This window comes from Oncorhynchus clarkii, chromosome 15 (assembly GCF_045791955.1).
Source record: "Oncorhynchus clarkii lewisi isolate Uvic-CL-2024 chromosome 15, UVic_Ocla_1.0, whole genome shotgun sequence".
NCBI lineage: Eukaryota > Metazoa > Chordata > Actinopteri > Salmoniformes > Salmonidae > Oncorhynchus > Oncorhynchus clarkii.
The window spans coordinates 37170183-37458540 of record NC_092161.1 but is presented as its reverse complement, the minus strand read 5'-3'; the positions used below and the strand labels follow the sequence as shown (position 1 = coordinate 37458540).

The window sequence follows — 288358 nt, the reverse complement described above, 5'->3', positions numbered from 1 at the left end:
TTTCTGGTTGGGGAATGTTTGAATAGACGCTGAGGGTACAACATCACAGATGCACTTGCTAATGAACTCCCTCACCGAATCAGCGTATTCATCAATGTTATTGTCCGACGCTATGCGGAACATATCCCAGTCCACGTGATCAAAGCAATCTTGAAAGGTGGAATCAGATTGTTCGGACCAGCATTGAACAGACCTGAGCACGGGCGCTTCCTGTTTTAGTTTCTGTCTATAGGCTGGGACTATCAAAAAAGGGATGGTGCCAGAAACTGCATTCAGCATAAGTAGCAGGACTGCCGTTGTTGTGTGAAACACGCCAGATTGGAGAGAGAAAGAGTATGGTAAGATGAAGAGAGTGGTACATTGCCAGATGGTGCCCTATCAGTCAGATAGGCATGTACAGTGCCCCCTAAAAGTATTCAGACCTCTTGACTTTTTCCACATTTTGTTATGTTACAGCCTTATTCTAAAATTGATTGCATTTTTATTTTTCCTCGTCAATCTACACACAATACCCCATAATGACAAAGCAAAAACAGGTTAAGACATTTTAGCAAATATATTTTTATAAGTATTCAGACCCTTTACTCAGTACTTTGTTGAAGCACCTTTGGCAGCGATTACAGCCTCGAGTCTTCCTGGATATGACACTTCAAGCTTCGCACACCTGTATTTGGGGAGTTTCTCCCATTATTCTCTGCAGATCCTCTCAAGCTCTCAGGTTGGATGGGGAGTGTTGCTGCAAAGCTATTTTCAGGTGTCTCCAGAGATGTTATCGGGTTCAAGTCTGGACTCTGGCTGGGCCACCCAAGGACATTCAGAGACTTGTCCCGAAGCTACTTGTCTAGGCTGTGTGCTTGTTGTCCTGTTGGAAGGTGAACCTTTACCCCAGTCTGAGTGCTCTGGAGCAGGTTTTCATTAAGGATCTCTCTGTACTTTGCTTCGTTCATCTTTGCCTCAATCCTGACTAGTCTCCCAGTTCCTGCTGCTGAAAAACATCCCCACGGCATGATGCTGCCATCACTATGCTTCACCGTAGGGATGGTGCCAGGTTTCCTCCAGACGTGATGCTTGGCATTCAGGCCAAAGAGTTCAATCTTGGTTTCATCAGATGAGAGAATCTTGTTTCTCATGGTCTGAGAGTCTTTAGGTGCCTTTTGGCAAACTCCAATTGGGCTGTCATGTGCATTTTACTGAGGAGTGGCCTCCGTCTGTCCACTCTTCAATAAAGGCCTCATTGGTGGAGTGCTGCACAGATGGTTGTCCTTCTGGAAGGTTCTTCCATCTCCACAGAGAAACTCTAGAGCACTGTTAGAGTGACCATTGGGTTCTTGGTCACCTCCCTGACCAAGGCCCTTCTCCCCCGATTCCTAAGTTTGGCCTGGCGGAAAGCTCTAGGAAGTCTTGGTGGTTCCATACTTCTTCCATTTAAGAATGATGGAGGCCACTGTGTTCTTGGGGACCTTCAATGCTGCTGAAATGTTTTGATACCCTTCCCCAGATCTGTGCCTCTATGGAAAATTCCTTCGACCTCATGGCTTGGTCTTTGCTCTGACATGCACTGTCAACTTTGGGACCTTATATAAACAAGTGTGTGCCTTTCCAAATAATGTCCAATCAATTGAAATTACCACAGGTGGACTCCAATTAAGTTGTAGAAACATCAAACAAGGATGATCAATGGAAACAGGATGCACCTGAGCTCAATTTTGAGTCAAAGGGTCTGAATACTTACGTAAATAAGGTATCTGTTTTTTAGTTGTAATAAATTGTTTTAAATTTCTAAAAAACTGTTTTCGGGTTTGTCATTATTGCTGAGGATTTTTTAATAAAGCTGTAACGTAACAAAATGTGGAAAAAGTCAAGGGGTCTGAATATATGTATGTGACTCGTAATGGGTAAGGATTGCCGGACTAAATGGGCAAACCTCCTGTCTATGTCTCTCACTCCTCCTTCACCCTATCCATCCATGGAAGACACTTTGTGATTTCCAGCCAAACACCTGAAAGGGCTTCTGTGAACCGATCAATATTGTCATTACTGCCACAGCACTTCCCATTCTTAATTCTATTTAGTGATGAAGCAAAGATTTAGGTATTGATCACAAAAAGTTGTATAGTGCCACCTACTTTCCCCAAGTCTATTGTGCATACTCACAGGAACTCTATGCATGGCTTTGCTCAAAATAGGTAACTAGTAATATATAGTAACATAGAATTTCATATTTAAACATATTAATAATTTCATAGGATCTCTGGGCGTCGTAATCTATTCAACGTCAATAATCTGTCTGAGGGAAAAATTAATGCTGCCTCAGTAAGTCATTAGAAGGTAGTCACCTATGCTGTGGGAGATATGAAATATTGATAAGCTGCCTCTGGATCGCTATCAGCATGAAAGATAACGACCACATCATTCATTATACACTACCTGTAACTGTATTTCACCAACACAAAAAAATATCCTATAGGAAGCAAACCATGCTTTAGTCTGAAATATGTGTTTTCGATAATAACGTCTGTACACCTTATTTTGTATGTGAGAGTGAGAGAGAATGCGTGTGTGTGTGTGTGCCTCTGTGCGTGCATGTGACTGCGTTCATGTATGTCTGTGTGAAGGGGATTCCTCAGCAGCAGGGCAGCCCCAGCGTGTCTCTCTCGCTCAGACTTCGAAAGACCCCCTCTATCTCTCTCTGCCTCACTACACAGCCGCAGAAGTGAGCAACACCACTTGCCAGGGACCATTCACTAAAGCCTGTGACAGTGGTTAACTGAACAGGACATGTGTAGCCTGAAGTGACTCTGATCGCAGCAAAACTAAAAACATTACGCCTGAATACATCCAGGAAGTCAGCAGCATACTGTTCTACACCCTCAGGGAGCTGCCAGGGACCCAGAAGCTGTGAACAAATGTGTGTTCTGTTGGTGTGTGTGTGTGTGTGTGTGTGTGTGTGTGTGTGTGTGTGTGTGTGTGTGTGTGTGTGTGTGTGTGTGTGTGCGAGCGCGCATGTGTGCGTGTGTGTGTGGAACTGAATACACATACATGTTACAGAAGCAACATGGTGTGCGTCTATCATGGAACTGTCATCAGAATAGCCTACTACTGCTAGTACTACCACTACTACTATCACTATCACTACTAGTACTACTACAACTACTATACTTTACTAACACAACAGAAAAATAAGGCTTCTCATTATTTTATTAAACCTACTGTAGTGTTTATTTTTATGAAAAATAATGACACCCAAACTGTTTGGGGTCCAACTACAGTCACTTATGGATGTTTCTGCAGTATTTACCAAGATGTTCTAATAAACCTAAACCTAGACCTATACCTATGTGAAATCCACATATATTGTAACCAAGGCTGGAATAGACTATTATATTGTGTGTACAGATCTTGACAGGCAGCATAGAACATTGCAGAGCTGTCCTCTGAAACATGTACTCATTCTCATCATTCCCCTCTGTTCACTCCACTGTACGTGCAAGCGTCAGGCAAAGGACAACCCCTTTCCTCTTGACAATATTGAGGTTTACATTTCAACGCCGCTCATTGGCTACATTCTACGAGCCATACCATTCCACTCGAAAAGAGGGTTTCGGGAAACTATGCGACTGCGACACATTCCATTCTTTACAAAATGCATGAAAAATATCGTAATCAAAGCATACTATATTTACAGTTTCGCATTTTCTCACTATTAAAAACAGACATTTGACTACAATTTGGATTGAAAAACTTACTCTACTTACTACTCTCTCACCTGCCGTCCCTGGCTGGAGGTACTGCTCAAAATGTCTGTCGAGAAACAGTTTGGAAGATCGGCCGTTCTGCAAGAATTGAATATGTCGCAATTTACAAATTAACGAAGAAGCCTCCAAAACAACTGGGGATACAGGTGAGATGTCTTAAAATACCTCGACAATTTCGTCAAAGCGTAACCCAATGGGCTTGCTGTATTGCGGAGGTAATGTCAGCCAATAGGAATGTAACGATAGAGAGCGATAGCAGGCTTAGGCCTTTCCATAACATTGTACATCAGGAAATCATAAATAACCAGTGTACTGTCCGTTTATTTAGGTGTGCGAAATATCTGCTTTCCTCTCCTTTGCAAACACGACAGCCGTGTATTTACAGTCATATCAGCACACGTCATATAGGTCAGTCGTCCATGGCACTTTCAGGATCAGACAAGATAAGAAAACAGATTAGCTTTATGCCATTCGTAGTTGCATTTAGAAAATCTATATGATACCAATAATGTAACTGGGTAGTTTTATGCACTGTATACTGATACTACATTTATCTGTGCAGGTGCCATGGCCCTATAAATGACGCCGCGCTTCATTTATAGGGCTACAGGTGCCATAAATATCAAATTGTATTGGTCACATACATATGGTTAGCAGATGTTATTACGAGTTTCGCGAAATGCTTGTTTGCACTGATGGTTGCCTGGCCTATATAGACAAATCCCCCGTGCAATAGTTTAATAGGTACGATTTAATTATTTATAGTAAAAGAACACAGTAGAAAAGTTCACTAAGTTGTTTTGTAATTGAGAATTGGAGGCCCACCTGTAGCAAGGCTTTTCTCACGGGATGATTTCACTTCCAAAATCAAATCAAATCAAATTTTATTTGTCACATACACATGGTTAGCAGATGTTAATGCGAGTGTAGCGAAATGCTTGTGCTTCTAGTTCCGACAATGCAGTAATAACCAACAAGTAATCTAACTAACAATTCCAAAACTACTGTCTTGTACACAGTGTGAGGGGATAAAGAATATGTACATAAGGATATATGAATGAGTGATGGTACAGAGCAGCATAGGCAGATACAGTAGATGGTATCGAGTACAGTATATACATATGAGATGAGTATGTAAACAAAGTGGCATAGTTAAAGTGGCTAGTGATACATGTATTACATAAGGATACAGTCGATGATATAGAGTACAGTATATACGTATGCATATGAGATGAATAATGTAGGGTAAGTAACATTATATAAGGTAGCATTGTTTAAAGTGGCTAGTGATATATTTACATAATTTCCCATCAATTCCCATTATTAATCAATTAATTATTATCATTCTCATTATTTCCACGCATGTGCAATTAGCTTGGGGAAGAGGTTACTTCTCTGAAGTACTCTGAAGGTACTGCCATTTGTTAGCGCAATGTTAATTTATTATGATACATGTTATTGTTAAACATGCCCCCCTTAAAATATTGCATGTCCTATTTCATGATGACAGAGGAAAAGAACAGCATGCAGTCAGATGAATGGCAGTAGGCCTAAATGTCTGGAGCAACACTGAATATGCACTGTCAGTGTTTCTGAGGAGGGCTATGGTGTGATTAACTGAGGTGGCTTTATGATGGCAGGGGGGAACTTTCCACTAATGGGAAAGACATCTCAAATCTTTGCCCTGGACAGAGTGATGACAATGTCTCCTTACATGTTTGTGTTGTGTTCCAGGGTGATTTCCTTACAAATCTATGGCGTTTGTTTTGCTTTCCCTCAAGCAGCATGTGGACAAATATACCTACTTCTACCTCTATCAAATGGACCACAGTCCTACGAATAGCTTGCCTGACAACTCAAACTGATTTATTCTGCTGCTCTATCATTCACTAGCTAGCATACTTCCGTGTGAGACTGTTATAATTGAAGTCGTTTGTGGTCACATCAAAATGAGGAGTGTTGTACAGAACAAAGAGATTGGATAATCTCTAACCTATCAGAATATCAAAGCCAATGACACATTTATAAACGCCGCTTTACCCACGTGTGTTCTGGCTCTGTCCCAACTCATCGGTTTCTGCGACTAATCAGACAGTCTACAATGGGACGTCGTCGGGGTTGTAATCAGATCCAGACTCCTTACGGAGAAGAAACTGGGCGTGGCATAGCGTTTGGGTAGCCAGGCAAACAAATAGCATGCAGTGCTAATGATAAAGTATTTGTAATTATGCCTAATGCATTTCTTTACTGTAACACTGAAAATAAATTCTCTCCGCTTTTGTTATCCAGTGGAAATGTTTTACTCTGATCTAGTGTAAACACACTGTTTGAAAGATGTGGGTCGTTTACTTTGGCATGTTAGGCGCTACAGTGTGGTTTCACATGTGGCGGGAGGGGAGAGAGAGTTAAGGAGGAATGGCTGTTTATATAACATTTCCGGTCAATCATAACCAAGTCAATATCGCTCGTATGATGTAGGAGAGAATGGAGAGAAATCGCTTTACTGAAATTGAACTAGTGCTCAACTCTACTGTTTGTCTCTCAACTATATCACAACCCAAATCTCAAGAAAGAAAGGAGAGGTGTATTCATTCCACCGATTCTGTTGCAAAATGTTTCTTAAACGGAACGAAACCAGGAAGGACCTCCCTGGATTTGTCTAATAGAAACCCTAATTTTAGTTACAAAACAAAACATTTGAAGTGTTTTGACTAATTAGTACAACCCTGAACTAGAGCTCAACTCTACTTATCTTAAATGCAGTCAGTACATTTTAAATGAAAGAACAAGAAAGTATGTTAGACGCGTGCCAAATCTGGAGAATAGTTAGTTCTAGAGTTAGTTCTGGAGAATTGTTAGGTTTACAGGTAGAGTATCATTTCATGGTATGAACTGAGAGCTGCTATGCAAGGTGAGACTACATGCAAAAATATACACAAACACAGTACATTCTGTATTTTGTGTGTAATGCATTCTCAATGATATGGTCATTGATGGTGTAATCTTGCTGTCAAAATGGTTATGCCCCAGTATGATTCTTAGCTAAATTTACACAATGAAAAATCCAGTATTACCATTTTGCTAAATGAGCCTATGTAATGAATCATTAGGTGTGGCTGGTTGGATGACAATGAGAGATTCAATACACAGAGGCATGTATTAAACCAGGTAAGGCTGGCATATTTATTCAAATAAAAGGGTTCACAAAAAGGGTGATCAAAACACAGAGGATGCATTTAAATTAGTCTGGAACTTAATTTAGAAGATGGAAGGTAATTGCGCTTGAGGGGATGGCTGCCGTTTTACGGGCTCCTAATCAACTGTGCTATTTTGTTTTGTTTTTTCGCATTGTTTGTAACTCAATTTTGTACATAATATTGCTGCTACTGTCTCTTATGACCGAAAAGAGCTTCTGGACATCAGAACAACTCAAACTAGACAAAGATTGTTTCTTTAATGAGTCCGACGCGAAGGATATACTGCTTTGTCGAGACAAGGCCCAAATCCCCATCATCCGCGTGAAGAAAATAAAATGTGGGAGGAGGGTGGGATGATGCCTTGTAAGATTTTGCCGACGACTAGGTAAACCACCGCTACCATCCGTATTATTGGCCAATGTGTAATCATTGGAAAACAAACTGGACGATCTACGATTAAGACTATCCTACCAACAGGACATAAAAAAACGGTAATATCTTATCTTTCACAGAGACATGGCTGAACGACTATAGGGATAATATAGAGCTGGTTGGCTTCTCTGTGCATCGGCAGGACAGAGCAGCTACGTCTGGTAAGACGAGGGGCGGGGGTGTCTATTTGTCAATAACTGCTGGTGCGCAATGTCTGATATTAAAGAAGTTTCAAGGTATTGCTCGCCTGAGGTAGAATACCTCATGATAAGCTGTAGACCACACTATCTACCAAGAGAGTTCTCATCTATATTATTAGTAGCCATCTATTTACCACCACAAACCGATGCTGGCACTAAGACCGCACTCAAAGAGCTGTATAAGGCCATAAGCAAACAAGAAAATGCTCATCCAGAAGCGGCGCTCCTAGTGACTGGGGTCGTTAATGCAGGAAAACTTAAATCCGTTTAACCTAATTTCTACCAGCATGTCACATATGCAAACAGAGGAAAAAAACTCTAGACCACCTTTACTCCACACACACAGACGCATACAAAGCTCTCCCTCGCCCTCCATTTGGCAAATCTGACCATTTTATCCTCCTGATTCCTGCTTTTGTTGGCAACTCTGTTCCGACATTCTGTGTAGAGTTTTGGCAGACATGTTTTGCTGAAGTATTTACAGCTCGGGATCTCTTATCTTGGGTCTAGAGTTTGAATCAACTTCCTGAAACCGTCTTTCTCCACCGTTTTGAGTTGGTTCCATGTCTTTCGCTATGTGATATGTAATTGCACTCGTTATCTCATTCCACTTGCTCTTCTTGTCATAGGGAGTACCACTAACGAATGATACCTTGAATGATAGCTGAGTGCGGATCTGGCTGCTGCTCTGGGGTTTGTTGCACGCATTCTGGGAGATTCTTCATATTCGCACACATGCATTGTTTTCAGGTGGTGAAAAAAATTGCTGGTGTTTCCACCTTTGGCTAGCATGCTTGACACAACTTACAAAGTACTGTTTGTTGGTCGAGGTCAGATATCTTAAAGCCAAACCAGTTCCAAACAACAGAGGAGACTCCCTTTTTTCGAACCAATTCTTCGTTATCCTCCATATCAACCTCAATAGCATTACTTTCCTTGTCCTCAGTGATCCTTAATGCTTGCTTACACTTTCTTGCACTTGATTTTCAGCTACTTTTGCTAACAAAGGGAGTTTACGTCACTAAATGTTCGCTTACTCTGCAGTTGCGAATGCTTGTGTGATGACTTTGATTGGCAGGCAGATTGCCTGTAACATCCATGCTTCTAGTTTTTTTTCTATGCTAAAAAAGGCTATGTTTTTAGTAAAAGATAAACCATTTGAACTAGCCCACTAGGCTGTATCACTCGACTGAAATTTTGAACAAAACAAAAATGCCTTATTTTAGTGTTGCACCTGTATGACATTTTTGGCCGATACCGATATCCCATATTTTCCTTGCCTCAAAAAACAATACAGATATTTACAGTTTGAGGCCTTTTAAGCATTCTAGTACAGTTAAATAGTTAACACACACATGGAACGCAACGATCTAAGGCACTGCATCTCATTGAAGAGGTGTCACTACAGTCCCTGGTTCAAATCCATTCTGTATCACATCCGTCCGTGATTGGGAAAATTTTACTTGGCGTCATTATGTCATGCACCTACTTTATATAGGTATGCACATCCAGCTTTGACCTCGATTTTGCACATATGTGTTAAACTAGACATCGGGCCGATGTCTGTTGGCATTTGAAGAGTGCGACTGTCAGTGTTTGTTATTTTGCCCGGCTTAATCTTTTCTTTTTATTGGCCAGTCTGGGAGAGAACTCTGCCAAGAAGGCCAGCATCCCGGAGTTGCCTCGTCACTGTTGATGTTGAGACTGGTGTTTTGCGGGTACTATTTAATGAAGCTGCCAGTTGAGAAACAGACGCTTCACAAGTCCTCAAACTAGACACTAATGTACTTGTCCTCTTGCTCAGTTGTGCACCGGGGCCTCCCACTCCTGTCTATTCTGGTTAGACCCAGTTTGCGCTGTTCTGTGAAGGGAATAGTGCACAGCGTTCTCACATGTAGCCTTTATTTCTCAGAACGAGAATAGGCTGTCAAATTGTTTTGTTTCTAGCCATTTTGAGCCTTTAATCGAACCCACAAATGTTGACACTCCAGATACTCAACTGGTCTGAAGTTAAGTAAGCATTTCACAGTAAGGTCTACAGCTGTTTTGTTCTGCGCATGTGACAAATAAAATTTGATTTAAATAGCTGAGTTGCCATCCAGTTTACCAGCCGATTGTCCTTTCCTGCAGCCTAGCTGGCTCGCTCACTGCAGCCTAATGTGCTGGGTGTGGATGTAGCTCCAAACAGTGGCATTCCCTCGCCAAACCTACTTCTGAATTTTTCTGAACAATGAGTTATTGAATGTTAAAGCTTTTTCTCTCCCTTTTTATCAGCTTGAATGGTGAAAACATCTGTAAAAGAAGTTGACCAACCTGACCTCAATTTAGCCTATAGATTATCCTGAAAGGTATTTCATGAAAAATCAAGCGATTCTACCTTACACAGAACCCAAACCGGCTGCGCACGTGCACCATCGTGCACCATTGTGCATACATTTATTTTGTCCCCCCACACCAAACGCGATCACGACACGCAGGTTAAAATATCACAACAAACTCTGAACCCATTACATTGATTTGGGGACAGGTCGAAAAGCATTAACCTCTCTAGGGTATGTGGGACGAGCATCCCATCTGGCCAACATCCAGTGAGATTGCAGAGCTCCAAATTCAAATACAGAATTGCTCATTATAAAAATTCAGAAAACAAAACATATTTTACATAGGTTTAAAGATGAACTTCTTGTTAATCCAACCACGGTGTCAGATTTATAAAATGCTTTTCGGCGAAAGCATACCTAGCCCAGAACATACCTAGCCCAGAACATAGCCCAGTTGACAAATTATTACAAACAGTAACCAGCCTTACCTTTTGATCTTCATATGGTGGCACTCAGAAGACATTAATTTACTCAATAAATGTTCCTTTTGTTCGATAAAGTCTCTTTATATCCAAAAACCTCCCGTTTTTGTTCGTGTTTTCTTCAGTAATCCACAGGCTCAAACACAGTCAAAGCAGGCAGACAAAAAATCCAAATTGTATCTGTAAAATTCATAGAAACATGTCAAACGATGTTTATATTCAATCCTCAGGTTGTTTTTAGCCTAAATGATCTATAATATTTCAACCGGACAATAACAACGAGAAATATAAAAGGTAAACAAGAAATGCACTCTCTCGGGATTGCGCATGAAAAAGCTCTGTGACACGTCAGCGTCCACTCATTGACTGGTCTTACTCCCTCATTTATAAGAATACAAGCCTGAAACAATTTCTAAAGACTGTTGACATCTAGTGGAAGTCATAGGAACTGCAAATTGAGTCCAAAGTCAATGGATACTGTCATGGCATTGAATAGAAAACTACAAAACAAAAACTATTTCCTGAATGGATTTTTCTCAGGTTTTCACCTGCCAAATCAGTTCTGTTATACTCAGACACTATTTTAAGTTTTGGAAAATTTGTAGAGTGTTTTCTATCTAAATCTACCAGTTATATGCATATCATATCTTCTGGGCCCGAGTAGCAGGCGGTTTAATTTGGGCATGCTTTTCATCCAAAATTCCGAATGCTGCCCCCTACCCTAGAGAGGTTAAACATTTATAGCAATTTAGCTAGCTAGCTTGCACTTGCTAGCTAATTTGTCCTATTTAGCTAGCTTGTTGTTGCTAGCTAATTTGTCCTGGGATATACACATTGAATCCACACATAAAATGGTCAACCGAATCGTTTCTTGTCATCTCTCTTCCTTCCAGGCCTTTTCTTCTTTGAACTTATATGATGATTCGCATCTAAACTTTCATCGTATTACCACGACAACACAATTCGTCTTTCAATCACCCACGTGGGTATAACCAATGAGGAGATGGCACGAGGGTATCTGCTTCTATAAACCAATGAGGAGATGGGAGTGGTAGGACTTGCAGTGTGATATGCGTCATAAATAGAACTGACTTCTATTTTAGCCCTTGGTAACGCAGACGCGAGAGGTGTAGTCAGGGTGTTAGAGGGCCTTACTATTTATTCAGGCCTGCAGAAGAACACCTTGTAAGTGGAACAGTGCAGACCTGCTACAAGGAAAGTGCATTTAAATCTGAATAATGAATAAGGTCCATATTTTGGATGTGGTACAGGTACTGTAATAGACTATTGAATGCTTCATTCACTGGTTAGGCCTAAATTGTGCTTAGAAGAAAGTGTTTGAAGTGGACGTGGTTTCACTTTGTGACAAGATTTGCATTTTTTTTATAGAGTAGGCTAGGGAGGGGATTATGCTTAGTAAGCCATTAATTTATTCAATGTTATTTCAGTTGTTCATTGTTTAGTAATAATAATAAGAATATAAACGCAACGTGTAAAGTGTTTTCATGATGCTGAAATAAAATATCCCAGTAATGTTCTATACACATTAGAGGTCGACCGATTTATGATTTTTCAACGCCGATACCGATTATTGGAGGACCATAAAAGCCGATACCGACTAATCGGACTATTATTTATTTTTTTACATTTATTTGTAATAATGACAATTACAACAATACTGAATAAACACTTATTTTAACTTAATATAATACATCAATAAAATCAATTTAGCCTTAAGTGAATAATGAAACATGTTCAATTTGGTTTAAATAATGCAAAAACAAAGTGTTGGAGAAGAAAGTAAAAGTGCAATATGTGCTATGTAAGAAAGCTAACGTTTCAGTTCCTTGCTCAGAACATGAGAACATATGAAAGCTGGTGGTTCCTTTTAACACGAGTCTTCAATATTCCCAGGTAAGAAGTTTTAGGTTGTAGTTATTATAGGAATTATAGGACTATTTCCCTCTATACCATTTGCATTTCATTAACCTTTGACTATTGGATGTTCTTATAGGCACTTTAGTATTGCCAGTGTAACAGTATAGCTTCCGTCCCTCTCCTCGCTCCTCCCTGGGCTCGAACCAGCAACACAACGACAATTAGCACGCGCTAACTAGCTAGCCATTTCACTTCGGGTACACAAGCCTCATCTCGGGAGTTGATAGGCTTGAAGTCATAAACAGCGCAATGCTTGACGCACAACGAAGAGCTGCTGGCAAAACGCACAAAAGTGCTGTTTGAATGAATGTTTACGCGCCTGCTTCTGCCTACCACCGCTCAGTCAGATACTTGTATGCTCAGTCAGATTATATGCAAGCAGGACACGCTTGATAATATCTAGTAATATCATCAACCATGTGTAGTTAACTCGTGATTATGATTGATTGATTGTTTTTTATAAGATAAGTTTAATGCTAGCTAGCAACTTACCTTGGCTTACTGCATTCGCATAACAGGCAGCCTCCTTGTGGAGTGCAACGAGAAAGAGGCAGGTCGTTATTGCGTTGGACTAGTTAAGGTTGTAAGATTGCATCCCCCGAGCTGACAAGGTGAAAATCTGTCGTTCTGCCCCTGATCAAGGCAGTTAACCCACTGTTCCTAGGCCGTCATTGAAAATAAAATGTGTTCTTAACTGACTTGCCTAGTTAAATAAAGATTAAATAAAGGTGTTAATCGGCCAATCGGCCATTCCGATTAATCGTTCAAAATCTAATACACACACTCTTATTTCTCTCATTTTGTGCACAAATTTGTTTACATCCCTGTTAGTGAGCATTTCTCCTTTGCCAAGATAATCCATCCACCTGACTTGACTGATGTGGCATATGAAGAAGCTGATTAAACAGCAGGATCATTACACACCTTGTGCTTTTTCCAGAGAATTTAATGTTATGGTATTGGCAGGCATAAGCTACGAATAACGAACACAAGTGCCTTTTTCTCAATGGCAATTTGAATGAACGAGATCCTGAAGCTAATTTTTAAGGTATCTGTGACCAACAGATGCATATCTGTATTACCTTTCATGTGAAAGCAATAGATTAGGACCTAATACATTTATTTCAATTGACAGATTTCCTCATATGATCTGTTAGTCAGTAAAATGATTGAAATAGTTGTGTTTTATATTTGTGTTGAGTATAATCACATTCTCTGGCGCCAGTTCTGAGCCACAGTCAGTTGATGAGAGGAAATTGTGGCTCTGGTGTTAAATTAACTTTTTAAATAATATGACAACTGAAATTACCACGACCTCATGAAATCTTGTTTTAGTATATTTTAGTGATAATGGGGTAAACATTGATAGTTACATATCAGAATATTCTTTTTGATGATCTTTCTCATTGTTTTGTCAATAGTTTGTTGCAATAAGGACTGTTACATATGAGGAGAAGCAGTAAGGAAAATACTGTCTTTAGTTATGATAGGGATAAATTGTTTGCCGATTATCAGCCGATATTAGCCTTGTCATTGAAATATTTGTATCGGCCTTTATTCCACCAATAAAACACTTATTATATACATCAAATGTGCTCATTTGATGCCATTTAAAAAAAAGTTCAATGGTTGCCTGAAGAGGGCGCTCCAAGAGCTGCTCATTGAACCTTATTCAGCCCGTAAGTCACGATGTGAGAATCAGAGTGGGCATGGTAGTTTGACGGTGAGTAGCTTGCCAGTGACGGTGTGTTTGAATAAGTAAATAATCAAAAGTACACGTCACCAAGCGAGCAGCCCTGTCCTCATAACATGCTCACTTGGTTAATGTTACCTGGTTAGCTAGCCAGCAAGGTAGTTAGCCTAGCTAGCAAGCAATCAAATCATATTTATTTATATAGCCCTTCGTACATCAGCTGATATCTCAAAGTGCTGTACAGAAACCCAACCTAAAACCACAAACAGCAAGCAATGCAGGTGTAGAAGCACGGTGGCTAGGAAAAACTCCCTAGAAAGGCCAAAACCTAGGAAGAAACCTAGAGAGGAACCAGGCTATGTGGGGTGGCCAGTCCTCTTCTGGCTGTGCCGGGTGGAGATTATAACAGAACATGGCCAAGATGTTCAAATGTTCATAAATGACCAGCATGGTCAATAATAATAAGGCAGAACAGTTGAAACTGGAGCAGCAGCACGGCCAGGTGGACTGGGGACAGCAAGGAGTCATCATGTCAGGTAGTCCTGAGGCATGGTCCTAGGGCTCAGGTCCTCCGAGAGAGAGAAAGAAAGAGAGAATTAGAGAGAGCACACTTAAATTCACACAGGACACCGAATAGGACAGGAGAAGTACTCCAGATATAACAAACTGACCCTAGCCCCCCGACACACAAACTACTGCAGCATAAATACTGGAGGCTGAGACAGGAGGGGTCAGGAGACACTGTGGCCCCCTCCGAGGACACCCCCGGACAGGGCCAAACAGGAAGGATATAACCCCACCCACTTTGCCAAAGCTCTACACAATATTGTGCTGCTGAGGTATAATAAACAGATATATATATATATGAGTACAGGGAACATAAGGTTGAATATATTATTATAGACCTGCTACATCTACTGTCTCTTTTATATTATGACATTTCAGCTAGATCTACTGTCTCTATTACATTATGACAGACCAGCTGCATCTACCGTCTCCATTTCACTTTGGCAATTGTTGTGGGCCTGCCCTCCCCTCAACAGCCTCAAATAGGCTATTTCATTTCACAAATAATATTTTATATTATTAATTTCAAACAACATGAGAAGAACTTACCAGTCCAAAACGGTGACATTGTTCCTCTTCTGCAGGCACGTTACATATTATACACAGTCGCTACAACGGTGTCCTCTCCGTTCAAAAAATATTCCTCCATTTGGGAATAGCTAAATTAATCGTCCTACAACAATCTCTGTCTCACTTTTCCGATCAATTTCTTCTAAAATTGTGTGTACATCTGTATATCTAGACTTAGATTTAGCTTTCCCTGACTCAATCGCCATACTGATTGATATAGAAACAGCTGAATCTGCGCGTTTACCAAAACAACGCTGTGCGTAAAAATGCGTAGCTCTTTCCGGAATAAAACTTCAATAGCGTATGACTCTCTTGACGCTGGAGTTTACGACATGGGTTGGTCTTCCAACACACAACCATTGCATATTGCCGCTTACCTCAGCTCATTGGCGATCTACCCAGCTAGATTTCAAGACGATCAGTGGTCATTGGGTTAAAATACAGTCAATCAACAAAACAGTGGTCATATCATTGGTGCACAGTGATGTCAAACAAATCAGTTGATTGCAATGAAACCAAACATGACTGGAAAAGCCACGTTCTGTGTGGGTTATTTACCTGGAATGTGTCGTCAAATGGAATGAGACGGAATTCACGACACACGCGGTTCACAAAATGTTTCGTGTTAGGCTATAAAAACTGATTTTATCGAACAAAAGATCATTCATTGTGTAACAATGAGCATTGGGATTGCAAACAGACGAAGATCGTCAAAGGTAAACAATTTAATGCAGTTTGATTATGTTACGCCTGTGCTGGTTGAAATTTTTTTTATGGGCTCTATACTCAGATAATCACATCGTATTCTTTCGCAGTAAATCCTTTTTTAAATCTGACAAGGCAGTTGGATTAGCAAGATTCTAGGCTTTCGATTCATGTGAGACACTTGTATTTCCATGAATGTTTAATATGACTATTTATGTAGAGATCACGTATGTTGTGGAATTTCAGCCTGCTACCGGGTTCCGTGCTCAGAGAGGTTAAGGGCCGTCGTGGTATCGGCTTGAGGGGGGATATACACGGCTGTGACTATAACCGTAGATAATTCTCTTGGGAGACGATACGGTCTGCATTTGATTGTTCACCCGACCTAGAATTCCTCACAAAGTGAATTGAGTTCCTGTATGTTATCACACCATGAGTCGTTAATCATGAAACATACACCCCTGTCCTTCTTCTTCCCAGAGAGATATTTATTCATGTCTGCGCGATGTACTGAGAATCCTGCTGGATTTACTGACTCCGACAGAGTATCCCGAGAGAGCCATGTTTCCGATAAACAGAGTATGATACAATCCCTGATGTCTCTCTGGAAAGAAATCCTCACCCCGAGCTCATCAACTTTATTGTCCAGAGACTGAACATTAGTAATCTACACAAAAGCGGTGGGTGGTGTGCGCGCCTCCTAAGTCGGACTAGAAGACCACTCCGAGTACCTCTCCTTCGCCGACGGTGTTTTGGGTCAGCCTCTGGAATCAATTTAATTGCCCTGAGGGGGGGTGCGAACAAAAGATCAGATTCGGGAAAGTCATATTCCTGGTTGTAATGCTGGTAGTTCTGGTGAGTTACCGCCGATCTGATATCCAATAGTTCTTCCCGGCTGTATGTAATAACACATTTCCTAGGCTAATAATGTAAGAAATAATACATAAAAAAAATGATATACTGCAAAGTTTCCTAAGAGCTAGAAGCACGGCAGCCCTTTCTGTATGTGCCATCTTCTCAATCGCACGGAATGCACCGCACGGTCCATTGACGACGCATAGGAAACGTACTTAATGGCCGTTAATACAATTCCAATGGCATTTCCCAGCCCTCCTGAAAAGTTCTCTGAACAAACTCTCATTGCAAGATTGCCATAAAGTATTTACATGACCTTTTAACTGTTGTAACGCACTGTAGTGAATCTACTTAATACGAAGTGATGACATTATGAACTGCGTTGTTTGATCTTGTGAAAAGTGCAGTTTCAGATTTACTTGAGGCTAAATGTAATACTTTCTTGTTTATCAGTGTGCTTGTGGTTCACAAACACTTCTGCATTATTATCCAATGCCATAGATAGACACATTTTTATGTTGTATCTAAGAAGGTAAACTGAAGTGTTTTTTTATTTACTTTTGTATTTATAGAGGATATAGTTGCTTTTTGGTGGTTATCATGTAAAGCTGATTAAATCCCATATCGGTTGGGCTCTAGTCTAGATTTAAGGTGACATTACTCCATATAGGCTAGTAGAGAGAGACCCATTACTAGCCTACACGTGCTGGCTTTTCCCCTCTAAATCCTCTAAGTTGTATTTATTCATATTTTTCAAATCTATGCCTGTTAAGTCACTCAATTGCGCAAGCATTGGAGAAAATGTAGGTCTAGCTCGTTTCATGTGGGCTTTTTGTATTGAAATATGTCTGTGCCATGGCATGTGGTGAGGTTGAAATCCAAGCCCACTCCCTGTCATCTTTCTGAGTAACTCCCCAGCCGTGCAGTGGGTGTGGCATGTGCGTGTGCTAAGAGGCGGAGGGGGAAGTTTAGTTTACTTTTATCCTCTTGTCTCCAGGCCTCCTCCCAAACCTCTCTCGGTCTCTCCCTCTCTCTCCCTCCATCTTCCTGCTATGATTTAGGCACCAGCATGGCTCACTCTCTCCCTACCTTCCTCCCTCCGGCTGGATCAGGTTACCCTACCATTACTCAGACGTTCCCCAGCGCGGGTGCTCTGTGTCAGGGGCGAGCAGCCTACCCTGCCGCAGTGCCTCACCGGCCCAGTCCCAGACCAGGCCAACTGCCTGGCGCTCAGAGCAGACCACAGACGCCCCTGGTCAGTGGATCTGCTCCAGCTATGGCACTGGCTCAGAGGAAAATGACACAATTGGGTGAATGGCAGCTCAGCTGGCTCTCTTTAAACCCTACAGCAGCATTTCATGCTCTATTACAGAATGGGATGTGGACCTAGGAGCTAGCTAGGCTATTATTTTAAATATACTTTTTGTGCTTGAATAGAATTTTTGGTATTTTGTTAACTCTTAAAAATGTATTTTCTTGTTTTGCAAGATGTTTTGCTGCTCAAGTAGGCAAGGCAACCCAAAATCTTTGCTCCGCTATTCTATTTGAAGGCAATGCTGTACATTGAGGACCGCACAATGAGCCCTGCTTGCAATGCATCACCAGTCAGACAGAGATTTGTGGGCCTCATCGTATTATGGTTGTATAATGTCGTGTCCCTTGATGAGTATAATGTCTTGTTAAACCCTACACCACCTTACTTCCATAAAAGTGAGTGATGTAGGCCATAGATATGGGCCTTCTTGCCACTCTGTTAAGGATGGCCCTGCTGCAGTGCTGCTTCTAAGGGGATGTGGGATGGGATGTGAGTGGTCAGTCAGTCCGGATAGAGGCTACTCGGTCAAAGCATGACGCTGCAGTATTTTCACTGTCTGATCTTTATCGACTGATAAAAGGAAGCTGAGTGAAACTCTAAATCTCAGAGGAGCTGCTTGTGAGATACTGTGTGTGTGAAATCTCTGCTGTGTGTTAGGCTTAGGCTGTATACTGGGGTATTTTGAAATACCCACAGAATGATTTTCAAGCAAAATATCTTAACTTAACTGGCAAACTTAGTTAACTATATCTAAACTGAACAGAAATATAAACGCAACATCCAACAATTTCAAAGATTTTACTAAGTTACAGTTCATAAAAGGAAATCAGTCAATTGAAATAAATAAATAAATTAGCTCTAATCCAGGGTTCCTCAACTGGTGGTGGCTTTATTTGTCCCCCCCCCCCCCCCCCAAGATTTCTTATATCTATTTTTATTGTTGGACATAATACTGTAAAAACACCGGCAAATCAGCTCCAATTTAAGAAATCTGTTCCCAACTGTTCCCACGCCTAATAGAGACGTGATCATATTCAAATGTAAGAAAGCTTTGAAATTATTGTTTTAGTCAAAACTTCTTGTGGTAAATTTGCAGTCTACAAATTATTTGTGATTATGTTCCGACCATAAGCTCAACCAAAAATTGTCCGGCTGCTAAATCTATTTGATGATCCCTGCCTAGTTTATTGATTTCACATGGTGGGAATACAGATGTGCATCTGTTGGTCGCAAATACCGCTAAAAAGATGTAATCAAATCAAATCAAATTTTATTTGTCACATACACATGGTATAGCAGATGTTAATGTGAGTGTAGCGAAATGCTTGTGCTTCTAGTTCCGACAATGCAGTAATAACCAACAAGTAATCTAACTAACAATTCCAAAACTACTGTCTTATACACAGTGTAAGGGGATAAAGAATATGTACATAAGGATATATGAATAAATGATGGTACAGAGCAGCATAGGCATGATACAGTAGATGGTATCGAGTACAGTATATACGTGAGGTGAGTATGTAAACAAAGTGGCATAGTTAAAGTGGCTAGTGATACATGTATTACATAAGGATGCAGTCAATGATATAGAGTACAGTATATACGTATGCATATGAGATGAATAATGTAGGGTAAGTAACATTATATAAGGTAGCATTGTTTAAAGTGGCTAGTGATACATTTACATCATTTCCCATCAATTCCCATTATTAAAGTGGCTGGAGTTGAGTCAGTGTCAGTGTGTTGGCAGCAGCCGCTCAATGTTAGTGGTGGCTGTTTAACAGTCTGATGGCCTTGAGATAGAAGCTGTTTTTCAGTCTCTAGGTCCCAGCTTTGATGCACCTGTACTGACCTCGCCTTCTGGATGATAGCGGGGTGAACAGGCAGTGGCTCGGGTGGTTGATGTCCTTGATGATCTTTATGGCCTTCCTGTAACATCGGGTGGTGTAGGTGTCCTGGAGGGCAGGTAGTTTGCCCCCGGTGATGCGTTGTGCAGACCTCACTACCCTCTGGAGAGCCTTACGGTTGTGGGCGGAGCAGTTGCCGTACCAGGTGGTGATACAGCCCGCCAGGATGCTCTCGATTGTGCATCTGTAGAAGTTTGTGAGTGCTTTTGGTGACAAACCGAATTTCTTCAGCCTCCTGAGGTTGAAGAGGCGCTGCTGCGCCTTCACGATGCTGTCTGTGTGAGTGGACCAATTCAGTTTGTCTGTGATGTGTATGCCGAGGAACTTAAAACTTGCTACCCTCTCCACTACTGTTCCATCGATGTGGATAGGGGGGTGTTCCCTCTGCTGTTTCCTGAAGTCCACAATCATCTCCTTAGTTTTGTTGACGTTGAGTGTGAGGTTATTTTCCTGACACCACACTCCGAGGGCCCTCACCTCCTCCCTGTAGGCCGTCTCGTCGTTGTTGGTAATCAAGCCTACCACTGTTGTGTCGTCCGCAAACTTGATGATTGAGTTGGAGGCGTGCGTGGCCACGCAGTCGTGGGTGAACAGGGAGTACAGGAGAGGGCTCAGAACGCACCCAGTGTTGAGGATCAGCGGGGTGGAGATGTTGTTGCCTACCCTCACCACCTGGGGGCGTGGATCAGAGAACCGGTCAGTATCTGGTGTGACCACCGTTTGCAGCGCGACACATCTCCTTTGCATAACGTTGATCTGGCTGTTGACTGTGGTCTGTGGAATGTTGTCCCACTCCTCTTCAATGGCTGTATGAAGTTGCTGGATATTGGCTGGAACTCGAACACACTGTCATACTCATCGATACAGAGCATCGCAAACATGCTCAATGTGTGACATGTCTGGTAAGTATGTAGGCCATGGACGAACTGGGACATTTTCAGCTTCCAGGAATTGTGTACAGATCCTTGCGACATGGGGCCGTGCATTATCATGCCGTAACAGGAGATGATGGTGGCGGATGAATGGCACAATTGGCCTCAGGATCTCGTCACTGTCTCTGTGCATTCAAATTGCCATCGATAAAATGCAATTGTGTTCATTGTCCCTAGCTTATGCCTGCCCATTCCATCACTCCACTGCCACATCGGTTCACAACATTGACATAAGCAAACCGCTCACCCACATGACACCATTTGCCCTGTACAGTTGAAACCAGGATTCATTAGTGAAGACTTCAGCACACTTCTCCAGCTTGCCAGTGGCCATCGAAGTGGAGCATTTGCCCACTGAAGTCGATTACGATGCCAAATTGCAGTCAGGTCAAGACCCTGTTGAGGACGACGAGCGTGCAGATGAGCTTCCCTGAGACTGTTTCTGACAGTTTGCAGGTGAAGAAGCCGGATGTGGAGGTCCTGGGCTGGCATGGTTACACGTGGTCTGCGGTTGTGAGGCCAGTTGGGCTTACTGCCCAACATTTTTAAATGACTTATTGTGGAGAAATGAACATCAAATTCTCTGGCGACAGTTCTGATGAACATTCCTGCAGTCAGCATGCCAATTGCATGGTTCCTCAACTTGAGACATCTGTGGTGTTGTGTTGTGACACAACTGCACATTTTAGTGGCCTTTTATTGTCCCCAGCACAGGGTGATCATGCTGTGTAATCAGCTTCTTGATATGCCACATCTGTCAGGTCAATGGATTATGGCAATGGAGAAATGCTCACTAACAGGGATGTAAACACATTTTTGCGCAAAATCTGAGAAAATTAAGCTTTTTGTATGTAACATTTCCGGGATTTTTTATTTCAGCTCATGAAACATGGGACCAACACTTTACATGTTTTTGTTCAGTGTAAGATGTACCAAATTTAAATTTGCTCCAGCTATGTGTTTGGTTATCTAACTTTCTAGCTTGCAAGTTCAAGCTTCTTGCTTACAACAGAGACTTTCTGGATCAGGATCCCTGCTGTATAATATTTGAGGTATGCAGCAACCTGTAGCATTTTGAAATAGTTATATAACTTTTAACTGGGTTGTCTGTCCTTGCAATTTGTTTATGTTCGCTTGCACTTGTTAGCATTTAGCTAGCATCCACTATGGGAATAAGCTTGTACTTTGTTAGCAATATTTATTTATGTTTGAGAAGAAATAGCACCAGCACTGCTGGTAATACCGTATACCCGGTATGGTACAGGAATATATGAAAATCTGGATACCACTCAACCCTAGTGTGTGTGTCTTACTAAGAACAAGGCTCAGTCTGAGAGATTGAGGTCACTTCCAGGTCGGCCTAGAACTAGGCCATCCATCCTGTGATGCTGGAGGGGCTTCTTCTTTTATTGGCGAAAGGTTCTTTCAGTTCCTCTGCGTTAAAGGCTCTTATCCACCATGCGGGCTTTCCCTTTGAACAACCCAGGCCATCATCTAGGCTACTATGAAAACCTATAAGACCCCTGTTCTCTCTTCTCAGCTGAGCTCCATTCTCTTCTTGGCTTTAGTTCATCATTGACAAATGTCTATGCGTTATGTCAACAGCCATGTTGAGCTAACAGCATCATAAGGTACAGTAGCAGCAGCGCAGCATAAAAATAATAATCATCATCACTTTCTATAGCACTTTTAAATACAAGTAACAGTGCTTCACATCAATAATAGCTAACAAAGACTGGAGGAAGGATAATAAAAAGATAGCTAATTAAAAGCAGCTGTATAAAAGTGTCTTCCACATGATTTTTAAAAAAAGGCACTGAATCAGCAAGCCTGATAGCCTCTGGCAAACCATTCCAAAGTCTAGGGGCCCTAATGGCAAATGCCCAGTCTCCTTTTATTTTCAACCTAGACTGGTCCGCAGTGCCCTCCCTGCTAGAGGATCTCCGGCTGCGTCCTGGCTTGTGGGGAGATATATAATGATGGGGCCTAGCCTTAAACGTGATTCATACAATTTTAGAATCTATTCACTGAAGTGACTGGTAGCCAGTGTAGAGAATCTAAAATAGTTGTGATTTTCTGGTGCCTGTCTAAAAGCAGTTCAAAATACTGCAGCTTTAACTATAGACAGAGAGATTTCTGACCAAGACATGCATACAAAGAGTTACATTAATGTAGGCATGAGGAAATAAAAGCATGTATAACTTTCTCCAGATCAGTGACTAAAATAAAAGGCTTTTTTTTAGATGATAAAAGCAGGACTGGACAACCTTCTTTACATGCAGCTGAAGGTTTAGGTCAGCGTCAAAGAAGACACCAAGTTTTCTGGCCGTGCTGTTTTATTTTGGTGGACAAATTACCAATATTATTTACAATCTGGATTCTAGCAGGATGGGGGCAAATTATAACCACCTCGGATTTCTTGTCATTGAGCAGGAGAGAATTGTCAGACATCCAACATTTGATGTCAGCAAGACACTTGTGAAGGGTAGCTAAGCTAGCTTGGTCACGGGGTCTGATTGGTAAATGAAGCTGTGTGCCATCCTCATAGCAGGGAAACGGAATGTTATGATTGTGGATGATGTCACCAAGGGGAAGCATGTACAGCAAAAAAAGGATGGGGCCCAGAATTGACCCCTGAGGGACACCATAGTGTTGGGGACAATACTGAACCACCAATGCTCACTGAGAAATGTCTGCCACATAGATATGACCTGGATCATGACTATAGGAGAATAGCCTTACAGGGGTAATTCAGTGTAATTAAGAAGGGAATTCACGTCGTCGGAGGTGAAGGGAGGGCTCAGGGCAGTGATATGTTCATTCCTCATCTCTCTAGATGTTTTATAGTAATTAGACATCTGTGCTTGGGAATAATTGTCTAGTAACAGCAAGAGACTGTTCCTGTGCCTGAGGGGTTGTTGTTCTGTCACAGACTAAACAATAGGGCAGCAGACAGGCTGACTGCTTGTTTATTACAGCCTGTTTCATTGCCTTCCACTGACTCTGTCCTCCTTCCCTGTGCAGCCTTTGGTGTATATGTGTGTGTGCGTGTGTGCAGTAGGCTTGGGCAGTAGACTGTATACCAGGGCATTTGGAAATAACCACGGGAAGGTTTTTCAATACCGTTGAAACTATTTCTTTGAAGTTTATCAATACATTTTGATATTTGTAGCAATTTAAGTAAATACCTTCAGTCAACTTTTGCAATGCATTAGGTGAGGAAACGGATCATGTTCTTATTTCACCTGTCATATTGTTTTATATTATGAAGCTTACCCCAGCACAGTTGAAGCCAGTTACGTGTTTGTTTGTAAATAGCACAACAAGAGAAAGCGGGAGCAGGTGTATTGACAGGGGTCCTGTTTTATATTGAAAGTCAAGTGTTTTTTTTTGCCTCAACAGAGTGATCAGGGACATGCAACTATAGTTGTCCCTCGCAGAAAATACGTTAGTGCAAGACATTTGACATAAAATAGCTTCATTATCATCAGATGAAAACAGAAGTGCAACGCTATTTGGCTGGCACCCACACAAGTAAATTAACTTACAATGAAAAAGCTAGATCTATTTTTTGCAGAAACGATGCATGGCCATAATATTTCTAATGTTTAGGCCTATCGTAGGACTATAGCCAGCTACATTTAGTTTTTAGGTGCCTTTTGGCAAACTCCAAGCGGGCTGTCATGTGCTTTTTACTGAGGAGTGGCTTCCGTCTGGCTACTCTACCATGAAGGCCTGATTTTGGTGGGGTGCTGCAGAGATTGTTGTCCTTCTGGAAGGTTCTCCCATCTCCACAGAGGAGCTCTGTCAGAATGACCATCGGGTTCTTGGTCACCTGCCAGACCAAGGCCCTTCTTCCCCGATTGCTCGATTTGGCTAGGCGGCCAGCTTTAGGAAGAGTCTTGGTGGTTCCAAATTTCTTCCATTTAAGAATGATGGAGTCCACTGTGTTCTTGTGGACCTTCAACTCTGCAGAAATAGTTTGTTCCCTTCCACAGATTTGTGCCTCGACACCACCCTGTCTCGGAGCTCTATGGACAATTCCTTCAACCTCATGGTTTGGTTTTTGCTCTGACCATGCACTGTCAACTGTGGGACCTTATATAGACAGGTGTGTGCATTTCCAACTTGTGTCCAATCAATAGAATTTACCACAGGTTGAATCAAGTTGTACAAACATCTCAAGGATGATCAATGGAAACAGGATGTACCTGAGCTCAATTTAGAGTCTCATAGCAAAGTGTCTGAATGTAAATAAGGTGTTTCTGTTTTTATTTTTTATAAATTTGCAAACATTTCTGAACTTTTTTCACTTTGTCATTGTGGGGTATTGTGTGTAGATTGATTTAAAAAAAATATAAAAAAATCTGCAATATTAGAATAAGGCTGTAACAAAATTTGGATAAGTCCAGGGGTCTGAATACTTTCCGAAGGCACTGTATGTATAATTTTATGAGCTGGATTGCCTGTCTTTGCAATGAATTCATTTTTGTTTGCACTCGTTCGCATGTTTAGCTAGCTGCAAATTCGCTATTACTTGCGCTAATTTTGTTAGCCTATTGGGTGTCTATTACCAGAATGCTATTTTGAATTTTTCGCGCCCACTTGTGTAGTAAACTGGTAATACCGTAAATCCTGGGGTGAAAGAAAGGAAGGTATGAAAATCTTGATTACCGCCCAACCCTAGTGTGCAGCATTATTTGCACTGAGGGGCTTTTTTTTATTGTCTCATGTGGAATTGTATATAGGGTTTGGAATATTTAGAACAACCTAGATCCAGGGCTTCTTTTTGCCCTGAAGAGGAACCATTAGACAGATCTTAGAATGTTATAGGCAGCAAGGAGATCTTCTGTTTCTCTGATCTCAGCCCATGAAGTCTGATTACAGTGCATCTGTCTGCTGATGTTTTGAAATCAGAACTTTTAATGTCACTATGAATGAAGCAAATAGTTTAAGATGCCTAAACTGCTCCAACTGAGCATTTTATTTGATGAATTTTGAGATGAATAGTCCCTCTCCTTGTTTGGTAGTAGAGGGAGATTCCACTCCTAGCCTCTTGTGATGTGATCACTCCCTGGTTGCTGGTTTTTTATGGGTCAGTGGTCACTCTCTCTATGGCCTTTGGTTGCGGTTAGACTCATTCACCCAGCGCTGTGGAGAGAGTGACTGTATAGTCCCTCAGTTTAAGTTGGACATGCTAAGCCTTCTACAGCTCACAGGAGACCTCCTAAATTACTGCTTTTCATTACCAAAAAAGTGCTTCAGATGTTTTAGGAGTTTTCGTCTGCTGTTATGTTTTTCCTGTCTCAGAGGCAACAGACCCTTGACATACAAACACTGTAAAGGTATGAGACCAACCTTGGCAGCAGAGAAAGGTGCAGCGAGCCGTAAGGTTAATGTTAAACTGCTGTAATACATTATTTGTTAGGTTTTAGAGCAGAGATGGCGAGGTTCAGCATGTACCTGTCAGTACTAAATGATTTCTCATTTCCTGCAGAGGGGGAATGGAGTAATAGCAGGCAGCTGTCTCAGCTGGACCTTACCTTTCCTTCTCCTGCTCTCTTTCTCCCTCTCCCTTTACCTTAGTCTCTTGCTCTCATCCTTCTTTCTCAGTCTTTTCTAGCCATGACAGTGTTCTCAGACCTTACTGAGATAGGGTTCTATTAAAGATGACATACAGTGCATTTGTAAAGTTTTCCTTTACGTTAAAGCCTTATTCTAAAATTGATTTCATATTTTTTTCCCCTTATCACTCTGCACACAATACCCCATGATGACAAAGCAAAAACTAGTTTTAGGGAAATGAACTATCACATTTTAGACCATTTACTTAGTGCTTTGTTGAAGCACCTTTTGGCAGCGGTTACAGCCTTGAGTCTTCCTGGGTATGATGCTACAAGCTTGGCACACCTGTATTTGGGGAGTTTCTCCCATTCTTCTCTGCAGATCTTCTCAAGCTCTGTCAGGTTGAATGGAGAGTGTCGCTGCACAACTATTTTCAGGTCTCCAGAGATGTTTGAACGATCGGGTTCAAGTCCGGGCTCTGGCTGGGCCACTCAAGGACATTCAGAGACTTGTCTTGAAGCCACTCCGCGTTGTCTTGGATTTGTTCTTAGGGTCATTGTTGGAAGGTGGACTTTAGCCCTAGTCTGAGGTCCTGAGCGCTCTGGAGAAGGTTTTCATCAAGGATCTCTCTCTACTTTTCTCCGTTCATCTTTCCCTCAATCCTGACTAGTCTCCCTGTCCCTGCTGCTGAAAAACATCCCCACAGCATGATGCTGCCACCACGATGCTTCACCGTAGTGTTGGTGCCAGGTTTCCTCCAGACGTGACACTTGGCATTCAGACCAAACAATTTATTCTCGGTTTCTTCAGACCAGAGAATCTTGTTTTGGCAAACTCCAAGCGGGCTGTCATGTGCCTTTTACTGAGGAGTGGCTTCCGCCTGGCCACTCTACCATAAAGGCCTGATTTGGTGAAGTTCTGCAGAGATGGTTGTCCTTCTGGAAGGTTCTCTCATCTCCACAGAGGAACTCTGGAGCTCTGTCAGTGACCATCAGGTTCTTGATTACCTCCCTGACCAAGGTCCGTCTCCCCCGATTGCTCAGTTTGACCGGACGGCCAGCTTTAGGAAGAGTCTTGGTGGTTCCAAACTTCTTCCATTTAAGAATGATGGAGGGCACTGTGTTCTTGGGGTCCTTCAATGCTGCAGACATTTTTTGGTATCCTTTCCCAGATCTGTGTCTCGCCACAATCCTGTCTCGGAGCTCTACGGCCAATTCTTTCAACCTCATGGCTTGGTTTTTGCTCTGACATGACATGTCAACTGTGCTTTGTTATTATGGGGTATTGTGTGTAGATTGAGGACATTTTTTATTTGATTTGATCTGTTTTTCGATCTGTTTTTATAATAAGGCTGTAACGTAACAAAATGGGAAAAACAGGGCTTTGAGTCTGGAGGCTTCTGAGGGGTTGGTGATGGCCTATCTAGGCTCAACCACGCTCCGGTCCCACCTGGGCTCTTACCATAGGAGGCCTCGTGACCAAGTGTGGCAAACCTCCTGGTCAGAACATGTTTATTCTCATGCTAATGGTGTTCAAGGCTGCTAGCTAGTCAGTGACCAACAGACATGGTGACCTACAGTATGTGAGACAGGTAGCCTAACCCAGTTCTAGCCTGAGAAAGATAACACAAACACCCGGTCCATTTGTCCAATGAATGAGAAACCGATTGGATTTTCTCAAACGCATATTGCTGTTATGTCTATCCTTATTCTTCCTTCAGACACTTTCCTTTTGATTAGCTAAATGCTTAATTGATCCACCAAGGGAAATGCCTTGTGGAGCAGTGTGTTATGTGAAGGTGAAACCATATTTATTGCAGGCTCTGCTCCAAGCATCATACAGAAAGGATGTTGGCAGCTTCCACAAGCCAGCCCGATTTCATTGGAAAACGATAAACGTAAATCTTGGAAATGTGACCGTCCTATAAGTCTGCAGAAGTGGACAAGGAAAGGCTGATCTGTTCACATTTCCAAGCCACTGGAATTAGATAAAGGCTATTATTATAGAGCTTGTATGTGCTGAAGGTGGTCTTTTTCCTCCAAATGTCAGCTAAAGACACTTGCGAATCAGTGTCACGTGTAATTATGAGAGTGAAGATGTAGGTCTACATTTTCCAAGGCCTGTGATTGTGCAAAAGTGACATGGCTCACACTTTTCCTGAGAATCACAGATAATTAAGAAAGTAATTAAGATTGTAATCTTTACAGAGACTGAGAGCAAAAGCCACAAATTGTATATTAAAATCGACCTTCAAAATGAAATCCCTCCTCCGTTCATGAAAGGGGTCCGAATAAAACTGTAAGAATCCCTTTTTCTACTCTGTCCTTTCCCGTGTCACCCAGGACATCTGTTGACGAGAGCAGGCCAATGTCACGCCGAGAAAAAATCCCCTCTATGTACTCTCTGAGCTACTGTTCATAATTCATTCGCTATACATCTAGTCAACCGAATGTATTTCAATAAATTATTTCATTCCAAGGACACACTTCAATCTATCTCCCATTGTCCCATATGGTCCCTTAAAGCCAAACCGTATTGTTATCTCATCCATTCCTCATGTGGTGAATGGTAGATTAACAAACATATTAAAGGCTTTCCATAGAGCATGTCCACTCTTTGTTTATCACCGCTATGCTCTGCCAAAAGAACCTCTCTCTCTTTTTATAAGGGATTCATGGATTTAGTTCCAGTTTTTCTTAGTGATTTAGTGTAGAACTCAGGCTAGGATTGCAGCTCAAATGGCAGTCTATTTCCTTATATTAGGATGTCCAGGGACAAAATGAAACTTTGGTTCTGGTGTTCTACTTTGTATCCCATGTTATAGAGAAGCTTTATTTCATGAGGATAGGATTTACCATTGCTGAGCTTTTATTTTTAAGTGATCGGAAAAGGTCAAAGGTTGCAGACAGGTTAATGTTAATCCCTAGTCAATAATGGCACAAAATCACATGGATTCTTAAATTAAACACGTTTTGTCCAATATCTCAAGATATGGTGGTCATATTGTTATGACATGTTCAGGGCTGATGTAGAACACAGAGATAATTCAAATAAAAATAAAATGCGATATTATGCAAATTGGGTACATAATATGCAAATTGTCAGTATGGAATACATTATTACAGTAATTTAAGACCAATAATGGAAGGTTGCATCCCTGTGCCCATGCCTTCTGCGCGCGCGCGCACACACACACACACACACACAGCCTGTGTGTGTGTGTGTTAGGCTAACACCGACACACACTTCTCACCAAGTCTGAACTGTAACTAAATGGCTGACCCCATTTAGTCGACGGGTCGGTTGTTTGATTAATAGGCTGGTGGTCGACTGTGATTTCTTTAGTCAAGCAGTAGCAAAAAAATACAATAATAATCATGATGTACAAGAGACCTGCCCTGATTCTTGAGGTTGTGGGGATGGCGTAGTCTATCACTCTAACATGTGCTACTGAAATGGTTTGTTCTTACGTAATATAACCATAATGGTGCAACACTAATAAAACAATTATCTTATTTTATCGCTGTCCACGGTTCTGAAACATCCGTATGCTGTTGAATCGGCGCCTTTTCCTAAACCATGTTGCTATGCGCATAATAGCGACGTTAACCAGCATATTGGTTTTGACATCAAGGTGTGAGGAGAAAGCAGTGAGGTTAGGAGATGAGAAAACAGCCCTTGCCTTAATTGTCTAAAAAAAGTGAGGAGAGTGGAAACACCAACATAATTAGGTCTATAATCAATAGCCTAACTGTTAAATGTGCCTGGCTTTTTAAATCATCCATATATATCTACAGAAATAAGACAGATCCTGCTTCTGTTTGAGTGTTTGTTTAATAGCCTACTGATTCCTTGAGCACCAAGCCTCACACAATCACATGTCGGATAAATGAACAATTTCACAAATTCCATTTTTTCTTTTTTTAACAATGCAGCAAGTCTGAGCACAATCAAATCAATTGCGGTCGGACTCCCTCTAGTCATTTGTGTGTCATTTTAATTATTTCATCAAACAGTGAGCTTAAAGCATCAGTGCATATAGTTGATTTGATTATAACACATAACGTGTATTTTCTATATATAGACACATCTTAACAATTTTTTGTCGGGGACAGCCCTACTAATAACATACGTGACCGACAAGCTCGATTCGGTCTTATGTAGCAACATTTGAAATTGTGTTTTTTACATTGGCTAAAAGTAGAGATTTCGAGCTAGAAAATGGTATATCATACACTGCAGTTGAGGAACAATGGGGAAGTAATTCTGCTTTGAAATTTGATAAACTTCAACATTTAAAAAAAATGACCCTTGAATGTTTTGTTACTTCTTTGTCTACACCCATTCAGCACCGTTCACACCCTTTTAAGCTTTAGCCCCAACCATCTCTTTAAGGATTCACAGGAGGTTATGTACTAAACAACAAAAAATGTTAAGACTAAAGGCTGGTTTATACTAGGGGTGTGTTCGTAAAATGTTATTGAGTGCCAGTGTGTGCTCTGGGTGTCCGTAAACTTTCACTCTCGGAGTGCACACTGCACACTCTGGCCGATTTTTTTTTATGTTTACTCCCCCTAGTAGAGCTGGTTAGGCTGTTTTTATGTTATGCAGAGTTTTGGTGACTGCAACCTTGCTGCTGGCAACAATTTAATTGCATAACGTTTACTGACACTGGCCATATTCAACGGGTGTTGAGCGTTCCTAAATCCGTCAGTTATTCTGCGCCCTGGCACACTCAGACGAGAGTGCTCTGAAGCACAAGACAGTTGTGAAGAGGGCACGACAACACCTTTTCCCCCTCAGGAGACTGAAAAGATTTGGCATGCGTCCCCAGATCCTCAAAGTTCTACAGCTGCACCATCGAGAGCATCCTGACCGGTTGCGTCACCGCCTGATATGGCAACTGCTCGGCATCTGACCATAAGGCGCTACAGAGGGTAGAGAGTATGGCCCAGTACATCACTGGGGCCAAGCTTCCTGCCATCCAGGACCTACTAGGCGGTGTCAGAGGAAATTGTCAGACTCCAGTCACCTAAGTCATAGACTGTTTTCTCTGCTACCGCACGGCAAATGGTACCGGAGCGCCAAGTCTAGTACCAAAAGGCTCCTTAACAGCTTCTACCTTCATGCCATAAGACTGCTGAACAATTAATAAAATGGCCACCGGCCGATTTACATTGACCCCCCCCATTTGTTTTGTACACTGCTGCTGCGACTTGTTTATTATCTATGCATAGTCACTTCACCCCTACCCCCATGTACAAATTACCTTGACTATCTTGTACCCCCGCACATTGACTCCGTACCAGTACCCCCTGTATATAGCCTTGTTATTTTATTGTATTTTCCTTTAGTTTATTTAATAAACATTTTCTTAACTCTTTCTTGAACTGCACTGTTGAAGGGCTTGTAAGTAAGCATTTCACGGTAAGGTCTACCTACACCTGTTGTATATAGCACATGTGACAACGTTTGATTTGATTAGAAATCGGAGTAGATAGCCAGAGCGAAATGACCAACTACGTCTATTGACAGTTGTCGCAGTGACATCATAACATTCTATTGAAATGGTTACTTGCATAGTGGAGGCTGTCTCTCGCCCGGCTTGTTCCTTCAGCGAACAGCGCCGGGCACAGTCTAGAAACCTGGACCTCCTCAATGTCCAGACTATAAGGCCTCATCACTGTCACTTTCCAACCTTGTTGAGGATGGCTTGTTGTCAGGCTTGAAAAGCCTCAAATTTGCCCGGATGGCCACTAATTTTTCAAATCTTGTATTGGTCAGACTTTTGTGTGCTTTGGTGTGGGTGTTCCCAAACAAGGACCAGTCATGCTCTGAGGCGGCTGATGTTGGTAGGATGAAGGAGGATGAAGGAGGCAACGGGAAAGAGCCTCATATCCAAAAAGTCCTCTTCACCAGGTGGCTGATGACATATGTTGGCACGACTGCCATATTGCATCTCCATCGCAAAGCCCTCGCATGGAAGTGTACTTCACCCGACTGCCAAAAACCTTGCCCTCATCCAGACCAAGTTGGCGAGATACGGTAGTAATGATCCCATAGGCCTTGTTGATCTCTGCACCAGACAGGATGCTCCAGCATACTTGGCGTCCAATGTATACGCTGCGGCGTGTTTGGGCTTCAGGCAGAAGTCTTCACGCAGAGTTTCCTCTACTTGGAGCAACAGTGAAGTGGGCAGGGCAGTACGGATTTCTTCTGTTACATCTGCTAGCAGAGTCTGAACATCAGACAGGATTGCATTTTCTCCCTCAATCCGTGCAATGACTACTGCTATAGGTTTCAGGAGTTTTAGGCTGCTTACCACTCTCTCTCAAAATCCTCAGGATCCTCTTGATGGGGCTGTCCATATCGGCAGACTGTGATATGGCCATTTCTTAGAGAGACTCCTTCCCCTCCAGGAGACTGTCAAACATGATGACAACACCACCCCAACGGATGTTGATGGGCAGCTTCAATGTGGTGCTCTTATTCTTCTCACTTTGCTTGGTGAGGTAGATTGCTGCTTTAACTTGATGACCCTTCACACACCTAGCCATTTCCTGCCTCTCTTGTAGAGTATTTCCAATGTTTTCGGTGCCATGATGTCTTTGAGGAGCAGATTCAAAGCATGAGCAGCATAGATAATGGGTGTGATGGGAAGTTAGGACTCCTCCACTTTAGACCAAGCAGCCTTCATGTTCGCAGCATTGTCTTTCACCAGTGCAAATACCTTCTGTGGTCCAAGGGCATTGACTGCCTTCAGCTTATCTGCAATGTAGAGACCGGTGTGTAGAATACTGGTTGAAGGTTGGAGATGATGTAGTTAATTATTCCTTGCCCGCAAACATTCGACTATCCATCAGAGATGATTGCAGTACAGTCTGCTTTCTCTATGATTTGCTTGACCTTCACTTGAACTCTGCATCCGTCAAATGAGTAGATAAAGCATGTCTGGTTGGAGAGGTGTATGCTGGACGAAGAACATTCAGATATCTCTTCCAATACACATTGCCTGTGAGCATCAAAGGCTAACCCGTTGCATACACAGCTCGAGCAAGACATTCATCAGCATTTCTCTGACTACGTTCCTCCATTGAGTCAAAAAATCTTCTGATTCCAGGAGGACCATGCGCTGTTGCTATCAATAAGGTGTCTGATTCATAATTTTCACCTTGAATATAAGTCGAGGGACTTTTGTCAGAGGTTGCTTGTTGGGAGCGCTGAGGGATCTTTATGCACTTGGCCAAATGATTCTGCATCTTTGTTGCATTCTTCACATATACTTTGGCACAGTATTTGCAAATGTACACAGCTTTTCCTTCTACCTTAGCTGCAGTGAAATGTCTCCACACATCAGATAGTGCCCGTGGCATTTTCTTGTAAAGATTAGTGAAAAAAAATATTTAAAAAAACTCCTACAATTCCATGTACATATAAATAGTTAGGCAGTTAGATTAAACAACTCCTTGGTAAGATAAATGTTTTAAAATGAAACAGATGGAAACCGGTGAGTTAACACTCTGAGTTCACAGGCCCAAGCAAGCTAAAAACCCACATGGTAGAAAAAACTAACTAGCAGAAATTGTTAAGTTAGAAATGATTTAAACACACTTTTCTGTAGGCAACTATTTACTAGTTAACAAAAAATAATGTATGTCATATAAAATATATTCACCACACAAGCACGTAGTGCACGTGGCTCAGACAGTATAGTAGTGTGGGCTCAATAGCATCTCATTAGTGTGCAATATCTTGAGAATCAGCTGTACATGTGATGGAAGAATGCCCTCTGCATGCACAGTGTTGCAATTTCATGGAATTGGGGAAAGTTGAACCAAAATATGCCACAAGACCTAGAATTGCCTCGTATATCCCACAACAAAAATTCACCGTTATAAGCTATTTTTTTTTTTTGATGAATTTAAGCAAAATTCCCTAACTTCTAGGGCTTAACTTAGCATGAAAAATGTGGGGAAAAATGTTGGATATTTACCGGAAAGTTTCTGACCCTTTACAACCCTATTGGCGTCTGACCATTTTGAGGTCCTGGATGGCAGGGAGCTCGGCCCCAATGATGTACTAGGCTGTACACACTACACTCTGTAGCGCCTTGCCAAGCAGTTGCCATACTAATCGGTGATGAAGCCAGTCAAGATGCTCTCAATGGCGCAGCTATAGAACTTTTTCAGGATCTGAGGGCCCATTTCAAATCTTTTCAGCATCCTGAGGGGGAAGAGGTGTTGTTATGCCCTCTTCACAACTGTTGGTGTGTGTGGACCATGATAATTCCTAAGTGATTTGGACACTGAGGAACTTGAAGCTCTCGACCTGCTCCACTACAGCCCCATCGATGTGGATGGAGGAGTGCTCGGCCCTCAGTTTCCTGTAGTCCACAACAGCTCATTTGCCTTGCTGACATTGAGGGAGAGTTTTCTTGTCCTGACCCCATACTGCCAGGTCTCTGACCTCCCTTTAGGTTGTCTCATCATCGTCAGTGACTAGGTCTACCACTGTCATGTTGTCGGCAAACTTAATGATGGTATTGCAGTTGTGCACAGCCACGCAGTCATGGGTGAACAGGTAGTACAGGAGGGGACTAAGCATGCACCTCTGAGGGGCCCCTGTGTTAATGGTCAGAGTGGTGGATGTGTTGTTGCCTACCCTCACCACCTGGGGGCGGCCTGTCAGGAAGACCAGGATTCAGTTACAGGGGAAGATGTTTAGTTTAGGGATGAGGCTGGAGGTCACTATTGTGTTGAACACTGAGCTGTAGTCAATTAACGTTATTCACACGTCGGTGTTCCTTTTGTCCAGGTGGGAAAGGGCAGTGTGGAGTGCAATAGAGATTGTGTCATCTGTGTATCTGTTGGAGCAGTATGCAATTTGGAGTGGGTCCAGGGTGTCTGGGATGATGGTGTTAATGTGAGCCTTGACCGGCCTTTCAAAACATTTGATGGCTACAGATGTGAGTGCTATAGTCATTTAGACAGGTTAACTTGGTGTTCTTTGACACAGGGACTATGGTGGCCTGCCTGAAACATGTAGGTATTACAGACTGGGTCAGGGAGAGGTTGAAGATACCTGCCAGTTATTCTGCACATGCTCTGAATATGTGTCCTAGTAATCCATTCCTTGGGAATGTTTACCTGTTTACCTCACATCAGCTACAGAGAGAGTGATCACACAGTCATCCGGAACAGCTGGTGCTCTCATGCATGGTTCAATTGTGCTAGCCTCGACACAAGCATAGATGGTATTTACAGTAGCTCGTCTGGTAGGCTTGCATTACTGGACAGCTCATGGCTGGGTTTCCCTTTGTGATTCGAGATAGCTGGTAAACCCTGCGTCAGCCGGTGTATTAGGATTCGATCTTTGGTGCTTTGCCTGTTTGATTGTTTGTCGGCGGACATAGCAGGATTTCTGTTAAGCGTCCGGATTAGTGTCCAGCTCTACCCTTGAGCTCAGTGTGGATGTTTCTTGTAATCCATGGCTTCTGTTTGGGATATGTACGTACGGTCAATGGGAACAGCGTCATCAATGCACTTATTAATGAAGCCGGTGACTGATGTGGTAAACTCCTCAATGCTGTCGGATGATTCCCGGAACATATTTCAGTCTCTGCTAGCGAAAACAGTCCTGTAGCTTAGCATCTGCTTCTCATCGGACCACTTCCGTATCGAGTGTCAGTGGTACTTCCTGTTTCAGTTTTAGCTTGTAAGCAGGAATCGAGAGGATAGAGTTATGGTCTGATTTGCCAAATCAAGGTCGAGTGAGAGCTTTGTATATGCGTCTCTGTGTGTGGAGTAAAGGTGAGCTGGAGTTTTTTCGCCTTTCGTTGCACAGGTGACATGCTGGTTGAAAATGAGGTTAAACAGATTTCAGTTTTCCTACATTAAAGTCACCAGTCACTAGGAGCGCTGCCTCTGGTTGAGCATGTTCTTGTTTGCTTATGGCCTTATATAGCTCGTTGAGTGTGGTCTCAGTGCTCTCTTGGTAAATAGTATGGTCTACAGTCTCACGCTACAGAAACAGGAGATGACTCTTGCTCCTATGAGCCGTTCCGGCTCGCACGCGCCATGGCTCATGCAAGGCTACTTCCTTATTTACAGCTTGTCAAGAGGTATTGTAACTCAGGTGAGCAGAACCTCGACTTCCTTAATATTAGAGATTGCGTACCAGCAGTTGTTGACAAAGAGACACGCACACCCTACCCTGAGATTCCCAAACGCCAGCTGGATTTATTTTGAGCATGTCCTTGTTCAGCCTCGACTCGGAGAAACCGGATATTACCGATCTTCAGATCCCACTGATAGGATAGTCTCAAACGGAGCTCATCTAGTTTATTCTCCAGTGATTGTGCGTTAGCCAATAGAACGGAGGGTTGATGTGGCTTGTCCACTCTCCGACGTAGTCACGCCAGGTATCCCGCACGCCGTCTCCTCCTTCGTCCGGGATTTGGTCCTGGTCCGTGATAATCAGTATGTCTTTCGCTTCCAACTCATTGAAGTAGTCCTCTTCCAAATCAAGGTTAGTCATAGCTGTTTTGATGTCCAGAGGCTATTTTCATTCATAGGAAACGATGGCAGAAACATGATGTACATGACAGCTATTCCCTCCAGCGCCATTCTTTATATTTCAGTCGGAAGGCGTCTGTGAAACACCATCAGGACTTCCCCATACTTCTTGGCAGTACAATGTCACATTGGGTTGACGAATACCCTTCTCAAAGAGCAAATTGGAACACACCGATTTCGCCGGTTTCACAAAAAGGGCTTTCCCACAGATTTTAACGTTCTTAGCACAGCACTTGCTTTACATTTGGGCTCATATTGCAGAAATATCATAATGTACAGTATTGGGATTTTTAGACATGGGCAACAACTGCCACAATGTATTCAAATTATTTATGTATTTTGACAACCATATTATTGACATTGAGTGAAAACATGGGATTTTGGAAGACGGTTATTGGTCATTGAAATGACAGGAGTCACCGTTATAATCCTCTCCTATGCTCCTGACTGCATGTGCTGCTGCTGGGATGGGGTGTTGACTAGGCAACCAAAGACTTGTTCGATTCAACAAGGCGCAACAAAGTTACCATTGAATCAACCGTACAAATGCCCAGCTGTCCCATCTTCAGTCATCTGTTTGTTCCAAACAAACAAACAACCTGGTTATGACGGTTATTTTATTTTCATGACGGTCTTCATCCATAATCATCGTTTACACAATTATATTGTAATTGTGCCAGCCGTACCCCTATAGTGCACTACTTTTGCCCAGGGCTCTATTCATGCGTTGCACCTACATCACTTGGTCGTGTTGTTGGAATTGTCATCAACGTTCTATAGACGCGGCAGCCATATTGATCCCCACCAGATGACGAATGCCCAGTCTTTCTGAACAGATGCTAATGACTGTTTCATCTAAATTACACTAATAGTGGCTTGGAAATACAATGGCATTGCTAAAGTAGGCAAATAATTAGTAGAAAACATTATGATGTTGTCAAGTTTACTTTAGAGAGATGGTAATGTTGCCATTAGCTAGCAAAGTTCGCAATGCTAGTGTTAGCTAGCTACAATTCTGTGCTTTCACCTCAATTTTAGCAAGCTAGCTAAAGTTATACCAAAGATTTGTAAAACTAAACCAAGATAGACCACCCCCTGTTGTTTCAAATGCGAAAAGTAGCCATAGTGGGCAGAATAAGCAAGGAGGTGGGCAGAGCCCAAGCACATGCTAATGAGATCCTATTGGCGAGTTCTAGCTAACATTTGCATATTTCCGTTGGGGAATGCCTACTCTGTGAAGTGTGCAATAACTCAATTCGCCTTTGCACACCTTCTAAACAACACACATTTTTTTAACTTTGGCAAAGGGTAAAGCCTAAAATACTGTCCGTAAAAACAATTGTAGTTTTGGGAACAGAAAACTGTACTGAGATCAAATGTTTCATCGATGAGTAAATTTAAATTAACAGAATGTCGGCCATCTTCTCCCACTGCCGACTAGCTAGTATTTGGTAGTGAGTGGAAACGCCAACCCGGATGCTTCACATTTATACATCCGGTAAAATATGTCTCATTGTTCTGTGGTTATACTACATCTAAAGTCAATCTGGAGAGAGGAGTATTTCTATTTTCCATGTTTTAACAATAGAAAACATTGGGTGGCTTCGTTTTTAGCAGCATAGGGATACATACACAAAACAGCAGTGCCTGCCTTATCACGTAAAACAATGAAATAGTCATTTAAAAAACATCAACAAAAGAGTGCATAGTCCAGCAGCATATTGAAAAATTGAGTCACATAGCGGCGCCTTAAACAAAATAGGACCCCTTGAGACTGGTTACTTGAAAAAATAAAAATAATACAAATATATAAAATCATATTTTCAAGTTTTTCTTTAAGAAGATTAGTCTATCCACATTATTTGCGGTAGATTGGCTTTCTGTGACAGTATCAGCCGCTGTGGTGAAATACCCTCTCGATAGGGACATAGGTCCCAGGCACAGCCAGGTAGTGCCTTGCTAACATGGCAACATGAGGGTATGTTAATTTCTTCCACCATGTAAGTGGATCAGCATCCAGGGGAATACAGTCCACTTCCCTGTATGCGGTCACCTCCTCCCCTATGACCTTGACCTTTGACTTGGTTCCCTGCTCCTGGGTCATGAACAACTCTCCAAAAAGCTCAGCCAAGGCAGACATGTGGTATCTATGTCTTGACCCTGCAGAATTAAATTAGATTAAAACTACCATCTCTGAAGTGGCTTTAAAAATATGATTTGTTGTTCGAAATATTTAAACACTATTGTGACAATTACAATTATTACTTTATAATTGTTAAATCACAAATTAATAAAATAATAAATGTCACATTAACAAAATGAATACAATACCTGTTGTATATTTGTCACAATCTCTGCTGTGAGTTCATCGTAGACTCTCAGACGAGCAGCAGCATCCAGGTGCAGTAGGGACTTGAACCGGGGGTCTAAAGCGGTGCTCTTGTGTAAGAAGTCTTGGACACCAGGGTCAGCATATCTAGGCCCCAGGTTCACTCTGATAGCAGTCTTGACATCCCTTATTGCACGTTCATCTTCATCAGATGCCACCATTGATTTCAGGACCATTGTTTTCATAGGCAGGAGCATGAAAACTGATGGAATGCTCTCAGTGCATATCAGTGTTGTTCCTCTGCTCGTCTTGTCTTTTTCAGACAAAGTCACAATCTTTGTCTTGTTCAGTCAGTGTAGAAAACACTGCAACTTTCTGCTCAAGGTATCTCTCAACAATGTCATGGCTTGAATTCTATCTAGCAGGGACATGTTGGATTAGTTTGTGGTTTGGCAGCTCCAGCATCTCCTGTTTTGTCTTGAAAACATGTGCAGCAGTTGTGCTTTTGTGAAAGGATACCACCTTCCTGATCTTTGCTAGGAGGCGAGAGATTGGATTCACTGACATTGCTTTTTGAGATACTAGATTAATAACGTGAGCAAAGCATCCTATCTGTGGCCCCAATCCAGCTAGTGCAACTGCATTTAAAATATTTCTAGCATTGTCAGTGGTCACAGGAATTGTTACATTATCCCTCTCCAACTTCCACACTGCAACTACTTCCCTTAGCTCTTCCCCCAACTTTACACTTGTGTCGCTACTCTTAACGGGACGTGTTTGAATGACATGGTTTTTATCTCCCACTCTGCCGTAATTAAATTAACCGTTACAGTAAGGTAGCTCTCAGTAGCTCTAGACGGCCAAATGTCTGTTAGAGCAATAGACCGCGTCTCTGACAACTCGCTCTCAAGTTGTTATTTAAAAAAAAATATATATGTTTGGGCAAAATGAAGGAATAGTGAAGCACGGCTCGACCACTTTAAACATTTTTCTGAAAACACGCATTCTCTACCATAGAGAAGGGTCTCATATCTGCCACTATGAATTTTGATATATCTGTGTTGATTTCAGCCGCATATTGTTGCCTGAAGGCTATGGGGAGAAGTGGTTACCGTTTAATTTTTTCGCCTAGTCCCACCCATTGGCACTTTGGGGTGATGTCGGCGCAAATGAGTTGTCATTTTGCCAGACCTGAATGATACTGGGGCGTCTTCTAGTTCTGGCTCGCCAATGCTTGCCATGTTGCTCCTTTGCATTTAGCTAACTGCTAATTCCTTCATAAGCTAATTTCTGCTACGACGGTCTCTCAGCTCTGTTCTCGCTGGAGTGAAATAACTAATGAGCGGAGCTGCATACAGCTACGAGACTAAACAACTTTATTATTGTTATATCTTTTTTTTAAAGACAACTTTATTACTATGTGGATATTTTTCCCACGTGAATTTATACGCCTTAGTTTATGCAATAATATTTGTTTTACAGTTAAATATATAGATATTTTCCTAGCTATAATATATGATTCATGTATTGTTCGTTTCGCAGTGCGTACCGAACCGTGCACCCTATACCGAATGGTTCAATACGAATACACGTACCGTTTCACCCCTAATTCCAAATGCACTGTACATATTTTATACACGCGCGCGTTATGTTACTGCAACACACACACACACACACACACACACACACACACACACACACACACACACACACACACACACACACACACACACACACACACACACAGTAAATACATAATTTACACAAATGTGCACACCTACACAGTCAGCTCGGACAAATGTAGCACAGAGGCCCAGCAGATTTAAATTTAGAATGGAAAATGAATGTGTTTGTGCAACAAATGTTAATGCATCACATTTTTTCACATTAATTCTTTCTCTAATCAAACCAAATCGTTTCAAACTAAAGCGTATTGTTCTTGTATCGTATTCGAGCCCATGTATCTACACTGAACAAAAATATAAACACAACATGCAACAATTTCAAAGAGTTAAGAGTTCATATAAGGAAATCAGTCAATTGAAATGAATTCATTAAGCCCTAATCTATGCTTTTCACATGACTATTAATCTGTTGGTCACAGATACCTTAAAAAAAGTAGCCTGGATCAGAATACCAGTCAGTGTCTGGTGTGACCACCATTTGCCTCATGCAGCGCAACACATCTCCTTCGCATAGAGTTGCTCAGGCTGTTGATTGTGGTCTGTGGAATGTTAGGCCACTCTTCTTCAAGGGCCATGTGAAGTTGCTGGATATGGGCAGAACTGGAACACTGTCGTACACATCAATCCAGAGCATCCCAAACTTGCTCAATGGGTGACATGTCTGAGTATTCAGGTCTTGGAAGAACTGGGACATGTTCAGCTTCCAGGAATTGTGTACAGATCCTTCTACATTGTGCCGTGCGTTATCATGCTGAACATTGAGGTGATGTGCCATTCATCCGCCGCCGACTGGGCCTCAGGATGTCATCATGGTATCTCTGTGCATTCAAATTGCCATCGATAAAATGTAATTGTGTTCTTTGTCTATAGTTTATGCCTGCCCATACCATAACCCCACCATCGGGCAGTATGTTCACAACATTGACATCCGCAAATCCCTCGCCCACACAACGCCATACACATGGTCTGCGGTTGTGAGGACTGTTGGACATACTGCCAAATTCTCTAAAATGACGGAGGGGGCTTATGGTAGAGAAATTAACATTAAATTCCTCCTGCAACAGCTCTGGTGTACATTCCTACTGTTTGCATGCTCCCTCAAAACTTTAGACATCTGTGTCATTATGTTGTGTGACACAACTGCACATTTTAATGGCCTTTTTATTGTCCCCAGCACAAGATGCACCTGTGTAATGATCATGTTGTTTAATCAGCTGCTTGATATGCAACACCTGCCAGGTGGATGGATTATCTTGGCAAATGTGAAATGCTCACTAACAGGGATGTAAACAAATTTGTGCACACAATTTCAGAGAAATAAGCTTTTTGTGCATATGGAACATTTCTGGAATGTTTATATTTAGCTCATGAAACATGGAACCAACACTTTACATGTTGAGTTTATATTTTTGTTCAGTCTAGTTACGTATCGAATCATCTTGAAAGGGGAAGATGCACATCCCTAGTATTCTACTATTCTAACTCTCAACAGTTGAGACCCTGACTGAGTTTTTTTTTTAAATGAATTGATCTGCGGGTGTACAAAAAGGGGGCTGCGGGCCGGTTGCCCATCACTGCTGTAGTTCATTCATCTTTATTTTCAAGCCTGTTGAAATTATTTAGACTGGAGCATTCTTCATGGTGACCAGCTGGCCTCCAGTTTCTATATTTGAATCTGTTTTGGTTTACTTGTCTGTTTCATACTGTAAGCTCCCCCTGTGTTACAGTAAGCACAGTCACATGACTTCCATAGCATAGAGCTAGTCAGAGTAGGACATACTGGTGATGAGTGTTCTCTGCCTGTGTTATCAAGGAAACCTCTGTTTCCTAATATGCCTTAATTTGTTTGTGCATCGGTAAAGTGCCAGAACATTTTCCCTTGGCAAAAACACATTTGATTGGTTTGGTCTCCATACACATAGGAAATTTCATATATTAGGCTAGAAACGGCAAATGTTGTTTAAACGCCTCTTTTAATGTATAAGTCTAACTATATCCTATTTTCTTTTTTTCTACAGTTCGTACTTTAAATGCAGACAGCCTTTCGCTCACATTAGTGTGGATTAGAAATAAGTCAAATTGAAAATATTTTTCCTCCTGCTTTTCCTTTCGTTCCTCTGGCAGGCAGGAAAGGGTTAATGTCCATGTTTCCTGCCTTATTCCCAGTGCTCTTGCTATGTTCTGATTCCCTTCTTGATGTTCAACATTCCCAGGCTCTTATAACCTTCTAGCTAGCCTGCACCGGCCAAGAGTTGTCCCAGGTGAACGAGTGGGCGAACCTCCTGTTTTTTAAGGATAAAATCTCTTCAGTTTTTCTTTTTTCCCCTGTGGGAGTGATGCAAAAGCATTCTCTTTTTTTTGCATGAATTTCTTAGAACCACGCCATGGGAAAGCATGTTTCCCGAACCATGTTTTGTTGAATTGGCTTAGGTCTATAAAACCATACTGAAGGTATGCAAGCCTTGATTTGACTGGAAACAAGAAATGCTGAACCTCACTAGTAGCCTACACTGTGTCTGAACCTACGCATTGCACTGAGCTGGTTTAAGAACTTCTAGGGTTGGTAAGGTAGATAAACCCAATGACTGAGGCCACTCATTGACTCAGCCTAGAGCTGTCAAAATGAATAATGTGTTGCATTGGGGTCGTTGACCACACCCTTAAAATGTCAATGGTGTGCCAGTTAAATTACAGTGGTCTGAAGAGAGATCAATAGAATTCATAGAATGGACCTATTATTGAAATTACACCCAACCTGTATTCAAGAGTGTGCTGTGTCTAAGCCGATGGCGGGCACAACAAACATCTCAGATGCGAAAATGTATATACATTTTTTTACACGTCAAAATTCTTAAACGCTTAAGCCGTAGGGTGGGGGAGGGGTGGTTCTAAGCTGACATATGAAATTGTTTTAAGAATCATTTAGCTATTAGATTTAGAATTGTAGTATTAAAAACCTCATGGCTTCGTTTTTGCTCTGACATGCACTGTCAACTGTGGTACCTTTTTTACATAGACAGTTGTGTGCCTTTTCCAAATCATGTCCAATCAATTGAATTTACCACAGGTTGTAGAAAACATCTCAAGGATGATCAATGGAAACGGGAAGCACCTGAGCTCAATTTAGAGTCTCATGGCAGAGGGTCTGAATACTTATGTAAATAAGGTATTTCTGTTTTTTATTTTCAATACATTTGCAAAAATTTGAAAACTGTTTTTGTTATTGTGTGTAATCAATTTGCGGATAAGGCTGTAATGTAACAAAGTGTGTAAAACGTCAAAGGGTCTGAATATTTTGCGAATGCACTGTATGTTGATGTTGGTGTGGTGCTGGAGATGATGAATATGAAGGTGATAATTTTAGAAATGCCCTTAAAGTAATTGATGTTAAAGAAAAAATGTTTTTTATTCAAAACATTTTTTTCAAGAAATTATAAAATACTGCACTTTGACAAACCTGTTTGTAAGCTTTTAAAATGATATCAAACTCAACCGTTAATCGTTTCCAGTAATGAAGACACGGATATGGTGGGGTATGCAAAATGAGTCAACTTTGAGCACCTCTATCTCCTGAATGATTTGGCACTTTCTGACCATTTCTACCATAAGCAAATATAGTTAAAGTCAGAAGTTTACATACATCTTAGCCAAATACTTTTTTCACAGTTCCTGACATTTAATCCTAGTAAAAATTCCCTGTCTTATGTCAGTTAGGATCACCACTTTATTTTAAGAATGTGAAATGTCAGAATAATAGTAGAGTGATTTATTTCAGCTTTTATTTCTTTCATCACATTCCCAGTGGGTCAGAAGTTTACATACACTCAATTAGTATTTGGTAGCATTGCCTTTAAATAGTTGAACTTGGGTCAAACATTTCAGGTAGCCTTCCACAAGCTTTCCACAATAAGTTGGGTGAATTTTGGCCCATTGCTCCTGACAGAGCTGGTGTAACTGAGTCAGGTTTGTGGGCCTCCTTGCTCGCACACGCTTTTTCAGTTCTGCCCACAAATTTTCTATAGGTTTGAGGTCAGGGCTTTGTGATGGCCACTCCAATACCTTGACTTTGTTGTCCTTTTTGAGCAGTGGCTTCTTCCTTGCTGAGCGGCCTTTCAGGTTATGTCGATATAGGAACTCGTTTTACTGTGGATATAGATACTTTTGTACTTGTTTCCTCCAGCATCTTCACAACGTCCTTTGCTTTTGTTCTGGGATTGATTTGCACTTTTTGCACCAAAGTACGTTCATCTCTAGAAGACAGAATGCGTCTCCTTCCTGAGCGGTAGGACTGCTGCGTGGTCCCATGGTGTTTATACTTGTGTACTATTGTTTGTACAGATGGACGTGGTACCTTCAGGCGTTTGGAAATCGTGGACTTGTGGAGGTCTATAAGTTTTTTTCTGAGGTCTTGGCTGATTTTCTTTTGATTTTCCCATGATGTCAAGCAAAGGGGCACTGAGTTTGAAGGTAGACCTTGAAATACATCCACAGGTACACCTCCAATTGACTCAAATAATGTCAATTAGCCTATCAGAAGGTTCTAACATGACATAATTTTCTGGAATTTTCCAAGCTGTGTAAATGCACAGTCAACTTAGTGTATGTGAACTTCTGACCCACTGGAATTGTCATACAGTGAAATAATCTGTCTGTAAACTATTATTGGAAACATTTCTTGTTTCATGCACAAAGTAGATGTCCTCACCGACTTGCCAAAACTGTAGTTCGTTAACAAGAAATGTGTGGAGTGGTTGAAAAATGAGTTTTAATGACTCCAACCTATGTAAACTTTCGTCTTCATCTGTATATATGTGGTCAAAAAGTGATTGAAATCAAATGACTAGTTTAATTAGCCTAGCTGAGAGGTTCTTTTGACATAGCAGAACCATGTCCTTGAATAGAAAATGTACTTAAATGTAGGAGCATCGGGTATGGCTATTCTTAATTTCAATGCATCAGCTACACCACAGGCTCCAATTTGAATAAAGATCAAATCGTCCTTGATCATTTGCAAGCCTCATAGATTCCTCCTCTGTAATTGGAGACTGTTTGCCAAACATTTCTTCCTGCATCCAAACATATCTGCAGGAACATTCCCACGTTCTTTCTTTCTTATTTTCTCCCACCACATTTTTTTCCCACGCCATTCCATTTCTCTCGGGACACCTGATAGACGGACCGACGGACATGTTTGGGCTGTGTTCACGTTGTCTTTTCAAATAAATCAAGCCCAGATTGGAATAACAACAGGAGGGGCTTCTCGGCATAGACCATGGACCTCACCCAGGACCCAGGAGCAGACCTGCCAAGGAAGCCTGTCTATATTTAGCCTAGTGATGCTCCAGCTAATTGCCTTCCTTGGCCTAATCATTTACAGACTACAGGAGCAGCTCCCCAATGACTGCAAAGGCCAGAGCACTCCTAACCCTGATGTTAAGATCCCAACATCGACCGTGATCTCAGAGCTCTACATATAAGACTGGCAAATGAGGGAATTCTTTAGACTCTTTATCTACCATCTTGGATCTGAGTCTGGCTGCAACACTCCTACTTTGCATAAGTCCCAAAGTTGCTGTCTTGAGAACAACGCTTTTCTATGAGATCTAAATCAGCTGATTGTGATCTTGATTGTGATATGTAAGCCATAGCCATGCATAGCCACAGACTATAGGTATACTTCAACAGTCCAGTGAAACACACTGAAACTGTACTAACAGCAGCACTAACCCACACAACTTTAGCACAGCTATGACACCGGAAGCAGCTCCCATGTGGGCTCCATTAGGACTGATGGCAGACCAGACCTGGCAGTATGGGCTTGCCCATCCCTCGCTATCTGGTTGCCAATATAGGCCTACAATGTGGTGGTGTGCTGGTTCTGGTGGCAAAGTTTGCTTACCACTTACGGCCTCCCAGGCCTTTCCAAGGGCATTTCCATCACATTGGATACCTGCCTGTGCCAGGTTGGTGGAAAAGGTAGGAATAGTTTTTGGTGCCATCAATTAGTTATTGAAATGTCCTGTATGTGTAGGGCCTGCAGTTTTTCCTGATCTTGCCCTATATACAATAGCCTACAATGTCATACATACAGCACCTTCAGAAAGTAAAGGCAAGTCTTTAGGCATTGTTTCAGGCTTTTACTCTGTAAAATGAGGGAGAAACACCACTTTCAATGAGAGGACAGTGGACATTTCCAGACATGAGTCCTGTGCGTGACCGGGACCGTGCCTTTCTTGTTTTTCCTTTTCTATTGACGAAGCTATTGTCCGGTTGAAATATGATCGGTTATTTATGACAAAAACAACCTGAGGATTGATTATAAACATCGTTTGACATGTAGGTACGTTTTAGATTTTTTTGTCTGCCTGCTGTGACCGCGCTTTGTTCCAATGGATTACTGGACAAAACGCACCAACAAAATGAAGGTTTTTGAATATAAAGAGGGACTTTATCGAACAAAACAAACATTTAATGTGTAACATGGAGTCTTGGGAGTGCAACCATATGAAGATCATCAAAGGTAAGTGATACATTTTATCGCTATTTCTGACTTTTGTTACTCCTCTACTTGGATGGTTATTGTTTGTAATGATAGATGTGTATTATGTATTTCTGTTTTTGAATTTGGCGCTCTGCAATTTTACTGGATGTTGGCCAGGTGGGACGGTAGCGTCCCACAACCCCAAGAGAGGTTAAACAGCTTGGAAAATTCCAGAAAATTATGTCATGGCTTTAGAAGCTTCTGATTGGCAGCATTTGAGTCAATTAGAGGTATACCTGTGGATGTATTTCAAGGCCTACCTTCAAACACAGTGCCTATTTGCTTGACTTCATGGGAAAATCAATAGAAAATCAGCTAAGACCTCAGAAAAAAAGATTGTAGACCTCCAAGTCTGGTTCATTCTTGGGAGCAATTTCCAAACGCCTGAAGGTACCACGTTCATCTGTACAAACAATAGTACGCAAGTATAAACACCATGGGACCACGCAGCCATCATACCGCTCAGGAAGGAGACGTGTTCTGTCTCCTAGAGATGAATGTACTTTGGTGCAAATCAATCCCAGAACAACATCAAAGGACATTTGTGAAGATGCTGGAGGAAACCGGTACAAAAGTATCTATATCCACAGTAAAACGAGTCCTACATTGACATAACCTGAAAGGCCGCTTAGCAAGGAAGAAGCCACTGCTCCAAAACCACCATAAAAAAGCCAGACTACGGTTTGCAACTGCACATGGGGACAAAGATTGTACCTTTTGGGGAAATGTCCTCTGGTCTGATGAAACAAAAATAGAACTGTTTGGCCATAATGACCATTGTATGTTTGGAGGAAGAAGGAGGAGGCTTGCAAGCCGAAGGACACCATCAAAACCGTGAAGCACTGGGGTGGCAGCATTATGTTGTGGGGGTGCTTGGCTGCAGGAGGGACTGGTGCACTTCACAAAGTAGATGGCATCATGAGAAGGATAATGATGTGGATATATTGAAGCAACATATCAAAATATAAGTTAGGAAGTTTAAGCTTGGTCGCAAATGGGTCTTCCAAATAGACAATGACCCCAAGCATACTTTCAAAGTTGTGGCAAAATGGCTTAAGGACAACAAAGTCAAGATATTGGAGTGGCCATCACTGAACTTCTGGAGAGAGTTTGCTGCACTGAAAGTAAAAGGGCTGAATAATTTTTGATTTGTTAAAAAAGTTTGAAATATCCAATAAATGTCGTTCCACTTCATGATTGTGTCCCACTTGTTGTTGATTCTTCACAAAAAAATACAGTTTTATATCTTTATGTTTGAAGCCTGAAATGTGGCAAAAGGTCGCAAAGTTCAAGGGGGCCGAATACTTTCGCAAGGCACTGTAGATAACACTATTTACCAAGAGAGTTTGTCTATAGCTTATCATGAGATATTCTACCTCAGGCGAGAAAAATCTCGAAACTTCCTTACTGTGAGATTTCGTGCACCGGCTGTTGTTTTCAAATATACATAGACCATCACCTCTTGTCTTACCAGAGGTGGCTGTTCTATGCTGCCGATGCAGCGTAAAACCCGCCAGCTGTATGTTATTCATGTCGTCGATTAGCCACGACTCGGTGAAATGTAAGATATTACAGTTTAATGTCCGGTTGGCAGTATGTATGTGATCATAGTTTGTCTATTTTATTATCCAATGATTGTACATTGGCTAGTAGGACCGATGGTAAAGGTGTATTGTATTACCCACTCGCCGTCAGATCCTTACAAGGCACCCTAACCTACGTCCCAGATACCTCCGTCTCCTTCTCCTGTGAATGACAGGGATGAGGGCCTTGTCGGGTGTCTGAAGTAAATCCTTTGTCTCAGACTCGTTAAAGAAATAATAATTTTTCTGTACAAGATGAGTATTGTGATCACTGTACTGATATCGAGAAGCTCTTTTTGGTCATAAGATACGGTGGAAGTAAAATAACGCAAAAAAACACAATTGCACAATTGGTTGAGGCACCGTAAAACGGAAGCCATCTCCTCTGGTGCCATTTATAATAGCCCCTGTCTATGTAAAGGTCCCATAGTTGACAGTGCATGTCAGAGCAAAAACCAAGCCATGAGGTTGAAGGAATTGTCCGTAGAGCTCCGAGACAGGATTGTGTCAAGGTACTGATCTGGGGAAGGGTACTAAAACATTTCTGCAGTATTGAAGGTCCAGAAACACAGTGGCCTCCATCATTCCTAAATGGAAGAAGTTTGGAACCTCCAAGACTTCCTGAAGCTGTCTGCCCAACCAAACTGAGCAATCGGTGGAGAAAGGGCCTTGGTCAGGGAGGTGACCAAGTACCCGATGGTCATTCTGACAGAGCTCTAGACTTCCTTTGTGGAGATGGTTATCCTCCTGGAAGGTTTCCCCCATCTCTGCAGCACTCAACCAATCAGGCATGTTTATGGTATAGTGACCAGACGGAAGCCATGCCTCAGTAAAGGCACATAAAAACTCTCAGACCATGAGAAACAAGATTCTCTGGTTTGACGAAACCAAGATTGAACTCTTTGGCCTGAATGCCAAGCATCACATCTGGAGGACGTGATGAAAACCTACTCCAGAACGCTCAGAACCTCATTCTGGGGCGAAGGTTCACCTTCCAACAGGACAACAACCCTAAGCACACAGCCAAGACAACGCAGCAGTGGCTTTGGGACAAGTCTCTAAATGTCCTTGAGTGGCCAACCAGAACCAGGACTTAAACCCGATCGAACATCTCTGGAGAGACCTGAAAATAGCTGTGCAGCGACGCTCCCCATCCAACCTGACGTTGCTTGAGTGGATCTGCAGAGAAGAATGGGAGAAACTCCCCAAATACAGTCCAAGCTTGAAGCATCATTCCCAAGAAGACTCGAGGCTGTAATTGCAGCCAAATGTGCTTCAACAAAGTACTGAGTAAAGGGTCTGAATACTTATGTAAATGTAATATTGAAATGTTTTTTTCCCTTTTAAATTAGCATACGTTTCTAAAAACCTGTTTTTGCTTTGTAATTATGGGGTATTATAGATTGAGGGGGTGACAACGTTTTTTTATACATTTTTAAAGAAGGCTGTAACTTAACAATGTGGGAAAATTCAAGGGGTCTGAATACTTTCCGAAGGTACTTTATTAACTTGTGAATGCTTATGTAAATAATGTTTTTTTTTTTTATATACACTGCTCAAAAAAATAAAGGGAACACTAAAATAACACATCCTAGATCTGAATGAAGGAAATATTCTTATTAAATACTTTTTTCTTTACATAGTGGAATGTGCTGACAACAAAATCACACAAATTATCAATGGAAATCAAATTTATCAACCCATGGAGGTCTGGATTTGGAGTCACACTCAAAATTAAAGTGGAAAACCACATTACAGGCTGATCCAACTTTGTTGTAATGTCCTTAAAACAAGTCAAAATGAGGCTCAGTAGTGTGTGTGTGGCCTCCATGTGCACGCTCGCTACAACGCCTGGGCATGCTCTTGATGAGGTGGCGGATGGTCTCCTGAGGGATCTCCTCCCAGACCTGGACTAAAGCATCCGCCAACTCCTGGACAGTCTGTGGTGCAACAGATGGAGATGTTGGTGGATGGAGCGAGACATGATGTCCCAGATGTGCTCAATTGGATTCAGGTCTGGGGAACGGGCGGGCCAGTCCATTGCATCAATGCCTTTCTCTTGCAGGAACTGCTGACACACTCCAGCCACATGAGGTCTAGCATTGTCTTGCATTTCTGTTTCTGACCGTTTGAGCAGACACATGCACATTTGTGGCCTGCTGGAGGTCATTTTGCAGGGCTCTGGCAGTGCTCCTCCTGCTCCTCCTTGCACAAAGGCGGAGGTAGCGGTCCTGCTGCTGGGTTGTTGCCCTCCTACGGCCTCCTCCACATCTCCTGATGTACTGGCCTGTCTCCTGGTAGTGCCTCCATGCTCTGGACACTACGCTGACAGACACAGCAAACCTTCTTGTCACCGCTCGCATTGATGTGCCATCCTGGATGAGCTGCACTACCTGAGCCACTTGTGTGGGTTGTAGACTCCGTCTCATGCTACCACTAGAGTGAAAGCACCGCCAGCATTCAAAAGTGACCAAAACATCAGCCAGGAAGCATAGGAACTGAAGTGGTCTGTGTTTCCCACCTGCAGAACCACTCCTTTATTGGGGGTGTCTTGCTAATTGCCTATACTTTCCACCTGTTGTCTATACCATTTGCATAACAGCATGTGAAATTTATTGTCAATCAGTGTTGCTTCCTAAGTGGACAGTTTGATTTTACAAGTGTGATTGACTTGGAGTTACATTGTGTTGTTTAAGTGTTCCCTTTATTTTTTTGAGCAGTGTATTTAATTTTCAAAAAATTAACAAAATGTTTTCACTTTGACATTGTGGGGTATTGTTTGTAGATTACTGACAAAAAATATATATTTATTCAATTTTGAATTCAGGCTGTAACACAATGTGGAATAAGTCAAGGGGTATGAATATTTCTGAAGGCACTGTATCCGTCCTTACTTACCACCATACCTGGCAAATCCACCTCCCCTCATGTACTTTGGGGCTGTCAAGAAGATGCGTGCTTGAGGCTGAGGGAGGGAGTGAGAGAGAACTGTGTTTGTCAGCTTTTTAAACCCCAGAAATTGATTCTACTCTCCTCCACTCCTCATCCTAATGACAAGCTAATCTCCCTCTCCGGTTCCTCCTCTCCTCTGCTGATAAAAATAGAGGTCTCTTTCTCTTTTTTTCTCCCCATTTTCACACTGAAAAATAGCCAGGATGATGAGTTTGCTCTTGCAATCAATTCTCTGAGTTAAATCTCTCAAAAAAAGGTTACCTGTGGCAATAGAAACCCATGCAGTCACGTAACCCCAATCCTGCGCCTCCTGCCAATTTTCTATTCAACTAATTAAATAAATGGCTTCGGTCTGGAGAGTGAGCTGGATGAAATTTAAAAATATTGATGTTAATAGTGATGTGAGTTTACAGCGTTTTGTTATGGGGAGCGACAGGCACACAGGCAGGCTGAAGCTGTGTGGAGGGATTAGGAGTGGGTGTGCCAACCAGGGGGTACCTTAATGATATTAGTAGTGATCTGGTTATTTATGAGGCTAAGTTATTCAAGCCCCGTGCTGGCTATCCATCACAGCTTGAGCTGAGTGCTTTGACTGGAGCCAATTATAGTCCGGCTAAATACTGGCGGCCGCTATGAATCGGTACCTGAACATCTTAAAATCATGTGCTGTCTTCCCTACTAGGCCTATCACCCCTCTGCCCCTAGTGATGACCTTATGTACTGCAACCAGGGTGGTGTTCAGTAGGGAGGGATCGTTTTGAAACACAGTGAACCTGGAAGGTATTGCCAGAATGTTGGTCCGTTGGACTCCCTTTTCCTCTCCCTGTTTGAACTCCCACCTCAAACTGCTGTTGACCTGGCTAACAGGCCTGCATCTGAGGGAGGGGGAGAGAGAGGGAAAGAAATTAAATTATTAGCCCTACGCAAACACACACCGTTTAATCCATGTGTTGAGTCTCTGGGCTGCAGCGATGCTGTTGTTCCTTGGAGTTCCTTGCACCTATGGGATTAAACAGTCTGATGTGGTCCAGATTCTGATCTCAGGCCAGTCCTTAATGAGCCAAAGCTTAATCTGCCAGAACCGGACAGAATAAAAAGACACTGCTGCTAAAGTAAATCATCAGGATATGTAACATTGGCTATATTTAATAGTTGATACTCCAGGCTCTCTATCTGCTGGCATCATATCCAGGGAGGGCTTGGATGCTGTCCGGGTAGTTCAGCCCCAGAGACTGAGCTCTCAGCTCTCTGGTCTCCATCTCTCGTCACCCTGCTTTGTTCTCTTCTATCCCACTCCTTGCGAGGTCGGGAAAAAATGATAGTCATTCTGTTTTCAGGGGAAAAGGAAAAGAGCATGTGATGCGACTTCCACTTTTGGATGTGCGCCTCGTATTACTAAGACTACTCATTCTCGTCATGACCACAATGTGGGGCATCCTGCTCCGGCGTTTCTCTTACTCCTGCTACGTTAGGTTACTTCTATCCTTACCTCAACTTTCTCTCTCTCTCTCTCGCTCTGTCTCTCTCTATATCCCTCCCTCTTTCTCCAGTGAGCTGTGGCGGTGCCTCCTCAGATCTGTGGGGCTTGGAGAGTTATCTCTCTGTGAGTCCTAGGGAACCATGAGGGTCTCTGTGGGATCAATTTAAAAGGGAAGCGCTTGCCTCTCATCCTCCTCTCCTGGCCAGGCCCTCCTGGCTGATTGGATCTGCTCGCCAGGAATACACAGGCTTTTGATCTCTCCTTTTTTAAGTTTTCCCGAGCTCTCGGTCTTGTCTTCATAATTACAACAGAGTTTCTGTTCCACTTTACAGAGTATCTGTGTGGCCTGGGTTTGCACCTGTGAGACTGTTGTTTCAATCTTCTTAGTTTATTTTTGAACCAACCTATTGGGTGGTACATTTTTAGTGAGTACTGCCATTTCTCTGAAGGGAAAAATAAAACACCTCCCCCTGGTTGACTCCTTAGGCAGCTTGCTTCTTCACAAACAGAACTGTATTCTGGTTAGAAGTGACTCGCAGCTCAAATGTATTATTCACACACAGTGGATATTTCTCATGTTGGTCACAAAGAGGAGGAGAGGAAAGCTGATGGCTCCTGTGAGCACTCTCTCTGGTCCCTGGCTGAACTGCTGAAGTGTGTCTCTTTTGTAAGACATGAATTACCAGTGACCCTGATGTAAGAACAAGTCCAGCGACCAGGGACAGACTGTAGGCTTGTAGAGGGAGAATGCTGCAGGCTTCGCATTGCCCATCTCACAGGGAATTGAGATTGTGGTTTTGTGCCTACCCCAACCATGACAGGAGGACCCTATGGGTTCTGGTTAAAAGTAGTGTTTCCCCAACCATGGCAGGAGGACCCTATGGGCTCTGGTCAAAAGTAGTGCTTCCCCAACCATGGCAGGAGGACCCTATGGGCTCTGGTCAAAAGTAGTGCTGCCCAAACCATGGCAGGAGGACCCTATGGGCTCTGGTCAAAAGTAGTGCACCATAGAGAATAGGGTGCAATTTGGGACACACACATGCTCTTTTCAGTCACTATAGAGGGCCACCCTGCTTTATTTTCTCATATACAGTTGAAGTCAGAAGTTTACATACATACACTTAGGTTGGAGTCATTAAAACTTGTTTTTCAACCACTCCACAAATGTCTTGTTAACAAGCTATAGTTTTGGCAAGTCGGTTAGGACGTCTACTTTGTGCATGACACAAGTCATTTTTCCAACAATTGTTTACAGACAGATTATTTCATTTTTAATTCACTGTATCACGCGCTCAAACAGGTATATCTCACTGGTCACCCCCAAAGCCAATTCTTCCTTTGGCCGCTTTTCCTTCCAGTTCTCTACTGCCAATGACTGGAACGAACTGCAAAAATCACTGAAGCTGGAGACTCATGTTTCCCTCACTAGCTTTAAGCACCAGCTGTCAGAGCAGCTCACAGATCACTGCACCTGTACATAGTCCATCTGTAAATAGCCCATCCAATTACCTTATCCCCATACTGTATTAATTTGTTTATTTATCTTGCTCCTCTGCACCCCAGTATCTCTGCTTGCACATTCATTCACATATATATATATTTCTGCACATCTACCATTCCAGTGTTTTAATTGCTATTTTGTAATTACTTCGCCACCATGGCCTGTTTATTGGCTTACCTTCCTTATCCTACCTCATTTGCACTTTTTTTTATTTTTTAACTGTATTATTGACTGTATGTTGGTTTATTCCATGTGTAAATCTGTGTTGTCGTATGTGTCGAACTGCTTTGCTTTATCTTGGCCAGGTCGCAGTTGCAAATGATAACTTGTTCTCAACTAGCCTACCTGGTTAAATAAAGGTGAAATAAATAAATACAATTATAGGCACTTTTAGTATTGCCAGCCTAATCTCGGGAGTTGATAGGCTTGAAGTCATAAACAGCGCTGTGCCTCAAGCTTTGCTAATAGCTGCTGGCAAACGCAGTAAAGTGCTGTTTGAATGAATGCTTACTAGCCTGCTGCTGCCTACCACCGCTCAGACTGGTCTATCAAATATCAAATCATAGACTTAATTATAATATAATAAACACAGAAATAACAGCCTTTGGTCATTAATATGGTCAAAACCCGGAAACTATCATTTCGAAAACGAAACGTTTATTCTTTCAGTGAAATATGGAACCGTTTCGTATTTTTTTCGAACAGGTGGCAACCCTACGTCTAAATACTGCTGTTACATTGCAAAACCTTCAATGTTATGTCATAATTATGTAAAATTCTGGCAAATTAGTTCATAGTTCGCAACAAGCCAGGCAGCCCAAACTGTTGCATATACCCTGACTCTGCTTCCACTGAACGCAAGAGAAGTGACACAATTTCCATAGTTAATATTGCCTGCTAACATTCATTTCTTTGAACTAAATATGCAGGTTTAAATAATATATACTTCTGTGTATTGATTTTAAGAAAGGCATTGATGTTTATGGTTAGGTTCAGATGAAGTCGGACGTTTACATACACCTTGGCCAAAAACATTTAAACTCAGTTTTTCACAATTCCTGACATTTAATCCTAGGAAAATTTCCCTGTCTTAGGTCAGTTAGGATCACCACTTTTTATTTTAAGAATGTGAAATGTCAGAATAATAGTAGGTAGAAAGATTTATTTCAGCTTTTATTTCTTTCATCACATTCCCAGTTGGTCAGAAGTTTACATACACTCAATTAGTATTTGGTAGCATTGCCTTTAAATTGTTGAAATGGGTCAAAAGTTTCAAGTAGCCTTCCACAAGCTTCCCACAATAAGTTGGGTGAATTTTGGCCCATTCGTCTTCACAGCTGGTGTAACTGAGTCAGGTCTGTAGGCCTCTGTGCTCGCACAGGCTTTTTCAGTTCTGGCCACAAATTTTCCATAGGATTGAGATCAGGGATTTGTGATGGCCACTCCAATACCTTGACTTTGTCATCCTTAAGCCATCTTGCCACAACTTTGGAGTATGCTTGGTCATTGTCCATTTGAAAGACCCAATTGCGACCAAGCTTTAACTTCCTGACCTTCCTGTCTTGATTTTGCTTCAATATATCCACATAATTTTCCTCCCTCATGATGCCATCTATTTTGTGAAGTGCACCAGTCCCTCCTGCAGCAAAGCACCCCCACAACATGATACTGCCACCCCCGTGCTTCACGGTTGGGATGGTGTTCTTTAGCTTTCAAGCCTCCCCCTTTTTCCTCCCAAAAAAAAGGGGGAATTTATTTGCAAATTATGGTGGAAAATAAGTATTTGGTCAATAACAAAAGTTTCTCAGTACTTTATCATTGCCAACGAAGGGTATATAACAGAGGTCAAACGTTTTCTGTAAGTCTTCACAAGGTTTTCACACACTGTTGCTGGTATTTTGGCCCATTCCTCCATGCAGATCTCCTCTAGAGCAGTGATGTTTTGGGGCCGTTGCTGGGAAACACGTACTTTCAACTCCCTCCAAAGATTTTCTATGGGGTTGAGATCTGGAGACTGGCTAGGCCACTCCAGGACCTTGAAATGCTTCTTACGAAGCCACTCATTCGTTGCCCGGGCGGTGTGTTTGGGATCATTGTCATGCTGAAAGACCCAGCCACATTTCATCTTCAATGCCCTTGCTGATGGTAGGCTTTGTTACTTTGGTCCCAGCTTTCTGCAGGTCATTCACTAGGTCCCCCCGTGTGGTTCTGAGATTTTTGCTCACCGTTCTTGTGATCATTTTGACCCCACGGGGTGAGATCTTGAATGGAGCCCCAGATCGAGGGAGATTATCAGTGGTCTTGTATGTCTTCCATTTCCTAATAATTGCTCCCACAGTTGATTTCTTCAAACCAAGCTGCTTACCTATTGCAGATTCAGATTCAGGTGACCAAATACTTATTTTCCACCATAATTTGCAAATAAATTCATTAAAAATCCTACAATGTGATTTTCTGGATTTTTTTTCTTCTCATTTTGTCTGTCATAGTTGAAGTGGTGTACTGTACCTATGATGAAAATTACAGGCCTCATCTTTTTAAGTGGGAGAACTTGCACAATTGGTGGCTGACTAAATACTTTTTTGCCCCACTGTAGATACTTTTGCATCGGTTTCCTCCAGCATCTTCACAATGTCCTTTGCTGCTTTTCTGGGATTGATTTGCACTTTTCGCACCAAAGTATGTTCATCTCCAGGAGACAGAACGCGTTTCCTTCCTGAGTAGTATGATGGCTGCGTGGTCCCATGGTGTTTATACTTGCGTACTATTATTTGTATAGATGAACGTGGTACTTTCAGGTGTTTGGAAATCGCTCCCAAGGATGAACCAGACTTGTGGAGGTCTACAATTGTTTTCTGAAGTCTTGGCTGATTTCTCTTGATTTTCCCATGATGTCAAGCAAAGAGGCACTGAGTTTGAAGGTAGGCCTTGAAATACATCCACAGGTACACCTCCAATTGACTCAAATTATATCAATTAGCCTATCAGAAGCTTCTAAAGCCATGACAACATTTTCTGGAATTGTCCAAGCTGTTTAAAGGCACAGTCAACTTAGTGTATGTGAACTTCTGACCCACTGGAATTGTGATGCAGTGAAATAATTTCTGTAAACAATTGTTGGAAAAATGACTTGTATCGTACACAAAGTAGATGTCCTAACCGACCTGGTTAAAAAACGAGTTTTAATGACTCCAACTTAAGTGTACGTAAACTTCCGACTTCAACTGTACATTTTTCGCGAATGCACTTTTGTTAAGTCATCACCCGTTTGGTGAAGTTGAAGTAGTCTGTGATTCGATGATAAATTAACAGGTACTGCATTGATTATATGCAAAGCAGGACAAGCTAATTAACTTAGTAATATTATCAACCATGTGTAGTTAACCTGTCTACGATACTGGTTCCCAATTGGGGATCAACCCTCCCACGTTCAGCTGAAACGGTGGCGCATGGAACGCAAAAATATTCTTAAAAATATTTAACCTCCACACATTAACAAGTCCAATAGCTCAAATGAAAGATAAACACCTTGTTCATCTAGCCAGCAAGTCAGATTTCTAAAATGTTTTACGGCGAAAACATAGCACATATATATGTAAAACCACCACCAGACACAGCTCATTTCAATAGCCAAAACATGCAATCAACAAACGCAGGATTAAAAAATAATTTTGCCCACTAACCTTTTGAAAATCTTCATCAGATGACAGTAATATGACATATTACACAGTACATATTTTTTTTTTTCAATAATATGCCATTTATATCCATAAATGTCCATTTACAGTGAGTTCACCTTCAGAAATTACTCAAAAATGCCCGCAGGAAATCTATGTAGCGCGGCAAGATAACGTAAATAGACATCATAAACTTTGACTAAATATACATGTTCTACATATAGTTAGAAAGATACACTGCTTCTTTATGCAACCGCTGTGTTAGATTTATTTTTAACGTTACAGAAATCGCACACTATTCCATATGCTGAGACAGCGCTCAGTTCCAAGCTACATTTCCACGTAATGTTGGAGTCAACAGAAACACAGATTTAAGCATAAATATTCCCTTACCTTCGATGGTCTTCGTTCAGAATGTTCTGGAAGGCTTCATACTTACCCAATACATCGTTTGGTTTCAAGTCTTGCGTCTTTGTATTAGCTACTGCTAATAACATCAGCTGAAATGCACCCAAAACGTCCTCTGGTCCGGATAAGTTGCGCATCAAAACTTCAAAATTACACATTATATGTCGACTAAACAGGTCAAACTAAGTGCAGAAGCAAGCTTTATGATGTTTTAGACATGCAAAACAAACTTCAATTCAATCGGCCATCGTCTGCCCTTCTCTTGAGTGCTGGAAACAAAGGAATGGCTGGGACCAATTCGCGCCCATACGCACAGCCTATTCTCTCGTGGCACGCACTAATTTCACTCCAATAGGGTCAATTCTCGCGGGATTTGAACGATTCAAAGCTCTAATGAAAGAGGACATCTAGCGGAAGAGATAGAAAGTGTCCCCAGAATCATAGCTGGTTGGGAAGGGTGGGGGCCATGACGTCAAAGTTGCTCCAACTTTCATGGCCACAAAAACTAGTTTGGAAGAATGCCTGCCCTGTGAGTTCTGCTATACTTACAGACATAATTCCAACGGTTTTAGAATCTTTAGAGTGTTTTCTATCCAATAATAATTTTTATTTGCATATATTAGCAATTTTTGACAGATTTTTTTTCCAGTTTACTAGGGGTACCCAATCTCTCCAAAAGGGGCGTATGTCTGCCATATCCTTAACAGGTTTTAACTAGTGATTGTGAAGATTGATTTGTTTTTTTATAAGATTAGTTTAATGCTAGCTAGCAACTTACTTTGGCTCCTTGCAGCCACAAGGTCCTTTTGACGCTGCACTCACGTAATAGGTGGTCAGCCTGCCACACAGTTTCCTCGTGGATTGCAATGTAATCGCCGTCCAAAAAGGTTGATTACTGACTGTTATGAAAACTTGAAATGGGCCCTAATTAATCGGCCAGGCCGATTTTTAAACCGCCGACCTCTACTTGCTACATTGTAAGCTAATTTACTTGTGTGGCTGCTAGCCAAATAGCGTTGCACCTCTGTCATTGATGAAAACGATTTTACGCCGAATGTGTTGCAGTAATGTATTTTGTGTGAAAACCTATCGTTGCACGCCCCTAATTCTATTGAAGCAAAAACTTTCAACTATATACGGTGCATTCGGAAAGTATTCAGACCCTTTGACTTTTTCCCATTTTGTTACATTACAGCCTTATTCTAAAATGGATTAAACAAATATATTCTTCAGTCTACACACAATACCCCATCATGACAAAGGAAAAACAGGTTTTTAGACATTTTGTTGAAACACCTTTGGCAGCAATTACAGCCTCGAGTGTTCTTGTGTATGACACTACGTGCTTGGCACACCTATATTTGGAGAGTTTCTCCCATTCTTCTCTGCAAATCCTCTCAAGCGCTGATAGGTTGGAGGGGGAGCGTCGCTTCACATCTTTTTTTTAGGTGTCTCCAGAAACATTAGATCCGGTTCAAGTCTGGGCTCTGGCTGGGCCACTCAAGGACATTCAGAGACTTGTCTCGAAGCCGCTCCTGTGTTGTCTTGGCTGTGCGTTTAGGGTTGTTGTCCTGTTGGAACGTTAACCTTCGCCCCAGTCTGAGGTCCTTAGCCCTCTGGAGAAGGATTTCATCATGGATCTCTCTGTACTTTTCTCTGTTCATCTTTCCGTCGATCCTGACTAGTCTCCCAGTCCCTGCCGCTGAAAAACATCCCCACCTTTTGGCAATCTCCAAGTGGACTAAGGACCAACAAGTGCCTTTACTGCGGAGTGGCTTCTGTCTGGAAACTCTTAACATAAAGGCCTGATTGGTGGAGTGCTGCAAAGATGGTTGTCCTTCTAGAAGGTTCTCCCATCTCCACAGAGGAACTCTGGAGCTCTGTCAGAGTGACCATCGGGTTCTTGGTCACCTCCCTGATCAAGGCCCCCGATTTCTCAATTTAGCCGGGGGGCCAGTTCTAGGAATAATCTTGGTGGTTCCATACTTCTTCCATTTAAGAATGATGGAGGCCACTGTGTTCTAAGGGACCTTCAATGCTGCAGATTTTTTTTGGTACTTTTCCCCAGATCTGTGCCTCGTCACAATCTTTTCCTGGAGCTTTACGGACAATTCCTTCGATCTCATTGCTTGGTTTTTGCTCCGACACGCACTGTCAACTGTGGGACCTTTTAAATAGACAATTGTGTGTGCCTTTCCAAATCATGTCCAGTCAATTGAATTTACCAGAGGTGGACTCTAATCAAGTTGTAGATACATTTTAAAGGATGATCAATGGAAACAGCACCTGAGCTTGAGTCTCATAGCAAAGGGTCTGAATACTTATGTACACGTTTGCATGAGTCATTAAGAGATGATCTGTGCCTTGACTTATGTTGCATCACTGAAAGTGTCTGTTCACATACATAGGTTGACCCAATCAATACAAACATCTTCTGAGCATGACTCCTAATCTTTGGGAAGTTTTTGAGAAGGCCCTTCCCTTGTAGTTTGGAATTCAGTTAATTCGTTAGGGCCATGATGTCCACTGTGAAGGCAAAATCAGCCAACCATTCTTTATCTTGCATAACACATTTTCCTTTCATTTGAAAAAACTCAGGAATCTCCGAATTCAGGTCCCACAACCTTTTTAGCACCTTAACTAAACTCAGCCATCTCTCGTTTGTGTGTTAGGGGAGATCTGTATGACCTGTCTCTTCCAACAGTGAGACAAACTACCTGTGGTTTAAAGATTTTGCTCTTATGAAGTTTACCACTGTAGTGACAGTATCCACAAGATGGCTCATTTTCAGAACACATTTACAGAGCACCTCCTGATGAATAATGCAATGCAGGAAAATTATTTTCTGATCTGGGTTCAGGTCACCTACTTGATATTGTACCCTTTTCAAAAGGCCAATGTTTTTCCTGTCAAGTTTGGGCACCCATCAGTGGTCACACTGGATAACTTTTCCAAATTCAGTCCCAGCTTTGCCACACACTTATTAACCTCCTCCAATAAATCTTTCCCTGTGGTTGTGCTCGTCATTGACTGCACTGAAGCAAGCTCCAATAATTTCAGTCTGGGGTTATGTCTCGTAAGAATATCAACAACTGCGCCGTGTCATGTGCATCACTGCTCTCATTCAGGGCCAAGGAGAAATAGATGAAATCCTTTACCTTGTCTTTCAACTTTTGTTCTATATTCTCTGCGATGTCCTCAACACACTGTTCATCTTGACAGGGAAACATTTTCAAGCAGTTATTTCTTGTCAGAGAAAAGTATTGCCTGCAGAGTCAATTAAACATTCTTAAATGAATTCGCCCTCAGCGAATGGCTTGCTGTGTTTAGTGGTACTCTCTCAATTCTGTTTGCTGAATGCAGTTTTGTGAAAAGTCCTTGCTGCTTTTGCAACTGAGAAAGCAACTCATTCGATGCACTTGCCCTCTGCTCAGTAGACATATTCCTATATTTCTCTGCATGCTTCGTCTGGAAGTGTCGGGACACCCTACATTCATTGTCTACTTCCTTTTCTTTTAAATCTTTGAAGAAGTCATTTTTGCGCAATTTGTAGCTAGCTTCTATTTGTAACTGAAGTGTGTGTCAGCCTGTCAGTCACGGTCTGTCCTCGTGCAGTTATTTTATAAGTGCTTTCAAAATAAATTTCCCACAAGCTTCGGGAGTTAAATTCAAAACTTTACTATTGCAAAGCTTTATGTGATCTGAGCATGATTCCGCAGGCCGTATTGAATCAGGTCACGGGCCGCATATGGCCCCCGGGCCGCCCTTTGCCCATGCCTGGCTGAGTAGCTTCCCAAATGGTAATGATGGAATACATTTGAATTGTAACATTAGTGAGGCACCATGATAGCCCAGTTCTTGCCAGTTGGATGGGATCAGCAACTTTCTCTGTATTACCCATAAGCCAAGGCCACTAGCCCTCTATACACAAAGTTAACAAACTAACTTAAGTGTTTTTAGATATGAGTCTATTTAGTGAAGCACCCTGCTGTGTCAACAACAGAGCCCTTAGCCTCCTCCCTGGTGACATCACTGCCGTGCACTAATTGAGGTTTAATACCAGGGCACAGAGTGGAGGGGTGTAATTTTCCTCCCCTACCCGAAATAGAGATGGCAGCTTTTCATGTGGTCGAGGTTAATTTGGGATGCAGTGGTACGGTGCAGCTGTATGTGATTTTAAACAAACACCTTGCTCTTTGTTTTTGTCTCCAACTTTTAGCGTGAGGGTTGAGGGGAATGGAAAGCAAGACCACCTGTCGATCGGTCACTTTGTTTTGTAATAAAAACAAAGACAAGGTGAAGTGTTCTTTGTTATAGCATAAAACTAACTAGACATATTGTGTGCCAAATGGCACCTCATTGCCTATTTAGGCCTAGTACACTACTTTTGACCAGGGTGGGTAGGATTCCATTTGGGACCCAGCAAGAGTTTGGCCTTTACTCAGTTAACCAGTAGACATTTGTGAGTAAAATGGAACTGAAGTGAAAATGGTTTCAAGAGCTTTTCAATTAATTTAATCCATAAAACAAAAGGCTACCCATTTCCTCTGTCACCACCATCTAAAGAAACCTAATCACTTTAAATCCAAATCGACATATGTCATTGCCAATCCTTTGCCCTGCGGCTGAGTTGATGTTGAGTTTATAGGCTAGCAGAACGAGAGGCATCGATAGCCCTGTAGTATGTACAGTGCCTTGCGAAAGTATTCGGCCCCCTTGAACTTTGCGACCTTTTGCCACATTTCAGGCTTCAAACATAAAGATATAAAACTGTATTTTTTTTGTGAAGAATCAACAACAAGTGGGACACAATCATGAAGTGGAACGACCTTTATTGGATATTTCAAACTTTAACAAATCGAAAACTGAAAAATTGGGCGTGCAAAATTATTCAGCCCCTTTACTTTCAGTGCAGCAAACTCTCTCCAGAAGTTCAGTGAGGATCTCTGAATGATCCAATGTTGACCTAAATGACTAATGATGATAAATACAATCCACCTGTGTGTCATCAAGTCTCCGTATAAATGCACCTGCACTGTGATAGTCTCAGAGGTCCGTTAAAAGCGCAGAGAGCATCATGAAGAACAAGGAACACACCAGGCAGATCCAAGATACTGTTGTGAAGAAGTTTAAAGCCGGATTTGGATACAAAAAGATTTCCCAAGCTTTAAACATCCCAAGGAGCACTGTGCAAGCGATAATATTGAAATGGAAGGAGTATCAGACCACTGCAAATCTACCAAGACCTGGCCGTCCCTCTAAACTTTCAGCTCATACAAGGAGAAGACTGATCAGAGATGCAGCCAAGAGGCCCATGATCACTCTGGATGAACTGTTTGAAAGTTTGAAATATCCAATAAATGTCGTTCCACTTCATGATTGTGTCACACTTGTTATTGATTCTTCACAAAAAAATACAGTTTTATATCTTTATGTTTGAAGCCTGAAATGTGGCAAAAGGTCGCAAAGTTCAAGGGGGCCGAATACTTTCGCAAGGCACTGTAGATAGAATGGCATTTGTGCGTCATTATAAATAACGCACGCACACACAGAGCCTTAATGTGGCTAATGACATTCAACACACCCAGGAAAACACACATCTCTCTGGCCGCTTGCTCTTTATCCCCGCTATATCAGCGCCTGTTTGAAGTGGAAAGCTTTAATCACAAATGTAAGGATTTACATTGCAAGAGGGTTGCTGGTTACTGCCCAGATGTTAATGTGGAAGGAGGGAGGGAGGGTCCAATGTAAATGCCTGCCCAGCTCTGTGGAGGGAAAATGAACCTGATAACAGCAATGGGTTGTAGGTCAGGACAAAGTCAGAATTGCAGTTTTAACATAAGGTTTGGGTTTAGTTGAACATCCTGGTAGATATGCAGAAACATACATAACATGTGATGCCATAGAATATATTTTAAAAAACAGGCAGCATACCTTTTCGCCTCCTGTGTTGTACGTAGTAGTGTAGCAGCCTTGCTCCACTAGTACATACAGAGGTGTTTTAGTGCGTGCAAATTAGATTAGCTACTTGGGTAGCTGACAGAAGCATGCTCTGGTCATCTTACTAAGCCTGAGGTTATATTTGAAAAGGTTTGTGGTTTTTAGAGCTGACTTCTTAAACGGTTTCTCATCACTATGTCTCTCTTACACACACAGCAGCAGCCTCATGGATCTCTGCTGGGCCAAAGCCTGTTAGCTCCAATTCTTACCGCCTGAGTTGATAATGCGGAGTGTCAGTCAGTTGACTTAAATCCTCACAGATATGGGATTAGTTCCCTTTCAGTCGGTCGCACGGTATACCGTACTATGGGGAGTCAACGACGAATTGTATTCACCTAAAGAAAAACTGAAATCGTGCCCAACAGGATAATGGATGCCGAGCCCGGCTTTTGAAGCCCCACCTTCCTGGCTATAATTCCAGTACTCGCGTTAATTTCCTAAACTCTTTGCTCCTCAGTTCACCTAAAGTAAGAACATGACACGCAATTTACAAACTTTTGAAGCACATAAAAGACTGCAAGATTCGGCTTGGACTTGGGTGTATGTTAGTGGGGAGAGAGTACTCGTTCCCTAGAAATTTGGGGTCTGGGTATCGGTTTTTATTTTCTAAAAGCTACCTACTTTCTGCTTTGCTTGTGTAGCTAATTCTTCCTCGCTTGGTTTGGATTTGTGTTTGCTAAAAACTAGAGGTGGACTGATTTTTATGATTTTTGTCAACGCCGATATCGATACCGATTTATTGGAGGACCCAAAAAAGCTGATGCCGATTTTTATATATATTTTTAGTAATGACAATTACAACTATACTGAATGAAAAATTAACACTTTTATTTTAACTTAATATAATACATCAATAAAATCAATTTAGTCTCAAATAAATAATGAAACATGTTCAATTTGGTTTAAATAATGCAAAAACAAAGTGTTGGAGAAGAAATTAAAAGTGCAATATGTGCCATGTAAAAAAGCTCATGTTTAAGTTCCTTGCTCAGGACATGAGAACATATGAAAGCTGGTGGTTCCTTTTAACATGATTCTTCAATATTCCCAGGTTAGAAGTTTTAGGTTGTAGTTATTATAGTATTATTTCTCTCTATACCATTTGTAGTTCATATAGCTTTCACTATTGGATGTTTTAATAGGTACTTTAGTATTGCCAGCCTAATCTCGGGAGTTGATAGGCTTGAAGTCATAAACAATGCTTGAAGCATTGCGAAGAGCTGCTGGCAAATGCACGAAAGTGCTGTTTGAATGAATGCTTATGAGCCTGCTGCTGCCTACCACCGCTCAGTCAGACTGCTCTATCAAATCATAGACTTAATTATAATATAATAACACACAGAAATACGAGCCTTAGGTCATTAATATGGTCAAATCCGTAAACTATCATTTCGAAAAAACAAAACGTTTATTCTTTCAGTGAAATACGGAACCGTTCCGTATTTTATCGAACGGATGGCATCCATAAGTCTAAATATTCCTGTTACATTGCACATCCTTCAATGTTATGTCATAATTACGTAAAATTAGGGCAAATTAGTTCACAACGAGCCAGGCGGCCCAAACTGTTGCATATACCCTGACTCTGTGCGCAATGAACGCAAGAGAAGTGACACAATTTCCCAAGTTTAGTATTGCCTGCTAACATGAATTTCTTTTAACTAAATATGCAGGTTTTAAAAATATATACTTTGTATTGGTTTTAAGAAAGGCGCTGATGTTTATGGTTAGGTACACATTGATGCAACGACAGTGCTTTTTTCGCGAATGCTCTTGTTAAATCACCGTTTGGCAAAGTAGGCTGTGATTCAATGATAAATTAACAGGCACCGCATCGATTATATGCAACACAGGACAAGCTAGATAAACTAGTAATATCATCAACCATGTGTAGTTAACTAGTGATTATGTTAAGATTGTTTTTTATAAGATACGTTTAATGCTAGCTAGCACCTTACCTTGGCTCCTTGCAGCACTCGTATAACAGGTATTCAGCCTGCCACACAGTCTCCTCATGGAGTGCAATGTAATTGGCCATGATCGGTGTCCAAAAATGCAGATTAACGATTGTAATGAACTTGATTAATCTGTCGACCTCTACTAAAAACCCACTAATTTCTGTTCTGCTTGTGTAGCCAGTGCTTCCTTGCTTGAGTAAGGCCAGTGGTAAGAGTAAGTTCAAAAAGGCTGACCAGCCATGTTTTTACCTTACTGACCATGTCCTTGCTCATATGGTTTCACAATGAAAATTAACGATATGAGTGCTGTCTTGTTTGCCTGGTGTGGAAATACTCGCAGGAAGCTTTGACTCAAACCAGTTCGTGTGACCATGGTCTCTTGCTGGGTTCACCTTCCATTGGAGTCGGACTTTGTGAGAAAGATTGGGGCTGCTAGTAAATGGTCTTCCAGTGAAGCGACCTCGGTAATGGGGTTGTCTGAGGCAGGGAGAGAGCAACGGTGGTCAGCGTTAATTGGGGTGTCATCCCAGCCGAGTGAGGCTCATTCCGGTTTCTCTGGCAATGTTCAGAGCCGGGATTCCGAGGCAGCCTAAAGCCCCGGCTTTGGATTGCGGCTGGGGAGAGTGAACCATTGGTGGTTAATGCGTCTTTGATCGAGCTGTGTCGTAGGGTAGCAGATCACCTGGGGGTGGATTGGCTGTCTTCTCCCCCGCAGTGGAGTTCCTCTAGGTTTGGCGGAACGTATTTACCTCCTGTCCCTGCAGCGGTGAAGCGTCGCTTACCCCTGTTTAAAGGTTTCGCCGATGAGCTAAAAGAGACCTGGGATCCCTCTGTTTGGTGATACGAGGTTATGGCGAGTTCATGAATGTGGAGGCTATGAAGGAGGCAGGGCTCGTTTGCACACCTCCAATATATGGAAAGCTGGTGAGTTACTTCGTTCCGGAGGCTAACAAGGGGGCTAATTTTAGCACAGTGCTTCTGAATAAACAGTGTCGGTTCTCGGTGGATCAGCTGGACAAAGTGTGCCAGGAGAATGCAGTATCATCCAGGTGTGGGTATAATAAACACAGTTCCTTCCCCACATACAGACACAAGGTTGTCAAGAGTGGTGGATATGAAAACAAGCATTCCAACAAGAACAAAATGTATCCCAGTCCTCAGGGTGGCGCTCTGCACCTTCAGGAGATAATGTATAGGAGACTGGCAGCGTGACCTGTCCAGTGGCGTGGCATGCGCAGTTTCACTATGGGTGATGACAGTGACTAAGGGTTTCGGTCTCTGCAGTTCGCTGTGGTCCCTTCTCCGTTTCGTGGCGTAATTACGCCAATTGTCCCCAAGGTCAAAGCCTAGGCTACTTGGGTGGTCCCCGTCTCACATGTACAGAGCGGTACTACTTAGTTCTCTTTCCTAAAACCTGGCCAGTTATCTGCTCGTATGGAGCAGTGCCCATTTCCTGTTGCGCAGGGCAATGTATCTTCCCGGATCTCTCAATGTGGGAGCAGATCTAATTTCCAGGAGTAGAGACTGCACTCCTTGGTGGTTGCCCAGGGGCCGATGTATATCTGACGTATATCTTTATGAATCGCGAGAACGAGTATTGTCGTCTGTTCTTCTCAATGAGGGATCTAGGCGCACCGTTGGGAACGGATGCTTTGGCGTATCAGTGGCCTCGTACCCTGCTCTATGCGTTTCCTCCGTGGGACCTAATTCAGGCCACTGTGGAGAGGGTCCGTCAGAAGGAGGGTCTGTTGTTGATTCTGGTGGCTCCCCATTGGCCCAGACAATCCTGTTTCCCGGAGATCATCCACATGGTTCCATGTCGTCGGGATCTGTTGTCCCAGGCACACAGGAGAGTTTGGCACCGACGCCCGCAGATAGGGGATCTGGGGGTTTGGCCCTTTGAAAAGTTGAATTTGATGGATAGGGGTTTACCCTCAAACTTGATTACGACTATATAGTTTGCACATGCGCCCTTTCCGAGAGGGATGTATACATATAAGTGGAGCGCATTTCAGGGTTAGTGTCAGGTTAAGAGTTTCTCCTTTTCAGAGTTCTTTAGTGGACATTTTGATGTTCTTGCAAGAGCTTTTTGAGCAGGGCCCTTATTTTTTTCCACATTGACGTTTTATATGGCAGCCATCTCGGCATATCATGTAGGGATTGACGGCTCTACCCTGGGGTCTCATCCTCTGGTGGGTGTGGTTCCTGAAAGGCGTACGTCGGCTCAGATCAGTGTCTTAAGTCTATGGCACTGACGTGGGACCTGGTTTTGGTCCTGGGCGTTATGTGTGAGACTCTGTTTTAACCATTGTACTTGACCTGATACCTCATTCCCTCCTTCAGGGAACAGTAGCTATATTCATAACTGTATGCTCACTCACTCACACTCTCTCTCTCTGGAAAGAACATGCATATTACTGTGGGACATTCAAGGACTTTCTGTACTGTGGTTGTATTCTGAAATTCTGACTCATATTACAGCACTGTTATATTTTGGGGCGGTTTCCTGGACACACACTAAGACTAGTCTTGGACTGCGAAACACTTTTAATTGAGATTCTCCATTGATCTTGCTTTTAAATCCAGGATGAGGCTCTGAATGTTTAGAGTTTAGTGTTCCTCTCCTATTTACATATGTTGCATATGGGTTACTTAAGCATTTATTTAGACTAATCTTTGTAAAGTAGAATTAAAGCTGCTTTGTCCAGATGAGTCACTATATGTTGTAAATTAAAACAAGTATTTAAGACTGCAGAAGAACAGAGGCAGCATTCCAGAGTTGCGTGTCCACCCTTCTCATCCTCTATAATTCATCCTGACATCTAGAGCCATTATTCTATGAATATGCACTGAAAACACTGCTCTGCACTTGTGTGTGCGCGTTACCATTACTCTGAAACAATGGAGGTGTCAGGGTGAATTCTCTCTCCTGTGGCAGAGTACTCTGAGAGCTTAGTGATGTACCCAGGGTTTTGCTGAGTTGCAGGTGAATGATGGTGGTTTTTCTCTTTTCTTTCCCCTCCTGCTTTTCACTCTTGAGGTGTTTTTAACAAGGTTGTTGGAAGAGGATAAGGAGTGTTAAATGAATATTTTACACACTGGAGCACTCTTTCTTTATTTAATATTGGGTCCCCAACCACCCGCCTGGCCGACCTGGTACGCTAAACGAGGCGTCGCTCTGGCTAAATATGTTGTGGCAGGGCAGCAGGCCTTTAGTCTGTGTGTGTGTGTGGGGGGGGGGGGGGGGGGGAAATAATGTGATTTTACAGTAGTATATTTAGTTTTGTTCATTCAGCACAGTATACTCAGTTGTCTTGTTGTGTTTGTGTTCCAGGGGGCCGTGGAGAGGGTCAGGGAGAGGATCAGACCCCTGTCACTGTCGCTGGGAGAGAGGTGGTGCCACAACAGAGGTAGGAAGAGGAGGGAACAAGCCCATTGGTAATAATAATATACGCTTCTCTAGGCATCACAAAGATATGTCTACATCTTTGTATGTCCAACAGGCACTGTTTGGTCACGTAAAATAACTAGGTCTACGTGAAGACGGAGAAACCCCTAAAAGTGTACCATACCTCTTCATGTTCAGGGCAGGGATAAGTGTTCCTCTACTCTCCTCATCATGTCCTGTTTACACAGACAGCCAGAGCAAAAGAGCGCCAAATTAACCGTCCACATCTCCTCTTCTCTGTGTGATCCTCCTCTCTCCTCCTCACAGGAGAGTCAATCCCTTCAGCTATCATTGACCTCGTTCTAAAAATAGATAATCTAACTCAGCCATCACATCTTTCACCATCTCCCATTTTCTTTTTTTTCATCAATGCCTTACTGTAATGGCTGAAAGGACTGGATTAGTTTATCCTGAATGGCTTTCACCTGTCCTGCTGTGACAGGTCAGTGTTCATGGAGGAAAGGTCACAAGGAAAGGAAGCTAGCTGCCTCGATTGAGACAAAGCCACTGTCTTCCCTCTGCCTTATGCCTGCTCTCCATTCCTCTCTTGAGCCTAGTACAGTCCGTTCCGGTCTTTCTAACCTAGCGCAGCGCTTACCCCCCCAATAAAGCTAGCTGGTGAGGGTAAGGTTGTGTCTGTCTATCCGTGTGTTTGTGGTTAATTTAACAGCATCACTGAAGGTAACTACAGTAATTATCCAGGGTTCCCTTTGATCTTGCCAGACAATGTTTCCCAGGTTCTAATGCCCATCAAAGACTCTGGAGCAGCTGCTCAATTAGTGCAGTAACCTTTTCTAACTTTGTGTGAGAGAGGGAGAGCCAGAGAGACAGGCTTTCACCTTTCCCTCCCTATGAGCACTGTGTTCTTCATTTCAGACTTCATATTTTTAGCTTTTTTCTGAACTATTCCATTTGTTCCATTGCGCCAGACAAGCTCAAACAAGAACAGTTGAAGTATTTGAAAGATTTCTAATACGATTTGAACCCAGTTTTTTTGAGTGTCATTCTTCAGCACTAACAGACAAAATTGCTCTCATTCAGTTAGTACGTTCAGTATGCATTAATGCACAGGCACAAACACGCGCGCACACACGCACAAACAGGAGGTGGCTGCGTTGTCTGTGAAGGCTGTGTGGGCTGTTTCTGGGTCTTTTATAGTGTGTGTGTTCATGTGTTTGCAAATGATTGCATGTCTGTCTTTGTTAGTGTATGGAATTTGAGCTAAGCTTTCATCTTTAAAAAGGTGCTCAAACAGAGCCACAAGACCCATTTTTGTACTAGTGTGATGTCCTATATAATAAGTACTAATACTCCAGGCTACTCGATGTAAAGTAAGAGAATGTTGCCTTAACTTGAGGTGACCTGCTTTTAAAAACTTCACATCACCTCTTAAAGGAGGAGAACCTGTGGGATGATCTGCATATTCCTTTGATCTCAGGGAGCAGTCATCATTAAAGAAGAGAGGACCCGAGTCAGGGTGCCTCTTACTTTAGCCCCTCTGCTACCTGTACCTGGTGCATCTAGCACTACCACACCCCCACCGAAAGATCACCCTTCTCTGAAGCATGAAGCTGCCCTTCATTTCAAACAGCTCCTTGAGGTGCCTTGGTGTAGTCAAAGCCAATGCCACTCTGTTCTTCACCACCCAGTCTGCTGATAGTGGTACACTACCCTTGGATTGAGGGATGTTAATTTCTCCTCCCATCCTCTCTGTTTTTTGGTCTCTCTGTTCCTCACGTCCCTGAACCTGCTTGTGGGAGAGAGAGACTTTCTTTAATGATACATTTTCATTTCACTAAAACCTCACCAACCCCTTAAAAAAAAGGCTGCATACTCAGCTTACCATCTACCCACGATACAAAACAACAACATCACAATAACCAAAACCTCACCCCTTCTACAACCGTATATCATGAAAACTATTCATTTAAACAGAGTCTGAAGGTAGACCCTTTAAGCAAGGTTGTGACCCACTTCCTCAACCTAAAACATTTGCTGGGTGAGAGGACACCATAACCCTCATTTTTCACAGTGTGTTGTACTGATCTTACAAACTTTCCCAGATCGCAAAAAAAAGTCGCTTCAAGATTAACCTTTTTTTCCACTTAGTCTCATTCAGGAAACTTGACAGTTCTCTCACCGTGTACTTTGACCCCTCTGCCTGACTGGCTGTCAGCTCTGGACCCATTGAGGAGGAGTCTGAAAAGAAAGCCTTCCTTATCGTCCTCTTCCTCAGACTCACCTTCCTCGTCTCCATCTCCTAACCTGATCACCTGCCCTTGGGGTATATACGTACGGTCACTGTGGGGACTGTTCCTTGGTGTCTTTGACCACACCAGCCTCTCCCCTCCCACCTCCTTTCTTCTCCCACTTTTTCCTTTTCCACATGACATCCTCCTCCACCCCCCCTAGTCGCCTACCCTTCCCCACAATACTCTCCTCATCCACTAGCATAGCCTGACTAGACCCAGCCTCATCTACACCACCATTTTTAGCATGACTAAGCCCAGCCTCTGCTGCCTGCGCCTCATGGCCCCCTTGACCTTCATTTCCCCAACTGGTGCTTGTACCCTCACCTTGTCTACGGCCTTATAGTGGGCACTGCTGCTCCCGAGTGGCGCTGCGGTCTAAGGCACTGCAGATTGTGATAATAAAATGGCGAATGAGTAGAAGGTTGACGTTCTATGTGTCCCCAACCGATTGTGTTTTTTTGATCAAGACAAAGGAGATGATTGTGGACAACAGGAAAAATAGGACCGTGCACGCCCCCATTCTCATCGACGGGGCTGTAGTGGAGCAGGCTGAGAGCTTCAAGTTCTTGGTGTCCACATCACCAACACAATAACATGGTCCAAGCACACCAAGACACTCGTGAAGAGGGCACAACAAAAGCTATTCCCTCTCAGGAGACTGAAAAGATTTGGCATGGGTCCTCAGATCCTCAAAAGGTTCCACAGTTGCACCATCGAGCATCCGGACTGTGTGCATCACTGCCTGGTATGGCAACTGCTTGGTCTCAGACCGCAAGGCACTACAGGGTAGTGTGAATGGCCCAGTACATCACTGGGGCCAAGCTTCCTGCCATCCAGGACCTCTATACTGGGCGGTGTTAGAGGAAGACACTAAACATTGTCAAAGACTCTAGCCACCCTTGTCATAGACTGTTCTCTCTGCTACCGCACGGCAAATGGTACAGGAGCGAGAAGTCTAGGTCCAAGAGGCTTCTAAGCAGCTTCTACCCCCGAGCCATGAGACTCCTGAACATCTAACCAAATGGCCACCCAGACTATTTGCATTGCCCCTCCCCCTCTTTTACACCGCTGTTACTCTCTGTTGTTATCATCTATACATAGTCACTTTAATAACTCTACCTACATGTACATATTACATCAACTAAGCTGGTGCCCCCGCCCATTGACTCTGTGCCGGTACCCCCCTGTATATAATCTCGCTATTGTTATTTTACTGCTGCTCTTTATTCTTATCCGTAATTTTTTTTTAACTGCATTGTTTGTTGTTTTGAATTTTACCCCTTTTTTCTCCCCAATTTCATGGTATCCAATTGTTTAGTAGCTACTATCTTGTCTCATCGCTACAACTCCCGTACGGGCTCGGAACAGACGAAGGTTGAAAGTCATGCGTCCTCTGATACACAACCCAACCAAGCCGCACTGCTTCTTTACACAGCGCTCATCCAACCCGGAAGCCAGCCGCACCAATGTGTCGGAGGAAACACTGTGCACCTGGCAACCTTGGTTAGCGCGCACTGCGCCCGCCCCGCCACAGGAGTTGCTGGTGCCAAGCCCTCCCTAACCCGGACGACGCTGAGCCAATTGTGCGTCGCCCCACGGACCTCACGGTCACGGCCAGTTGCGACAGAGCCTGGGCGCGAACCCAGACTGGTGGCACAGCTGGCGCTGCAGTACACAGCGCCTTTAACCACTGCACCACCCGGGAGGCCCCTACTGCATTGTTTAAGGGTTCGTAGGTAAGCATTTCACTGTAAGGTCTACACATGTTGTATTCGGCGCATGTGACTAATTACATTTTATTTAATTGTTTGGTCAATAGGCTGTTGGTCGACTGAGATTTCTTTAGTCAAACAGTTGCAAATTATATATATTTTTCATACACAAGACACCTGTCTGATTTGCGCCTGTCTCAGTGGACTAATCCATTGCAGAGGCTGTGGGGATGGCACAGTCCATCACTCAGGCATCAGCAACGGAAGGCACTCGTGCCGTGAGGGTATTTGCCTTCTCAGTGCTTGAAGCGTCACTATAGACACCATGGTTCGAATCCAGGATTTATCACAACCGGACGTGATTGGGAGTCCCATAGGGCGGCGCACAACTGGCCCAGCGTCGTCCGGGTTTGGCTGGTGTAGGCCGTCATTGTGAAAAATCATTTGTTCTTAACTGACTTGCCTAGTTAAATAAAGGTACATTTTTTTTTAAATTATGCCCCAAATCACCACACTCAAAACACTGCAGACTGTCTGTGCTGGCAAACTCCGCGTAGAGTCTCCCATTCCTTACTTTAAAATGCACATATAACTGTTATTCATTGTTGTTCAGAAATATCAACACTTGCCTATGGATTGAAACAACAAATATTCCGCTAGCAATCAGCCTGCAGTCAACTCTTTTCATGAACACAACCACCACTTCTGTATAAATTCAGCTCCTACCTGTTCACAGACTGTGAGCAGAGAGAGCTCCCCCTCAAACTTCAGTTGACCTAGCTGGCAGGCCTGCATCTGAGGTGTTGGAATGCTATAGATCCAGTGACGCTTTCCTTTCCTTTAGCTAGCTCCCCTGATCTCAACAACCCCTTCCCGGCTCACTTCCTGTAAGGCCATCCTACATCACAAAGAGATGATGGAGAACTTCCCCACCTCGCTGACTGCGCCCCATGTTCTACCATTTAATCTGTGTAGTGTACACAGTAAATAGCGCCTAAAATGAGATGGCCACAAGATTCCTTCCATCCTAGCGTTGTTTTGATGTGTTCTACTGTTTCGTGATGTGTTGTTGGTTGTGTTCTGTAGCGTGATCATTAATGTGGGAATGGAGAAGCGGGTGTTTTCTTTAGTGTCCCTCTCAAGGTTGCCACAGCATCACTTTCCCCCACTGGGGGAGAACTTAATTAAAATAGTTTGTGAGCCAGTACTAGAGGAGAGGTTGTGTATATTTCTCTCTATCTGTGTGTGTGAGAAAGGGAAAGCCTACTTGGTAAGGAGAGCAGCACATCACTTGTTACTGCCCTTCCGTCTTGTGCTTTCTACTCTTTCTATACTAGTTAGGCTCACATCTATATATTTTCTCTACCTCCACTAACAACTGACAGCACAACCCACACCCCCCTCTCTTCCTTACCACTCTTTAGTAATGTCTGACCTATTCTACATTTGTGTCTCAAATGGCACACTATTCCCTAGGTCACCAATTTTGACCAGATACCTATGGGCCCTGTTCAAAAGTAGTGCCCTACATATGGAATATGGTGCCATTTTAGACACAGTGGGTTCAAATGTGTAAGAGAAGTGAAAGGTCAGGTAAAGGTTTAGTGTGGAACACTGTTAGACTAACACACACTTCCTGCTCCTTAACCCTCTGGAAATGTTGGTCTCATCCAGAGTCTGCTTCCCAAATGGCACCCTATTTCCTTTATAGTCCACTACTTTTGATCAGTGCCCATATAGTGCACTATATAGAAAATAGGGTGCCATTTGGGACACATCCAGAGAGCTGAGAAAAAAACTCTCTCGCTCTCTCTCTTCTAACCCGGACGTGACATCACCTAGGCCTGGTGACAGACGGGACCGTTGGTGTGACCCATACACAAAAACGCACAAGACTTCGATCATCCAGGAGGACACGGACGTGTGTGTGTGTGTAGCCGTGAAATAACCATAACAGTGTTATGGAAATTAAACACACACACGTCCTCGTCAACAACAAGGCCAGGTCAAAGTTGATTGGCTGGTTTCCATCATCCTGCCTTTCTCCTCTCCTCTCTCTTCTGCACAGGAAATGAATACCTCTCTGTTCACGGTGGCTCCTTCCGACAGAATTCTCACTAGTATATGGAAGTCTACAGCCATATTTGGCATTTTAGAAGGAGCACATTACATATGGAGGTCGGCTTGAACAGATCCGATTGTATCACAAAAGTAGACAGAATATCTTCTACTGTATCAATTAAGCAAGATTTTGCTTAAAAAACAAATTACTTGGAAACATCATTTGAAAAACAATAGGCTACATGGAATCCTTTCTCTTTTGGCGGAATTCAGAATGCTGAGGGTTTATCCTCTTCCCCCCCCTCCATTGAGTTGGATATTGATTGATCCACATCCCTATTCAGAGCCAAGCGGCTAGATCGTAATTGGAATGCCATTTCTCTCTTATTGATCTGTTCAGGTGACAGCTAATGACATACGGTGGTCTGCTTCTGTTCCTGTATGTCCACTCTGCATGGGACTGTATACCATGGGTTACGTCCTAAATGGCACCCAATTTCATATGTGGTGCACTACTTTTGACCATACATTAAAAACACCTTCCTAATATTGAGTTGCACCCTCCCTCCCCTTTGCCCTCAGAACAGCCTCAATTTGTTGGTGCGTTCCACAGGGATGCTGGCCGATGTTGAGTCCAATGCTTCCCACAGTTGTGTCAAGTTGGTTGGATGTTCTTTGGGTAGTGGAACATTCTTGATACACACAGGAAACTGTAGCGACGAAAACCCCAGGAGCGTTGCAGTTCTTGGCTCAAACCGGTGTGCCTGGCACCTACTACCGTCCCCCGTTCAAAGGCACTTAAATATTTATGAATTTCTGTCAGCCGGTTATTGTCCTGCAAAATACTGCCGATCTCACAGTGATTTACTACTGATAATTAACATAAACATGTCTAGCATCTCCAGGCCTCTATGCATACAAGCCACTGATGAACGCCTTTGTAACATCTACATTTTAAAAAGTCTAATAAATTAATTTAATATGCATCATAATACATCGTATTTATTTTAGTCAGGTCTAAAGAAACATGATATGAAGAAATTGTATTTCAGAAGAACAAAATATGAGTTGGCCTACTGTGGGCCTATGTTGTTTGGCTATGCGCCATGCTGTAGGCTGGTTAATTTAGCTGAGAAGATATGCTTATACAGTGCCTTGCGAAAGTATTCGGCCCCCTTGAACTTTGCGACCTTTTGCCACATTTCAGGCCTCAAACATAAAGATATAAAACTGTATTTTTTTGTGAAGAATCAACAACAAGTGGGACACAATCATGAGGTGGAACGACATTTATTGGATATTTCAAACTTTTTTAACAAATCAAAAACTGAAAAATTGGGCGTGCAAAATCATTCAGCCCCTTTACTTTCAGTGCAGCAAACTCTCTCCAGAAGTTCAGTGAGGATCTCTGAATGATCCAATGTTGACCTAAATGACTAATGATGATAAATACAATCCACCTGTGTGTAATCAAGTCTCCGTATAAATGCATCTGCACTGTGATAGTCTCAGAGGTCCGTTAAAAGCGCAGAGAGCATCATGAAGAACAAGAAACACACCAGGCAGGTCCGAGATACTGTTGTGAAGAAGTTTTAAAGCCGGATTTGGATACAAAAAGATTTCCCAAGCTTTAAACATCCCAAGGAGCACTGTGCAAGCGATAATATTGAAATGGAAGGAGTATCAGACCACTGCAAATCTACCAAGACCTGGCCGTCCCTCTAAACTTTCAGCTCATACAAGGAGAAGACTGATCAGAGATGCAGCCAAGAGGGCCATGATCACTCTGGATGAACTGCAGAGATCTACAGCTGAGGTGGGAGACTCTGTCCATAGGACAACAATCAGTCGTATATTGCACAAATCTGGCCAATATGGAAGAGTGGCAAGAAGAAAGCCATTTCTTAAAGATATCCATAAAAAGTGTTGTTTAAAGTTTGCCACAAGCCACCTGGGAGACACACCAAACATGTGGAAGAAGGTGCTCTGGTCAGATTAAACCAAAATTGAACTTTTTGGCAACAATGCAAAACGTTGTGTTTGGCGTAAAAGCAACACAGCTCATCACCCTGAACACACCATCTCCACTATCAAACATGGTGGTGGCAGCATCATGGTTTGGGCCTGCTTTTCTTCAGCAGGGACAGGGGAGATGGTTAAAATTGATGGGAAGATGGATGGAGCCAAATACAGGACCATTCTGGAAGAAAACCTGATGGAGTCTGCAAAAGACCTGAGACTGGGACGGAGATTTGTCTTCCAACAAGACAATGATCCAAAACATAAAGCAAAATCTACAATGGAATGGTTCAAAAATAAACATATCCAGGTGTTAGAATGGCCAAGTCTAAGTCCAGACCTGAATCCAATCGAGAATCTGTGGAAAGAACTGAAAACTGCTGTTCACAAATGCTCTCCATCCAACCTCACTGAGCTTGAGCTGTTTTGCAAGGAGGAATGGGAAAACATTTCAGTCTCTCGATGTGCAAAACTGATAGAGACATACCCCAAGCGACTTACAGCTGTAATCGCAGCAAAAGGTGGCGCTACAAAGTATTAACTTAAGGGGGCTGAATAATTTTGCACGCCCAATTTTTCGTTCCACTTCATGATTGTGTCCCACTTGTTGTTGATTCTTCACAAAAAAATACAGTTTTATATCTTTATGTTTGAAGCCTGAAATGTGGCAAAAGGACGCAAAGTTCAAGGGGGCCGAATACTTTCGCAAGGCACTGTAAGTCCTGTGACATGATTTTATAGTAAGAATAATATAATTGAGCTGGATTAAATAGAAAGGATATTTTTCCTATTATGGTGCGAGTGCACATAGGAAGTGGCTATGTTGAGCGTAAAAGTGATCATTTGATGTAACAGGTCCTATATGCTAGATTTAGAGTTAATTGGCAAACTTAGACTGTCTTAAAAATGAAAACATATATGGGCTGCATGGTGCAACTATAGGCTATTGATGATTTGAGAAAGTAGGGGAAAAAAGGTCCTGCTGCACAGCTGTTCTCTCATCAAGTGGTTATATTTTCACCGATCAGACTATTCTCAATTTAATCTTGTCTTTACTAATCTGTCAAATTGTTTTCAATTTACAGTTGAATATTATCAAATGGGCAGGAACAGGGTTTTATAATTGAACATTTGCTTAATTTGAGCAGCTGAGACATTCCATGCATCAACCACTGTTTGAGGAGCATGCTCTCGCTGCCCAACAGGTGAACCTTATTCCTGCATCTACCCAGTGCTTAATTTGGGAAACAATCTGTTCGGGAACATTGATAGTAACATGTTTTCGCAACAAAACATATTTCACTAAACTGTTGACAGCACTTCTGCGCAGTCGAGTAAGGAATTTAGGAGATCGAGGAGGAGATGGGAACACATGGTGGTTAAATATTATGTATAGCTAAAGGTAATGTGTCACCTACTTAATTATGAAAATATAAAAAACCTCTATTACTAGGCTATTCAAAATTAAATACAAATTCACTAATTGTCGGCTAACTGCACAATCAATGAACCAATGAACCATCAATGAACCATTTTGGCTCAAGGGCCACATCGGGATTTTGAAATTCAACAGAGGGCCGAATTGTTTGGGGGACCAATTGTTTGTTAACATCAATTTGCGGGGCCTCCCGAGTGGCACAGCGGTCTAAGGCAGTGCTTGAGGCATCACTACAGACCCGGGTTCGATCCCAGGCTATGTAACAGCGGGCCGTGACTGGGAGACCCATTAGGCGGTGCACAATTGGCTCGGCGTTGTCTGGGTTAGCAGAGGGTTTGGCAGGCCGAGATTTCCTTGTCCCATCGCACTCTAGTGACTCCTGTGGTGGGCCGGGCGCATGACTCTCGACCAGTGATGGGACAAGACTGTAACTACCAATTGGATACCCCCCCCCCCCCCCCCCCCCCCCCCGGCCTAGGGCTATACGTTATATCCCGGACTCATGGATATACATTTTGTAGTATAGCATAAGGTAACCAGTCCATCCAGTATGTGTAATAATTAGAGATGCACGATATATCGGTAAGCATATCAGATTCGGACGCTATTAGCTAAAAATGCCAACATCAGCATTGGCCCGACGTCTGTCTAGTTTAACGCCGATGTGCAAAACCGATGTCAAAGCTGATATGCATACCTATATGACGTAATGGCGCAACAAAAAATACTGCGCTTCATAGCATTCCTAACCTAGCCCACTATGTCTGCTGTGTGGATCTGTTTTCAAGTTTCAAAGGAAGATAACCAAAAGGCCATATGCAACATTTGTGCTGCTATTATTCCCAGAAGGGAGAAGGTGAAGTCTTTCAATACCACAAACCTAATTGCTCATTTGAAAGTGCATCACCCCCAGACATTCAGCGACTACTTAGAACAAAAGCAGAAAAAAACTAAGCGCACACTTCCAACAACGAAACAAGTTCAAGTCGAGCAGTCATTTGAAAGAGTAAGAACATTTCTCAAAGACGAAATCCATTAACGCCAAGATAATGGAATGCATTGCCCTTGACAATCAACCGTTCTCTGTCGTGGATGATGTTGGCTTTCGCCGACTGCTCGAGCACCTCGAGCCCCGGTACACACTACCAAGTAGGCGCTATTTTTCAGATGTTGCCCTACTGGAGTTACAGTATTGTTGAAAAGCACATCCATTGGCTACTTGCTATGGGCGTCACTGCTATTTGCTTCACAACTGACATTTGGACAAGTGATGTCCGCCCCATGAGCATTCTGAGTCTGACAGCACAGTGGGTCGACGAGGATTTCGTACTGAGCAAAGCCGTATTGCATGCTCAAGAATGTGCTGGTTCTCATACTGCTGCTACCATTTCAATGGCATTGAGAACATGTTTTAAACTTGGAAACGTGAACACACTCCTAGCTCCATTCGAACAACTGACTTGAAATAAGCTCATCAACTGCGTCTGCAGCAGACATGATACCCTCTGTCATGGTATTGAAACGCTTGCTCAACAAAACTGCCGACACAGACCGTGGGGTTAAAACTTGCACTAGAGGCTGTGAACAAGCGATTCGGTGGCATTCTCTCTGAGCCTCTTTGCTGTGTCACCACATGCTCAATGCTAGGTACAAGGACCTCTACTTCGATGCAGACAAAAAACAGGGTTTACGTAAAATGTTACATACACAGCTGGACAAGATGAAAACAGACACAGTGTGCACCACAACATTTTCTTGCTGGCACTCGCTTTGCCTTATTTGTTGTTTTCCTTACAAATATTAACTTTGGACGTGTGTGTTCCTATCACAGTAAGTTCCTTGTTTTCTGTATATCGTGTTGTTGTTTCTGCTGTAGGTGATACATTATCCAACACATAAATATACTGTATTTAAGTTGTATTCACGTTTTCAATTACTGGTGACAAATAATGCATTCCAATTCATTCATATATTGTAATGGACACCTATGATGTGTGTAAAATACTTTTTTTTTAAAGGTTGTACTGATTTATAATGAACTAAGCAATTTTCCAGCTATGTATGGCGCCATGTTTGTTGACATTATACAATGCATTCTGGGTGTCATGTAATTTGCCAGACCAAAAATGTTATAATGAGGTGAAGAATGGTTCACTCATCTTTCGGGTAAACTAGAGGTATTTTTGGGCACTGATTTGCCGATTTAAAAAAAAATAAAAAAAAATGTTATACCTTTTATTTAACTAGGCAAGTCAGAACTTCTTGCGACTCCAAACCCGTATCTGGGAGCGTAATCATAGCCTCAAGCTCATTACCATAACGCAACATTTCCTATTCATGAAAATCGCAATTGAAATGAAATAAATATATTGAAACACAAGCTTAGCCTTTTGTTAACAACACTGTCATCTCATATTTTCAAAATATGCTTTTCAACCAGCTACACAAGCATTTGTGTAAGAGTATTGATAGCCTAGCATAGCATTAAGCCTAGCATTCAGCAGGCAACATTTTCACAAAAACAAGAAAAGCATTCAAATAAAATAATTTACCTTTGAAGAACTTCAGATGTTTTCAATGACGAGACTCTGTTAGATAGCAAATGTTCATTTTGTCCAAAAATATTATTTGTGTAAGAAAAATAGCTCCGTTTTGTTTATCACGTTTGGCTAAGAAAAAGACTGGAAAATGCAGTCACTTACAACGCCAAACTTTTTCCAAATTAGCTCCATAATATCGACAGAAACATGGCAAACGTTGTTTAGAATCAATCCTCAAGGTGTTTTTCACAATTCTATTCGATGAAAAATCATTCGTGGCATTCGGTTTCTCATCAGAGTCAAACGGAAAAATACTGCAGCTGGAGATTACGCAATAATTGCGACGGAGGACACCAAGCGACCACCTGGTAGAAGTAGTAACTTATGGTCAATCTTCCAATGATATGCCTACAAATACGTCACAATGCTGCAGACACCTTGGGGAAAACGTGGAAAATGTAAGCTGACTCCTAGCTCCTCCACAGCCATATAAGGAGTCATTGCCATGAGGCGGTTTCAAAAAATGCGGCACTTCCTGATTGAAATTTCATCTTGGTTTCGCCTGTAGCATCAGTTCTGTGGCACTCACAGAATATATCTTTGCAGTTTTGGAAACGTTAGAGTGTTTTCTATCCAAAGCTGTCACTTATATGCATAGTCGAGCATCTTGTCGTTACAAAATATCGCGCTTAAAACGGGAACGTTTTTTTATCCAAAAATGAAATACCGCCCCTAGAGTTCCAAGAGGGTTTTACACATTCTTATATTCAATGACGGCCTAGGAACGGTGGGTTAACTGCCTAGTTCAGGGGCAGAACGACAGATTTTCACCTTGTCCGCTCGGGGGATCCAATCTTGCACCAATCTTGCAGTTAACTAGTCCAAAGCAATAACGACCTGCCTCTCTCTCGTTGCACTCCACAAGGCGACTGACTGCCTGTTACGCAAATGCAGTAAGCCAAGGTAAGTTGCTAGCTAGCATTAAACTTATCTTATAAAAAACAATCAATCATAATCACTAGTTAACTACACATGGTTGATGATATTACTAGATATTATCTAGCGTGTCCTGTGTTGCATATAATCTGACTGAGCATACAAGTATCTGACCGAGTGGTGGTAGGCAGAAGCAGGCGCGTAAACATTCATTCAAACTGCACTTTCGTGCGTTTTGCCAGCAGCTCTTCGTTGTGCGTCAAGCATTGCGCTGTTTGACTTCAAGCCTATCAACTCCCGAGATGAGGCTGCTGTAACCGAAGTGAAATGGCTAGCTAGTTAGCGTGCACTAATAGCATTTCAAACTTCACTCGCTCTGAGCCTTGGGGTGGTTGCTTCCCTTGCTCTGCGTGGGTAACGCTGCTTCGATGGTGACTGTTGTCGTTGTGTTGCTGGTTCGAGCCCAGGGAGGAGTGAGGAGAGGGACGGAAGCTATACTGTTACACTGGCAATACTAAAGTGCCAATAAGAACATCCAATAGTCAAAGGTTAATGAAATACAAATGGTATAGAGGGAAATAGTCCTATAATTCCTATAATAACTACAACCTAAAACTTCTTACCTGGGAATATTGAAGACTCGTGTTAAAAGGAACCACCAGCTTTCATATGTTCTCATGTTCTGAGCAAGGAACTGAAACGTTAGCTTTCTTACATAGCACATATTGCACTTTTACTTTCTTCTCCAACACTTTGTTTTTGCATTATTTAAACCAAATTGAACGTGTTTCATTATTTATTTGAGGCTAAATTGATTTATTGATGTATTATATTAAGTTAGAATAAGTGTTCATTCAGTATTGTTGTAATTGAAATTCTTTTTTAATCGGCCGATTAATCGGTATCGGCTTTTTGGTCCTCCCAATAATCGGTATCGGCGTTGAAAAATCTTAATCGGTCGACCTCTAAAATATAGCCTACATTTTTCTGGGTTTGGATGATTGTGTTATGCTGTAGGTACTTCTGTGAATGTCTGAACATTTGATTGCATCCAAAAAAGAAACGCTCACATTCTGGACATAACTTGAAGGACTGTGTTTGTGCAAAATATTTCTGAAAAAACTCTGTGCCCAGCTCAAATGCTGATTGTTGCGTCATTCGAAACTGGACGTTCTAAGTAAGGGTTGTAATCACACCAGTTTGATCATACGCTACAGGGACCACTAGAATGATCACACCCCTGTGTTGGTACATGTGAAAAGGTTGAAAGGCAGCAAAAAATGGGAATGGAAATATCGGATATCAGTATCGGCCAAAAATGTAATATCGGTGCATCACTAATAATAATACAGTCCACACTCAAAGGTGATTACTAGAATTGGTTTAATTTTGGAGGGAAGGCTAGACCAATTTTGTACCAAATACATCTTAAATCAGTTCTGTTTTATGTTTTTCTTGCGTAATATGCGGTATTTAATTCAGGTTTTTCTTTCAGGCTTGGGCTCATATGCATAAGCTCTAATATGCATATGGGTATTCTGAATTAATCATCACCTTAGAAAGCACCTTAGAAAGTTTCAACCTGCTGTAGAACTTCTTTCTTCAAATTGATCATCACAGTGAGGTGGGTTTTGAAAGTATGATACTGTTTTGATGATAAAACAATTATCTGATTTTTGACTGCATTTGCATTGACCTCAGAGTGGTTAGAGGGGCAATAGAGCCAATAGAGTACAAGGCCATTAGGTCCTGATGGTAGTTAGCAAGTTGTGTACTTCCAAAGCATATCCAGAGTGTATAACGGGATTACCGTGACTCAACGGTCACATCACATTTGTGACCCGATTCAGGAAACTAGGCATATGTCTCAAGTCACAACTTCACAGGAGAGTCGTTTGAACGAAAGAAAAAAAAAGTTTTGATCAAAATGCGTTTTTGTTTGTTGCAAAAATGCCTTCGCAGAACTTTCATGTGCCTTAATAACAAACTTTTATGCCATCTCTAAATATGAGTAAAGTTGTTAAATTACGAGGTTTAGCCAACGAAAAAGGAACTTTCCCGCTAGCCATGATTGGCTGAGATAATGCCGAGAGATGAGTTTCAGATTGGTCTGCGGTGTAGCATCTTGTGTCTATAAAATGAGCTGCTCGATATGCGTAGATAACTGCCATAGAAAGGATTTTTTTAGAAAGATATAACGTTAGCCATGGAGAACTGCAAATATGTTGCTACTACTCTCAATAAAATTGCTGCCCTGAATTTATCAGGTGCTATCGACAAAGATCAGTGGGAAGAATTTCTGGAGGACGAGGTTAGATGGCTGGCTTGCTAGCTAACATTAACTTGTGTAACGTTAGTGATGTTTTCTCAGAATGCCAACAAGCCTAATCGTAATGTTAGCTAGCTAACATTGAACCTATTTGGTTAACAATCACTTTGTATTACTAGTTAAAGCTTGGTGTTAGCTAGTCAGCTGACGTTCGATGGCTGGCTGGCTGGCTAGCTAGCTAGCTAACATTATGTGTATGAACTGTGTGTAGTGATCTCAGAATGTCATTTCGCATCTATTGTATAATAATGCTAAAGTATTTCTGGAATTTGTCTTTCAGCATCAGTAGAACACGCCTGACTCTCCTCCACCAGTCATACAAGGAGAATGGTCTAATGCAGTGTATGATATACCATTTTGTAGCTCTGAGCCTCTACTTTTATCCAATGTAAAAAATATAAAATGTTGCTACATAAGACTGATTTGAGCCGGGCAGTCACATTTTACTGCGGTCATGACTGTCGGTGTGGCAGTAATATGGTCACCGCAACAGCCCTAGTCATAATTACTGTGTAACTCTATGGAAGGGGGTGACAACCATGAGCCGCCTCGGTTTTGTATTGAAAATAGCTGTCTTACGACTGACTACACCATGGTGCTACCCTGCTGTTGAGGCTACTGTAGACCTTTTAATTGCAAGACCATGTGTGTTAATCAGTTATTTTGTGACGCAAATATATTTAGTATAGTTTTCTCTAAAAAGGATTACTTTTTTAATGTTTCAACATAAAAATGAAAATAAATGAAATTCACTGAGTAGGATGGTCCTCCCCTTGCTCCTCTGAAGAGCCTCCACTGTTGCCTACCCTCACCACCAGCCCATCAGGAAGTCCAGGATCCAGTTCCAGAGGGAGGTGTTCAGTCCCAGGCTCCTGAGCTTAGTGATGAGCTTCGAGGGCACTATGGTATTGAACGCTGAGCTTTAGTCAATAAACAACATTTTGACATAGGTGTTCCTCTTATCCATGTGGGAGAGGGAGCGCAATAGAGATTGCGTCATCTGTGGATCTGTTGGCGCAGTATGCGAATTGGAGTGGGTCCCGGGTGTCTGGGATGATGATTGTGTTGATGTGCGGCATGACCAACCTTTCAAAGCATTTCATGGCTACAGATGTGAGTCCTACTGGTCGATTGTCATTTAGACAGGCTACCTTGGTGTTCTTGGGCACAGGGACTATGGTGGTTTGCTTGAAACATGTTGATATTAGACACAGGGTCAGGGAGAGAAAATGTAAGTGAAGGCACTTGCCAGTTGGTTAGCGTAACCTCTGACTAAGCGTCATTGTAATGTATCTGGCCCCGCAGCCTTGTGAATGTTCACCTGTTTAAAGATCTTACATCAGCTGCAGAGATTGAGATCACACAGTCGTCCGGAACTGCTGTTGCTCTCATGCATGGCTCAATGTTGCTTGCCTTCGAAGCGAGCATAGAAGGCATTTAGTTTGTCTGGTTGGCTCGCGTCATTGGTCAGCTCGCGGCTGGGTTTCGCTTTGTAATCCGTGATAGTTTGCAAGCCCTGCCACATCCGACGTAGTAGGATTCCTAGTCCTGTACTGGCGCTTTTACTGTTTGATGACTCATTGGATGTTGTAGCAGGAATTCTTATTAGCTTGTCGAATGTCGAAGTGGGATTTCTTAAGTGTCCGGATTAGTGTCCCACTCCATGAAAGCTAAAGACTTTAGCTCAGTGAGGCTGTTGCCTGTAATCCATAGTGGTCACTGTGGGAGACGACGAGCTATCAAACAGGTCGGGATGACGTCGTCGATTCACTTACTAATGAAGCCGGTGACTGATGTGGTAAACTCCTCAATGTCTGTGCTGGCAAAACAGTCCTGTAGCTTAGCATCCGTTTCATGGGACCATTTACGTATTGAGTGCGTCACTGGTACTTCCTGTTTGAGTTTTTGTATGTAAGAAGGAGTTAGGAGGATAGTGTTATAGTCAGGTGTTATGCAGCTCTCTGTGTTTTGATAATGAACTGGCATGTGCTGTCAGATCAGTTTTATGCCAAAGTGCATGAAGAAATAATATAAAAAGCCTATTGCTGTAATTTGTTGGACACAATGATGCTGAACTGCAGTTGATGCCCGATACCTAGTGTACACTCGTATTCAGTACCATACAGATCGTAGTATAATTCAAGGCCATAGTACCACACACACTCAGAGACTGTGGACCTGGTTAGCTTGAGGAGAGTACCTTGATTATGGGGGGTGGCTGAGAACATGCCCGCTGGACATGGCTGGCTATGAAGGCTTGCCCCCGCATCCTGCCCTTATCTAGCAGAGATCCAGACCTTTAATCTGGGCTAAGACCTTGGGGAGGTTGGCCTGGCCTCCACTGGGCTGACTGCTGCTGTGCTCACCCTTCCCACTCTCCCCTCCCCCGGCACTCCATTCCAGACCCCCCTCCATCATACCAACCTCCAGCCGTGTCAAATTTGTCTCCACTCTTGTGGATTGGGGTAATCAGACCTTGGTTCCAAATATTGGGGGAAATGCCAGAGCTGAGGATGATGTTAAAACGTTTAAGTATAGCCAATTTGGAATTTATGGTCTGTATATTTTATCATTTCATTTAGTGATTCCATCAACCCCACAGGCCTTTTTGGGTTGGAGGGAGGGTTTGTATTTTGTCCTGTAGTTCATTCAATGTAATTGGAGAATCCAGTGGGTTGTGGTAGTCTTTAATAGTTGATTCTAAGATTTGTATTTGCTTATTTATATGTTTATGCTGTTTGTTATAGAGCCAATCGATGAAATGGCGCTGACAGAGAGGGCTGCCGTACTTCTAGCTCTTAGGAAACTTTGCAGTATTACGTTTTTTATAAGCATTTTGCTATACCCGCAATAACATCTGCTAAACCTGTATGTGACAAATAAGATGTATTTGTAAAAGATCCGCGAAGTGGTTTATGCATCTCTGGTTTGGATAGATAATTCTTTGTGTTGTTTGTTTAGAGTTTTCCAATTTCATGGATTTTTCAATTACATTGAGGTGATTTCTGATGTGCTGTTCCTTTTTTTCCCCCTAGTTTATTTCTGTATTGCTTTAGTGATTCATCATATGTTTTTGTTTGGATAGGTTTCTCAATTTCTTTCTTATGTTTTTGCATTTTTCATCAAACCAATTGTCATTGTTTTTAATTTTCTTAGATTTGATATGGAATCTCAGAGGGTCAAATACACTGTTTAGGTTTTCTACTGCCAAGTTTACACCTTCACAATTACAGTGAAACCTTTTGTCTAGGCTTTGATGCCTCACGATTGAGCATAGCTATGTTCAAGTAGTGGTGTCAGTGGACTGACTGAACGCTTTAAGAGACTGGGTTGATGTCAGTGATAAAGTAGTCTACAGTACTACTGCCAAGATATTAGCTATAGGTGTACCTACCATAGGAGTCCCCTCGAAGCCTACCATTGACTATATACATACCCAGCGTCCGACAGAGCTGCAGGAGTTGTGGCCCGTTTTTGTTGGTTGTGTTGTCGTAGTTGTGTCTTGGGGGGCATATGGAGGAGGGAATGCTGTCACCTCCATGTAGGTGTTTGTCCCCCTGTGTGCTGAGGGTGACTGGTTCTTGTACTAGTCTGTGGTGACCTAACATGTCCCTGAGCCTGGAAATTGTTGATCTCCCCCTCTAGGATGGAGAAGCTGTTATCGTTAAAGTATGGAGATTCTATTGGGCACACATGAGGACATTTTTCTCTGTTTAGATAATTTCCTAATTCATTTCTAGCCAGATGTAAAGTTGACTAATTTAATAGAGTGGGTTAGGTCTGCTCTGTGCCAAATTAGCATACCCTCTGAGTCTCTTCCCTGTTTTACACCTGGTAGTTTGGTGTATTGGACTGTCAGCTGTCTGTAACCTAGAGGATAACCAGTGGGTCCGTCTCCTTTATATCTGGTTTCTTGTAGGATGACAATGTGTGTATTTCCAATTTCTTGATGAAGTCTGGGTTCCTGCTCTTCAGGCCAAAGGCAGATGACCTCAGACATTGTATATTCCAGGAAGAATTAGTAAAAGCTTTGTGTTCCATAGTGTCTAGTATTGTTTTTGTGTGGTTTAGGCCCGGACCGTCACAGTAGGTGTATGTATCAGATGCTCTGCTCACCTCTTAGGTTGCAGGGTGGGGCTTGGGCGGGTGTAAGAGTGGAGATTGGGCCTGTTGCTCTGCTCACGGCCTGGGCATATGTCCTGCTGTCATGTTGAGGTCCTTGCCCCAGGGGCGGGGGGCATGGGGTGGGCAGAAGGGGCATAGGTCTGATATGGGGGGGGGGGCTATATAGGGTCTGTCTCTCTGTCCTGCTGTTTGAAGTTTCTGTTCTAACTCAATGTGAAGCACCAGGTTTCTTGATGGATTTTTAACTACAAAAAAACCTGAGAAGAAAAAGAAGCCTCCTCTCTCTTTATTCCACGGACTGAGACGAGACAAGCACAGCTCTATCTTGGGCTGTATCAGGGTTTTCGTTTGACTATCAATCCCATTGCAAAATAATGATTTGTATTTATTGATTGAAATACGTTTGCCCGTCATGCTTATCCTTCTATAGGTTAATTTGCATCCCAAAAAAATCATTAAATTGGAGCGTGTGTATTTTCATGAATCGTTAATTGTATTTATCGCATAAGCACAGCGTACAGAGACGTTTTATCACTCTGCGACTTCAGCTTCTCAGCTCATTTTGAACAGTTTGATTTTCAGGATTAAAAAGAGCAATTTTTTTCTCTCTCAAATGGTAATTGAGGCATGCCTCCCATTTGCCATTCAAGTGCATGGGCAATGGTAGGCAGGCTATCAGCGCATCACCCACCACTTTGCAATGAGAACTGAAGGCAGTATGCATTTTGAAGACATTGTTTCAAACCTGAATGTTTTACTTCACATTGAGGCATGTCTTACCTTGCTTCAAAGTAGTCTAGGCAAAATCCGACCATAGAAACGTGGAGGCTATTATTTTATAAAGACTTCCTCATATGCCATTGAAACCAGCTCTCCTGTTCTATTGGTTTTCATATCAACTTTCTTTCATCGTCCAGAAGCTGAAGGCACATCTTTAGATTTTCCTCTTTCTACTTTTCTAAAATTTTTAATCTCTGTCACATGGAAACGCTCTCCTCAGGCGTGCTGTTTAGAGTGGCGCAAATTGCATTTTGGCAAATGTTTGAAAATTATATTTTATTGACTGCTTCAATACAGGAGTTGAATGTTTAGTTAAGATGAATTACCATCATCTAAATGTGATTTCTGTCATTCTGAGCACCGTGGGTGGACGACCTAATTGGGTATATTGGTCCGGTAAATTAAAATCTTCCCGGTCACGTTATCCGGCACCCAGTTTTCCTGACGGAATCCCTGGGCTGTATCAACCATCTCAGAGTAGGATTTGGTCTAAAAGGCCAAACTGATCCTAAGTCAGCACTCTTGCTCAGAGACACTCGGCACATGCTGCCCCTGCTTACCGGCTGGGTGGAATTCTCACAACTCCATTCATTTCATTCTCCATAATATATTGTACTGTTTGTGGGACAGAGCCATGACCAGTTTGGAGCCAGACAAATTAAGGGCCCAAACCTTAATCTGAACAAAGGCCACAACAGTGGCAGTGCATGACCAATGCTCCTAGACCACAACATTGGACTTGATATGACCGTTCGTAACTGGGTTGTCATTACAACCAATCATAGGCCTAAGTTCCCACATGTAAACCAATCAGGGAGACATCAGATCAGCGGTCGGTCAGTGAATTATTTGGGCTACTGGCTGCTCTCTTTGTCTGGCTGTGTCTCAAATGACACCCTTTTCCCTAAATAGTGCACTACTTTTGAGCAGGGCTCATAGTGCTCAACATTTGACCAGGGCTCTGGTCTGGAAAAGGGTGCCATTTGGAACATCGCATATGTCTGTCTGGCTGCAGCATGACCCATTGACCGCTGGATTGTATCCATCCGATCAATCCGGCCTCTTCAGCACATTCCATTCCACACGGATGGATATGTCCGTGAACTGTCCCACCGGTCCGGCCAAAGCAATGCCCTAGACCTACCGTAACCCTGGTGACCTGACTGTTAACGTAAACACCAGACCTCACCTTTCACCTCTTGGCCTTCTGGCTGACGCTGGGAAGGCCTGGCTTGGACGGCACAGCCATAGTTTACTGGTCTCGCTCTATTTCTGACCCTCCCCCCTCCCCCTATACTGCCAGAGAAACCCGTCGTCCGTCCTCAGCCCATCCCTGACCCCTGAACCATTGTAGATTAGAGTGGCTGGCGGTTTGAAGCCTGCACCAGATTAAGTGTCTTTGTTCCTTTTGAGGCTTGGGTAAAGACTCTCTACTGGAAACGACAGAGAATATGATGTACATGTAGAAAGCTCATTAAATACAACACTAGTATATTGAGGTTAATTGAAACAGTATAGACACATTATCACATACAAAGAAATGTATTTCTGCCATATTTGTTTTACGTTTAGAGCCACACTGCTAATACTTATGTCATATGACGCTAGCCTGCCCTGTATTAATGTTGCTCTCCTCCTTGTCTGTGCCAATCAAAATGCTCTCTACTCCAATAACAACAACAATGTAGCTGTCTGATATGAGTCCAGGTTGGGAGGAGCAATCAGAAATCGTCCTATCCCCTCCTCCTCTCACCCGTTCTCCTCTCTCATCATGCTCTCTCGCTCCAGTTAACCCTACTAGTTTGCCACTGGGCCAACCCTGTGTGTCTCTGCTGCTGCTCCCTGCTGTACTTATATCATGATCATCAGTCGCAGGTGTGTTGGGGTGCCCTAATACGCTACTATACCACCACCCACAATGCAAAATACACCACCCCCTTATACACCACTGTATTACTACCCCCTTGGACTACCATACACTGGGAGAAAGGTCAATGGGTTACAGGGGTTTACTACACATTCACTACCTTTCCCTTTGTCAATCTCTTCCTATCTTTTCATTTATTTTGTTCTTGCTTGCTCTCTTTATTTCATCTGCTGTGGAGCTATAATGTGATTGACACTGGGGCCTCAACAGCGAGGCCCCTCGCCCCAGAGCAGGTCGACATGTGGCTAAAGGGGGGAGGAGTGAGGGAGGGATGTTGGCATCATCATTATGCAGATAGGAACGAACATTGAGAGGAGAATCCCTAAACAAGAGAGAGGGAAGCAGGAGGGGCCTGAAGAATGGCAGAGGAGGAGAAGGAACGAGAGAGATACATGATGGACAGAGGAGGGAGAGGGGTAGGGGGGGGGGCTGGTATTTTTTGAAGCCGCGAGGAGCAGGGTGCAAAGCAACAAATAGAAGGCAGAGGAGAGAGATGGCAGTTCTAGGATTTTGATCTTGATCTGGAATTTGTGGTTTAAATACACTCTGACTAGATGACAGGATGTAGCTAGCCTGAGGCTATAGTCTTCAACACCACTCCAGTCCTTCTCTCTGTCTCCTTCCCCACCACTGTACTTCCTGTGGCAGCCCTAGTCTGGGAGATTATCTGTTGCGTTTTACTGGAGCAGCACACCACCTCTGGAGACTAGGACTGCGTCTCAAATGGCTACTTTTGACCACGGTCCATAGGGCTCTGGTCAAAAGTAGTGCACTATATAAGGACTAGGGGGCCGTTTGGGACACACTCTAGGAGCATAGGTGCAGCTACTCCTCCTCAGTTATAACACACCAGCTGCAGTGCTACACTGCTATCAATTCTCATCAGATCAGACCACTGGACACTTAGTGTTTACTCATTTTTCTCACTCTTTTGTTTTTTTCTCTCATCATTCTGTCTTTGTTCTCACCCAGTCTTTCCCGTGAGAAGTCGTCAGTCTGACTTAAGCCGACAGCAGCCCCACACGCCGGCCTAACGCTGCCTGTGGTTGGCTGCTTGGCTTCAGCGCGGCTGCATAATACGCTCCCTCCCTTTCTTTCTTCCCTCCCTTTCCCTCTTGGGGTTCAACTGTAAACTCTGAGTTGATGGGAGGAACCTCCTGGGTAGCCTGTCAGAGCCAAACATGCGCACACACACACACACACACACACCATCCATGCCCCCTTCAAGTCTTGGGAGCATTCTAGATATCCTACCGCTGTACTCTCCTCTGTTGACTGAATGCCCAGCCAAATGGCCAAACTCACAGTTGAATTGGAATCAACTGTCCAAACAGAGAGGGAATTATTTCCAGTTGTATGGAGTTAAGATGCTGTGTGGACACTGTATAAATTATCTGCTCTCACACTGAAATACTTCCAGGTTTTGAACAATGTGGGTTTATATCCTTTTCCATTTTTCCATCAAAGTCCAGACCTGAATCCAATCGAGAATCTGTGGAAAGAACTGAAAACTGCTGTTCACAAATGCTCTCCATCCAACCTCACTGAGCTCGAGCTGCAAGGAGGAATGGGAAAAAATGTCAGTCTCTCGATGTGCAAAACTGATAGAGACATACCCCAAGCGACTTACAGCTGTAATCGCAGCAAAAGCTGGCGCTACAAAGTATTAACTTAGGGGGGCTGAATAATTTTGCACGCCCAATTTTTCAGTTTTTGATTTGTTAAAAAAGTTTGAAATATCCAATAAATGTCGTTCCACTTCATGATTGTGTCCCACTTGTTGTTGATTCTTCACAAAAAAATACAGTTTTATATCTTTATGTGTGAAGCCTGAAATGTGGCAAAAGGTCGCAAAGTTCAAGGGGGCCGAATACTTTCGCAAGGCACTGTATGTGGATATTTGCTTAGAATTTATTTTACGCTTCAACATATAGGCCTACACATGCCTACTAGAGTTGATAAAGTAGCTCAGAGGAAGTTTATGACCATTCTATACCTGTTATAAAGTAGTCAATCATTTACCCGGACTCCTCCTTACTCAACCCTTCCTAGGCTTTTTGATGTTCGACATCCAAAATGACTGTAAACTGCTGACTTTAAAGCCTAATCCCTGCTGTTGTACTGTGAAATATCATTTGTCGATATGGGGCATTAGGATTTCAGAATGTGGGGCTTTGTGAGTAAGGCTGTTTTAGCCCCACAGCTAGGCTTTACTACTGCTGGTCTAGAGAGAATGGGCAGTGATTAACAGAGGTAATACACACACACACAGAGGTAACCCCTCTTGATGTGGTGGTAAAGCTCCTGTCTGTCCTGCCCTTGGGCAGCTTTCACGCTCTACTGACTGATCCTTCCAGGAAGTACAGGGGGTACGAGGGAGGAGGGGGGTACAGGGAGCACCCCGCCGAGCCACAGCGGTAACTAGGCTGCACGATGGGCTCAAATCAAAGGGGGCACTTTGTCTGTGCCTGGGGGTAGTGTGCGTGTGGGGGGGATGTTTGTGTGTGTGTGTGTGCAGGAAGAACCACAGGATAGTAGTCTTCTTGTGGAAGCTTTAGAAATGTTCATGTCAGTGACGGCCTCGGTCTGTCTTTCATCTCAGGATGTATCCCAAATGGGCCCTGGTCAAATGTAGTGCACCCGTATAGGGATTAGGGTGCCATTTCGGATGCTACCTGTGTCTCACATCTCAGACTGTTAACCACTTTGTAACGACACCATTAAGAACACTAAGGTTAACCCTCCTGCTAAGAACATAATAGTTGGGGTCTGGGACCAAAAATATGCCAGGATATGTTGGTATCTCGATCAGTATTGTTGTTGTATTGACAAACACATGTAAACCTCTATGCCAGATGATGGCATGCAATCAGTAGGGTCTGTGGCCAAAACTTTCTACAATGTTTTGTTGGAATACTTCTTTAACTGCCCTTGTTGTTGTTGGGAATAGCTCTCGAACTTCACTGTTGTTGTTGTTGTTGTTCTGTTGACAGACTAAGACAGGTCTGGGTCTAGACCTCCATGCCAGGCTAGATGATGAAGAGCCTCCAGTTCAGAAGCATCGCCCCCAAGGCCCCAGCAGCGGTAGTTCCCTCCCCGACCGCCGTCCTGTCCTGCCAGCACCCCTCTGCCCTCCCAGAGGCAGCCTCTACAGCCGTCAGCCCTAAATCCATCCTGGTCCCGGCCCAGAACTATGCCCTGATGCAGGTGGCAGGACAGGAGGGCACCTTCTCTCTAGTGGCCCTGCCGCCCTCCGTATCCCCTCAATCTCCACAGCAACAACAGCCGCAGCAACAGACAATCCAGAAGAACCTGAAACTGCCCATCCCCAGATACCAGCCAATGAGGGCCAAGAGCACCCCGGAGAAGGTCAAATTAGCCACACCCACTGCCGTGACAAACCGGCCACAAAGGTCAATAGCGGCGGTAAAAAAGAAGTTGTCATCGCCGGAACCCAAGGAGGAGCCATCAAAACAGGTCATACTGATCGACTCCACAGCCTCCTCTGAGATCTCAGCCCTCACAGCCCTGCTCCCGGACAACGCTGTGCTCTACTCTGGATCTCCACTGGAGCAAGTAGCAGTGGTGGACACCACCATCAACCACATGTCTACTCCTGCCCCCGGCCCGGGCCCCGTCACCAGCATGCTGCAGAACCTCCAATACCCATCTGGTGGTTTTACTAAAAGCTCCCCAGTCAAACTGCCACAGGAAGAGAGCAACATTAAGGTTGGCATTAGGCCATGCCAACCCAAGCCTGTAGCCCAACAGCCCCATCCACAGCCAGCTAGTAGCAGCATCACTGTCCTCTCTCCAGCCATCTTCAGCAAAGCTGTCCAGATTATACCCTCCCCACCCAAAGGCAAGTTGCCCATCCTGCCCTACTCAAACATAAAAAGCACCCTCATACCATCCACCAAACTCAACCTCAACGCCATGTCCCCCAAGAAGGCTTTCCCCAGCCAGCCTGGCTTGCCCGGCCTTACCCCGTATCCCTCTGATCCCCAGTCCAAGACCCCAGAGACTGCCGAGGCCCTCTGTCAGAACCACATGCCAAACTCCCTGCTGCAGAGCCAGCCTCAGGCCAAGACCACTGGCACCCTGTCGCTGCTGGGAACGCTTCAGATGCAGAAACCACCGGGCAAGAAGAGGGGGAGGAAGAGGAAGACAATGGAGGATATTCTGGCCTTTGAGGCAAGGAAGAAGAGATCCTTGTCGTTCTTTCGGAGGAGGGTTCCAGATAAGCCTTCTCCTTCGGCTGTCATCTCGCAGCAGAGGGAGGTGGACATCTCTAAGAAGTACCGCAGCATCAGACCCAAGCCTCACCACATGCTGCTGATGGAGACCGTTCCCCAGCTGGTCAGCCTGCCCTCCCTCACCTCCTCTGACAGCCTGGAACCAGAGCTCCTCGTACAGCACCAACTCTCTGCCAAGGTCCTGGAGCCTGGTCCTCGCCAGCCCCAGTCAGCCTCTACCACGCTTCACCTGAGAGGGGGTAGTTCCTCTCAAAGGGTCTACCTGGGTAGTAGCCGGCCCCTCCACCACTGCCCCACCTGCAGCCGCTGCTTCCAGTTCAAACACCACTTGCAGAGCCATATGAACAGCCACACCAACAGTAGGCCTTACGTCTGTCCAGTGTGTCGTAAGGCCTATGCCCATTCCGGCTCGCTCAGCACTCACATGAAGCTGCACCACTCAGAGGGCCGACCACGCCGGACACTTCGCTGTGAGTTCTGTGAGAAGGCTTTTGGCTACGTGGGCGTGTACTTCAGCCATCTGAGGGAGGTGCATAAGGTTATCCTGACTGTGGAGCCATCCATCAGCCAACATGAAGACGACGTGCCTGTGGAGGGGTGACTACTTACATTTTCAGAATTATAAATAGTACTTACATACTGATATACTTGTCTCATCAATAGGACTCTTGACTTTTGGTCACTGTGAGTTTGATACATTTCTTAGGATATTGTTAGCTTCTCGCCAATTTTCATAAAACAACACAGTTCTTCCTTCCATCATGTCTGTCTCCATCTTGTATGTGTCTCCAGGGCGATGTCTCCAGACCAGGGGGACGAGCAGGGCCAGGAGGAGCGCGAGGACCCGGTGGAGCTCCAGATCAAGTGTGGTCGCTGTCAGGCCATCACCCCCACCTTCGCCGACATGAAGCTGCACCTGCTCTACGTGCACGGGGAGGAGGTGCAGGTGCGCCTGCGGGACGGGGCTGGCGGGCTGGGAGGGGCACTCCAAGGGGGCCGGGAGGCCGAGGACGAGCTGGTGAAACACGCCGCGCACTACTGGCGCCAGCTCAATGAGAAGAGGAACCTAGTCCGCTGTGGGAGCTGTGACGAAGAGTTCTTCTCCTTCTCCAAGCTGAAGCGTCATATCCTCGCCCACCACCAGGGGGGGACAGAGGACGGTGGGAATGGAGAGCCGACCGGCTGCTCAGCCCGGGGAGGGAGAGGGGTCCTCGGGCAGGGCTCAGTGTTTAACTGTGTGCTGTGCAGCCAGGTCCTGGACAGTAAGGAGGAGGTGATGGAGCACTGGGCGGTCCACCACCACTGTGAGGAGACCCAGGTACTCTGGGAGGCCCTCAGCTCCTACTCAGGGGACAGGGAGATGGACTTGCCCTCTCACAGCCCACATTAACATGGCACTGGACACGTTTCAGGTTGTTTCCATTGCAGTCACGTTGCACATCTCAGAAGATTGACTTTACTGATTCTTTTTAGCTTCTAATGAAGCGACGGTTCCAAACAGTGCATCAGAAGATTGTTATACCATATTAACATGGTTTCCGATGTTAAACATCTCCAGGCATTGTGAGAGCTAATAATCGGGGCAGCCTGACTGCAATAAAGACAACCTGGAACGCACCGCACTCACTGTCTGTGTCTGTCTGAGCCCATCCTGCACAGTGGGCTGCTCTCAAACACACGCAGTTATTCCATTTCTACACTATCGAGCTGACCCCAAACATACAGTAGGGACATTTTATTTTCACATGGTCCTTTGCGCCACAGTTCCAGCAACTATGGAATGGTGGATGCCTAACCTCCTAACCAGGCCAGTGCAGTGCAGTACAGTGCAGCTCAGCTCAGTAGTGTGTAAATGGTATTAGGCCGTACAGAGGTCAGTTATAGCACAGGTTAGTTTGTTTGAGAATCCTCTTGATAGATTAGTAATTATTATATGGTATTTTATGGACTGCACTGTTTTTTGTTAGTTCTGATTTTGTGTTTAGGTTTTGAGTTGTGTGTTTTAATATTTTGTTTAATAAAATGGAAAGGATAGGGTTTTTTGTATTGTGTATTTTATTTTATTTTTTAAATTTTAGATACATTATTGGCCACAGACACAGTGAAACTGTTTGTTAAATGACGTGAGTAATTTGAAAGTACTTTTTGGTTGAAAACTAATTATAGACCTTGTGTCAAACTCATTCAATGTTGGGCCTTGTGTCTGCAGGTTTTAGTTTTTTTTCCTTCAATTAAGCCCTAATTAGTGACTTTAATTAATCAAGTACACGGGAGGAGCGAAAACCCGCAGCCACTCTGCCCTCAGTGAAATGAGTACGGTAAATGGTATATGAGTACGGTACATGGTATATGTCTAGCTATTTTGACCTAGAGGAAAACCTTCTCAGTACACCAGCACCTGACTGAAACATCTGAGGCCTTCTGAAAATAGATTGAGAACCTTATTTCTGGCTAATAATCAATAAAGGACTCATAAACAGATGATATATTATTATATATATTTGTTTGTGTACTCTGTGGTAATGGGAAGGGTGATTGATTGACTACTGACAAAACTAGCTCAATTTGTTACTATTACATTAAAGACTTTACATAAATGTTGCACTAATGCTGCCAACTATTATTCAGTATAAACCTGTGGAATTGGTGCACTTGAGGTCTGTGTACAACAAAATACAACTGTCGGTATGTCTTCAAAAATATAACTTTTTATAGTGCCTTCAGAAAGTATTCATATCCCTTGACTTATTACACATTTTGTTGTTTCAGCCTGAATTCAAAATGGATTAAATATATGTTTGGAGAGCTCCTCGTCTTCATGGTGCCGCTTGCTTGGTGGTTCCCCTTGCTTAGTGGTGTTATTGACTCTGTGTGTGTATATATACTGAGATCATGTGACAGATCATGTGACACTTAGATTGCACACAGGTGGACTTTATTTAACTAATTATGTGACTTCTGAGGGTAATTGGTTGCACCAGATCTTATTTAGGGGCTTCATAGCAAAGGGGGTGAATACATACAGTTGAAGTCAGAAGTTTACATACATCTTAGCCAAATACATTTAAACTCAGTTTTTCACAATTCCTAACATTTAATCCTAGTAAAAATTCCCGGTCTTAGGTCAGTTAGGATCACCACTTTATTTTAAGAATGTGAAATGTCAGAATAATAGTAAAGTGATTTATTTCAGCTTTTATTTCTTTCATCACTTTCCCAGTGGGTCAGAAGTTTACATAGACTCAATTAGTATTTGGTACCATGGCCTTTAAATAGTTGAACTTGGTTCAAATGTTCCACAACCTTCCCACAATAAGTTGGGTGAATTTTGGCCCATTCCTCCTGACAGCTGGTGTAGGCCTCCTTGTAGGCCTCCTTGCTCACACACGCTTTTTCTGCCCTCAAAATGTATATGGAATTGAGGTCAGGGCTTTGTGATGGCCACTCCAATACCTTGACTTTGTCGTCCTTAAGAAAAATTTCCACAACTTTGGAAGTATGCTTGGGGTCATTGTCCATTTGGAAGACCCATTTGCAACCAAGCTTTAACTTCCTGACTGTTGTCTTGAGATGTTGCTTCAATATATCCACATAATTTTCATGCCTCATGATGCCATCTATTTTGTGAAGGGCACCAGACCCTCCTGCATCAAAGCACCCCCACAACATGATGCTGCCACCCCCGTGCTTCACGGTTGGGATGGTGTTCTTCGGCTTGCAAGCGTCCCCCTTTTTCCTCCAAACATAACAATTCTCCAAAAAGTACGATCTTTGTCCCCATGTGTAGTTGCAAACCGTAGTATGTCTTTGTTATGGCGGTTTTGGAGCAGTGGCTTCTTCCTTCCTGAGTGGCCTTTCAGGTTATGTCGATATAGGACTCGTTTTACTGTGGATATAGATACTTTTGTACCTGTTTACTCCAGCATCTTCACAAGGACCCTTGCTTTTGTTCTAGGATTGATTTGCACTTTTCGCACCAAAGTATATTCATCTCTAGGAGACGGAATGCGTCTCCTTCCTGAGCGTTATGACGTCTGCATGGTCCCATGGTGTTTATACTTGCGTACTATTGTTTGTACAGATGAACGTTGTGCCTCCAGGCGTTTGAAAATTGCTCGCAAGGTTGAACCAGACTTGTGGAGGTCTACAATTTTGGCTGATTTCTTTTGATTTTCTCATGATGTCAAGCAAAGAGGCACCGAGTTTGAAGGTAGGCCTTGAAATACATTCAAAGGTAGACCTCCAATGGACTCAATGAAGCTTCTAAAGCCATGACATCATTTTCTGGTATTTTCTAAGCTGTTTAAAGGCACAGTCAATTTAGTGTATGTAAACTTCTGACCCACTGGAATTGTGAAACAGTGAAATAATCTGTAAACAATTGTTTGAAAAATTACTTGTGTCATGCACAAAGTAGATGTCCTAACCGACTTGCCAAAACTATAGTTTGTTAACAAGACATTTTTGGAGTGGTTGATAAACAAGTTTTAATGACTCCAACCTAAGTGTATGTAAACTTTCAACTGACTGAATGCACGCACCACTTTTCCGTTTTTGTTTTTAATTATTTGCTATTTTTTGAAACAAGTAATTTTTTTCATTTCACGTCACCAATGTGGACTATTTTATGTTTGTCCATTACATGAAATCCAAATAAAAATAAATTTACATTACAGGTTGTAATGAAACAAAATAGGAAAAACGCCAAGGAGAGGTCAATACGTTTGCAAGGCATTGTAACTGACTTGCCTAGTTAAATAAAGGTTAAATAAAGTAATAAATAACTACAATGGTGTCGATCCATCCTCAAGTTTTCCCATATCACAGCCAATAAACTCCTTAATTGCTTTAGTCACCATTGGCCTCATGGTGAAATCCCTGAGCGGTTCCCTTCCTCTACACCCGTCCAAAGTGTAATTAATGCACTTTATGGAAATGAATATACACACCATCCGAAGTGTAATGCCCAAACGGATATTCCATTAATGCTTTCAAAAATAATGTTGAACACTTATTGCAAACAGAATCCATGCAACTTATTATGTGACTTGTTGATAAGCACATTTGTACTCCTGAACTTATTTTGGCTTGCCATAACAAATGGGTTGTATACTTATTGACTCGAGACATTTCCACTTTAAATTCTGAATTCATTTCAAAACATAATTCCACTTTGACATTATGGGGTATAAGCCGCTGACAAAACATCTCCATTTAATCAATTTTAAATTCAGGCTGTAACTCAACAAAATGTGGGAAAAGTCAAAGGGTGTGAATACTAGACTGAAGCAAACTTGTTTGTACATTTTCTTAATGCTATGATTGGTCATTGGAAACTGAGCAGAAAAGCCTGTTTTCTCTTCTGTTTGCTTCTTATGATGGGGGATGTTCAATGTTGTGTTTCTTGGTTGGGAGATTGACTTGTAGAGGGATGGTAGATGTGGTTTAAACATTTGTCAGACTGTGTAACCTTTTTCGTATGAAAAGAAATCACATGGTAAGTGAATGTACCTTGAATGTTTTAAGACCCTACCAAATTCTATATATACATATTGAATATAGACTTCTATAGTTAGATTATATATATATGTATAGCTATGTATAGATACAGTATATTGAGAATATATATTTGCATAGAATATATAGTGAATATGCTGCTTTGTTCTAATGGAGGAAACTAACTAGAAAGGAATTTGTTTATTATCGTCAAACCGGCAACTTAAGCTGAGCATAGCTCTCCTTGCTTGTGTCTGGCACAGTGTCTTGCAGCACAAACAAATCAATGGTGTGAAAGTAATCACATAGCTAATATGTCTGTTTCACAAAATGGTGACTGTCAAAACTTGGCTGAAAGTGTCTGTGGTCGTAGCTGTTAGTGAACCTGAAAACCTTACCTTTCTCAGAATGATACAAACGTATGCTTTATTGAAGATGACGAGAACTGTGTGATGATATCTAACAAGATAATAAATCAATTCATATTTATTTCCAGTAACAGTATGTTTATCCTGCTCAGGTAACTGTAGAACCAACCCTGTTGTACGTAACAATAAAGTTGGAGGATGAATCCATGCTTATGTTAGGTTTTCTATTTATTTTCCTTTTATGACTTTTACGCACGCACACACACACACAGTTGGAATGTCTGTGTGCATGCATTAGAAAAGATGCTTGGAAAGGGATTCATTGAGTGACACCGTGTGCAGTCAGCACTGAGCATTAAGGTGTTTGGGGTCTGGGTCGGAGGAGTGTGTGTGTGTGTCTGGACCACGTTAACAAGGGTTGCCAGAGGGGTTATCAAGCGCCTACATTATGCCTCAATACCTATCTGTCTGACAGAGGGCATCTTCGTACTGCAACCTCATCCAATCTCCCAATGATTGAATGAGTGTGTGTTTGGGGGGGGGGGGGGGTAATCTATACTCTTGTTTTGCCCATACAGACACACACCTCACTATCTAACTACGAAGAATCAAGTGGCTTCTTGCTACATCTCACAATCATGGAGCCTTTTTCCAGAAGACTTTCTATAGAGGTTGAGATGTAGAAGAGTAAGAGGTTGTGTGCATGAATGAGATGTGAATCAAAACAGTAATCATATGCCTCCTGATGGATTCATATTTAATGGACGGGAATGATCAAACATCCGTGAAGTTTCTCTCTGTCTACCTCTCCTGCTCTCTTTACTATTCTCCCCTTCGAAGACGAGCCAGGTGGAACTGCAATGGAAACTTGATAACATCGCAATGGATGGACCGCTTAGTTCTAGGAACCAACACTGACTTCCTCCAGAGCTGGTTTCTTCTTGGTTCTTCTAATGGAGAAAGGACATTACTCTCTCCATGAACTCGTGTGATACCTTCTCCGTTAGTGCTTTCGTCACTGCCGTGTGGATTTTTTTTAGAGGAACATGTCCTAGGTTCAAGGGTCAGAGGTGAACTCGGGTATGATTTCAGGTGCTCGGGACAAACCTGACAACATTAATTACACAGAGACCAAAGGCCTAGATTCAATCAGATCAGGCATTAACCGGTGAGAGCCGACACCCGTATCGCTGATGTTTTGCCGGTGTTGGAGGTGTGACTGTCAAATCGATGAGCAACTGTTCTTGATCATCGTCACCAATCCACATCCGTCCCACTCGTGATAGAAGTTCAGAATGAGAAAGTGTAGGCTATATAGAAATAATGACTCTCAAATTGAAAATCATTCAACTAAATCGAGGTATAGATTTAATCTCACATTCCAGTGTTCGAACTTGTAAACAAGGCTGTGTGGGATTTCTTTTTTTTACCGCCCAACTGTGATATCCAATTGGTAGTTACAATCTCGTCTCATCGCTCCCCAACTGTTCGAGAGTCATGTGTCTTGCAAAACATGACCTTCCACGCTGCTTGCTTAACCCGGAAGCTAGCCGCACCAATGTGTCAGAAGAAACACCATCCAACTGACGACCGACCGAAGTCAGCTAGCAAGCGTTCGAGCTTGGTGAGCCGAGGAAATCCCCCGGCCAAACTCTAACTTGGACGTAGCTGAGCCAATTGTGCGCTGCCCCATCGGGGTCACGGGCCGGCTGTTACGCAGCCTGGGATCGAACCAGAGGCTGTAGTGGTTCCTCAGCATTGCCTTAGACCACTGCTACACTCAGGAGGCACATGCGATTTCTCTTAATGTGACTTTGTGCAGCCAATGGCAATGTCCACTTTAGGTATAATGCCAGGAGCCGCTTGTGAATTTGACAGCTCTAATGCAGTTCCAACTTCCGAGACCGCCAAAACAACCTCTATGCGGATGTCGGCTAAAGCGGATCTGATTGAATAGAACCCCAAGGTCCAACACATACACGATACAAAACATCCACTTTCACGTCAACCCAAGTTTGAAACCGCATTGCAGCTTTACTGTGTAACACTGTCAGTGTTACAACTCAAAATGCTATTAACCCCAATCTACAGACTGTCGCTATCGCCATGGTGAGAGCAGATAAAAAGGAAAGCTCTATAACGCTGTTGGATGCATATTTCTCTTTAATCAGAGTTAACATGTACCACAGCCGTCACACTGACTACCTCGTGTCCCCCACCTCACAGGAGAGCAGCCTCTCATGGGGGAGATCGGTAGGGGGTAAGATCAAAGACATAACTTTCCCTCCCATTCCTAACGGGATCAGTCAGATAGAGTTTACACACACACACACACACACACACACCACTAGAGGTACAAGGGGTATGCCTGTTCTTGCTACAATGCCTCAAAGCACCCCTTTCAGAAAAGAGAACATGAACTCTGTTTTCAGAAAGTAATGTTGCTCTCTGTGGTGCCCTATTTTGATGTCTCAATTTTAGCACCAACCAGTTGAGTTGGTCTCAGTAGTAAGCTTGGTTAAAAATTGAGAAGTGGTAATGTGACTCCCTAAACACTACCCAGGGGGTCCTGGTCTAGCAAAGCTGACCTCACTATGGGAGCAGAGGGACCGATTTATGGGCTAGTAAAATATGACCCGTACTGACCACAGATATCCTGGCCAACACTAAGGTAGAGGGGTCAAACCTGGGGAAAACACCCAACTCTTGAACTGGACAACCGTTCCGTCAACTATTCCTTTTACGCTCTCTCGCTCAAGATCACGGTTTATATAACGGTGGATTATTGCCCTCACATTTGTCTCAAAACGTAATATCTGTGACACACCCATGTGGACGAGCAACGGCTTGGATTTTTGATCGTCTCTGTCATTGATTATCCAACCCAGGTCTTTGGTTTCTTGAAAAGAGGTCTCATAACTGTACGTGTACCTCATACACACTGTAAAACAGAGATCACATACATTTACGAAGGCCACTGAGGTAACATTTTCCCTCTGCTCTCCCCCACTGCTCTACCCTGCTCTGGGCTGCTCTACCCTGCTCTGGGCTGCTCTACCCTGCTCTGGACTGCTCTACCCTGCTCTGGGCTGCTCTACCCTGCTCTGGGCTGCTCTACCCTGCTCTGGGCTGCTCTGGGCTGCTCTGGGCTGCTCTACCCTGCTCTGGGCTGCTCTGCTCCCGCTTGGTCTTGTCATGTTTCAAATCTGTCCGGCTCGCTCCTCTCCACACCGTCCCATATTACCCAGCTAATGAGCAGCAGGAGATACCAGGTAAATAATAGATGACGGGTGAAAGGCTGGAGAGAGCGAGAGCAATGGGAAGGCTGGATGGAGAGACAGATGAATGGGGAGGGGAGAGACAGAGAGAGAGACAGAGAGAGAGATGTAGAGAGGGATGGTGTGAGAGGCTGGTGAGAAAGAAATCAGTCTACCCAGTGTCTAAATGGAGAAAGAGAGAGATGAACACTGGAGGTACATTTAGACCAGTACAGTAGACACTAGTCCTCATCCTGTATGGGGGACACATTACCCCCCTATTGATGGATTGGATGTAAATGAATGAACAGCAAGTGCACACACACACATGCGTGCACGCACGCACACACACTGCCTATTCCATGTCACCGAAATAGGAATCCACCAATCCACTAAGGGAATCTCAGTGTACTCTGATCCAGATGGTCAAACTCCTAGTGCAACATAAGTACACACACACACAGTCAGTTTAGGTGCCGTTCACCCCAGAGGGACTTCAACCATCTGCTCAGGGTCCTCAGAGTGAGACACATAACTCAATCTTAACCCTGATCTGGCACTCACTTAACAGAGGGACTACAATGAGGCTACACAATGGACTACACAGGGGCTACACAATGGACTACACCGGGGCTACACGAGATTACACAGCGGCTATACAAGGGGCTACATGGGAAAAGTTTATATTTCTGTCCAGCGCCATTCCTCCCTCCCTAGCTGTCCCTTTTCAGTCTCTCGACCACCATTTGTCCGGCTGTATTGAAAGCAGAGGTGACAGAGAGCATGTTTCCCAAGTCAGAGTCAAAAGCGCTCGGGGGGCTCTACGGAGATAACAGGATGCTAATGTCTCTCTGCCTTTAGGGAATAATGTATGCCTGAGTGGTAACCTACATTTACAGAGCAATCTTATAAATAAGGTTAATGAAATGAGCCTGCAGGAGGATGAAGGAACGGACGCGCACACACACACACACACACACACACACACACACACACACACACACACACACACACACACACACACACACACACACACACACACACACACACACACAGAGTTCTGTCTGCAATGGCACAAAACTAACAAGGTTAGCGAATAGCCATGTTTACCCAGATATGGGTGCATCTGAATCAGTAATATATTTATTAAGGTAGCTACTGTATGGTTGGAGGGGTGTCCCTCTGCCCATCTTCACAATGAATTCAGAAAGTCTTTCTACTTTCGACTTTTTCAAAAATGTATCGCTTTTTTTCCCTCCTCGTTAATCTACACACAATACCCCATAAAGACAAAGCAATAACAGGTTTTTAGAAATGTTTGCACATTCATTTGAAAACTGAAATATCACAGTTACATAAGAATAGTATTCAGACCATTTACCTTTGGCAGCCTTGGGTATGACCTGTATTCGGGGAGTTTCTCCCATTCTTCTCTGCAGATCCTCTCAAGCTCTGTCAGGTTGGAAGGGGACCTTCAGTGCTGCAGAAGTTGTTTGGTACCCTTCCACAGTTCTGTGCCTCGACACAATCCTTTCTCGGAAGTCTACTGACAATTCCTTCGACCTCATGACTTGGTTTTTGCTCTGACGTGCACTGTCAACTGTGGGACCTTACGTGTGCCTTACCAAATCATGTCCAATCAATTGAATTTACCACAGGTGGACTCCAATCAAGTTGTAGAAACATCTCAATAGTGATCAATGGAAACAGGATCCACCTGAGCTCAATTACAAGTCTCATAGCAAAGGGTCTGAATACTTATGTAAATAAGGTATTTCTGTTTAAAGCTTTTAATACCTTTTTTTTATTTAATCCATTTTAAAATAAGGCTGTAACGTAACAAAATGTTGAACAAGTCAAGGGGTCTGGATACTTTCCGAATGCACTGTATGTAAAGTAAGTGTGTGTGTGTGTGTGCGTGTGCGTGTGCGTGTGCGTCTTTGATGGAGGAGCTCTGAGCAGAGTAAACTCCCTCACACACCCATCTTCCCCCTTATCCCTCTAAACCCCCACCTGCAATTAAACAGACAAGCTGGGAAATTCCCCTGGCTGATTTGATAGGTTAATTAGCTCCTACATGAAGTAGGAGATGTGATGTGGTGTCGCTGAATAACGACGGTGATGGCAGGGATAAAGGTGGGAGGAGGAGGAGGTGGGATTCAGTATCATCCATTTATACACTCTCGCCGTTTAAATCTGTCATAATTCGCTCTATCAATTTCACTAAGAGAAATGTGTGACAATATAACCATGCAGCTAGATATTAATGGATCAAACGCCACTGCACAAGTTTGACCGTTCTTTTGTGTGTGTGTGTGTGTGTGTGTGTGTGTGTGTGTGTGTGTGTGTGTGTTCGCACACATGTATGACTAATAAGTGATATTCCACACCTCCACCCCCTTCCACCTATCCTTCCCCCACGCGGGTGAGCTCTAACTGGGCTTCATACACCGTCTCTCCCTGGGGAGGAGCCTGGATCCGACCTAAGTAGTCAGAATCAATTAAACTCATCCATTTTCTCTGCAGCGTTTGGATGAGACAAATTATTTTGGCTCAGTGAGCCTCTCTCTCCCTCCCTCCGTCCACGCTCCCCTGACTGCACACCTCTCTACCCCCTCCCTCCTAACACCCCTGGGGGCTTCCATGGCCCTCCTGTCAGTGCCCAGGAATAATTCCCCTCCTTTCACTGCTTTTGGGAGGAAAACGCTGAGGTGATGAATATACATGTAATGGAAGAGAAGATAGGGGGAGAGGGGAGGAGAGGAAAACAAGGAGGGCTCGCTGCTGCTTGTTTGCTCAGCACAGCAGAAAAGTGCACCACTACCTGGGAGAGAGGGAGGGATGGAGAGACAGTGAAAGAGGGTAGTCACTTTGGACCCCTGGACAGATCTGATCGGAGGTGGGTCTGGGGCTGTTGGGTATATTCTCTCTGCATCCCAAGTGGTACCCTATTCACAACCTCTTATGTGGACATAGCAGTCACTCTCTGGTAATAATCCCCTCAACATACAGTACATTCCCCCGTGATGGCATAGATCCAAAACAGCTCTATATCCATCCTGCCTGCCTGGGTCCCACTGAATAGAAGATTCTGTAATAGAACAGTGACCTATTACCTTACAGAGTGCTGCTTCTTACACAGGCCTGACATACAACGCTTTTTTATTTCCATCAACATAATCAATACAATGTTATGCTGCAGAGCAGAGAGTGAGAGAGAGTGTGAGAGAGAGGGAAGGAGAGCGTGTGTGAGAGAGCGAGAGAAAGAGGGTGCTCGAGGGAGAGAGAGAGCAAGAGAGAGAAGGGGGAGAGAGAGAGAGAGAGGGAGCTCGAGGGAGAGAGAGAGTGAGGGGGAGAGAGAGGGAGAGGGAGAGAGAGGGGGAGAGAGAGAGAGAGTGAGGGAGCTCGAGGGAGAGAGACAGAGAGAGAGAGAGAGACAGAGAGAGAGAGAAAGAGAGCGAGAGAGAGAGAGGAACTACTTTTCAGAATGCGCCTCTGTGTTGTGCTCAAGACCACCTACAGTAAAGCGAGGCTGAGTCAAGACCAAGACTCGAAAAATGCGAGTCCAATTCAAGACCATGATGGTAATTGTGTCAGATCGCCACCATAATAAGACTTCAAAATGTCCAGTATTTCAGAAGAACATGTGGATTCTTTAGACGTTCAGAATAAAAGTTGAAATGCATGTTGGGAAATCCAAATCCAAATTGTCACTAACCACTATCACTCTAAATAATAGATATGAAGATAAAATATGTTAACATTTCCCCCGATCTCCCCTTACTCTAAAAAAATCTCAGTCTCCCCTACTAGCGGAGCAAGGAAATTCCGCCAAGCGCTACAATGTTTGATGATATCTTTCAACAAAAGTAAAGGACAGTAATGTTATGAGTAAAGTAGGAAGCATACTTTAGAAATGTGTCAGGAAAGAAGTGTGTATTTGGCCTGGCGAAGCGGTTTTATGTGTTGACAATGAGGGTTGCTAATTATGAGTTTACTACTCTGCTGATCTCGGCTAGTCTTGGGAAGAAACTACGAGTCCTCATTCATTTGAGACCGAGTCGAGACTGAGTAAAAATGTATCCTAGACCAAGACAAAGCTGAGACACTCAATATGTGGTCTTGTGACTGTGAGGACATACGCTGGTGACGAGAAGCAAGTACAGGGAATGATCATTTAATGAAACACGTACAGGAACAGAATACAGAATGTGTCTGGACAGGGGAAAACAAAATGACAATAATGCTGACACGGGGATCTACCCGAGGAACAGACAGAGGGGCAATTAATAAGGTAATGGAGTCCAGGTGAGTCCAATGAGTGCTGATGCGCGTAATGATGGTGACAGGTGTGCGTAATGATGGGCAGCCTGGCGCCCTCGATCGCCAGAGAGGAGGAGCAGGAGCAGGCGTGACAGAGACCGGACTCGTGTACTACAACACTGCTCTTCATATTAAATGGCTGACAGGTTTTAACTGCTCACTGCCGCGCCTCGCTGTAGCAGGCCGTTTATACACTCTGGGGGATGTTATACCATCTCACCAACCATGTGCCGAGGGAGAGCGAGCGAGGGAGCACCTCTAAAACACATTGGAAGCTATTACAAATATGGAGTACTACCGGTTCTGAATAATAGATTACACATACAGTACATTGGGGTTGTTGGAAGAAAATAAAAAGGGTAGTATTATTCACATCCTAAGCTACACTGAACAAAAATATAAACGCAACATGTAAAGTGCTGGTCCCATGTTTCATGAGCTGAAAAAAAAGGTAACAGAAATGTTCCATACGCACAAAAAGCTTATTTCTCTCAAAAGTTGTGCACAAATGTGTTTAAATCCCTGCTTAGTAAGCATTTCTCCTTCGCAAAGATAATCCACCCACCTGAAGGGTGTGGCATATCAGTTTTGTCACACAACACAATGCCCCAGATGCCTCAAGTTTTTAGGGAGCAACTGGCATGCTGACTGCAGGAATGTCCACCAGATAATTGAATGTTGCCAGATAATTTAATGTTAATTTCTCTACCATAAGCTGCCTCCAAAATTTTGTCAGAACGTCCAACCGGCCTCACATCTGCAGACCATGTGTAACCACGCTAGCCTAGGACCTCCACATCCGGCTTCTTCACCTGCGGGATTGTCTCTGACCAGTCCATCCGGACAGCTGATGGAACTGTGGGTTTGCACAACTGAAGTATTTCTGCACAAATTGTCAGAAACCATCTCAGGGAAGCTCATCTGCCCGCTCATCGCCCTTACAGGTTCTTGATCTGACTGCAGTTTGGAGTTATAAATCATCTTCAGTGGGCAAATGCTCACCTTTGATGGCTACTATGTCATTTGGGCAAGTGGTTTGCTGATGTCAACTTTGTGAACAGAGTGCCCCACGGTGGCTTTGGGGTTCTAGTATGGGCAGGTTTTTATCAATGGCAATTTGAATGCACAAAGATAACATGACGAGATCCTGAGGCCCATGGTTTTGCAATTCATCCGCTGCCATCACCTCATGATTCAGCATGATAATGCATGCCCCCCCATGTCGCAAGGATCTGTACACAATTTCTGGAAGCTGAAAATGTCCCAGTTCTTCCATAGTCTGCATACTCACCTGACATGTCACCCATTGAGCATGTTTGTGATGCTCTGGATCGACGTGTACAACAGCGTGTTCGAGTTCCCGCCATTATCCAGCAACTAAGCACAGCCATTGAAGAGGAGTGGGACAACATTCCACAGGCCACAATCAACAGCCTTATCAACTGTAATGAAGGGGATGTGTCAAACTGCATGAGGCAAATTGATGGTCACACCAGATACTAACTGGTTTTCTGATCCATGACCCCTACCTTTTTTTTAAGGTATCTGTGACTAACAGATGCATATCTGTATTCCCAGTCATGTGAAATCCATAGATTAATGCCTAATGCATTTATTTCAATTGACTGATTTCCTTATATGAACTGTAACTCAGTGAAACCTTTGAAATTGTCGTATTTTGCGTTTATATTTTTGTTCAGTGTATTATACTGTAAAGCTGGAGCGCTAGCCACCTGTTCAAATTCAATTAATATACACTGACAGCAACCCACGCTGGAAGGGGGAAAAAAACAATAAGGCAGGTTGAGTCCCAGAAGGTTGGTAGCACCTTAATTAGGCAGTACGGGCTTGTGGTAATGGCTGGAGCGGAATTTGTGGAATGGTATCAAACGCATGGTTTCCACATGTTTGATGCCATTCCATTGCTCCTTTCCAGTTATTATGAGCCGTCCTCCCCTCAGCAGCCTCCTTGTGGTCTGTATAATTTGCATCGATTCTGTTTAAAGCAACAGTCTGGGATCTGTGAATCTGTTCAATAGTCATTTCAGTTATAGTGGTGCTTTGTTGTTTTTGGAATCACTCCTCCTCCTTCTCCGAGTAAACACCTGTTAGCAGCTTTATGAAGCACAGCTAGCTAATCACTCAGGGGAAACACACACACACACACACACACACACACACACACACACACACAATAACCTCCCAGGGAAAATCACACATTAACATCTTACCGTTTCAGCCAAAAGCTTCAATAATACAACACAGAAACCAAGCAACGTTATGCAACACTGAGTGAGAGTCAGTCAGTCAACATGCCCACTCACTCACTACTGAGAGAGGGATTTCAAAAGCGTTACAATTGTAAAGTGTTTATTGGTGCGTTTGCCAAAGTGTTTTTTATTTCTTTTCTGAAAGCGAGGAGAGTGACTGTGAGGTTACTTCTCCTCGTCTGACCTCCTCTAATGTCCTGTGTAGTAACTGTGTTGTTAATATCCTGTGTGGTAACTGTGTTGCTAATGTCCTGTGTAGTAACTGTGTTGTTAATGACCTGTGTGGTAACTGTGTTGTTAATGACCTGTGTGGTAACTGTGTTGTTAATATCCTGTGTGGCAACTGTTGCTAATGTCCTGTGTAGTAACTGTGTTGTTAATGACCTGTGCGTGGTGAGTCAGCGGTGAGAAATCACTGGAACCACCATCGAAACTACCAACAACGCTGGCCAAACAGAAACCAGGCAGCAATATCAATGATTTAGTAATCGACTCACTTCCAATTCTGGCAGAGGTAGAATGGCTGACTGACAATAGGCAGTTGTGTTGAATGGTGATGCTGGCATATTAGGACCGTAAATGTAGCTACCTTCTTCCCAGAATAATAATTAAGTAGTAATGAATCTTCCATGTTATGAACATTTACAAATTGTTAAGAAGCTTCATTACACTGCTATGAATGTGTGGGTGTTCTAGTGGTTGGGTTCTTCAAGGCAGATCAGATTAGAACTTGTGTGAGAGACTTTCTGGTGCCTGGATGGAAAAACCCCAGCCTACCATACCAATCCATCACCTCAACGCTAGCCCTCTCTGACGCCAACGTTTGCGTGTGCACGTGTGTACGTGGGTTTGCGTGTGCGTGTATGTGTGACGGCAACGTCTCTTGCTGCACTCTCTGCCTGCTTCCTGGAGCTTGGCAAGCTTTTCAATACTTCACGGGATTGGGCTCACAGGATATGACCTATTGTTCGGAGACAATGTGAGAAATAATGTTCTTCGGCTAGAGACTCTTGGAAGCAGGCATGCTTTCCCCCCCCCCCCCCCCCCCATCCTGAAAGCTAGTTTTATTGCATCACAGTGGGCAACGGGAGACGCCAAGAACTAGCACCTGCCAAGTAGAGGTGTCGGGTCAGCTCAGCGAAGGAGAGGAGAAGCAAAACATCGTTTTTTTTTACTGTTTTACTGCAATCCAGAGAGGCTGAATCCCCCAGGTTGCTGTGTGAAGATCACCACCTTTTAATACAACCGTACCTCCATACAAACACACCCTAACCCACTTCCAACCAGACTTAACATCCTCCAAAACGCTTCAATGTCTCTCACCATTCATGGGAAGCTTAAGCAATGGAGAAGGAAGTTAAGGAATTAAGAAAATGTCAGATTGATAGACTCTGTTATATCATTCATTAGTCCCTCTGGGTTTACAGTTTTTTACAATCACGTTGGCACTACTTTCAGAACCTTGATGTCATTTTTAGACACAAAACTCACAACCAATGATCAAAAATGACATTTTTCAAAACTCTAACCCTTTTTCCATTTGCTTGGACACAATAAACATAAAGCTAAGATTATTTGTTCATTTAGCTAAAATCGCCTGTTCAAAATGACACAACTTAACATCAAGGTATTACCATTTCAAAATACAATTCACACATTACATCTGAGATGACTGTCTATTCATTTCATTACAATGATCAATTGATACAACTGCTCAAAATGATAACTGTTGCATTACTCTTAATGCATAGTTTTATGGAAACTGACAAACAATATTCCATGTTTAGATCATGCAAGTTTCAGGATAACGAGATCCATTGACACCAATTACCGTGGAACATGGACCAATTGGACTACATTATCTTTGGATGTAATATTTCATCATCATTCTTTATCAGACACTGTTTCTATGTACCACTTTCTACACTGTTTCCATGTACCACTTTTCCAGACCATGTTTTCAGATTTGACATTACTGTGCACTCTATTAGGTACACCTATCTAGTACTGGGTAGGACCCCCTTTTGCCTCCACAACAGCCTGAATTATTCACGGTGTTGTACGTTAAGAGATCTGCACACCACCGTTTTAAATGGCTGTTATTTGAGCATTTGTGGCCTTTCTGTTAGCTTGAATGAGTCTGGACCTTCTCCTCTGACCTCTCTAACAAGGTGTTTTTGCCCACAGAACCGCCGCTCACTGAATGTTTTGTTTATCGCACCATTCTCTGTAAACTCTAGAGACTGTAATGAGTAAAAAATCACAGGAGGGCAGCTGTTTCTGAGATGCTGGAACCACCATGTGTGGCACCAACAATCATACCACGGTCAAAATTGCTTAGATTACGCATATTGCCCGTTCTAGTGTTTGGTCGAACAACAACTAAAGTTTTCTACTCTTTATACTCTATATGTTGAGTTGGAGGCAGCCACATGATTCGCTGTTCGAAGGAGCAGGCTATTTGCGTTAACACGAGGGTGTACCTAATAAAGTGTCCGGTAAGTGTATGCATGCAGGCCTTTGTAATTGCTTTTCCATACTGCCAACTCGTTACTGATGATTGATTTCACATTGTGGTGAACAACATAGCGATAACATGGAGCCGGCAGGTGATCCAGGTCACAGTAGAGGTCAAGCAGTGGGAGGAGGAAGATGAAGAAGACGTGGTGGTCAAAGGAATGGCAGGGGACAAGCCCCCCCCTTCTGAGAGGTAGTCGTGGGCCTCGTTTGAGAGGTGTGGGGGGAACGTGTTGGAGGACAAGGCCACGGACCAAGACAGCGGCAGCAACAGCAGAGAGTGTCCAATGAAATCTGAGCAATAGTTGTAGACCATGTGGTAAATCATGACAATGACTGAGGCAGCTACAATGATTCAACCAACCAAAGATCAACCGTGGCCTCAATCATCAGAACTTTCCACAATGAGAACCGGTAAGTCTTCAGCATGCACTAAACATTAGGCCACTCTCAATTATCAAATGACTGTATATTGCATGCCAATGTGTACCAGAGAGTAGGTGATGTGACTAAATGTGTTCTCACTGTAATTTTCACTGTAGATTTGAGACTAGGCCTAATAGGGGAGACAGAGGCAAAATTCTGACTGACGAACAAGAGCGGGCTGTGGTCAATTTGGTTCGGGACAGAAATGATACTCGCCTTACAGAAATTCGGCAGCACATCTTGGACAATGACAACATGTTCAACAATGTGGAAGCCATAAGTTTGCCGACTATTGCTCGCATGCTGAAAAGGCAACAGGTGTCTCTCAAACAGCTATACCGTGGGCCTTTTGAAAGAAATGCAGACAGAGTGAAGCAACTGCGGACTGAGTATGTCCAGGTATGTTCAGGTTCAAGATGCCTGTTGTGAAAAATCCCCCCCAAAATTCAACATCATTGTAATCAGTAATTCTCTTTCCAAAATGTATTTTTAGAGGGCGATGGAGCTGGATGCTGACGAAAACCATCACCAAAAAAAAGAGCAACTTTTTGTATGGCCAAGACAAGGAGGAGAGGTCGGAATTTAATTGGCAAGCAGGCAACCATCCAAGTAACTGGACAACGTGTAGCAAACAGCATCATGTGTGCGGTTATATCGGGAAGATGGTCTGGTGGGACACAGACCTCGTGTTGGATCATATAATGCAGCTCTCCTTGTAACCTTCCTTGATGAGCTAAATCAGGTCATTGTGTGGGATAATGTCAGGTTCCACCATGTTCAAATGGTGCAAGCATGTTTTCAGGCCCATCCACAATTTACCACCCTGTTCTTACCCCCATACTCTCCTTTCCTTAACCCGATTGAGGAATTGTTCTCCATATGGAGGTGGAAGGTATATGATAGGCGCCCTCACGAACAAGCCACCCTTCTCCAGGCCATGGATGACTCATGCAATGACATCAAGGCAGACCAGTGTCAGGCCTGGATTCGCCCGAAGATTCCTCCCAAGATGTTTGGCTAATGAAAACATCCATTGTGATGTGGATGAGAACCTGTGGCCAAATCCACAAGACAGGGTTGATGGAAATATAGAAGTACAGTAATCAACCCTTTTGTTTTGCTTTTTACAGTAAGCCAGGTGAGGAACACTGCAGTTGACGTTTTACTGTAGTTTTTTTCTTTTTTGTAGCTAATTATTTTTGCTTTGATTCAAGGAAACTTATGTTGTGATTTTATTGTATTTCATCAATTCATTTCAGATTTTGTTCAATGATTCCACTGTGTCTGTAGTATTCTCTCTACTAGTCCTTTTACAGTGATGTATTTACGTGTAGTACCATAATGAAACATGTATCACATATTTTGTACTACAATATTTAATGATTGTACGAACAACTACACAGTGAAACTATCGGAATCTTGTGCACCCCCGCAAGATCCTATGGTATTTCATGATAAATGAGTTATTTGAACCAATGATTCTGCAAGTGCAAGGTTTCTTTAAAGATATGAATGCACAACGCAATGTTTTGAACATTGGACAGCCTGTGTTATAAGTGATGACCGTTTTGAGTTTTATGTCTAGAGTTTTGAAAAATTACCCAAAGGTTCTGAAATTAGTGCCAAAGTGATTGTAAAAAAAAAAACTGTAAAAGTATGAGGATCAAATGTGAGTCTCTTTCTGATCTCATCCAACCCCTCACTCAACACTGATGAGATACGTGCTCTTATCTGTATCCAAATGATGAAACAATACTAAATGTGTGCTTGAGACATTGTTTCTGCTGCTCTGAACTGAACTTGACTGAAACACACTCCAACTGCAGACGTGTGTGTGTGTGTGTGTGTGTGTGTGTGTGTGTGTGTGTGTGTGTGTGTGTGTGTGTGTGTGTGTGTGTGTGTGTGTGTGTGTGTGTGTGTGTGTGTGTGTGTGTGTGTGTGTGTGTGTGTGTGTGTGTGTGTGTGTTTTATTGCCGTTGTGGTAACAGTCAGAGACGGTTTATCTGAATACATCACATGCCACAAACTCTCAAATAACCCCGTCTTAAAAACAAGTGATATTAGTGCCAAAAGAAATTGAACTGGATTTCAAGAGATTTTGTTGCCACTGATATATTTCTCAAATACAGATATTAAAACCCTGTTTCTGAATATGCAACAACAAAAAAATCTGCCCTTTGTCAGTCTCAGAGCCCCACCATCACCATTCACCATGCAGGTTGTCCCTGAACCAGCAGGTTATTACTGTCATCACAAACTCCAACAAGTATACCTTGTGAAGGGATAATTGGTGTGACTCATCCATTGATGTCTGGAAGAAGGAGGGATTCGTACCCATTAATATATTCAGTCAGAAAACCAGGGGCTTTATTCTAGGATTTACACTTACTGGGTTATGGGGGCTTAAACTCACGCATATGCCTTCAATTCAGATAGCATGTCTCCTCTTTGTGTGTCTAAAGATGGCGTGTTGCGTTTGGTTGTGTTGTGAGAATCCTCCTCAGGGAACGTTGTCACAACACATTGAATCCCGAGCTATATAATTGTAAGAAAGGATGTACAGTCACCATTATGGGAGGGAAATCCATAGAAAGAAGGAGAACTTCCGTTAATGAATGAATGTCATTCTGTCAGATTAGCTACAGGAATGAGGCTATGTGGATTAACAGCAGGGTAGAGGTATGTCGAGGACTTAAATTTACCTTAAAGCAACATTTTCTCCCTACATTCAATGAGTTTGATTACTAAAAGGTGAGTTGGAGAATCTCCTCACCCAGGGTTCCTCTGGCATTGGTGTCAAACCTATGGAAGTGCCTAGGAGCGCCATCTACTGTTTATGTACATTGTCTGTCCTGTTCTCTGAGAGGCAACAAGCATGCCATTCATTGTACAGAGGTGGGTACAGCAGTTGAACATCAACCTTAAGGCCAATCTGAATCTATTCCATGGCAGAATGAAGTTTCCAGTTCAATATTCTTCATCAATATTCTTCATCTCTCTGCTATGTCTGCCATTGTGTGTGTGTGTGTGTGTGTGTGTGTGTGTGTGTGTGTGTGTGTGTGTGTGTGTGTGTGTGTGTGTGTGTGTGTGTGTGTGTGTGTGTGTGTGTGTGTGTGTGTGTGTGTGTGTGTGTGTGTGTGTGTGTGTATGAACAGAGGTAGGTGGTAAACACAGTGCTCTGAGTGCAGCGGCCTCTTTCTCTTTCAGATGGCTAACTCCAATGTAGTTATTGCTCTCCACAGCACAGCGCAGCGCAGTACTATTTACACCTGATGCCAGGAAATGTACTTACTTTAAATATTGAATCAGTCCCTTCACCATGAAGCAAATGAGGCGTAGCTCGGAGGAAAGGCTGCAGAACACAAAGGGAGGAATTAAGGGGCTGACTTAGCTGCATTGGCACATGCACACACACACCAGTGTCGAGAGAGCTAAGTGTATCATTACCCTCTGATGATAGATTTATATGCTCTGTCTCATTTGGAGGGAGCCTCATGAGTGTGTGTGTGTGTTTGTGTGTGTGTGTGTGTGTGCGTGCGTGCGTCACACCTGCCCAGGGTCACGGCCAGTCAGCCTAGGGGTCCTATAGGCTCAGCCATAACAGACAAGAAGGAATTCTCCCTCACACTTAGCCAGCTTGTCAAAGCTGTTTTCAGTTAAAGGGTCACATGATAGGCTTTTCTACTGAGGCGAAACTTGATGACGTGGATGAGGCCACAATACAATGAGGAGACTACAGATTGAGGGGCAAACTATGGCCCGCGGGTTGGATCCGGCGGTCCGCGAGCCCATTCATTCTGGGGGGAGGGGATTGTTTTGGGTTAGAAAAACACTCCAGGCCACTCTTGAATGTCTAAAACTAGATATAGAGTATGTAGAAATGATAATGGATGAATATATTTCCAAATAACTGCCCTTTGGGTCCAATTTTTTGCAGAAAATCTGTCCCAAAAAAACAAAAGTGTGCCCACCCCTGCTACAGATGCTATGTGCAGCAGAGGAATGGGCAATGCCTGCAAATTGTGAGGTGAGATGTGTGTAAGGAATACATCAAATGATGTTAGGTATTTCGTCATATATTTGGTCACACTTCATATAGGGAAAATGACTAGTACCACTGTGCCTTGTAATGCCTGACTTTTGCTGGAACTCACTGATATCACCCCCCCATGTGTTCCGGAACACCTCAGAGTATGTGTACTTCAAGCTGATATCACCCCCCCCCCCCCCCCCATGTGTGTACCGGAACACCTCAGAGTATGTGTACTTCAAGCTGATACCACCACCACCCCCCCCCCATGTGTGTACCGGAACACCTCAGAGTATGTGTACTTCAAGCTGATATCAACACAGATGACATCCTCACAGCTGATAGAATCACAGCCAACATCCTCATCATCATCATCACAGCTTCACTTCTCTGAAACGTGTGATCAGGTAGCTTCTATTTTCGGGTATTTCACATTTGGTTAGGTATATGTAATATTGTCTAGCTATGAGTCAGGCAGGAATGTCTGACAGTTTGAGCACAGGGCACCAGTCAGAGTGTTGCTGATTTTACTGTACCTGAACACTCCTGGACAGGACAAAGATGAAGGGAGGGAGAGATGGGAGGAATGGAGAGGGGAGGAGAGAAGAGGAGGTGAAGGGAGAGGAGATGAATACGGCAACCTCACAGAGAATTGCATTTAACAGGGAGAGGTGGGGTGGAAGGAGAAGAGAAGGAGGATGGGGTAAGGAGAAGGAAGGAGGATGGGGTAAGGAGAAGGAAGGGAGTAAAGGAGGGAGAAGGAGAGGCAATGGGGAGAGGAAGGGGAGGAGGGAGTGACTCAGGCTTACTGTGACCGCCCATGAAGCCCCTGCTCTAGACCACGCCACACACTCAGCACTTTTGTACGGATTAATATTTGAAAGGCTAAGTAACACACCTTTTTGTTAGTTCACTTCGTTCCCTCAGTTCTCTCCCGGGAAGGGACAGCACAGCAGGACGGTGGGGGAATGTTAACTGGGACTGATCAAAGTAATACTAGGACTTCAGAGAGAGAGAGAGAAAGAGACAGAAACAGAGAGAGAGAGACAGAGAGAGACAGAGAGAGAGAGAGTGACAGAGAGCAAGAGAGAGAGAGAGAAAGAGACAGAGAGAGAGAGAGAGTGAAGAGACAGAGAGAGACAGAGAGAGAGACAGAAACAGAGAGACAGAGAGAGAGAGAGAGAGAGCAAGAGACAGAGACAGAGAGAGAGAGAGAGAGAGAGAGAGACAGAGACAGAGAGAGAGAGAGACAGAGAGAGAGAGTGACAGAGCAAGAGAGAGAGATAGAGAGAGAGAAAAAGAGAGAGACACAGAGAGAGAGAGGGAGAGAGAGAGAGAGAGAGATAGAGAGAGAGAGAGAGAAGGAGAGAGAGAGGGAGAGAGACAGAGAGAGAGAGAGAGAGAGAGAGAGAGAGAGAGAGAGAGAGAGGGAGAGAGAGCGAGAGAGAGAGAGGTGGGGGGCTGCAGCAGAATGATGTGATGTCTCTCAGGAGTATCTTCCATCAGGCTGAGTGAGTCCTGTTAACTCCATAGAGATTGCCAGGACAGCTCAGTTAGTGCGTGTCCCAAATAGCACCATATACCCAATACAGTGGACTACTTTTGAGCAGGATCCACTACTTTTGACCAGGGCTTGCACTTTACAGAGGATAGCATGTAATTTGGGACGCACCCTTCGAGAGCTGCTTAGCCTGATGCACTGTCACTCAATGGGGAGGACAGAGACAGGGCAATAAAGTCTCTCGTGATCTCCTTGAGGTCCTGTTATTGTTGTGATCAAGAGTTTTTCAGTGGGGACCGTGGGCCTCTCCAACATAAGCACCTTTAACACGTTGCACTGTTTTCTTTTCTGTTTTGTTTGCATTTTTGTTTGTGGTACTGTATGTCAGAGGGAAGAAAAGGCATCGCTCTTTACAGAAATACTGTATGATTCATGTTTCCTGCGCTTTGATCTGGGAGCTCTGTTTGAAAAGGCTGAGCCTCGGGATAAACTATTTCAGGTTGTCTAAACAATTTCCAATCACGGTCTCCATATTTAGGTTTTTGTAAAGAGGGAGAAAGGAAAAAGACTCACATGCGAGCGTGCTCCTTTCAAAGGAGGAGCAGGGGGAGGAAAACCTGATTCCATCCATTAAGGGTGAAAGCAGACATTGAATTGTGCAGAGTGAGACACATTGCCCTTGTTATTCTGTTCTGCATAACACACACACACTGAGGTTCAGGTTCATCGCATCCTCCTCTATCCCCTCACACACACAAACCTACACACACGGACACACACGCACCTATGTACACATGCGACATATGCACACACACATGCACACATACACACATCCAAACCATCTGCTCTATAGAATCAGCTTGCAGCCCTGATGGACCCCATAAAGAGGAGTGTATTATGGCCTTACTGTTGAACACATGACAGCGGGCGAGGGGGGGGGGGGGGGGGGGGGTTGCTCTCTCCTCCCCCTCTCCAACTCCTCCACCCATGCACTCTCCTCTTTTAAGTTCCCAACCTTTCCACATCTTTCACTTCAACCCAATTCTCAACCATCTCTATTGTTCTCACACTCCGAAGTCCCAAAACATTAAAATGATTCAATACAATGATCCATAAATGCAGTAGCCTATGTCATTCCTAGTAAGCTGTACATTTGATGGTGCCGTGCGATATGTAACAACTGTTCAAAGTTTCTAGCATCCATTCAGTGAGCCTCAACTGAAAGTGGACAGAATTCTCTCTCTACAATGCAGTTTATGACATAATTGAGCTGTTCCTCCGGTATAATTCATCAGTGTCATAAAGGAGGGAGTGGACACCACATTCCACCGTCCATGAAATATTAGGCAACATTATCTCTGTCAGCCTCTCCGTCCCTCTCCTCTCTGTCTCTCGATCCCTCTTTCTCTGTTTCTCTCCCTCTCGTTTCTCTCCTCTCCACCTCTCTATTCCACTTCACACACCCTCTCTCTCTCTCTCTCTGATTAAACAGGCAAGAAGCTGATTTAACAGGCATGATCATTACACAGGTGCTGTGGGAACAATAAAAGGCAACTCTAAAATGTGCAGTTTTGTCACACAACATAATGCCACAGACGTCTCGAGTGTTGAGGGAGCATGCAATTGGGAAAGGTGGGATTCCTAGTCAGTTGTACAACTGAATGCATTCAACTGAAATGTGTCTCCTGCATTTAACCCAACCCTTCTGAATCAGAGAGGTGCGAGGGGCGCTGCCTTAATCGACATCCATGTCTTTGGCACCCGTGGAACAGTGGGTTAACTGCCTTGCTCAGCAGCAGAACAACGTATTTTTACCTTGTCAGCTCTGGGATTCAATCCAGCAACCTTCCGGTTACTGGCACAATGCTCTAACCACTAGGCTACAATTGGCATGCTGACTGCAGGAATGTCCAAACGAGCTGTTGACATATAATTAATTGTTAATTTCCCTACCATAAGCCGCCTCCAATGTTGTTTTAGAGAATTTGGCCAACCGGTCTCACAACTGCAGACCACATATAACCACGCCAGCCCAGGACCACCACATCCGGTTTCTTCCCCTGCTGGATCAACTGAGACCAGCCATCCGGGCAGCTGATGAAACTGTGGTTTTGGACAACCAAAGAATTTCTGCACAAACTGTCAGAAACCGTCTCATGGAAGCTTGTCGTCCTCACCAGGGGCTTGACCTGTTTGCAGTTCGGCGGAGTAACCGACTTCAGTGGGCAAATGCTCCTCACCTTCGATGGCTACTAGCAGGCTGGAGAAATGTGCTCTTCACAGATTAATCCCGGTTTCAACTGTACCAGGCAGATGGCAGACAGTGTGTATGGTGAGCAGTTTGCTGATTTCAATGGCGGTGGGGTTATGGTGTGGGCAGGCATAAGTTACAGACAACAAAGAAAATTGCATTTTGTCAATGGCAGTGATGCCGTGACAAGATTCCGAGGCCCATTGTCATGCCATTCATTCGCCATCACTTCATGTTTCAGCATGATAATGCATGGCCCCCATAATCGCAAGGATCTGTACACAATTTCTGGAAGCTGAAAATGTACCAATTCTTCCATGGCCTGCATACTCCCCAGACATATCACCCATTGAGCATGTTTGGGATGCTCTCGATCGAGGTGTACAACAGCATGTTTGAGTTCCCGTCGATATCCAGCAACTTCGCACAGCCATTGAAGAGGAGTGGGAGAACATTCCACAGGCCACAATCAACAGCCTGATCAACTGTGTGTGAAGGAGATCTGTCGCACTGCATGAAGCAAATGGTGGTCACACCAGATACGGACTGGTTTTCTGATCCATGCCCCCTACCCATAGATAAGGGCCTAATGAACGTATTTCAATTGACTGATTTCCATATATGAACTGTAACTCAATAAAATCTTTGAAATTGTTGCATGTTGCGTTTGTATTTTTGTTCAGTGTATATCTGTGTGAAATATGCAGCAGGTGGCTCCGAGCTGCAAAGCCGAGTAGGCCAAGGATCTGGTTTAGTCTCCCCCTCATCTCCTTCTCCGTCTCCTCCCTCCACATCCCCACGGACGCACATTAAACATGACATCAGACTCTCTTGACAGCCGTGCACAGCTGTGGCCCGAGTTAAACCAAACGCACACACTCTCCACATTGTACACAGTATGTGATAACCACGATTCTATAGCATGCATCACCGTCTAGAGAAATGTGCCTTATCAAGGGTATAAAGTGGATCATTATTTTAATACATTCCTGAAATTTGCATGGTCTTTTCTAGAAGCTGTTATTCTTCTTGAGGACTGTTTTCAGTTTTTCTGTGGAAGCAGTGAGAGATATGGACAGGTGTTGGCTTGGCTCCCCTCTCAAACCCCCAACGTCCTGCTAGGACAAAGAACAACTGGTGAGACTCAGCACCTGTTTATAAACAGAGCTTGGAAACAACATCCCAACTTACGCCTGAGAGAGAGAGAGTCATAAAACAAAACAGCTACGGTATCCATGTTATGAAGGTTTGGTCTGTCCCAGTGCAAGAGAAGATTGATCCATTTTCACATGCATTCAGTCATACATCTTTCTGCTGAACGTTCAGCTGTGCTTTTGTGGACCCTCCCATACTCTAATCCAAAATTCCTTTGACTCAATGTAGAAAACTATTTTTATAGTCTTTTAAGACATCATCAGACTCTACCACCTCTCTGGACAGACAGCACCACAGAGACACCCAGTGGTGACACAACAGAACCCTGAGGAACCCCAATCCTATCCCAAGTCAACCAATCCATAAGCATCATGAAAGAGCTTGGACCACATGGCTAAATTCTCAGCATTCTTCACATTATAGGAGTATTGACACCATGTACTTCTATAGTATGTTTCCAGGTCGGTTTCAAACTTAATACTAACAATTCTTCCCTGATTTCCTGACCATCTTGTCTCTCTTCCTTCCTTCCTTCTCCTCCCCCTCCTTCTTCCACCTCCATGTGGTCCTCCTCTTCCTCCTTCCTCCTCTTGTTGGGGTTGTGTCATGCTCTCTGCTCTTGATACGGATGACCCCTGAACTCTCCCCTGGTAAACATGCCTCTGACCCTTGCCTTTCTTAGCTCCTCTGGGAGGGGAAGGGTAGACACAAGGATGGGGGAGAGGCAGTAAAGAGGAAGGATGGGGGAGAGGCAGTAAAGAGGGAGGGAGAGTGGTTTCCTAAAAAATTCTGTGGTCCACTTTGCTGCAAGAGGCCCACCTCTCTCTCTCCTCCCTTATACACACCACCATCCATTTAGATGTGAATGAATTTGCACATTTATCTAAGCATGTAGACCATGCACTAAGGCAGCACCTGTTGTTTTGGACTGTGGCATTATCTGTAGTTTCAGTCTTCCGCTCACTCTCCTTGCTGATAAAGCAGTAAGGCATTGATAGATCTCAGCTATCTGTTGGTTTGCCCTGGAGTAAGGCCAGTCTCTGTGGTTACACCTGTGTGTGTGTGTGTGTGTGTGTGTGTGTGTGTGTGTGTGTGTGTGTGTGTGTGTGTGTGTGTGTGTGTGTGTGTGTGTGTGTGTGATCATCTCTATCTCTCTTGCTCTCAAATGGATTTATTGGCATATGAAAAACATGTTTACACTTCCAAAGCAAGTAAAATAGAAAATAGACAAAAGTTAAATTAACAATCAGAAATCTAATGTAAACATCACACTCAAAATGTTTCAAAAGGGTGGAGACATTTCAAATGTTATATTATGGCATTGTTACAATGTGCAAATAGTTGAACATTTGTGGATCTGTGTAATCTCAGGGAAATATGTGTCTCTAATATGGTCATACATTTGGCAGGAGGTTAGGACATTTCCACCTAATTTGGTGGGCAGTGTGCACATAGTCTGTCCTCTCTCTCGGCGGCCTCTCTCAATAGCAAGGCTATGTTCACTGAGTCTGTACATAATCAAAGCCATTTTTCATTTTGGGTCAGTCACAGTGGTTAGATATTCTGCCACTGTGTACTCTCTGTTTAGGGCCAAATAACATGCCAGTTTGCTCTGTTTTTTTGGTTAATTCTTTCCAATGTGTCAAGTAATTATCTTTTTGTTTTCTCATGATTTGGTTGGGAATAATTGTGTTGCTGTCCTGGTTCTTTGTGGGGTCTGTTTGTGTTTATGAACAGAGACCCAGAACCATTTGGCTGAGGGGGCTCTTCTCTAGGTTATTCTCACTGGCTTTGTTATGGAATGTTTGGGAATCACTTATTTTTAGGTGGTTGTAGAATTGACTCTCTTTTCTGGATTTTAATATTGTTCGCGGGAATTATACTGATTCTGCTTTGCATGCATTATTTAGTGTTGTACACGGAGGATGTTTTTGCAGAATTCTGCATGCAGAGTCTCAATTTGCAGTTTGTCCCATTTTGTGAATTCTTGGTTGGTGAGGGGCCCCAGAACTGACAACCATAGAGGGCAATGAGTTCTGATGTTGCTGATGTTTAGGCCGAGGTGGGTATAGTTTTTTGTGTGCTCTGGTGCAGTTTGCCTGGGAACTGGGGTGCAAATCCGTTGGGGGTACACCAAATAAAAACTGATTCACATAAAATAAAATAAATAAAAAGCCATTTATATTTTCCCACGGGGCTACTATACATTTGGGTGAGTTTTTTTTTCCTCGCCTGAGTAGCCTCGTTTCACTGCCAAAAATAAAATGTAACCGTCTAGTGTTCAGAAAAATAACAACACAATGTCAAAGACTGGTAGCCTTGTCAAATAATGAACATCCAATCACATTAACCGTTACTCTCTCGCGGGAATTCCACTAACGGCCTGTATGTAGCCAAATGTAGCTGCTGCTTGTGTTGTTATCTGTACAGATGGCGCAAAAGCCATGACAGAGAGACATAATGGAGTGGTAACGCGCGGGCAAGCAGTTGGGTAGGCTGCAGCATCCACCGAGAGGCTTATGCTGCCAAGGGAATGCCTGACAGCTTGAAAGACATTTTGGACACTACAGTGAAAATGGTTAACTTTGTAAAAGCAAGGCCCCTGAACTCGCGTGTACTTTCTGTACTATGCAATGATATGGGCAGAGACCATGTGACACTTTTTCAACATACAGAAGTGCGCTGGTTATCAAGGGGCAAAGTATTGACACTTTTGTTTTGAATTGAGAGACGAGCTTAAATTTTTCTTTACTGACCATAGTTTTCACTTGTTTGACCGCTTGCATGATGACGAGTTTCTCACACAACTGGCCTATCTGGGTGATGTTTTTTCTAGCCTGAATGATCTGAATCTTCCACGTCTGCATTAACAAGGACAACACACAGGTCTTTCCATCATTGTATGATTTTTTTGTGTGCAAATGAACTCAAGCTTACGGACAATGTCAAATGTTATACAGCGAAGCACCTGAGTGAGTTGGGTACGCAATTACGCAGGGACTTTCCCGAAACGGATGACACAAACAACTGGATTCGTTATCCCTTTCATGTCCTGCCTCCAGTCCACTTACTGAACAAGAGAGCCTCATCGAAATTGCAACAACCGGTTCTGTGAAAATGTTATTTAATCAGAAGCCACTGACAGATTTCTGGATTGGGCTGCACTCAGAGTATCCTGCCTTGGCAAAACGCACTGTTAAGACACGGATGCCCTTTGCAACCACGTACCTATGTGAGAGTGGATTCTCAGCCCTCACTAGCATGAAAACTAAATACAGGCACAGACTGTGTGTGGAAAATGATTTAAGACTGAGACTCTCTCCAATACAACCCAACATTGCAAAGTTATGTGCATCCTTAAAGCACACCCTTCTCATTAACCTGTGGTGAGTTATTCACAATTTTCGATGAACAAATAAGGTTTTATATGTAAGATGGTTAAATAAAGAGCAAAATGATTGATTATTATTATATTATTATTTGTGCCCTGGTCCTATAAGAGCTCTTTGTCACTTCCCACGAGCCGGGTTGTGACAAAACTCACACTCATTCTTAAATTTAATAAATGTGTGTGTGTGTGGCAGGCTTACAATGATGGCAAAAGAAAAGAAAAACATTTGAGAGTGCGCTGACCCTGGTGCTAGAGGGAGTACGCAGCTGGAGGTTGAATGTTTGAAGGGGTACGGGCCTATAAAAAGTTTGGGAACAACTGCTCTAGGGCAACGGTGTCTGGATGGAATTGTATTTATGGTCTTGACAACTGGACATTTTTTGGAACACCCTTAAATGTGTCTTACTGACATTCGCTGATAGGGCCCAGGTTTGATAGAGTCTGTGCAGAAGACCTATTTCTTTCTTTCTCTTCCTCATCAAGCAGAGTCATTAGGCCATGTGGGGCCTGTCCCGGTCACACCGTCTATATGACCAGCCAACTCCTGACCCTCACGGGGCCCGTAGCGGGATTAAGGGATTGGTTTGTTTCCATCACCTTTCCAGGCATCCTACCATATGTCACAACTGTGTATGTGCATTCATGTGTGCGTGCATGCACTTGTATGTGTGTGTGTCTCCTGTGTCTGTTGAGCGTAACCTATCCCTGCTCTCCTGCTCCCTCAAAGTGTTCTGGTGGTCTTCTCTCTGTAAGGAGAGCAGAATGAGCCCTCATCCATCTGTGTGACACGGCAGATGGCACCAGATTGACAAATCAATTACAGCAGGCTGAGGCTCCACCTCAGAGATAGCCAGAGATAGCCTCCCCACTTATACCCCCTCCACCCTGGGCTACTGCGAGGGGATCATGCCCCCGACCCACTTCCTGACTCCAATAAACTACCTGGGCCCATAGTGCACCACTTTTGACCAGAGCCCTAAGGGGATAGAGTCCCATTTGGGACAGTCCCAGGCTTTCAGCAGCTTTACATGGGCAAGGAGGGAGGGGTAGTGGGTGAGCAGAAACAGGGTGTGCTATGAGGCTATATAGGCTGGCACCACATGAACCGCCTGGCATCAATATGGGTGACTGACATGTAAATGCATGGAGAGCTAGAAGAACTGAACCAAACTGCAGTGAGGGGGTGTGTTGTGTATCCACCTGGCTACAACAGAAAAACAGATTTAGCTTACTCTGGAGAGCATTGCTGCCAGCTCTCTCTGACTATGTCCCAAATGGCACCAATATTTAGAGCACTATTTTTGGGGTTATCGGTCCAATGTAGTGCACTATACGGGGAACAGGATGCCATTTGGGATGCAGATTCTGTCTCTGTGGAGGAGGACGGAGGTTTGAGGAACTTAATCCGAGGAGAATAAACAACACCACAGCCCGAGGCAGGCACTGAGAAACAAGCATCTGGATCAACTGACTAGAGATGATGGTTAAAATGGGTTCTTCATTTCCCCCTAGTGCTGAGATTAAGACATTGCAGGGAGGAGGACCGATGATAAAAGGTGATTTCTCTGGTAGGTTTAAAGGAAGAAGGTGTGACCACATCAAGTTCTTTATCATTCACAGATAAACCTGCTCCCAGGCCATATAGAGTGAGAATGAAGTAGTATTGCATTTTTCTTTCCATGCCCTCAGCAACATCCCTGAGTAACCGTCTCAGACCAGAAATGTCATGGCCTTTCTTTCCTTATTACTAGCCAATGTTAAGGTTTGGTGTGCATTCAAGGTAGAAACATTCCAGTTGGGATGAGAATGAGGATGCTGAATATTTGATTCAGGGTGGATATAAACACCTCGTGGGTGATTTCATTGTGACAGATTCTAGAAGCATAGACCTACAGTTAGTGAATCCCTCTCTCTCTCTCTCTCTCTCTCTCTGGGAAGGAGAGGTACCCAGAAAAATGTGTGGGTGCTTTAGCTCCTATATCCCTGGATTACTCAATCCCTACCTTCCTGATCCTACTCCCTCTACTACTCATCTCTCCATCCACCTCACAGCCAGCCAGTGACAGCAGAACTGATATCCCCAAGGGAGAGATAAGACCACTGACAGCACAACAAAGAAGAATTCTACCTCTTACACTGGGCCCTTCTGGTGCTGCGCTGGGTCTCCACAAATTCAAATGTCATGTATAGGTTCAACTGGAGCCAAGGAGGATCAACATAATATACGATCGACCCACTTTGTCTGTGTGTTTCCCTGGCAGTGATGTAAAAGCAATTTATACCCATAAAAAATGTGAGCTAATTAAGTAAGATGTTGGCACGGAAGCAAAAAGGCAATGAGCTTTATGAGAGAGCTGGCATGGCAAGCAACGCAGCACTCTGCGGTCTCAGAGGAGAGGAGACCTACCTGTGGCTGAGAGAGAGAGAGCAATGGAGTGGGAGAGAAACAGAGAGAGGCAGGTTCGAGAGAGAAACAGAGAGAGGAAGAGAGAAGATGGCAGGACGCAAGCTGAGGGAATTGAGAGAGAGAGTGCCTCTGCATTTGCTGAAATCAATATTGGCTTGAGTCTGAATCAAGGAGGGGCACAGAGGTCAGGGTAGATTGAAGTACAGGGCCAGGTGTAGCGGTTGTTGAAGTATTGAATAATTTTTTAAATAATTGATCTACTGAGGTTTGTTTGGGCTTTCTTTGAGGTTCCTGGCTAGCTAACACACACACACACACACACACACACACACACACACACACACACACACACACACACACACACACAATACAGGTTTCTCTTAAACAGCATGTTCAAAATGCTCCTCAAGACGGCCTAATTAGTATCTAATTCACCATAGCCACTGACTCCATCAGGGGAATTCACGTGCTGTTAGCTAACAGGTGTTGCAAGTGTGCGTGCTTGCATGTGTGTCTGTGTGTGTGTATGTCTTAGCTAACATATTGTATATTGTAGCCAACGTTAATGAGGTTGTAAAACAGCTATCTCCTCGGGTCTCACAAATTAATCAGAACACCATGTTCTCCCTCAGTAATCGCCAGATAACACCTGTGCTAACATGGTACCTACATCTAACCTCAGATGGGTTTTGTTCTGTTCTCTAATGTTCCTCAGGTGTACCTAATTGCAGGTGACATGGATTTTTGTCAAAAGAAAATGTGACATTTTGTTGAATCCTATGTCCTTATGATGGGGTTGTTTGCCTACCATCCCTCTTACAAAAGTGGGGGTAAAGAGGAAGAAAATAAATGGAGGGTATTGATTACATAACATGTATAAGCAGATTCCAATAGCAGATCCATAGCGTGGGGGCCGAAGGCCTTAATGGCTTACCTTGCTTGCTCATATTTAGCTGATAAATCACGTTAAAATGAAGTAGCAATAGTGTTGGGGTGAGTGGGATGTGAGTGGTTGTATATGTTATGTGTGCGTGGTTGTAGTTTGTACAGGTTGGGGATTGTTGAGTAAGTGTGTGTGAGGAGGGCCTAATGGCAACCTATTCCCTATATAGTATTTTGAAGAGATCCCTCTGAGATATCACATTGTATTTTTCACATGCTCCGAATACAACAGGTGCAGACTTTACTGTGAAATGATTACTTAAAGGCCCTTTCCCAACAATGCAGGAGTTAAAAAGTAAGAACTTTCAATAAAAAAGGAAATAGTAACACAATAAAACAACAATCACGATATTATATACATATACACACACACACAATGAGTAAGGGTACAAGGTAGTTTAGTTAATTTAGGCATGTACATGTAGGTAGGGATAAAAGTGACTAGGCAATCAGGATAGATAATAAACAGGCTAGCAGCAGTGTGTGTGTGTGTATTTGTATTTGTGTTGGAGTGTCAATGTTGTATGAGTGAGTGTATGGGTAGATGCAGCCAGTCAATATGCTCTCAATGGTGCAGCTGTATAACCTTTTCCCTCTCAGGAGGCTGAAATGATTTGGCTTGGACCCTCAGATCCTCAAGAGACATTGTTGTGCCCTCTTCACGACTGTGTTGGTGTGTTTGGACCATGATAGGTCCTTAGTGATGTGGACACCGAGGACCTTGAAGCTCTCGATCCGCTCCACTACAACCCCATTGATGAGAATGGGGGCATGCTCGGCCCTCCTTTTCCTGTAGTCCACGATCAGCTCCTTTGTCTTGCTGACATTGAGGGAGAGGTTGGTGTCTAGGCACCACACTGCCAGGTCTCTGACCAACTCCCTATAGGCTGTCTCATCATTGTCGGTGATCAGAACCTACCACCGTTATGTTGTCGGAAAACTTAATGATGGTGTTCGAGTCGTGCACGGTCACACAGTCATGGATGAACAGGGAGTACAGGAAGGGAATAAGCACGCACCTGAGGGGCCCCCATGTTGAGGGTCAGCGTGGCGAATGTGTTGTTGTCAATGAAAAGCATTCTCAAGTAGGTGTTCCTTTTGTCCAGGTGGGAAAGGGCAGTGTGGAGTGCAATAGAGATTGCATCATCTGTGGATCTGTTGGGGTGGTATGCGAATTGGAGTAGGTCCAGGGTGTCTGGTATGATGGTGTTGATGTGAGCCTTTCAAAGCATTTAATAGCTACAGGTGTGAGTGCTATGGAGCGATTGCCATTTAGGCAGGTTACCTTGGCGTTCCTTGGCACAGGGACTGCTTGAAACATGTAGGTATTACAGACTGGGTCAAGGGTTGAAAATATCAGTGAAAATGTCATGCTCTGAGTACGTATCCTGGTAATCCATCTGGCTCTGTGGTCTTATAAATGTTAACCTGCTTAAAGGTCTTACGTCGGCTATGGAGAGCGTGAACACACAGTCGTCCGGAACAGCTGGTGCTCTCATGCAAGGTTCGGAGTTGCTAATCTCGAAGCAAACATAGAAGGGATTTAGCTCATCTGATAGGCTCACATCACTTGGCACTTTATAGCTGGATTTCCCTTTTTTAATCAGTAATAGTTTGCAAGCCCTGCCACATCCGACCAGCATCAGAGCCAGTGTAGTAGGATTTGATCTTAGTCCTGTATTGCCTATTTGTTGGTTTGTTGGAGGGTGTAGCGGGATTTCTTATAAGCGTCCGGATTATTGTACCACTCCTTGAAAGTGGCAGCTCTAGAGTTTGGCTCAGTTGTTTCCTGTAATCCATGGCTTCTAGTTGGGATATGTGCGTACGGTCACTGTGGGGACGATGTCGTCAATGCACATATTATTGAAAGCCGGTGACTGATGTGGTAAACTCCTCAATGCCATCGGATGAATCCAGGAACCTATTCCAGTCTGTGCTAGCGAAACAGTAATGTAGCTTCCGCTTCATCGAACCACCTCTGTATTGAGCACTGGTACTTCCTGTTTGAGAAGGATAGAGTTATGGTCAGATTTGCCAAATGGAGGGAGTGCTTTGTATGCGTCTGTGTTTGGAGTAAAGGTGATCCTCTTTCGCCTCCAGTTGCACAGGTGACATGCTGGTAGAAATGAGGTAAAACAGATTTCAGTTTTCCTGCATTAAAATCACCGGCCTCTAGGAGAATTGCCTCTAGGTGAGCATTAATTCGTTTACTTATGGCACTATACAGCTTTTTAAGTGCGGTCTTAGCGCCAGCATCGGTTTGTGGTGGTAAATAGACCGCTACGAAAAATATAGCTGAAAACTCTCTTGGAAAATAGTTTAGCTTATCCATGAGGTATTCTCACTCAGGCAAGCATAACAATCGAGACGTCCTTAATATTAGAGATAGCTCATCAGCTGTTAACAAAACATTGCTAGATTGATATATTCTATGTCCTTGTTCAGGTTGTGTGTTTGTTAAAGTTGTGTGTTTGTGAGTGCTGGCAGGGTGAGGTGACGTGCGTACCATGGAGGAATGTGGAACAGCCCGAGGATGGTCCTCTGGACCTCCTGTGCTGTCTGGGTCTTTCTGCAGTGTGCGTGCGCGCATCTGCTCTGCTTGACTGTCTGCTAGTCTGAGAAGCCAGAATGTCTCTCTGCTTGTCATGGCCCTGGGGTTAGTGTGACAGTGTTAGTGTGTGTGTGTGTTTCTAGTCCACCTCCTGTGATCAGAACCCCCTTCCTTTTGATGTCCATTTTAGTTGGACTCCCTCCTCCTCTTGCCTACATACCTGTTAATTTATGATCTGAGGTCTCAGGTCCGCTTATAAACTTGGCCCCTGCTCTGTTTTGATAAAAGGCGGACCACCTCTGATTTGGAAAACGTGTCAGAAGGAGGTACCGGTAGATCCTATTGAATCTTGTGCCCGTTTGAAACCAAACCACAGCACAGAGGCTGTTAAAAACTGGGGGAGAATAAAGGGCCCTGACCCCGTGAATTTCCAAATGAGACAAAAAATTAGCTCATTTCTATAACTAGCAGACCACAGTGAGTTAGGTTACAGTCCTGGTAGGTGTCCGAATTGGCACCCTATTCCCTACATAGTGCACTACTTTTGACCAGAGCCCTATTGGGACTGGTTAAAAGTAGTGCACTATATAAGGAACAGTGTGCCATTTGTGATGCAGACCCAAAGAGGCCCGTGAAGTGCACCATATGCTGCTGGTGTTTTTCTGCCAGGTCCTGTGTGATGCCAGAGCAGCCCCGGGTCTCTTTCTCTCACAGGGTCTGTTCGGGATGAGGTGTGGGGCTGGGAGCAGGTAATGTGAACAAGTCCATTATGAACCATGAATCTTTGACGTCACTTCAGTGTGGTCTTTATGCAGGTAGGCTGTTAGTGTCAGGACAGGAGCAGAGGGTTGGAAGAGGCTTTTCTGGGTTGCTGGAGTCTGTCAGTAACCCCTATAACAGTGTAGTGTAATGTGGGCTTCTACCTACTGCATTTTCACTCACATTGCCTCAGTTATTAATATGTTGGATTTTTCAGACGGTGATTGATAGGCATTAGTTAGCATAATGTATTTCTGAGCTCAGAAGCAGATTGGTTTCCTCCCTCCTGTTCACTGACTTTTTTCAATGAGGAATAATTGTGTTTGATTTATGCTTACTTTAAAAATGATGAATTTCAGGAATGACAGATGGCATGCTTTATGCATGTCAACCGTCCAAATTCCATGACATTTGTTTGACAAGAGCATAAAAATCACAATTTGCAAACTGAAGCAGGGGACATTTTATTTGACAAGTTAACTGCTTTAACAGACCGATATATAACAGCAAACAGAGGGCTGGTAGGACTTACTACGGCTGTATTTCCCTCCAGCTGAGCAAGTTATGTAGACAGTTACGAGGAGCGATAATGCCACTGGCCCCCCATGCATCCATCTCTGTAACATTAGTCCTGCATGGTGCTTGGAGAGAGAGAGATGGAGTCAGAGAGAGTCAGAAGAAAGAAAGAGAGAGAGAGAGAGAGAGAGAGAGAGAGAGAGAGAGAGAGAGAGAGAGAGAGAGAGAGAGAGAGAGAGAGAGAGAGAGAGAGAGAGGTGGGGAGTGAAAGAAAGAGTGAAAAAGCACGAGAGATGGGGAGAAAAAGAGTGACAGGTGAATCAAAGCATTGGCCTTCTGCCGGACGCTAATGACATTTCTGACGGTTCCTACAAGGCAGACAGGGTCTTCTTACCTGTTCACCAGCTCACTCTCACTGCAGAGGTACAGAACTGGAGTGATGAACACTAATCAAATCAAATTGTATTTGTCACATGCGCCGAATTCAACAGGTGTAGTAGACCTTACAGTGAAATGCTTACTTTACAAGCCATCAAACAATTCAGTTAAGAAAAATACCTAAAAAAATAAGACATAAAAGTAACAAATAATTAAATAGCAGTAGTAAAATAACAATAGCATGGTTATATACAGGGGGTACTGGTACAGAGTCAATGTGCGGGGACACCGGTTAGTCAAGGTAATTGAGGTAATATATACGTGGGTAGAGTTATTAAAGTGATTTATGTATAGATAACAGAGTAGCAGCAGCATAAAGGGTGGGAGGGGACAATGCAAGTAGTCTGGGTAGTCATTTGATTAGATGTTCAGTAGTCTTATGGCTTGGGGATAGAAGCTGTTTAGAAGCCTCTTGGACCAAGACATGACGCTCCGGTACCTCTTGCCGTGCGGAAGCAGAGAGAACAGTCTATGCCTAGGGTGGCTGAAGCTGACAATTTTTAGGCCCTTCCTCTGACACCGCCCGGTATAGAGGTCCTGGATGGCAGGAAGCTTGATCTGAGGACCCATGCCAAATATTTTGAGTCTCCTGAGAAGAAATAGGTTTTGTCATCCCCTCTTCACGATTGTCTTGGTGTGCTTGGACCATGTTTGTTTGAAGCTCTAAACCTGCTCCACTACAGCCCCGTCGATGGGAATGGGGGCGTGCTCGGTCATCCTTTTCCTGTAGTCCACAATCATCTCCTTAGTCTTGATCACATTGAAGGAATGTCTCAGCCAGGTCTCTGACCTCCTCCCTATATGCTGTCTCGTAATTGTTGGTGATCAAGCCTACCACTGTTGTGTCATAGGCAAACTTAATGATGGTGTTGGAGTCGTGCCTGGCCGTACAGTCATGAGTGAACAGGGAGTACAGGAGGGGACTGAGCACACACCGCTGAGGGGCCCCAGTGTTGAGGATTAGTGTGGCGGATGTGTTGTTACCGACAGTTACCACCTGGGGGCAGCCTGTCAGGAAGTCCAGGATCCAGTTGCAGAGGGACACGTTTAGTCCCAGGGTCTTTAGCTTAGTAATGAGCTTTGACTGCACTACAGTGTTGAACACTGAACTGTAGCCAATGAATAGCATTCTCACATAGGGCTTCCTTTTGTCCAGGTGTGAAAAGGACGTGTGGAGTGCAATACAGATTGCATCATCTGTAGATCTATTGGGGCGATATGCAAATTGGATGAAGCCAGTGACTGATGTGGTGTACTCCTCAATGCCATCGGAAGAATCCCGGAACATATTCCAGTCTGTGCTAGAAAAACAGTCCTGCAGCTTAGCATCTGTTTCATCTGACCACTTTTTTATTGACAGAGTCACTGGTGCTTCCTGCTTTAATTTTTAGCTTGTAAGCAGGATCAGGAGGATAGAATTATGGACAGATTTGCCAAAGGAAGGGCGATGGAGAGCTTTGTATGCGTATCTGTGTGTGGAGTGAAGGTGGTCAAGTTTTTTTTCCTCTAGTTGCACATTTAACATGCTGATAGAAGTTAGGTAAAACGTATTTGAGTTTCCCTGCATTAAAGTCTCCGGCCACTAGGAGCACCGCCTCTGGATTAGCATTTTCCTGTTTGCTTATGGTGCTATACAGCTCATTGAGTGCGGTCTTAGTGCCAGCATCCGTCTGTGGTGGTATTTAAAAATATATATATACAGTGGGGCAAAAAAGTATTTAGTCAGCCACCAATTGTGCAAGTTCTCCCACTTAAAAAGATGAGAGAGGTCTGTAATTTTCATCATAGGTACACTATGACAGAAAAAATCAGAAAAAAATCCAGAAAATCACATTGTAGGATTTTTTATGAATTTATTTGCAAATTATGGTGGAAAATAAGTATTTGGTCACCTACAAACAAGCAAGATTTCTGGCTCTCACAGACCTGTAGCTTCTTCTTTAAGAGGCTCCTCTGTCCTCCACTCGTTACCTGTATTAATGGCACATGTTTGAACTTGTTATCAGTATAAAAGACACCTGTCCACAACCTCAAACAGTCACACTCCAAACTCCACTATGGCCAAGACCAAAGAGTTGTCAAAGGACACCAGAAACAAAATTGTAGACCTGCACCAGGCTGGGAAGACTGAATCTGCAATAGGTAAGCAGCTTGGTTTGAAGAAACCAACTGTGGGAGCAATTATTAGGAAATGGAAGACATACAAGACCACTGATAATCTCCCTCGATCTGGGGCTCCACGCAAGATCTCACCCCGTGGGGTCAAAATTATCAAAAGAACGGTGGGCAAAAATCCCAGAACCACACGGGGGGACCTAGTGAATGACCTGCAGAGAGCTGGGACCAAAGTAACAAAGCCTACCATCAGTAACACACTACGCAGCCAGGGACTCAAATCCTGCAGTGCCAGACGTGTCCCCCTGCTTAAGCCAGTACATGTCCAGGCCCGTCTGAAGTCTGAGCATTTGGATGATCCAGAAGAAGATTGGGAGAATGTCATATGGTCAAATGAAACCAAAATATAACTTTTTGGTAAAAACTCAACTCGTCGTGTTTGGAGGACAAAGAATGCTGAGTTGCATCCAAAGAACACCATACCTACTGTGAAGCATGGGGGTGGAAACATCATGCAGTTTTTTTGCAAAGGGACCAGGACGACGGATCCATGGAAAGGAAAGAATGAATGGGGCCATGTATCGTGAGATTTGAACTTGCTCTGGGGTTTGAACTTGCAACCTTCTAGTTACTAGTCCAACGCTCTAACCACTAGGCCACCCTGCCGCATATAGACAGCTACGAAAAATACAAATGAAAACTCTCGGTAGGTATTGTGCTCTACAGCTTATCATGAGATACTCTACCTCAGGCGGGCAAAACCTCAAGACGTACTTAGATATCATGCACTAGCTGTTGTTTACAAATGTACATAGACCACCACCTCTTGTCTTACCAGGCTGCTGTTCTATCCTGCCGATACAGTGTATAATCCACCAGCTGCATGTTTTTCACGTGGTCGTTCAGCCACTACTCGGTGAAACATCATATATTACAATTTTTAATGTCCCGTTGGTAGGATATATGTGATCGTAGTTCGTACAATTTATTATTCAGCGATTGTACTGTACATTGGCCAGTAGTAAGGATGGCAAGAGCAGATTAGCTACTCGTCGGCAGATCCTCACAAGGCACCGCCGATCTCTTTCCGCGATACCTCTTGCGTCATTTTCTCCTGCGAATGACGGGGCTGAGGGCCTGTTCAGGTGTCTGGAGTAAATCCCTCTCGTCCGACTCATTAAAGAGAAATTCTTCGTCCAGTTTGTGAGTAATTGCTGTTCTGATTTCCAGAAGCTCTTTCCAGCCATAAGAGACGGTAGCAGCAACACAACGGTAGAAGCAATGTACAAAATAAGTTACAAATAATGCGGTTGGCTAAGAGCCCATGAAACGGCAGCCATCCTCTCCAGTGCCATCGTACACTATTCTGGCTGACATAGAGGCACCATGTTCAGGGTAGAGAAATAAGAGGGAAAGGGGGATACCTTAATAGACATCCACAGCGCCCGGGGAGCAGTGGGTTAGCTGCTTTGCTCAGGTGTAGAACGACCGATTTTTACCTTGTCAGCTCACGGATTCGATCCAGCAACCTTTCAGTTACTGGCCGAATGCTCTAACCATTGTGAGTCATTGTGTGTGAAGTATTGTGCATCAGAATTGCCTTTCAAATGAATCCTGGGCCAAGATCCATTAAATACATAAGGTACTTGGAACTCACAAACATTTGTCTGTCTACAGTAGTCACAGTGATTTAGTTCATACAGTAATTCAATGCCATTCCAATCTGACTATGCAGTCTGCAATGAGCTTATAGTCTATGAGCTAATAGAAGGTGGAATTTAAACCTATTTCTGTGATTTTTGCAAGAGCCAGTGCACTCCACTTCAGGCTCTCCGCATGATCAAAGATTGAGTGAGCACTTACTAGTCTAATGTCTTTTGCAGGAAAACCCATTCACTTGAAGAAATAACTCATTTGCCGGAGTACCTCATTCAAAGCTATCCTTTTTGTAAATGTGCTGTCACAGACTGCAGCAGCAGGAGAGAGAAGTTGGAAGCGGGGTATTGTAGGAAGTGTTTGCAAGCATGGCAATGCTAAGTAAGCATGTAAGTATTCCAAATGTCATCCGGCTTGTCACCGTTATTAACGAGGTTCAAGCGGCAGTAGTGGATCATTTTCCATGGAAATTCAATGCATTTTAAATAGCAGGCAGCAGAACCATTCCAGGCACAGATTTACATAAGGTAATTGCAGAATGCTGAAAGTACCATAGTGGGGCTAGTGGCGTTAGATTTCATTCGCTCTCTCCCTTCAGTAATACAATCAAGTCCATTAAGTAGGCAATAAATACAAGGCAGACTGTATCAGCACCCCCTGACAGATAATAGAAGCTCTCCTGATATCAATTTATTTACTGCCAGTAGGCAGGCAGTGCAGTTCCTCGTAGGCCTAAGACAGTGTCTGGTAGGCCTATGCTATGACAAAGCATTGGTAGGTCTTTATTCTAACAGCATCATCATCCAGACCTGGGCTACTCTGGTAGGAACACGCCCAATACAGTCCCAACCCAGTTTACTGTCCTCTCCACGAGCCCTCTGCCTCCCATTCATCTCACACTTCAAGCGACGTTTCACATGATGTTCTCAAAAGATCAGCAACTGGCAGCCACACTGACACATTGATGGGGCACATAAATATAGACTGTGGAGCTGGGACAGACAAATAAAATGGAGGAGATGGAGAGAGAGAGGTTGAGGAAGAAAGAGGGAGGGAAAAGCAGATTAAAGAAAATATACTATTTCCATTTTAGTGCAGACTGCTATCCTATACTCACCTCTGTGAACTGTTAAATTTCCTGACAGACAATCATTGACATGCCAGAACGCACATTGTTTAATGATAATACCTTTAAGTTATTGTCCTACACTCATAATCTATGTTATGTTTTCCATACTCCAGTGGAATGAACAGAACTAGTTGGCCTGGGGTAATATTTAGCCTGCATGGGACAGGGAAGGGAAAGGGGATACCTAGTCAGTTGCACAACAGAATGCATTAAACCAAAATGTGTCTTCTGCATTCAACCCAGCCCCTCTGAATCAAAGAAGTGCGGGGGGCAGTTTAATGGGGGGCAGGGCTTTAACCACAGCATATTTCTGTTACTGGCCCAACACTCTTAAACTGCTAGGCTACTCATGTCTGCATGCCAAATGGCACCCTATTCCCTATGTAGTGAACTACATGTAGTGAACTACATAGGGAATAGGGTAGTGAACTACATAGGGTATGGGGTGCCATTTGGGACACGGGAATGTTTCTAACAGAAGACCTATAAAATCATATGCATGACCTTGGTTGCAATTGAACACTTTGGAGATTATGGGGTAATGATCAGACCAAAGTTGAGGACACACCAGTTCACCTGACACAAGACTGAATCCAAGCATTACACTGTTGATTTTATGTGCATTTTACATTTTCTGTACTTTTCACAGCATTTGTCAATAACAAAATATGAAAATACTCTGGATATATTCGGTAACATATGACATATTCATTGAAATGTTGGTGTAGGTGCAAGATGAGAAAGGGTTTGAGTGAGAGGTGTAACTGGTGTCTCCAAGTGGCCACACACCTCTCCAAACTGTGCAGTTCCTTACACGTTTATTACTTTATTTTTTAGCTCTACTAGCTTTGCCATTGAGGACCTGATGCAAACACACTTACCGTTTTTTATTTGGAACACAGCCCTGCTGTCACGTCTACTCCCACTTCTCCCCTCTGGCGTTCGACTTTGCCGGTTTACTAACCACCGCTCCTGGGAACCATCATTACGCACACCTGGCTTTCATCATTACGTGCGCACCTGCACTTCATCATTAAGCACACCTGGACTCCATTACCTCACTTTTATACCTCCCCTTTATCTGGCACTTCCTTAGGTTTCTTCCCCAGGCAGTATTGTTTCTGTAGGTCATGTCTAGACACTACTCCTATGTTGTATTAAACTTACCACCTGCTTCTCGACTCCCAGTCTACATTACAGAATACTGCCTCACAAAATGGAAGCAGCAGGAAATCTCCCAGACGGTCGATGAGCAGGGATACCTATTTCGTCAAGACCACGACCAGCTGGTGCAACTGGGGACGGCTATGGAAGAAGTTTTTCGCAGTGTTCAACGTCTCAAACATACCTGAGGCGCGTTCCCTTCAACTAACGGAGGATACTCTACTACTAGTCGAGCCAGCCCATTCAGCAACCCGGCCAGGTCAGTGATGCCGTTTGTCCCTCCCTGATAAATATGACAGCACCCCATCTAAAGGACGTGGCTTCCTGCTAGTGCTCCCTCTACTTTGCACACCAGATGGGAGCCCCCACCACTGAGAGATCCAAGGCTGCCACAGTTATTTTTCTGCTGACTGGGCAGGTGTTGGAATGGGCCACGGACATCTGAGAGAGGAGGAGCTGGATTCTTATGAGGGGTTCATGGCTCGGTTCAGAGGTATCTTCGATCATCCACCGGAGGGCAGAGGGGGGAGCGCCTACTCCAACTACGGCAGGAGGACCAGACAGCTGCCGAGTATTCGCTCACCTCTGTACGCTATTCAGAAGAGAACTGCGCAAGGAGGTTCAGACGGAACTGGCCTGTCGAGATGACAACCTCCCTTTACACACTCATCGCGATGGCCATCCTTCTGGATAAACTTCTTTGGGAGCGTTGGCATTCACATCACTTATCTCTCTCTCCCTCTGAACACTTTGGATCAGAGCCTGAACTTATGGAGGTAAGGCGGAGCGAAGCAGACAGCTGGAGCTTTGTCTCTATTGTGATCAATGAGGGCACCAGCTCCAGCGGTGTCCGTTATGTCCCAACTCGGGTTCCACGAGAGCAGAGAGACGGTCATGTGATCTTCCACCTCCTGGGGCAGGTGTGAGTATCCTATTCATCACTTTCTGACAACCCCTTTTTGGTGTCGATCGCACTAGTTGACTTCCCTCATGTCCTGTTTCTAAAGCATTAGTGGATTCCGGTGCCGCGGGGAACTTTATTGACAAGACCCTTGCCGCCTCCCTCAACATCACCTCATACCCGCTCTCCTCTCCTTTCCCGGTTCAAGCCCTTGATTATCGGCCATTAGGTTCCGGGACCATCATACACATCACCAAAACGGTGTCAGTGGAGGAGGTGTTAAACCTCTGGATGGTAAATCTACAGGTTATGGTCTTATGGACAATTTTTTGCTTCGCTGTGGTGCTCCCCAGATTGCAGTTCCACTGAGATACATATTTAATTGGTCACTGGAAAAGGGGGTGTTTGCAAATGTATGGAAGCATGCGAAACTGTGTCCTATTCCAGAAGACTGCAAAGAACCCATTACTCCTGCCAATAGTCGACCAATTAGTCTACTCCCTTACACTCAGTAAGATATTGGAGGGTATTGTGAGTAGACAAATATGGGAGTACATGGAAAAGAATGATCTGATTACAGCCAAACAGCATGCTTATCGCAAAAACCATTCCACTACCACTGCATTGGTTGACATGACTGACCAGTGGCTCAATGCTATGGATAATGGCAGGTTTGTAGGTGTACTATTTTTATATTTCGGTGCAGCACTTGATTTAGTGGATCATTAAATGATTCACAAAATTAATGCATTATGGTTTTAAGGAGGTAGCATTGAATTGGGTACAGTCAAATCTAACTGACAGGAAACAGTCCACCTATATCAATGGTTCATTTTCTTCCCCTCATATGTTAAACTGTGGAATACCACAGGGAAGCTGCATTGGGCCACTTCTTTATTTAATATATACCAACGACCTTCCCTATGCCTTAGCTGAAACTCAAGCTACTATATTTGCAGATGATACTACAATTTATGCAGCAAGACAATCGGTTCAACAGGTACAGCAAGCTTTACAAGGAGATTTGGGAGTGTCAGGGAGTGGGTTTGCCAAAACAAACTTGTTTTAAACACCAAGAAAACCAGAGTTATGTTGGTTTGTTACACTAGGAAAAGGCCAAAACAGCATGGGATACAATTAAGTATGGGAGGAGTACAAATTGAAGAAGTGGCAGAACCAAACTATTGGGAGTGCAGCTAGACAACTGCTTATCATGGTCGTCTCAAATAACTAATCTATGTAAAAAAATATATACTAAAACAGCATGCATAATCAGAAGGATAACTAAATATTTACCAGGAAAAATTATTCAGCAAATAACACAAGCTTTAATTGAGAGTCAGGTGAACTACTGTTCTGTGGTCTGGGGAAATGCATCAATCGACAAGATAATTGAAAAAAACATGCTTATTTTATTTCATAATATACATCATTTAAAACGGCCAAATTCTATTCACAGTGGTATTCAGTTGGTTAAGAGACAGACATTCTGTAAATACTAGGAATAGATTGTCCACCATCTATGCGTTATCCAGACAGGAAATAGGCAAAAGAACATTTCGATTTAGAGCAATAAAGAAATTTAATAATTTAAGAGCAAACCAGAGAACTTTCAATATATGAATTTAAATATTATTTTAAAACGATTTAAATATAATACATAGAAATGTTGTGGGACAAAAGTAGATGAATAATCAATATTTTTTAGATTGAGTATTTATTGGGTGATTATGTTAGTATATTATGTATGTTTGTAATAGTGTGTTATATGTGAAAATGTGTTCCTATTATAAAATTGTATTTTAATGTTTAAGGACTCTTGGAAGATTAGTCCAAATGGGAACTAAAAGAGATCCAAATCAAAACCAAACTACTCACCCTGGAGTTCATCCATCAGAACATCCCCCAAATCGCCAGTGCACCAGCTCACAAGGTCGGCCTCCCTTGACTTCAACCCCACCATCTATCTCATGGTCGATGATGAAAATCAGACTGGGCACCTGAATGCCGGAGGACCTACCCCCACATCGGTTTTAGAGTCCTGTGGTTGTCCATCTTCCCGGAGGTATACCCGAAACTGCGGGAGGTATTTTCCAAAACCTGCTCCATCGGTCTCCCTCATCGCCCCTGGGACTATGCCATCGACCTGCCTGCAGGCTCTGCGCCCCCACGCAGATGCATCTGTCACCCCCCCCCCCTGGATTCGGTCTTATGTAGCAACATTTGAAACTGTTTTTACATGGGATAAAAGTAGACTCAAAGCTACAAAATGGAATATCATACACGCATGAGAAAGAATGGGAAAGTACTTCTACTTTGAAAGTTGATACAGGGCCTTTAAATGTCTTGGTACCTACTAGAGAGCTCTCCTTTGTCTACACCCATTCAGCATTGTTCACATGCTCTAAACCTAGCCCCACCCATCTCTTTAAGGATTCACATGTGAGATCATGTGCTAAACAGTGAGTCGTGTAAAGATTAAGACTGAAAGTGGTAGTAGCCTACAATAAGGAAAAATTCCAGGTAAACAAAGTGTCCAGATTAAAATATTAGATGACACTTGTCTAAACGGACGGGTCATGTGAAAAACGCTCTAACCCCCAGCCACATCCAGTGGTGGAAAAAGTATAAATAGTTTCCTTATTAAACCAGAGAGCACAATTATTTATTAGACAGCCAGGGGCACAATGTACTTAATTAAGTATTAAGCAAACCAGATGGCACAATTTGATTGTTGTTATTGACGGAGAGCCAAGGGCATTTTGCGTTTAGTGAGTCTGCCAGATCAGAGGCAGTAGGGATGACATCTTGATAAGTGTGTGAATTGGACAATTTTCCTGTCAAAATGTAATGAGTACTTTCGGGTGTCAGGGAAAACGTATGGAGAAAAGTAAAAGTTGCCAAAAAAATATAAAGTAATGTACAGATAACACAAAACTACTTTACACCACTGCCCAAATGCCTTCACACTTATCACATAGTAAGCCATACAACCCAAGTTGAAACCTGAGGCTATTTGTGTGGTGGACAATTGGCATATCAATATTTTGCAAAGTGGATGGTCTCTACAGAAGGTGTAAAACGGTACAGCCAAATGGTTACGTGCATAGTAGCAATATCAGAAATAGATGGTCAATATAAATCAAATATATAGTCTGTACAAGAACGATATCAGTGATAGACGAGGCAGTTATATGCATACAATCAGAGGTAAAGGTGGTGCTTTTACAGGCAGACCATCTATGGGAACCTGCTCCCGACAGTCCAAACGCTCCTTGGAGACAACTCCAGGCTTCAGAGCATCGAAGCTGTAAAACAGGGAACAACAACAACAGCAATCATAAGACATTACAACCCTGCACAACATTAACTCACCTGCACAACATCAATTAACCTAGAGTCAGGCGTGTTCTACTGATTGATGTTGAAAGACAAATTCCAGATGCTAAAATATTTTGTTTATTAAACAATAGATGCGAAATAGCATTCTGAGATATCCCTACACAGTTCATAAAGGTAATGTTAGCTATTGTAGCTAGCCAGCCATCTAACGTCAACTGGCTAGCTAACAGCAAGCTTTAACTAGCTAAAGTTAACCAATAGGTTCAATGTTAGCTAGCTATAAATAGGCTATAACTAGCATTGCGAAATGGCATTCTGAGAAAACATCACTAACGTTACACACACCTGATGCACAAGTTATTGTTAACTAGCAAGCCAGCCAGTTAACCTCAGCTAACGTTGGCTAACTAACAGCAAGGTTTAATTTGGGATATTTTGTTAAGACATAGCAAATCATTTTACTATAATCCCAATCCATAGAGCAACAACACTAGCAATACAAACTGATAGTCATAGCAAGCTAAAGTTTCCCAAATAACGTTAGGTTTAATGTTAGTTAGCAAGTCAGCCCATCGAACTCCAGCTGGCTAGTTAACAGCATGCTTTAGCTTGCAATGAAAACAACTTTGACAAAATGAGTAAAGTATAATATCTGAACCTGTAGCTAGATTCTTACCTGAATACATGGATGAAAGCTTCACGGCAGACTGCAACCCCTTTTATAAGACATGTGTTGTTTCCATTTAGTTTGCACAGCGTGTTTGGCACGTTGTGTTCCACTGATTTCAAAACGTATTATTTTTTTAGAGTGAGTGAGGGTCAGCATTGGTCGTCCAGAAAGTAGTCCATCACAACTTTTTCCCATTGACATTTGTCAATAGCGCCTGATAAATTCAGGGCAGCAATGTTATTGAGAGCAGTATATAAACATATTTGCAGCTCTCCAAGGCTAACGTTATATCTTTGATAAAAATGTTTAAAAAAAATAATATATATATATATATATATATATATATATATATATATATATATATATATAAAAACTGCAGTAGAAAGAGTTATCTAGGCATGATGAGCAGCTAATTTTATAGACACAAGATGCAACACCGTAGACCAATCCAAACTCATCTCTCGGTATGTCCAGCCCACTTATTATCTCAGCCAATCATGGCTAGCGGGAAGGTTGCTGTCTTTCTCTGTGACTAAACGAACTAGGCTCGCAATTTAACAATTTGATTTGTATTTACAGACGGCATACAGGTTTGATATTAAGGCACATGAAAGTTCACATTATATTAAGGCTACCTTGTGAAGTAGTGATGCGCAACATACCGGAATCGGGTCACATCTACCCTCCGACAGTGGCTGAAACCCAGGCCATGGCGGAGTACATCCATGAGGCGCTCCTACAAGGTTGCATCTCCGTGGCCAAGAAGGATGGAGGGTTAAGCCCATGTATTGATTACAGAGGACTCAATGAAATCACCACCAAGTACCGTTACCCTCTCCAGTTGGTGCCGGCAGCCATCAAACAGCTCCCCGGGGCCAGTTTTTTTTACCAAGTTGGACCTCCGGAGTGCATACAATCTCATCCGCATCCGGGAGGGGGATGAATGGAAGACCGCTTAGCCAATGCTCCGTCAGGGTTCCAGGCATTCGTCAATGAGGTGTTCCGGGACATGCTACTCGGCTACCTTGGGAGGATCACATTGCTCACATCCGAGTAGGCCTGGAACGCTTACAGGCTAACCAACTGTTTGTCAAGGCTGAGAAGTGCCAGTTCCATCGGGAGGCTCCTTGGCTACCAAATCAGTGACCAAGGAGTGCAGATGGATGCCAAGGAGGTAGATGCAGTCAGGTCATGGCCAGTCCCAACCACCATAAAGGGGTTACAATGTTCTTTTGGGTTTGCCAACCTCTACCGCCATTTCATCAGGAACTTCAGCTCCATCGCCTCACCTCTCTCCTCAAGGGTGGTCCCCATAGGTTGGTGTGGAGTCCAGCAGCTGACGAGGCCTTCAGTCTACTGAAGGGAAGTTTAATCTCAGGCCATTGCTCAAACACCCAGATGCCACAATATATGGTGGTGGACCCTTCAGAGGTGGGCGTGGGGGCAGTTCTGTCTCAATGACAAGGTAATCCACAGAAATTGTATCTGTGTGCGTATTACTCTAAGAAACTGTCCCCTGCAGAGGAATTATGACGTCGGTGATCGAGAGCTCCTGGCGGTGAAGTTGGTATTAGAGGAGTGGAGACGTTGGCTGGAGGGCGCAAAGGACCCATTCGTCATCCTCACTGACCATTGGAACCTGGAGAACATACAGACAGTGAGGAGGCTGAATGCGCCAAGCAAGGTGGGCCCTTTTCTTTACAAGATTTGACTTCACGCTGACCAGGTTCACGCTGCCCAGGTTCAAAGAACACCATAGCCAATGCCCTGTCCCGGCACAACGATTCGGGAGAGGGTCCTGTCCAGAATGCACCCATAATCCCTTCCTCTCTAGTCATAGCCCCTGGGGTCTGGGACGTAGATGTGGACATCCTCCAGGCTCTGGGGAGGGAGCCCGTACCCACTACCTCTCCTCCTGAGTGCATCTACCTTTTCCACGGAGATAAGGGATCGGTTGCCGACCTGGGCATACACAGCTGTCGTTGCTGGACATCTAGAGTTTGCATAGGACATTAGTCGCTATGTAAACTCCTGTTCTGTATGTGCTCAAACTAAGTCCCGCCGGCATGCTGCAGCAGGGAACTCCTTCCCTGGCTCATCGTCCATGGTTTCATCTATGCATTGACTTTGTCACTGATCTCCCCTCTGATGATTTCACCACCATTTTGGTGGTTGTGGATAGATTTTCAAAGTCCTGTTGTTTCATTCCTTTCTCTGGACTCCTAACTGCTTTCCAGGTCGCTGAAGCACTATTCCAGCAGGTCTTCCGGCATGATAGCCTTCCGGACGACATCATCTCCCCATGGGCCCCAATTCACATCACGGGTAGGGAGAGCCTTTATAGAGAAGCTCGGGCTCACGGTCAGCTTCACTTACGGGTATAGGCCTCAGTCCAACGGGTAGGTGGCGAGGATGAACCAGGAGCTGGGAAGGTTCCTGAGGAGTCACTGCCAGGACCGGCAGGAAAAGTGAGCCTGATTCCTTCCATAGGCGGAGTACGCCCAGAATTTGTTACGTTACTCCTCCGCCGGGCTGACTCCCTTTCAGTGTGTTCTGGGTTTTCAGCCAGCTCTGGCTCGGTGGACCCCAGGCCAGACCGACGCTCCTGCGGTTGATGAGTGGTTCAGGTGCGCAGAAGTGTGGAGCAAGGCTCACGTAAGACTACAGTGCGCCGTCCGCCGTCCCCTTTATCTGGCACTCCCTTAGGTTCCTTTCCCAGGCAGTATTGTTTCTGTTGTTCATGTCTAGATGCTACTCCTACGTTTTATCGTTCCATGTTATTTGTTATCTTAAACTAACCACCTGCACCTGCTTCTCGACTCCCAGCATCTACGTTACACCTGCGTCCCCACCACCACACAATTAGTTATTTATACAATCAAAACAAATTTAATTTCAAGCCTCCCGAGTGGCGCAGTGGTCTAAGGCACTGCATGGCAGTGCTAGCTGTGCCACTAGAGATTCTGGGTTCGAGTCCAGGCTCTATTTTAAATCGCAATATGGGTCATGTGGGCATCATTTGTAAGCTTATTCTATTGCCAACATGCTAAGATATAAAATACAATCTTACTTCAGATATTGTCATTTGGTGTGCATAGATTGTAGTCATGAGCGCATTCAAGTGCGTGGTCTGGAGCGAATTTTCTTCACAATATGACAAACAGGCTCATTTTGTTCAGGACAACCCTGCCCCAGGGTATAAAACGTGTCATCCTTGTAACTGTGGATCAAACAGTGATCATAAACGTTGATACTGTAAATGAGGAGTTTCAAATATGGAAATGTGAAGTGCACATTTGGACTCCCGGGTGTGTGGTTTGCTTGTATGACATCAAAGCGGTATTTATTATAATCCTTAATGTCTCATCCTTCAGAACAGACTCGATTTACAGCATTTCCCTCACTCAGACAACAACAAATGTGCAAAAGTTGCCCAATTAGCGGGAGGAATGGGCGCATCATCTTGTAGCGCTCAGTGCGCAAGTTCAGCTGTCAAAACCCATACAGTGCTGTAAAGTGGAGAACCTGAGCTCTGATGTCATTTATAGCATTTTAATGTACAGCCACGTTATTCCAATTTAGGCGCTTAACAATGACAATATCTGCCATTTTCAACCCGTATACGGGATGACAGGGTCTGTGTGGAAAGGGCTACCCTTTGTGTCAACTGAAAGTGAAATAGTTGAAGTCCATTCCATTCAGTTGTAGTTGTTTATTAGACATGTCACAAATAGCAGTTAGTCTGAAAAGTACATTCAAAATGTGCTGTTGACATGCGTCAAAATCAAGATACACTTTCAAAACCATTTCCTCTTTTGTAACAATCTATTTTGTCAACAATTTACAAAATCAGTGATATTTCACTCGTTGAACCAACCACTCACCATCAAAACATACATACTTCAATAAGGAAATATTTTTTTAAATGTAGGCTGCACAGAGGCTTTTTTGCATTGTACCTTCCATCACCATAAACTTGAAATTTAATACTATTTTCCAGTACCATTTTCTCTCCAGTCCCAGTCCCGTTGAGATTAGCTTAGGTAAGGAGAGTGATTATGAAGTTGGAACAGAGGCTTGAGCCTACATCCCAAATGGCACCCTAAATAGGGAATAGGGTGTTATTTGGGACATAATCAGTATTCATCTGAAATTGTCATGTTAAGACTGACTGCTATTCCCTGCCTTCTCCATTTCTTTTCACTGAAAAGCCAACACTTTTACACTTATAATGAAGGCCTTTCACTAGCAGAGGCCTACCATACAAAGCACGTTAGACTAGACAATAACACACATCTGTTCTTTATCTGTACACATTAGGGAAGATCTTATGTGCATCCCAAATGGCAGGCACCCTATTCCCTATATAGTGCACTAATTTTGACCAGGGCCTATGCATAGGGAATAGGAAGCCATTTAGGATATAGCAAGTTCATTTACTGTATTATCCCCCAAACACAGGTTTGTTTTGATGCTTCCCAAAACCAGTCATGTGACATACTGACTGACCACTATTGATGATTGCACTAGGGTCAAAGGGTAGATCTGGAAGAAGGGGCGGGGCTCCAGTTCTAGCGAGGGAGGTAGGGTGACCTGTTCGCGTCCAAAATTGCACCCTATTCCCTGTAAATTGCCTTACTTTTGACTGGTCAAAGACTCTGGTCAAAAGTAGTGCATTAAGGGAAAGGAGTGCTAAAATGCAGTTCCCAGATCTGATTGTGGTGAATGTTTTCATTATAAAGTTGGGGAAATATAGCTAATACACATGACTATGTCCAATCCAGTTGATCCAGGGGTCCCCTCCGAGAGACCCCATACATAATTTTGGGGTCCCGTCAGAAAGCCCCCATATTTAATACTGATTCTGTATCCACACAACTGAGGCTTTACATTGTACTTCACAAAATTCAGAGGTCAAGTCAACAGTCAATGTTCCACAACACTGAGAATATCCAGTTCATAGGTTCATCTTATTATTATTCCAACACAAAGCAATGAGAGTAGTCTTTATACAGACGACCAAGCATGGTCTATATTCTACCACACGGTAGTAGGATATGGGCTTCCATTGACTTGACAGAGGGAGATCAGACCACCCAGCCAGCCAGTTATTCAGTGGGTAGTTAGTTGTTTGAATAATCTGGATTGAGTTGTGCTTCCTGTGTTGTGATGTCATCAGAGAAAGCCGGAAGTCACTCCAGCGGTTTCTTTAACGCCACATCAATGTATCCCACAATCCTCTTCTTCTGTTTCACTCCAGTCCAAAACAATGAACGTCTTATTCACCAAGCTCTTGTTGTATATAGTATGTACTTAATACTGGCCATAGGAATCCAGTGTAGAACACAGTTATACCCTGTATACTCAAATCCACTGGATCACGTCACACACGGAGGGAGATCCATCCACACCATTCACACTGCACTCCGTCCGCCGTCAATGCCATGCCAGGTCCTAGATCCAGCCAGCTCACCAACCAACAAACCAACCAACACTCTCCCCTGAAGCAACTGCACCGCCCTGCTACTCACAGCAGGAATGGGAACCAAAGTGAATGACATCTGTATTTATTTACATCATTACTCATCTCTCTCAAAATGTTAAGTGCAAAGTCATTCACTAGTTTCCTTTATTAATCTTATTATCAAATGAACAATAATTACATTTTTGTTTTTCTTTCTTTAAATTGCTGGGTCCACAGTAGCAATGTTTCAGTCACAAAAATAAGCGGTATTGGGTGAGTCCGACCAGTCAATCAGACCATCCTCTTCCACAGGAGTTTACCTCAGGTGTCGTTCTTAGGTGTTTATTTTCTACCTGCCGAATATGTTCTCATACTCCAGTAAAATGAGCTCAACAATCTGGTTCTGATAGACCATGTGAACAGCGATGTTTCCCGTCTCCGTCTCAGGTCTGAGCAGGGTGGGGCCGAAAACGATCGCTACGCTCTGGGTCGTCATACGGTTGGCCTCCCCATGATCAATCACCCTGGAGAGAGACAGGAAGGCGAGAGGGGGAAAGAGTGGGATACAGGGACAGACTGCGAGCAGAAATCTGCCAGGCATTTCCAACACAAAGGCACATTTTTTTCCTTGAGGCCCCCATTGTTAGCCAAATAATGATCATTATGCGCAAAACCCCCAATTTATACAGGCCCACTGGGCTAAAGATGGACCAGAACCATCTGGCATTTTCCCGCACTGCCCTATGGCCAGTCCATTTTGGTGAAATAGGCATATCATTTAGAAAACACATTACAGATGTTGGTTGGTCAACAAAGGGATCAGGTATAAGCTGGAGACAAAATGCATATAACATTTATTAAGTAAGCTACCGCTAGTATTCGAAAAACATAAGATGCAAAATACAATATTAAACAACGGCAGGCAATATCGCTGCTTTTAAATGGAAATCAAAATTCTTGCATACAGTAACGCTGCGCCACACAATAACATTATTCATTGGAAAACCCAATTAAATCCCCTTGTCTCATATACATAGGAAGCATCCCAAATGGCACCCTATTCCCCATATAGTGCACAACTTTTGACCAGAGCCCTGGTGAAAAGTAGAGCACTATGTAGGGAATAGGGTGTCATTTGGGATACACTTCCATATAGACAAAATGTCACACAATACATTCCCTAGAACAAACACCAGATCTAAAGGTATTGCATTATGGCAAACACAGGGCCATATAAATGCAAATAGTGTTTAGGCAAATGTCATTCTGAACATACTGTATGATATAGCCCCGAGCTCCAATGGGCTGAGAATCTACCCAGAACCCTACTTATAGGTCCCCTGGTCCTGTGTACCTCAGACATATCAATCTGAGAATAAGTCAACAAACTAAGATAGTAGTGAGGACTGACAGGCTACTGTAGGTTATTGACAGAAAAAGAGCAGACAAACAATATAGAGTCCCAAGCAAAAGGGCCAATACATGGTAAATAAACATAATATATTATTTTACCCAGAAGAAGGCACTGTATGCTCAAACGTTGGTGCTTTTAACTATTAAATCCATGGGAGCATACGCAACTTCTTACATTTTCTTCATAGGTACAGTGGGGCAAAAAAGTATTTAGTCAGCCACCAATTGTGCAAGTTCTCCCAATTAAAAAGATGAGAGAGGCCTGTAATTTTCATCATAGGTACATTTCCACTATGACAGACAAAATGAGAAAAAAAATCCAGAAAATCACATTGTAGGATTTTTAATGAATTTATTTGCAAATGATGGTGGAAAATAAGTATTTGGTCACCTACAAACAAGCCAGATTTCTGGCTCTCACAGACCTGTAACTTCTTCTTTAAGAGGCTCCTCTGTCCTCCACTCGTTACCTGTATTAATGGCACCTGTTTGAACTTGTTATCAGTATAAAAGACACCAGTCCACAACCTCAAACAGTCACACTCCAAACTCCACTATGGCCAAGACCAAAGAGCTGTCAAAGGACACCAGAAACAAAATTGTAGACCTGCACCAGGCTGGGAAGACTGAATCTGCAATAGGTAAGCAGCTTGGTTTGAAGAAATCAACTGTGGGAGCAATTATTAGGAAATGGAAGACATACAAGACCACTGATAATCTCCCTCGATCTGGGGCTCCACGCAAGATCTCACCCAGTGGGGTCAAAATGATCACAAGAACGGTGAGCAAAAATCCCAGAACCACACGGGGGGGGAAGACCTAGTGAATGACCTGCAGGCAGAGAGCTGGGACCAAAGTAACAAAGCCTACCATCAGTAACACACTATGCCGCCAGGGACTCAAATCCTGCAGTGCCAGACGTGTCCCCCTGCTTAAGCCAGTACATGTCCAGGCCCGTCTGAAGTTTGCTAGAGAGCATTTGGATGATCCAGAAGAAGATTGGGAGAATGTCATATGGTCAGATGAAACCAAAATATAACTTTTTGGTAAAAACTCAACTCGTCGTGTTTGGAGGACAAAAAATGCTGAGTTGCATCCAAAGAACACCATACCTACAGTGAAGCGTGGGGGTGGAAACATCATGCTTTGGGGCTGTTTTTCTGCAAAGGGACCAGGACGACTGATCCGTGTAAAGGAAAGAATGAATGGGACAAAATACCAGCAACAGTGTGTGAAAACCTTGTGAAGACTTACAGAAAACGTTTGACTTCTGTCATTGCCAACAAAGGGTATATAACAAAGTATTGAGATAAAATTTTGTTATTGACCAAATACTTATTTTCCACCACAATGTGCAAATAAATGCATTAAAAATCCTACAATGTGATTTTCTGGATTTTTATTTCTCATTTTGTCTGTCATAGTTGAAGTGTACCTATGATGAAAATTACAGGCCTCTCTCATCTTTTTTAAGTGGGAGAACTTGCACAATTGGTGGCTGACTAAATACCTTTTTGCCCCACTGTAAATAGGTAAAAATCCTCTTAAACTAGCCTGATCTCCACTTTTGTCTGGGCTTGATGTGAACAGCCAGTAATACACGCATTAGCCACTCTAGCTTGGCGGTGAAAAATGGTGTTTCATAAAAAAAGTATGCAAGTCCAAAATGCAAGACTTATTAAAGACAAGAAATTGTCATAAAAAAATATATATACAGTGGGGAGAACAAGTATTTGATACACTGCCGAATTTGCAGGTTTTCCTATTTACAAAGCATGTAGAGGTCTGTAATTTTTATCATAGAAACACTTCAACTGTGAGAGACGGAATCTTAAACAAAAATCCAGAAAATCTTTTTTAAGTAATTAATTTGCATTTTATTGCATACCATAAGTATTTGATACATCAGAAAAGCAGAACTTAATATTTGGTACAGAAACCTTTGTTTGCAATTACAGAGATCATATGTTTCCTGTAGTTCTTGACCAGGTTTGCACACACTGCAGCAGTGATTTTGGCCCACTCCTCCATACATACCTTCTCCAGATCCTTCAGGTTCCGGGGCTGTCGCTGGGCAATACGGACTTCAGCTCCCTCCAAAGATTTTATATTGGGTTCAGGTCTGGAGACTGGCTAGGCCACTCCAGGACCTAGAGATGCTTCTTACGGAGCCACTCCTTAGTTGCCCTGGCTGTGTGTTTCGGGTCGTTGTCATGCTGGAAGACCCAGCCACGACCCATCTTCAATGCTCTTACTGAGGGAAGGATGTTGTTGGGCAAGATCTCGCTATACATGGCCCCGTCCATCCTCCCCTCAATACAGTGCAGTCGTCCTGTCCCCTTTGCAGAAAAGCATCCCCAAAGAATTATGTTTCCACCTCCATGCTTCACGGTTGGGTTGGTGTTCTTGGGGTTGCACTCATCCTTCTTCTTCCTCCAAACACGGCGAGTGGAGTTTAGACCAAAAAGCTCTATTTTTGTCTCATCAGACCACATGACCTTCTCCCATTCCTCCTCTGGATCATCCAGATGGTCATTGGCAAACTTCAGATGGGCCTGGACATGCGCTGGCTTGAGCAGGGGGACCTTGCGTGCGCTGCAGGATTTTAATCCATGACGGCGTAGTGTGTTACTAATGGTTTTCTTTGAGACTGTGGTCCCAGCTCTCTTCAGGTCATTGACCAGGTCCTGCCGTGTAGTTCTGGGCTGATCCCTCACCTTCCTCATGATCATTGATGCCCCACGAGGTGAGATCTTGCAAGGAGCCCCAGACCGAGGGTGATTGACCGTCATCTTGAACTTTTTCCATTTTCTAATAATTGCGTCAACAGTTGTTGCCTTCTCACCAAGCTGCTTGCCAATTGTCCTGTAGCCCATCCCAGCCTTGTGCAGGTCTACAATTTTATCCCTGATGTCCTTACACAGCTATCTGGTCTTGGCCATTGTGGAGAGGTTGGAGTCTGTTTGATTGAGTGTGTGGACAGGTGTCTTTTATACAGGTAATGAGTGGAGAACAGGAGGGCGTCTTAAAGAAAAACTAACAGATCTGTGAGAGCCGGAATTCTTGCTGGTTGGTAGGTGATCAAATACTTATGTCATGCAATAAAATGCAAATGAATTACTTAAAAATCATACAATGTGATTTTCTGGATTTTTGTTTTAGATTCCATCTCTCACAGTTGAAGTGTACCTATGATAAAAATGACAGACCTCTACATGCTTTGTAAGTAGGAAAACCTGCAAATCGGCAGTGTATCAAATACTTGTTCTCCCCACTGTATATCAGTTTTACTTGAGGATCAAAATATTGCCCGCGGCACCATACAGGTTGCAAGATAGTTGGGAAGAGATTTTTGATGTGCCGATTCCGTGGCACATGGTTCATGAACGGATACGCAAATAACTCTTGATTCCCAAAAATGATTATACAAAATTCTTGCCACATACAGAATGTTATGTATATGGGGCATATAACCATCTCAGCTCTGCAGATTTAGTTACAAATAGACAGAATCACTAGATCACTTATTTTGGTATTGCCCCTGAGAGTAGCTGAGGGGTGGGTTTAAAAGCTCATGTTCTATAGTTGAAGTCGGAAGTTCACATACACCCTAGCCAAATACATTTAAACTCAGTTTATCACAATTCCTGACATTTAATCAGAGTAAAAATTCCCTGTCTTAGGTCAGTTAGGATCACCACTTTATTTTAAGGATGTGAAATGTCAGATTAATAGTAGAGATAATGATTTATTTCAGCTTTTATTTATTTCATCACATTCCCAGTGGGTCAGAAGTTCACATACACTCAATTAGTATTTGGTAACATTGCCTTTAAATTGTTTAACTTGGGTCAAACGTTTCAGGTAGCGTTCCACAACCTTCCCACAACAAGTTGGGTGAATTTTGGCCCATTCCTCCTGACAGAGCTGGTGTAACTGAGTCAGGTTTGTAGGCCTCCTTGCTCGCATACACTTTTTCAGTTCTGCCCACAATCCTTTCAATAGGATTGAGGTCATGGCTTTGCGATGGCCACTCCAATACCTTGACTTTGTTGTCCATAGGCCATTTTGCCACAACTTGGAAGTATGCTTGGGGTCATTGTCCCATATGCGACCAAGCTTTAACTTTCCTGACTGATGTCTTGAGATGTTGCTTCAGTATATCCACATCATTTTCCTCCCTCACAATGCCATCTATTTTTAAAGTCTACCAGTCCCTCCTGCAGCAAAGCACCACCACAACATGATGCTGCCTCCCCCGTGCATCACGGTTGGGATGGTGTTCTTCGGCTTGCAAGCGTCCCCCTTTTTCCTCCAAACATAATGGTCATTATTGCCAAATGGTTATATTCTTGTTACATCAGACCAGAGGACACTTCTCCAAAAAGTACAATCTTTGTCCCCATGTGCAGCCATAGTCTGGCTTTTTATGGCGGTTTTGGAGTAGTGGCTTCTTCCTTGCTGAGCGGCCTTTCAGGTTATGTCGATATAGGGACTCGTTTTACTGTGGATATAAATACTTTTGTACCTGTTTCCTCCAGCATCTTCACAAGGTCCTTTGCTGTTGTTCTGGGATTGATTTGCACTTTTTGCACCAAAGTACATTCATCTCTAGGAGACAGAACGCGTCTCCTTCCTGAGCGGTATGACGGCTGCGTGGTCCCATGGGGTTTATACTTGAGTACTATTGTTTGTACAGATGATAGTGGTACCTTCAGGCTTTTGGAAATTGTTCCCAAGGATGAACCAGATTTGTGGAGATCTACAATTTATTTTCTGAGGTCTTGGCTGATTTATTTAAATTTTCCCATGAGGTCAAGCAAAGAGGCACTGAGTTTGAAGGTAGGCCTTGAAATACATCCACAGGTACACCTCCAATTGACTCGAATGATGTCAATTAGCCGACTTCAACTGTATCTAGATGTAATGTGTATGAAAAAATATCAAATTACTTGATTCTTGATATGTAACAAGTGTAAAAATAAATAAAATAAAATGCCATGTATGTAAAATGTGTGTAGAATGTACAAAACAAAGTTTATTTTTGTCCTCCGAAAAGAGGCGGATGAGCAAAAAAACTATTTAAAAAAAACGATGAATATTTTCAATGTTTTCTTTCTCCCTCCTTCTCGCGTCCTTCTTAGGAGGAATTCAAAGCCTTTGCAGCCTGAATGGAAAATGCTTTATGTACGAACCAGTCACAGGGGGACATGAGTGTATTACCGACTGTGCACATCAAGCCCAGACAATAGTGGAGATCCATAAAGCCCGCTAGCGGCTTCCCAGGCTACTCTTAAACAGACTAGCACAATGAATTATGAGCTGGGTCTTGTCATCCATCAGCGAGTATTGACTTTAGCTTAGCAGAAATGTAGGATGCTTTTTACTTACCTTCTGAGATGCTTGAAGAGGCATTGCATTGTGTCGTGATTTGGTTTTGGCAAATGCTTGATTAAGTCTTTTATCATATTCACCCGCTGCTTGTAGTCTGAGCATTCTGGAACAGAGGGAAAAATGTAAAGCCATTAGTTTCATTGCATATGTAGAAACACAGCATTTACATGATCCTGATTATGGTTGCAAATGAAGGGTATCTTACTGGAAACTTTCTAAGTTTACCAGTAAACTATTAGAATTTCAGTAACTTTCAAGGGTTTTATGTAATGTATCACAAGACATCTCCTGGCCCTTTTGGGTACTTGAGATTATCACAAGTGTCTGTAATTATCCCTGGCCCACTTTGTGGCCTTATCACATGTAAAATATATAAAATAAACCATCAATTTAGTGAATACCTTCGGTGCTTAATATTAGAGTTTCAGCATGAAATAGCGTTTATATATTTAATGTCAATATGTCTTTGTTTTCTAGTGGCAGTTGTAAAATAAAAAGTCAATAGTTGGAAGAGTTAATTGAAAATAATTGTTGATTATATGCTTTTTTCATTAATTAGACTATTTTCTCTTGAACCATATTGTTTATCCAATAGAAACTCATGGACAATATATACAAAGATATTAAAAAAATGAATATTATACTGTATATGAATAAATTAAACGACCAAAGTTACCATAGATTGCCATAAATTACCTGTTAATTACCAAAATTATAGAAGATTCCTGGTAATTTTGGTAAATTACCGTAGCTTTGCAACCCTAATCCTTAATTCTAATACATTTTTGTGAATTCAAATGAGAAGGGTGCCATCTTGTGGATACATTTAAAACAGCACACATTTGGAATCACCAAACCAAGTGGTACAGCATATGAAGTCAATTATGTCTTAATAAGCATTGTCTTTAAGCAAACCATAAATTCTTGATTTTACCTTTATAAATAGTAGCTCAGTAGACAGGCATATAATGTATACGTCATAGAATTAGCAATTAGAATAGGAATTCGTAATTGAATAGGATCTCTATGGTATATGTGTTGTACAGTACAGTGTTTGTTATACAGCACAGTGAAGTCTAACAGTGTAGTCAAGTGTGTTACTACTCACTGATGGCGTTGATAAAGTCGTTGAAAGAGTCGTAGGTGAAAACGGGCTCAGGCAGCTCTCTGAATAACATCTTCAGGGCTCCTGTAGTGACGTGGATGTCTTCCCACTTACTGTCATCCAGCTCTACCTTCTCATCTGGAACACACACAAATAAGGTTCTCTTTTAGTACTATTCCATTGGTTCCATGGACAATTCCACTGGTTCCAAAAGAAAACTAAAACTATTTTTGCCATACCGTGATTAACAGCAAAGCGCAGCTTCTGTATCACAGCTAGGTTTCCACTCACTCTGTATATCCCATCTATACTCAGACCTGCAAAAGAGAGGACAGGGTCAGAGACATAGAGGAGGGGGAAAGAGAAAGATACAGAGACAGCATTATAACTGATTCAGTACACATAATGGAAACTAAATGGCTCATTTTAAAAAAGGCAGAGAGGTCATACCTGTGTTTTCCACGTGGTCGATGCACATGGTGACGAAAGTGGGCACCGAAGTGTTCTCCCTCTGACACAGGCTGCTCAGGCTGCAGCCAAACACCTGGTCTGTGGCGCAACACAAAGCAAGAGAAGATTATTTTAAATAACATAAATAAAGAGAGAGACAGGCATGTCAAATGTCACCTTTATAGGAACTGGCTTGCAGTGAGGCCGGCCATACCTTTAATGTAGCCCTTGTCTCTGACGGCCTGGTAGGTAGGTCGGCGGGTTAGGAACTTCTTCAGCTTTACTCTGGTCTTCTTCTGGTCCGAGGAGTCCATACTCACAGATGTCTTCATCGCTGAAAACATACGGAGGGAAATGACTAAACAGGTATTAAGAGGGCATTTGGTGACAAAACCTTTTTAGATCACTGACACGCAAACATTCTCACACGCACCTGCACACACGCAAGCGCGCCAGTGTTAATTCAGATATAATCTCGTCTTTGTCATTTTGACTAAAATATCATTATGTTGTAGTCACATTTTTGTTGTCATTGCAATAATGATTTAGTCTAGATATATTCAAAATTATAAAAACAGTGGGCCATTTCAGTCAACTAAATGTCCTTTCATTTTAGTCACATTTCAGTCACATCACATTTGTATTGCCTCATTAACCTATAATAAACTTAAATCACTGACTTCCATATGCACAAACATACATAGCCTGGTCCTACCAACATATGTTTCTATTCACTTCCCAAAAGCAGAAACATGTAAAACATAACAGTATCAGTCAAAAGTTTGGACACACCTACTCATTCAAGGGATTTTCTTTATTTGACAATTTTCTACATTGTGGAATTAAGGTGAAGACTTCAAAACTATGAAATAATACATATGGAATTATGTAGTAAACAAAAAAGTGTTAAAATATATTTTAGATTCTTCAAAGTAGCCACCCTTTGCCTTGATGACAGTTTTGCACACTCATGGCATTCTCTCAGCCAGCTTGACCTGGAATGCTTTTGCAACAGTCTTGAAGGAGTTATGCTTCAATATGCTGAGCACTTGTTGTCTGCTTTTCCTTCCCTCTGCGGACCAACTCATCCCAAACCATCTCAACTGGGTTGAGGTCGGGTGATTGTGGAGGCCAGGTCATCAGATGCAGCAGTCCATCACTCTTCTTCTTGGTCAAATTACACAGCCTGGAGGTGTGTTGGGTCATTGTCCTGTTGAAAAACAGCTTCATGGTGGGAGCCTCACATGCAGAGATAATCCGTTCACCTACTCTGCGTCTCACAAAGACATGGCGGTTGGAACCAAAAATCTCAAATTTGGACTCATCAGACGGAAGGACAGATTACCAGTCTAATGTCCATTGCTCTAACGTCCAAGTCTCCTCTTCTTATCGGTGTCCTTTAGTAGTGGTTTCTTTGCAGAAATTTGACCATGAAGGCCTAATTCACACAGTCTCCTCTGAACAGTTGATGTTGAGATGTGTCTGTTACTTGAATTTATTTGGGCTGCAATTTCTGAGGCTGGAAACTCTAATGAACTTATCCTCTGCAGCAGAGGTAACTTTGGGTCTTCCTTTCCTGTGGCGGTCCTCATGAGAGCCAGTTTCATCATAGCGCTGGATGGTTTTTGCCACTGCACTTGAAGAAACTTTAAAAGTTCTTGAAATGTTCCATAATGACTGATCTTCATGTCTTGAAGAAATGATGGATTGTCGTTTCTCTTTGCTTATTTGAGCTGTTCTTGCCATAATATGGACTTGGTCTTTTACCAAATAGGGCTATCTTCTGTATACCAACCCTACCTTGTCACAACACAACTGATTGGTTCAAACACATTAAGGAAAGAAATGACACAAATTAACATTCAACAAGGCACACTTGTTAATTGAAATGCATTCCATGTGACTACCTCATGAAGCTGGTTGAGAGAATGTGTGCAAAGCTGTAATCAAGGCAAAGGCTGGCTACTTTGAAGAATCTCAAACATATTTTTTGATTTGTTCAACACTTTTTGGTTACTACATGATTCCAGATGTGTTATTTCATAGTTTTGATAAAGAAAAACCCTGGAATGAGTAGGTGTGTCCTAACTTTGACTGGTACTGTATATAAGAATAATATTATGTAAGAATTATTTGTCCATGCAAATTCCTAATTCAGCCTACATAGATATTGCACATTACATACAAAACAAACACAATCAGAGAGAGAGAGAGAGACTAGATGGTGCCGCAAACTATTGGCAAAGTAGTATGGGTTGCACCTCCATCACTTGGTCAAGTCATTGTTATCAACATTCCACAGATGCTGCAGCCACATTGATGTCCAAAAGTAGAACAGAGGCTAATGACTGTTTCGCCCAGTGATGTAGTTGAGTCACTAAACCTTGAGTCCCCTGTGCTCGAGTCCAAGTCAGAATCACCAATGCTCAAGTCAGGAATCGAGTCACGAGTCCCAATGTCTGAAGTCCGCCTCCCAGTGCTCGAGTCCTGGTCCAACTGGTCAAGTCTGATTCACTAGGTCCACATTAACTCAAAATAAAGTTATTTACCCAGATGTAGCGTAGTAGCAAGAGGAATTTAGTCAATATATTTTTAGCTATCTCTTTTCCTTTCTTTCTGTGCCACCAAATGTTTGCATATAGGCTACTGGTAATGTTACCATGACCACATTCAGTTAAAAAACATTCTTGAACGCTGCAGATAGAAATTCCATGAACAGAGCCAACATTATTCCTTATTCAACATATCAGAGAGGCATGTTGGCTCTACATAGCCTATTTCTTTCTGAGCATTCCAAAACGTTGCAGCCTGCTGAACGCGCCCCAGGTTGTTAGTGCTTGGTAGCTAATGAGGTAATATGATTGAACAAGGTGTAGCCTAAACAACGGTTAACGGTCAGGTCCGCAAGTAGCCTAGTTTTAGAACAGCCCGGGATATGCTTTATGAATGTAAAATCCGCCAGTGCATGATAGACAGAAAAAACCTTTGCGCCATGGGTCATGTCTTTGCAACAATAGCCTAAGGGCTATAATCAAGCCATTTTCTCTGAGGAAAAGTGGGGGAAATGGGACATTAAGTGGGAAAAGTGAGAGGGTTGAGTGAGACTACAAATTCAAAGACAGCCTACATTTCCAGAGCCTACTCAAGGGAGAGAAAAACATAGCTAGACTGTTGTTTTACCATTAAACACAATGCTGCTATTGTTTTTAATTTTGTTAAGCAGCTTGTGATTCTTAACCAGGCACAGGGTAGCTAACTAGAAGGCTGGTAGTGACTGGTTAGCTACAGGGAAGCAAGAGAGTTGCCTGCGCAATCTCTCTAAAAACTATTGTCCAGTCCATTTAGTAGTCACAATTTTGTCTCATCTCGTTTTAGTCAACTGAAATGAAAATACCTTTTTGTTTAGTTACAGTTCTTTCTGGGTCTATTTTGGCACTGAAAAATAATGAATATTTCAGTCACTTTTTGTTGACAAAACTAACACTGACGCGTGAGCGCGACACACACACACACATAGTGTATTTAGTCAAGGAACCTCTGTTTTTCTTGGAGTCTCTGTGGTCTTTCTCCTTGTCTTGTTTTTCTGCACCGGGGGACTCAGGCATGTCTTCCTCTAAGGCTTCATCTGACTCCCATGCCTGTCCACACACACAAACACCACAAGTTATTCAAATCAGCCTGGATCACCTCTGCCGTGAAAGGGAGTGGTACTGAACAGATTACGGATAAATGCATACATTTCAGAAGCCTCTCGTTGTGGATGTTGACAAACCTGACTTGTACTTTACAGAGGTGTGGTACCGTAACTACTATGTTGAGAACTGAGATGAGCGGTCCACTCACATGTGTACTGATGGTGTCTGTCAGGACTCGGTACCAGTCGTTGATGACGCTGTCGATCTCTGATTGGATCAGCAGCTCTGTCCCCTGACGGGTCTTCAGCTCAATGACGTGCTTCTTGCTGGACTTATCCTTCGAGGCCCAATCAACTGACCCCCCTCTGAGATCCACAGTGAATTCCGGCTTCGACTGGTTACCCCCAAACTTCTACAAGGAAGTCAACATTCAGACAATCAAATCAGATGAGAGCTGGTTTTCCAGCTCAAGGATAGTAATAGTGGTAAATCTTTCATGAGTACTTTTCCCACCGTTATTATTACAAGTTGCATTAAAAACAACAAAAGCAGTGTTAGGCTACAAGTTAGTTATACATGAGTTATTAAGTGCTAGATCTACTTGAAGATAAACACAGATGATCATATTCACACCACTGTGTTACAAGCTGTATTATTGTGAAGTTAAATTGTTAGCATATTTATCACATTTTTTTAAAGCACTGTATTATCGTATGCATTTTTACACCATTACTTTATTTAGGAAACAGCTCCTCTATATTCTTTTTCATATATTGTTTTAAAAATAGAAACTCAATCATGTATTCTTCATTCTTTGGAACACTCTTTTAGTTTTTACAAACATCCCCTCTCAGGCAAACTGGGTCAACCAATCAAGACGATTCAATATTCTTATCATGATAGCAGGAAAAATAATCCAGAGTGAGCGCATGCCTGAAACTCAAAATTCCCTCACACCCCCTTGGTCACCCAATCAGATGAGGTTATGAGCAGCAGGCAGGGGATAGGACAATGTGAGGATGATGGACAGGCAGAGGGACAAATGGGAGACATGCACAGGGACAGAGGAGACATACAGTGGCAGCCTTGGAACGCTCATGGACAGAGTGGACATAGGAGACAGCTGGGCGAGGCTTGACCGAACGCTTCCAGTTGGCCAGCAGAGTGAGCAGCAGCTCAGGGATGGAGCCACTACGGTAGTAGGACTTTGGATGAGGAGAGGAAAGAGGAGAGGAGGAAGGAGAGGTAAGAGGGAGGGAAGGAAGGATGGCAAATGAGAAATAAAGAGTCACAGACTGATGAAAGAGCAAATAGGAAGAGGTATGGTGTACTACTACTAAATGGAGATAAGACAGCCAGCCAGGTAGTTCTTAGGCACTCCAACTACCACCCTCCTTTTGAGGTAAAAAGAATCCTGCAGGTTATTGGAAAAGTAGGGGAGGCAATTAGCTCAAATGTATGTATTTTTTTTATCCAAAAATGTACTTCAACTGTACAAACTCTGCCACATTCTGTCACCCAAGATGGTTCCTAACAAGGCGGCTGATGGGATACGTACCCAGCTGGTGCCACTCCCCTGTCCTTTAGCGAAGAGCAGCGAGGAGCCCTGTAGCACCGTCCACGACGATGTCCAGTTCTTTCTGTTTGAACCATTTCACAACACAACCATTTACCAACCATCAACCACTTCACAACACAACCCTTTATTAACCATCAACCAAGTCAGAACACAACTATTTATCAACCACGTCCCAACCATTTATCAACCATCAGTCTGTCCATTATTTTAACAAAGAATCAATAAAAAAATATGTATTTATTGTTTTGTTTGTATGATTCTGTATTATCCTCCAATTTCCTCATAAGAGAATGATAACATTTTCTAATCTACAAGATCTTTATAATGTATGTTCTCTACCTGACTTTTTTGCCATTCTCAGTTATTTTGGTGACGTTGAGGACTCCACACTTCTCAGAGGGCTGTGGAGGGAGATAAACAGGAGACAAACATAGTCAGACCCAGGTAGTACAAACACACCACGCACATACTGCAAAAAAATATGAAATCTAAGCAAGCCTAAATATCGTATTTTATAATAATTCACTGAAAATGTTGTTGTTTTTTCGTACCAAGCTAATTTATCTAAAGTCATTGGCAGATCATTTTGCTTATTTTAACATAACAAATATTTTATAAAAGTAATTTATCTTATTTCAAGAATTTTTTTGTCTTAAGGTAAAATATATTGAAATAAGAATAAAATAAACGTATTAACAATTTTTGTAGGTAAATATATAGACAATTGCTTTTATTGAACTAGACAAGTCAGTTAGAACTTAAGAACAAACTCTTATTTACAATGACGGCCTACCCCGGCCCTATCCCCTCAATCACGGCCGGATGTGATACAGCCTGGATTCCTACCAGGGACTGTTGTGACACCTCTTGCACTGAGATGCAGTGCCTTAGCTTCTTGGTGACAGGGGGGCAGTATTGAGTAGCTTGGATGAATAAGGTGCCCAGAGTAAACTGCCTGCTAATCTGTCCCAGATGCTAATATATGCATATTATTAGTAGTATTGGATAGAAAACACTCTGAAGGTTCTAAAACTGTTTGAATGATGTCTGTGAGTATAACAGAACTCATATGGCAGGCGAAAACCTGAGACAAATCCAACCAGGAAGTGGGAAATCTGAGGCTTGTAGTTTTTTTTAACAGATTGCCACAGGCTCTGAGGCGCGGTCATGAGAGAGTTAGCTCTCGTTCCATTGCTTTTCTACAGACAATGGAATTCTCCGGTTGGAACCTTATTGATGATTTATGTTAAAAACATCCTAAAGATTGATTCTATACTTAGTTTGACAAGTTTCTACGGGCTGTAACGGAACTTTTTGTCCAATGTTCGGCTGGACCTGAACGCGCGTTTGGATTTGTTTACCAAACGCCCTAACAAAAGAAGCTATTTGGACATAATGGACAAAACAAACCTTTATGGTGGAACTGAGATTCTTGGGAGTGCATTCTGATGAAGATCATCAAAAGTAAGTTAATATTTATAATGCTATTTATGACTAATGTGGACTACCCAATATGGCGGATATCTTTTTGGCTGCTTTGTCTGAAAGCTGTACTCAGATTATTGCATGGTTTGCTTTTTTCCGTAAAGTGTTTTTGAAAACTGACACAGCGGTTGCATTAAGGAGAAGTATATCTCTAATTCCACGTATAACAATTGTATTTTCATCAACATTTATAATGAGTATTTCTGTAAATAGATGTGGCTCTCTGTACAATCACCGCATGTTTTAGAACTACTGAACGTAACGCGCCAATGTAAAATGAGTTTTTTTAATATAAATATGCACTTTAGCGAACAAAACATACATGTATTGTGTAACATGAAGTCCTATGAGTGTCATCTGATGAAGATCATCAAAGGTTAGTGATTCATTTTCTCTCTATTTGTGCTTTTTGTGACTCTTTGGCTGGAAACATTTCTGTTTTTTTCTGTGAGTTGGTGGTGACCTAACAATCTCTTTGTGGTGCTTTCACTGTAAAGCATTTTGGAAATCACTGTGGCTAACCCTTGTCTCATCGCGCACCAGCGACTCCTGTGGCGGGCCGGGCGCAGTGCGCGCTAACCAAGGTAGCCAGGTTGGAGGCGCGCTGTGTTAATAAGAAGCAGTGCGGTTTGGTTGGGTTGTGTTTCGGAGGACGCATGGCTTTCGACCTTCGTCTCTCCCGAGCCCGTACGGGAGTTGTAGCGATGAGACAAGATAGTAATTACTAACAACAATTGGATACCACGAAATTGGGGAGAAAAAGGGGGTAACATTTTTTAAAATTGTGTAAAATACTGGAGGAATTTTAATTATGAGATTTTTGTTGTTTTGAATTTGGCGCCCTGCACTTTCACTGGCTGTTGGCGAGGTGGGACGCTTCAGTCCCACATATCCCAGAGAGGTTGAACCGCTGCGCTACCTGGGAGCCCAATTCTGCCAATGACGTTAAAGAATTTAGCTTGGTTTAAAAAAAAAACATATACTGTATATACACACACAAATTATAACAATTTTAAGTGAATTATCACTTATATTTGGCTTACTTAGATTTCACTTTTTGCAGTGCACACACACACACACACACACACACACACACACACACACACACACACACACACACACACACACACACACACACACACACACACACACACACACACACACACACACACACACACACACAGCAGGGGAGAGGAAAAACAGCCAGCGGCAGGTGAGATACAGAAAAAGAGTAACAACATAATAAGGCTCGTGCCTTAAGCACACACTAACACAATCATACACTGAGTGTACAAAACATTAGGAACACCTTCCTCATATTGAGTTGCAGCCCCTTTTGTCATCAGAACATCCTCAATTCGTTGGGGCATGGACACTACAAGGTGTCGATAGCGTTCCACAGTTGTGCCAAATTAGCTGGATGTTCTTTAGGTAGTGGACCATTCTTGATACACAAGGGAAACTGTTGAGCGTGAAAAACCCAGCAGCGTTGCCGTTCTTGGCACACTCAAACCGGTGCACCTGGCACCTACTACCATACCCCATTCAAAGGCACTTCAATCTTTTGTCTTGCCCAGTCACCCTCTGAATGGCACACATACACAATCCATGTCTCAATTGTCTTTAACCTGTCTCCTACCCTTCATCTACACTGATTGAAGTGGATTTAACAAGTGACATCAATAAGGGACCATAGCTTTCACTGGATTCACCTGGTCAGTCTGTCATGGAAATAGTGTTCCTAATGTTTTGTACACTCAGTGTATGTACTCACACACACAAAAAGTGCTAGAGGAAATGGGTAGGGAAAGGGGTGACAGACGTCATTCCTTGTACCAGCAGTAGAGGGTGGTATGACGCAGACACAAACTACTGATTCAGTGGTCCCAAAAGGTGAAAGACATTACCCTAACAGAAAAACATTCACCATAAACTAAACTATTGGACAGTAGAATGGACTTTGGCTATGGTAGCAGATAGGAGAAACAGAAAGGACACATGCAGGAGAGAAAGAAAGATGGATGCAGAGGATAGAGGATGATGGGTAAAAGCAACGCATAGAGAAAGAGGCGATGGATGTTGCATGTTGTGGAGCGAAAGCCAGGGAATACTGACGATTGAGGGGTGCTTGGGAGATGAGGGGCAGGAGTCAAAGTCAGGAGAACTCAGCTTGGGGACTGTAGGCCCACACTCCTACACAATGATACAGACAAAATGATAAAGAACAAGGTCAACATGATGATGATGTAAACTAGAGAAGATATGTTTAGAATTATGGTTAGTTAGTCAGGAAGAGAAAATTAATCAAGGATCTGGAGCAAAAATCCTTCATCGTACTTGGGTACTTAAGGCGGGGTATCTGACTTCAAATTGCCAAAGGATTTCTAACTAGTTATGCCAATACAACTACTGTCTGTTATAGTGAAGTGGTCATGTCAACTAATAAGGAAAGAGGTTTGTTTGTTTAAAGGCTTCGTTGCACATTCAGATAATAGTCCAAGGTATTCTCTAAAATATTTGGTTTGACACACACAGACAGAGAACAACAGAGCACATTTGATTGAGTAAGGGAAATAGCATTTTGTGAAAACCTCATACTCTGCATTTCTGGTTTAAATCAGCAATAGGTTTAAATCAGCATTTATCCTTTCCGCTCTGAATTGGTGGAGGCGGGGTAAGGGGGAGGCGTGAGAGCGGAGGATACTAACTTTACCACGGAAAAGAGAGTGACAAACTTTCCCCATGTGATGGCCAGAGCCAAAGTGCCTGAGTTTTTTTTAAAGAACTGTAACGGAAATAAGTTCAAATACTAAGGCTGCATCTGATTCACTTATCCAGGTACAATTGAATCAATGGACTAGTCCGAAAGAGAATGCTTTGAAAGCATGGTTTAGCCTATCGCGTGTGACTTGGATTTGTCAATGAGAGGAGTAGCTAGTGGATTACCTCGTATGACTCTTATCCTTTTCACACCCACACAAAATTAATATAACTCACTGAGACCCAAGCAAGGCCAAGAGCATGCAAAGTGACAACATACTGGCCAGACTGACCACCTGTTGTGCTGACCAGACAAACTACTGACCAGATGGCTAAGATAGGGTTCAAGAACACTCTTACGGAGCAGCGTCAAACTTATTTACAGCATCAAAACAAGTGGTAACTGGTGACAACCAGGGTTGGTGTCAGAACCATTCAATTCAGTCAATTCATTGAAAAGCATTGAAATTTCAGTTTACTTCTGTATTTGACTAAATTAAAGTGGAATTGACCCAAACCCTAGTGGTGACAGGAGTAAACACTGCCTGCATGTAAACAGAGTTGCCGATAGAACAGGAATGTAGGATACACACAGACAGAGCATGTGGTCTTACAGTACCTTGTCGCTGAGGTCTAGTACGTAGGTGCTGTGTCTCCACTTGGTCAGGACAATGGGGTCTGACAGTTTCCTCTCCAGGCTACGACTCTTGGGGGGATCACCTGGCTGAGGGGACACATTGTACTGGATGGAGGGAGCAAGGGAGTGAGAGGGAGGGTGAGAGAAAGGGAGTGAGAAAAAGAGAGCGAAGGGGAAGGCAGTGAAGAAAGTCAGAGGAAGGGAGAGAGAAAGAGGGTGGGCGAGGGTGACAGAAAGAGGTCCAGGTAAACCTGGACCGTTATCCACTGATAACAACACCAACAGAGTAAAGGTCCTAGAAGAGGCGTGGCTTGGGGATGTATCCAGTATCTCTTCTTCATACCTCTCCTCTGATGGCCCAGCGTATCATCAGTAACCCATCAGTAGGATCCCTTTCAGACAGAAGGCGCCCCCCACTGTCTACTTCCAGGGTTGCTAAAGGATACCACCACACCCAGCCTATCTACTTGTCTGTCTGCCTGCATCCCTGCGTGTGTCCACTCAGCCCGTCAGTTGGCCAGCCAAATGAACGCTAATGCCTATTCTCTACTCGTCTGATCTCCACTTAACCAACACGAATACAGGAAAGAAACTAGCCACTAAGTCACTTTCAGGTACATTAGGACACAACCTCTGCTCCATCAATGGACTACAGGTGTCCAGACCAGTTAAAGTGAAAAGACAGAGACTGATGACTAGATCACAGAGGAGGAAATAGACTGACGCACCAAGAAGTAGGTAGTGGTGTCATACGAGGCAAAACCAAAATCAAGGAAGAATCTCAATTGCATACTCCTAGCGTCCGCTCTCCTCACCTCTTTCTCAAAACCCATAAAATGAGAAAGCCAGAGGTCCCTCCCCTCTGGCTTTCTCCTCCAATGGGTTTTGAGGAGGCGAGGAGAAAGGACGTGAGGAGTATGCAATTTAGATTCTCCCCAATTGGATGATCACTAGTAGAAGTAATTCTGGGACAAATCCTCATTTACACTCGAGTACAATTTTTTCTTAGTCGTGCATTTATGTCAATGATTCAATATATGTGGAAGTTAGGAATTTGCCCATACAAATAAATTAAAGACATTCAAATCTGTTGACTTACTTTGGGTAGTTCCCATTCAGACCTGGAGCCGTCTGAGCTGTAGTAGTACGGCCTCCCCTGCTCGTCCACGTGCTTTATCCACTACAAACAAACTCGAATGAGCACTGAACACAGTTTCATAATTCATATGGACAATAATACACCGTAAAAATACAGAGCAATGGGTTATCGATGATGACCGGAAAACGGATTATAGATGGTAGAAAGTTTCAAATAAAGAAGTGAAGAAATGTTCTCTCGATCAAGTAAGAGAAATCAACAACCCAAAATCCCCACAGTCAGTCCTCCCAATGGTATGTGTGGGATAACGCACAGTATTAAATAGAGCCATGACTACATGGAGCTCTCTGCAACACCAAATAACTCAAGCTAGCAATAAAAACAGTTTTTTTTTTTTTACGATAAAAGAACACCACACAAAGGGGACTGTGAAGAGACACAGCCATTATATATAGTACCAGTCAAAAGTTTGGACACCTACTCATTCAAGGATTTTTCTTTATTTTTTACTATTTTCTACATTGTAGAATAATAGTGAAGGCATCAAAACTATGAAATAACACATATGGAATCATGTAGTAACCAAAAAAGTGTTCAACAAATCAAAATATGTTTTTCAAAGTAGCCACCCTTTGCCTTGATGACAGCTTTGCACACTCTTGGAATTCTCTTAACCAGCTTCATGAGGAATGAAGTCTTGAAGGAGTTCCCACATATGCTGAGACTTGTTGGCTGCTTTTCCTTCACTCTGCGGTCCAACTCATCCCAAACCATCCCAAACCAATTAGGTTGAGGTCGGGTAATTGTGGAGGCCAGGTCATCTGACGCAGCACTCTATCACTCCCCTTTGTCAAATAGCCTTAAACAGCCTGGAGTTGTGTTATGGGTCATTGTCCTTTTGAAAAACAAATGATAGTCCCACTAAGCCCAAACCAGATGGGATGGCGTATCGCTGCAGAATGCTGTGGTAGCCATGATGGTTAAGTGTGCCTTGAATTCTAAATAAATCACAGACCATGTCACCAGCAAAGCACCCGCACACCACCACACATCCTCCTGCATGCTTCACGGTGGGAACCACACATGCGGCGATCATCCGTTAACCTACTCTGCGTCTCACAAAGACACAGCGGTTGGAATCAAAAATCGTACATTTGGACTCATTAGACCAAAGGACAGATTTCCACTGGTGTAATGTTCATAGCTCGTGTTTCTTGGCCTAAGCAAGTCTCTTCTTATTATTGATGTCCTTTAGTATTGGTTTCTTTGCAGAAATCCGCCCCCCCCGAGTGGCGCAACGTTCTAAGACACTGCTTCTCAGTGCAAGAGGTGTCACTACAGTCCGTGGTTCGAATCCAAGCTGCATCATATCCTGCCGTGATTGGGAGTCCCATAGGGCGGCGCACAATTGGACCAGCGTCATCCGGGTTTGGCCGGGGTAGGCCGTCATTGTAAATAAGAATTTGTTCTGAACAGACTTGCCTGGTTAAATAAAAAAAATAAAAAATTGACTATGAAGACCTGATTCACGCAGTCTCCTCTGAACAGTTGATGTAGAGATATGTATGTTACTTGAACTGTGTGAAGCATTTATTTGGGCTGCAATCTGAGGTGCAGTTACCTCTAATGAACGTATCTCTGGGTCTTCCTTTCCTGTGGAGGTCCTCACGAGAGCCAGTTTAATCATAGTCCTTGATGGATTTTGCGACTGCACTTGAAAATGTTCAAAGTTCTTTCAATTTTCTGGATTGACTGACCTTCATGTCTTAAAGTAATAATGGACTGTCATTCCTTTTTGCTTATTTGAGCTGTTCTTGCCATAATATGGACTTGGTCTTTTACCAATTAGGGCTATCTTCTGTATACACCCCTACTTTGTCACAACACAACTGATTTTGCTCAAACGTATTAAGAAGGAAAGAAATTCCACAAATTAACAAGGCACATCTGTAAATTGAAATGCATTCCAGGTGTAAGAATGTTTTAAGATAATACACAACGCAGAGGACTAGAGGTCAATAGGGAATTAACAATCAATAGAAATTGTGGTTTTCAGTTCAACATCTGGTTAGAATCTGTGTAGGAGTTTCAGTCCTTGACTCATAGCTACGTGTGGCAAGATCTCATTGTTCTGAATCGTCTATCCATTGAGCCTGAAACAGGATACTTGTTATTAGGCCATTGGCACAATTTTACTGCAAGGAATTGTAATTGGTCAACCACAGGCTAGGTTGGAGGGTTATAAATTACATCTTGTCATTTTGTTCTGTGGAGAATCACTGAGGACAGGGAAGAATGAACATCTACGTTCCAGCATAACATCTATGATTTGTTCTCTTTGAATAAACCTATTTTTCTCCCCCTGATTTGCTTTGGGGTCTGTGTTATTGAAGAAAAACATCAACTGCTAACACAGGTGACTACGTCATGAAGCTGGTTGAGAGAATGACAAGAGTGTGCAAAGCTGTCATTAAGGCAAAGGGTGGCTACTTTGAATAATCTCAAATATAACATACAGTTGAAGTCGGAAGTTTACATACACTTTGGAGTCATTAAAACTCGTCTTTCAACCACTCCACAAATTTCTTGTTAACAAACTATCGTTTTGGCAAGGCGGTTGGGACATCTACTTTGTGCAAGTCATTTTTCCAACAATTGTTTACAGACAGATTATTTCACTTATAATACACTAACAAAATTCCAGTGGGTTAGATGTTTACATACACTAACTTGACTGTGCCTTTAAACAGTTTGAAAAATTCCAGAAAATAATGGCATGGCTTTAGAAGCTTCTGATAGGCTAATTTACATAATTTGAGTCAATTGGAGGTGTACCTGTAGATGTATTTCAGGGCCTACCTTCCAACTCAGTGCCTCTTTGCTTGACATCATGGGAAAATCAAAATAAATCAGCCAAGACCTCAAAAACAATATGTAGACCTCCACAAGTCTGGTTCATCCTTGGGAGCAATTTCCAAACGCCTGAAGGCACCACGTTCATCTGTACAAAAAATAATACGCAAGTATAAACACCATGGGACCACGTAGCCGTCATACTGCTCAGGAAGGAGACGCGTTCTGTCTCCTAGAGATAAACGTACTTTGGTGCGAAAAGTGCAAATCAATCCCAGAACAACAGCAAAGGACCTTGTGAAGATGCTGGAGGAAACAGGTACAACAGTATCTATATCCACACTAAAACAAGTCCAATATTGACATAACCTGAAAGGCCGCTCAGCAATGAAGAAACCACTGCTCCAAAACCACCATAAAAAAGCCAGACTACGGTTTGCAACTGTACATGGGGACAAAGATCGTACTTTTTGGACAAATGTCCTCTGGTCTGATGAAACAATAATAGAACTGTTTGGCCATAATGACCATTGTTATGTTTGGAGGAAAAAGGGGGAGGCTTGCAAGCCGATGAACACCATCCCAACCGTGAAGCACGGGGGTGGCAGCATCATGAGGGATGAAAATGATGTGGATATATTGAAGCAACATCTCAAGACATCAGTCAGGAAGTTAAAGCTTGGTCGCAAATGGGTCTTCCAAATGGACAATGACCCCAAGCATATTTCCAAAGTTGTGGCAAAATGGCTTAATAAGGACAACAAAGTCAATGTATTGGAGTGGCCATCACAAAGTCCTGACCTCAATCCTATAGAACATTTGTGGGCAGAACTGAAAAAGTGTGTGCGAGCAAAGAGGCCTATAAACCTGACTCAGTTACACCAGCTCTGTCACGAGGAATGGGCCAAAATTGACCCAACTTATTGTGGGAAGCTTGTGGAAGGCTAACCAAAACCTTTGACCCAAGTTAAACAATTTAAAGGCAATGCTACCAAATACTAATTGAGTGTATGTAAACTTCTGACCCACTGGGAATGTGATGAAAGAAATAAAAGCTGAAATAATATATATTTTTATTTTACCTTTATTTAACTAGGCAAGTCAGTTAAGAACAAATTCTTATTTTCAATGACGGCCTAGGAACAGTGGGTTAACTGCCTTGTTAAGGGGCAGAACGAGAGAAATCACTCTACTATTATTCTGACATTTCACATTCTTAAAATGAATTGGTAACTAACCTAAAACAGGGAATTTTTAAATGTCAGGAAAGGTGAAAAACGGAGTTTAAATGTATTTGGCTAAGGTGTATGTAAACTTCCGACTTCAACTGTATCTTTTGATTTGTTTAACACTTGTTTGGTTACTACATTATTCCATGTGTGTTATTTCACAGTTTTGATGTCTTCACTATTAGTCTACAATGTATAAAAATAAAGAAAAACTCTGGAATGAGTAGGTGTGTCCAAACGTTTGACTGGTACTGTATATATTGTATTGTAATTTGAACTGTACTATGTATTAGACTTAGATTTTGTGTGTATGTACTGATATGTAGACTGTGTGTGATGTTTTAAATGTATGCATTTCAGTCCTTGACTAATAATGTCCTTTACTATGTATTATGTCATGTTTCATGTAGACCTCAGGAAGAGTAGCTGATGCTTTTGCAGCAGCTAATGGGGATCCTTATAAATACCAAATACCCGCCCCCATTAACCCATGATAACAACCTTAGCCCTGGAAGGAGTGACAGAGAAATGGAGAGAGTGAAACCAACGGAGGAGAGGAGAGCCCCAGTACCTTCTCATGAGTATGTTCACAGACATAGAGGGTGTGTCCGTGTACATCCAGTTCCTCTGACCAGCCTCTAGGGGGAGATCCATACTGACTGTCTGACTGACTGGAGTACGTGCTGCTGTGACAGTTCTCCTCGGAAGACAGGGGCTGCATGGGGGGGGTGAGAAAGAGAGACCATTGTGATTTTGGGAGAACAGAGAGGTTTTTTCAGAGTCATATGTAGATCGATTGATTGATTGATTGATTGAAAGGGGGATACCTAGTCAGTTGTCCAACTGGATGTATACAACTGAAATGTGTCTTCCGCATTTAACCCAACCCCTCTGAATCAGAGTGGTGTGGGGGGCTGCCTTAATTGACATCCACGTCTTCGGCGCACGGGGAACAGTGGGTTAACTGCCTTACTAAGGGGCAGAATGACATGTTTTTACCTTGTCAGCTCTGGGATTCAATCCAGCAACCTTCTGGTTACTGGTCCGACGCTCAATTGCTCATTTTGCCTTTAGAATAGTAAGTAGTGAATGATCAATGATGCAGCTGTAGAGTGGGCAAGTATCTATAATAACAACCTTAATTAAAAAAGGAAAATGCCCAACCACCACAAAAAATGCAACAGCTCCCAGGAAAAGGAGACATTGGTCAACTATGGATATTTGTGTTTATTTCCCAGCATTTCATGTGGCAAGTTGGAAACAAAGTACTCAATCTGATAGTTCCTCCCTGGTTGAAATACATAACCACCTCATGGGGGCAGTGTTGTAGCACTAACACTACATGAAATCCAAACTAAGAACACTCTTACGGACTTCGGTCTCATTTTACTACCTTACCAGGAAATATTTCCACTCATCAAAATAACACCAACTTGCTTCCCTGCCCTCAGTTACCACAACACAACTTTTACAGTTATGTGGTAATCGACTATTCCTCTATATGCCTCTAGAAATACAGTACTTAATGCTTCCCATGGTAATATAGATGTAAACTACTGCCATGCAGAGTAGATACAGGATGCGTTTCAAATGGCATCCTATTCCCTATTTAGTGCACTACTTTTAAAACGGCCCTGGTCAAAAGTCGTGCTCTAAATAAGGAATAGGGTGCCATTTGGGACGTACAGGGTGTATTCTTTGCTTCAGTCAGCCGTGGCATTACATCTGATGAATCATAAATATTTGGTCTAACTGGTACTTAAATATAGTACTGCTACAGCTTGAAACCTACTTCAGTCCTGGCCTGGTTTCATTTAACACAGTCACACTCTCACCTGTTACAGAAACACAGGGAGAGAGATGGAATAGGATCTGGACTACCACTGGGCCAGACCAGACCGGTCACCAGACCACTACCTTGACCCTCAACACCTGAACCTGGGACCCACAGCCACCTTTCAGAGCAGTTGGTTGATTTCAATATTGAATTTTAAAAGCCTGTTATGAAATGAAGTGCACTCTAATATAGACCATATGGAGAATTCAGTAAATCAGAATTTTCGTATGAATAAAGGCTTGCTAAAGTGCCAAAATTCAGCATTTTGACATGTCCCTCTGTCAACCTTTTGTAAATTCTAGGGATATTTCAACCCACTTAATCCAAATTTCTCAAATTTTCACCATTATTGTAAAAGCCTAGTCATTTTGCTGCTTTGGCAAAGTCATTACTGAAGATTATTATTTATATTGATGTGATTAGTGATGCATTTACGTCTGTCCATCATTTTAAATCCAACCCTGTTATGCAAACAACTTACCCCTTTAAAATAATGGACCATTAAACCAAGTTAAATTATTCACAGCAGGTGACATTGTTTGGGTCTTCTGAACAGCATGGTGGAAAAGGAAGTAAGTCTTCTCTCTTTTTTTGGCCTGCAGTACAGTGCCTTCAGAAAGTATTTACACCCCTTGACTTTTGCCACATTTTGTTGAGTTACAGCCTGAAATGAAGATTGAGATTTTGTGGCACTGGCCTACACACAATACCCCATAATGTCAAAGTGGAATCATGTTTTTAGAAATGTTTTTTTGAAATTAATTTAAAATGAAAAGTTGAAATGTCTTGAGTCAATTTGTATTTAACCCCTTTTTTTATGGCAAACTTAAATAAGTTCAGGAGTCAAGATTTGATTTAAAAGTCACATAATAAGTTGCTTGGACTCACTATGTGTGCAATTATAGTGTTTAAAATTATTTTTGAATGACTACCTCATCTCTGTACCCCACAGATACAATTATCTGTAAGGTCCCTCAGTTGAGCAGTGAATTTCAAACACAGATTCAAAACACAAAGACCAGGGAGGTTTTCCAATGCCTTGCAAAGAAGGGCACCTATTGGTAGAAGGTACAAAAAAAAGAAGCAGATATTGAATATCACTTTGAGCATGGTGAAGTTATTAATTACACTTGGTGTATCAATACACCCATTCACTACAAAGATACAGGCGTCCTTCCTAACTCAGTTGCTGGAGAGGAAGGAAACCGCTCAGGGATTTCACCATGAGGCCAATGGTGACTTTAAAACAGTTACAGAGTTTAATGACTGTGATAGGAGAAAACTGATGATGGATCAACATAGTAGTTACTCTACAATACTTACCTAAATTAAAGTGTAAAAAAGGAAGCCTTTACAGAATAAATATTCCAAAACAGCAAAAAAGTACATCTGCAAAAAATGTGGCAAAGATATTAACTTTATGTCTTGAACACATAGCGTTATGTTAGGGGGAAATCCAAGAAAACAAAATCACTGAGAACCACTTTTCATATTTTCAATAATGATGGTGGCTGCATCATGTTATGTGTATGCTTGTCATTGGCAAGGACAAGGGAGTTTTTCTTAGGATAAAATGAAACAATAGAGCTGAGCACAGGCAAAATCCTAGAGGAAAATCTGGTTCAGTCTGCTTTCCACCAGACACTAGGAGACAAATTCACCTTTCAGCAGAACTATGACCTAAAAGACAAGGCCAAATATACACTGGAGTGGCTTACCAAGATAACATTGAATGTTCCGGAGTGGCTTAGTTACAGTTTCGACTTAAATCTGCCTACAAAATCTGTTAGCAAGACCTGAAAATGGCTGTCTGGGATTGATCAACAACCAACTTGAAAGAGCTTAAAGAACTTTAAAAAGAATAATGTGCAAATATTGTACAATTCGGTTGTGCAAAGCTCTTAGAGACATACCCGGAAAGACTCACAGCTGTAATCGATGCCAAAGGTGATTCTAACATGTATTGACTCAGCGGGTTAAATACTTATGTAATAAAGATGTTTTTTTCTTCTTCATTTTTTATTTTAATTGTATTTTTTACTTATGTTTAGATTTTTATTGTGTAGATCATTGACATTTTTTACAATTAAATCCCACTGCGTAACAACAAAATGTGGAACAAGTCACTTTCTGGCACTGTAGGCACTGTATTTATAATTGTTTTATCATCTTTGACTGATGTGGATGAGCTCAACATGTCAACCCTGTTTGTTCAATTAATGTTCTGAACATTTTTATTTGACACAACTTTCATTATGTGTGGGACATATGTATAATCCTTAATTTCATGAACACCAGCTGATGACATGCGCTTCACCACATGAGGAGTAATGTTCGATCGTCACCTAAAACCTCAACTCTGTTAGCATCAACCCTGTTCGTAACTTTATCCGTTTGATATTAAACTGTATGAGTTTACTGAACAAGGGATACTTGATCAATGAGAAAATATTGGATTTCTCATGCTTTTAAATAATAATTAGGTTACATACAGTAAGTGTCCGTAACAGGGTTGACAGACAGTGTGGTACAAGTGCAGATAAAATGCTCTTAGTTCAAAATACTTTATTGCCTGAGATGGTGTTTTTCCGTAGGCTAAACATATCCTCCATGCAATTGAATGTTATTTTAATATCTTAAAAGTTTGCATGTACAAAAGGCACCCATTGCGTGGAACGACCCAGATGTTGACACAATAGGATACAGATAGATTAGGTAGACTGTAAATCAGTGGCAGGGGTCAACATGCTGGGTTAAACTTCCTCAGTTGGATCCAAACCAAACTATTTTCCCCTCTTTACTTACAGCTCAGCTTCTGCTCTGACTGCATCTACAACATGCCAGTCAATGGAATACGGATCTGTTTTGTTGGGGTGCACAGGGAGTGTGTTACCTACCTCCATCTCTCCCATGCCATGGGGGTCTCCCCGACTACTACTGGTACTGCCACTAGCATCCCGTGCACGGGGCGGTTTCCACGTGCGCTCCCCGGTGGCTCTGTTATAGTAGAAGTGTCTACCGGTGAGGTCCTTGTGGGTCTCCCAGTCCCCAAGGATGTGCAGTGGGGTGCTGGAGGGGAGGGTGGGCAGGCTGGACTGGGAGATCTTCAGCTCCTGGAGGTTGGTGTAGATAGGGGACTCGGGCCGGCCTTGCCCTATCGGAGACGTCGTCTGTAGAGGGGGGAGAGAGAGAGGGGAGAGGTTAGTCTCTTGTGAAATACTAACAGAGTAGCATGGCCAGCATGCACTGACCAGAGAGGTTACATTTATGGGGAATTATGGAGGTACATTACAGAGCAGAGAAAGAGAAAGAGAGGGCAGTTTTAGATGAGGGATCCAGAATAAATAGAGAGAAGGAGAGGTTAACCCTGAGATAACTACGGAGTACAGAAAGAGGAAGGAGGGGAGAGGGTAGATTCAGAGCACAGACACAGTGATGTAGTCTGCACGGCAAGGCAGGAAGGAGAAGGAGGATGGGTAGCTTTGGCAATCAGACACATGTGGTAAGGATGGACGTTGCAACATGCTGTATCCATCTGTTTCTAGCCCAGTGTCGAAACGAAATATGCTGCATGGTATCCTATATACTTCAACTGTTGTTAAGCTAACCTTTTTCTGAGGCCGGTCAAATACGTTATTTTGTGGCAAAATCCAAACACTGTGCAGCAACATTACTTTTTCATCACATTCGAAATAAAAACATTAGAATAAGATTCAATATTTAGCATTATTGGACATTGATTGCCCATAACTGGGTTAAATACAATGCTCACATTAGGAGAGAATGATTTATAGAAGAGAAGGCAGAGGATAATGATCATAGGAACTGGAAATGAAGGGGTGTTGAAAAGAGGAAGCGTTTAGACAGATAGGAAACCCTCCTAGTGCTCTGGGTCGTATCACTCAAGTAGCCAAGAGTCGGCAGTGATATCAACTGTCAATCTCTAAACCAAAGTACCCACTGATAACGGAGTGGAGACAAACAAACCTCTCAGCCAGCAAGTTCTACAAAAAAGTTCTAACCTGGAATTTAGAAAGTTTAAACAATAACGAAACAAGGGGATTCCAGGCTACAAAACTCTAAAAACTACATCAGACTGTAAAAATTGGACACACAAATGATAGTTGATGATATTGTCAAGACAAGAAACAAAAAGACAGCATGTTGCATAACAGTGCTGGGTGACCCTGTATTTTGAAATAAACATGCAGAAAGCAAAATCTACAAAACGTGCAGAAAGCAAAATGCCTGTGTATTTAGTGTGAGTGGGAAACAGAGTTGGTTTTGTAAACAGTTTAAGATGCCACTCTGTCTGGCCCATACATCAAACACAGTCAGCGAGTTTTGGTTTCCATGACTATGGAGAATCCAAATGTACCACTGCAGAATAATATTTTGATTTTGGAGTTCGATCGTTGAGGTGGAGGTACAGTAGTGGTAGCCAGACTGTTGTCTCTGTTTTGGGCCCAGGGTCAAACTAACATTGTGTAAAGTGGTATTCACAGAAGTCGTCGCTAGACCTCGACAGAAAACCACCTGAAAACTTGAGCTGTATGTACTGTACAATGGAACCAATAGAATAATCCCAAAAGTGCAAACTCCAAGTTAAATCAAGTACACCTCAAATACATACAATAGACCCACTATCACAGCTTATTGTGAAATAGACACTAATTATGTATTAAAAATAAATTTTTGACAGGCACACGGAAAAGTATTACATGATTTTCATCACAACGCATTTCATGTTTATTACACGATTTTCTTTCTTCATAACACATTCGTGAGTGGGATAGCTGCCGTTACTGTCAACATCTCTCGCCAACGTACAATCATTGGACATTAAATTAGACGAGGTACGATGACGAATATCTTACCAACAGGACATCAAAAACTTATGTTTCACGGAATCGTGGCTGAATGATGACATGGATATTCAGCTAGCAGGATATACGCTGCAACGGCAAGATAGAACAGCACACTCTGGTAAGACGGAGGGTGGTGGTCTGTGTATATTTGTAAACAACAGCTGGTGCACAAAATCTAAGGAAGTCTCTAGATTTTGCTCGCCTGAAGTAGAGTATCTTATGATAAACTGTAGACCACACTATTTGCCAAGAGAGTTATCATCTATACTTTACGTGGCTGTTTATTTACCACCACAGACAGACGCTGGCACTAAGACCGCACTCAGTCAGCTGTATAAGGAAATAAGCAAACAGGAAACCGCTCACCGAGAGGCGGCGCTCCTAGTGGCCGGAGACTTTAATGCAGGGAAACTTAAATCAGTTCTACCTAATTTATATCAACATGTTTTATGTGCTACCAGAGGGGGAAAAATTCTAGATCACCTGTACCCACACACAGAGATGTGTACAAAGCTCTCCCTTGCCCTCCATTTGGCAAACCTGACCACAATTCTATCCTCCTGATTACTGCTTACAAGCAAAAACGAAAACAGGAAGCACAAGTGACTCGATCTATAAAAAAGTGGTCAGATGAAGCAGAGGCTAAACTACAGGACAGTTTTGCTAGCACAGACGAACATGTTCTGGGATTCTTCCGATTGCATTGAGGAGTACATCATCAGTCACTGGCTTTATCAATAAGTGCATCGAGGAAGTCGTCCCCACAGTGACTGTACGTACATACCCCAACCAGAAGCCATGGATTACAGGCAACAATCGCTAAAGGGTAGAGCTGCCGCTTTCAAGGTGTGGGACTCTAACCCGGAAGCTTTTAAGAAATCCTGCGATGCAATCCGACGAACCATCAAACAGGCAAAGCGCCAATACAGGGCTAAGACTGAATCGTACTACACCGGCTCCGACGCTCATCTTACGTGGCAGAGCTTGCAAACTATTACAGACTACAAAGGGACGCACAGCCACGAGCTGCACAGTGACACGAGCCTACCAGACGAGCTAAATCACTTCTATGCTCGCTTCGAGGCAAGCAACACTGAGGCATGCATGAGAGCATCAGCTTTTCCGGACGACTGTGTGATCACACTCTCCGCAGCAGACATGAGTAAGACCTTTAAACAGGTCAATATTCACAAGGCTGCGGGGCCAGACAGATTGCCAGGACGTGTGCTCCGGGCATGTGCTGACCAACTGGCAGGTGTTTTCACTGACATTTTCAACACGCCATGAAGTGCTTTGAAAGGCTGGTAATGGCTCACAACACCATTATCCCAGAAACCCTAAACCCACTCCAATTTGCATACCGCCCAAACAGATCCACAGATGACGCAATCTATTGCACTCCACACTGCCCTTTCCCACCTGGACAAAAGGGACACCTACATGAGAATACTATTCATTGGCTGCAGCTCAGCGTTCAACACCATAGTACCCCCAAAGCTCATCACTAAGCTAAGGATCCTGGGACTAAACACCTCCCTTTGCAACTGGATCCTGGACTTCCTGACGGGCCGCCCCAGCTGGTGAGGTTAGGTAGCAACCCATCTGCCACGCTGATCCTCAACACTGGAGCCACTCAGGGGTGCGTGCTCAGTCCCCTCCTGTACTCCCTGTTCCCCCATGACTGCATGGCCAGGCACAACCACAACACCATCATTAAGTTTGCAGACGACACAACAATGAAGAGACAGCCTGTAGGGAGGAGGTCAGAGACTTGGCCAGGTGGTGCCAGATTAACACCTATCCCTCAACGTAACCAAGACTAAGAAAGATGATTGTGGACTACAGGAAGAGGACCGAGCACGCCCCCATTCTCATCGACGGGGCTGTAGTGGAGCAGGTTGAGAGCTTCAAGTTCCTTGGTCTCTACAACACCAACAAACTAGAATGGTCCAAACACACCAAGACAGTCGCAAAGATGGCACAACAAAGCCTATTCCCCCTCAGGAAATGAAAAGATTTGGCATGGGTCCTCAGATGCTCAAAAGGTTCTACAGCTGCAACATCGAGAGCATGGTTGCATCACTGCCTGGTACGACAACTGCTCGGCCTCCAACCGCAAGGCGTTACAGATGGTAGTGTGTACGACCCAGTACATCACTGGGGCTAAGCTGCCTGCCATCCAGGACCTCTATACCAGGCAGTGTTCGAGGAAGTCCCTAAAAATTGTCAAAGACCCCAGTCACCCCAGTCATAGACTGTTCTCTCTACTACCGCATGGCAAGAGGTACCGGAGCATAAAGTCTAGGACCAAAAGGCTTCTCAACAGCTATCACCTCCAAGCCATAAGACTCCTGAACAGGTAATCAAGTTGCTACCCAGACTATTTTCATTGTCCCCCCCCAACCCCTCTTTTACGCTGCTGCTACTCTCTGTTTATCATATAGGCATAGTCACTTTAACTATACATTCATGTACATACTACCTCATTTAGCCCGACTAACCGGTGCCCCCGCACATTGGCTTCCTGGACTATCTGCATTGTGTCCCGCCACCCACCAACCCCTCTTTTACGCTACTGCTACTCTCTGTTTATCATATACAGTGCCTTGCGAAAGTATTCGACCCCCTTGAACTTTGCGATTTTTTGCCACATTTCAGGCTTCAAACATAAAGATATAAAACTGTATTTTTTTGTGAAGAATCAATAACATGTGGGACACAATCATGAAGTGGAACGACATTTATTGGATATTTCAAACTTTTTTAACAAATCAAAAACTGAAAAATTGGGCGTGCAAAATTATTCAGCCCCTTTACTTTCAGTGCAGCAAACTCTCTCCAGAAGTTCAGTGAGGATCTCTGAATGATCCAATGTTGACCTAAATGACTAATGATGATAAATACAATCCACCTGTGTGTAATCAAGTCTCTGTATAAATGCACAAGCACTGTGATAGTCTCAGAGGTCCGTTAAAAGCGCAGAGAGCATCATGAAGAACAAGGAACACACAAGGCAGGTCCGAGATACTGTTGTGAAGAAGTTTAAAGCCGGATTTGGATACAAAAAGATTTCCCAAGCTTTAAACATCCCAAGGAGCACTGTGCAAGCGATAATATTGAAATGGAAGGAGTATCAGACCACTGCAAATCTACCAAGACTTGGCCGTCCCTCTAAACTTTCAGCTCATACAAGGAGAAGACTGATCAGAGATGCAGCCAAGAGGCCCATGATCACTCTGGATGAACTGCAGAGATCTACAGCTGAGGTGGGAGACTCTGTCCATAGGACAACAATCAGTCGTATATTGCACAAATCTGGCCTTTATGGAAGAGTGGCAAGAAGAAAGCCATTTCTTAAAGATATCCATAAAAAGTGTTGTTTAAAGTTTGCCACAAGCCACCTGGGAGACACACCAAACATGTGGAAGAAGGTGCTCTGGTCAGATGAAACCAAAATTGAACTTTTTGGCAACAACGCAAAACGTTATGTTTGGCGTAAAAGCAACACAGCTGAACACACCATCCCCACTGTCAAACATGGTGGTGGCAGCATCATGGTTTGGGCCTGCTTTTCTTCAGCAGGGACAGGGAAGATGGTTAAAATTGATGGGAAGATGGATGGAGCCAAATACAGGACCATTCTGGAAGAAAACCTGATGGAGTCTGCAAAAGACCTGAGACTGGGACGGAGATTTGTCTTCCAACAAGACAATGATCCAAAACATAAAGCAAAATCTACAATGGAATGGTTCAAAAATAAACATATCCAGGTGTTAGAATGGCCAAGTCAAAGTCCAGACCTGAATCCAATCGAGAATCTGTGGAAAGAACTAAAAACTGCTGTTCACAAATGCTCTCCATCCAACCTCACTGAGCTCGAGCTGTTTTGCAAGGAGGAATGAGAAAAAATGTCAGTCTCTCGATGTGCAAAACTGATAGAGACATACCCCAAGCGACTTACAGCTGTAATCGCAGCAAAAGGTGTCGCTACAAAGTATTAACTTAAGGGGGCTGAATAATTTTGCACGCCCAATTTTTCAGTTTTTGATTTGTTAAAAAAGTTTGAAATATCCAATAAATGTCGTTCCACTTCATGATTGTGTCCCACTTGTTGTTGATTCTTCACAAAAAAATACAGTTTTATATCTTTATGTTTGAAGCCTGAAATGTGGCAAAAGGTCGCAAAGTTCAAGGGGGGCGAATACTTTCGCAAGGCACTGTATGCAGTCACTTTAACCATACCTACATGTACATACTACCTCAACTAGCCTGACTAACCGGTGCCTGTTTATAGCCTCGCTAATGTATATAGCCTCGCAACTGTTATTTTTCACTGTTGTTTTTTATTTCTTTACTATTGTTCAACTAATACCTATTTTTTACTTAAACATTGCACTGTTGGTTAGGGCCGGTAAGTAAGCACTGTTGTATTCGGCGAACGTGACAAATAAACTTCAATTTGATTTAAGGTTAGGGGTTAAGATTAGTTAACATGCTAGCTAAGTATTTAAAGGGTTAGGAGTTAGGTTAAATGGTTAAGATTGGGGTTAGGGTAAGAGTTACTTAACATGCTAAGTAGTTGAAAAGTAGCTCAAAAGTAGTAAGTAGTTGCAAAGTAGCTAATTAGCAAAAATGATAAAGCTATCCATGATGAGATTCGAACACATTCACATTATACACCCACCTATCCTCCCCAACCAACCTCCCTTCCTCCCTCCAATCGTTTCTGTCTTAAGTAACCTACTGTCTTTATCTGTAATTGAAATGCACTATATACAAAAATCGTGTACTGGTCACGAAAAAAAGTATGTTTTCTTGTGCCGGTCACAAGTTTCCAATAAGCAATTTGTGTCTATTTCACAATAATCTGTGATACTGGGTTGAATAGGCCTATGTATTTGGACCCAGGTCTGCACCTGCCCATTGCTGATTCACCATATAGCTCTCAGTGCCATAGGCTGTCTGCCTAGTTCTGTATTCTCTGTGTATGGAAGACAAGACAAGCAGAGCCGGGCAGGTGAGGAATTCTAGAGGAAAAAAGGGGGGGGCAGTTTGAGTAAAACACCAGACAGTACAGCCAGACAGACATTCTCTAGCGTGGAAACAGATGGGGATTCCTGCTGGGCCTGGAATAACAGTAATATACTCCAAAATAATGATTTAATATCCTGTAGAGCTGTGTTGGAATAGAGTGAAGTTTGCAGTGCGTGTGAGTGTCTGTTTGCGTGTGTGTGTGTGTGTGTGCAGCAGGAAAGGCCCTGTTGTTTATCTATTGTTATCAAGTGTTCTGACTGTGGCTTTGGTAAAATACATGGGCAGCTGGGAGTGAATACACTGAAGGCGGCTCTTTAGGCAAAATGTCTGCGTATGATTCTAGTGAAGTACGGTGAAAATCATTTACAAATCGAAAAATGAATATTTTGTGTGGGGACCTACTATATTTTCTACAGCTGGGTGTCAATCACAGAGCCCTAAGGCTCAGATAATAGTAAGGCAACTTTTACATGGAAGCTCAGCTGTCAATGGCCAAACTCAGCAGGGGAACTGAGAATTAGAATGAGAATTGGCGTGATCTGTTATAAATGATAAGAAGAGCGTATGTAAATCTGACATATTGATATGCTGAAACGAAAGGTTAGACGGTCAAAATGAAGGGCAATACAAACTGTAGTGTTTCCTGAGAAGGCAATTGTTTTAGTGCTCACTGGCATCTATCATATCATTGTGATTTCTATAAGCAGTGTATTGCTCTCCTCCTCAACATTTTGAGTTCATATGATCCAGTCCACATCAGCAGGGAATGACTCCAGAAATGTACTTAACAGTACACACACACACACTGAGAAGAGGTTTCTTTCTAGTGCCTTAAAGCTTAGCAGTAAACTCAGAAATAGACTGACTACAGTGAGAGCCAAGAGAAACGAGGTGCCCTCATTTGCTAAATGGGATGGACTGTATGAAATAAGAGTTAAATAAAGTTTTGTTTTGACGTTTTTAGCTCATAGAAGGTCCCCTACACAGTGCTGACAAATGCCATTTAAGACAAAGTCAAGAAGTCACTTTACGAAGCAACAGCCTATTTAGTTTACTTATAAACAGGCAAACATTTTCAACATACATTTTAAAGAATGAGCTGAAAGTATATATATCAAGTACAAGTATCACCTACTATGTCACTACTAAGTCAAACTAAAGACCTCCCACATTGTCAGATATCTATATCTGCTTCAGTCCGTCACCTTATATCCCGGGCTGCAGACAAACACCTCATCATCCTCCTCTTCCTCTGTCCTGCTGTAGCCTTTAAACGTACTGAAGCGGCTCATGGTTGATGGATTGCAGCGTTAGATATCCCAAAAAAGTGATCCCCTGGGCTATCCCTCTCTTTTCCTGGACTACTCCTCTCTTCTTATCTGTCGGTCCCTATCCCACTCTTTCTCTATTTCAGTCTCTCTCTATCAGTCTATTCCGAAAGGTAGAGAGAAACTTGAGATACTGGCTATGGGTCAGAGAGCCAGAGGAAATAAGATATCACTCCCTCTGCCATACATGATCGCACGCACGCGCGCGCACACACACACACACACAACAGGAAGTGGTAGTGAGAGTTCCCTCCCCCAGAGTTTTCTCTGTCACAGACAGCGATTGTGTTTGTGTGTGTCTGTACGCACACACGCATGTGTGCCTCTGTGTGTGTGTGTGCCTCTGTGTGTGTGTGTGTGTGTCTGCGTGTGACCCTGACCGCATGTGCGTGGTGTTTGTGTGTAAAGTCAAACAGGGTCTCTATACCCTGACGTTGGGTCACAATGAGCCCAGAGCAGTCACAATGTTGAGTGTTGACAGATGAACTAGCCGTAAGGGGAGTGCTAAGGACAGACGTGGGTGTGAGCCATGCATAGATCCTATATTTATACTGCTCTATACATTCACAAAACGGTGATAGAAACAACATGTGCAGCAGTGAGATCAAGACACTGATCACCATCCATAGAGCTGCTGTTTCCCAGTTAGCCCAGCATTATCTCCTCTATAGAGCTACTACTAGTAGTTCAGCCCATTAAGAGAGAAACTTGACAAAGTTCAGTCAGTTAACCTGAAGTAGCCGAACTGTTCAGTCCCTGGTGTTTAGTAAGATTATGCCCCCTAGTGATGGGATGAAGGCAACTACAATAATTGATGAACACCACCAAACATCAGAATCTCTATCATCTATGATGAAGACAATCCACTAATTTCCTTAAGAACCACATTCAAGGTAGCCAAGCCAAGTGTCACTGTTGTGTTCTGCATGTGGACTACCAGTCAAAAGTTTTAGAACACCTACTCATTCAAGGGTTTTGCTTATTTTTATTTTTTTTTACAATGTTCTATATTGTAGAATAATAGTGAAGACATCAACATTCTGAAATAACACATTGAATAATGTAGTAAACAAAATAGTGTTAAACTAATCTAAATATATTTTATGTGTGAGATTCTTCAAATAGCTACCCTTTGCCTTGATGACAGCTTTGCGCACTCTTGGAATTCTCTCAACCAGCTTCAATTAAGGTGTGCCTTGTTAAAAGGTAATTTGTGGAATTTCTTTCCTTGTTAATGCATTTGAGTCAATCAGTTGTGTTGAGACAGGGTAGGGGTAGTATACAGAAGATAGCCCTATTTGCTAAAAGACCAAGTCCATATTATGGCAAGAACAGCTCAAATAAGGAAGGAGAAACGAAAGTCCATAATCTCTTTAAGAAATGAAGGTCAGTCAATGCGGAAAATTTCAAGAACTTTGAAAGTTTCTTCAAGCGCAGTTGCAGAAACCATCATGCGCTATGATGAAACTGGCTCTCATGAGGACCGCCACAGGAATGGAAGACCCAGAATTGCCTCTGCTGCAGAGGATAAGTTCATTAGAGTTACCAGTCTCAGAAATTGCAGCCTAAATAAATGTTTCACAGAGTTCAAGTGTCACACATCTCAACATCAACTGTTCAGTGAAGAAACACGAACAATGGACATTAGACCGGTGGAAATGTGTCCTTTGGTCTGGAGTCCAAACCGGAGATTTTCGGTTCCAACCGCCGTGTCTTTGTGAGACGCAGTGTGGGTGAACGGATGATCTCTGCATGTTATTTCCCACCATAAAGCATGGAGGAGGAGGTGTTATGGTGTGGGGGTGCTTTGCTGGTGACACTATCTGTGATTTATTTAGAATACAAGGCACACTTAACCAGCACGGCAACCACTGCATTCTGCAGTGACACGCCATCCCATCTGGTTTGGACTTGGGGACTATCATTTTTTTTTCAACAGGACAATGACCCAACACACCTCCGGGCTGTGTAAGGGCTATTTGACTAAGGAGAGTGATGGTGCTGCGTCAGATGACCTGGCCTCCACAATCCCCCGACCTCAACCCAATTGAGATGGTTTGGGATGAGTTGGAATGCAGAGAGAAGGAAAAGCAGCCAACAAGTGCTCATCATATGTGGGAACCCCTTCAAGACTGTTATAAAAGCATTCCAGTTGAAGCTGGTTGAGAGAATGCCAGGAGTATACAAAGCTGTCATCAAGGAAATGGGTGGCTATTTGAAGAATATAAAATATAAAATCTATTTTGATTTGTTGAATACTTTTTTGGTTACTACATACTTCCATATGCGGTATTTAATAGTTTTTGTCTTCACAATTGTTCTACAAAATAGTACAAATAAAGAAAAAGCTTTGACTGGTAGTGTACATATTCAGAGTTAGCTTCTCTAACAGCTTGTTTGAGAACTGGCTCCCTCCAAGCTACATTAATATAGAATGTATGAGATGTGTCAGACAGCAGGTGTGGAAATAGAATGGGGTCCTTGGCAGTAAGGTAATTACTGCTCAGGGGACCTGGTTGGGGGGGATACTATAAACTGGAACGGTAGGTTGACTGTTGGAGAGTTGAGCTATTGAATGCAAAGTGGTCTTGCCTTGTCTGTCCACCAGCCCAGGCAGATCCTGATAAATGAGTTCTCCACTCAGGGTGAGTAACAGTAACGGCCCAGAAGCAGATTAGAATGCATTACGCATCCCTGTAGCAGACTGTGGTTGCATTCCAAATGGTACCCTATTCCTTTTACAGTGCACGACTTTTGAGCAGGTCCTTTGGTGCTCTGGTCAAAAGTAGTGCACTATGTAGGGAATATCCATTTGTGACTTTAGTGCACTATGTAGGGAATATCCATTTGTGTCTTTAGCTAGGTGCACCTGCAAGGAAATACGGGGATAATTAAATAATTCTGAGTTAGGGGGTTAATTGAGAATTTGGCAGAGGTTAAACATAGGTAATTGCCTTGCATGTTGCAATATGGTACACTACACGACTAAAAGTATGTGGACACCTGCTCGTCAAACACCGCATTCCAAAATCATGGATATTAATATTGAGTTGGTCCCCCCTCTGCTGCTATAACAGCCTCCACTCTTCTGTGAAGGCTTTCCATTAGATGTTGGAACATTGCTGCAGGGACTTGCTTCTATTCAGCCACAAGAGCATTACTGAGGTTGGGCACTGATTAGGCCTAATCCCAAAAGGTGTTCGATGGGGTTGCCGTAAGGGCTCTGTGCAGACCAGTCAAGTTCTTCCACACCGATCTCGACAAACCATTTCTGTATAGACCGCACTTTGTGCACGAGGGCATTGTCATGCTGAAACAGGAAAGGGCCTTCCCCAAACTGTTGCCACGAAGTTAGAAGCACAGAATCATCTAGAACCTCATTGTATGCTGTAGAGTTAAGATTTCCCTTCACTGGAACTAAGGGGCCTAGCCCGAAACATGAAAAACAGCCCCAGACCATTATTCCTCCTCCACCAAACATTACAAATGCCACTATGCATTCGGGCAGTTAGCATTCTCCAGGCATCCGCCAAACCCAGATTAGTCCGTCGGACTGCCAGATTGTGAAGCGTGATCCATCATCCCAGAGAAGGCGTTTCCACTGCTCCAGAGTCCAATAGCGGCGAGCTTTCCATCCAACGTATGGTGATCTTAGGCTTGTGTGAGGCTGCTCAGCCATGGAAACCCATTTCATGAAGCTCCCGACGAACAGTTCTTGTTCTGACATTGCTTCCAGAGGCAGTGTTGCAACTGAGGAGAGATGATTTTTACATGCTTTAGCACTCGACAGTCCCGTTCTGTGAGCTTGTGTGGCCTACCACTTTCTGGCTGAGCCGTTATTGTTCCTAGACGTTTCTACTTCTCAATAACAGCACTTACAGTTGACCAGGGCAGCTCTAGCAGGGCAGAAATATGACGAACTGACTTGTTGGAAAGGTTGCATCCTATGACAGCGCCACGTTGAAAGTCACTAAGCCATTCAGTAAGGCCATTCTACTGTCAATGTTTGTCTATGGAGATTGCATGGCTGTGTGCTCGATTTTATACACCTGTCAGCAACGGGTGTAGCTGAAATGGCCGAATCCACTAACTTGAAGGGGTGTCCACATACTTTTGTATATATAGTGTATATGGAGTTGCGATATGGTAGCCTATATGTAGTTAGGGGCGATATCTGCCTAATGAAGACAACTGTGATTTTTGATGAGGTAGAGCATGATGTCAGTCTACTTACTCTATCCATTTCCTTTCTCCCACCCTCTCTTGCCATATCTCTTTTTCTCCCTCTCTGTTTCTCTCTCCATCTCTCTCCCCGTCCTTTACAGCAGAAACTGTGTGCTATGTAAGCTGTAAATCTCACTGGCATGTCGTGTGGGTGGAAGGGCAGAGAGCAGTAAGAGACCATATTGCAGTTTCTCTGTGACCACTAGGTGTCTCCCTCAGGCCACGGGGGGGGGGGGGGTTCTATCACTGGCAGGCTGAACACATGGCATCCCACTCTAACACATTCCTTCCTCTGTTGCACATCATCCATCAACACCACCACTGCACTGCTTCCGGGCTGCATCCCCCCCAAGCTCCCATCCCTCAACATAACACTCCAGTCACCCCATATAGATGTCTACTCACAGAAACAAACGTGACCTGGACACACAGACACACACACCGATCAACAAAGAGTCCATTCCATTTGAATATCCAGATACTTTCTCTTAGGGATGGAGTGTATCAATGAATATCACTGTTTTAGTGTTTATGGTGCAACCCCATAAGCCACAGTGGATGTTCAGTGTGTACTGAAGTTAGTCGCACAGGTACAGCTAATGTAATGCAGGGCCAGCTCAGCATGTTGTCTTACTGTGACCAGGTTACACAAGAGGAACACTGGGTAATTCAATTAGAGTGAAGTAGGGTTAAAGGAATAGTTTGCTCAAACCACAAAATGACCCATTGTTTTTTTTTACCCTGTAAGCAGTCTATGGACAAGGTATGACAGCAATACATTCTTTGGTTTTGTGCACGTATTTCGAAAGTATCTAAAACATATTGTGACGCTCAACGATGTCACTTAAAGATGATTTGTGCAAGATGTGCAAAAAATGCTAATATCGATCCCATGACATTAATGGGATTTGTGCCACAAGAAGCTAAATGGTATTTGTGCCATAAATGCATTTTGAAATAGTGCCTAAATCAAAGCATGGACTGCTGTCATACCTTGTCTACAGACTGCTTACAGGGTAAGGTGAACTATCCCTGAGTCACTGAGGTTGAGGGATGGAGGGTTGAGAGAAGGGGGCTGCTGACTTGCTCCTCGCTTTGTGGCCATGACGACGCACACACACACACACACACACACACACACACACACACACACACACACACACGCACACACAACTAGTAGTAAATCACATGGATGAGTAGAGTATTAGAGCATGGTTTGATGGATGATGCAGAGAAGGAGGGTGCGACCCCTCTCTCTCCTTCTGCACCTCGTCCTCTCTACACATTGATCCAATCTTCTCTCTGCTAATTGCACATCCATCCACTCCCTCTCTCGTTGCTTCCTTCTCCTCCATCAGCTCTTTTTTCCCCCATTCCATCCATCCATAAAATGATCAGCCAACGCCCCTCTGTTCTGCACCTTTTCCCATGCTGCTGGACACACACACACACACACACAGGACTAAAGGGAGGCCTGGAGGGCGGTATGGTGCCATTGACCAGATTAACCTACATTTCCACCTCACTGGGTATCAGTCAGACCACATTCACTCATCAACCCCATCATCACATCTGTGACATTTCGCATGACACCCTCAACGCCTCCTCCTCAATCTCCCGCTCTCTCTTTGAATCTCCCACACACACACACACACACACACACACACACACACACACACACACACACACACACACACACACACACACACACACACACACACACACACACACACACACACACACACACACAGACAGCCTTCCCCCTTTTTCCATAGCAACAGTGAACTCCTATGTGTACGTCTGAAGGTACCTTATGTGTACCTTCTGACCTTTTTGTAAACGAGAATACAACACTGTACCGAAACCATACTCCTATTTTTGAGAATGTGTGACTATAAATGGTGTAAAAAACATTAGGAACACCTTCCTAATATTGAGTTGCACCCCCTTTTGCCCTCAGAACAGCTTCAATTCATCAGGGCATTGTGTAGGGATTAGGCTGTGATTTGGGATTGTAGCCTACTGATCCATTTAACCATGGGGTCTAAACCGCACTCTGTCTGTCCGATCATTGGGTTTATCTTTCAATTGTTTTTTTTATTTGTATCATTATTGTTTCACTTCACTTCTCAAAAATCATGGAGGGAGGAATGAAGGGAACCAACATGTGGTGAGGAAGGAGGAGAGGAAGAAGGCTGGAGGAATGCCTGGAGTGGTATCCCCCCATTCTGTCCTTGCTGATCTGTGCTCATGTTCATTGGGAACATTGGGCTGCTAGCGAGAGGATTAACTCAAATCAAAATTGTATTTGTCACATGCGCCGAATACAACAGGCCTTACAGTGAAATTTTTACTTACCTAGAGCAGGGGATCAGACTGGTCAGACTCGTATCTGGGACAACCCGCCCATGCTAGTTTATCCACACAAAATGGATCGGTTTATATTTGGCATGAGTTGTGAAAGCAAACACTTGATGGATGAGCAGAGAGAACAGAATTGACAAATAAAAATCTCTCTCTCTCAAAGTGTGAGAGTCTCTCTCTCTCTCACACACACACACACACACGTACGTATGGGACCCAACTCGCTGTAGGCCAGAGTCTGCCCTACAGGAAAAAACACATGAATTTCACGTGAAATAACTGTAACATGGGATGCAACATTTTTTTTAAATTTTTTTTTTGTGAATTTTACCCCTTTTTTCTCCCCAATTTCGTGGTATCCAATTGTTGTAGTAGCTACTATCTTGTCTCATCGCTACAACTCCCGTACGGCCTCGGGAGAGACGAAGGTTGAAAGTCATGCGTCCTCCGATACACAACCCAACCAAGCCGCACTGCTTCTTAACACAGCGCACATCCAACCCGGAAGCCAGCCGCACCAATGCGCCGGAGCAAACACCGTGCACCTGGCCACCTTGGTTAGCGTACACTGCGCCCAGCCCCCCACACTAGTCGCTGGTGCGCGATGAGACAAGGACACCCCTACCGACCAAGCCCTCCCTAACCCGGGCGACGCTAGGCCAATTGTGCGTCGCCCCACGGACCTCCCGGTCGCGACAGAGCCTGGGCGGGAACCCAGGGACTGATGGCACAGCTGGCGCTGCAGTACAGCGCCCTTAACCACTGCGCCACCGGGAGGCGGGATGCAACATTTCAACATGTGATTCCATAAAACTGCACGTGACAACATTTGAGCACATGTGAAAACCCAAGTGTCAAATGTCATTGAGAATATTTGACCTTAAAATTGACATTACTTCAACTTAAACAGTCAGGTATCCTGCAGGTTTGATCTAGTTCCTGGTTTGTTCCAGGAACATCCCCAGGAATGCTTTTGAGCATTGTGTCATGGTCCCCTGAATTACTTGGGACTAAACCTCTCTTGAGATTTGAAGAGAGATTCTTGGTTGCTAGGTATGTGAAGTTCCTGCTGCACCACCACCACTTGCCCATTCACCCTTTGAACGGCACTCATACACAATCCATGTCTCAAGGCTTAAAAAACGTTCTTTAACCCGTCTCCTCCCCTTCATCTACACTGATTGAAGTGGTTATAACAGGTGACATCAACAAGGGATCATAGCTTTCACCTGGATTAACCTGGTCAATCTAGGTCATGGAAAGAGCAGGTGTTCCTAATGTTTTGTACACTCAGTGTGTGTTGTTGGTAACAAATAAGTATCTGGTGGCACTGCTGAGACATGAATGCACTCCAGACCAAAAGGTTGCAAGTTCAAATCCAGAGAGCATTAATGTCAAGTGTCCCTGAGCACTGCAAGGTGTTGTCAGAAAAATCACACAATTATTGACATGATTATGGGTAACTTTAAGCAGTGCAGAAATGTATTCTTGCCAATAAATCTGTGGCCACAGACCTGGTGGCATCGCAGGAAATTCAGATGCTGTCACCCCCCTTATGGAAAAACCACATGATTTGAAAACTTTCTTTTGGAACACTTCACATGTGAAAACATGTGGTTTTGGAAGACTTCACTTGACATGTTTTCACATGTGAAAAATCACATTTCTTCACGTGTTTTAAAGGAACACTTCACATGTGACATTTCACTTCACATTGTGGCATTCCCATACACATTCATTACCTATAACGCATCTCTGCACTTAGCAAAAAAAGAGTGCGGTCTGCACTGCTATTTTAGTTATTCTGACAATTATTTCACCACTGATTTAATTGACTTATTTCACCAATTTGAGGGTTTTCTGTATAGTTGTCTAATGTTGGTTGTGAATATTATTCTGTTTCAATGTGACTCCTGAATCACTTTGATACAGAATTGTTTTTCTTGAGTTTATTTTTGACAAAGCTGAGATTCCCTTTGAAGTCCAAAGTGTAAGAATACAGGTGAAATCGGTTATTAACACAGGCGTGGTGACATAGCAGAAAGATCGGAATGCCATGAACCAAGAGGTTGTGAGTTCAAATCCCAGGTGAATAATAATTACTGTATAAATAAACAATTTAGTCATGTACATTAAAAACACTCTGTTAAAAGCACTGCTTATTATTACGACTTATTTTTGTTCCAAAATAATGTGATTTTCCACATGTGAAATCATGTGGTTGTTCCGTAAGGGTGCTGGTCAAAAGCATTGCGCTATAGAAGGGAATAGGGTGCCATTTGAGAGTCTGGGTGCGTCTCAGTGTCTCCTAGGTTAGTGGACAAGGCCTTGGAGGCCTGGAGGACTGAAGGATTGGGTCTGGTTAGATTGGGGAGCCAAGTGAGAGTGGGATATCAGTGTGTGTGTGGCTGAGGTCAAAGGGTATGTATCCATCCCCAGCTGGGGCCATACTACTACCCTGAGCCCTGACCCCCAGGACCCTGTACTCTCTCCAGGATCTGCTCTCCCACCCCTCCTTCAATACTCTCTGAACCAGGGTTGTATTCATTTGGGAACAACGTAGCAAAACTTTTTGCAACAGAAAACTAATATTAGCATTTTTTATGGACAAGTTCAGATAGTCCCTTCCTGTTGAGTTTTGTTTGTGTCTAATGAAAACGACCTAGGAAACGGTGATCTACCCTGCATCATCTGAAGACAGACCCTCAATAAGGCCCGTCAGACAGACCAACTGTCATTTTCTCTTTTATTTGAAATGACGCAGACAAAACAATAAACAATACAAAACAAACCGTGACGCTTCAGGCTATGTGCCATCAAACAAAGGCAACTTCCCACAAACACAGGTGGGAAAAAGGGTACCTAAGTATGGTTCCCAATCAGAGACAACAATAGACAGCTGTCCCTGATTGAGAACCATACCTGGCCAAAACATAGAAATAGAAAATCATAGAAACACAAAACATAGAATGCCCACCCCAACACGCACCCTGACCAAACCAAAATAGAGACATAAAAAGGATATCTAAGGTCAGGGCGTGACACCAACAGATAGGTACATACAGTACAGAGATACACGCACCAGTATCTGTTACTCAGGCACAGACACCAACTAAGCTATCAGGAATATGTGATAGATTAAGGTTAAATTCCTGAAAGGGACAGAAGGGACAGGCTAATAAATAGCTGCTGGCTCAAAGAGTTGGATGACCTGCCAAAACCATAACAGGATCAATTTGTTTTGATTTTGCAATTCCAGCAGCGGTGACACTGGCTTCTTTGTTTCTGATAAGAGGAGAGAACAATGGGAACTGACGGTACAGGGACAAATAATACAATTTCTTTAATGGAGTTAGTTAGTAGCCAAAGCTTTCCTCCTCTTAAGATCGCTTTCCCTGCACCTCAAGTATCTTTGTACAGAGTAGGTCTGCGGTTCAATCGGCACATTACACTCATAACCAGATTGGAGAAGCTAACGCTGAGGAATTCACACCTAGGCCACATACCACATGTAAACATCAGAACGAGAATCTGAACTCTGGATGGCCCATACAATACTTTATTAGGTCATTGTCCCAAATGGCAACCTATTCCCTATATAGTGCACTACTTTTGACCAGGGCCCATAGAGCTCCGGTCAAAAGTAGTGCACTATGTAGGGAACAGCCTATGTGTGCCAACAGAACACAGTAATCCTACCCACTCAGTCCAGATATAGCTAGTGCCACCGAATTCTTTAAGCCTTGAAATTTCTCCCGTCGCTCTTAATTTTTTATTTAACAACATGAAGGAGGAAAGCCTTCAGCTGGAATTACCAGCATTCCTCCCAGTCAGGGCAGGCAGACAGCTGACAGCTAAGCCACTAGCTAATGGGTAATCTACACTTAATGCCTTTGCTGTGATTGGTTCAGAATAATGACACGGTTTGAGTCAGGCCAATCTGGTGGGTTTGGAGTGACATGGCTTGTTCAGGTTAATGAAAAGGTATCAGATCCACCATTGGTCAAAATTCTCCATGGTGGCTAGAGTTTCCCCTACTTCTTCTACTACTACTTCTGCTAAATCAGTGTTCTCTACTACCCGACTCCTCAATGTTGCTTTGAGGGCCTAGGCACCCATGCTGAAGAGACAAAAAGTTGGGGTGGTCAGCTAGCCATCATCCAACTTTCACCCAGAGTGAATAAATTTTTCAGACCTAGTAGACTGGAGTCTAAAGAACACTTTGGTAAAGGAAAGGATACACCACACACATTCAATGCACATCACAGGAGGTTGGTGGCACCTTAATTGGGGAGGATGGGCTCTTGGTAATGGCCGAAGCGGAATCAGTGGAACGGTATCAAATACATCAAACACATGGTATCCATTTACTCCGTTCCAGCCATTATTTCCCCATGTAAAAGGACAGAACAACATATGAACAGCCACAGTTCCAGCCTGGCCCTATTATTATTAACGATATCTGCTGCTGGCATCTGACCCTGGTTTACTCTGTTATAAATATCCTCACTCATCTTCTCTCTTAATCGAGCCTGTTTATGGACACACACATACAGTACACACAATCTTCTGTGGTAATCTAGCCTGTTTATGGAGACCCACAGAGAGGAAAGACACTCCGAAGGGGTTTGAGAGAGAAGAGTGAGGCAGGTGAAGAGCCCTATTTTCCCAACTCCTCCCCAAGAACACACCACCAAAACCCTAATGATGTCTGACAGCATCTCTCTCAGTCATAATAACGGCTAATGGAACATAGAACATTGTGGTTAATTATAGAACAAAACTTGCCATCTTTGAAGTTCATTGAAAAATATTTAAATAGAATTTGCTTAAGCTGGCCAGCAAGCCCCCCCCCCCCCCCCCCTCCCTCCCCCCTCCCAAAAAAACATTTTGATGGTGGTCATTTTAACTGTGACAATTGAAAACATTGTTCTCATTCAATAATACGTATCATGTATCCATCCTCATGTCATACAAAACTTATGATTCAGAAGAGCTACTGTAGCCCCTAGTTAACTATAGCCTGCTAATCCAGACGTTAACCACAGCCCCCTAACTCAAGCATCCTTTCCATTTTCTGGCACAGTTAGACAAGTCTTTAAATGTAACAATGTGCTACCGATCCGGTTCATCCTAAAAATCGGTCCTGTGGCCCTAGTCAGTTCAGCACATACATACAGAACGGAGTGGAGAGAATCCAGGCGCGTCCACATATCTTCCACACACTTGTGCTCGCATATTCCCAGTGCACGGTAATATACAAAACACAGCCATCGAGGAGCCACAATCAATTTATTATTGTCTATCTGTGAAGGTATCCATAGACCTCGTCCATGCATAGTGTGAATACGTTTCATTTAGATGCTTGACGACAGTCAACAGTGTGATGATTCCCAATATGCTGAAACCCTTAGCCCCTATAATACATCAGGTTTAAGGCCAAGAATGAGTGGGGGGGGATTCAGATGGCAACTAATGCTTCTTTCTCATCATTCTGTCTGAACGTTCAGTCCTCTGACTAAAGTGTTATCCATGAAACAAATACAAACATATGACATGCTACTGTAAAAGGGTAGGTTATGGTTCCACTTGCCTCTAAAGAAAGGTGAATTTAATGTTCAAGCATTCTTATTGCTTGGTTCAACTCTGATGACAATAAGGCGTGTTGTGATTGGCACTACTTGCAGATAGGGAGAGATCGCGAACGTCAGGTCTTCCCAATATGAAAATGTGATGCAAGGGGTAGGTCACGTTCTGAATACTGTTTTCTATTTTACAATGTGTACAAGTTTGCTAAACATACCTGATTTATACATGTGTGGGTATATGGTACCTGTTAGGGAAGAGGGGCTTTCTGGAATGTGCTCAGTATATGATTGCTGTAAATAAGTGTGTTAGCTAGCATGCACCGATGTAATGGTCACATAAGCTCACTGCTAACACAGTTGTCTTCATGCTACAGATTTTGCCATCGACAGCCATCAATATCGTTAAGCCCTGCACAACTAACGTGCTGTTTCCTATTTAACAACAGCAACAGAAATAAATGATGCTCAACTGGGACCACTGGCTGATGTGATTTATTTGGACAAAACACAATGCAAGGAGAGTACGATTTACATTTGTTACACTACAACAGAATTCCTGTCTTTGACCGAGCCAAACAGCGATCCAAGAGATTAAATGTAAACACACACTGATATCATGACTTCCTTTACACCCGAGCCAAGATCATTACATTGTGTGTATCTGTTTGGACAAATTGTACTGTGAGATAAAGCTCAGATTATTTTCAGTTAAACATCAAGCATGTCTCAACAAATTGCAGGAATTTGGTTGTGCCGGTGTCTCTTGTTGTATGTATCAATTACGCTGTATACCGTGAACTCTGCATTAAGAGATTTGCCTCTGTGTAGCACAACATCGAGTTCTGATATTACTGCCCCCATGACTCCCCATGTTTATTGTTGTCGGCTTGGTTGAGACAGTAGCCAAACTGTACCCCGAGGATGTGTAGCATACCCTTGAGGCGTAACTCAATGACTCTCCCTGTACTGTTTCAGTGTCAGATGTGGTTTCCCAAACAAAACACAGATCCGGTTTCTAAAACAGCTTCCACCGCCAGCGTGGTCAATCACCCAACCAGGGCAACCGAACCTCCACTCTACTCATTACAGGTCTACATCCAGCCAGATTTATTACCATGTAAACAAACACTCAAAAGAGGCAAAGTGGTAAATGCTGGGTCTCTTTCACAGAGATTCTGCTAGTACTGTCCCTACTAGTTGCTGCTAAAGAATGGCGATTCTTTATTCAACGAAGACATCTGATGAGAGTTGTTCTGAGTATTATTCCCAAAATGCTGGGCCTGAGTTTTGACAGATCAGAAGGGGTACTGTGAAGCTGGATGGCAGGGGACCAGGGATGCAGTCAGAGTAGACACTGAGGGAGTGATGAGGGAACGGTGGCAGTGTGGCAATAGGGCAGAGGTCTATTGATTCATGTGGCACATCAACTACGGTCCGGAGAACAAGGGCTCTTGGTACAGAGGAGACTATGGCCATTCAGCCCTTACCACCAGGCCTAGAGGAACAGTTGACCATTACAAGAGAGAGGAGAGAGATGGAGGGGAGATACTGAGGGAGGGGAGGGGTATTGTTACAGGAGAGGTGTCAGGAGAAAGTGTCACATCCATTCAGTCATTCTGTTCCTAATTGGAGAAAATAGAGGGGCTGTGCAGGGGTGAGGTCAGTATGACTCAGCCACAGTAGATGATCTACTAGTTTTCATTGACAGCTACTAGGACCAGGGGGCAAAGACATGTTGTCTTTTGTATGTATCTACAGATCATTTAATCTAATTGAATTCCCATAGCAGGTGTGTCAGTGTGGAGGATAGGAAATGGAAACTCTGTGAGGGAAAAACACTCAAAAACACTACACCATTAATATAGATAAAATGGGAATAAATACCTATTCAAAACAAGAGTCTTATGAATGAGCACAGACGCACCACCGCGAGCCATAGTCATTTCACATTACGCAACAACATGTATGTCAGTGAGCTAATGGAAGTGCATTTACCCCCAGGTAAAGTGAAGGTCATTGTTCTCTTCCACTCTCTTTGTATCATCCACGGATTCCTTTAGAAGTTGAGAAGGATCACGACAATACATCCCACTATACAGCCCCCCCCCCCCCCCCACCACCCCCCACCCCACCCACAGTCCCACCTCAGATAGCCTAGGTCTTGTTAAATAATACAGCCATGGCATGACTCAGTCTTATTCGTGAGCGCACTAGAACAAGAGCTAGCATATCCTCATAAAATCCATCACCCGTCACTGAACAACACAACCCTATAGGTGTGCAATGGCTAGCCCTATAGCCCTATAGGCTGGTAAAGATTCTTCAACATGGCCAAAGTCCACCATGGCAAGAACAATCAGGTTATTAGCGCTTGTTCACCTCGACCAACTAAGCCCCAATGGAGGAGAAATGTGTACATTGCATACAGAGGTAGAGCTGAATGCGTAGAGTAGGTACTCACAATGTAATGTGGAGTCCTCAGGTAGGAGAACATGGTTCCGAACAGGTAACCGGGCCTGTACCGGGTCTATGTCCAAGGCAGCGGCTCTGTTTCGTACAGTCCAGTAACAGTAGTCCAGTCCCGGTCAGTCCTGCATGCTACCAGCGTGTTGTACTGTTCCAGAGAATGACGGGGCCTCTGTCGGCCACTGATTAAAGGATCTTAAGATTTCGATTTAGAGCCACGGTGTTCTCTTTAAATAGGAGCTCTCATTAGCAGAATGACCTCAGTCACCACAGGGTGTTATGTAAGAAAGAGAGAAAGAGAATCAGAGAAGGGAGTTGAGAAAGAGCGAGAAAGAGAGAGAGAGACCAAGAGACTGAACGGGTGGCCATACTGTTCGGTCAGCCAGGAGGCCACAAAAGGTCAGAGGTTATGACCCCTGAGTGGTCAAAGTTACTGGTTCACACGCTCCAGTTACACAGACAGACATTTTATCACCTGTACACAACCACATGCTCCTCTTAATCTAACTCCAAAAGGCCTAATCTCAGGGTGTTGTCGTGCATGCTGCTAATGTTACATGCTGCTAATGTTACGCTGGTCTCTTATAATCTTGTCAATTCAACTTTTGGTGAACAACTTTGATAAACCATTACAGCTCTCTCAAAATGCACCATTGGGTGTGTCCACAATCATAAAAAAATAGCCATCACAAAAATAAGTTATTAATTGCACTCCTTTTCTATCCCTTTCTGACAAATAACATCCAGAAACGGCAATTATCAAATTTGGCTGGAAATCCATAGTGGTTTTATGTGGATGAAGCTTATCAAGAACAGCATTGGAATTGACAGCTGTGCACTGACAGCTGTGCACCAGCCTTGAAGACAAAAGCAAGTGGCTGAGCTTTGACGCCCATTTAAATAGATTATCTGTCCAGAAAAAACACCAACATCAGTCAGTCAACTTCCCGACTGTAACACTTGCCATTCCCAAATCCTATCCCTGTCCATCTCTGGAATGTTGGTCACATTCCATAGAGGTGGGAAACCGGATATTCCCACGTTCCGGAGAGGTGCAGACATTGAGACCGCCTTTACACACACACACACACACACACACACACACACACACACACACACACACACACACACACACACACACACACACACACACACACACACACACACTTCATCTAGCCTTAGCCAATATACCACGACTAATGGCTGTTCTTATGCACTACGCATCGCGGAGTGAATGGATACAGCCCTTAGCCGTAATATATTGGCCATATACCACAAACCCCCAAGGTGCCTTATTACTATTATAAACTGGTTCAAAGTGTAATTAGAGCAGTAAAAATACATATTTTGTCATACCCGTGGTATACAGTCTGAAAATACCACGGCTGTCAGCCAATCAGCATTCAGGACTCGAACCCCCTAATTTATAAAAAAGAACACACCAAACCACCAGTCAACCTTTTAACAAGAACATAATGCGATTTGACAGCTAGAGTTCATGTTTGACAGACAGCATATTGTGTTTCAATCCAGTGGGGGATTCACCCAGGCTTCCATGACACCCACATCAAAGCTATTGAAACATCAATACTGTACAGCAAAAACGAAAGCCATTATAAGAGTGCTAAAAAGGTAATAATATAGTCATTATGTCTGATTCAGGTTGGGGGGGAAGTCCCATTAAAACACATATCTTCTCTCAGGAGATGTCTGAATACCAGGTCAGGGCGATGCCCACCCCACACCCTCTGTTGAACAGGGCAGGACAAGGCTTAATTCACAAAGGGTTATACTCCTCTCCTCCTCCTTACCCGCCAGGCAGGGTGCGTCTCTGTCAGTATACCAGCAGCCACACCTCTATGTTGACCCAGTGTTAGGCTGAGGATATGTCAATACTGGCCAACATCAAGCAAAGTGTCGGAGTAGAAGTGAGTAGACCTACATGCATTCAGTTTTGAAGTGGCAAATTTACTAACACCCCCACACACCCTCCTCATAGTGCTATAGGATCCCTCAGGAAGGGTATGTATGGCAACGGCTCCTCCAAACTGACTGAATAATTCACAGCTCTCTGGTTGGTAGTTACCCTCTCCGAGTACATCCCCACAGTGCAGGCTGGATCCCCATTAGAGTTGGGACTTGGTCACACTGAGGTTTAGTATCTGAAGAAAAAATGCAATGATTGATTGAGCCAATGACTTTCCTATGGGGTTCATACTTTGAGAGACAACGGAGGGTACATAGGCGCCCAGTAAGACCTGGGCTGGCCTGGTTCCATACTGTATATGCTGTAGCCAACTCTCCTGTCGTTGTTTTGTTGACAGTATTGGGACTAGGCTAAGCCTGGGTTATTTTTAACATGAGAGAGACGCCACGAAGGGACATAGCAACATCCGAAACCCCAAACCACCAGTGTGGGCACGGTCTTCTTTCAACCAGACACACTCAGGAAGTGATACAGAATTGATGTCTAGAGTTGGGTAGAGGCGCTCTGGTTAAAGCTGTTTTCTGTAACATGGGTTAGTTAGCATATGTAGTTCTAAAAAAGAAGACAAGCAAAAAAGGAGGAATGGCAGAGAGAACCTTATTCTGATACAGTGGGGCAAAACAGTATTTAGTCAGCCACCAATTGTGCAAGTTCACCCACTTAAAAAGATGAGAGAGGCCTGTAATTTTCATCATAGGTACACTTCAACTATGACAGACAAAATGAGGGAAAAAAATCCAGAAAATCACATTGTAGGATTTTTAATTTATTTATTTGCAAATTATGGTGGAAAATAAGTATTTGGTCACCTACAAACAAGCAAGATTTAGGGGCTCTCACAGACCTGTAACTTCTTCTTTAAGAGGCTCCTCTGTCCTCCACTCGTTACCTGTATTAATGGCACCTGTTTGAACTTGTTATCAGTATAAAAGACACCTGTCCACAACCTCAAACAGTCACACTCCAAACTCCACTATGGCCAAGACCAAAGAGCTGTCAAAGGACACCAGAAACAAAATTGTAGACCTGCACCAGGCTGGGAAGACTGAATCTGCAATAGGTAAGCAGCTTGGTTTGAAGAAATCAACTGTGGGAGCAATTATTAGGAAATGGATGACATACGAGACCACTGATAATCTCCCTCGATCTGGGGCTCCACGCAAGATCTCACCCCGTGGGGTCAAAATGATCACAAGAACGGTGAGCAAAAATCCCAGAACCACGCGGGGGAGGAGCTAGTGAATGACCTGCAGAGAGCTGGGACCAAAGTAACAAAGCCTACCATCAGTAACACACTACACCGCCAGGGACTCAAATCCTGCAGTGCCAGACGTGTCCCCCTGCTTAAGCCAGTACATGTCCAGGCCCGTCTGAAGTTTTCTAGAGCGCATTTGGATGATCCAGAAGAAGATTGGGAGAATGTCATATGGTCAGTTGAAACCAAAATATAACTTTTTGGTAAAAACTCAACTCGTCGTGTTTTGGAGGACAAAGAGTTGCATCCAAAGAACACCATACCTACTGTGAAGCATGGGGGTGGAAACATCATGCTTTGGGCTGTTTTTCTGCAAAGGGACCAGGACGACTGATCCGTGTAAAGGAAAGAATGAATGGGGCCATGTATCGTGAGATTTTGAGTGAAAACCTCCTTCCATCAGCAAGGGCATTGAAGATGAAACGTGGCTGGGTCTTTCAGCATGACAATGATCCCAAACACACCGCCCGGGCAACGAAGGAGTGGCTTCGTAAGAAGCATTTCAAGGTCCTGGAGTGGCCTAGCCAGTCTCCAGATCTCAACCCCATAGAAAATCTTTGGAGGGAGTTGAAAGTCTGTGTTGCCCAGCAACAGCCCCAAAACATCACTGCTCTAGAGGATATCTGCATGGAGGAATGGGCCAAAATACCAGCAACAGTGTGTGAAAACCTTGTGAAGACTTACAGAAAACGTTCAACCTCTGTCATTGCCAACAAAGCGTATATAACAAAGTATTGTGATAAACTTTTGTTATTGACCAAATACTTATTTTCCACCATAATTTGCAAATAAATTCATTAAAAATCCTACAATGTGATTTTCTGGATTTCTTTTCTCATTTTGTCTGTCATAGTTGAAGTGTACCTATGATGAAAATTACAGGCCTCGCTCATCTTTTTAAGTGGGAGAACTTGCACAATTGGTGGCTGACTAAATACTGTTTTGCCTCACTGTAAGTGATGTTACACAACCAACAGGGTGTTAAAAAAGCACTGTCCTTCCACTTTACCAGTTCAACACTGACATGAACAAACTATCAAACAGCCGAGCAGGAAAATTGGATGACACAATGGCCTTGAAAAGGTTATTTTACAACATTCACAAGCCAGGGCAATGGCATTTAGACTAGATATCACTTGTCTGTGAATGGGGAAGGATTTAAATGTTTTTATTTTACCTTTATTTAACTAGGCAAGTCAGTTAAGAACAAATTCTTATTTTCAATGAAGGCCTTGGAACAGTGGGTTAACTGCCTTATTCAGGGGCAGAACCACAGATTTTTACATTGTCGGCTCGGATGGAGAGATGGAGGCCTGACATAGCGAGAAGGGAATGAGGATAGGGGAGAGGATTGATAGACAGAGTGCGGATTGGGAGACGACAGAGAGACAGTGTAACAGTAGAACTAAAGCCACGTATCTGCTTTTGGAGCAGTTGATAATTGAATTAACATGGTGGAGGGATGGAGGGTGAGAGGGATAGGGAGTGATGGAAGGATGTGCCAGTGTGAATCCAAGACACAGTACAAATGAGAGATCCTAAACCCTGCTCTCCCTTCAGGCTGTAGAAATGAGATTTTCAGGAAACCGAAAAGGACAAAAACAACCCTGTACGACAACAGAACCCAATCTAATTCCATCCTGTCATCTTTGGTGGAATTGATATAATGGGAATGTGAAAATAGTCTACTAACACAACACGATGTACATGAGGTGTAGTAACTGAAAACTGATGGATGTTCCTTGATAATGGTTTCTCAACTGAAACATGATGCTTTATGAAACATTGTAGCTTTGCCTATATTTCTAGGGATTCTACGTCATGGTGAGAGGCATAGAAATAAGCGTTGAGGAAGAATGGACTCCCTATTAGAGGTCGACCGATTAATCGGAATGGACAATTAATTAGGGTCGATTTCAAGTTTTCATAACAATCGGTAATCAGTATTTTTGGATGCCGATTTGCCGGTTAACCTTTATTTAACTAGGCAAGTCAGTTAAGAACACATTCTTATTTTCAATGACGGCCTAGGAACGGTGGGTTAACTTCCTTGTTTCTGGGGAAGAACGACAGATTTTTACCTTGTCAGTTCGGGGATTCGTTTTTGCCACCTTCCGGTTACTAGTCCAACGCTCTAACCACCTGCCTTACATTGCACTCCACGGCTGACAACCTGTTACGCGAGGGCAGCAAGAAGCCAAGGTAAGTTGTTAGCTAGCATTAAACTTATCTTATAAAAAACAATCAATCTTAACATAATCACTAGTTAATTACACATGGTTGATGATATTACTAGTTTATCTAGCGTGTCCTGCGTTGCATATAATCGATGTGGTGCCTGTTAATTTCTCATTGAATCGCAGCCTGCTTCGACAAACGGGTGATGATTTAACAAGCGCATTTGCAAAAAAAGCACTGCCGTTGCACCAATGTACCTAACCATAAACATCAAAGCCTTTCTATAAAATCGATACACAAGTATATATTTTTAAACCTGCATATTTAGTTAATATTGCCTGCTAACATGAATTTCTTATATCTAGGGAAATTGTGTCATTTCTCTTGCATTCTGTGCAAGCAGTCAGGGTATATGCAGCAGTTTGGGCCGCATGGCTCATTACGAACTGTGTGAAGTCCATTTATTCCTAACAAATATTTAGACTTAGGGATGCCATCCGTTAGATGAAATACGGAACGGTTTCGTATTTCACTGAAAGAATAAACGTTTTGTTTTCAAAATGGTAGTTTCCGGATTCAACCATTTTAAGAGCAGTCTGACTGAGCGGTGATAGGCAGCAGCAGGCTCGTAAGCATTCATTCAAACAGCACTTTCGTGCGTTTTGCCAACAGCTCTTCGCTGTGCTTCAAGCATTGAGCTGTTTATGACTTCAAGTCTATCAACTCCCGAGATTAGGCTGGTGTAACCGATGAGAAATGGCTAGCTAATTAGCGGGGTGCACGCTAATAGCGTTTCATACGTCACTCGCTCTGAGACTTGGAGTAGTTGTTCCCCTTGCTCTGCATGGGTAGCGCTGCTTCGAGGTTGGCTCTTGTCGATGTGTTCCTGGTTCGAGCCCAGGCAGGGGCGAGGAGAGGGATGGAAGCTATACTGTTACACTGGCAATACTAAAGTGCCTATAAGAACATCCAATAATCAAAAGGTATATGAAATACAAATCGTATAGAGAGAAATAGTCCTTTAATTCCTATAATAACTACAACCTAAAACTTCTTACCTGGGAATATTGAAGACTCATGTTAAAAGGAACCACTACCTTTCATATGTTCTCATGTTCTGAGCAAGGAACTTAAACGTTAGCTTTCTTACATGGCACATATTGCACTTTCACTTTCTTCTCCAACACTTTGTTTTTGCATTATTTAAACCAAATTGAACATGTTTCATTATTTATTTGAGGCTAAATTGATTTTATTGATGTATTATATTAAGTTAAAATAAGTGTTCATTCAGTAATGTTGTAATTGTCATTATTACAAATAAATTACAAAATACATTTTAAAAAATCTGCAGATTAATCGGTATCGGCTTTTTTTGATCCTTCAATAATTGGTATCGGCGTTGAAAAATCATAATCGGTCGACCTCTACTCCCTACCCTGTCCCTGATTGCCAGTCTTTGATCTGTTCCAGTCTGTCCCTGGCTGCTACAACGTTACCGGTCCCTGTGAGACAGGGATGTGCATTGTGGTAATGGAGGGAGGCACATTGTCTTGCTCATCTGGGCCATACAGTTGTCCCACGGCCCAGCCGCCACTAATCCTCTATCCATCGTTTCCTCCCTCCTTCCAGCCATCCATCCCTCCACGCAGAGTGAGAGAGCGAGAGAGAGAGAGAGAGGAGAGAGTTCCAGTATAAGCCCACCACTGTAAGGCCATTGTTCTGCTGTGTGAAGTCCCGGGCCAGGCCAGAGCAGTGTTGCCCTGTTATCTATAGTACTGTGCTGCGCACACACCACACACAGAAAACAAACAATAACATGACCACATGCTGAACCCTGTAGCCTTGATAAGACCCTCTACTGTTACTGTACTCTCCATCCATAGCCTCAAGCCTCTCAAGTACTTAGTGGATGCATCTCCAATGGCACCACATTCCCGTTATAGTGCACACTATAAAGGGAATTTTGTGCCATTTGGGACACATCCAGTGACACAAAGCTCATGCACAGATCAATACACTCATCACATTTTGGACATTCAAACATTTAGATCTAGATGGACATAGCCAGGACGTTTATAGAAAAGGTACACAAGAGGTTATTTATTTATTGTAACCTTTCTAAACTGATAGACAAACACACAACCATTCTTCAACTATCTGACATACAGTACACACACACACACACCCGTGAGAACGTACCCACAAAAACACTTTTTCTACCTCACAAAGACGCTTTTCCCCCACACTTCTCCTCCAAGCATCACTCACTCTCCCTCTCTCGTCCTCTAAGTGACCTGTGTGTGAGTGGTCCTGGGTGGATAATTGATCAACACAGAGAGCCTTTCTGTATGGACCAATTAAATGTCCACTGGCCAGGCGGGCATGTCCTGCCACATCAGCTAGAATGGCTCCTTTTGTCCGAATCGGCCCAATACCGCGGCACGTTCAGACAGATCCAAATCTCTGGGCCAAGTACCATCCCACAATACACTGGGAACCAAATGGCAAGATATCCCCTATTTAGGGCCCATAGGGCTCTGGTCAAAAGTAGTATATAGGGCAGGGTTCCCCAACTGGCGGTCCGTGGGCCGAATTTTGCCTGTGGTTGATTTTAGTAAGCACCCCAAGTTTGCTGAGCAAATTTTTGTGGGGGGAGATAAGACTAAAAACACCCGCAAATCAGCTTCAAATGATTTTATTTTTGACTTGGTTCCAAAGTTTTCCGACGCATAATAGAGAGATATATGTGACTGTACACAAATGTAAGCAAGGTTTGAAATGATTGTTTTAGTCAAATATTATATATTTTTGGGCTTCTTGCGGTCAATTTGCAGTTAACAAATTCTTTGTAATTATGTTCCGGCCCCGTGACCATCCGCTCAAGAAAGGAATTCAGTCCACGGCTGAATCTATTTGATGATCCCTGGCATAGGGAATAGGGTACCATTTGGGATATAGCCTTGGTGCCTGATGGGGCAGGTACTAGGCCACCTGCCTACTTGTCATCTTGGACCAGAGACCTCCAGGGAAGTGTAGAGAGAGATGAGTTTAGAGACGTAGTGACAGTAAATCTGAGATATTTCCTGTCTAGGACCAGGGTCTGAGAAGCAGCCAGCCAGCATAGTTCCACTGTTTCTCCACTGTAGGGAGGGGTTGGCAAAGGACAAGGGCTAGCTGGGTGGGTGGAATGCCACCAGCCATTGGAGTTCCACTGTTCTCAACTTGTAGCTTGGCAGAATGATAACCAACTGAAGTCAGCAAGTTCTGCCCATTTAGCAAGCTGCACCCTTTGAGGGAATGCGTCAAATGTCTTTATAGGAACATGCTAAATATTGTAACGTGCCACAAACAAACAATTTCCTGTCCCCACTCTGTCTCATCTGAATATGTAGTCATGGTTTCAGCTCCCACGCATTCACATCAATGGGGGCTCTTAATACCCTAGGAATTCACTGGCTGGCCAGTGAGCTTCTCTATTGGCTACCAGGAGGGCCTCCACATCACCCCCCGGCCAAGAAAAAGAGTGATTAACCGCCTTTCAATTAAAGTCAGGGGTTTGAGTGAAGAGACAAGAGAGGGAGAGGAAGGAGGAAGGAAGAAAATTAATAAAATAGTGCTGTACATGTGAGTGAAGTAATTCAATGACGACATGGAAGTCAGGAAGACTGATATGTAGCCAGGAGACCTCTAATGCCTTCTCTCTAACTAAAATAAACATTTACAGATGGGCAAGTTGCTGGCATGCGAAAGACTGGGGGCTTTGGAGAAGAGAGGGAAGAGGTGAATGTACAGAAAGATGAGCGGAGAAATGTATATATTATATTATTATGGAGCAAACAAATCTGAAATCACAGACATTGTCGAGAAGAGAAATACTAAAACATGATTCAAAAACTCAAAGGAGATGGACTGGAGGAGACAGAGAGAGTTGGCTGGTGGGGGTCAGGCACCATTTCCCTATTTAGCGTCATTTGGGATAAGGTGCCATTTGGGACACAGGCATTTTCTGATGAGATGAGGAATATTAAAACGTGTCTATAAACTCATGGGAATTTACTGAAGGGGACTAAAAGAGAGGCGAGAGGAGGGGCTTGGGGGAGGCAGGGAGCTACACAACCCTACCGATTAATCCAGCTCTGGTGCATCTATGTACCCACTGTTAGAGATGTAAGAATATTGGATCCAGGGTACAGGGAGGGGTGTGGTGGTTGGGGTGTCTGTCTGGGCTAGGTCCTAGCACAGTGCAGCAGACGTGTAAGCCCCTGTTGCCTGAACCTCACCACCCAGTAATACACTCTTTAGTAGATTACAACACTCCCTCCCTAGTCTCACCAGCCCTAATCCACACAAACAAAGCCCCCAGACCTGAGTCCCCAACCAGTAACACATACACACAGAGGACTCTGTCACACACACACACACAAACACAGAACTGCTCTTATGAAGAATCAATCAAATAGTCTAATCAGAGAAAATAAGTGAGGACAGTGTAATCTCTGAAAGATTTAGGCTACTGCAATAATGAGGACAAGACACCCACAGATTCCTTCAAATATTTATTGTGATGAGCAGAGGGAGAGAAGGAGAGACTGAGAAAGAGAACAAGAGTGAGAATGAGAGCGAAAGAGAGAGAGAGACCGGCAACAGCCTCCGTGTCACATTCTGACCTTTGTTCTTTTGTTATGTCTTTGTTTTAGTATGGCCAGGGTGTGAGTTGGGTGGGTTGTCTATGTTAGTTTTTCTATGATTTGCTATTTCTGTGTTTGGCCTGGTATGGTTCTCAATCAGAGGCAGCTGTCAATCGTTGTCCCTGATTGAGAACCATATTTAGGGAGCCTGTTTTCTATTGTGTTTGGTGGGTGATTGTTTTCTGTTGTGTGTTGTGTGTCTGCACCAGCCAGAACTGTTTTCTGTTGTGTGTTGTGTGTCTGCACCAGCCAGAACTGTTTTCAGTCCTTTCTCTTTGTTATTTCCGTGTTCATTTGAATAAATATGGACACATACCACGCTGCACCTTGGTCCTCACCTTCTTCCACCAACAATGGCTGTTACACTACGAGAACAATGAGAGACTGAGGCAATTATGTTTTAATCATGCCATTAATTAACAATTAGGTTAATAATTATGTTCATTCAAATGATGATAACTGATGTGGCTAATGTCAGTAGAATCAACAAATCACAGCACATATTGATGGGTACACTTCCAACTTTTACTTTCTGCTTTGCTCGTCGCAATGGCTGGCAGTCCCCCCCATTACGACATCATTGACTTGAATGGGGACGCCCGTTCTATTCATTCTATTTCTACGGCAGCACATGCAGTCATTAGCGGAGGAGACGAGAAAATGTGCGTAAAAAAAACACAAATAAACACACACAAATATATATACAAACATTCATACATACATACACACACACACACACAGTTTAAGTCGGAAGTTTACATACACTTAGGTTGGAGTCATTAAAACTCCCCCTTTTTACCCTAACATAACAATGGTCATTATGGCCAAACAGTTCTATTTTTGTTTCATCAGACCAGAGGACATTTCTCCAAAAAGTACAATCTTTGTCCCATGTGCAGTTTCAATCCATAGTCTGGCTTTTTCATGCCGGTTTTGGAGCAGTGGCTTCTTCCTTGCTGAGCGGCCTTTCAGGTTATGTCAATATAGGACTCGTTTTATTGTGGATATAGACACTTGGATTGATTTGCACTTTTCGCACCAAAGTACGTTCATCTCTAGAAGACAGAACAAGTCTCCTTCCTAAGTGGTATCACGGCTGCATGGCCCCATGGTGTTTATACTTGCGTACTATTATTTGTACAGATGAACGTGGTACCTTCAGGCATTTGGAAATTGCTCCCAAGGATGAACCAGACTTGTGGAGGTCTCCAAATTTTTTCTGAGGTCTTGGCGGATTTCTTTTGATTTTCCCATGATGTCAAGTGAAGAGGCACTGAGTTTGAAGGTAGGCCTTGAAATACATCCACAGCTACACCTCCAATTGACTCAAATGATGTCAATTAGCCTAACAGAAGCTTCTAAAGCCATGACATCCTTTTCTGGAATTGTCCAAGCTGTTTAAAAGGCAGTGTCAACTTAGTGTACGTAAACTATATATATACAGTGCCTTGCGAAAGTATTCGGCCCCCTTGAACTTTGCGACCTTTTGCCACATTTCAGGCTTCAAACATAAAGATATAAAACTGTATTTTTTTGTGAAGAATCAACAACAAGTGGGACACAATCATGAAGTGGAACGACATTTATTGGATATTTCAAACTTTTTTAACAAATCAAAAACTGAAAAATTGGGCGTGCAAAATTATTCAGCCCCTTTACTTTCAGTGCAGCAAACTCTCTCCAGAAGTTCAGTGAGGATCTCTGAATGATCCAATGTTGACCTAAATGACTAATGATGATAAATACAATCCACCTGTGTGTAATCAAGTCTCCGTATAAATGCACCTGCACTGTGATAGTCTCAGAGGTCCGTCAAAAGCGCAGAGAGCATCATGAAGAACAAGGAACACACCAGGTAGGTCCGAGATACTGTTGTGAAGAAGTTTAAAGCCGGATTTGGATACAACAAGATTTCCCAAGCTTTAAACATCCCAAGGAGCACTGTGCAAGCGATAATATTGAAATGGAAGGAGTATCAGACCACTGCAAATCTACCAAGACCTGGCCGTCCCTCTAAACTTTCAGCTCATACAAGGAGAAGACTGATCAGAGATGCAGCCAAGAGGCCCATGATCACTCTGGATGAACTGCAGAGATCTACAGCTGAGGTGGGAGACTCTGTCCATAGGACAACAATCAGTCGTATATTGCACAAATCTGGCCTTTATGGAAGAGTGGCAAGAAGAAAGCCATTTCTTAAAGATATCCATAAAAAGTGTCGTTTAAAGTTTGCCACAAGCCACCTGGGAGACACACCAAACATGTGGAAGAAGGTGCTCTGGTCAGATGAAACCAAAATTGAACTTTTTGGCAACAATGCAAAACGTTATGTTTGGCGTAAAAGCAACACAGCTCATCACCCTGAACACACCATCCCCACTGTCAAACATGGTGGTGGCAGCATCATGGTTTGGGCCTGCTTTTCTTCAGCAGGGACAGGGAAGATGGTTAAAATTGATGGGAAGATGGATGGAGCCAAATACAGGACCATTCTGGAAGAAAACCTGATGGAGTCTGCAAAAGACCTGAGACTGGGACGGAGATTTGTCTTCCAACAAGACAATGATCCAAAACATAAAGCAAAATCTACAATGGAATGGTTCAAAAATAAACATATCCAGGTGTTAGAATGGCCAAGTCAAAGTCCAGACCTGAATCCAATCGAGAATCTGTGGAAAGAACTGAAAACTGCTGTTCACAAATGCTCTCCATCCAACCTCACTGAGCTCGAGCTGTTTTGCAAGGAGGAATGGGAAAGAATTTCAGTCTCTCGATGTGCAAAACTGATAGAGACATACCCCAAGCGACTTACAGCTGTAATTGCAGCAAAAGGTGGCGCTACAAAGTATTAACTTAAGGGGGCTGAATAATTTTGCACGCCCAATTTTTCAGTTTTTGATTTGTTAAAAAAGTTTGAAATATCCAATAAATGTCGTTCCACTTCATGATTGTGTCCCACTTGTTGTTGATTCTTCACAAAAAAATACAGTTTTATATCTTTATGTTTGAAGCCTGAAATGTGGCAAAAGGTCGCAAAGTTCAAGGGGGCCGAATACTTTCGCAAGGCACTGTATATATACACATACACACATAAATAAATATATATACATACACACACACACACACACACACACACACACACACACACACACACACACACACACACACACACACATATACATAAATATATAACCATATATATATATGTATATACACACACACACACATACATACACATTTGTTGGGTTGCGTCTGGCCAGTCTATCAAGTATGTGATAGTGGCACAACCACCGATAGTTGCAGTGTTTGGTGATTAGTCATGCACTAACTATGGTGGGTTGGTTTCAAAACCACACATATTATAGGCACCAAATGGCACCCTATTCCCTATATAGTGAACTATGGGCCCTGGTCAAAAGTGGTGCACAATATTTGGGTGCAATTTGGGACACAGACATATTCACAGCAGCTAATCACATTTCTTCATAAATCCTAACCCTAATGCTGGTTGAGTGTCTAGATTGTACAGTAGGGACAGTAGCCTATTTATCCAATGGTTGAAAATAAAGTTTACTTTTCTAATAAGCGTTTTAGTGCTGTAGAAAATCACTGACAAACTAAATGAAATTCTTGACAAGCCCAGGCTTAACTCTCTAAGTAATAATGAAAGTGCCAGTCAGCCAATAGAAAGAGGAAGCACACTCAGAGTGTATGTTTTCTCTGTCCTTCAGCACAGACCAAACTGACCTGCTAAATAATGGCCTTGTGCAAGGCCCATGCACAGCAAGAGATAGTGTCTGTGTGAGTATGTGAATCGCACCAACACACCAGGCTAAAAGAAGGACCTTGAATTGTTTACAATTTCAATACTCATAACAGACTCTGTGAAGCTTTCATCACACACACAAACAATAGCACATTCTTAAACCCATCTAACATCAGCGTAGCGTACAAACACACATCACACAGCATTATGGATGTTTCATAAACATACAATACAAAGCTAGTAGTGCATAATGAAGGCTCCTACTAATACTAGTAGTGCATAAGGAGGCTCCTACAATTACTAGTAGTGCTAAAGGAGGCTCCTACCATCACTAGTAGTGCATAAGCAGCCACCTACACACATCACACAGCATTATGGATGTTTCATCAACATACAATACAAAGCTAGTAGTGCATAAGCAGCCACCTATCATTACTAGTAGTGCATAAACAGCCACCTACCATTACTAGTAGTGCATAAGCAGCCACCTACCATTACTAGTAGTGCATAAGCAGCCACCTACCATTACTAGTAGTGCATAAGCAGCCATCTACCATTACTAGTAGTGCATGAGTAGACAGCTGTTAGTCTGGCCGTTATGATTAAACCTCTTTAATCCGTCTGACATCCGTTACCATGGGAATATCCATTTCATTAATGGCCACTTGCAGGGAGCCAGGGGAGGAGGGGGGTGACTCTCCTCCAATCAAAGACAAGGACACTGGTAGCCTGTTGCCTTGCATTTCATGGTCAAAATAAGTGCACCACATAGGGAATAGGTGCTATTTGGGACGCACTCAGGGACAGACAAACCATAGCGCCCTCCTTCCTCTTCCCATGTATTGACAAGTTGTTCTGGGAGTTACTCTGAAGCCTCCAAGGTTCCCCAAGGTTTATTGACAGAGCATTCCCAAAGGGCACAGAGGTGTGTGAGGGAATGTGTGTGTGTGTGTGCGTGCGTGCATCTGAGTGCCTGCGTGAGCATGCACAAGTTAGTTTTTGTCCGCCCCCCCCCTCCCCTGCTCAGCACCAGCCCCATTTGGTAACAGTTATTTAGGTGCGGTACTGTTCTGTTAGCCTACATTTGGATTGTTGAGCCAGCTAGGTGCTGTTTGAAAGCTTGTTGGTACACAGCGCAACTAAAAGAAGGTACTGAAATATTTGACTGTGACCCTACGAGCCTTTTGTTCATGCAATGCAACATCTCTCTCTCTTCAGCAACAGTACAGTGGCTTGTTGTGGAAAGTTCTAAGAACAAAGGACTGAGTCTCTGGAAATTCACATCACCAGCAGAGCGGAGCGCCCATCAGTCAGCCAATAGAGACCTGTCACGAGACCACAGAGCCGCTGAGCAGCAGACCCACAGACACCTCCCAGTCTAAACACATGACAGGTACAGCACATACAGGCTTCATGACAGGGCCACAGAACATAAACATGAAAGAAAATCAAATACTATAGGTCGAACAGAGACCATGGTTCACCCGCACCTTGAACCTTCACACCTTTGCATAGCAGTGTATTGTAGAATGGCACTTGATCCAGCCAGATATTTTGAGTTCAACATCATTACTTTCAATATTATTATTTTTTTTTTCATTAATGAATCAATTATACAATCATACAATCAATTTGACTTGTTTTTACTAATCTAACTACATAACATAATGGTAATGATTTATTTGAATGGTACATCTCTATTGATAAACTGGGTAAATCAAGATGTAGCCTATAAGCAGGCCTATTCTGTAGTGTAGGCCTATAGAGGGGTGTCCACATCACTCAAGAATTAACATGGTCTGAACGCACCAACATATTCGTGAAGAAGGCACGACAACGCCTGTCCCTGTAAAGAGGTTGAAGAGATTTGGGATGGGCCCTCAGACCCTTAAAAAGCTCCACAGCTGCACCATTGAGAGCATCTTGACTGGCTGCATCACCTCTTGGTATGGCAACTGCTTGACATCCGAACGCAAGGCGCTACAGAGGGTAGTGCATACTGCCCAGTACATCACTGGGGCCAAGCTCCCTGCAATCCAGTGCCTCTATACCAGGAGGTGTCAGAAGAAGGCCTTAAAATTGTCAAAGACTCCAGCCACCCAAGCTATATACTGTTCTCTCTGCTACTGCACGGCAAGTAGTGCCGATTCACCAAGTCTGGAACTAATAGGAGCTTGATTCATCACATACACTGCAGCTACTGCTTATCATCTATCTTGTTGCCTAGTCGCTTTACCTCTACCTCAATTACCTCGTACCCCTGCACATTGACTCAGTACTGGTACTCAGTGTATATAGCCAAGTTGGTTACTCATTGTGTATATATCCCTTATATTATCTTTCTATTATTTTTTATTTTCTCTCTGCATTGTTGGGAAGAAGTAAGCGTTTCACTGTTAGTCTACAACTGTAGTCTATGAAACGTGACAAATAAAATGTGATTTATTCACAATACAGCTGCATGCATATTCAATAGGAATGTGTGCATGCATTGAGTTATTGAGATTGTTTTGGCTGATTTCTGTTTCACTTCCACTTGGGACTTATTTTATTGTACTGATCAACAATATTTGCATAGAATAAGCACTTTTCTTTAATAAAACTTCCTGCTGTCTCTAAGACTCGTGACGTTACTCACACACCGTCAGTTTGAGGTTCGAGCAAAGATGATCTTTACTGGGAGAGAAGTGATATGGGGGAGACCAAGTGAATTAATAAAATAAAACGTTTTTGGTAACAATCAGCTATGAAATCAGCAATATTTTGTGTTATGTTTTGCATATTATCACAAAAAAGGTACTAGGGTAGGGAATTTATGTAAACTAGCAAGCAAAGTTAGCCTAAAAATCTGGAAGATACCAGTATCTTCTTGCATTGTAAAGTGTTATAGTAATGGACATTGTTTTGCGAACAGTAATTAACAGTTTCAACATTTCTACATGCCGTGTGTCATTATTCAAGTGTTAACCTCTGTGCAGCATAAGTGGTGATGCAGCCCAGACCCCCTGTGAGTCCTCAGGACAGGCTATAGCTAGCAATGAGTAAGTGAAGCAGGCAAGAAGCAGGCACGGTGCACTCGTGCTATAAGGGGACAATCAGCAGACTATGAGATATTTGACAGAAGTACCAAAAGTAAAACATTCTAATACCGAACCGTTTTCATGATCTAGTATCGGAAAAAGTAGCAAAGTTTCGGTGTATTGTGCAACACTAATAATCTGTGTAACAAATGGCACCCTAGTCTTTATGTAGTACAATACTTTCGACTAGGGCCCATAGGGAATTTGGTGCAATTTGGGACACATCCTTAGTTAATCACCAGATATAATTCACATTATCCATGGCCTGGGGTGATGCAAAGTTTGGTAAATTACGGTAAAATGTCCCTCTTTTATGCAACCACGCTTCCCAAAAATATTAAGCTTCAAAGATGCCTGCAGAAAGAATGGGGTGTCAGCTATGACATGACACCTCGAGTTAGAAAGAAAATCTATTTGGTTATTTAATTACAGTATGTGAAGTGGATTTACACCCGGTAACGGAATTATGGTAATGAAATTACCTCATGGGTCCCTGATCTGTACTTTACAGAAATGCATAATTATGGATATGAATACATTTCTCTTCCTGGAGATGCATCCTGAATAGGTACACAAATGTAGAACTATCTAATATCCTTATTTTGCATATTTGGGTATTATTCTACACACTGACTATTATTGTAATGAGCTTCGGCCCAAACAAGATCAGATTTGGTTGGTCCGGACCAGACCAAATCTGAAACAATCATAAATGTCTGTTTAACAAGTTTGGACATGACAGCACAGTAGAGCACAGTATTGTGCAGTACAACGCAGCACAGTAGAGTTCAGTAGATATGTTCAGTACATTAGGGTACAGTACAATACATTATACTGTACTCTAGTGTGCTCTATTGTAATGAACTCAGCTCCTGTACTCTACCATACTGTGCTGTCCAAACTTGTGAAACAAAGATGTCTGTGATAGGTTCAGATTTGAAATACAGAAAGAGATTGTCCAGACTGTTTTTACAGAAAGAGGGGGGGGGGGAAACAGCTATGAGCTGAACATAACAGTATGCCAGTGGAAGGGAGGACAGTAGCAGGTGACCCAACTGTGGGGTTTATGACTACTATGATATCCCATTGTAGCCAATTCAATTGCAGGAATTACGTTACTGATTTGGTAACAGAATTACGAGTTTTAATCACTTAATAATTCATAAACATCAATAAAAACACTACGTGAAATATCTTAAAGATATGTGTGTTTTTGGTAAGGGAATTACAAGGCACAAGGCAATGTTTCTTAAACTTATGGAAGGCAAATCATTTCTCCAAAACTCAACATAAGTGTTGATATTAGTTGGCAACGGTCTTCACCTTAACATGTTTTGATGAATTTCTATTACCTTTTTTAATACATTTTCTGGTAGATGTTCCATCTGTTTGACCAGTTATTCTTAATTTTTAGGATGGAAAATGGTTGAACAATGGCCTTACATTTCTTGGTCCTTTTAGATAGAAATGCGCAGACAGACAGAGCGAGACAGAGAGCGAGCTTATTCTCACTGAATAAAATGTGGCTGTAATGTGAGGAATCAGAAAACATGGCCAGCAATACCACAGCACCTCTCACTTGCCACACAATAGCTGACAAGACATTTTATCCCCGGCCGGCCAGGACAAGAACCCAATCTCTGAATGACTCTCCTAAATCCTGACATCAATATAACATGCTGGTACTGGTGCACTCCCGTAAAAAGAATAATACATTGCTTCTACTTATAAACAACTTGATTGTCCATTTCAACAGAAATGTGTCTTTTGCTGTCTGCTCTTTAATTCCCGACCCACTTGTAGCCTATTTGTTGGGACCAATATCCCTTTAACGTAAAGCCTCCTCCAGGCAGCATCTCGAGTCTACCAGTAGCATGTCCAATGATCCAGTACAGTGGGTCTCCAAGAGAAAAAAACTACTAACAGCTGTTCAAATGGTTCCAGACAGTCTAGGTTATGCAACTGGGTCCTGAGAGACGGGAGCCTGAAGCATCCACTCATACACAGTTACACACCAACTAGCCTCCGCTCCAGACCACCGCCAAAGAGCGGGTCGGTTTCTCACACCATCCCTAAAGAGTAAACACACACTAAAAATGGACCGGTGGCTGTCAAATTTTCACAGATAAGTGAAACTCTAGTCTCACTTCGGGATGCTTTCCTAACGCCACAACAACAGAAGCAGCAAGCAAGGTTTCAGCAGCGATACCAAGGCAAGGCAGTGGTTGACTTTGACCGCTAGCTAGTTTACACACATTAGTCTCAGCTAGTTTAATCAGGTGTGTGGGAGGTAGAGGAAGGAAGGCAGGGGGGAAAGAGGGGAGAGGAAAAGCGATTAGAGACAAAAGCAGGGATGACTCTTTCACTCATTCCCTCGTTCTGATTCTGCTTGCCTTGTCCTCTGGGTACATGATGTCCCAGAGAGTCTGAACAACACTAGTCAGCCCAGCGCGAGAGCGAGCAAGTGAGCACGAGAGAGAGAGAGAAAATGCGAGAAAAAGAGAGAGGGAGAGAGTGATGGGTGAATCATAGCATTAACCTTCTGTTGGACTCTAATGGCATTACTGACGGTTCCTACGTGGCAGACAGGGTCTTCTTAACTGTTCACCAGCTCACTCTCACTGCATAGGTACAGTACAGGACTGACCAACTGCATAGGAACAGGAGTGATCAACACTATTCTGCCTGAAATAGAGGCACCATGTTCAGGGTAGAGAAATGAGTGGCGGAGTGTGTGACATATTGTGCATCTGAATTAGCTTTCAAATTTATCCTGGACCAAGATCCATCAAATACTTAAAGGAGTAGTTCACTATTTTACAACTTGATGTTAAATGGTTCTCCACTCTGAAAATATCAACATGTCCTTCGCATAGAGTAACTCTGACAACATTCTATCGATATCACTCATCCTCACCAGAGAGAAAGAGAGGGGTGGGTAGAGATGAAGAGAAGGAGAGAGAAGCAGAGAGAGAAAGAGAGAGAAAAAGAGAAGCCAAGAGAGAGAGAGCTCTAGACTTTGATGTACTATTTGCTCAGGTTAAATATTGGATTAGAGTGAGCTCTGCTGCTTCACTTCAGAGGGATGAGCAGGGCTTCATTGAATTACCCATGCACTGGACCCACCACCAGGCCTGTACTGTATGTATACGTTTGTGTGTGTACTGTGGCAGGAATGACAAGTATGCACTGGAAAACAAGCAACGGCCTACTTCGTCTGGGAAGTAGTTAAGACTCTCAGCACAACTCAGCTAACAGACTAGAGAGCAAAGTATAAGAGCCTTCCACTATAAAACACCATGAACACGCAGCCTGCTTCCAGCCAGATCATCACAACAGCAAATACTATATTTTTTGCTTCTTCTGACTATAGAAAACGATCAACTGTGAATATGAAACACGAACACAGTCTGTTTAGTGTTACGCAAAGCCAGCCCAAACGTGAGCTGTGTCTGTGTCTGTCAGCCCCTGTTACAGATTCCCAACCTTTGCTCCAGCTCCCTTCTTGCACAAACTTGTAAACAAATGCCTAACTGACTGAGGTAAACGTGTAGGCCCAACTAACTCAAAAAGGGCATTGCGCACAAAAGTGAGATAAGAGAAAGACTAAGACAGCACAGCGCTAGCTAGCGGTCTTCCTTGCCCTCACATGACGTCGCTGTAATGTTTCTCTTTCCAGTCATTCATAGATGGCCAGTAAATAAGTAATTGGTTCACAGCTAGTTCACAGACCCACTAATCAGATTCACCAAAACAGGAAAAAACAACCATGTCTGTATCCGTCTGGCCTTCTGTCTCTGCCTGGGTTCACTAGGGTAGCATCCCAAATGGCACCCTATTCCCTATGAGGCTCAGGTCAAAAGTAGTACACTAGTATACGGAATAGGGTGCCATCTGGGACGCCGCCCTAGTCTTTTATCCCACTGGGAGGGTAAAGAGCTATACCATAGCCTCTCACTGCATATGCCTAGGCCTCTGTGTGTGCGTCCCAAATGGCAGCCTATTCCCAATGTACAAAATGGCACCATATCTGCGTTCCAAATGGCACCCTATTCCCTATGCAGTGCACTACTTTTGACCAGAGCACTAGAGTTCTAAAGTTCACTATATAGAGAATAGGGTGCCATTTGAGATGCAACCAAAGTTCACTCTTCATAGAACTTACATCCCATAGGGCTCCGGTCAAAAATAGTGCACTTAAAAGAGAACAGGGTGCCATTTGGGGCTCGATATCAGATGAGAGCGCAGCTACCAGATTAACACAGCATACATAACGGTAGACATGGGAATTCATAGATCTGACCTTGGGTCAGCTCAGACCAGCTGTTCCTTTTCCACGGATTTACTCCTGTATACAGTTTCATACCAGTTATGTCATGTACACTATTTGTGGTCCTGAGTGAAGCCGAGGCTATACGATAGAAGTGGTGTTGCCTCTTTCTATTGGGAGGTGCTGTCATAAAGACATGCAATATGGGGGTATTTTCAGGGGTAATATACATGCTTCTAAATATGGTCCCTTTACTATCCCAATATTAGATACACATGGTGGTGCACCTGGCAGGGTCCGGAGGTACTGCAGGGGTCTGCGGCCAGAACAAAGATAATGCAACATGTAGCAATTTCAACAATTTTACTGAGTTACAGTTCATATAAGGAAATCAGTCTGTTGATTGTGGCCTGTGGAATGTTGTCCCTCCCCTCTTCAATGGCTGTGCGAAGTTGCTGGATATTGGAACACGCTGTCGTACACGTCAACGCAGCGCATCCCAAACATGCTCAATGGGTGATGTGTCTGGTGAGTATGCAGGCTATGGAAGAACAGGGACATTTTCAGCTTTCAGGAATTGTGTACAGATCCTTTCAAGATGGGGCCATACTGAAACATGAGGTGATGGCGGCAGATGAATGGCACGACAATGGGCCTCAGGATCTCTTCAAGGTATCTCTGTGTATTCAAATTGCCATAGAGAACATGCAATTGTGTTTGTTGCCCGTAGTTTATGCCTCCCCACCTCCATCACTACACCATAAGTGGTCTGCAGAGGCCAGTTGGATGTACTGCCAAATTCTCTAAAACGACGTTTGGTAGAGAAATGAACATTAAATTCTCTGACAACAGCTCTGGTGGACATCACAACTTGAGACATCTGTGGCATTGTGTTGAGTGACAAAACTGCACATTTTAGAGTGGCTTTTAATTGTCCCCAGCACAAGGTGCACTTGTGTAATGATCATGCTGTTTAATCAGCCACACCTGACAGGTGGATGGATTATCTTGGCAAAGGAGAAATGCTTACTAACAGGGATGTAAACACATTTGTGCACATGTAACAGGGTTGGTTATCTTTCCACTTTCCTCTAAAGAAATGTGTATTTAAATGTTCAAGCTCTCTAATTGGTCGGTTCAATTCCGATGACAATAAGGCGTGTTATTGGCCCCGCTTGCAAAAAATGAGAGATCGCGAATGTCAGGACTCCCCAGTATGAAAATATAATGCAAGGGGTAGGTCACGCTCTGAATACTGTATTCTGTTTTTATATTTTACAATGTGTACAAGTTTGCTAAACATACCTGATTTATACATGTGTGGTACCATGGTACCTGTTAGGGAATGAGGGGCTTTCTGGAATGTGCTCGGTATATGATTGCTGTATATAAGTGTTTTAGCTAGCATGCACCGATGAAATGGTCACATAAGCTCACTGCTAACACATTGTTTTCATGCATACAGATTTCACCGTCGACAGCCATCAACATCATTAAGCCCTGCACAACTAACGTGCTGTTTCCTAATTAATCACAGGTATTTACACATATTTTGTGCGGCTGCTCGGCCATGGAAATCCATATCATGAAGCTCCCAACAAACAGTTATAGTGCTGAGGCCATGGAAATCCATATCATGCTCGGCCATGGAAATCCATATCATGAAGCTCCCAACAAACAGTTATAGTGCTGAGGTTGCTTCCAGGGGAAGTTTGGAACTCGGTAGTGAGTGTTGCAAGTGAGGACAGACAATTTGTACGCGCTACAGTACGCAGCAGTCCCATTCTGTGAGCTTGTGCGGCCTCCCACTTTATATATACACAAACACAATTTTTTTACATTTCAGTTTTATGAATATTTCTAATAACATATTAAACCATATTTTGGCCAAGAGTTCCATGGAATAAGTTTAGAGGGTGTATTTACAGTGTAATCAGGGTCCGATGCGATGGCCTGCTGGTCCGGGGCCAGGAAATCAGTTGTCAGGCCAGTAGATCTCTCCAGTCACTGGCCCAACCAGCCCAGTAACTTCAGTAAATGCTTGCGATCCAGTTCAACATTTAGATTCCCGGTCATAGTCTAGTATTGAAAACCATAGAAGACTACATGCAGAAAATGCATGCTATTTGTATTTAAGCATATGATTAGGCCATTCATTCAAGCACCACCACGCTCCTACGAGCCACAATTTCTCAAGCAGTACATGAGTTGATGCCTTCACACAGCACACGCAAACTGTAAAACTATTCGCTCGCTGAGCTTATATATTTTATGGATAGGATCCTTCAATAGTGAAAACACTAGCAATATGATGGTTACTGTTGAGTCTGCTAAAAGAAAGCTACAAAAAGACACCTAACATTTGTCTTGACTAGCCCATACCAGCCAGTTCGATATCTTGTTTGGAACGAAGAACATCTAGGGGCAGCGTCCTATTTTGAGATGTAGAATTATTTATTTATTCTCAAAATGACTTCATTTAGAAACAAAAATGAATGTAATTAATACAATGCAATTCTAAAGATAAGAGTAATGACTTGCTGTAACGGAATTCCTCTTCGTCAGAGGTGGAGTAGCAAGGATCAGACCAATGTGCAGCGTGGTAAGTGTCCATAATGATATATTTAATAAATCAACAGAACACTGAACAAAATAACAAAAGTACAAACAAACAACCGAAACAGTCCCGTTATGGTGAAAACACTAACACAGGATACAACCACCCACAAAACACAATAGAAAACAGGCTACCTAAATATGGCTCCCAAACAGAGACAACGACTGACACCCATACTAGGCCAAACACATAGAAATATAACAGAATGCCCACCCCAACTCACGCCCTGACCAACTAAAATAAAGACCTCACAAAAAACTAAGGTCAGAACGTGACAAGTGCCCCCCCCCCCCCCAAAGGTACGGACTCCGGCCGCAAAACCTGAACCTATAGGGGAGGGTCTCACGGTGGCGGCTCTGGCGCGGGACGTGGACCCCACGCCACCATAGTCTTTCTCCGCCTCTTAACCCGCCTTAACCGTGCCTTTCGAGCGGCGACCCTCGCCGCCGACCTCGGACTGGGGACCCTAGCAACGGGTCCCGAATGAACAGACGGCAGACTCCGGCAGCTCGGGACAGACGGGAGACTCCGGGCAGCTCGGGACAGACGGGAGACTGCGGCAGATCGGGACAGACGGGAGACTGCGGCAGCTCGGGACAGGCCGGAGCACCTGCAGGAAGGAGATTGAGAGACAGCCTGGTGTGGGGGGCTGCCACCGGAGGCCTGGTGCGTGGAGGAGGCACTGGATAGACCGGACCGTGGAGGCGCACTGGAGGTCTCGAGCACCGAGCCTGCCCAACCCTACCTGGCTGGATACTCCCCGTAGCCAGGCCAGTGCGGCGAGGTGGAATAGACCGCACTGGGCTGTGCTGGCGAACCGGGGACACCATGGATAGGGCTGGTGCCATGTACCCCGGCCCGAGGAGACGCATTGGAGACCAGATGCGTTGAGCCGGCTTCATGGCACCTGGTTCGATGCCCACTCTAGCCCGACCGATACGAGGCGCTGCGATGTAACGCACCGGGCTATGCCTGGTCTGGGAGACTCACAGGGATATTTTTAAACTCAATAATGAACATAAATGCACTGTATTTAAGCTTTAAAACTGTAAAGTTCTCTCTGCCCCATGACAAAATGTGTAGAATTGCAGGAAATGAGCATAAAAATTGATTTATTTTTCTCTGATGCCAAGAGGTGGGTCTGTTCTTTCCCAGGGCTAAAGAATTGATTGGTCCGGCCATGCACTGCCGAAGTCATAGTAAAACTCCACGTATGGTATTTTTTAAAATCAAACTCGAGCTGTGTTCTGATCATGAGGTCAGCGATGAATTTGCTGTCATAAAAGTGGTCCCCGGCCACAAAAAGCTTGAGAACCCCTACATTAGAGCATCTAGCAGAATAGTCCAATCATAAAAGTCAGACTACGGAGTAAGATAGTGGTCACGTTTAGCCATTGTATAGCTCACACCTCTCATGCCTTGTTCACATTACCCACAAGTACCCCGTTATGTTAAACCGAATGTCATGCATTTCAATAGGGACGTCCACAATGGAGTGGAAATGCAATGCCCCCTTGCGGTTGAAAGCCCCGTTGCAAGACGAACCCCTCATACTTTGACATTTTTCAAACTTTGAGACGTCTTTAGTCCAGCCAGAGTCCATCAATAGGAAGTTACCAAACCACAGAAAATGAAAATATTGAAGGCTTTATGGGATAGCTAGCAACTTGTAAACAATTCCAACAAGTGAGTACAATTTTAATAGTACATGTTAAATAATGCACATTGGCTGTTAAGCCCATTATATTATGACTGTTGCCTCCCATTTAATTTTGTGACTTTTTTTCATCTATACACTCATTATATTTTAGCTTCAAGAGAAAAGCACATAGTTAGTGCTAGCTAAAGCTAACAACGTCGTCATCAAGTAACGTTAGCCTATCAAAAATATACGATTACCCCTCTAATTAGAATTTAAAAGTACAGTAGGCCTACCTTACAACAAACCATGCTTAATTGTTATTTATATCATGCAAATCATTAGTAAAAGTAAATTGGTAAAAGCAAAGTATGATTGAAACCGTGGGTATTATTCACCGGGGAGTTGAGATGTACTATATGGAAGCCTATTCCCACCACCCACAAATAAAATATATATAGATCTCACACATACAGTTGAAGTCAGAAGTTTACATACACCTTAGCCAAATACATTTAAACTCAGTTTTTCAAAATTCCTGACATTTAATCCTAGTAAAAAAAGTCCCTGTCTTAGGTCAGTTAGGATCACCACTTTATTTTAAGAATGTGAAATGTCAGAATAATAGTAGAGAGAATTATTTATTTAAGCTTTCATTTCTATCATCACATTCCCAGTGGGTCAGACGTGTACATACACTCAAATAGTATTTGGTAGTATTGCCTTTAAATTGTTTAACTTGGGTCAAACGTTTCGGATAGCCTTCAACAAGCCTCCTACAATAAGTTGGGTGAATTTTGGCCCATTCCTGCTGACAGAGCTGATGTAACTGAGTCAGGTTTGTAGGGCTCCTTGCTCGCACACGCCTTTTCAGTTCTGCCCCAAAAAATTCCATAGGATTGAGGTCAGGGCTTTGTGATGGCCACTCCAATGCCTTGACTTTGTTGTCCATAGGCCATTTTGCCACAACTTTGGAAGTATGCTTGGTGTCATCGACCATTTGGAAGACCCATTTGCGAGCGACCAAGCTTTAACTTCCTGACTGATGTCTTGAGAATATATCCACATCACTTTCATTCCACATGATGACATATACTTTATGAAGTGTACGAGTCCCTCCTGCAGCAAAGCACCCCCACAGCATGATGCTGCCACCACCGTGATTCACGTTTGGGATGGTGTTCAACGGCTTGCAAGCCTCCCCCTTTTTCCTCCAAACATAACGTCATCATTATGGCCAAACAGTTCTATTTTTGTTTCATCAGACCAGAGGTCAATTCTCCAAAAAGTACGATCTTGGTCCCCATGTGCAGTTGCAAACCGTAGTATGTCTTTATGAGATTTTATGAACAAAAGAGCAAAACTATTTATATTTTTCAATTATCATGTCACCAGAATAAGACCCTAGATATTTATTGGAAAGCTCATCACCTTGCACTTTCACCCACCCTGTGAAATTCATCACCATTTATATGTCAACAAACTGCATGCTTTCCCGACGAGTCGTAGTGGGAAGACCACACAACGTTTCATCGCGTGATTCCTAGTGTACTTCGATATGATGGTCATTATATCAATATTTGCGCATTAAAGCGTTTCCAACGACATTATTCGCATAATTCATTTTACCCACACAAAAATCTCTCACCTTGTCTAGTGTATTTTGTGTTGACGACATTTGGAAAATTTACTGGGAAAAAAAAATGTGTTTCCATCAGGCCTGTCATGACATGTTTAATTCAACATGTACTTTACTCACATAAAAAAGGTTGGATGGAAATCTGGTTAAAATGGTTTGTGCTTACTGTGACTGCTGTGATATTTTCAGTCAAATTGAGCTGCGGAACAAGAATGTTGTGTTGCCAGCCACAATGAAAGTTAAGGCCATAATGTGAATTGAAAAAGAATCCAGAATCTCCTTCATATCGCGTAGTAGGGCGAGCGAGCAAGAACATGAGGGTGGCCCACATCGTGTCAAAAAACTGAAATACCAGTCCATACAGATGCCAGGCCAGGGTCTTGAGAAGTAAGGAAATGGGCTTATTTGGCCAATCTTTTAATAAGAGCATAGGGGCTGTGCTTTTAGAAGGGGGGGGGGGGGGGGGGGGGGGGGGGGGGTGTATCTACGTGGGATTCAGAGGTCACATTGCCAATGAACCCAAGCTGTGTATCAGCCAGAGAAATATAGGCCACTCCATCCTATAGCTACTAGCCAGACAGAGCCCTACAGAGAAGGGAATTATACAGGCAGGGAGAATATGGTAACACACAGAGGTTTACCATCATTCACTGTACAGATCAAATCAATGTAGCTAGGCTAGGGAGACCAGCTGGCACCAGACTACAGGCTTGTCACTGACACACACACACACACTGATTCTCTCTCTTATGGACCGAGAAGGATACAGGCAAGGGGAGGTTAGATGGGATTGGTAGAAAAAGGAGAAGCGGAGAACAGAGAAAAAGAGCCTTCTAATAACTTACTGTCTCGGCTCATACTGAAAGTGCTTTGTTTAGCACATATACACAGATTTTTTTCTGTAACCCTGCAATGACACAGGAAATCGAAGTGTTGGTTGGTTGGCTGCACTGCAGGGCCAATCACATGCATAGCAACTGGCCAGATAGGAAAGACTACAGACCACAAAGTGAAAAGGAGCAGGTTTTACCTGACCAGACAGTGAAGAATCTCTGCAGTTCACTGGAAGAGCCAACCGTCGGTGGGCTATTCATACGCTGCGTTGGCGCTACAGTCTGTCAGAAACATTCAGCGAAAACCCTTTGATGCACATGAAAATGACATGGGCGAATGTGTACGATTATGGTCGCCAATTTGACAAGCATAAAGTTAATTCTGGTGAGTGACACACAGAAGATAATTTAGCATGTTTTTGTTCAACAGGATGCATTATCATAACATTCTAATTTTAACCATGGTCCGCCCCGCCATGGTCCAACGTCACCGACCATGTTCCACCATAAGTTCTATTCTCCCTATTTTCCAGCCCAAACACATGACTCTCTCACACACACCATTCTCACACTCGTCCTCACACAAACACAGGTCCCGCGGCCAGTGGGGCGACAGAGCAGAGCAGACTGATCCTCAGCTGATATGACCTAGTTTCTATTCAAGCCCAGTCCCTCAGCTGCCTCCTGCTCCACAAAGAGCCTTCACAATCTACTCTATGCCTGAATTGAGGAAAAAAAACAATATCCAGTTGTATTTATTATGGATCCCGATTAGCTGCTGCTAAAGTAGCAGCGAATTAAGCTAAATTAAGGCAGTTTATACAATTTTAAAAACATTACAATACATTCACAACGCACTGTATGCCCTCAGGCCCTACTCCACCAATACCACATATCTACAGTACTAAATCCATGTGTATGTATAGTGCGTATGTGTGTGCTAATGTTTGTGTTGCTTCACAGTCCCCACTGTCCCATAAGGTGTCTTTTTATATATTTTTTTTAATCTAAAAATTGTACTGCTTGCCTCAGTTACTTGATGTGGAATAGAGTTCCATGTAGTCATGGCTCTATGTAGTGCTATTATGTACCTCCCATAGACTGTTCTGGACTTGGGGACTGTGAAGAGACTAGAGGTCGACCGATTAATCGGAATGGACGATTAATTAGGGCCGATTTCAAGGTTCATAACAATCGGAAATGGGAATTTTGGGGGGCCTTTATTTAACTAGGTAAGTCAGTTAAGAACACATTCTTATTTTCAATGACGGCCTAGGAATGGTGGGTTAACTGCCTTGTTCAGGGGCAGAGCGACAGATTTTTACCTTGTCAGCTCAGGGATTCAATCTTGCAACCTTACGGTTAACTAGTCCAACGCTCTAACCACCTGCCTCACGAGGAGCCTGCCTGTTACGCGAATGCAGTAAGAAGCCAATGTAAGTTGCTAGCTAGCATTAAACTTATCTTATAAAAATCAATCAATCATAATCACTAGTTATAACTACACATGGTTGATGGGGCCACAGTGTCTCCTGACCCCTCCAGTATTTATGCTGCAGTAGTTTGTGTCGGGGGGCTAGGGTCAGTTTGTTATATCTGGAGTACTTCTCCTGTCTTATCCAGTGTCCTGTGTGAATTTAAGCATGCTCTCTCTAACTCTCTCTTTCTCTCTCTCAGAGGACCTGAGCCCTAGGACCATGCCTCAGGACTACCTGGCATGATGACTCCTTGCTGTCCCCAGTCCACCTGGCCATGCTGCTGCTCCAGTTTCAACTGTTCTGCCTACGGCTATGGAATCCTGACCTGTTCACCGGACGTGCTACCTGTCCCAGAACTATTAATTGACCATGCTGGTCATTTATGAACATTTGAACATCTTGGCCATGTTCTGTTATAATCTCCACCCGGCACAGCCAGAAGAGGACTGGCCACCCCTCATAGCCTGGTTCCTCTCTAGGTTTCTTCCTAGGTTTTGGCCTTTCTGGGGAGTTTTTCCTAGCCACCGCGCTTCTAGTCAGTGTATATGCAACAGTTTGGGCCACCTAATTTGCCATAATTTTACATAATTATGACTTAACATTGTAGGTTGTGCAATGTAATAGGAATATTTAGACTTATGGATGCCACCCGTTAGATAAAATACGGAACGGTAACGTAATTCACTGAAAGATTAAACGTTTTATTTTCGAAATGATAGTTTACAGATTCGACCATATTAATGACCTAAGGCTCATATTTCTGCGTGTTATTATGTTATAATTAAGTCTATGATTTGATATTTGATATTGATATTAGAGCAGTCTGACTGAGCGGTGGTAGGCAGCAGCAGGCTCGTAAGCATTCATTCAAACTTTGCGCTGTTTATGACTATCAACTCCCAATATTAGGCTGGTGTAACCGATGTGAAATGGCTAGCTAGTTAGCAGGGTGTGCGCTAATAGCGTTTCAAACGTCACTCGCTCTGAGACTTGGAGTAGTTGTTCCCCTTGCTCTGCATGGGTAACGCTGCTTCGAGGGTGGCTGTTGTCGATGTGTTCATGGTTCGAGCCCAGGTAGCGGCGAGGAGACGGATGGAAGCTATAATGTTACACTGGCAATACTAAAGTGCCTATAAGAACATCCAATAGTCAAAGGTATATAAAATACAAATTGTATAGAGAGAAATAGTCCTATAATAACTACAACCTAAAACTTCTTACCTGGGAACATTGAAGACTCATGTTAAAAGGAACCACCAGCTTTCATATGTTCTCATGTTCTGAGCAAGGAACTGAAACGTTAGCTTTCTTACATGGCACATATTGCACTTTTACTTTCTTCTCCAACACTTTGTTTTTGCATTATTTAAACCAAATTGAACATGTTTCATTATTTATTTGAGGCTAAATAGATTTTATTGATGTATTATATTAAGTTAAAATAAGTGTTAATTCAGTATTGTTGTAATTGTCATTATTACAAATAAATACATAAAAAAGGTATTAAGGTATTATATATAATGAATAAATAAATAAATAAATAAATTAAATAAATAAATAAATAAATAAATAAATAAATAAATAAATAAATAAATAAATAAATATCGGCCGATTAATCGGCATCGGCTTTTTTTGGTCCTCCAATAATCGGTATCGGCGTTGAAACATCGTAGCTGTGTGCCAGTAGTTTAGAGAGACAGCTCGGTGCATTCAACATGTCAATACCTCTCAAAAATACAAGTAGTGATGAAGTCAATCTCTCCTCCACTTTCAACCAGTAGAGATTGACATGTATATTATTAATACTAGCTCTCTGTGTACATCCAAGGGCCAGCCGTGCTGCCCTGTTCTGAGCCTGCACCTGCAGCAACTGTTGCTGCTCTTTATTTTTTTTTATTTTTACCCCTTTTTTCTCCCCAATTTCGTGGTATCCAATTGTTGTAGTAGCTACTATCTTGTCTCGTTGCTACAACTCCCATACGGGCTCGGGAGAGACGAAGGCTGAATGTCATGCGCAACCCAACCAGCCGTACTGCTTCTTAACACAGCGCGCATCCAACCCGGAAGCCAGCCGCACCAATGTGTCGGAGGCTACACCGTGCACCTGGCAACCTTGGCTAGTGCGCACTGCGCCCGGCCCGTCACAGGAGTCGCTGGTGCGCGATGAGAGATCGCGCGGAGATCCCTACCGACCAATCCCTCCCTAACCCGGACGACGCTAGGCCAATTGTGCGTCGCCCCACGGACCTCCCGGTCGCGGCCGGTTACGACAGAGCCTAGGCGCGAACCCAGGGACTCTGATGGCACAGCTGGCGCTGCAGTACAGCGCCCTTAACCACTGCGCCACCCGGGAGGCCAACTGTTGCTGCTCTTGTCAAATCTGGCAAAACGTATTCAACGCAATGGGGTGGAATAAAGCCACATTCTCCACAGGGGCTGATGAATGAAGGCAGCTCTGCAGGAGACCGTGGAAGAGATGTTCCATCACTCAACATCTACTCTGACAGGAGGGAGAGAGAGAGATGGGAAGGACACTCACACGCTAGTGTCTTCCTGCTAGCCAGGGAAATTGTTTGTTTTTTAAAGGATGATGATAGAGAAAGGGTTGTAATAATCACTTCCCATTTAAGAACAGCAGCATCATACTGTCTCTTACCTGCATGTGTTCAGTAGAGCTGCTGCTCAGGTCATCTCCAGACTCCGAGTCGTTCTGGAGCTTCTCTGACCCCTCCCCCGGGGAGTCCCCAGGAGAGGAGAGAGTCCGGTCCGAGTCATGGCTCTTGCTGTGGTTTATAAGGTGGTTGTTGGGGGCCCTGGGAGGCGGAGAGTCCGCCCGCATATGCGGTAACTTGGAGCTGTTGCTGTGGTGATGGTTCTTGTTGTTGTGTAGGAGCACCAGATCGGCTACGCCAGGGGGCTTGCTGTGCCGTGGGCTTTCCGGGTTCTGGTTGGCATCCTTGGGCAGAGAAGGTGGTGTGACGTGCCCCCAAGAGGGGAAGGGCGTGGAGGTGGGCGACGGACTCCCAAAACTAGACATCTCCTGAGGTAGCCTGTTGTTGAGGTTCTCGTTGGACGCGCTACAGATATCCAGAACTGTAGGCTTTACCCGGATCGTCCCATCCATCCCTTCCGACACGAGGGTCTTTGGTGGGGGCATGAGCGCCCGGCGCACCTCCCTGACGTACTGCGCTGGGACATAGAAGGCTTTCATCCCCTCTTCCTTCCGTACCTGCCACCAGTCCTCGTTGGTCTTCCTGACCAGCATGTAGCACTCCCCCTGCCTGATGGAGATCATCTTATCTTTGGCCTTGTACTCATAGTCGTACTCCACCTCCACGTACACCTGGCCCGGTGCGAGGATGGGCAGATCAACCCCACCGCCGCCAAGCCCCTCACTGTCAGCCATGATGGTGTTGACCACCCCTGACCGCTGACCCTTCAACCTCTGACCTTTAGGTGGTGTTCAGAATCAGAAGGTTGGGGGGGGATCGACATCTCTCACTGGGCTCCCCTACACTTCAGGAAGAGAGGGAATAGGGAAAGGTTTCAGTTAGGTTTTTAAGCATTTGACTGCATTATTTGTTGGTTATATTTGCCTAGCACCAAAGGTTATTTTTGTTTAAGGTTGAGCGTGATGGTACCTTCTTTCAACACAGACCAAGGCATTAATTTCTACCTTCATCCCATTCAGACAAACCTGAAACTTGCAAAAAGACAGTACTTTACAGCCCTCTGTCTGAATGGCAATTACACACAAACAGACACTACTACTCACCACACCAACACTTGCCTTTAAATTCTACTTTATTACAAGTTTCTTTCAACAGACAATACTAGGGTTGGCAGGTAGCCAGGTGGGTAGGAGTGTTGGACCAGTAACCAAAAGGTTGATGGATCAAATCCCTAAGGATCAAATCCCCAAGGTAAAAATATGTCGTTCTGCCCCTGAGCAAGGCAGTTACCCCACTTTTCCCCAGGCGCCAAAATATTGATTAAGGCATCCTCTGCACCTCTCTGATTCAGAGGGGTTTGTGTTAAATGTGGAAGGCACGTTTCAGTTGAATGCATTCAGTTGTACAACTGACTAGGTATCCCCCTTTCCCTAGAATGATGTCACAAGCTATTTCCAGACATGTCAGTAAATGAGGATCTTCCAGGAACAATTCATTTTCAAAAACAACTAAGTCCACAGGATCAGAAACAGTATATGACTGGATAGGAAATCCACAGTGTTAACACGATTATCCAACCTCACAGGAACACAGGTGAGAACAGCCTGACCCCCACCCACACACACAGCCTGTCAGACTGCCTCCACTGCAATCTGACATCCTGAAACACAGGCAGGAGAAAGCAGGTGCTTTTCCGAGGCATGACTGTATGCCTGTATCTATAAGAAGGATGTCCCTCTCATCTACAGATTCATGAACACACAGATTTAGCCACTGCTGCAGAGTGAACAACAGACTCCCATCAATAATAGATATATGGTAGTTACAGTAAATCTGAGAGTTGAGTGTGAGTGACAGAGACTAGGCTATACCACAGAATTGTGAGTGATGGCTATGATTTATGAGAGCATCTTGACTGGCAGCATCACCGCTTGGTATCCCTGTCATCCATGACCTATATACCAGGTGGTGTGAGATGAAGGCCTTAAAAATGGTCAAAGACTTCAGCCAACCAAGTCACAGACTGTTCTCTCTGCTACCACGTGGCAAGCGATGCCGATGTATCAAGTCTGGTACCAACAGGACCCTGAACAGCTTCTACCCCCAAGCCATGACTGCTAAATAGTTAACCAAAGAGCTACCTGGACTATATGAATTGACACATCACATACACTGCTGCTACTGTTCACTATCTGTCACTTTATTCCTAGTTACAGTATTTGTACACCTCTACCTCAATGACCTCATACCCCTGCACATCGACTCTGTACTAGTACCCCTTGTATATAACCAAGTTATCCATCATTACATGTTTTACTTTTCTATTATTTATCCATTTTCTTTCTCTCTGCACTGTTGGGAAGGGCCCGAAAGTAAGCATTTACTGTTAGTCCACACCTGTTGTTTATGAAGCATGTAATGAATAACATTTGATTTGGTGATTTATTTTGATTGCCCTCTCTCATACAGCCTACAATAGGGAATTCTTCATGCTTACCTTGATGTTCAGTTCACCCGTATGCTATGCACCAACAAGATCTAAAGTATCTGTTTATTGTGATGCACTCTTCATCCACAGCTAAACACACACTAAATGGATTGATATGTAGAACAATATTTCTTCTTATTATTATTATTATTATCATTATTATAAAGAATAACTAATTACACATACTGGGTGACCTGTCATACGGTCCGGGGATGAAGGATAGATTACTATTATATCATCTGTGCTTTGTTGGCCACACAAGCATTAAAATACCTTGAGATTCTACATGCCTTTGTCCCAGTGTGGTTCTATTCGAAACAGATGTCGCCACGACTGTTAACGAGTAGCTAACCTAACTATTTTCCTAACCTTAACGTAATTATTCTAACCTGTTAAGTTAATTATCCAAACCATGGTTGCCTAGGGTTTTGTTGCCTTATAGGGGAAATATGTGGGGGGGTCCCGGGGGAGTCCCTCGGTCAAAGGAGTTCCAAGACTCTTGAAATACAACAATGGAGTAGAATCCATATTCAGTTTCATCAAAAGATCCCAACGAGACAAGAAAGGCGCATTTGCTCACATTGTATAGACTTATTTTTCTACTGTATTATTGACTGTATGTTTGTTTTACTCCATGTGTAACTCTGTGTTGTTGTATGTGTCGCACTGCTTTGCTTCATCTTGGCCGGGTTGCAGTTGTAAATGAGAACTTGTTCTAACTTGCCTACCTGGTTAAATAAAGGTGAAATAAAAAAAATCCCGAACCACGAAGATGTAATTATCACAGTATTTATAGGCTACCTGTTAGGAATCATTTTCATAACAATGATCTATGCTAAGAAAGCATCGTGAAGCACAGAAATGAAGCCAATAGGCTTATCACGTGAAAACCAAAGGATGGACAACTAAAACAATATTAGCACTCTCCTATGCCACGGGTTCGTTGTAGTCCAAATATCAAATAGAATTCCGCACGTTTATAGAAATAGTTAAATTACACCATAACAGCAGCATAGGTTTAAATGCACTCTCCTCCGTTATGAAATTCGAGGTCGAAGAAACTAAAAAAGTAGCCAGTTGTTTCGCAACAACGTACTGCAACAAAGTAACTTTGGAAGTAGCCAATAGCTAGTATCTGCGGTTTTGCGTTTAAAAATAAAGGATTGACAGACAAATTATATGTAGCCTACACACCTTGTGAATGGTTTCTTCTTTATCTCCAAAGGATAAGCTAGTCAACGGCGGTTGTTTTCGGCGGAACTTTTCCTCCAGATATTTCAGTGTTCTAAACTGCTAAATATATAGTAGGCTGGCATTCGATATTCAACCATACGATCCATCGCCTGCCTCGTTTCCACCAAGTTGTGGTGCTATCGCTTGTGAGCACTGCGTTGGTATATTCTTCTCCCATCCGCCTGTCTGTCTGTCTGCCAAGTATGATGGATGATACCCCTAGTTTGCCCTCTCGTGGTCCATAGTCTCACCGTTCTCAGTTGCAGTGCTGCTGCACCAGTTTCAATTTGGCAGCCACTGGATTTATTTTTAAGAAATTCAATCATTGCTCTTAATTGTGCAAATGTTATTTGTTCCAAATTACAGTTTAATTTGTAACCAATGTGGTTTCTTGGTTTAGCCTATAGGCTACTATATCCCGTTTAAAGTGCTGGGGTTGATATCTATGATATATTTAAATTGTAATGGCAAATATAATTGTCTGGTGATCTTCAAGACTGAGCTCCATAAAGAGCTCATATTAATGAATAATTTACGATCTCAGTTTCTTGAGTCACCCACCATCTGTTACTGTCCAAATCTGTGACAGACATTTCAAGAATGCCCCCACAAATATCTAATGATTGAATAATAGATTATGGGGGATTTAGGATTTGCGATATTAGAATGCCTTTCTTTCTTAGTCCTGGTACAGCTGACCGAGTAAAACAAATACTGAAAACACAAGACCAAAATGTACAATAATTTGAATTTCACTCGTCAGATGCCGTTATTCTAGTATTTAGGGCTCCCGAGTGGCGCAGAGGTCTAAAAGCACTGAATCTCAGTGCTAGAGGCGTCGCTACAAACCCTGGTTCGATGCCGGGCTATATCACAACCGGCCGTGATCGGGAGTTCCAAAGAGCCGCGCACAATTGGTCCAGCGTCGTCCGGGTTAGGGGAGGATTTGACCGGGTTAGGCCGTCATTGTAAACTACTGACTTGCCTCGTTAACTAAAATAAAATGTGACAGTACCAAAGCGTGCTCTGCTGGTATGAATGGGCCAGTGCATCCAACAGCCCATTGAATGAAAGTAACCTACTGGTAGTAATGGGCAATCATTTTTTTTCTCACATATACTGTTTTATCAAAAGGTGTAGTGACTCATATGAGATATGGATCCCATATGCGAGTTAAAACTCCAACCACAAAGGGGAACGCTCATTTTTAACAGTAAGCAGGTGAATCAACTTGACACTGTTCTCTAACGGAACCCAAACCGGGTGCGCCATCATGCATAAATGTATTTTGTCCCCCCACACCAAACGCGATCACAACACTAAGGTTAAAATATCAAAACAAACTCTGAACCAATTACATTCATTTTTGGACAGGTCGAAAAGCATTAAACATGTATGGCAATTAAGTTAGCTAGCTTGCACTTGCTAGCTAATCTGTCCCTTTTAGCTAGCTAATTTGTCCTGAGATATGAACATTGATTTGTTATTTTACCTGAAATGCACAAGGTCCTACACTCCGCCAATTAATCCAAACATAAAACAGTCAACCGAATTGTTTCTAGTCATCTCTCCTATTTCCAGGCTTTTTCTTCTCTTAACTTTATATTGCGATTGGCAACTTTCATATATTAGATGCATTACCGCCACTGACCTTGATCGTCTCAGTTACCCACGTGGGTATAACCAATGAGATGGCACGTGGGTACCTGCTTCTATAAACCGATGGGAGAGGCAGGACTTGCAGCGGGATCTGCTTCACAAATAGAACTGACTTCTATTCTAGCCCTTCTACTGACTTGCCCCAACGCATTCACTCGTTGGTGCAAGCGAGCAGTGTGGGTACAATAATTGAATAACAGATTTCTAAATGTATTTTGCAACGCTTGCCACACGATGGAGTGGTGTAGTCAGCCTGTAACAGAAATATAACTGACTTCTATTTTAGCCCTTGACAACGCAGATGCATGTTGGCGCGCCAGCAGTGTGGATGCAATAATTTTATATAGATATCAAAATGTATTTTGCAATGCGAGCGGTGTAGTCAGCCTGTAAGATTTGCGGAATTTCCTGTTCACTTCAGTTCTCAATTATTGCCCCTTGGAGAGCGTTACCTTCCCTTTCCTGATGAAACAAACGTTGACCATAATAAATGAGTAAGCAGTGCACTTCTCTGAGACTATTGGTTTCATCTCCAGGGTAAAAACTTGGGAACCAGGGCTACAGAAAGCATTTGATAATGCTATGGTAGACTGCAATGCATCAATTTCCCTAGGGTTATATATAAAATACACACCATTTATCATAAAGACAACGCTAACCATTCTAACAAGAAAGACCCCATGAGTTCAGACAATCATTTGATTTACAACCCAAAGACAGAACTCCAGCGATGCTTCACTTGTTTTATTATTTTTGTTGCAGAAAAGGAACAGAAATGGCATTTAATAGCTCCTTAAGGGAAGGTTACAGTTATAATCCAGGATACATTTAAAAAGTGCTTTAGGTTAAATCTCAACTTCAAAGATTACATCCTGATAATGATAAATGACAAACCAAAAGTCAGGAGACTTTCAATAACAATGGTAAACAAAACAAAAAACATAATTTAGGAAGTAAAAAACAAATAGTCCAAACCTCATACCCTACCTACAGCCAGCACAGCAGTAAATAACTCATAGGTGGCATCCATCTACTGTAGTACAGGAAGGATGGTGTTATGAAGACTGACTACTTGGATAAGACACAGGCTCCGTTCCTATATCTGCATTAGCATACCACTTAGAATGTAATCTCATTCACTAGACACTTCCTCCCAATGCGAAATTAGGAGGAGACAAGGTTACTTAGAATGAAGCAATGCAGTGTATTTTGGACATTGGAGTGTAGCCGCATATCTGAATTCACCACCCCAAGCAAGCCCGGCCTCGTTAGCCTGTGCAGTGTTATGTCAGAATATGAAAAAGTTGAGTTGTTGAATAGTCGGTGACTCATGTTGACAGATTTGGGCACACAGACAAAGAAAAAAGTTGAAAAATAAAGGAAAAACAGAAAATGTATCCAATGTATGCCCAAACTATCAACTATGTATAGGCAGTAGGCACAGAAACAAAATTTGCACACATCAAAATAAACAAACAAATTGGTCAAACTCAAGTGTGGAGGTAAATATTTCATGGCCCCTTGTCTCTCAAACAATTCCACAAAGACCAATGGAAAATCAAGTTATCCCATTTCTTTAATTTCGTTGCAGGACATTTGTGTAAACGTCATCTTCCAGATAGATCATTTTCATTTAATAGATGCAGTGGAGGGATAGCTGGCACAGTGCCAAAAAATCATCAACTTGCGAAATGCATCAAGGAACTCATGATCAGACCTGATCAATCAACCATTTAGAACCATATTTTTGGTCCAAAGAAGCAACCCTTCCACTGATATTATTTTCTCTTCATTGATAGGACACATGGGTGTGGCATTTTCGCAGTTTTTCCCAAATGGCATACAAGTCACTTGCATATGCTAATATTGATATACATAGCTAAGGAACCTAGCAGTTCGACCATTATAATTTCATCATACATTATATCAACATTGACTGGATATCTTGGACATAGGTATGATATTGAAGCAGCTTAATTTTCTAATACATGACAAAATTGACATTTTTTTGCATTTGCGTGCCATTCTTCACAGTTCTTTAAAAACTGGACGACTCACATGGCACCCTATTCCCCATTTAGTGCACTACCTTTGACTAGACTCTGGTCAAAACTTAGTTCACTATAAAAAAGGGAATAGGGTGACACTTTTTTTTGTCAATCACTGGTGCATGGTCCTGAAGATGTGCTCTACTACAGCATTTTAGCCCAAAAAGAAACAAATGTCCAAGTGAAGAGAAAACAGTTCAGTGCTCATTCTAACTGTACAATAGAGGCCAGTAGTGTGTTTTTACACCTTTAAACTTTAAAATACGTTTTTTGATCTAGACAGGAGGGATACTTTGATGATATAACTGTACATAAAAATCAGGCTAGGATGCTTCTCAACGGATTCCAACCTTTTAGTGTGTTATTTGTTTTTAGAGAACCTGCGACGACATATTTAAACTTGGCACAATGCACTCAATTCTTTTAGGACATTAATGGACAAACTGCTGTGCGATAGATAAAATGGAAGAGCTTACGCATGATTAATTAATTACATGTTCATTTCGCCAGGCGCCAAGATTGCACCATTTATTTTGTTTTGTTTGTTCTCTGTCCGTGTTCTCTTTTGTTTTGTAAGGAAACCAATTTCATTCATACATGAAAACAAAAATAATAATGAAAAAGAACTGTACAGCCTGTGTCTATTTCTTACATATATATATATATATATCGTATACATATATAAATAAACATTGATACTGGAAGAATTGTCCCATGTGACAGTTCTGTCAAGTGGAATGCCAGCTCCTGTGGGTGATCTTTGTATCTTCATCTGACTGTGATCATGTTTATCTTCTTCAGAAGCTGACGGAAAGAGACAGAAGACAAAATAATTGGAGAAAAATAATTACTAAATGTGAGCTCTGCTGCCATCTCTGGCTTGGCTATAAAACAGGGTCATGTTCAGTAGGGCACACCGAAGTAAAAACGTTTTGCAACAGAAAATTGATATCTGTGTCCTTATTGGACACATTCAGGCAGTGCCTTCCGGTTTCAAAATGTTTTCTCCAGTCCGAACAGAACTCCCTGAAATGCATTAGGTTGGCTCAGTACACAGAGGCCTTGGAAGAATCTGAATTGAAACTCTTCGCGTCCTCTCTCCTTGCCTCCTTTTCAAAACCTATTGGATGAGAAAGCCAGTGGTCCCTCGCCTTTGACCTTCTCTTCCAATGGGTTTTGAGATGGAGGCGAGAGGAGTATGCAATTGAGAAAAGGCCCTTGACTTACTTATCCACTCATTGCTTGGCCCCTCCTCCTCTGATGCCGGTGGGCTGGCTGTTGAAGAACCCTGTCCGGTTGACATTGGGGTGGGTGGGAGACGCCACAGGGGGCTGGCCAGGCCGAATGGGTTTGGCTGGGGAGGTCAGAGGCACAGAACTGGTTACATACCATCAAAGGAACACTACTGTCGTCATTATTTAGCGTCTGCTAAATTACCAAATGTACAAATGTTATGCATTTACATGTACCAGTATTACAGACCAATAAAAGCATCAGTCCTAGATTATAATCAGGCAAAACAGAGGAAAGATTTCTCTGAATAAAAAGCTAGCATTTAACCTTTAAAACAGTGTGTGAATATGTACACTACATGACTAGAAGTATGTGGATACCAGCTCGACAAACAGCTCATTCCAAAATCATGGGCATTAATATGGAGTTTGTCACCCCTTTGCTGCTATAACAGTCTCCAATCTTCTGGGAAGGCTTTCCACGAGATGTTGGAACATTGCTGAGGGGACTTGCTTCCATCCAAACCACAAAAGCATTAGTGAGGTCGGCAACTGATGTTGGGCGATTAGGCCTTGCTCGCTTGTATGCTGTAGAGTTAAGATTTCCCTTCACTGAAACTAGTCCCAACTATGAAAAACAGCCCCAGACTATTATTCCTCCTCCACCTAACTTCACAGTTGGCATTATGCATTGGGGCAGGTGGGGCATTCTCCTGGCATCCGCCAAACCCAGATTTGTCCGTCAGACTGCCAGATGAGGAAACGTGATTCATCACTCCAGAGAACGTGTTTCCATTGCTCCAGAGTCTAATGGCGGCAAGCTTTTACACCACTCCAGCCGACGCTTGGCATTGCGCATGGTGATGTTAGGCTTGTGCGGCTGCTCGGACATGGAAACCCATGTCCCGACAAACAGTTATTGTGCTGATGTTGTTTCCAGAGGCAGTTTGGATCTCGGTTGCGAGTGTTGCAACCGAGGACAGACGATTACTAAGCGCTATGTGCTCCAGCACTCTGCGTTCCCGTTCTGTGAGCTTGTGTGGTCTACCACTTCATGGATGAGCCTTTGTTGCCCCAAGACATTTCCACTTCACAATAACAGCACTTATAGCCATGGAGATTGCATGGCTGTGTGCTCAATTTTATACACCCTCAACGGGGAATCACTGATCTTGTTGTGTGTGTGTTTTACAGGGTGAAACACTAATGTGACGGAAACAATCCTTTACGTAATCTCGTAACTATGTACACATATGCAGGCATAGAGACACAATCACACGCATGAATTCACACACACTATATATACACATGTGGACACCACTTCAAATTAGTGTATTTCACCGTAAATAGCAAAATACACTAATTTGAATGGGTGGCCACATACTTTTGTATATATAGTTGTGTGTGTGCGAATTCATGTGTGTGATTTTATGCATGCATATGTGTATGTTCCTCACCGATCTGAGCAGAGTGGCCCCTCCTGGCCATGTTCTTGGCCCTGACGGCCTCTTTGATGCGGTCCACCTCCTGCTGGTAGCGTTTGCGGTCGCGTGCGGCGTTCTCTTTGGCCTCCTTCAAGGCCGACTCCAAGGCCTTGACCCGTTCAGCCGTAGCACGCAGACGCTTCTCCAGTTTAGGAAGCTCACAGCGCAGGTCTGCATTATCACGCACCAGCTAGAGGAAGAAGAACAAGAGGAGAGAGAGAGAGATGCCGTAACTAATTAATTATTTCAGTCACATTAGTGGTCTCTTGTATCTTTTCAATTTCTGAAGAATATTTGTATTGACAGAAGAGTACACGTATCTTGAGAATAATTTGGCATGTCTGCGTCTTCTATTACATTAAAAGGGCTGTGGTCTGTACTGGCTTACTGACTTTAATAAACCACACCATTCAATCACAGCAGGATACTTCTCTGCCATGGGAGCACTAACAACATATGTATTAAGGTGTGTTTGTTTACCTGTTTGTGGACCTTTGTAAGCTGTTCCAGGTTGTTCTCCAGAAAGGAGATCTTCTGTTTCTGAGCAGCACTGCCCCCTGTATCATCGGAGTCCATCTCAGCGCTCTGCAGAAAACATACATTATTACAGAACATTTACTTTTATTACACTTGTCATTCGCTCTGCATTTACGACACACACAAACACTCACATTTTCAGTGAAAGGCACCATTAAAGCCAAGTTTGAGTTTTAAATAACCATTGAGAAACAGTAATTAACATACCAAATTGTGCTTTTCACGGACCCATACACTTTCAATGCGGAATTGTGGTATGAAAACAACAAGCGTAGAAGAAAAAAAAGTCATATTTGTGATGCAACAGAGCTGATAAGAGACGGGGTATGACTTAAAGGAGAAATCTGCATTTCAAACAATAAAAGCATACCCCGCCACTGTTTTGTTAAAAAGCTAGACCACGCTATGGATACAAGGACTGACCATCCATGATATCAAAATTATACTTCTAACCATGTGGAGGCTATACTGTGGTTGTTCACTGGGGGGGGGGTGCAGCTCTCGCTCTTCAAGTTAAAAGCTTGTAAAAAGCTAACACTGTGTTGTACCTTCTTGACTCTGGTAGCCAGGTCCTGAACAAACAGTTTTCTGAGGTTGTGGAGAGTCTGGAGCTCCTTAGCCACAGTCTCCTCCAGTCCCTTCAGATCTTGTCTGGCCTGCTCTCTCCTGTCCTGCATCACCCTGTAAAACACACACACACAACCAGATCAGTGATTCTGCATTGCCACATCACAGCTTTTCATATGCTTGCAGACATTGGTGATTAGTTTATTCTAATTTATCCGGGCTAATCATTTAAGAACAAATGATAGTGTGTGAATATAGATGGTGTATGTACGATGGCAACTGGGTAAGGCATCTGGATGGGTGGTTACGTACGTGAGCTCGTGAAGCTTGCGGCTCTTGTCCTGGTCGGTGGATTTGAGTTTCTCGTGCTCCACCCGCAGACGCTCCTGTTCCAGCATGATCTTCTGGTTCAGACTGGAGAGAGAGAGAGACAAATAGAGATAGTGAGACAAAGCCAGCAACTAACTAACAATGTTGCACTAACAATGTGACATGTTGCATATGTCGTGCGTGTGATGGGCCTCATGGAATTGTGTGTGTGTCTGCGCATGCGTGCGCTGTGTGTGTGTGTGTGTGTTATGTGTTCCCATACTCCTGGAGCTCAGTGATGAGTTTCTCCTTGTTGTCCAGCTCATCTCTCAGGCTGCTGATCTGTTTCTGATGGGCCTCACGGTGAGACTGGATCTGATGCTCAACTGCCTCCTAGCAACAAACACATACAACTAGTTACCAACAAATACATTAGAAAGGAGTACCAACACAAAATATGGTATTTTAAGCAGAAACTTTTATAGATGTCAACGTTAACAAAGATATATATTGAGTGTATTTGGCACATACAGGAATCAAACATACAATAATGGATAATATTCTACAAATATACAAATGATCACCAACAAAAAGTTTATATAATCGAAATGATCGGTTATTAAGATTTGAAAGAATAGCCTGTCTGGAGAAATCCACTGTTGGTCATACCTTGACTTCGGTGGCAGTTTGGACCTCATTTTCCTTCTCCATAGCCTGAACTTTCTCTGCATGGGGAGAAACATGAGATGGGTGTCAGCAACCTTTTCACCAGTAGATGGTGGAAGACTGTTGAAAAGCTAGGTGTCAAATGTGTCCATGGTTTTGTAGAAATAACATCAAAATACACATTTCAATAAGGAATTTGTGATGTGCCTTGTTGGGGAAAGGTCCTCAAAGCAAAAGAGGGATGGGATCTTCCTGTTTGGATAGGATAAATAAAATAATTTGTAGTCACCCTGAGCGCTGATCTTGACTAGTTCCTCATTCAAAGAGTCTACGTTCTCCTCCAGCTGTCTTTTCTTCTGCTCCACGTTCTGAAGGTACTCTGTCAGGGACTTGATCTTAGCCTCGTGCTGAGGGGGAATTAAAATGGAGCAATGCATTGAACCAGGGTTGGAGTCGATTCCATCAAGTAGTAAACTGTAATCCGGATCCCAATGTTCCTCATTGCTTTTAATTCACTGAATTGAAATAAAAATCGACCAAGAGAAGTGACTACATTTTGATTTGAACGACAGCCACCCCCATGACACCTTCTCTCAAGCCCTCTATCCCAGGTGACAATGCTTACCTGCGAGATGCGTAGCTGACAGGAGGCCAGCTCCTTCTCGTTCTCGTCCATCTTCTCGTTGCTCTCGGCCTGAGTGCTCTCCAGCTGCTTGCTGCGTTTCACCATGGTCTTCACCTCCGACTTCATCTTACTGATGTACAGACGTGCCACCGTGAACTCCTCGTCTATCAGTCCACTGCCCTCTTGTTGCTGGAGAAGGGGGGGGTGTAAAGGCACAAATGTAAGACTCAAATGTCATAGCGCAAAAGACATGCATCAGATATAGTGTACCCAAAGCATAGTTAAGGATGAAGTTACTAATGTTTGGGATGAGGTTAATTGGTATATACAGTACACGAGCCACAAACTCCCACTCTTCAGGATTCCCCAAAAAGTACCCCAATACTGGGCTTCGCTTCCACGATTGGCTGGCATGGCGAGGAATGACGATGCTACCTTGATGTCATTGCTGCCCACAGCGATGCCGATCTCAGCCAGATCTTTGAGCAGCGATGACATCATCTCAGTGACCCTCTTCTTCTGGTGGTTGGTCATCTCCTTCAGCTTCTGCAGCTCAGAGTCGATGGACACCAGGATACTCTGAGGACGACAACAAAGGACAAGTTCAGTTCCAGACACTTTTGGTTTTCATCCTCCCTTTCTAATCCTGGACTGAATTACACCTGGAACACTAGCTGAGTGAACAGCAAATCAGTGAAAACCAGCAGGCTTTCTTACCTAGTGTCAGTAGTTGGCATACGACATAAGTACATCATAGGATTTCACATTCCTAAAATCTCTTGGGTTTAGATTATGAATGACTTCTCGCCAATTTCTGGTTGAAAGTAGAGAGGAATGAAAGACATTTTTAAAAAGTTAGACCTATTGGAAAATGGCTTCCTTCTCACCGATTTCTGGTTAAGCTCCTCGCTGAGAGCCTCAAACTCCTTAGTCTTGTCCTCCACCTCCTGGCTCTTCTGGTCATAGTTAACAGCCAGCTCCTCCAGGGCCTGCAGCACCTCCTTCACCTCCTCCTTAGACGCCTCATTTTCGGACTGCAGACGGTTCAGCTCTACCTGCAGGTTGTCGTGGTCGCGACGTGATGAGGCCAGCAGCTGGAGAAGGAACACAAATTCAAAGACAGAGCTATGGATACAAGGACTGACCATTCAAGAATATGTATAGTTCTAACAATGTAATTATTCACCTTCACATTGTTTACAAACAAAGGAATAAAAAACTTAGTTTGGGTTCTGATGGGGTAAGAGTCAAACTAAGCATGTATAAATTATATTTTTCCAAGATTGAATGGCTATATATATCATTACATTTAAATTCCAAAAACGGATGTAGCAACTGCAGATTGCTGCTTAAAAATTAAATGTATCGCAGCTATCCCAGGACACCTCTTCTCTCATCTCCATCTATGTGAGCTAGCTAGAGCCAAAACCTTGAGTGTTGGCGATGAACCTCATACTAGTCTCTAAGGATCTGAATCACAACGACACAGTGGATGAGTCCTAAATGGTACCCTATTCCCTAAATATTGCACTACTTCAGACCTATGAGCCCTATGGGCCACAGGAGGTAGGTGGCACCTTAACCAGGGAGGACGGGCTCATGGTAATGGTTGGAGCAGAATGGGTGGAATATCAATATCAAATACGCCAAACAAATGGTTTCCGGACAACTGTGTGATCATGCTCGCCGTAGACGACGTGAGCAAGCCCTTTAAACAGGTCAACCTTCACAAGGCCAGACGAATTACCAGGACGTGTGATCCAAACGAGCTGGCAAGTGTGGTCGGTGACATTCACAACCTCTCCCTGATTGACTCTGTAACACCTCCATGTTTCAAGCAGACCACCATAGTCTGTGCCCAAGAAAGCAAAGGTAACTTGCTTAAATGATTACCGCCTCGTAGCACTCACGTCGGTAGCCATGAAGTGCTTGAAATGCTGGTCATGACTCACATCAACACCATTTTCCCGGAAACCCTAGACCCACTAATTCACATACCACCCCAACAGATCCACAGATGACGCAATCTCAATCACACTCCACACTGCCCTTTCCCACCTGGACAAACACCTTGGTTAGAATGCTGTACATTGACAACAGCTCAGCGTTCAAAACCATAGTGCCCACAAAGCTCATCACTAAGCTAAGGACCCTGGGACTAAACACATCCCTCTGCAACTGTATCCTGGACTTCCTGATGGGCAGCCCCCAAGTGGTAAGGGTAGGCAACACCACACCTGCCACGCTGACCCTCAACACTGGGGCCTCTTCAAGGGTGTGTGCTCAGTCCACTCCTGTACTCCATGTTCACCCACGACTGCATGGCCAAGCACAACTCCAAAACCATAATTAAGTTTGCTCTCGACAACAGTGGTAGGTCTGATCACCAAAAACGATGAGACCTGGCAGTGTGAGCAAGACAAAGAAGTTGATCGTGGACTACAAGAAAAGGAGGGCCGAAAAGGCCCCCATTAATATTGACGGTATGTAGTGGAGCAGGTCGAGAGTTTTAAAGTTCAGTGTCCAAATCACCAACAAACTATCATGGTCCAAACACATCAAGATAGTTGTGAAAAGGGCAGGGCAAACCCTTTCTCCCCCCCAATATTTGGCACGGGTCCTCGGATCCTCAAAAGCGTCTACAGCTGCACCACCGAGGGCATCCTGAACGGTAGGATCACTGCCTGCTATGGCAACTGCTCGGCATGAGACCATAATGCACTATAAAGGGTAATGCGTATGGCGTAGTACATGACTGGGGCCAAGCTTCCTGCCATCCAGGACCAACAGTTGAAGTCGGAAGTTTACATACACTTAGGTCATTAAAACTAGTTTTCAACCACTCCACAAATTTCTTGTTAACAAACTATAGTTTTGGCAAGTCGGTTAGGACTTCTACTTTATGTATGACACAAGTCATTTTTCCAACAATTATTTACAGACAGATTATTTCACTGTATCACAATTCCAGTGGGTCAGAAGTTTACATACAGTAAGTTGACTGTGCCTTTAAACAGCTTTGAAAATTCCAGAAAATTATGTAATGGCTTTAGAAGCTTCTGATAGGCTAATTGACATCATTTGAGTCAATTGGAGGTGTACCTGTGGATGTATTTCAGGGCCTACCTTCAAACTCAGTGCCTCTTTGCTTAACATCACGGGAAAATCAAAAGAAATCAGCCAAGACCTGAGCGGAAAAAAACGGTAGACCTCCACAAGTCTGGTTCATCCTTGGGAGCAATTTCCAAATGCCCGAAGGCACCACGTTCATCTGTACAAACAATAGTATGCAAGTATAAACACCATGGGACCACACAGCCGTCATACCGCTCAGGAAGGAAACCCGTTCTGTCTCCTAGAGATGAACATACTTTGATGTGAAAAGTGCAAATCAATCCCAGAACAGCAAAGGTGCTGGAGGAAACAGGTACAAAAGTATCTATATCCACAGTAAAACGAGTCCTATATCGACATAACCTGAAAAGCTGCTCAGCATGGAAGTAGCCACTGCTCCAAAACCGCCATAAAAGAGCCAGACTACGGTTTGCAACTGCACATGGGGATGGAGAAATGTCCTCTGATCTGATGAAACAAAAATAGAACTGTTTGGCCATAATGACCATCGTTATGTTTGGAGGAAAAAGGGGGAGGCTTGAAAGCCGACCACCACCATCCCAACCGTGAAGCATGGGAGTGGCAGCATCATGTTGTGAGGGTGCTTTGCTGCAGGAGGGACTGGTGCACTTCACAAAATAGATGGCATCATGAGGTAGGAAAATTATGTGGATATATCTCATGACATCATGTTAAAGCTTGGTCGCAAATGGGTCCTCCAAATGGACAATGACCCAAAGCATGACAAAATGACTTAAGGACAACAAAGTCAAGGTATTGGAGTGGCCATCACAAAGCCCCAACGTCAATCCTATGGAAAATTTGTGGGCAGAACTGAAAAAGCGTGTGTGAGCAAGGAGGCCTACAAACCGGACTCCGTTACACCAGCTCTGTCAGGAGGAATGGGCCAAAATTCATCCAACTTATTGTGGGAAGCTTGTGGAAGGCTACCGGAAACGTTTGACCCAAATTACACAATTTAAAGGCAATGCTACCAAATACTAATTGAGTGTATGTAAACTTCTGACCCACTGGGAATTTGATGAAAGAAATAAAAGCTGAAATATATCACTATATTATTCTGACATTTCACATTCTTAAAATAAAGTGGTGATCCTAACTGACCTAAGACGGGGCATTTTTACAAGGATTAAATGTCAGGAATAGTGAAAAACGGAGTTTAAATGTATTTGGCTAAGCTGTATGTAAACTTCCGACTTCAACTGTATATACTAGGGAGTGTCAGAGGAAGGCCCCAAAAAATTGTCTTAGACTCCAGTCACCCAAGTCATAGACCGTTCTCTCTGGTACCGCACGGCAAGCTGTGCCGGAGCGCCAAGTCTAGGTCCAAAAGGCTCATTAACAGCTTCTACACCCAAGACATAAGACTGCTGAACAATTAATAATTAATAATACCTTGACTAACACATTGAATTTGTACTGGTATATAACCTTATTATTATTTTATTTTGTTATTTTTTATAACATTTTTTACTTTAGTTTACTTAGTAAATATTTAAACTTTATTTATTGAAGTGCATTCTTGGTTAAGGGCTTGTAAAGTAAGCATTTCACTGCAAGGTCTCTACACCTGTTGTAATCGGCGCATGTTACAAATAACATTTGATTTGTTTGAGTCCATTTGTTCTGGCCATTAATATGAGCCATCCTTCCCTCAGCAGCCTCCTGTGCTATGGGGCCTGGTCAAAAGTAGTGCACTATAAAGGGAATAGGGTGCCATTTGGGACACAGTCACTATCTGATTTAAATCTGTACCTTTGAAGAAGAGAACTACACAGGCTGACCAACTTACCACAGCCTCTCTTTAGTCTGATGAGGAAGTTCATTAAACTGTCACCAGCGTAAAACTAAAGTGGGCGCATCAGGTCAGGGTTACAGGAAAATCAGTAGTATGTAAATAATATGTAAACATAATCAAATATCCTCACTTTGCCTAAGTAATTGATTGATATGGTTTCTTCTCTGGCTTTGTAAAAGCCTAATGAGGGGGGAAAGGTGAAGCTCTCGCTTGTTAAAAGCTAACCTGCGATTGTGTTCAGTAGGGAGAAAACTTTTGAAACAGGTAGGTGGGAGGTACTTTCAATAGCAGAACATTATGCTATTTTGTGCCCTACTGAACAAGACCCACACCTGTTATTAATTCCCTACTCAGAATATTCATCTGTAATTAAAATCCAGCCTACCAAAAGCTGAGATGAGAGTGTTAGATTCTACCCAGGCTGAGTGGTGCCTCTTTAATCCTGCTGTGTCCGGGCTAACCGTCAGCTAACAGTCTGACCCCTCAGACGGGCCTGTACAGGCAGACTAATGGCATTGTTAACAGAGCAGGAGGGCTGGAGGAACGCGGCGTGCGTATATGCGTTTGTGGTAGCAAGGGGTCTCACCTCTTCCTGGTCCAGCATCTGCTGCTTTAGTTTCTCTGCCAGCTGGCTCTGCTGGTTGATCTCATCATCCTGATGGAGAGAAGAGAGAGAGGGGGAGGGGTGTGTTAATACCAAAGTGTTCTCATCTCAAATCATCAGCAAAACATATTTTAAAGGTAGACTCAGCATTATGGCGTTGCCACGAGCAGGACCACAGATATTACAATGAGCACGATGCAAGACTTCACTCTCACACAGAGTATCTGCGCATGTGCACAGGTTTGCTTATCGCTGCTACAACGTGGTAGCTACGGGAACAAAACAGCAGACAAGTAGAACCTTGCACTTCAACGCTCTTAGTTGCTGCGGAAATTGTGCATCTACGTCATCGCACTGAATCTACCTTTAAATGACTACCTCATGAAAATCTTTCTGGCACCTCAGTGTACAAGGTCACACTGTCTGTCTAGCAAGTTGCCAAGTGGCTCTGCTACCTCACCTTATCATCCAGCTGCTTGTAGAGTTTAGACAGCTCAGCCTCACACTTCTCCTTCTCTGCGTCGGTCAGTTTAACCCCTGGAATGTTGGGTGAGGGGGCCATCTTCTCATTGTTCACCACGTTGTCTAGAGCCTGGACCTCAGCGTTAGCCTTCTCCTTGTCAAACTGCTCCTCCACCGGCACACTCTCACCTATAGGGGCAGCACAGAGGGAGGGAAAGAGGAAGAGAGGGAGCCATGGAGAGGATGGAGACAGACAGGGTTAGAAACAAAAGTAAACTTCTGTGTTATCTTCAACATGTAGACTACTTCCTGGTTTGTCGTCATTAGTGCATACCGTAGCAAACTATTTTGCAACGGAAGCAGTTTACTCTAAACACGGTTTACATTGTAAAACTTTTGCTACGGTGTGCAGTACACTAATTAATTACAACCCTGTTCAATCCTAAAATACAGACATGAGCGTGATTCATGGAATTATCAGTAATCTTTGAACACTAACTAAATATCGATTTATGGTTTCTATATTTTTTTTCTCTCATACCATTTCTCCAGCGGTTGAGTTCGTTCTCCAGCCAGGTGACGGTGCCCCTCAGGGTTGTGTTCTTCGCCTTCTCTCTTTCATACTTTTTCTTCCACTGTTCTGCCGTCAGCTCCACATTCAGACACACTGTGTTCTTAATGGTCTTAGCTCTGTCACACACATACACAACAGTTAACTTTCTGATGTCACAAAACAAAGTGTCACCTTTGAGAGTGGGTGTGGCACTGGCAACCACCCATAAAGCGGATTAGCTGACATCAAGAAAACAATACGTGCAATTCAAATGGGGCAGAAGTCCGTGTGTTATGATTCTGGATGGCCAGAAAGCTAGCAACAATGACAAGAAGCTGCCATGTGGGGAATTGTAGGTGGCTTGTTTCAGCTAGTTTTGTCTTGTTCTTGAAATCATTTCTGATGTTATATCTACTCTAATATGGCTAAAATTCACTGTAATTATGTATTTGAGAGACAAGTGCTCATTATGCCAATGTATTTATGTTTTCAATAAAAACTGTGGACAAAATAGTTTATATTTCAACAATCCAAGCCAACCCCATCTGTTTTACCCCATAGTTGCACACGCATCGGTTTTGTTGCCAAAACAACCAACCCTCCTATAAAGCATAAACTGTGTAGACTGACCATAACAGCCATTGCTAACAATGTACCAACATTCAATTGCCATTTACAAAACTTACAACCCAATGGTGGTTCTTGGTCATATACAGCAGTGGTTCTCAATCTGGGGTTACAAGTACCCCTGGGGGTATGAGGACTATTCGAAAAGGATTATTGGGAAGATGAATAAAATGTTGGCTAAACATAGGTCTAGTAGTTGCAATCGGTTAAGGGGTACATAGCTAAAGGTGATTGGGGATCCCGGGTTGAGAAAACCCACGAATATATAGTTAAGTACAGAGGCTGAGACTGGTTGTGGGTCGTTTACAGTCCAGGGGCTGAGAGTATCCTGTACGTACCGCTGGCCGAACATCAGTGTGGACTTTGTCTCAGCTTCGTTGTAGGCGGAGGGCGAGGCACAGATGACCATGGTGGTCCTACAGTTACCACCCAGAGAGTCCTGCAGGATACGGGTCATCTTACTGTCTCTGTAAGGGACATAGGTCTGGAGAAAGGAGGGGAGAGGGACTTGAGCTTCAATCTAAAAACACTCATCACTTTGTTCCGGAGAATAATACTGAAAACCTGGGCTGAACTCTGTAATACAAGAGTAAATTGTACCGTGCACAGGTACTGAAAACCTAGATTACAAGTGTTTAGACATATGCGTGTATGACTTGTGTATGAGACACTCCTTTGATTCCTCCCATATTTTATCATTCGTTCCTAACTTGAAAATATCCTCATTAGAAAAATATGCTGATATTCTCCCTTCTGTTAGAACAGCTGTTTGTTGACACTGCGTCACAAATGACACCCTATAGTGTACTACTTTTGACCAGAGTTTGGTTAAGAAGAAGTTGACTATTTAGGGAATAGGGTGTCATTTACAGTCATTCTCCCCAGCCCAGAGGGAGCAGAGTGGTATTATGTTATCTCACCGAGCCTTCGGCAAGGGCAGAGATGACGTTGCCCAGCGCAGACAGGGATTTGTTGATGTTTTTAGCTTCTTCCAGCACCGCTCCCTCAGCTCCAGTTTTACCCACCTAGACACACAATTTTTAAGAGATCACAATCCAACACACAAGCCCTCATGACAACACTGGTACAAGACTATCACAGGGCATTACATCACCCAAAATTCTAAGAAACAGCATCTGTCCCAAATGGCACCCTATTCTTGATTTAGTGCACTATTCTTATGAAAAGTAGTGCATTATATAGGAAAAAGGGAGCCATTTGGTTGGGTTCCATATCTAACTCAGAAATCTTAAAGATACAGAACACTACAAATATTGATATTAATTTGAAACAAAAACAGATAACGAAAAAGGGAAACGAAGCATGTGAAAGGCTTTGCTTGAGGTTAGTGCCATCCTTTGGATTATGATCAGATTACTGCTGTTGTCGTGTGAGTAAGGAGTAACAACATATATGTGCTAAATAGGGTTGAATGGCGGGAACCCAGTTATCGATATTTACCGCCCAAAACACTTTTCCGGGACAAATAACTGCGAGACACCAGTAAATAATAAATGTATATAAACTGTATATAAACAGCATGACGTGAAATGGAACTTAAATGATATGCTATGACTAAATCTTGTTTCTCTGCAGTCTTCTCTCTGCATGATCAATAATCAACGCTCATGTGGGGAGTTTCTCCCATTCTTCTCTGCAGTTCCTCTAAAGCTCTGTCAGGTTGGATGGGGAGCGTCGCTGCACAGCCATTTTCAAGTCTCTCCAGAGCTGTTTGATGGGTTTCAAGTCCAGGACCTGGCTGGGCCACTCAATGACATTCAGAGACATTTCCCGAAGCTACTCCTGCATTATCTTGGCTGTGTGCTTAGGGTTGTTGTCTCTGTACTTTGCTCTGTTCATCTTTCCTTCGATCCTGACTAGTCATCCAGTCCCTTCCACTGAAAAACATCCCCACAGCATGATGCTGCCACCACGCTTCTCCAGATGTGACGCTTGGTATTCAGGCCAAAGAGTTCAATCTTTGTTTCATCAGACCAGAGAATCTTGTTTCTTATGGTCTGAGAGTCCTTTATTGCCTTTTGGCAAACTCCAAGCAGGCTGTCATGTGCCTTTTACTGAAGAGTGTATTCCGTCTAGACACTATACCATAAAGCCATGATTGGTAGAGTGCTGCAGAGACGGTTCTCTTTCTGGAAGTTTCTCCCATCTCCACAGAGGAATTCTGGAGCTCTGTCAGAGTGACCATCGGGTTCTTGGTCACCTCCCTGACCAAGGCCCTTCTCCCCGATTGCTCAGTTTGGCCGGGCGGCCAGCTCTATGAAGAGTCTTGATGGTTCCAAACATAGTCCATTTAAGAACGATGGAAGCCACTGTTCTTGGGGACCTTCAACGCTGCAGAAGTGTGTTGGTACCCTTCCCCAGATCTGTGCCTCCTGTCTCAGAGCTCTAGGAACAATTCCTTCAACCTCATGGCTTGGTTTTTGCTCTGACATGCACTGTCAACTGTGGAACCTTAAATATATACACACACACACACACAGGTGTGCGCCTTTCCAAATCCTGTCCAATCAATTGAATTTACCACAGGTGGTCTCCAATCAAGTTGTAGAAACATCAAGAATGATCAATGGAAACAGGATGCACCAGAGATCAATTTCGAGTGTCATAGCAAAGGGCCTGAATACTTATATAAAGGTATTTCATTTTTCATTCAATTTAAATTTATACAAATATTTTTTTTTCGCTTTGTCATTATGGGGTAGTGTGTAGATTGATGAGGGAAAAAACAATTTATTCAATTATAGAATAAGGCTGTAAAGTAACAAAATGTGGATAAAGTCAAGGGGTCTGAATACTTTCCAAACTCTCTGGTTTTGGCGGGAAAAAACAGGAGTAAAACAACTTATTTTCAAGATGGAACATTTGTAAAATACCGGGAAAATATTCAACCCTCATGCTAAAGATGTGGCATAAGTAGCCGTTTCCGAGCCAGAACTGCTCATAGGACAGGATCTGATCTCCTATTTCTGTACTTTGAGGCAGGCAGCTTGAGATACTAGCTAGTTGTGGCAGACTAGCTAGTTATGACCAAATGTTCAGATCAATAGCTGCCTGCTAGGCCATATCTACAGTAGGAGAAAGCAGGCATTGTGCAAAAGTGAATGTGTTGAACTTGGAACACCAAGATGGAGACAAAGGGAGGAACCAGAGGAAACGTATACGGAGGATGAAAAGGCTTATGCTCCATCCCCATTTTCCACAAGTGTGCACCTGCACTCTCCTTGTCATGCATTTAAAAGGATTGGTATAAGCACTGGCTGGACTGAGTTACCACCATTGTAAAAATCCATGCCCGAATTGGGCAATTGCACACTTCTGGAAAATAGTGAATGATCAAAACGCAGACACAGAAAGGCACAGAGAAAGAAAGGATGTAGACATACTTTTTCGCTACCGGCCAGATCGACAAGGTAGAGCTTGCCGCTGAGTTTCTGCTCTGTAGCAGTGTTCTCCTGCTTCACGTTGATCTGGAAGATACTGTGACTTCTGGAGCTGTGCTCATTCATGTCTATAAAAACACACATACGTTAACACAATATAACAAATATATTGCTAACAGAAACAAAGAACTTGATGGCCATGATTCTGTGAGGAATCTAATGAATTAATGTGTATTTATAAAAGTCTACATTAAGAACATATTTGATTGCTAGCATCATTGTCATAATCTTTCACTTTCAGTTGAAAGGACTGCTCAGTAATGTTTTATTTTCAAGAGAAAACTAGCTTAGTACAAGTATTACTGTGTATATTAACTTGTGTCTACAGATTTTCATGATTCCTGGTCAGGAAAACGCCTGGTCCTAATTATGCAACGGCTGTGTAATTGCATCCTAAATGGCACCCTGTTCACTAAATAGTGGATTACTTTTGACCACACCCCTATGGACCCTGGTCAAAAATAGTCACTATAAAGAGAAAAAGGTGTCATTTAGGACGTGGCTTGGTAGATCAGGAGATGCAGGCTAAGGATCATAATGAACCCATGAGTAGCAGGCGGGACTGAAACGGTCCCAGTGTTGGACTGACTCACTTGTGACGGCCACGTGTCGGTTGGATTTGCCCTCGTCAATAGTATCCATGACCTCCTCGGGGCTGCAAACAAAGCGCTCGGTACACCCCTGGGGACACAAGGAACCAAGGAACCACTGTGATTTAACATGGTAGACAAAGAGACGATTATGATGAAAAACTTAGATAACATTGACATTAAAGTTGCGGATAATCAGGAAGTTATATCGGTATTGTAAAGTGCTTTGACTTTCTCCAACCCACAAATAGGATGCATCCGAAGTAGTACTATTTCCTATATAAAGTGCACTACTTTTGACCAGCGTCCACAAATCCAGAAGTAGTGCACGACAAAGGGAATAGGGTATCATTTAAGACGCACACATCTACAGATGTCTTACCATTTCATCCACCTGACCAACCAACCGTTTCATGGATCCATCTATGGTACCATTTACCAGTGCATTCGGAAAGTATTCAGACCCCTTGACTTTTTCCACATTAGGTTACAGCCTTATTCTTTTCTTTTTTCTCACCTTTAATTAACCAGGTAGGCTAGTTGAGAACAAGTTCTCATTTGCAACTGGCCAAGATAAAGCATAGCAGTGTGAACAGACAACACAGTTACACATGGAGTAAACAATTAACAAGCCAATAACACAGTAGAAAAAAAAAAGAGAGTCTATATACAGTGTGCAAAAGGCATGAGGAGGTAGGCGAATAATTAAAATTTTGCAGATTAACACTGGAGTGATAAATGATCAGATGGTCATGTACATGTAGAGATATTGGTGTGCAAAAGAGCAGAAAAGTAAATAAATATAAACAGTACAGGGAAGAGGTAGGTAAAATTGGGTGGGCTATTTACAGATAGACTATATACAGCTGCAGCGATCGGTTAGCTGCTCAGATAGCAGATGTTTGAAGTTGGTGAGGGAGATAAGTCTCCAACTTCAGCGATTTTTGCAATTCGTTCCAGTCACAGGCAGCAGAGAACCGGAACGAAAGGCGGCCAAATGAGGTGTTGGCTTTAGGGATGATCAGTGAGATACACCTGCTGGAGCGCGTGCTACGGGTGGGTGTTGCCATCGTGACCAGTGAACTGAGATAAGGCGGAGCTTTACCTAGCATGGACTTGTAGACGACCTGGAGCCAGTGGGTCTGGCGACGAATATGTAGCGAGGGCCAGCCGACTAGAGCATACAGGTCGCAGTGGTGGGTGGTATAAGGTGCTTTAGTAACAAAACGGATGGCACTGTGATAAACTGCATCCAGTTTGCTGAGTAGAGTGTTGGAAGCTATTTTGTAGATGACATCGCCGAAGTTGAGGATCGGTAGGATAGTCAGTTTTACTAGGGTAAGTTTGGCGGCGTGAGTGAAGGAGGCTTTGTTGCGGAATAGAAAGCCGACTCTAGATTAGATTTTCGATTGGAGATGTTTGATATGAGTCTGGAAGGAGAGTTTACAGTCTAGCCAGACACCTAGGTACTTATAGATGTCCACATATTCTAGGTCGGAACCTCCTTCTCTCTTTCTCTCTCTCGGAGGACCTGAGCCCTAGGACCATGCCCCAGGACTACCTGACATGATGACTCCTTGCTGTCCCCAGTCCACCTGGCTGTGCTGCTGCTCCAGTTTCAACTGTTCTGCCTTAATATTATTCGACCATGCTGGTCATTTATGAACATTTGAACATCTTGGCCATTTTCTGTTATAATCTCCACCCGGCACAGCCAGAAGAGGACTGGCCATCCCACATATGCTCTCTCTAATTCTCTCTTTCTTTCTCTCTCTCGGAGGACCTGAGCCCTAGGACCATGCCCCAGGAATACCTGACATGATGACTCCTTGCTGTCCCCAGTCCACCTGACTGTGCTGCTGCTCCAGTTTCAACTGTTCTGCCTTATTATTATTCGACCATGCTGGTCATTTATGAACATTTGAACATCTTGACCATGTTTTGTTATAATCTCCACCCGGCACAGCCAGAAGAGGACTGGCCACCCCACATAGCCTGGTTCCTCTCGATTTCTTCCTAGGTTTTGGCCTTTCTAGGGAGTTTTTCCTAGCCACCGTGCTTCTACACCTGCATTGCTTGCTGTTTGGGGTTTTAGGCTGGGTTTCTGTACAGCACTTTGAGATATCAGCTGATGTACGAAGGGCTATATAAATACATTTGATTTGATTTGATTTGAAAAGCATGCATTTGGTTTTACTAGCGTTTAAGAGCAGTTGTAGGCCACGGTGAGGAGTGTTGTATGGCATTGAAGCTCGTTTGGAGGTTAGATAGCAGTGTCCAAGGACGGCCGGAAGTATACAGAATGGTGTTGTCTGCGTAGAGGTGGATCAGGGAATCGCCCGCAGCAAGAGCAACATCATTGATATATACAGAGAAAAGAGTCGGCCCGAGAATTTAACCCTGTGGCACCCCCATAGAGACTGCCAGAGGACCGGACAGCATGCCCTCCGATTTGAACTCTGTCTGCAAAGTAGTTGGTGAACCAGGCAAGGCAGTCATCAGAAAAACCAAGGCTTTATCCTCATCAATCTACACACAATACCCCAAAATAACAAAGTGACATGTTTAGACATTTTTGCAAATGTATAAAAACAAAAATACCTTATTTACATAACTATTCAGACCCTTTGCTATGAGACTCGAAATTGAGCTCCGGTGATTCCGGTTTCCATTGACTTTACTTCAGATGTTTCTACAACTTGGAGTCCGCCTGTGGTAAATTCAATTAATTGGACCGGATTTGGAAAGGCACGCACACACGTCTATATATTGTTCCAGTTAATAGAGCAAAAACCAAGACACAAGGTCGAAGGAATTGCCCGTAAAGCTCTGAAACAGGATTGTGTCGAGGCACAGATCTGGAGAAGGGTACCAAAAAAAATGTCTGCAGTACTTTAGGTCCCCAAGTGGTCTTCAAGATTAATAATGGAAATAAGTTAAGTATCACCGAGACCTTTCTTAGAGCTGGCCGCCCGGCCAAAATGCGCAATCGCGGGAGAAGGGCCTTGGACCAAGAACCCGATGGTCACTCTGACAGACCTCCAGACTTCCTATGTGGAGATGGTTGTCCTTCTGGAAGGTTCTCCCATCTCTGCAGCACTCCACCAAATCAGGCCTTTATGGTAGAGTGGCCAGATGGAAGCCACTCCTTAGTAAAAAAGGCCCATGACAGCCCACTTGGAGTTTGCCAAAAGGCACCTAAAGACTCTCAGACCATAAGAAACAAGAGTCTCTGGTCAAATGAAACCAAGATTGTACGCTTTTGCCTGAATGCCAAGTGTCACGTACCTGGTACTATCCCTACGGTGAAGCATGGTTGTGGCAGCATCAGGCTGTGAGGATGCTTTTCAGCGTTAGGGACTGGGAGACTGAGGTTGAAGCAAAGATGAATGAAGCAAAGTACAGAGAGATCCTTGACGAAAACCTGCTCCAGAGTGCTCAGGACCTCAGACAGGGGCAAAGGTTGACCTTCCAACAAGACAACGACCCTAAGAACACAGCCGAGACACCGCAGGAGTGGCTTCGGGACATGTCTCGAGTGGCCCAGCCAGAGCACGGACTTGAACCCGATCTAACATCCCTGGAGAGGCCTGAAAATAGCTGTGCAGCAACGCTCCACATCCAACCTGACAGAGCCTGAGAGGATCTGCAGAGAAGAATGGGAGAAACTCCCCAAATACAGGTGTGCCAAGCTTGTAGCATCATACCCAAGAAGACTCGATGCAGGTAAATCGCTGCCAAATGTGCTTGAACAAAGTACTAAGCAAAGGGTCTGAAAACTTATGTCAATGTACAAAAAAATCTAAATACCTGTTGTTTTTGCTCTGTCATTATGGATAGTGTGGGAGTAGATTGATGAGGGAACAAAACAATTTAATCCATTTTAGAATAAGGCTGTAATGTAACAAAATGAGGAAAAAGTCAGGTGTCTGAATATTTTCCGAATGCATTGTTGATGTGTTTGGTTCACTTGACCATAAATAAGAGAGACTTACCTTGACATAGGGCACCCTGTTTTTATCCTCATGTACAGACAGGTTGTTCTTTGTTACTGCAGAGGGGGGGAAAACACATTTTATTATTATTACATTACTTATGATGTTGATCACAATATTAACAAGGAATCGTCAACAGGCAGGTTAAAAGCACAAAGCAGCCACTAAATATTGTATTATTTTCATCTGAATGCTGCAGGTTATAAGTCCACTGTCTAGACAGAAACAACTCAATTGAAGTACAGTTGAAGTCGTAAGTTGACAAACTGAGGTTAAAAGTATTTGGCTAAGGTGTATCACAATTCCTGACATTTAATCCTAGTAAACATTCCCTGTTTTAGGTCAGTTAGGATCACCACATTATTTTAAGAATGTGAAATGTCGGAATAATAGAGAGAATTATTTATTTCAGCTTGTATTTATTTCATCACATTCCCAGTTGGGCAGAAGTTTACATACACTCAATTAGTATTTGGTAGCATTGCCTTTAAATTGTTTAAATTGCTTTGGTCAAACGTTTTGGTTAGCCTTCCACAAGCTTCCCACTATAAGTTGGGTGAATTTTGGCTCATTCTTCCTGACAGAACTGGTGTAACCGAGTCAGGTTTGTAAGGCCTCCTTGCTCTAACACAGTTAATCAGTTCTGCCCACACATTTTCTATAGGATTGACATCAGGGCTTTGTGATGGCCACTCCAATAGCTTGACTTTGTTGTCCTTATTAAGCCATTTTGCCACAACTTTGGAAGTATGCTTGGATCACTGTCCATTTGGAAGACCCATTTGCGACCAAGCTTTAACTTCCTGACTGATGTCGTTTCAATATATCCACATCATTTTCCTGCCATCTATTTTGTGAAGTGCCCCAGTCCCTCCTGCAGCAAAGCACCCACACAACATGCTGCCACCCCCATGCTTTACAGTTGGGATGGTGTTCTTCGGCTTGCAAGCTTCCCCCTTCTTCCTCCAAACATAATGGTCATTAGGGCCAAACAGTTATATTTGTTTCATCAGACCAGAGGACATTTCTCCAAAAAGTCCTTTGCTGTAGTTCTGGGATTGATTTGCACTTTTTGCACCAAAGTACGTTCATCTCTAAGAGACAGAACACGGTGTTAAAACCTGCGTACTATTGTTTGTACAGATGAACGTGGTACCTTCAGGCGTTTGGAAATTGCTCCCAAGGATAAACCAGACTTGGAGGTCTACCATTTTTTTCCGCTCAGGTCTTAGCTGATTTCTTTTGATTTTCCCATGATGTCAAGCAAAGAGGCACTGAGTTTGAAGGTAGGCCTTGAAATACATCCACAGGTACACCTCCAATTCACTCAAATGATGTCAATTAGCTTATCAGAAGCTTCTAAAGCCATGAGATCATTTTCTGGAATTTTCCAAGCTGTTTAAAAGGCACAGTCAACTTAGTGTATGTAAACTTCTGACCCACTGGAATTGTGAAAGTGAAATAATCTGTAAACAATTGTTGGAAAAATTACTTGTGTCATGCACAAAGTAGATGTCCTAACCGACTTGTCAAAACTATAGTTTGTTAACAAGAAATGTATGGTGTGGTTGAAAAACGAGTTTTAATGACTCCAACATAAGCGTATGCAAACTTCCGACTTCAACTGCATGTATGTATGTATGTATGTATATGTGTGTGAGGGGGAGTGATTACCCAACAGACGATGTATGTGTCCCAAATGGCACCCTATTCCCTATACAGTGCACACATTTTCATCAGAGCCCTACCCGTCCTGGTGAAAAGTAATGGACTATATGAAATAGAGCGCCATTTGGGACGCATACATAGAGCCATAGAGCGCCGTACCATCCAGTAGGTCCTTGATCCTGTCCAGGTAAATTTCAAAATATGAAACCTGCAACAGAGAGTCCTCGGATTAGAAACAACCTAGCTGGGCAGTGTTTTTAATTCGGATTATGTAGCCGATGTGGAATAGCTAGCTAGTTAGTAGATTCACAGGGCGCGTTCTGTCTTGAGGTACATTTTTCCCCTTTTTATTTGGCAACCGAATCACTTGAGGCCAACTGTGTGGTTGAAGTGCTCCATACCTTGATATGGAACTCCAAGTTCTCGTCCATTGAGTAGATGTAGTTGAAGATGTCCTGGACTATTCTGGGGATGATCCCCATACCATCCGGGTCATGGAGGCTACCCTTTACAGGACAAAGACATATTCCGTCAAACATAGAACAGTTGACAACAGGGTTGGGGTCAAAATGTTATTTAAATTCCAATTCAATGTAGGAAGTAACCTGAAATTCCAATTTTACTCAACTTTCTTTGAGAGCATTTAAGGAATTTAATTTGACTTTGTTCATTGACAATTTAAATGGAATTGACCCCAATCCCAGTTGAAATCATTTGACCATTAAGATAGAAGCATGTATAATTTTATAGGCCTCGCTCTGCCTCACCTCCATGGTGTGTGTTTTTCCAGACGATGTCTGCCCAAAGGCAAATATAGTCCCGTTGTAGCCCTCAAGGACATCTGTGTATGTAGCAAAAGACATTGAGAACTTAAAAACAATTACTTTAAAACTGCCTAGAAGGTTTGCACTGGTAGGATAGTGCCACAGGACAGTACCTTTAACAATCTTTTGAGCAGAGGCTTTGTACATCTGCTCCTGTGTCGTATTGGACCCGAACACTCGGTCAAACATGAACGGTTTACCCTGTAAGACGAGAGGAAAAGTCAAAATCAGCAACAAAGAACACTTAGGCCTCTCAAGAATAACAAGGTGATTAGGAAAAGTATCCAAAACAGAATTACTGTAACTTGCACTAATGTTGACATTTACTTAGGGCTGAGTAGTATACTGTATTTTACTATAACACACACAGGTATTGATGCAAGGACCGGTTTGTGTTTCTATATGACCTTTAATAACAGTTTTAAGACTGACCACATTAAGTCAACTGGTCAATTGTTTGGTCGCTTTTTTTTTTTACTTGAGTAGTGGCAAATATATATTTTTTAATGTTATTGCACACGAGACACCCGTCTGTCTGAGTGAACTATTCCATTGCGGAGACGGCACACCAGTAGTACATTACCGTTTCTTTCTGATTGCTTTAACTTACCATCACTGTGGCACGTCTCAAAGTAATTTATTTCTTCACCACAAACAGCAAGTAAACAAAAGTCTGTTTTTATATCCATTGAGAATGACAATAGTTCAACCCATTGAAAAAATTGTTGCAGCGCTCTACCTATCAATAACCACTCAGCATGAGTGGGGGGGGGGGGGGGGTGTAATGCTCTATTCCGGTGGAAACAGCATAAAAAAAGGCCTACATGAACACTTTTTATCCCTTAGCCTACAGCTGCATCTGTCAGGAGCTCACTGGCGCAGGAAACTGAGGGCCCAGAATATCTTTTACGTTGTAAGTTTGCTAACATGAGCTTCGGGCCTGACTAAGTTTAAATTGTTGAAATAATGATTCAAGTTCCTCGCAGACAGGCCATGTGTAGCCAATGTGATTTTGGATATTCATTTTTTTTTTTTATTAAATCAGGATATTTTCCACATGCTAGCTGCAATGTTTTTATTTGTTGGCTTTATGTAGGCTACTTTTACATATAGGCAATGGCAATACAAGTTTAGAAGTGCCATTTTCATTTAGATAGTATTTTGATTAACCACATGACACTGATTTTGAGAAGATTTGATTATAAATTAAATGACTGTTCCACAAAAATGTGGATTTGAAAATCAGTAGAAGTGGTACGATAACTTGGCACTCCGAATTGAATAAGTTGCCGAACCCTGGTGTAGCCTATTACCGGCAACTTCAGGAGCATAATGGAAGAACCTGCAAAAGACAGCAGCAAGAGGGGGGGGGCATCAGACAAGCTCAGTATTCAAACACCGCGTGTTGATATATGGAAAAATACTTACAAATTTAGACCAATCAACAACAAATATTTTTGCTGGGGACGGCCCTACGGTATTTCAATGTTTGGTTTGTTAAATGTGATAACACTTGGCAGAGTGGCGTATGTCCATTTTTGTTTTTGCTACTTGAAATCACTCTCCCCTCTTCTCCTACTTCCCACACTAAGCCCTGCCCCGTCACTCAGGGAGAGCAGTTGTTGTGTGACCACGGAGTCACGAGCACTTGCCGTCAAGTTGCCATTCACAAGATGCAGGTCTCAGCGATGCTGCTTTCTACTTTGCTTAATATAAATCCACAAGCATATAGTGTATCTTACTGTCTGCAAACTGCAAGTTTATTTTCGCAGGTTGTGGCTAAAATAAATTGTGTTAGAAACTAAAGCTAATTGCTATTTAGCTGGCTAGCTAGTTCACCAACTGTACAAGAGTCAGAGAAAACGTAGCTAGCTAATACAGCCTAATACCAGTGCTCGTGTATGCTTAAATAAGAACGTTGGAACAATATCCTATAAAATCAGAGGGATAGGCGAAGCCTGAATGGGTTAGCTACAGAATTAGAGTTTCCTGGTTAACACTGACCGACACTTTGGTTCCTACCCGGTCATGTCAAACAATGTAGTCAAAGTGCTGTCCACTATATTCTAACAATAGAAATATGAACATAATTATATTTCTATGTTCCAATAGTTCACATAAGTCCTTTGTTCTAAATCGCAATTCAAAATTGCAATTTGACCTAGATTTATATGATGCAGTGTGGAAATGATAAAATGAGGGCAGGAAATGCAGAATTTCATGAAAATGATACATTTGGAGGTGGGGGGTTGAAGTTGGATTTAACCGTATAAAAAGGCGCTTGCACACTAGTTTCGGTTTGCTCCTAGCATTACTTGGCTAGGTCGAAGCGAATGCATGTGCCTTGCATACTCCCTTAAGACTGCATGAAAAACAAAGACACTCGATACGCCGTAGCACCAGTTCTTCAAAAGTGAGTCAGAATAGTCTGATGATAAATCAAGAAATCTGTCATTAAATTTGACCTTTTTGCCAAGGTCTTAGTCGCAGAATTTTACATCCAACTAAGCTGTTCGTTGCAGTATTTCTCAAGTGAAAACTTGCATGAAAAAGTAGTTGTCTCTTGTTGATGACAAACACCTCATTGAATAATCTCTACTAGTAGTAGTAGTAGTACAGTTGACCAATCACTGACGAAGGGGCTTAGACTTGGGTTACCACTTAGACTTGTCTCAAGAAAATGTGAGCAAATAGCCCCCCAAAAAACCTCATGTGCGAACTGGCAGGCCACATTTTGACTGGGAAACCTTAAGATGGGAGAAAGTCCCATTAAAATCACTTAGAATGTATGCGTTGCCACAATAGGGACATGCACCACTCAAAGGATTTTATTACTTTTATTCAAAAACAAAAAAACTCAAAATATTGTGATTCATTTTTGCCATATCTCCCTACAGTTACTTGAGCCCTTTTATCTGAGGTTGCATAGGCCTACTGATACAGCCTAGCTTATTATACAAGGTGTGTATACTGCATAGGCCTAATAGCCAGGTCTATATATTAGACAACGGACCTCCATTTTAATACTTTACCATTATTCTAGAATGAACAAATCAACCAACAAATTAAACGGGTACAGAGCATTCGGGAAGTATTCAGACCCCTTTACTTTTCCCACATTTTGTTATGTTACAGCCTTATTCTAAAATGGATTACATTTGGGGATTTTCCTCATAAATATTCACAATACTCCATAATGAGCAAAAACATTTTTGTAAATGTATTTTTATTTTTCCTGCATGGAATTCTGGGGTGCGTGCTGATCAAGCTCTGACAATTTTGGACTAAATTAAACTTTGAGTAATAAGTACATATTTGACCTAAATCGGACTGGAAATGAGTAAGGATAAATATTCAAGTGAAAGATGGTATCGAAGATAAACACGGTGAACATAGCGGATTAAGTCGATCACCGAGCCCAACTCCACGATGTGGTAGAGGCCGCCACCACAGCCATAACAGTGATGGGAGGTTATTTTGACAAGAAACAGCCGGCAAAATGCAAATCTCTATCGATGGCATGAACACTAGTCAAGGGAGAAATGATAAACGGATGACCCATATTGAGAAGAAGAATGAGGAACATGACGAAAAGTGAATACAACAAGACCAGGCTATTAGCTACCTGATGGGCCAGGTATAGGAATTGCAAAAGGGAGAATTGTTGGAAAACTTTTCACGTTGTAATAATATTATAATTTTTGGGGTCGAAACCAATACAGAAAGGGGGCAGAAAATGTCTACATTTGTGGACAGGATTCTGAGGGAGATCTTGGAAATCGATACTGCAACACCTTTGGTCATAGAGGGGGCCCACAGAACCGCACCTGCAGCCCAGAGCACGCCCGGAGCGAAGGGCAGAGGCCAGCGCTGTCATCCTGGGCTTTCTCAAAGAAACAGGATATAATGCAGCTGTCGAGAACCAAGGGACAACTATTCTACAAAGACAAACGCATATCTATCTTCAATGACTATTCTGCAGAGCTATTGCGGAAGAGAAAAGATTACGACATGATCAAGAAAGAACTGGCAGCCAAAAACATCATATCCTCTGCTGTTCCCTGCAAAGCTGCAGGTCACACATCAGAGCAAAACGCACATCTTGGATTCTGTACATGATGCCGAGTCCTTCCTACACTCCACTGGAATTACAACACCTTCCAGATCAAAGGACAGGGTCTGGAAAAATATGCCAAATATGTGGCAAATTGTTGGGCCCAGAAGGAGTGAGCGAGAAGGACCCAAGACCTAAGAAGTAGCTTAAACCTACCACGGAACACTGTCCAGTCCACTTTGACGACTGAAGCAACCCTTTCTCCTTAAGGACTTGAAACTACCTGGATTTATGCTCATAATTGGGATCTTACTGCTGGACTAATTAATCCATCTTTGTCCTACAGTTTGTTGGGATGATTAAGTAATTATTCAATCTGGAAAAAACAGAACAGCCTGCTTTCCTCATTCCCACTTTCTCTTTTAGTAGGCTTCAGAGTACAGATTTTCAATGTTTTACGTTGTTTTATGGCAATTACATATAGGCTACCCAGGTGTGGGTTAGTCAAATCCTTTATGTATTTATACAAGGCTTTTGGAATACTTTTCATTTCCAGCATTTACCCCTTACTGTTTAGGACAGCCTGCTTTAGGAGGAGAGACAGTTAAGCCTACCCACGTATGCTGGAATTATTTATCATGTTCTGCATTCTGTTTTCTTTTGCCTAATATTATTGGAGTTGGGAGAGCCTATTAAATGTTAAGGGCTCCTTCCCTTTGTTTCTTATATATTTTTTGCATACAGGCTACTCTTTAAAATGTTAGTTTAAGCAGTGAACCTTTGTGGGGTACACAAGGAAATTCTAGGTCTTATGGCATATTTTGGTTCAACTATCCCCAATTCAATAGAATTACCACCCTCTGCATGCACAGTGCACTCTTCCATCACATGTACAGATGATTCTCAAGACCTTGCACACAAATGAGATGTTATTGAGCCCACACTACTATACTGTCTGAGCCAAGGACTACATGCTTTCTGGTAAGTTTCGAACAATACTGGGTGGGGTGAATATATTTTATATGATATCATGATTTTTTGGTAACTATTAAATAGTAGCCTACAGCAAAGTGTGTTTAAATCAATTCTAACTTGTTAATTTCTGCTAGTTAGTTTGCTACCGTGTGGGTTTTAGCTTGCTTGACCCTTCTGAGGAGTGTTAATTCACCTGTTTCCATATGATTCATTTTAAAACATTTATCTTACAAAGGAGTTGTTTAATCTAACTGCTTAACTATTTATCTGTACATGGAATAGTATTATTTTTTTGTTTTTTTACTCCAAAAAATAAATGAAGGAAAATGCCACGGTCACTATCTGATGTGTGGAGACATTTCACTGAAGCTAAGGTAGAAGGAAAAGCTGTGTACATTTGCAAATACTGTGACAAATCATATGTGAAGAACGCAAAAAAGATGAAGAATCATCTGGCCAAGTGTGTCAAGTCTCCTCAGCGCTCACAATAAGCAGCCATTGACAAAAGTCCCTCTACCTCTATTCAAGGTAAAAAATTATGAATCAGACACCTTATCGATAGCAACAGCTCATGGTCCTCCTGGAATCAGAAGTTTGACTCAATGGAGGAACAGTCAGAGAAATGCTGATAAATGTCTTGCTCGAGCTGTGTATGCAACGAGCACCTTTGATGCTCACAGGCAATGTGTATTGGAAGAGATATCTGAATGTTCTTCATCCAGCATACACCCCTCCAACCAGACATGCTCCATCTACTCTTTTGCTGGATGCAGAGTTCAGAGTTCAAGTGAATGTCAAGCAAATCATAGAGAAAGCAAAATTGTATGGCAATCTCTGATGGGTGGTCAAATGTTCGTGGGCAAGGAATACATCTCCACCAGTATTCTGCAAGAGCACAGACACACTGGCCTCTATATTGCAGATAAGCTGAAGGCTGTGCTGCTCATGCATTGAATCTGCTCAAGGACATCATGGCACTGAAAACAATGGATACACTCTACAGGAGAGACAATGAAATGGTTAGGTGTGTGAAGGGTCATCAAGTTATAGCAGCACTCTACCTCACCAAGCAAAGTGAGAAGAATAAGAGCACCACATTGAAGCTGCCCAGCAACACCCGTTGGGGTGGTGTTGTCATCATGTTTGACAGTTTCCTGGAGGGGAAGGAATCTCTCCAAGAAATGGCCATATCACAGTCTGCCAATATGGACAGCCCATCAAGAGGATCCTGGATGCTATATTTTGAGAAAGAGTGGCAAGCAGCCTGTAACCAGTAACAGTAGTCATTGCACTGTCTGATGTTCAGACTCTGCTTTCAGATGTAACAGAAGAAATCCGTTGCTCCAAGCAGAGGAAACTGTAGTTATGAAATACATCAAAAGGGTGAAGAGTTCTGCCTGAAGCCCATACACGCCGCAGCGTACATGTTGGATGCCAAGTATGCTGGCAAGAGCATCCTGTCTGGTGCAGAGATAAACAAGGCCCATATTTGACCTAAATTGAGCATGTTTGGTAGGCTCTGGATCAATGTGTACAACACCGTGTTCCAGTTCCTGCCAATATCCAGCAACGTCACACAGCCATTGAAGAGAAGTGGGACAACATTACACAATCAGCATGTGGGAACTCCTTCAAGACTGTTGGATAATGTGACCATTATTATATCCTCCTGATTCCTGCGTACAAGCGAAAAATAAAGCAGGAAGCACCAGTGACTTGGTCTATTAAAAAGCAGTCAGATGAAGCAGATGCTAAAATACAGGACAGTTTTGTTATCACGGACTGGAATATGTTCCGGGATTCTTCCAATGTTATTGAGTACACCACATCAGTCACTGGCTTCATCAATAAGTGCATCGATAACGTCGTCCCCACAGTGACTGTACGTACATACCCCAACCAGAAGCCATGGATTACAGGCAACATTCGCATTGAGCTAATGGCTAGAGCTGCCGCTTTCAAGGAGTGGGCTCTAAACCGTAAGTTTATAAGAAATCATGGTATGCCCTCCGACGAACCATCAAACAGGCAAAGCCTCAATGCAGGACTAAGAGCGAATTGTACTACACCGGCTCCAATGCTCATCAGATGTGGCAGGTTTTGCAAACCACAGACTACAAAGGGAAGCACAGCCGAGAGCTTCCCAGTGACACGAGCCTACCAGACGAGCTAAATAACTTCTATGCTCGCTTCGAGGCAAGTAACACTGAAACATGCATGAGAGCATCAGCTGTTCCAGACAACTGCGTGATCACGCTCGCCATAGCGAGTTAGACCTTTAAACAGGTCAACATTCACAAGGCCGCAGGGCCAGACGGATAACCAGGACATGTACTGCGAGCATGCGTTGACCAACTGGCAAGTGTCTTCACTGACATTTTCAATATGTGCCTGTCTGAGTCTAATACCAAACATGTTTCAGGCAGACCACCATAGTCCCTGTGCCCAAGAACACTAAGGCTACCTGCCTAAATTACTTCCAACCTGTAGCACTCACGTCCATAGGCATGAAATGCTTTGGTCATGGCTCACAACACCATTATCCCAGAAACCATAGACGCACTCCAATTTGCATACCGCCCAAACAGATCCACAGATTACGCAATCTCTATTGCACTCCACAATGCCCTTTCCCACCTGAACAAAAGGAACACGTACAGTGCCTTGCGATGCTATTCATTGACTACAGCTCAGCGTTCAACACCATAGTGCCCTCAAAGCTCATCAATAAGCTAAGGACCCTGGAACTAAACGCCTCCCTCTGCAACTGGATCCTGGACAACACATCCGGCAACACATCTGCCATGCTGATCCTCAACAAAGGGGCCCCTTAGGGGTGCATGCTCAGTACCATCCTGTACTCCCTGTTCACTCATGACAACACGGCCAGGCACGACTCCAACACCATCATTAAGTTTGCCGATGACAACAGCGTTAGGCCTGATCACCGACAACGATGAGACAGCCTATAGGGAGGTGGTCAGAGACCTGACCGTGTGGTGCAAGGACAACAACCTCTCCCTCAACGTGATCAAGACAAAAGAGATGATTGTGGACTACAGGAAAAGGAGGACCGAGCACGCCCCCATTCTCATCGATGGGGCTGTAGTGGAGCAGGTTGAGAGCTTCAAGTTCCTTGGCATCCACATCAACAAACTAACATGGTCCAAGCACACCAAGACAGTCGTGAAGAGGGCACTACAAAACCTATTCAGATTTGGCATGGGTCCTCAAAAGGTTCTACAGCTGCACAATCAAGAGCATCCTGACGGATTGCGTCACTGCCTGGTAAGGCAACTGCTCGACCTCTGACCCAAAGGCACTACAGAGGGTAGTGCATCCAGGACCTATATACACCAGGCGGTGTCAGAGGAAGGCCCTAAAAATTGTCAAAGACACAAACCACCCTAGTCTACATGTACATATTACCAACACCAATGCCCCCGCAAATTGACCCTGTACCGTTACCCCGTGTACAGCCCCGCTATCGTTATTTAAATGTTGATCATCTTAATTTCTCTTTTAGGCAGTTAAGGGCTTGTAAGCATTTCACTGTAAGGTCTACCTGTTGTATGTAGCGCATGTGACAAATAAAATGTGATTGGATTTGAAAAGCATTCCTCATGAAGCTGGTTGAGAGAATGCCAAGAGTGTGCAAAGCTGCATTCTCTGCAAAGAATCTAAGATATATTGGTTTACACTTTTTTGGTTACTACATAATTCCATGTGTTATTTGATTTACTATTATTCTACAAAATAGAATATAGTAAAAAATAAAGAAAAACCCTTGAATGAGTAGGTGTCCTAACTTTTGACCGATACTGTAAATGCAATCAATCAATTCAATGCTTCAAATAGGCCTAGCTTGTGCATTACTAACTATTTGGGGGAGGGGGGGGGGGTCCTTCCACCATATATTTTTTCCACCCGTTTCAACACTATTCTTTTTAAATCCAAGTCAAATTGACTTAATTTCAATTTAAGAGTGATGCACCGACATAACATCTTCGGCCGATACTCTATTTTCCTTGCCGAAAAGCCTTATACCGATATTTAAAAAAATTGCGGACTTAAGCATTCTAGTACAGTTAAATAGTTAACACACATGGAGCGGTCTAAGGCACTATCTCAGTGCAAGAAGCGTCACTACAGTCCCTGGTTCGAATCCAGGCTGTATCACCTCATTTGTTCAGTCATTTCATTCTTGAACAGGATTTCTATGTAACGCCATTCGGGTCTTCGCGTGTCAAAGAAATATACGTCAAATAACACCCATTTTGCTAGCTAACTATATAGCTAGGTGTCATCTAAAATAAATTACTGTCTTATAAATTAGGGTATTAGGGTTATTTGATTAATGGTGTTCGGACCCATCCATGCCACAATAAGGTCACAATAGCGGACTTTGCGGTTAGCCTTCAAAATAAAAAGGCATAATTCCACTATTTGTCTTCATTTGCATTTCTGTCAATGAGATACTTTTATTTTGAAGGCAAACCGCAAATTCCACTATTGTGCCTAATCCTTATTGTGACTAGCTTCACAACACATAACCCGGTGCGGTCGAGCCGCACTAGCCAGATGAAGCTTGCTGGCTGCTTATAAACGTTAGCTTTGGGCAACAGAGTTAAGTTGCTGACTAGCCATTTATTTTCATTAACTGAAGAAGTTCAATTTCAATAGGTGATCAACAAGTGGCAACCTAGTTAATACTTAAAAGGATTCCTAAATCATTGCTAAGAATAATGAAAATGACTGCAGTTTCTACTGGTCATTGTTTTCAGGCTGGTTGTATTACAAACTAGCCATCCCAGAAGTTGCGGTCCAACAAATAATGCTGTATTACCAACATGACATTGTAAACACATCGTTCATGACCGGTGTTTGCAGACTTTCTTGTACAGCTTTGACAGTGCTACTGATAGTAATGGTGGTGCTTGGCTTGCACGTGAAAATTCAGAACACACAACATTCTATAACAGAACTGTGTTATTTGACATGTCAAATTAAAAACTTATTTAACGGGTCAAAAAGTGTTATTTCACGAGTATCTTTAACACGCAAAAGACCCAAAGGGCGTTACATAGTATGTCGCGAAGCTAATAGCAGTGAAGCTATATAACCAACTCCGGTAGGGCAACATCTGAACAATAGGGCACTTGATAACATTAGTGTGTAATGGTGCTCGACCAGTCGCGAAAACCAACATCACCCACGACAGAGAACGGTTGATTGTCAAGGGCAATGAATTGCATTATCTTGGCGTTATGGATTTCGCCTTTGAGTTGTCTTACTGAAATGTTCTTACTCTTTCAAATGACTGCTTGACTTGTTGACTGCTCGATCCACACAGCAGACATTTGGGCTAGGTTAGGAATGCTGTGTTGCAGGAAACAAAATTTTACATGGCGTCATTACGTCATGTACCTACGTTATACACAACTGAAGTCGGAAGTTTTACACTTAGGATGGAGTCATTAAAACTCGTTTTTCAACCACTCCACAAATTTATTGTTAACAAACTATGGTTTTGGCAAGTCGGTTAAGACGTCTACTTTGTGCATGACACAAGTGTATCACAATTCCAAGAATACATACACTAAGTTGACTGTGCCTTTAAACAGTTTGGAAAATTCCTGAAAATGATTGTCACAGCTTCTGAATCTAATTGACATAATTTGAGTCAATTGGAGGTGTACCTGTGGATGTATTTCAAGGTCTACCTTCAAACTCAGTGCCTCTTTGCTTGACACCATAGGAAAATTTCAGGAAAAAAAATTGTCTGGTTCATCCTTGGGAGCAATTTCCAAACGCCCGAAGGTACCACGTTCATCTGTACAAACAATAGTAAGCAAGTATAAACAACATGGGATGAAGCAGCCGTCATACCGCTCAGGAAGGAGACGCGTTCTGTCTCCTAGAGATGAATGTACTTTGATGTGAAAAGTGCAAATCAATCACAGAACAGCAAGGACCTTGTGAAGCTGCTGGAGGAAACAGGTACAAAAGTATCTATAACCCCAGTAAAACAAGTCCTATAGACTCAGAGGTCAACCGATTAAATCGGAATGGCCGATTAATTGGGGCCGATTTCAAGTTTTCATAACAATCGGAAATTGGTATTTTTGGGCGCCGTTTTGTATTTTTTATTTTTACACCTTTATTTAATTTTTATTTAACTAGGCAAGTCAGTTAAGGACACATTCTTATTTTCAATGACGGCCTAGGAACGGTGGGTTAACTGCCTCGTTCAGGGGCAGAAAGACAGATTTTCACCTTGTCAGCTTGGGGGATCCACAAGGAGACTGACTGCCTGTTACGCAAATGCAGTAAGCCAAGGTAAGTTGCTAGCTATCCTTAAAAACGTATCTTATAAAAAACAATCAATCATAATCACTAGTTAACTACACATGGTTGAATATCACTAGATATTATCTAGCGTGTCCTGTGTTGCATATAATCTGACTGAGCACACAAGCATACAAGTATCTAAGTATCTGACTGAGCGGTGGTAGGCAGAAGCGGGCGCGTAAACATGAATTCAAACAGCACTTTCGTGTGTTTTGCCAGCAGCTCTTCATTGTGCGTCAAGCATTGCGCTGTTTATGACTTCAAACCTATCAACTCCCGAGATGAGGCTGGTGTGACCGAAGTGAAAAGTTAGAGCGCGCTAATAGCGTTTCAAACTTCACACGCTCTTGAGCCTTGGGGTGGTTGTTTCCCTTGCTTTGCATGTGTAAGCTTCGATGTGGTGGCTGTTGTCGTTGTGTTGCTGGTTCGAGCCCAGGGAGGAGCAAGGAGAGGGACGGAGGCCATACTGTTACACTGGCAATACTAAAGTGCCTATAAGAACATCAAACATCCAATAGTCAAAGGTTAATGAAATAAAATGTTAGAGGTAAATAGTCCTATAATAACTACAACCTAGCTTAAGTTAAAATAAGTGCTAGCTTAATTGCCATAAATGTTTAATCGGTATCTTCAGAATCGGTCGACCTCTAATCGACATAACCTGAAAGGCTGCTCAGCAAGGAAGAAGCCACTTAATATAATTGGTTCAGAGTTTGTTTTGATATTTTAACCTTCGTGTCGTGATCGCGTTTGGTGTGAGTGGACAAAATACATTTCTGCAAGATGGTGCACACGCGCAGCCGGTTTGGGTTCAGTGTAACTGACTTAAGACAGGGAATTTTTACTAGAATTAAACATTTCAGGAATTGTGAAAAACTGAGTTAAAATGTATTTGGCTAAGGTGTATGTAAAGTTCCGACTTCAACTGTAGGTATGCACGTCAACTTTGACATTGGTTTTTCACATAGGCGTTAAACTAGACATCTGGCTGATGTCTAGATTTGCAATTTTAGCTAATATCGTCAGATTCCGATCAGTTCACCCATATATCGTGCATCCCTAAAATCTAACCTATAACCTGATCCATCACCTTATGTATTACTGCCCCCCAGTTGCAAGAAGCAACATCCCAAAAAACAAACAGCTTCTAGCCTCCCACGCATGTTCTGTCCCCAACACTGAAACAAATATAAAAATGAAAAATATTAATATAAAACTAATACTAAATAAAAACGAGCAAATCACATCTGAAAACTAACTGAAACTAAATAAAAATTCTATATGGGACAAAAATTAAGGCAACAATTTAAAAGATTTTACTGAGTTCATAAGGAAATCAGTCAATTGAAATAAATTCATTAGGCCCTAATCTATGGATTTCACATGACTAGGAATACAGATTTGCATCAGTTATGTGCCACTGGCAATGTCAAGCCCTGAAAGGGCATGCTATTTTATAAGATGGCTAGACATTATTAGCCTGTTTCTGTATGAAATGCAGGTACATTATGGGACACAGGTCAGGTCATTATCGCTGTTCAGGTGGCAAAAAAAAAATTGGGTTGTACTGGTACCAGCAACGGAATAAATTTTTGCCACCAGTGGAAAAAGTTAGTCCAGAGCCCTCCGATCAGGGCCCATAGTGCACTACTACATAAGCAAATTTGGGATGCAGTCTTAACTTCACTTGAACCCACTGGGCTGGCACAAAAACAGAACCATTCTGTGGAGAGGAGAGGTTGAACAAAAAGCCTATAAATTATACCCAGGAGCTTCAGGCAGAGCTACAGTAGACAGAACTTCAGGCCCATTATCATAAAGGAAATGACTTCATCATCAAACTGACTAACTCAGGCTTCTAAGTCTGCCTTCCAAATAGCTCCCCATTCCCCTGCCTATGGTCAAATTGTGCACCATGTAGGGAATAGTGTGCCAATTTGGACACACCCTATTTCACTGTTCAGAACCCTACCAGTGTCTGCAGCCAACCAACCTCTTAGACTGTGGGCCTATTACTGTGCCACAGTCTCTCGGTTGTCCTCCAATACTGGAAGATAAACTGGCTAATTTGTCTCTGTACCTGGTTCTCTGAAAGGCACAGCCCATTGTTCATAGCGGAGAAGAGTCTGATTGTTGACTAGACTGAGTATGGAATGCCAGACACACACACACACACACCATTGTAGTGTGGCCATAGCAGTGCAGGCTCCCTGGAGCAAATTAGGGTTTAAGTGCCTTGCTCAAGGGCACGCTGAACGATTTTTCACCTCGTCTGCTTGGGTATTCGAACCAGCGACCTTTTGGTTACTGGCCCAATGTTTTAACAGCTAGCCTACCTGCCGCCGCACCCGATACCCTGTTGCAATGGATAACAAATGGGGTTAGGACGAGGCAGGGAGCCTAGCGGTTAAGACATTGGACCTGTAAACGAAACGTTACTGGTTTGAATCCCCGAGACAACTAAGTGGAAAATCTGTGGATGTGCCCTTGAGCAAGGCACTTAACTCCAATTTCTCCTGTAAGTCGCTCTGGATAAGACTGTCTGCTAAATGACTAAATACTAGAATATGCATATAATTTACAGCTTTGGATAGAAAACACTAACGTTTCCAAAACTGTAAAGATATTGTCTGTGAGTATAACAGAACTGATGTTACAGGCGAAAGTCTGAGAAAAATCCAATCCGGAAGTGCCCCATATTTTGAAAGCGCTGCATGACAATGAGTCCCCATTGAGCTGTGAATGTGCTATGAACCAGCTTACGCTTTCTACGTATTCCCCAAGGTGTCTACAGCATTGTGACGTAGTTTTACGCATTTCTGTTGAAGAATACCCGTAGAGGGCTACATTGCGCAAGTGGTCACATGATGCTCCCGGAGAAAATCTTGCGTAAAGTACAGAGGTAGCCATTATTCCAATCACTTCTACTGAGAAACCAATTGTCCCGGTGGATATATTATCGAATAGATATTTGAAAAACACCTTGATGATTGATTCTAAACTACGTTTGCCATGTTTCTGTCGATATTATGGAGCTAATTTGGAATATTTTTCACAGTTTTCGTGACCGCAATTTCTGGTCGATTTCTCAGCCAAACGTGAAGAACAAACAGAGCTATTTCGCCTACAAATATATACTTTTGGGAAAAAATGAACTTTGGCTATCTACCTGGGAGTCTCGTGAGTGAAAACATCCGAAGTTCAAAGGTAAACGATTTAATTTGATTGCTTTTCTGATTTGTGACAAGGTTGCCTGCTGCTAGCAAGGCATAATGCTATGCTAGGCTATCGATAAATTTACACAAATGCTTCTCTAGCTTTGGCTGTAAAGCATATTTTGAAAATCTGAGACGACAGGGTGATTAACAAAAGGCTAAGCTGTGTTCCAATATATTTCACTTGTGATTTTCATGAATAGGAATATTTTCTAGGAAGATTTATGTCCGTTGCGTTATGCTAATTAGTGTCAGATGATGACAACGGTCCCGTTCACGGGATGGGGTGTCACTAGAGGTTAAGGTACCTTTTGGCAAACTGTCATGTGCCTTTTACTGAGTGGCTTTCGTCTGGTCACTCTACCATAAAGGCATGATTGGTGGAATGCTGCAGAGATCGTTGTCCTTCTGAAAGATTCCCATCCCATCCACCTCCCTGACCAAGGCCTTTCTTCCCCCGATTGCTCAGTTTGGCCAGGCCAGCTCTAGTAGGAGTCTTGGTGGTTCAAAAACTTCTTTCATTTAAGAATTATGGGAGGCCACTGTTCTTGGGAACATTCAATGCTGAAGAAATGTTTTGGTACCCCAGATCTGTGCCTCGAAACAATCCCGTCTCGGAACTCCACAGAAAATTCCTTTGACCTCATGGCTTGTTTTTTGCGCCGATATGGGACTGTGGGACCTTTATATAGGTGTGTGCCTTTCCAAATCATGTCCAATTAATTGAATTTACCACAGGTTGACTCCAATCACATTGTAGAAACAGCTCAAGAATGACCAATGGAAACAGGGTGCACCGGGGAGCTCAATTGAGTCTCATAGCAAAGGGTCTGAATACTTAGGTAAAATTTATGTTTTTTTTTTATACATTTGCAAACATTTCTAAAAACCTGTTTTTGCTTTGTTATTATGGGGTAGTGTGTGTATATTGATGAGGGGGAAAAAAGATTTAATCCATTTTAGAAAATGGCTGTAAAGTAACAAAATGTGTAAAAGGTCAAGGGGTCTGAATACTTTTCGAATGCATGCACTAAGCGTGGTGAGCTTCTATTAAAATAAATCTAGACAAAGAAAAGTTCAAAGTCCTCACTGCCTACTCAAATTACATGATATTACTCCCCATAAAAACACCACACCCTTAATCCCTCCAACTGTTCCCAGTAATAATTTAAGTTATTGGTGACAGGGGGCAGTATTGAGTAGCTTGGATGAATAGGGTGCCCAGAGTAAACTGCCTGCTACTCTGTCCCAGATGCTAAACAAATGCATATTATTAGTAGTATTGGATAGAAAACACTCTGAAGTTTCTAAAACTGTTTGAATGATGTCATTGAGTATAACAGAACTCATATGGCAGGCGAAAACCTGAGATAAATCCAACCAGGAAGTGGGAAATCTGAGGTTTGTAGTTTTTCAACTCTTTGCCATTCCAATAGTGTAAATGGGGTCATCTTGCACTTCCTAAGGCTTCCACTAGATGTCAGTCCTTAGAACGTTGTTTCAAGCTTCTACTGTGAAGTGGGGGCAAATGAGAGCTGATTGAGCCAGGTGTCTGGCAGAGTGCCACAGGCTCTGAGGCGTGGTCACGAGAGAGTTAGCCCTTGTTCCATTGCTTTTCTACAGACAATGGAATTCTCCATTTGGAACATTGTTGAACATTTATGATAAAAACATCCTAAAGATTGTTTCTACGGGCTGTAATATAACTTTTTGAACTTTTCGTCCAACGTTCGGCTGGACCTGAACGCGCATTTGGATTTGTTTATCAAATGCACTAACAAAAGAAGCTATTTGGACATAAATGATTAACATTATCGAACAAATCAAACATTTATCGTGGAACTGGGATTCCTGGGAGTGCATTCTGATGAAGATCAAAGGTAAGTGAATAGTTATGATGCTTTTTCTGACTAATGTTGACTACACAATATGGCGGATATCTTTTTGGCTGCTTTGTTGTCTGAACGCTGTACTCAGATTATTGCATGGTTTGCTTTTTCCGTAAAGTTTTTTTGAAATCTGATACAGCGGTTGCATTAAAGAGAAGTAGATCTCTAATTCCATGCATAACTTGTATTTTCATCAACATTTATGATGAGCATTTCTGTGAATTGATGTAGCACTCTGCACAATCACCGTATGTTTTAGAACTACTGAACGTAACGTGCCAATGTAAAATTAGATTTTTTTTATATAAATATATGCACTTTATATAAATATGCACTTTATCGAACAAAATGTATTGTGAAGTCCTATGAGTGTCATCTGATGAAGAGCAAAGGTTAGTGATTCATTTTCTCTCTATTTGTGCTTTTTGCAACTCCTCTTTGGCTGTAAAAATGGCTGGGTTTTTCTGTGACTTGGTGGTGACCTAACATAATTGTTTGTGGAGCATTCGCTGTAAAGCATTTTTGATCTGTGGCATCTGTGGCTGCATTAACAAGAATTGTATCTTTAAAATGGTGTAAAATACTTGTATGCTTGAGGATTTTTAAAAATATTTTACCCATTTTTCTCCCCAATTTCGTGGTATCCAATTGTTTTAGTAGCTACTATCTTGTCTCATCGCTACAACTCCCGTACGGGCTCGGGAGAGACGAAGGTTGAAAGTCATGCGTCCTCCAATACACAACCCAACAAAAATCTCATAAAAATTCCTCAAGCAGGGCCTCCCGGGTGGCGCAGTGGTTAAGGGCGCTGTACTGCACGGAAGCCAGCCGCACCAACGTGTCGGAGGAAACACTGTGCACTTGGCAACCTCGGTTAGCTCGCACCGAGCCCGGCCCGCCCCAGGAGTCGCTGGTGTGCGATGAGACAAGGATTTCCCTACCGGCCAAACCCTCCCTAACCCGGACGACGCTAGGCCAATTGTGCGTCGCCCCACGGACCTCCCGGTCGCGGCCGGTTACAACAGAGCCTGGGCGCAAACCCAGAGTCTCTGGTGGCACAGCTGGCGCTGCAGTACAGCTCCCTTAACCACTGCGCCACCCGGGAGGCCCTGCTTGAGGAATTTTTATGAGATTTTTGTTGAATTTGGCGCCCTGCACATTCACTGGCTGTTGGCAAGGTGAGACGCTACCGTCCCACATATCCCAGAGAGGTTAAAAGAGAATGTGTCTCTCTCATTAGGTACAAATGTGATGGGACATAGGTTGTGTCCTTCACCCCATTTCTTATACAGTGAACTACTTTTGACATATGTTATATAACCATGCTGGCATTGTTCTCTCCCTTTTTCATGCCCGACAGGGAGTTGAGTAGCTGGATGTATTTAGCATAGACTACAGCCAGACAGTAGCGTGTGAGTTGAGTCAATAAATTGTCAATTCGAGAACTGTTGGACATTCTTTCAATTATGATCTAGGTCATTACAATGTTATACATGGGGAAAAAAGTTTTCCTCCAAACTACATCATGACATAACAAACATGCTCATTTATGAGTAATCCTCCATTAACTATCCAGTAATCATGACCAGATGCCACACCCTTGGATTCTACATTTGCTGTTGCTATGGTGCAAGGACTTCTTCCTTCAGTGTCTACCTCCATTCATCCACATCTCTTTGGTAATACAAAAAAACTGTGCACGTGACAAATACAACTTGACTTATACTTGACTGTTTATCATTCAGGAAAGGAACGTAATTCGGCTACAGCATTGAGATAAGTGTTTGGAAGTCCATTAAGTTTGTCCCAACTGTAATGGTTTCTGTCATTTACCTTTGACAAGGCCAAGGGGCGAGGTAGTGTAGTGAGCACTGAGCAGATGTGCACACCTGACTCCTAGTCCTCTATCATAGTACCGCACCCCAAATTGTTACAAATCTACAAAGCCCCCTTTCCCAATAGGCCGTTAGAAGAATAATTTGCACCAAGGAATTGGGCCTGGCGAAAACATTCCCCATTCAATACGCCCAACAAGTGACAGCTGTCAATGAGGCAATGGCATATGCGAGGTGGTTATCCTTAGCTAGCTAGTAACTATCTAGTATTTCAATACCGCTCTTTAGGACTGGTAACTAACATTAACTTAACTAGCTAGCTACAACCACACCTTTGGCTAACTAGTTACAGTAGACATCTTCGCCATCCCCTACCAAGCTAGCTAACGTTATCGTTAGCTACCAAGCGATACTTCTTTGTGTCCATGTCAATGAATAAAGTAGGCCGTGGACTTTGCTAACGTTAGGTTAGCTAGCTCTAGCTAATTAGCCAACAAGACAAAAAGTAACTAACGTTACCTAGCCTGGTTAACGTTCATTCAGCCGGCTAGCTGACACACAATGGTGTTGCTGCCGTCACATGTGTTGTTACTCATTAGATGGCATTTGAATGTGAGATATGAATCAATGTCTGGCTAGCTATTATGCGAACGAAGGAGTGAACCAGAAAGTGCCCTTGTCCTTGGCTGGTGTGCCTTTTAGCTAGCTAGCTGGCCCAAGCATCATGTGATATGCTTAGTTTAGTTAGCCTAGCTAGCATTACAAAGGGGGGCTGTTTTCGTAGACTAATGTTTTCCGTGTTTGAATGTCAACTTACCGAGATAGACACTTGATCCTCCCCTGTAAACTTTGGTATGTATTTATCCCCTCTTGCCACCTCTGAACTGTTCAATGGTCTAAAACGGCACATCACTTTGATGGTGCACTCGGCCGGGTCCGCCATCTTCGCCGCTGATGGAAAGTCACAACTGACAAGATCCTGCTAGCTAGCTGTGCTTACAACAGGAGAAGCGCCGGGTCGCTCTGTGCCTGTCGGAGGCAAACAGATGCCGCACCCGTGAATGCTGGTTGAGTTAGGTCAATCTCTTCCCTCTTCGGAAAACGAAGCAAGTGGACTATTCATCAGAAATGTATATTTAAAAGGACATCCACTCAAAAAGTGGAAGTCATGTTGACGCACCGGCTGCACAGTACTGTACTCTGGACTTGCACTTGGAGTAGGGAGGGACCCCTATGTCTGCTATGCTATGGAACGCTGTTTGTATGCGGCTGTGAATAACCCACTGACGTCACCTCTGTAGGCGACTTCTTCTTCTTCTTCTTCTTCTTCTTCTTCTTCTTCGCTGTGGCGGATGGCATCCAATAAATGTCGCATTACCGCCAGCTACTAGACTGGAGTAAATCTCCCTTTATTCCTTGCTTGAATTGTTTTTATTTTTAAATACCCTACCATCTAACACTACACTCACAAAATAAATAAAACATACAATGATTTAAAAAATAAAACCTCCCTACACCACTATTTAAATCTATTTAATCCTACCTCAGGCCAACAACCTGAAATGATGGGAAACCACCACTTATCACTGATGTCAAATCTCGCAACCCCAAAAACCTCTGCAGCTGCCACCACAAACTCCATTTTCTGCGACTTATGTTCTATCCCTGCAGTACAGTTGATAATCATTTCTATAAATACCAAAAATCCAATCTCACTGAAACATATACAGTTAAAGTCGGAAGTTTACAGACATACATGGATGGAGTCATTAAAACTCGTTTTTCAACCACTCCACAAATTTCTTGTTAACAAACTATAGTTTTGGCAAGTCTGTTAGGACTTCTACTCTGTGCATGACAAGTCATTTTTCCAACAATTGTTTACAGACAGATTATTTCACTTATAATTCATTGTATCACAATTCCAGTGGGTCAGAAGTTTACATACACTAAATTGACTGTTCTTTTAAACAGCTTGGAAAATTCCATGGCTTAGAAGCTTCTGATAGGCTAATTGACATAATTTGAGTCAATTGGAGGTGTACCTGTGGATGTATTTCAAGGTCAACCTTCAAACTCAATGCCTCTTTGCTTGACATCATGGGAAAATCAAAGGAAATTAGCCAAGACCTCAGAAAAAATTGGAGACCTCCACAAGTCTGGTTCATCCTTGGGAGCAATTTCCAAATGCCTGAAGGTACCACGTTCATCTGTACAAACAATAGTACGCAAGTATAAACACCATGGGACCACGCAGACGTCATACAGCTCAGGAAAGAGACAGAGGCTTGAGGCTGTTCAAAAGGTTGTACAGGATAACTTCTATATAACTTTGTCGTGCAAAGACTCAACATCAAAACTCAAAAGAACAGACAATGTGTGTTTCACCACACACGCCACCCTGTCTGCGTCACACCAAACGACGAGTATCACAAACACAGGGAATCTTCCACTTCATTTGGCTGCATTCACATTTACCGCTACCCCAGTAATCCCTCCTTTCAATGGCGCCCTTTTCTTGAGAGCAAAACAATTCACATCTCTTGCCCCCATTCATTTAACATACAGCGCCTGCTTCCTCTGACCAGCAGAAATACAAACAATTATCACAAGACCACTTCTGGTTAACCTCACTGGTTAACCTCACTTCCACAGGACCCAACTCTATTTTAACCCACCCTGAAACCACAAATGGATGAGCCAAAAGGTAAGGGTCAACCTTTTCCAAAAACTTCACCCCTACTGTCCGACTCATCTTTATCCTGACCCTCAGTGCAAGCCTTGGGCTCCGAGAACTTCACCACACCTACCACCTTTGATACTTCGCCCTCATTCGCTTCCATTTCTCTTTCTGTCTTCAACTCACTCTGCTAACATTCTTCATTAACAAAACATTTCCCTTTTTACAAAAGATTTCACAGACTCAAGCTCACGCTCTTCCTCCCCCTCTCTTTCTTTGACCCCCTCTGCCTCTCCTTTTCCCTCCATTCCTCCTCCGTATTCCAAGTATAAGTCTCCTTGAGTTAAAACTGCACTTCTCCTGACATACATCTTGTTCTTGCCTTGTCAAGGGACGCCATTTAACCGGCTGTCACAATCTCCGTACAATCAGCACAAACCCCTCGGGATGTTTCTGTGGGTTTTATGGCGGACTACAACCCAAAAATGTGTATTACCGCCACCAACAGGATGAACATTTTATCTGTTCATCTTTCCCTTATGCCACAGTTTGTACATCTCAGAAACCACATTTGTTTAAGCAAGTCAGCCATATCAGCTATGTTTTTAAAAAATGCATTAAATGAGGCTGAGTTAACTGTTTCGATGCCAGACAAGGCTCCGCTGATAGCCAGGGGTAGTGGTGGTAAGGAGTCACTCCATGGTGCTGAAAAGAAAGCTCTGCTGTTGGCACAGTTGTATGTAGGCCCTAACAGTTTGTGGGCACTGTTTGTCACCATTAGTGCCATTAATGTATTTTTTTGTGTTGCGCTGTGTAGTGGCTTTTCTGGCATGCATAAAAATACATTATTGCGTTTGCCCCACCAAGATTTACATGCCACTGCCATGACTCCCTTCTCCCCTCTTGTTGTAAACAAAACAGGCAGGGTTTGGGTAGCTTCGCCAATCGCTACGGCAGGGGTTCCCAAACCTCTTTGGCCCACGACTTCATTTTGATATCTGAAAATTCAGCCAATGTTTGCTTTTTTAATTGGGGCTATGGCAGTCAATTGCAAAACATGTTAACTGTATTTCTGACTGTATTCTCAACTCACCATCTATCAGAACTCAGGATAAGACCCAAATGCAGACAGCTAGAATCACAGATGTTTATTGACCCAAACAGGGGTCCGTAATCCAGTCAATAAGGTACAGCAGGCAGGCTCGGGGTCAGGGCAGGCAGAGGTTCGTAATTGGGCCAGTCAGGCAGGTACAGAACAGCAGGCAGGCTCGGGGTCAGGGCAGGTAGAATGGTCAGAACTGGGAAACAGAAACTTGAGAAAGCAGGAAGACGGGAAAGCACGCTGGTAAGACCTGAC

The 288358-nt window shown here is 43.0% G+C and overlaps 3 protein-coding genes across 8 annotated transcripts; 1 reads left to right on the top strand and 2 right to left on the bottom strand.

Annotated features, from left to right (window-relative positions):
• The first annotated feature begins 3783 nt into the window (after nucleotides 1–3783).
• On the top strand, nucleotides 3784–103016 carry LOC139367237 (zinc finger protein 438-like). Of its 2 annotated transcripts, none has more exons than XM_071105468.1 (4): nucleotides 3784–3901; nucleotides 70457–70532; nucleotides 95683–97542; nucleotides 97738–103016. In XM_071105468.1, the coding sequence occupies exons 3-4, from the start codon at nucleotides 95723–95725 to the stop codon at nucleotides 98333–98335; spliced, it is 2418 nt and encodes an 805-aa protein (XP_070961569.1). In that variant the 5' UTR covers nucleotides 3784–3901; nucleotides 70457–70532; nucleotides 95683–95722; the 3' UTR covers nucleotides 98336–103016. The 2 variants fall into 2 exon arrangements, with proteins under 2 accessions (XP_070961569.1, XP_070961568.1); XM_071105467.1 differs by having other exon boundaries at nucleotides 3786–3901; nucleotides 70457–70560.
• Nucleotides 103017–150217: 47201 nt separating this feature from the next.
• LOC139367235 (rho GTPase-activating protein 12-like) lies at nucleotides 150218–239379 on the bottom strand. 4 transcript variants are annotated; one of them, XM_071105460.1, is made up of 18 exons: nucleotides 239120–239291; nucleotides 235422–236276; nucleotides 180358–180630; nucleotides 176195–176338; nucleotides 171542–171622; nucleotides 170425–170547; nucleotides 169161–169238; nucleotides 165900–165961; nucleotides 165540–165621; nucleotides 165058–165186; nucleotides 164190–164393; nucleotides 163882–163984; nucleotides 160561–160680; nucleotides 160347–160445; nucleotides 160136–160213; nucleotides 159900–160034; nucleotides 158789–158894; nucleotides 150218–152508 (listed from the first exon to the last, which is right to left on the bottom strand). In XM_071105460.1, exons 2-18 carry the CDS (start codon nucleotides 236169–236171, stop codon nucleotides 152334–152336), a joined length of 2742 nt encoding a protein of 913 aa, XP_070961561.1. In that variant the 5' UTR covers nucleotides 236172–236276; nucleotides 239120–239291; the 3' UTR covers nucleotides 150218–152333. The 4 variants fall into 4 exon arrangements, with proteins under 4 accessions (XP_070961561.1, XP_070961560.1, XP_070961562.1 ...); XM_071105459.1 differs by having other exon boundaries at nucleotides 235422–236281; nucleotides 239120–239250; XM_071105461.1 differs by lacking the exon at nucleotides 165058–165186 and having other exon boundaries at nucleotides 235422–236281; nucleotides 239120–239379.
• Nucleotides 239380–241546: 2167 nt separating this feature from the next.
• LOC139367233 (kinesin-1 heavy chain) lies at nucleotides 241547–285591 on the bottom strand. Of its 2 annotated transcripts, none has more exons than XM_071105457.1 (25): nucleotides 285139–285591; nucleotides 266116–266203; nucleotides 265946–266019; nucleotides 265580–265684; nucleotides 265338–265386; nucleotides 263511–263566; nucleotides 259519–259606; nucleotides 258869–258993; nucleotides 256385–256489; nucleotides 255803–255948; nucleotides 254826–254974; nucleotides 254283–254473; nucleotides 253805–253873; nucleotides 249173–249379; nucleotides 248721–248864; nucleotides 248286–248474; nucleotides 247950–248067; nucleotides 247664–247719; nucleotides 247278–247387; nucleotides 246998–247099; nucleotides 246667–246799; nucleotides 246062–246166; nucleotides 245555–245771; nucleotides 244089–244219; nucleotides 241547–243669 (listed from the first exon to the last, which is right to left on the bottom strand). In XM_071105457.1, the coding sequence occupies exons 1-24, from the start codon at nucleotides 285262–285264 to the stop codon at nucleotides 244101–244103; spliced, it is 2871 nt and encodes a 956-aa protein (XP_070961558.1). In that variant the 5' UTR covers nucleotides 285265–285591; the 3' UTR covers nucleotides 241547–243669; nucleotides 244089–244100. The 2 variants fall into 2 exon arrangements, with proteins under 2 accessions (XP_070961558.1, XP_070961559.1); XM_071105458.1 differs by having other exon boundaries at nucleotides 243582–243669; nucleotides 244093–244219; nucleotides 285139–285483.
• Between the last annotated feature and the right edge of the window lie 2767 nt (nucleotides 285592–288358).

Excerpts from the sequence above, each read along its gene's own strand:
- LOC139367237 (XM_071105468.1), top strand. The coding sequence starts at position 95,723 with ATGATGAAGAGCCTCCAGTTCAGAAGCATCGCCCCCAAGGCCCCAGCA. Across the intron at positions 97,543-97,737 it reads GACGACGTGCCTGTGGAGGG|GGCGATGTCTCCAGACCAGG; the intron begins GTGACTACTTAC and ends ATGTGTCTCCAG.
- LOC139367235 (XM_071105460.1), bottom strand. The coding sequence starts at position 236,171 with ATGGCTGACAGTGAGGGGCTTGGCGGCGGTGGGGTTGATCTGCCCATC. Across the intron at positions 165,962-169,160 it reads CTCCCAAGCACCCCTCAATC|CCCTCTGAGAAGTGTGGAGT; the intron begins GTCAGTATTCCC and ends CTCCCTCCACAG. Across the intron at positions 165,187-165,539 it reads AGGGGAGTGGCACCAGCTGG|TCCTACTACCGTAGTGGCTC; the intron begins GTACGTATCCCA and ends CCTCATCCAAAG.
- LOC139367233 (XM_071105457.1), bottom strand. The coding sequence starts at position 285,264 with ATGGCGGACCCGGCCGAGTGCACCATCAAAGTGATGTGCCGTTTTAGA. Across the intron at positions 256,490-258,868 it reads ATCTGGCCGGTAGCGAAAAA|GTGGGTAAAACTGGAGCTGA; the intron begins GTATGTCTACAT and ends TTGTGTGTCTAG. Across the intron at positions 246,167-246,666 it reads TGGCTACCAGAGTCAAGAAG|AGCGCTGAGATGGACTCCGA; the intron begins GTACAACACAGT and ends TGTTTTCTGCAG.